A 288,358-nucleotide genomic window follows, 5' to 3' on the forward strand; every position below is an offset into this window, starting at 1 on the left:
TGAAGTAATTGATCATGAGTGCAGCCTCTAGAGATTTTACAAAACTCCCCAAGGGAGCTTTGTAAGATTTACCAGTCATAACTGCTAAAAGTTTGAGGAACTTTTCAAACTGTATTGAACATGAAACTCACCTGGCGATTCTGCTAAAATAAAGATGCAATTTCTCAGGGCTGGGACAGGGTCCAGATCCTGCATGTCTAATAAGCTTCCCAGTGATGCTGACTTTGCTGGTGGGAGGACCACAGTCTGAATCCCAGGCCCAAAGTGATACTGATCATTGCTCCCCAACACCTCGTGGAGGCTCATGGCCAGCCAAGGTCCACCCCTTGCTGCATTTAACAACTGACTCCATTGAATTGGAAACTGTAGAGCATCAGAGGTGTTAGTTTCCTAACAATCCAACCTGTTTACAACACATGTAACATACTATAATTTAGTTAATTATTTTTTACTTTCTAAATTTATTTTCTACATTTTAGTTAAATATTTTAAAGGCCAATAAAACACTAACTGTGAAAAGAAAGATTTTTCTTCCCCTATGTTACTCTTAAAAATCAATTAAAAACTTTCAAGTCTCAATAGAAGCAAACTGTACTAGGGAGGGAGAAAAAAGCTGTCCAATTAAGTCGACATAAAGTAATATTTTATGACACTCAGTGTGACAAAAATCTAGGTAGATTCTACATTGAGAATGCTTTGTCAGTGATTTTAAAATTGTTTGGTTAAAGAAATGGGAAGTGAAATATCAAGGGTGTGGTTCATACAAAGCAGGTGATTTGAAATTCCAGTCAGAAGACCCACCCTAAACATTTCTGATCATATATCAAAAGTTTTGCAAATAGATCAAAACTTATGTTTCATTTAAAATATTTTATACTTGTATGTATTATTTTAATTACTTCCTGCTTTAATGGATTTTATTGGTTCACTACTAGTCTTGATTGTGCCAGGTAAAGAGGCTCTACTGTAATTTTGTTTTATAAGAATATTGCTAATCACTATCGTGCATAGCACAGTAGCTGCGTATCAGGAACCATGAAAGTGTTTAGCATTTATTTTAGCTAATCCTCATGAGAGTCCAGGGAATAACATTAATATTCTCATTTTAAAGCTGAAGAATGCAGTGGAGTTTTTTCTGTTCTCACAATTTACTAACATCCCAAAATCCAGCACAGACTGCGAAATATAAGATTCCTCATAGTCTAATAAATTTGCTTAAAACAAAATTAGAAACATTCAAAGCACAGTGAATAATGTGTGCATACTTATTACTTGACATGAGAAAGCAAATCTACTTATAGATAATACATTGTTGTGTTCTGAGCCAACAAAGGGCCTGGGTGGTTACAGAAGGTGAAAGGCAAAAGGTAATAACCCTTCACAATCTAGATTTCAAGTTTCATCCCCACCTCCAGTGTGTACACACACACACACACACACACACACACACACACACACACACACGGTGGCCCAGTAGCTTCTCAATCTTCCTCATGTGCCTACATCTTCATGACTTTCCTCATGCCATCTCCTTTCCCTGATGTGAAAGGAAAATATCTTGGGCCCTCGAAATCACTAAGCTAAAGGGAAATGTCAAGCTGGGAACCGCTTAGGGCAAACCTGCTTCATATTCTATTCAAAATTACCCCTCTGCTCATTGAGATAAATGCATATCCGATTGCCTCCTTTGGAGAGGCTAATCAGAAACTCAAAAGAATGCAACCATTTGTCTCTTATGGACCTAGGACCTGGAAGCCCCCTCCCGTGAGTCCTCTGGCTTTTGCTTTGAGTTGTCCTGACTTTCTGGACTGAACCAGTGTTCATCTTACGTATGTCCATTGAGGTCTCATGTCTCCCTAAAATGTATAAAACCAAGCTGTGCTCTGACCACGTTGAGCACGTGTCATCAGGACCTCCTGATGCCGTGTCAGGGGCGCACATCCGCAACCTTGGCAAAATAAACTTTCTAAATTAACTGAGATATCTCTCAAATTTTCAAGGTTCACACTGGCATATGCTTTCGCCTCTTTTTTCACTCAGGAAACTTCGATTTACCCCTTAAGATTAAGTCGTTCCTCCCCTCAGAACACTTAACCAAGTGACTGTCTGTCTCTTGTGACAGTCTCAAGTGACAGTATGTGGAGAAAACAACTAGTTAGTAGAAGCTCTGGGTGACAAAGGTGGATTTGGCAGAAGTAGTTCATTCAACAAGCACCTGTTAGGCACCTGCTCTGTGACCACCATGGGTGTGGAAGCCACAATGCTTGCTTTACAGAACCTCCATGCTGGTATCGCCAGGTGTCCTGTTTCTGCGTTGTTCCCATGTTTTACTTCCTCACTGTTTTGCCTGCACTTCCTGGGTTTTCTATACTTAGCTCCGGGCTTCAGTTTTAGGTAACGCACTGACTTTTGAGTCCCTCAGGTTCTCTGTGCAACTTCCCAAGAGCAGCCTGATCATCCAGTCTGTCATTTAGGAAATATGATTCTATACTCAACACATTGTTTCATTATATGAGTCTTACAGTCTCCTGATTTTTGTCTCTTCTCAGCCCTAAATTATTCCAGAGACTAGCATCTCTCCTTTGTTGCCCCTTAAACAGTTTATCATGCATCTTTGGGATTGTCCAAGTTCTATATGCAACTTCTCTTTATTGTGCACACTTTCAGACCAAATACTGTCTTATTTATCTTCACTTTCACATTTTGCTTTTCTATTATTTATTAATGTTAAATACACATAATATAAAATTCACCATTTAAACCATTTTTAAGTGTACGGTTCAGTGGCATTAAGTACACTCACACTGTTTTGCAACCATTACCACCATCCATCTCCAGAACCTTTTTATCATTTCTATGAAATTCTGTATCCATTAAATAGTAACTCCCCATTACCCCGCTCCTTGATCCTTGGTAACATTTATTCTACTGTCTCTATGAATCTGCATATTCTAGGTACTTCGAATGAAATCATATTTTTTTTCCTTTTTTTTTTTTTAACGGATGGATTCTAGCTCTGTCGCCCAGACTGGAGCACAGTGGCGCCATGTCAACTCACTGCAAGCTCTGCCTTCTGGCTTCTCCTCCCTCAGCCTCCCAAGTAGCTGGGACTACAGGCGTCTGCCACCATGCCCAGCTAATTTTTTTTTTTGTATTTTTTTGTATTTTTTGTATTTTTTTTTGTATTTTTTTGTATTTTTTTGTATTTTTAACATGGAGTTTCACCATGTTAGCCAGGATGGTCTCAATCTCCTGACCTCATGATCCACCTGCCTCAGCCTCCCAAAGTGCTGGGATTACAGGCTTGAGCCACCGCGCCCGGCCAATTATGTGTGGTTTATTTCAGGTAGCATAATGTTTTCAAGTTACATCCATGTTGTAGCATGTATCAGCATTTCACTCCTTATTAAGGTGGAATAATATTTCATTGTATATAGACCACATTTTGTTTATCCATTCAGTTGTTGGACATCGGGGTTGTTTCCACCTTTTGATGATTGTGAATACTGTTTCTCTGAACATGGATGTGCAAATATTTTTTCAAATCCCTGCTTTTAATTCTTTTGGGTCACATTTTGTGTTCAGACTAGGTCCTAGTACAATGGTTATTTCAGTGATGTAGAAAAATGAAGGACTGGCTTATTGAATAAATGGTAAAGAAACCTTTTTAAAGCACCATATAATTTATATTTTTTCAAATTTCCATTGTTTCCCACATTTCTTTTTTGCCCTTTTCTAACCTCAAACCACCAACAAAAAGGATACACAATGTTGAAAATTTACATTTTCTGTAAATATAAATGTCATAATTTTCCATTCTAAATTTTTTCAGAAATGTATAATTTCTAATTAAAAGAAGGTGGGACATTCCTGGGATCTTCAGGAAGATGATTGCTCAGAGTGACTCAAGATAAGGAGAGGAGCCAGAGAATGTATGGAAGCTGCATCCCAACCAGAGATCCAGATTTCAGGAAGCCAAGAGTTGCTAGGTTCCACTTGCCTAGGGCCACAACAATGAAGCCAAGAACATAGAGAGCCAGGCATTTGTGATAACATGGTTTTGAGCAAGAGCCAGCCATGAGGGAGGGCAAGAGAGTCCAAATAAACTGCAGTAAAAGGTACCATGTAAGCTGGGCACAGTGGCGCATGCCTGGAATCCCAGCACTTTGGGAGGCTGAGACGGGTGGATCACACGAGGTGAGGAGTTCAAGACCAGCTTGGCCAACATTGTGAAACCCCATCTCTACTAAAAATACAAAAATTAGCCGGGCGTGATGGCACATGCCTATAATTCCAGCTACTCAGGACGCAGAGACAGGAGAATTTCTTGAACCTGGAAAGGTCTCATCACTGTACTCCAGCCTGGGAGACGGTGCAAGACTCTGTCTCAAAAAAAAAAAAAAAAAAAAAAAGGTGCCGTGTAGTTGGGTGCTGTGGCTAACCAAGTGCAAGCCTTGTGGTGGTCTATGGAGTCCATATGCAGGATCCTTTCCTGCCACCGTTGTACAATCTGGCCATCTAAGAAAAAAGGCTGAGAAGGTAGAGCAAGTCTATTGAGGTGTCTTAAAGCCGTGGCACTTTAGCAGGGCTCTTCCTGTCCTCCCTCTTCCCAAGGGACATTTGGGAATGCAGTTGCTATAATGGGGTTGGGTTGGGGATTGCCACTAGCATAGTAGGTAGAGGCTACAGATGCTAAATATTTTTGAATGCACATAACAGCCCCCTGAATCTAAAAACTATCTAGCTCAAAATGTGAATAGTCCTGGGGTTGAGAAACCTTTTCTAGAACAAGATCCTCACTTTACAGAAGAAAGATGAAGTGACTTATCCAAGACCCCACTGCCAGTCAGAACTACAGCTGGCATACCTTGACCCCAAGCCAGGTGCTTTCGTCGCTAGTATTTCCAGTGTGGGTTTTGAAGCTTGGTTATTTCCAAAGTACTTGTATGAACTTGAATAGAATGAGCTACTTTAAAAAAAAAAAGAAAGAAAGAAACTCAGCGTATAGCATTTTCTCTGCTGAATGTACAAACTATGCAACCCAATAATTGCTTTCTCTTCTACTTTCATAGGAAATTTTCTCAGAAATAATATGTTGATATTTGCCAAGTGCTTTGAGCTCTTTTTAAGAGAGGTGCTAAAAACTTCTCTAAATTATTTTTATCACCTCTATAAAATTTAAAAGCAAAGTATCATTCCTTGTCAAAAGCAGACTTTACCTTGATTTTCTTCCATTATAACCTCTGATTAGCTATTGAAACTCTCTGATTACAGGCTGACATTGTACAATCTGAGGTATCATACTAGTTAAATCTGTGAAATAATTTATTGTAGCCTGACAAGACTATGAACTATTCTTATAGCTTGGAACAGAGCTTCAAAATCACGTAAAAGATTTGCTGCTAAAACTCTCCTTGTTTCAAATATGAGGTCAATGCTAAGGCTTTGTATATTGATTAATACTGTCAATTTGATTTATTAACTTCCTAATTACTAGGACAGATTTCTAAGAGTTCAGCACTCTTCATGAGAAACTATCACACTAGAAGGAACCTTGAGAAGTCTTCATCATTTCTATGCATGCTTTCAAGAAGGACCACAACCTGATGAAGTCCAATTTCTCCTGCCATCACTCCCCTATGAACATCCTTTCACTTTTCTTGGATGATCCAATTTAATCCACTTTTTAAGTGCCCTCCATCATGACAGTCCATCATCCTCTCTAAATAGAGGAAGGGAGGAGCAAAATAAAGAACTGAGCCATCTTGGAAGTTAGTAACAATGGACCACAGGTGACCTATGTCCTAACCCCCGGCCCAAAGGAGACTATATTACTAATAGGGTTCAATTACAAGGCATCTGCATGCTCAGGCAAGTTGATTTTAGAGGGTCTCTGAGGAAAAATGGTCAATAAGGCCATCTTACCTCTGTCAACTGTGAAGTGCACAGATCATTACCAGAGAGGAATTGCTTCTCCTTCTGAAGGCCCCTTGGGCCCACTTAGCCAAGTTTGCACCTCAGTGTGCTCCTGCTGCAGCTGCAGCTTTCCCAGGCATTAGGCCAGCAGGAGCAGCAGCCACCAGGTTATAAGGTTAGCACCCAGGGAATCTTTTTTCTTTTTTTGAAATTGCATTTACACAGTAAGCTTGGGGTTTTATTTAGATTGTGTGCTTGTCAAGGAATTGTTTGGGAAGGCCAGTGGTGATTATAGAGGGGCTAAGCTCTCCCAAACCACTTTTTGATTCAGCTACTATTTGAACTTGCAATTGAGATCTGCTAAAATATGAGTGAGAGCAGATTGTGGACATTAGGGTTGGAGCACTGTGGTATTAGAAGCTATTCTCATTGCAAGTTGTTATAAACCATAAATAATTAATCCAGGGCTATATTTATTATAATTCTCTGAGTGTCTGAGCTCTAAGCTTTCTGTTGGCCTTTTTTTCTTCTTCCCACTTCCTCAACTTGGACATTCCTTATGATCCTGGCTGTTACCCTCTGCCGCATTCTTTTTACATTCACCCTTAGAGATGTCGTTCATTAGCTACAACATCTCAGATCAGGTGACCCCAAATCTATATCCCTCAGCCTGCCTACTTGCACAGCCCCAGCCTGGAGTTCCCAGCTGTCTGTTGAGTACATCACCTGCATGCTGTCCTGACATCTTAATGTGTCTGAAGCCACAGTCATTGGCTTATTCTCCAAATCATCACTCTTTCTGGCTTTTCCCATTTTTCCTCCCAGTAGGGGTCTCTGTCTTCCACCCTCTGATCCGAAGCCTGAGGCATCTTGTATTCTTTCATTCATTTGCTCCCTAAATCTACTTTTATTGGATTTTTCCTTCCAGAACCCATTAATCTGATCCTTTCTCAATTCTACTCCCTGACTATGGCTCTCATCACTTGATACCGTGTATGACTAGAGCTTCTGTGCCTGACTAGTCTCATGCTCTTTCTTCTAATTTAATCTACCTAAGAGTGATGAAAAAGTTTCTAAAATTCTACTTTGGAGGATTTCTTCTAGTAAATATTCAAGACATATTCATTGAGTGTCCTTTGCACGCTAGCAGGCACCATGCTATGTGCCTGTTATAGAACGATTTTAAAAAAGAGACAATATTTCTGCCTTCATGGATTTTAGTGTATAAGGTAGAAGAACACAATTAAAATTAAAATAAGAAACTTATCGTAATAATTTTAATTTAGTAAGTGCTGTAAGAAAATAAAAACACAGTAGAATGGCAGAATAAATGGGACCTAAGGTGATGGCAACTAAGGAAGGACCTAAAAGTTGAGAAAAGCCCAATTGTGATCTAGAGCTTCATTTCTTTCCATAAAGTTGAGTTGAAATTTCCTATCTAAAATAAAGGCACTATTTTTTAGACTTTTTCATTGCTCCCTTTATAAAACCCATATGTCAATTCAAGTAGCCCATATGTTATTGCTGAATTCTGTTTTGCATATTCCTGTCTATATATCTTTATCATGAATTTCTTTTTGTGAATCTGTGTTGCCCGCCTCCATCTCTTTCTATTAAGATCATGCCTACATTTCAATGGAGAACTCAAATATACCTATTTCATAAAACATTCATTGGTAACCATAGCTGGAAACCATCTCTTCATTTTCTGGACTGCCATCAAATTATTATTTTTGCATTTCTCTTCTAGCATTTATGTTATGCTCCAGTACACAGTAAATATTTGAGTGCATGCTTTACTCCCCTGCCAAGTTTTACATAGACTACATCATATTTCTTTGTCCTCTGAGATTGTCTAACACAGTTTCTTAATCTACATAAGCATTCAATAATCATTCATTGAATTAATAAATAAGCTATCTTTAAAGAGTGTATCAATTAGAATCATATCCAGTGACTGGCCCAGGAAAGGGATGTGTTCTACTGTTCTATACATTTCTAGCACTTTGCACATTGCCAAGCACATAAGAGGTGTTCAAACATGCTTGTTGAACTAACGGTCCGAAGGTCCTAGAATACACAGAATGTCAACAGCAAGGAGTAGACTGATCCTTGTGTTTGCTAATTCTTGGGTTCCCTTGAGTCCCAGGCTGAGAGTTTGCCAACCACAGAACATCTCCAATAAACCCATTTATTTTTGGTCTGGCTATTTCCATAATGTCGGTATGAACTCCATCATTATAAGAAAAAAACTGGATGCCGCAAGTGTGTGGTGCCTTCCTTGTCATGTTGGTAATCACTTTGTCTGCTGAATACTCCAAAACATTTGGGAGAGTTTTTATCCTTTTCTGAAAATCACACATAGAAACATAGTATCATTTCAATGCTTCAAAGTTTTGACTTAGTGACACAGCTAAACCCTCTGTCTTTCACAGCTGTGCTCTTTCCTTTCTTCAAAGCCAAGCTGGATAAAAATAAACCCCACAGATGCTGTTCTGAATGTATGTTCATCAGCATAGACAGTATATGGGAGCAAGATAAAATAGGCAGCATCACAACAGCCTGTCGGAGGGACTAACAACAACCAGTGGAAGTGTCTCCATAGGGCTGTGTCTCCAAAGGGCTATATCTCCATGGGGCTGTATCTCCATAGGGCTGAAACATGGGACCTTAAGACATGAAAAGGTTTAGTATAAAGTTAGTTCAGCAGGTGAAAAGTTATAGGAGGCAAAAATGCTCATTCCCCATTCCTGGGGAACAAACAACAAAAGCAACAGCAACAACTAAAGGATAGAAGGAAAGAAAGGGAGAAAGTACAGAGGAAGGAAGGAAGGGTAAGAGGGAGGGAGGGAAAATGTCTTATTTGATTCTCATGTATAGTAACTCAAGCATGAAAGACACTCCCCAGTTAAATTAGCCAAGATTGTAGTCCTCATTATTATGGGAGAAAATTGAGCCATTAAAATAATTATTCTAAAATGCATATGTTGATGATAATAAGATATGTTTTATTGCCTCTCTCTTTCAGGTTATTGAAATCCCTTAAGAATCATTATCTTATTAAGTCTTATTATATGGTTATAAGGTTGGGGTTGGGAAAATTATTCCTCCTTTGCAGTCTAGCAGATAAGGAAAGAGAGTTGTGTGAATTGTCCCAGCCACTCAGCAACAAAAATTAACAGCAGAAATTGTACTGGGGTTCAAAGGTATCCATTCTTGAGCTAATAAATTTCCCCTTTGTAGTCTATCTTGACTTATGGGTAAGCTATTGAAGCTATTGCCTGACATGTTTGAATAAATCCAAAGTGCCTCATTTAAGAGTTTTTGTAGCTTTGCTTATTTCTTTGTTTCTAAGAATTAAAACAACACCAAAAACAAAGCTAAACAAAGAAACAACAACAACAAAAAACCATTTTGCCTCAAATAAACCAGAGAAAGGTATACGCCAGGTAGATTATTACCCTTGAAAATCTTTATATTAGAGGTACAATTATTTTCCCCCAAGGAGAAGGTTTCCCTTAAACTCCAAGAGGCAATGCATTCTGACTTGTAAGCATTTCTTCTCTTTGTTTATCATGATCCCTTTATTTTTCCCCATTGGGAGGACAGATGCTGACTGAATTTGATGACTTGGACCATTGACATGTTCTGTGCCTTCATTTTCACTTCCCTTTTCTTCATTATATTCCTGTAGACATATATCATTATGCTCTTTGTGGCTACCTCTTTCTCTTGGCCTTATTAGAAAGCTCCTCTAGGGGTGTCAACTGCTTGAAGTAGTTGAATTAATCAATTACACTCTGGTTCTACATTTACAGGGTTAAAGACATGTTGATTTGACATCGAAAACTCTGAAAGCCTTTCTGTTCACATCAGAATCTCTTCTCTATCAAGTGAAATTTTTGCACATGGGTTTCCTTCCTCACTTTTCCCTCTCGAGGCTATAAACACATAGATAGTGTCTTTTGTAGATAAAATCACCCCTGGCTATTACCGTCTCTTTCCACCTGAAATCCTAATCTTTCATTTTCGATATCACAATCATCTTCAAAGTAACAACCTGACATATTATAACCACTTGACATGCTTGAAAAAGATGGAATATATTTTTAGCTGCCTAATTTTATACAGCCTTTGGAGAAATAAGCCTGCTATGTAGACAGTTTATTTCTATTCTTAATTGATGACAGAAGAGTAAGGAAAAGAGACCTTTTTTCAAGTGGTTTCTCTTTAATGATGGAATAATTTTAGGACTCCAAACTTGTTTATGAAAATATACAATAGAGTGGGTCCTCCAAATGCTAAAATTCTTAGGAAATACTAGAAGAAATGCTATAATAAAAGGCACGTTGGTGAGAGAGACAATGAAAGATGAAGCGTTTGAGGTTGTTAGATGAGGAAGATATAATATCGTGCTTTCAGAGAATTGCAGTTCTTTTGAGCTCTCTTGTACTTTTTACAATTCAACTGCATCCACCTGCTATCCATGACCTACAGACACCATTTCCTCTCTGCAACTTTCTGGGTTCCATATCCATGTTTCTAAGCAAACTGCTTTTTTGAGACAGAACCTCACTCTGTTGCCCAGGCTGGAGTGCAGCAGTGTGATCCTGGCTCAAGCAATCTCTGCCTCCGGGGTTCAAGTGATTCTCATGCCTCAGCCCCCCGAGTAGTGGGCATTACAAGTGTGTGCCACCACACCGGGCTAATTTTTTATACTTTTAGTAGAGATGGGGTTTCACTATGTTGGTCAGGCTGGTCTTGAACTCCTGGCCTCAAGTGAATCATCCAACTCGGCCTCCTAGCAATCTCCTTTCTAACACCTTCCTTGGTCTTGTTCTTTTGGATCTCACTGTTTTCTCCTTTGTTGATGGTTTTTGTAAATCTTGGTCGAAAGTCACCGTCAGGCACCTGTCAATTCCCCACCATGCAGGGGCAGTGCCCTTTGAAACTCAATGTAGAGCCCTGTGGAACCACCTGTAAGAGGCTTCCCACGTAGAAGAGTAACGCATACCATGTGGCTGGACCGCCCCGTGTCTCTCAGTCTCTTGCCCCGGCTTCTGCTTCTCCCTAGTTATCAGTGCATCCCTTATCCAAAATGTCACCAGAAACAGGGAAGTTGTGAATCCTAAACTCATCTTCATTTTAGATGTTTTCTTTATTCTTCAACAAATTTCACAAATGGGATTCTCTCTTTCCTTCTCCTGTTATTTTATTTATTTATTTTACTGCTGACTTAAAGGAGTCAGTGTCTCCCTTTACATGTGACCATCCACATGGAGTCATTTAGAATCACTTTGGGGATCTGGGCCTCTGGGTCAGTAGGCTGCTACTATACCTCCAGTGAATGCTGGAAGTATAGCTCTCCTGAGATCAGGTTATCCAGGTGAAGACAAGAGGTCCAAAGTGAGAAAAGGTAACATATCTAAAGTTCAAGAGGCCTGTGGAAGTAGCCTGAGAATGTACCAGGTAATGAAGCAAAATATGCACCTTAGAAATAGAGCATGAGCTTTCAAGTCAGAGAGACCTGGATTCAGGGCTTACTAACTGTGCTTGATGATTTCCTACCTGTGCAAGTAACCTAACATAGGGTCCATGAACCCTACCTGTCCAAATCTTTTGGAAAACAGAAATTTTTAAACATAGATTTTTAAGCCAAAGATCATAATCTCTAATATATGTGCTTTAAGTATGAAGTAAATAAAAAATATATTTTAATCAACTCTGGGTAATTCTAACAGTAAGCCCTACGTTTGGATATGCATTTGGGGTGTTCTGGAATACACGTTTGGGAAGCACTGACTTCACCTCTCTAAGCTTTGTTTTTAAATGGACATAATATTCACCATACCATGGGGATATTATCAATATTAAATGACATAATGCATGTAAAGTGCTCTGCATAATGCCTCTAATATGGAAGATGCTATGAATGGTGGTTGGGATTGAAACCACCATTCATTGAGCATCTTTCACATTAGAGGCATTATGCAAAGATAAATAGGTCCTAAATAAAGGCTGATGCAACTGATAGGCTGAGGCCAGAAAAAATTCTTAGCTAGGCACTGATAGTTGTATTTTTGTTTCTGTTCTATTTTTGTTCTGAAAGAATTTAGGCAAATCATTGTCCTTTAGGCCCATAAAAATCACATCCTTTTGTGTTTAAAAGTTCATGTGTTCTCTGGTTAACTCCTTCCTGCCTTTGGTTCCCTCAGGCACCCATAGCTAATAATTTTTAAAATTTCAGAGGTAAGAAGTAATGTCACCCCTAGTCATCCCCCCTACCCCAAGTAGGCTTTAGATCTTAGCACCCCCTATGTCTATGGAAACCAAAATTCACTGCATTCTGCTTTGACCTTCACTTTGTGGTCCTCCTGGTTATCCCACTTTCTTCTCAGGCTCAAACGCACATACTTAACAGGACTTATAAAATCTGGAAGCAGAGCACATCACCAGAAAATGATCTATTGATGGCCAAAGTGTTATATGTGTACATGTGATGTGATGTGATTATGATGTGTGTGTGTGTGTGTGTGTGTGTGTGTCTGCACATGCTGATCGAAGATCACTGTATTTCTGGCCATTTCTTATGAGCATCTCATGAATGGAAAGGTTGAAAGATTGTCTGGGAAATTCCTGGATCCTCCCAACATGGTGGACTGCCTGGCTAGCTGAGGCTGATTTCTGCAATCAGAGTGGTGTCAGTAGTCCGTCACCATGAACTAGATACTGCCTATATATTTTATGTACATCTTTACATTAATTAGTTGTTGGTTGATCTCAGTTTCCTGAGATTCAGTTTAAACAATAATTTGCTGTAAAAGAAAATCATTATTCCTAGATCCTCACCCTGGATAGGCAGATGGTTGGAATTTATTTCTGATGTTTTAAAATCACTTTGTTTTGAGTTACCTGGTCTATAAAAGTTTTTGTTTTTAGTTTTATAACAGGATAGCATTTTCCCAAAGAATGTGTATTCTCCCTTGTTTTTCAGATAAGAAAATGTAAAAACAGTAGATGGGACAGTTTGGCTGTACACAAATGAATTTGATTTAAAATTAAAACTGAATACAGAGGATGATAATTCCATAATGTGCTAAGTATGGCTTACTTAGTAAATTTATCTTTCCTTGGATCATGAAGAGTCATTAGAGGCAGGGAAGATCATTTCACTGGGACGCAGATGACAGTTACATATCTTTCTTGATTGGAAGTGGGGCAGGAAAAAAATATTAGAAGGTGCAAACTACTTTGTATATACTACCAAAACAACCTGCCTAAAATGTGTTATGTCATACTGCATAAATTTCTTCAGTGGATTGAGTTCAAACTCTAAACAGAGATACAATCTTCCACTCAAATCTCAAGTTCTATTGCAGCCCAGTATGAACCATTTGACCCAGACCTGTGCACCCACCATGCCCTGAATACACGATGCACCTTCTTTCCTCTGGAACTTTATTTCTTCTCAGTCTTTAGGACTTCTTCCCAAATTACCCTCAATCCATAGCGATTTCTCCCTATTTTGGGAGGTTGGAGAGGGCAATTATCACTTTTTAATTATACGTTTCTTACACAATTGAGTTTGCTACCTAGGACTGTCAGTTATATGCTATAAGCTTTTTGAGGACAAAGAACTACTTTTTTCATCTTTGTGTCTCCCATAACATCTAATATATAGCACAATTCTCTACAAACAGTTGTGTGATTACTAGAACCCTCTATTAAAACAAAAGAGAAGACCTCCCCTGCTTCTGCCTATTAACCCCAGGTCATATTATTGTGGATCAAGTTTCCCACTATTAGACATTATGTCATGGTTTCCAAGAACATTTCTCTGCACTGCTGCAGTTATTTTGCAAAGCTATATTATCTCAACCAGGGAATTGATCCAGTGGTTTTGGGCTACTATTTTAAACAGTCATTAATTGAAGAGTGAAGTATTCTGCTCACCTATGATTGTATAGGGAACTATAAATATATGCACAGTTGTGTAATTATCTCCACCAATGCTATCTTTCAAAATGGCTAATTATCACAAACATATAAAATGCAAATTCTATCTCTAGACGCTATTCAAAAGGAACCATGCAGGTACTGTAATTCTATTGAAAATATCAACTGTGATTTCATTTGCTCAAATGTATAGTGCCTGGCATGTTACTTTCCCAGGAACTTGTGATTCTAGCTTGAACTCCAAGACCCCAAAGATTAGAGCTATAACTTTAATGATGAATTCCTGCTTTGAACACTAATTTCCAGTAACTGAATTTCCTGACCAAGAACCCCAGTCTTCCCATGAGTGTCTTCCTGTTCCTATTACATTCATTGCTTCAGAGCATTGGATATGACCACTAGTTGTGTGACATACAAAAAATTACTTACCCTCTGTTTCCTATTCTGTAAAACAAGGTTAATACCAAATTCACATGGTTGTGTTGAGAATTAAATAATGTACTATGTGTAAGGCACATGTTATAGATGCTCAATAAATGTTCTCCTCCTGATTCCTATTTCTATTCTGCCTATTCTTTAACCTATTGGGCTTGATATGCTAGACCCCCTTGCTGTCCTTTTACTCCTGCTAATAGACCAAGTAGAAGGGTTAGAGGAAACCTTTGACTAAGCAAATGCAGCTTATCATTTCAAATAGTGATGATGATTTTTTTCAATGATTGGTTAAAGGATTTGTAATGCTTTCTTATGCAAAAGACCAACAAGGTCATTTTGAAAGGAAAGAGTATCATTGTACCCAGAGCATAGAACCCAAGGGATTGAGGAGAGATATAAGGTAAGGCTGGAAAGCTAAACAAAAATCAGATTTTTTGGAGTTTGGGGGACCATGCTAAGAAGCTGTATTTCTCAAGGTTCTGTGACTGATTTATTTTCTCTTTTCTCTGTGGCCTTCCTTCTTTGGAGGATTTACTCCTTGCAATATGTCAAATACTGTCTCCATGATATACCAGTTGAACCAAACTTACTAAGGAATTCCAGAAATGCATTTCCACCTGCTTTATGTATATGCCAATAATTGGACTCCTTACCATCAGCTCCTTCTCTAAGCTTTTCTGTTTTCCATCCTCCCAGTTGCTGAAGCCCTATCCTGAAACCTCCTATAGTTCAACATTTATTCTTTAAGAAAACTATTTATTTTCAATTTTTGTAGACATTGTACTGGAAATTCACAAAGGGACAAATAATATAATTGCTGCCCTCATATGGCTTATGTTTTATTTGGAAAATTATTACAGCAAATCATACTTTCTGATTTCTCGTTGTTTTTTTTTTTTTTTTTAATGCTCCTTCTCATCTTTGTTGCTTCTGCCTTATCTCTCCAACTTTTAAGTTTTGGAGTATCCTAGAACTTGGTTTATGGATCTCTTATCTGACTCTGAAATTTATGTTAGCTGCTTAGATCTCTGTTCTGAGTTCTAGGCTAGTAAAAACGAGCTGCTACTCACCACCTCTCCTTGGAAGTGTCATGGGCATCTTGTTGATGATCACTTTTTTGGGGGTTTGAAAATGTGCCACACAGGCACTGACACTCGTTCCCCCAAGGTAGAAATCCCTTTCCTTTAAAGTAGACCAAAGTTAGTGACTCACTTTTAATGAATATATTGCAGTGGAAGTAATGAATACAAAAGGTAATAAGCTTAATATGCTTTGGCCTGGCTGTCTCTTTCTTAGGACATACGTTGTAGGAGTCCTGAGTTGACATGAACGATGTCTGGCCACTCTGAAGTTGCCACACTGTAGAGACTGTGTGGAAAGACACACAAAGTTTTAGAGTGGTTTGCGACTTTTCAGCATCAACTGCCAGACATGTGAGCGAGCCTTAGGTGACTCCAGCCCCCTGCCTTTAAGCCATTCCAGGTGATGCTAAATGTGGCGGAGATAAATTAGTCCCCCAAGCCCTGTCCAAACCACAGATTCATGCACACTATCAATGTGATGATTGTTATAAGCCACAAACTTTTGAGATGGTTTGTTTTGCAACTGTCTTCTCTGAAACAATGTCCAAAATGAAGGTCCACCTTCATCCCTGCTTATTGTGCTTTCTTTTCACCTCTATTAAAACCAAGTTTTTCCTACCACGCACTGACATCAAACATTTGTTAACCTTTATTTCTCTCATTCTTCCATACTCTACTTCTGGTCAGTCAGAATATTCTATTATCCTAAAGCTCCATAAATTGCCAGAATTCGACTACTTCTCACTACCCACACTGCCATGAAGACCTCATCATCTTTGATATGGATTATGAAGATAGTTTTTTGGTAGATTTCTTATGTTAGTAGCCCCAATTATGTACCCTTCCTTGTCCCCATGTCCTTCACATGTGGCTTTGCTACTGCTCTCATCTAGAGTTGGAGTTCTCTTCTCTTTGATTTTGAGCTCAGTCATGTGTTTCTTTGACAAATGTGAAGCAAGCAGAGAAACATTATCTATTTTTACTTGTTCTATTGCTTCTATGTAATTGCCTTAAGTGCAAGCTGGGGCTATCTTATTTTGCTGGAGAATTAAGATATGTGGTGTAGGCCGGGCGCGGTGGCTCACGCCTGTAATCCCAGCACTTTGGGAGGCCGAGGCGGGTGGATCATGAGGTCAGGAGATCGAGACCATCCTGGCTAACAAGGTGAAACCCCGTCTCTACTATAAATACAAAAAATTAGCCGGGCGCGGTGGCGGGCGCCTGTAGTCCCAGCTACTCGGGAGGCTGAGGCAGGAGAATGGCGTGAACCCGGGAAGCGGAGCTTGCAGTGAGCCGAGATTGCGCCACTGCAGTTCGCAGTCCGGCCTGGGCGACAGAGCGAGACTCCGTCTCAAAAAAAAAAAAAAAAAAAAAAAAAAAAAAAAGATATGTGGTGTAGAGTCAAGTCACTCTAGGTATCCAGATGGAGTTCATTCTCAATTAGCAAAGCTGCCTAGCGGACCTGCAGCTGACCACAGACAGGCATGAGCTTGGTCAAGACCAGGAGACCTGCTCAGCTGACTCACAAGTTCATGAGCATTTGTTTACTGTTTTTAAGCCACTGTGTTTTGTGGTTGTTTGTTACGTGACATTTTGGTGGCAATGACTAACTTATGCAGAAATTGATGCTAGGAATAAGCTGTTACTTTAACAGAAACATAAAATATGTGTCATTGGTTTCAACTCTGGAAATGGGCAGGAATCTGAAAAAATATCAAGGAAACTGGAATAATTGGGGCCATTGCTATATAGTTGTGAAATATTTGAGAAAACAGTCTCCTGTGGTAACTTGGAAGATGGAAAATAAAACAAATGATCTTTTGGATTTGGACAAAGAGCTCTCCAGGCAAAATTAAAAGTGGGAGCTGGCTTTTACTAGCTATGTAAGATACATTGCTTTAAGGAAGAGATGAATTCTACAAAGACTGTCTAGTTTGAAAGCAGAATTCAAAGGGAATATGAACACCAAGTGCCTAGAATAGTGCTAGGCACTCAGCCAGTGCTCAATAAATATTTGTGGGAGAAATCAATTATTTACTTATAATTTCAATGTGTGTTATAGATAAGAAATATAAAGCTTCATGACAGTCTATAGGACAAAAGCAATCATCTCCTTAACCCACTCCCAGGGCCTAATTTAAATTAGCATGGGCCAGGCACAGTGGCTCAAGCCTATAATCCCAGTACTTTGAGAGGCCAAGGCGGGGAGGGGTGGATCACCTGAGGTCAGGAGTTCAAGACCATCCTGGCCAACTAGTGAAACCCCATCTCTGAAAAAAAAAAAAAAATTAGCCAGGTATGGTGGTGCACACCTGTAGTTCCAGCTACTCGGGAGGCTGAGGCTTGAGAATCGCTTGAACACGGGAGGCGGAGGTTGCAGTGAACTGAAATTGTGCCACTACACTCCAGTCTAGGTGACAAAGAAAGCCTCCATCTCAAAAAAACCAAAATTAGCATAGAGGTTGCTAGGAGCCTTAACTCATCCCCATTAGAACAGTATTGCCCTGACATGAACCTTCATTGCAGGCTTTTCAATTTCTGTAAGGTTAAGAATCCTTCCTGAAATTATCTACATAATGCTGCTTTAAAATCTATGTACATGATATTTTCTGCTCATATAGTTCCTTTTAGGTCATATTTGTCAGTCACATCACCATATCTGATTTTTAAATATCCTTCCAAGCAGACATTAGAACCCAAAATAAAAAGAGAACTCAAAATAATACCAGACAAGCTCTTGGTATAAATGAATGATTTTCATCTATTGTGTGTGACTCACAGAATGGAGTTTCTGGCTAAACACTGACCATCATAAACAGTTATTCACCTAGAGTTTGGCTATTATATTTCTACATTTAAGTTCTTCTCAGATTTTCCTTCTTTCTGTTTGTTTTCTTCTTCACCTTTTCAGTTTACTAACAATTTGAATTATATTCTTGTTTCCAAAACATTATTTCCTCCCTGACTGCTAGGTATCCTCTGTACTTTTGATTAGCCTGTCATCTTACAGAGGACATTAAGCAGCAGCACTGGGCCCAGGACTGACCCCTGCCAGCACTGGCTAATATGTCCCTTAGGTTGGTCATAATTTAACAGGAGATGCTCTGAGTCCTCCCTAGGGCCAAAAGGTAACTGTGGAATGAGTATCTTCCTATTTCTTCAAATACACATTTGTTTAAGGAAGAACAATTTTAACAAGCTTGGTCCCTAGGGATGCTGTTTGAAAACTGCTTAATATGTGGATTTTACATTGGGCAGATAGCTTTTGCAAGTGAACCTAATGCTAGTGGAAACCCACGTACTGAGAAGGCTTCCTGGTTTGCAAAAGAAATCCTCAGCTTCAAGGCATTTCTCCAATTTATACACAGTACTTCTACAACTTCAGTTGTGAGGGTTCACTCTCAGACTTGCCTCACAACATCAAATTTCTTTACCAAGTGAACCCACTCATAAGATATATTTGTTACACTCTCAATCTATTTAAGAAAAATTCCCATGAGAACTGGAGTCACAGGTCAGTAGAGAGCCCCTGAATTTAAGGTGTGGGGATATCATTATCTGTCAAACTTTAACACACAAACAGAACAACATTGCAGAGGGCATAGTTCCCTGCAGCACAGCCACCATGGCAGACTTGATGCCTGTCCTGAGATTGATTTTATTTAAAATCTCTTTCTCTGTAGTATTTTCTTTTTAAATCTCAAAGGTAATACTTGCATATGGCAAAAATTTCACTGCATAATGAAAAGCAAATGTCTCTCTCACCTCCAACCTTCAGTTCCTTCTCCAGAGAAAAATGTTGTTGAGTTTCTTACATACCTTCCAGAAACTCTACATGAATATACAAGCACATTGCCTATTTTAACAATCCAAAGGAGAGAAAACTATTCCCACAATTCTGAACCTTGCCTTTATCCTTCAAAATCTTGATATTATTTCCATAATTAGAATGTAGAAATAAACTTTATACTCAATATTGTCTATCAAGTTGTTTCATTGGCTGCATGTAACATATTTTATTTAGCCAAGCTCCTACTGCTGGACAGATAGATTGTTCTAGTCTTTTTCCTCTAGAAGAAAAATGCTGTTAAAGGAATCAGGCCATGTGCGTTGGCTCATACCTGAAATCCCAGCACTTTAGGAGGCTGAGATGGGAGGATCACTGAGGCCAAGAGTTCCAGACCAGCCTGGGCAACAAAACAAGATCCTATCTCTAAAAAAAAAAAAGAAAAAAAAATTAAAACCTAACCAGGTGTGGTGGCACACAACTGAAGTCCCAGCTACTCAAGATACTGAGGTGGGATGATGGCTTAAACCCAACTCTAGGAATTTGAGGCTGCAGTAAGCTGTGGTTGCACCATTGTACTTCAGCCTGGATGACAGAGGAAGATCCTCTTTCTAAAAGAAAATGAATAAAAGAAGGCTAGTATGGGATTTGCATAGACAGTGTTTGGAGTTGAAGCTGGATAAAACGGCCGGCCAGGCCCAGTGGCTCAAGTCTGTAATCCCAACACTTTGGGAGACCAAGGTGAGAGGATTGCTTGGGGAGTTCGAGACCACCCTGGGTGATATAGCAAGACCTGTCTCTATTAAATAAATAAATAATAATTTTAAAATCTTTATACTTTCATATTTGCACACCTGTAATACTATATATCTCTAAGAAATTCATATCAGAAATTCCCATTATATAAAATCACAAATGCATTTAATAAGTTGCTAGGTGCTGTTAAGAGATTGCAGCAATACATACTTTCCCCCAAATTTATGAAACTATGAGTCCTCATGGTTTCAGCAACACTATGTACTATTAGACTTTCTATATTTGCCAATATGATTGATGAAAATAGTATTTTAGCTTTAGAGTTGATTAGTCAGTTTGAATAATCTTATTTTACCTATAATCATTAGACATAGGGTGAATGGGGATTTATAGGTAAATGAGGATGATAATAATACCAAGCCCAAAAGTTTTCTGTAAGTCTTAAATAAATTAATACAAAAAAAGCCTTTAAGTCAGTACCTGCCACAGCATATGCAACTTGGAGGATAATGACTACTTGTAAGTATTATTGTTACTTTGTTATATGCTTGTACACAGTTCATTTTTTTCTAAATATGACTAGTCTAATTGTATACTTTGATCATTTTTTCTGTTAGGTTATTGGTATTTTTAATACTGATATTGTTTTAATAACTGTATGAAGAAAATGAACACTTTGTTATTTTAATTTCAGATATTTTCCTCAGTCACGTATTTTAAACTATGTTTATGATATTTTCTTATGCAGGCACTTTAAGTTTTTGTATGGATAAATCCATTAATCTTTTCTTTATAGTTTCTGAGTTTTGCGTTTTCCTGAAAAGGCCAATCTTCTCTATGTCTGTAAAAATATTCTCCCAGATTTCATTTATCCATAGCAAATCTGATTTTTAGAAATAGCCAATGCTTAGTTAGAGAACATATACATATATATTCTGTATATATATATATATATATATATTCTGTATGTGTAAATATACATATATATATAAACCCACATTAACAATAGTAACATATGGTACTACTGTACTATAGTATAGTATAATAACATAATAATATAAAGGTGAAATACTTAGAAATAAACTCAACAACATGTGTGCAAAGTTTATATGGGTTAAACTTCAGCTACTCCTAAAAGGCACAAAAGTAGAATTAGACACTTAAAAAATTCTTATTCTTGCATAGGACTTACTCAGGATCATAAAAATATATATTCACCTTAAATTAATATATAAATTTAACATGAACTCAATAAAACACTATTCTTTCTTCTTTCTAGATAAGCTGATGAAGTTCATTTGGAAAAATAAGTGTGTCAGAATTGCTAGGGAAAGAACCCTGAACAAAGAGCTCCAGTGAGCTATTACCACATACTAGAAAGTCTACTAGAAAGTCTATTCTATAAAAATGAGTGTTTTATAGAATGCCAATGATTAGAAAAATGAACCAATGGACTAGAACACAAGGTCCAAAGCAAGTAACAGCTATCTGTAGAAATTTGCTCTATGATAAATGTAGTATCAAATATAATTGGAGAAAAGGTTAGACTTTGAATAAATGGCACTAGGACAACGGGGTCACCATCTAAGTAAAACATCACACTATATATCAAACTCCAAGTAGATCGGAGATCTGAAAGTTAAAAAATGAAGATTAAAACTACTAGAAGAAAACGTAAGTGAATATATAAACTTGGGAGTGTTTCCAACTATGATTCAAAATGCAGATGCAAAAAGAACAATGATAAACTTTATTAAATAAAATTTCATGGCAAAAGAGCCATAAGTTAAAAGAAAATGTATTCAATTTATATTGCAAGTGTCCATAACTCTAATAAAGAACTGTTCAAAATTAAGAAGGAAGAGACTAAACCCAAGAGAAGAATGGATAGAAGACATAAAACAATAGTTCACAGAAAGTAAGAAAGGCAAATAGCTTTAAAACATGAAAAAAATCAAATCTTTCTTATGAGAAAAGAAAAATTAGAACCACACAATGAGATATCATCAGATTGACAAAAATCAAAAAGAAGATTGATAAAACAAATATTCCATTGGTACAGCTGTGGAGAAACAGGTACTCTCACACTTTGCTTGTACAAATTCAAAATAGTACAATTACTAAAGAGGGAAATTTGGCACTATCTTACATAATTGCTTATGCCTTTACTCTTAAATGACTAAATCCCACTTCTTCAAATCAACCCTGTAGATATACCTGCATAAAAACAGGACAAAACAGTTACCACAGAAAACATGAACAAGGTTATTAATTGGAAAATTCTTTGTAATGTAAAGAGATTGATAATATACATCAAGTGAATTGGTTAAATAAAAAAAGGTAGATCAAAGTACAATTGAATACTATACAACCTTTAACAAGAATGGGAAACAGCTACCGCATGAGCTGATATAAAGAGGATTCTAAGTTATTTTATCAAGTAAAGAAAGCAATATTATTGTTATTTTGTATACAAAAGAGGAGGAAATAACCATACATATTTCCAGGAAAGACAAATGAGAAACTAATAAACACATTTACTAAAAAGAGAGCAGAAGGGCTTGTGAGTTGAATTCACCATGTTATGTAGTTATGGGTTTTGAACAATGTAAATGTTTACAAATTTCAAACTAAAGGAAAAAAAATCCTAAGATTAAACCAAAGGACCTGTTTATATAAAATTGATAACAATCACTTAGAGAAAAGCATGTGTTATTTACAATAGCAAAGACATGGCATCAACCTAAATGTCAATCAATGACAGATTAGAAAAAGAAAATGTGGTACATATACACCATAGAATACTATGCAGCCATAAAAATGAACAAGATCATGTCTTTTGTAGGAACATGGATGGAGCTGGAAGCTATTATCCTTTGCAAACTAATGCAGGAACAAAAAAGCAAATATCACATGTTCTTACTTATAAGTGGGAGCTAAGTGATAAGAACTTATGAATACAAACAAGGAAAGAACAGCTGGGGTCTACTTGAAGATGGAGGGTTGGAGAAGGGAGAAGAGCAGAAAAGATAACGATTGGATACAGAGCTTAATACCTGGGTGATGAAATAATATGTACAACAAACCACTGTGACACGTGTTTACCTATGTAACAAACCCATTTACCCACAAACCTAAAATAAGGAAAAAGAGGGTTTAAGTGATTTTGAACCCCACACTCTGACTGTACATAATGGGGAATATTTGAACAGCACACAATAAGAATTGCATAGAAATCTTAAATTCACACAGTAGGTTTATTATTAATAGTAATGTTAATAGTTATGATTTAGAAATATTAATAGTACTATTTTTAAAAATTAGGCTGTATCATTGTAGGATGGAGCAAATAGGTAAAAATATTATTATGAACCAAGATTTTCAGTGCAAAAAAATGTGATAATAAAGTATAAGTAATAACTTCTTTAATGGCAAATGTAGTTGGAAATATGAATGTAAACTCACAATTTTTCAAATATATATTTCCCCACTCTACCCCCTGAAAAGGCCTGAAAGCAAAACGCCCAGGATCAATGAGTGAATCAGCATCCAGATCTATTTCTAATACTATTGCCCACTTAAAAAAACAAAAGAGCTTTTTGGAAAATTGACTGATTCTAGATATTGTAGTTATCTGCTGCTATGAAATCAACCACTTTAAAACAGAGTGGTTTACAAAACAAGAGCATCCATATTGCTCATGCATCTGTAATTTGGTCTGGACTTGTCAGGAACAATTCATTTCCACTCCACTGAATGTCACTGGGGGCAGCTTATAGCCTGGAAATGGGACTCACTTGAAGGCTCACTCATATGTCTGGCAAGTGATTCTAGGAAGACCCAAATAGCTGCGGGTGGGAAGAGCTGGGGTTTTCCTTATCTCCATGTGCTCTGTACCTTGGTGGTTTCAGGATAAGAAGGCTTCTTACATGTTGGCTCAGGACTGAAGACATATATCTCAAGAAAGAGAAAGCCAGACATCAGCTGTATCTCCTTTTGTGATCAAGTTTTGGAATTCACGCAGCATTACTTTTGCGGCATTCTCTTTGTTAGAAGTGAGTCACTAGGACCAACTCATATTCTATGGGAAGGGTAGTAGAATCTTCCTTTTGATGGCAGTAATGTCAAAGAATTTGTGGACATGTTTTTAAGCCACAGGTCTACAGAAAAATACAATGTGAGCCAAGATCCCTAATTATACCGAAAATCAAGAAAGTGCTCAAAGATTAATGTAGATCTGTAAAAAAGACAAAAGAACGTGTTTAAGCATGCTCCTATTGATCAAATTCAGGTCAATTTAAGCATCATAGTGAATAATCAGTATAATCAATTGTAACACATGGGGTTGACGTGGTGGCTCATACCTGTAATCCCAGCACTTTGGGAGGCTGAGGTGGGTGGATGACTTGAGCTCAGAAGTTCAAGACCTGTAAGGGCAACATGATGAGACCCTGTGTCTACTAAAAATACAAAAATTAGCCAGGCATGGTGGTATGTGCCTGTAGTTCCAGCTGCTTATGGGGCTAAGGTGGGAGGAAGGCTTAAGCTTGGGGGGCAGAGGTTGCAGTGAGCCGAGGTTGCACCACTGCATTCGCATTCCAGGATGGATGACAGAGTGAGACACTGTCTCAAAAAAAAAGAAAAAGTAACACAGGAATAATAAACATTTGAGTCAGAGAGATTCAAAAGGTAGGGGAGGGGTAGCAAAAGCTCTCCTTTTAGATGAATGGTGGCTAATACACTTAGAAAGAAACTGAATGTCACAGTTTTGCAAATTCTAATGTCAAGACTGGTTCAGGCAAGGGACAAACACGGATGCTGAACTATTAGTTGAAAGTTTGTTGGAAGCAGTATTTTCACATTGTGCCAAAAAATGACCCCAAATATTATTTACTAATTGCAAAGGGAAAAATATATCTTTACATAGAGATCTGATGGCTACTATTTTAACTAGCTGATCACATTTGGTATTGGCAATGGTAGGACACCTTCACCTACAACATTTTAAGCCTCCTATTGTGATACCAAATAATGTAGCAAGCATATCCCATGACATATTCTTGTTTCCAATGATTAATCCAAATTGCACCAGGACTGTAGTTTTAATGTCTTGTTTACAGTAAAAGAAGACAGTAGAATAACAAATTTTTAAATAAGCAAGAAGAAGTAGACAAATCCTGAATGTGGGACATCAATAACAAAACTGCCCTGGATTATTCAAAAGGTCAATACTGAAAAACAGGTGAGGGGCTGTTGTTTAATCTATTGAAAATAATTAAAGAGCTATAAGCAAATGAGATGCCTTAACACTGATAGGATCTTCTTTCAGTAAGAGAAGGTGAGAGAGAGAGAGAGGAAGAGACAACAAGCTATAATAGACATTCTTAAAACAATTGGCAGTATTTGTACATGAACAAAATGTTAAATTATACCATGATATTATTAATTGTCTTATGTGTGATAATGGTAATATATTTTGAATTATACCTTTAGTAATACGTGATTCAGGGAGAAATATTTAAGGAGAAGTGTGATATTTGCAATTAACTTTTAAATGACCCAAAGGAACATGTTTAAATCTCATTGAATATAGGTGGAGCCTATATGGGGGTTTGTTGTACAATATTTATATGAAAATATTTTATCAAAGAAAATTGGGGGATGATAATAATACACAATACAGTTTAGGGAACAAAGTAGGTAATCAAGGAGAAATTGTAACTTTTCTCAAAGGAATTCTTCCAATTCCAAAATTTGTGGTCTGTTTTTTCTATAGGGGTTTCAAACTGCCCCTTGATGACCTGAGAATGCCACAGAGGCATCCAAAGAAGTCAAGTGGGAGAATAAACAAGGGATTTGTTGGCTTTCCATACCTTCTCTGTTTGTTTGCCTAAAAGCATGTTTGAAAATCAATGTATCAAACTCAATTAGATTTGCAGGGTTAATTAATTGTATGATTTTCAAGTAGACTATAAAGTCTGTCCTCAAAGAAGAAAAACAAAAATGTGTGGACAATACTTGCATTATTGGGATAGCTGTAGTAGTTTAACAGGTTGACAATTTTAGATATAACTATATAACAAGCTACAATTAAAACTATAAAACTATGTGTGTGTATATATGTGTATATATTTATAAAGCACAGTAGAGTGATTTTAAAAAAATACTTCCATGATATTCATTAGTCACAATATATACTTACAGAGACTATTAAAAAATGGATGGAAATTGATTACTTCCAGGATGAGAGAAGGCTTTGGGGCTCTGGTGGTCTGAGATCACCCGTCCCTCCATTTGCTGCACTTCTATTTCTTTAAACAAATCCTGTCCCTGAGTCAGTTCTATTCCAAGTAATAAAGAAAATAAATTTCAAATGGCACAAGATCGAAAGTACAAATTCAACCCAGATGGTCTTTATTACTATGCCAGGTCTCTGGCCAATAATGTGACTTCAAACATAAAGACGAATGAAACCCAACTGACTGCTTCCTAGTCTCTTCTGATTTCAGAAACTGGATCTCCTTGAGAGGAAATCAAATTATGTCTTTGGAAGTAATCTTTCTTTTAATATATATTTATCAATAGTTTCCTCTCTCACTGTCTTTCTGTCTTTTAAATGGTCATATTATATTGCATTTTTACCTTAAATATGCAAGATTCATGTCTGAATTCAAAATCAGCATTACAGATAAAGATAATATCATTAAAAAGTGAGAGTAATGATTGTGGTTTTGGTGACAGAGGAAAAGGTCATATTGTTCAGAGAAGGGAAGAATAAAAAGCCTCATTAAGCCATCATTTTGGGGTAGAATTCTCTTCCTGGATAGTGGAATGTATTTGCTTTCAAAAAACCTTTGATAATGGACATAAAGAATACGCTTGAAAGTTAATGGATTCAATGATATAGTCCTACTACCTGCTCTACCCAACTTTAATTTGGAAAAAAATATGGATAGTTCAGCACAGATATGGTTTAATCTTTGTCCAATGTGGGTCATTTTCTCCCAGGACTACACCATTTCCATAAGCTTCCTGAACAGTTCAAAGAAATTTTTGAGCTCATGAGGATATTTTCCAACCCCAAATCCCTTAGCAAACTGGCAGAATTCAATCACAGCCCCTGTCTCTTCTGACGTTCTAGATGTCCTGGTTGAGGTTAGCATTAGTAACATGAATAGCTATCATGTATACTGTGTTGCCAGTTTATATTTTCCTGTATAGCATCTTGTCTAGTTCTTACATTAAATTTCTAAGTTATAATATTGTTCTTTTTCCTACTTTACAGATAATAAGGGAGACATTGTTGAAACAATATTCTCTGCTTTTCTGCTTCACCAACTTTAGAACTTCCTATGATCTATTAACATTCTTTCTTGCAAAGCACTTGGAACAGTGCCTGACATAGAGTGCACTCCATGAATTCATATTGTTGATAAGTCTATGCTTCTTAAATTGGGGGGCACACAACCTAGGTGGGTACCCAGGCACGCAACTCAGTGCACATTCTTGAATTATCAATTTCACTTCATAATAAATAATTCAAGTATTATTTTTATTCAAAAAATAGCTTGGGGTAAAACATACGGTTTTTATGAATTTAAAGATAAAATATGAGACATGAACAGACTTCCAGCCTTGCAGCATGCTAATTTGATCTACACCCCTGACTCTCTGAAGTATACAATCTGTTGGAGTCACTTTAGCAGGAAAATTGAAAAAAACCCATGGTAGGTGTTCTGCCATCTTATTCCAGGCTCTGGAGGACTCTGTTAAGCAGTGACTGGCATGGTCTGACTCAGCCGGCCATATCAGGCACCTTGACATTGATCCAGTTCTTGAGAGATGCCAATGGGATAATGAAGGTATCTCAAGAAGTTCTCCTGTCTTTGAATATCTACCTCTTTAAAGAGCTTTACATTTTTTTTTACCATTAATTATACATTTTCGAAGCAAATTTCCAGGAACAAGTTATTTCAATGTGCTGATTTTATAGATTAGGAGGCCGAGAATCTAAGACGTAGAGTGATTTGCTCAAGGTCACGTAAAAATATTAAAACAGAAACTAAGTGGACCTTCATTTCTTATTCCTGGCCCAGTGCTATTTCCTCTTTCTTTATTTGATTGTCTGTCAGTAGAAAGCAATTATAGAATCTAGGAGGAAAACACCAAATACACACACTACCAAAGCATAGAGAGGTCGAGATCAGAGTCATTGGAGTAGGATTATATAATGTCAATTTGGGGGAGTGAGACATGGAACATGTGGAGATGTCCTGTGAGAGATCCTGCCCTACCTCTGCCAACCTCTGTCAACAGATAAGGGGTCCAGAATTGCCAGAGGGGAGGTATTCCAACAGATCTTGGGTATCAGTGACTATGATGATAAAGAAGAGTAATGCCAAGAGGAGGAGAGTCATCCAGAAAGGTGGAGAGGAAAAAACTAAACTTTCTACAACATTAATACAGGGTGGCAAACAACTTGTTCTCAAAGGAAAAAAAAAACAAAACCACCCCCCAACCCCGACTCTGTCTGTGAAGCTCTCCAGGGCCTCAAACCCAATTCCTTCCTGGCTTCTTTACAGAACTAAAGCAAACACACTGAGCACTGTTTACCAGAAGCAGTCAACGATGCCCCAAGGAGCAGTATCCCTGAACTTGCAATGCTGTCAGCAGAGAAAATGCTGATGCGATGTTTGAAATCGGAGTTCAGGGGAGAAAGCAATCAGGCCAGAAAAAAAAAAAAATAGAAGTAGCAATGTTTCAAGTGGATCTCTTTTAATGTCACCCAGCAAGGACACTATGTTCTAGCATCAAACTGAGGTCAGTAATTAAAACTGACATCTAAGAATGACAATTTCCAAATCTCCCTAAAATGATTGAATAGTCCAAAGTGACCATCTATTCTATTCCTTGTTTCCAACTATCTGAAGTGAGTTGGTAGGCTTTCACGGGAAGCCTACAGTCACAGAATCTATTACTAATAAAAGCAGCCATCTACAGTTTACCCTGTGCCAGGCACTATTCTTGCACTTTTAATTATATTGTCTCAGTTAGTTCGGTTATTAGATCCTAACCACAAGCTTGTAAGGTAGATGTTATTTCTAATATACATACAAAAAGGTGAAGCTCAGGGAATATAAATATATCGCCCAAAGTTTTGTGGCTACTAAGTGGTGGGGCTGAGATTCTAGCTCCCAAGTTTGTGTTCTTAAACCTACACCCTGCAGGCAGAAGATTTGGCAATAGGAAATTTATGGGAACTAAACAGTTACATTCCCTGTCTTCACGGAGCTCGCTGTTGAGCAACAAAGACAAGCAGCTGACTACCCAGGCAAACCCAGTTCAGGTGGTAACTTCTTTGATGGGGGGCATCAGGAGATCTAATGGGAACAAGAGGCAAAGCCTTTACCCTGGGTCAGGGGGTCAGGGAAGGCTTAATCTGCAGTAATGTTCAATTAGTCATCTGAGAGATGGACAAGAATTACTCAATGATGAGGTGGGCTTCTACAGAGGAAACAGAAGGTACTATGACGTGTGGGGGAGAGAGACTGGAGCATTTTCAGGCAAATGAGGCCATTTCAGTATGATAGAAGTGTGGAAGATGAAAGGAAGGAGCAAAAATGCAGAACTGGGAAAGTACACAGGAACCGAACCCCGAGGGGCCTTATGTTACTATAAGAAAGCGGGTTGGGAGTGGGTATTCTCTCTCCGGTTCTTCTTTTTTTTTTTTTTTTTCATAATAAATAGGCAGTGTTAGATGATTTTGCTTTCTTTTTTATCTAAGATATGGAGATGCAATTGTTGACAAATTTGTTCATCATTGGTAAGCAATTTATCAGCATATTGGCATTCTAGACTTCTGTTCTCATTCCAGCGTAGCGTTTGGAAAACTCTTGAAAGAGAAAAATGTTTTCTCTGGCCACACTATTTCTCTTAATGATTATTTCTGCAGTGTCAGGATCACGTCTTCCAGATTCTGCTTTAACCATAAGATCTCACAAAATACCTCGAATGATTGCAATGGATTGATTCACAAATATGTAACCCAAGGAGGCAACACAGCTTGACGTGGGTAAGAGCAGAGTGCGGAAACAAACTGAATGTTCAGGCTATAACACTACCCAGTGTAGAATCCTGTGCGAGTGGTTTAGCTCCTTTGTGCCTTAGTTTTATCATCTATAAAATGAGGACTATAATAGCACCTACCTCTTAGCTATATAAAGATGACTAAGAGATTTATTACATATCAAGCATGTGAACAGTATCTGGCACATAACAAGTACTTAAAAACACTAGCTGCATTTTTCACAGCTAGACACGAGCTGTGTTTGTCACAGAGATTGTGATATGAGCAAAATACTATGGGAATATAGGGAAAGGAGCAATTTACTGGGGGTAGAAAAGTGTTCAGGAAAAATATCACAGAAGATTTGGAATTTTCCAAGTCTCTTTTGAAGAAAAGACAAAGATAATGCTATATTCTCCCACTCCAGCATTAGAGCAAGTAATTCTGTTTTTGGAGGAGCCATTTATTGCAACTTTCTTGAAAGATGATTGTATCCTATAGGAGCAGTAACCTGGTCAAGCTGTCATTAATGTAGCAAGCCTCAGGACAACATTTTTTTAAATCATGTCCTGAAAGTTGGTGTGTGTTTCCATGTTAAGAAAATATTATTTATAAAAGTCTAAACTTGAACAATAAGGCACTGACCACATTTTAGCAGAACTATTTACTTTATGAAATGATTTGTAGCAAGTTCCTTTTTAAATAACAAGCCTTCCTTGAATATTAATTTACAACATCTCAATTTGTACCTTCCATTGCACTGAAAAGACATGAGCTGTAAAATTTGAGATATTCAACTATGTGACACGGAGCAACCGAATAACATTATTTCTATTTTTTACAACAACTGTAAAATGTGTGATGTACATATTATTACCCATGTTTTATAGTTAGAGAAATCAATACTCAGAGAAGTTGAGAAATTTGCCTTAGTTTACAAAACCAGTACACAAAAGAGCCTTGATTAAAGACTAGGTTCCAGTGCCTGTGCTCTTCCCTACATGATACAATTCAAACACATAGATTGAAACATTCTCTAGTAGGAGTCATCATTTATTTCCTTTCCTAATCTCTCCATTAAAAAAAAAAACCCTACAGGTCATTAAATCAGAGGAGGTTTTTAGGTTCTAATTTGTTTTTGCCAAAGCTACCTTGCTACTTTTGGTTCTCCCCTTAGCTTTGGTTGCAACATAAAACCACCAGTTTAGCTTTCTGCTCTTACCTAATTCAGCTTTCCACCTCACTTAACAAAACACCAGCTTGATGATAGAACAGTCTCTGCTTTCCAAAACATAAGCCAGTGAGTGGAAATTTTACTCAATAACCCAATCCCTTTAACTCTAATTAAGCCTATTTCAAGCTTCTGTCTAAATTTGGAACTGACAACTTAATTGGTTGTCCAAGGAAATAAGCGAGGAGAATGCTTTCCCTGACTAGGTTGCTCTAGGACTATACTTCTTTCTACATTAGCAAGAAAGAAAAATCCCTGAAGTATAAACTACTCCTGGTGTAGTAGAAGTTTTCCGCGATATTTTTAGTTTTTTTTGAGGTCACTTTTGGAAATGAAATTTAGGCATTCTTAGGTTAATCCCAATCATTTCTTTTTCTTTATGGTTGATGTTGCTGAACCTTTACCTTGAATTCATCTTACAAAGAATTACCTTAACTACTACCCCAAAAGTAGTTAACTACTTTTGGGGTAGTAACCTTAACTACTACCCCAAAGAAATAATTCTCAAAATGTTGTCTAGTCATATCATGTATTCCAGATCAAGCTGTTCTCAGCCTGTTCAACTAAGATGGAATTACTCCACAGATTATCTAGAGTTGCATCCCGTCTCGCAAGTTTAATTAACACATTATGTGTTTCCTGTAGCAGGCAAACTACGGAAAAGCCATGTGTATGTTTGTGTGTGTGTGTGTGTGTGTGTGTGTGTGTGTGCATGCGCATAGATCTGTAATTTATTTGGCCTCAGACCGGGGGTCAAGGGATTTATTGAGATCTCAGCAACACAAGTTTTCTAGGGAGGGATAAGGATAATAATGGAGGCTGCAGAGAAAAGGAACTGCCTATATACCATTGGTGGGAATGCAAGTTAGTTCAGCCACTACAGAAAGCAGTTTGGAGATTTCTCAAAGAACTTAAAGCAGAACTACCATTTGACCCAGCAATCCCATTACTGGGTATATACCCAAAGGAAAATAAATCATTCTACCAAAAAGACACATGCACTTGTATGTTCAATACTGTGCTATTTACAACAGCAAAGATTGGATAAAGAAAATGTGGTACATATATACCACAGAATACTATATGACCATAAAAAAGAATGAAATTATATACTTTGCAGAAACATGGATGCAGTTGGAGGCCATAATCCTAAAGAAATTAACACAGGATCAGAAAACCAAATACTGCATGTTCTCATTTATAAGTGAGAGCAAAACATTGAGCACACTTGGACATAAATACAGGAGCTATAGACAACACTGCAGACTACCAGATGCAGGAGGAAATAAGGGGAGTGTGGGTTGCAAAACTACCTATCAGGCACTGTGCTTATTACATGGGTGATGGGATCCATACCCAAAAGCTCAGCATCATGCAATATTCCCACATGACAAACCTCCACATGTACCCTCTGTATCTAGAATAAAAGTTGAAGTTAAAAGAGTAATGATAATGAAACGTCAGCTTCAGAACCGCTGCAAAGCTCCCAATCTTGGCAAGTAATAACTATGAAATCCTTTGCCTCCTCCCTAAATTAGTCTTCCTAATGATGAAACTCATGGTGGGGTCACTGACAAAGTTTAAAAGAAACATTTCAGAACTAAAAGGGGCCTCAGAAATTACCTAATCCACCGGCCTACTTAGATGCAGTTAAGAGAATTGCCCAGGGTCATAGAGGCAGTCAGAAAACCAGCTCTCTAACATTTAGTCTACTGCTGCAACACCAGAAGTTAGGTACCCTGCTGGTTTGTAGTGGTCTATATGTGCTATCAATTAGTATGCTGTTCTTCACTTCTTACAGCCAAGCACAGAGCCAGTGAGATGTAAGAATTTATTTCATTTAGTAAAATGAAAGATTCTGCAAGGTAAGATAGTATCCTAGAGGTAGAATGCTCTCTTGCCTTTTAAACTACCAATATGGCGGGGCATGGTGGCTCACAGCTGTAATCCCAGCAATTTGGAAAGCCGAGGCAGGAGGATTGCTTGAGGCCAAGAGTTGGAGGCTGCATTGAGTCATGATCTTACCACTGCACTCCAGCTTGGGTGACACAGCAAGACCTTATCTCAAAAGGAAAAATACAAAGCAAACAAAATAACACATACATACACAAAAAATTCCAATATACTTACATTGGGTATTTAGGAACTTTTACAATGTAATTTTATGAGATTTTCATTTGAATGGAAATATGACACCTAAAAATGAGAAAATTAATATGGTGGAGTAGAGATCAGGTTCTCTACATCCAGAAGCCTGCATGATAGGTCACAGGTAGCACCAAGATATTTTCTTTCTGCTTGCTTCTGATTGGGCAGCCATGTTATCACATCCCATGCTTGAGAAATCTCTAGATTGTAAGTGATCTGTATTGTCTGGTTTTGGGGTTTGGGGTCTCCCCCCTCATTCGGATCTGTGTTTCTTGCAGGAGAGGGATAATGGTATCATAGATACTGAAAGTGGCCAGCATGGAACAGGCTCAGGAATCAGTGTTGGCTGTGGATCTCCCTAAGCAGGTTTCTCTGTCCTATGAGTAGCTTGCTCCTGTCAGTGCTGGGATCTTTATATTTGTTTTGTGCTGACCCTGGTCAATCAAAAAATTGATCCAATATCCTGATTCCCCTTGGCATTGCTTCAGCCCATCAGAGCTTCTAACGTTTTTCTTTTTCTAAATTGCTGTGGGCAGGGCTTGGTTTTAACAAAACTATAATGTTGGACAACTTGGTCCTCACCTGTATCTCCCCCTTCTGTCTTCTTTCTCATGTCTGTCTTCCCCTGTCACATCTCTGCAGGAATGAGGTCTCCACTGAGATGTAAGTTCATGTCAGTGGACAAAGCATCATTTGTGCATTCAATTTGCATCCAACAAGTATTTGTTGAGCACTGTTCAAGACATTAGCTATTTGTCTAACAAATTCATAATTTCTATTTTAGGCTCATATTCCCTTATACAATTTCCACAATTTTTGCCAAGTTGTCTAAAAAATGACCAACTTTGTATTTTTAATTGAAACTAATTTACTGTTTACTTAAATTAATTAATATCAAAAGAAGAAGATAAACTAAGCACTGGCTGTTAACTCTGCCTTCCACATCAAACCTAGGAAATGCTAGAAAATATATAGCTTGGGTGAATGTGGAGTTTATCCTAACAAATGGTACAAAACTGTGAAAATACCTTAGGAGGCTTAAAGTCTCTGCATGTCTTTTTAGGTGGAGGAAACAGCAACCTGGAGCAACCGACAGGGAGAGGGTTGGAGTGGAAGTTCCTAGGCACACTATTATGATTTGGCTGTGAATCCACCCAAATCTCAAATTGTAGCTCCCATAATTCCCATATGTCATAGGAGGGACACAGTAGGAGGTAATTGAATTATGGGGCCGGTATTTCCCATGCTGTTCTCATGATAGTGAATAAGTCTCATGAGACGTGATGGTTTTGTAAAGGGGAATTCCTCTGCACATGCTCTCTCTCTTGCCTGCCGCCATGTAAGATGTGCCTTTGCTTCTCATTTGCCTTCTGCCATTATTATGAAGCCTCCTCAGCCATGTGGAACTGTGAGTCCCTTAAACCTCTTTCTCTTACAATTTACCCAGTCTCAGGTATGTTTTTATTAGCAGCATGAACAGACTAATACACACACCCTCACCTCCTTCTCTCAAGTTTTTCTAAGCAGACCAGGCTAGAATACATGACCTGAGTGTAACTCCAGTACAGTAGTGTAAAATTTGGCTGGCACTCACCAGAACTTGAACCTCCCAGGTCCCTAAAAAGAAAGAGATTAAAATAAACAACTACACACTGCCTTGAAGACCTACTCTGGATTATTAGATTGGCCCCACCTGTAGTATGATTAGGAAGGCTGTAATAAAAGCTAGACATAAACAAGTCTCATCAAATCCAGCCAGAGCCCTGCGGGAATAGATAGCTGACTATTATGTTTATTCACTTATCAGATATTTACAGAATGGTTGCTCGATAGCCAGGCATTGTTCTGAGTGCTGAAGATAGTAGTAAACAACACAAAGTTCCAACCCACAGGAGAAGCTAAGGCAGAAAATAACCAATAAATATGTAGTAATTGGATAACTTCCCATGAGTGTTGTTCCCCATATTCTCCCCATATTCAAAAGAGAGCCTGGTATGATAGGATAACTGATATCCCAGGCATCAGCATATGACCAGAAAAAAGTGGAGGTGGCAAAGCAGATTATACCAATAGGCAATACACCTAGAGATACAGCTCCCCTTCCTCAAAATCACAGATATAAGAAGCCTAGGGTTAGACTTCACACTTCCCAGATTAGAGGTGATAATTTAAGGGGGCTAACTCTGGAAAAGGAATACTGATAAGGTAACAGTACACTTATTTTAAGTCACAAAATATTTAATGAGTGTGACAACAATACAAGACAACAACAACAACAAATATACTAGCGAAAGCAGAGCTAACAGAGCAGAAAGAACAGAGACTTTGAATAAGCATAACATATCCTTGGGGAAACATATTGCAAATGTGAACAAAGAACAGATATGTATAAAAAGAAAACCAGTTGGAGATATTGGATGGGGAAAAATATAATTATTTAAATAAAGAATTCAACAGAGAAATGAAATAACAGAATAAATGCAAAGAGTTCATTTATGGGCTGGAAAATCATGGAGATTTTCCCAACTAAGGAGATGTCATAAATAGGCAGAATTTTTTTTTAATGTAAGATGTATAGGAAATCAAATTAGAATGAACACTTTCGTCTTACAGGAATCCTAGAAGGAAATATTTAAAAGACAGTGTAAGGGCCAGACGTGGTGGCTCACGCCTGTAATCCCAGCACTTTGGGAGGCCAAGGCAGGTGGATCATGAGGTCAGGAGATTGAGACCATCCTGGCCAACACCCTGGCCCATCTCTACTGAAAATACAAAAATTAGCTGGGCGTGGTGGCGCGTGCCTATAGTCTCAGCTACTCGGGAGGCTGAGCCAAGAGAATCACTTGAACCCAGGAGGTGGAGGTTGCAGTGAGCTGAGATAGTGCCACTGCACTCTAGCCTGGTGACAGAGGGAGATTCCATCTCAAAAGAAAAGAAAAAAAAAGAAAAAAAAAAGACAGTCTAGGAAGATAATCTTTGAAGAAATAGTGGATATTTTCCAGAACTAAAGAAAGCACATGACCTTAGATTGGAAATAGCTTCAGAGTGTAAAGCAGCTCACAATAAACAAACAAATAAATAAAAACACAAATCCAGACACACCAGAGTAAAATTTAACAATAAAGATCTTCCACAAAGAAAAAGCAAATAAAAGCCATTTCCCACAGTTGTGAGAAATGATATCAAATTTCTTGAAACAGCAAGACAATGAGGTCATGCATTGTTGAGGGGCAGCAGAAGGAACTGATTCTAGATAACTCAAAAAATATCTCATTTAAATCATACAGTGAAATAATTTTTTTTTACCTGAACACCCATAGACCTCATCTGAATTATTTTTTTAGAGTACATTCTTTAAAGAGAATATAAATTAGGCCACAAGGAGGCAATAATTATGGAAAACAGGAATAAATAAGGGCACTAGTAAAGATTATTTGTTTAAATAAACAATGATTAAAAGGAAATATATATCCACAACACTTAATCTACAACTTAATGTTACATCAACACTGGTATGATGAATTGTAGTAGAGACCAAAGAGAAATAAAAGCCAAGGTTCTTAACATGTAAGAGAGGGAGACATAGGTATTAAATAAATTGAGACATTGCCCAGAAAAAGAAAATTATATGCTTTAATAAATGAATTATAGCCATCAGAGAAATGCAATGAAATACATAATTTTATACAAGCAATGGAAATAAAAGGAAAAGAGAGAGAGGAAGGAGGGAAGGAAAGAAAGAAAGAAGGAAGATTGATCCTATCTGTAAGAGTTATACTTAGAAACAAACCAAAAAGGTAGTGGAAATAAATCCTAGTTTATTTTTATTATAATAAATAAAATGCATTAAAGTCACAGATTTTTAAAAGCAGACTCATAAGATTTAAAAATCTAGCTTTTTTTTAACTCTAAAGATAGAGAAAGGTTGAACATAAAGAGATGGAGAAAGAACTAGGAAGAAAATAAAGCTGGGATAATTATACTTTTACTATCAAACAAAATCAAATAAAAAGCATACAAACAGATGTATATGTATGTGTACATATGTGTCAGAAATGTCATAGAACAGAACTTAGTACATTGTATGTACTATAGAAGAGCTGGTTGTAATTATCATTAATTTTTTAATATTAAAAGACAAATTATTAGACACATTTCTTAGGTGTATAACAGTCTACTGGATGATTTCAAATGATTTATTTAAACATTCTGCTATCAAGGAGGTGAAGCAAAACTCCCTACCTTTATGTATGGCCCACTCATGATGATTTTTTCCAGAGTAAAGGATGGAAAATATGAAAAAATTGTAACTTTACAGTGGAGAATCCTGACAAACATTCTCAACCAGATCTGATCCAGATTCCTATTAAAAGACGAAAATAGCACTCTACCCTTGTGATCTTTTTCCTCCAAATCCATGATCCCAGTCCAATCATGAGAAAAACATCAAACAACTCCCAGTTGAGGAACATTCTATAAAATCCCTGATTAGTACTTTCAAAACTGTCAGGGTAATCAAAAATAATGAAAGTCTGAGAAACAGTCAAGCCAAGAGGAACCTGAGGGAACATGATGGCTAAATGTATGTGGTATTCTGGAGAGAATTCTGGTACAGAAAAAGGGACATTAGGTTAATTAAAAAAAAGGAAATTTGAATAATGTATACACTTTAGTTAATAATGTGTCAATATTAGTTGGTTAATTGTAACAAATGTACCATAGCAGTTTAAGATGTTAACAATAGGGATACTGGTTGTGGGGTGTATTGGAATTCTCTGTATTATCTTCATAATGTTTCTATAAATCTAAACTATTCCTAATTTTTAAGTTTATTTTTTAAATACTAGTTAACAGATTTTTAAAAAAAGAGTCATAGCTCTAAATGTATGAGCTGAATCTATAAAACTCAGAAGAAAACATATGAGTAAATCTTCATGACCTTGGATTACACAATGATTTCTAGATGCAATGTCAAAAGTGCTAGTCACAAAAGAAAACAAAAATGGATTAACCACACCACAATTAAAGCTTGTATTACAATCAATGCATCAAGAAAGTGAAAATACAACTTACAGAATGGGAGAAAATATTGTCAAATTTTACACCTGATAAGAGAATTACCTCCAGAATATATAAAGAACTTCTATAATTCAATAATAAAAAGATAAATAGCCCAATCAAAAAGTAGGCCAAGGATCTGATTAGACATTCCTTTAAAGAAGATATACAAATGTCCAACGTTTGCGTCATTAGTCATTAGGAAAACACTTATCAGAACCAGAATGTGATAACTCTTCACACCCACTGGGTGGCTAAAATCAAATGTTCTCTAGGATGGGGAGAAATGAAAAAGAAAGTCTGTATATTGTTGATGGGATTGTAAATGATACAGCTGCTTTGAAAACCAGCCTGGCAGTTCCTCAGAAGGTTAAACATGGAGTTACTATATGATCCAGCTATTCTATTCTTAGATGTATGCTCAAGAAAATGAAAACACATGTTCACACAAAAATGTGGACACAGGCCGGAAGCAGTGGCTCACGCCTGTAATCCCAGCAATTTGGGAGCCCGAGGTGGGCAGATCACCTGAGGTCAGGAGTTCGAGACCAGCCTGGCCAACATGGTGAAACCCTGTCTCTACTAAAAATACAAAATTTAGCAAGGCATTGTGGTGTGCACCTGTAATCCTAGCTACTGGGGAGGCTGAGGCAGGAGAATCGCTTGAACCTGGGAGGCAGCGATTGCAGTGGGCAAGATCATGCCACTGCACTCCAGCCTGGATGACTGAGCAAGACTCTGTTAAAAAAAAAAAAAAGTACACAAATGTTTCTAGCAGTATTATTCATGAGACCTAAAATACAGAAATAACCCAAATGTCCACCAGCTGATGAATGGATAAACAAAATGTGGCCACTACATAGAATGGAATATTGTTTGGCAATAAAAAATGAAACACTGATTCATGCTACAACATGGATGAACTTTGAAAACATTATCCTAAGTGGAATAAGCTACACACAAAAGACCTCATATTGCATAATTCCATTTATATGAGTTGTCAAGAACTGGCAAATCCACAGATACTGAAAGCAGAGTAGTGGCGGCCAAAGGCTAGAATTAAGAGGGATTGGGAAGTTGCTGTTAAGGGGTATGAGTTGCTTTCTGGGGTAAAGAAAATATTCTAAATTAAAGAGTGCTGAGGTTTATACAACTCTGTGGATAAATTAAAAACCACAGAACTGTATACTTTAAGGCATAAAAAGGTATGTAATTATATCTCCATCAAACCATTATTTATTTAATTTTTTAGAGGAAGCGTTTAGAAAATTGAAGACCACACACATCATGTTTAATTGAGTAAACAGAGAGCACATTTCTTCTTTGGCCCGCATTAACCATTCTTCAAAACGAATTATGTATCAGGCTACAAAGGAATTTCAAGAAACTCAAAGAATCGACACCACACACGTTACGGTCTTTGACATAATGACACAAAATTAGAAATTAATAACAATAGAATACATGAACATTTCCGTGCTTCTAAATGTCCCATGGGTTGAAGAGAAAATCAAAAGTAGAATTGTAAACTATTACAGCTAAACAAAATAAAAGCTGTGTATTTTGAAATGTATGATATGCTCCTAGAGGGTACCAAGAAGAAAATACATATACAGCTTTGACCATAATTATCAGAAAACAAGAAAGGCTGGACATACATGAGGTAAATGTCCAGCTCATTACTCCAGGAAAATAGAAATAGGCCACATTTAAAAATGCAAATAGAAATAAAATAGCATAAATCAGCCAGAAATCAATGAAGTAGACAACAGAAATACAAGATAATTAAAAAGAAGTTTATTCTTTAACAAAACAAAGAAATAAACTTGTGGCTAAGCAGATCAAGATGAAAAGAAAAATATATAATAGGCAAATTAAAAAATGTGAAAATCTGTATGTAAAATATAGCAAGTTGCATAAAGACACAAAATATAGTGAACAATTATATGTTAACAGATTTGAAAATCTAATTAAAGACATACATTTATAGCAAAACACAACTTGTCGAAATTAGCATAAGAAGATAAAACATGAAAGAACAATGACCGTTAAAAAAATTGAAATGGTAATAAAGAATAAATGCACCCCTGACATACACACACTTCCTCCTCATCCATCAGACATTTTCTGGCTCAATTTTTGGCTACTAGCTCTTCCCCTCCAGCCCACTTGCAGATTCCTGCTTGACTGCTCTTTTTAAATAGCAAACGTGATGGTGTCCCGCCTGCTTGTAGCTCTGAACTGACTTCTCGTAGATTAATGGAAAAGTTCACAATATTTGATTTGCTGTTTGCCCCAATTGTTTTGAGCTATAGTTCTCAAATAGATCATGCTTTTCCACCTTTCTATGCCTTTTCCCATACTTTTCCTTTTCCCTGAAATACCTGTTTCAACCTTCCCATCATCTCTCAAATTATTTCTTATCCCTTAGAACTCCTGTAATATACAACCCACCCCCAGTCTGATTGAGCTTCTCTCATTTTGCATTCTTGATGCAATCTACATGTAAGTAACTAGCATTTGCTCTCATAAATGTAAAACCAGCATCACTTGACATAAAGGGAAGGTAGGTGAAAAACTAAATATTTTTAACATTATATTTTAAATGGGTACTGTGGCTTGCTGTTGACTTTCCACTTGCTGTCTGTTCTCAGTTATTAAAAAATATATTACCACAAGTGAGAGTGGTAAAAACTAGCACTAAACAGAGATTTTTCTCTTTGATGTTACAGGAGGATAGAGAGAGAGAGTGAAAATTATAAACGGAATAATTTCCTGAATTTCACCGGAAATCATTTTATGTCCTATACATAGAAGCACAGAGATTTACCTAAGATATGGCTTCAGCCTCCAGAGAGTTCATGCAAAATGCCACTTTTGCTATGACATTCTTGTGTGGGACACTTCAGGACAAAACAAAACAAACAAAACAATGATATGAACCCACTCCCCCCAAAAAAATCCATCTGCAATGGGAATATTTCAGCCTAGAAGGAACTAATTGAGGGAGAGAAAGTAGAACTTTGTGGTTCCCTTTAATTTATACCCTGTAAACATGTAGTGGGATGCCTGCTCTTGAGTTTGGCAATGGCTGTTAATTCATGATCATGAATAGTAAAGCACTCTCTAAAGGCACCATGTGGGAATGAACTTGCTATAGCAAGTTTAATCCTGAACAGAGATGAAAGAGGCTGATCTACCGAGGCAGGCATTGTCCTCATTTTCCTTCAGGACTTCATGCAAGTCTCTCTCAGGTTAAATACTTGCTGATTATGCTACCATGTCCAAAAATGGGGCTGTATCATTCTTTCATAGAAGAGAGATATAACTTAAACATAAGCATGCAATACTTTTGAGATTCCCACATTTTTTTGATGGTAAAATTAGATTTAAAGACATTGTTGAAATGCACATGATTTTCAGTTCAAAGCCCCTCCCAATGTTGTCATTTTTCAGGCATGATTATTCCCATTTTCAGTTATGGCAACTTCTTGTGGAATGTCAGTTTTATAGAAATACCATACGTTAATGAAATATAAATTTTTGGCAAAATAGTTCCTTGCAATTAAATATCTCTTTAAAAGGAAATTTACTGAAACCTTTATTTCTAAACCACCAAGGAATGAATGTAAGTAAGCAAACATTAAATCAGAGTGCCTGTCATGACAAATTAAAAAATCTCAAAGTTAAAATAACCACAGAAGTAATCAACATGATATGGAAGAAAGAGAAGGTGAATGACAATTGTAGAATAATTTCCACGGCCATATCCTTTATAAGCAGGATGAGGAAACAGAAGCCCAAAAAAAGTATTTAATGTCCAAGGTCAAGCAGATATATGTGGCAGAGCAGAATACAGGGTGCAGATTTGCCTGTCTCCAATTACGTTTTCCAGTGCCACTGCTAATTTCACCCAGGATGGTAACTTCTACTTTGGAATACAGTTCCTGTTCTCCCACTCACAAGCTGCATGGCCTTTGGATAAGTTTCCCACATATATTTTACAAAATTCAGGTTTATTCAAGTATAATTTATAAAGAATTTAAAATATGATTCACTTATTCTAAGTTCAATGAATTCTGACAAATGCATTCAGTCTTGTAATCACCACCACAAATCAGGTTATAGAATATTTCCACCTTTGCAAAGTGTTCACCCATGCTACTTCAGTCATGACAAGAGAGTGGAATCCTATTCTTTCCTGCTATATATGCTATATACAAGTATTAATCCTGTAAATAGCCCAAGAAACAAATAAAGGGTGGTTAAAAAAAAAGAAAGTGGTTTGGGACCTCAGGTCCACAGAAAGAACACAACCCTGGGGATCCTGCCTTCCCTCACCCAATGGAGCAAGGCTACCCAGACCCAGTGTTTTCCAACCCACAACCTAGCTAAAAAAATGCAGCTCAGGTAGGCATATGTCTCCCCAGATTGAACAAAGTCCACCTGACAGCATCAGAGGATAAGTAGAGAGAAAAAGAGAGGGAGGGGGAGAGAAAAGGAGGGAGAGAGAGAGAGAAGGAGATAGAAAGAGAGAGAGAGGGAGAGATATGTGATCACAGCAAGGAGCCCAAAATGGGAAGCCATTTGTCTCCATGGGTCAGAGACTCTACTCTTCCACCCCGAGGCAATGGAACAAGCAAGTGAAATGGAAAAAAGGGACTCCATCCCATCAAACAGCTAATCTGAGATGTCCTTTTCTCTTCATGGGTCCAAGGCTCTCCTAACCTGCTCAAATAATGGGCAGGTGATCAGAAACAAAAAGAGAGCCCTAGTCACAGCAAGCAGCACCAACAGGAAGCCTCTCTTCCCTAGGGAGCTGAGGCTCTTTCTCTTTTCAGTAGATATCAGCAGAAGTATACAAGGGAACCAGCAATAGCTAGTGGCCTGGTCTGGAAGCCTTCTTTGTCCCCATGCACAAGACTCTGCTCCTCTTTTCAATGATACTACAGCAGCTACAGGGGCAGTGGTAAAGAGATCCCACCATACCCATCTCCCACCAAGAGATACCTGGAGGCCTTACCTAGGGAAATCTATTTTACCCCCTCAGGCAGTGCCAGCAATAACCAGTGAGACCTACTGTCGACACCAGATAGGCCAACAAGAACAAACTAATACTGCAAAGACTATGAACATTAAACTGCCATTGGAATCATTGCCCTCAAGAGTAGGACAAGACTTATATGCTCAAATTCAATATGGTTACTGTCTGCCAAAATAAAATATTTAAATGGGACCCAAGCTTTCCTAACATAATAGACAAAATGTCTAGGATGCAATAAATAATCACCAGTCCTACCAAGAACCAGGAATATGACAATGTAAATTTAAAAAGATAATTAACTGATACTAAAACCAAGGTGAATCAGATGGTGGAAGCTTAAAAGGATGTTAAAGTAGCTGTAATAAGAAAACTTTAATAATTAATTATAAATTTTCTTGAAATGAAAAATAGGAAATCTCAGTAAAATAAAAATGAAGTTATAAAAAATGGAAATGATAGAGCTGAGAAAATACAATAACAGAAATTATTACAGAAAACCCATGGATGGGATCAGCAGTAGAGGAGATGACAGAGGATCAAATTGTTGAACTTGAGGACAAATGAACAGAGACTCAGTGGCCTATGTGACAATTGCATAAAATCCAACATTCATATTATTGGAGTCCCAAGAGAGGAGAAAGAGTGGCACTGAGGGAATAGTTAAAGAAATAATATCTGAAAACTTATATTTGGTGAAATACACAAACCTATAGATCTAATAATCTGATGAAATCAGAGTAAGTCCAAAAAAATCCACACCAAGTCAATTCTACCCCCACCTCATCCTCACACCTGTCTAAGGTCTTTTAGAATAAAGAGTGATTACTAATAGATTAAAATGGTGGCTAGAGACCTAGCGCTTGTTAGAAAAACTCAAACATGGTGTTTTTCTTTGCATAATGTTGAAAGCTTTGTACCACTTGCCTCCAGATAAACTTCCTAGCCTCATGAATAGCTACTCCACTCAACTATGTCTATACCAGGTTTCCTTTCCTCTTACCTTCTTGCTGTTTTCTAAACTTCTCAAGTGATTTAATGCTTTGATGCATCAGTGTGTTTTATTGTTATGCTGTTCCCTTTTTTTTGAACATACTTCCTCACTTTCTACCTTATGGATCTCCACTTTATCTTTCAAAATTCAAATCAAGTCAACTTTTAATATTTCTCTGTATCGTTGCCCAATGCTGTGAAACAGTTTTTTCTTTGCTTTGTTGTGAACTCACTTTCTGTGGGACTGTATTAAATAATTAGCAATTAGCCAGTTGTGGTATAGACATCTGCTTTGGAAGGAATGCTCTTTTGCTTGAGTATGAGTAGTTTCTCAAGAAATAAGAACTGTGTCTTATTTTTCTTTGCATTTCCTAAGACCTAATAATAACATTTGTTGAACTGAATTTACCAAATGTGGATTTAATTGTTTTGCAATATCCAGAGATATTCTTTGAAATCTCAAACATACAATTATTTTCTTTATCACTTTAACACTTTATCAGTGTTGCAGGTTGTATGCTCTGGAAGCAGATACTGAGAAGGAGTGTGCTGTGTGAAGTGTTTATTAGATCAATAACTTTGGAAGGAAGAGGGATGTGGAGCTGTGATGTAGTCCTAATAGAATCTTAGCTAGTCTCGTAGGGTTGCTTTCCAGAGCTTTCTCATGTTGGGTCAAAGACCCATTTTGGGTTGCTGGGTCTTTACACCCTCATCTCAGTCAGCATTTGGATGTGGGCTGTTTCCAGAGGGCATGACTTTGGATGAGGCAACTCTCCAAAGTAATTCATATAGCTGTTGACAGCTGGAAGCTGTCTGCTATCGGTTAGGGTGACAATCTTACCTTGAAGGAAAGAAGGATCTGGGTGGCACATCTTCAGGTCTACCAAGCTAATATTTATTTTGTACCATGTACCAGAATACTGCAGAAAGATTTTATGTACGTTATCTTACTAATTTTCAACTTCTCTTTACAAAGAAGATATTATTATTATTCCCATTGTACAGGTAGGACAGCAGCCTAAGAGGAGGTAATTGGCCTCTCCGCAGTCATGCAATGAGTATGTGGTAAAGCTTAGATTTTTAACCCAGGCAGTCTTACTCCAAAGCTAAATACCATTTAACCACAATGGTATCCTGTGAGAGCTACATTGTTCATGACTACAACTCCTTGAAACTTGATAATCCACAAGCAGTGAAGAGTTTTCTATTAAAATAGAAAAAGAATGTCAACTTGCCTTTTATTCTAAACATATGTGGACATATTTTATTAAGCAGATACTTTTTGTTTGTTTGTTTCAGCCGGTGTGGTGTATTCTGATATGAGGAGAATTTCTCTTTTGGTCTTGGACATATTCCTTAGACTGACATGTCACTGGGCCAATATTTGAGGTGAGTCTTGAACTAGCCTTACCCGCCTACCGTGTTTGTGTTAATGGAACATGCTGATTGAAGTACTGAGAAGCTGTAGGAAGCCAGAGTGTTCCCATCAGCATTTGTAGGCTGTCCAATTTATAACCTTCTAGGGACTAAGATGAAAGTACAGTGGTCACAATGTTGCTCTCAGCCAAAGAGCTTTTCAAGATCATAATTCACCTTTAGATTTCCATGCACCTGTAGGTAACTGTGTCAATTAGCACTGATGAATTCAGTAGTGGACCTCATTTTCCCTCGGTTATCTTTTAACAGATTTATATTAAATAATCAAATAAACATTGAACAGGTGTGATTAAAAAAAATCCTTTGCCTTCCCAATCTTACGTGTTTATGGACATGGTAATACTATATATTTTTTATTTTAGAGATTTTCAGTTTTTCTATGCCTTATCTTTTCTCATGGATAGCTGGAATAAAATAAAGATAGACTGTTCCAGTTATTATTAGAGGTGATAATTTGCAGGCTAAGTGTGTTGCTATGGATACCTAAGAACCCCCCCCGCCACCAAAGACTCAGGCCTGGGAGTCAGGGCCTAATCCTGAGGTGTTTTTCAATAGCACCAGCTGTCCGGAGCCTGAAAGGCGTGGCAAATTACACCATTATTAGAGTGAAATGGTATGGCTAAGCTAATTATTTGTGGGCTTTAGACACAGGTGTTCATAAAAGGCTGAACGTGCACTCCTAATCAAGTCTGATTGGGCTAGAACAGCAGCCCAGCATGGGACTATCAAAGAGTTGTTTATAGTGTCTTTCATTTAAATAATAAAAGAGGCCACTGTAGGCCTTCTGTTCAGCAGAGTTTTTAATGTTGCTCTGAGTTCCTCATTACAGGTAATCATATTTGGTATCTCCGTTTGACTTCATCCAGTCATGGAAATCTGTTTTCTAATAATATTTTCCTTGATAGTCATATAACAATTTTAGACACATTAGCCATTCCATGACTATTTTTGGTTAATGCTACTTTTAGCAATGCAACGTAACTTTACAGAATGGAAGATTAGAACTTCATCACAAAAATGATAATCTGGCTACTACTCATCAAAGAGTTGTTAATATTTCCATTTTATTACCGGTGATATTTCTTTGATAATTTTTGTGCTCATAATGCAGTAGCAAGTTTGGTTCAAAATATACCTTAAAATTTTTCTCTCATTTAATAGTATTTGATTTATCTAATATTTGAATATCATCAGTTGCTAAAATGTATGTTTGCTGAGAAATGTTATGTGGGTTTGTTATGGTGTGATATTGTACTAAGCATGGTTAAATACTCTTCCTAGCAAAGCAAATCTGAATTTTTCAATCTTTGCTTCTTTAAAAATAATGAATACTTTTTTTGATGTCCATACTTTATAAAGAAGTTTGCATTTAATAGTTACCAAACAACCATTAAACATCTAATATTTCATTTTCAAATAATAATGATGTAGTAGATTCATTACTCCAACAATTTACAAGGAATTGACTTGTCTATTTTAGTTTTCCAAGTCTAATCCAGCCCATGAGTATTTTAGAAGTTGATATGATTGGTATTGCTATATAATAATGTTGAAATACCTGGTAGGTATTTTACTTTTTTAAAAATTCTACATCGTCACAAATGCTTGTAAATTTATAAAATGTGAAAACATATTTCTTTAGAGAAGTAGCCTCTGCTACTGCTATTGGATGAAGATATACTTACCCACTCTCTGTAGGGAGAGAGTGGTCTATTAAGAGAGACAGATGACCTCATAAACGTGTCTATGTGCAGATCAATATGATGGCCTAATATGAGTGTAGATACACTCTCGGATGATTGAGGGAACTGAGTTTTGTCTCTGAGTCCATTCAGTCAAGGTATTCTTTCTCTTTGCAATTCTTCTGGGTATGGGAGAAGGTAGTTCTCAGAAAATAATTGTGAGGTTTTTAAGGACAGTAATTAGTGGCTTTTATCTTACGCAAAGGTATAAGACTTTCTAAATTATAGGTAGAAAGCAAATATGTTGCCTTCCTACCCAGATCTGTAAGTATTGTGCACAGAAAAGAGGATCCTCTGAGGTGACCTTGGCAATGGATACCTTGAAGCTGCATTAGTTGGGTGAATTAGCATTCAGTTAAATTTCAACAATTATCTACTGAACACCTACTGTGCTTGCAGTTCTGCCAGAGAAAGGACTGGAATTAGACAAAGGTAGGTAGCCACCAATACTAGTGCTCTTTCCTTTTCTTCTAATAAAATATATTTTTGGCTGGGCATGGTGGCTCACACCTGTAATCCCAACACTTTGGGAGGCTGAGGTTGGTGGATCACCTGAGGTCAGGAGTTCAAGACCAGCCTGGCCAACATGGTGAAACCCCATCTCTAGTAAAAATTCAAAAACAAAACAAAACAAAACAAAAAAAATATGATCCAGGCATGGTGGCAGGTGTGTGTAATCCCAGCTACTCTGGAGGCTGAGGCAGGAGAATTACTTGAACCCAGGAGGTGGAGGTTGCAATGAGTCAAGACTGTGTCATTGCACTCCAGCCTGGACGACAAGAGCAAAACTCTGTCTCAAAAAATTAAAAAAAATATATATGTTATAAATAGATCTTTATAACGTATATATTTTTAACATATATATATATTTTTTTTCTGCTGTCATCTCTCATAACCCAGAGATGTAACTAGCCAATCATTTATGGGGAACTTAACTATATCTTGCCTTTTGTGATTCTGTGGTGGTGAAAAATGCCTGCTCATTTACTGTGAAAGTAACATCTCTGGTGAAGGGAAATTCTAGATCTCTGATGATGATAGTGAGTTATCTGAGTATTGGTTAAAATTGGATAGGATATGCTGTGGTAGCAAACACTCTGAACTCTCAGGAGCTAAACATGGCCAAAGTTTATTTCTGCTTATGTTACATGTTATTTAAGGTAAGCAGGTGATTCTGCTCACTTTAGTCATAAGGGGCCCATGCTGATAGATACTGCATTTTGACTCCTACTTCTATAATCTTTACAATAGAGGGAAAGTAAATCATGGCTCTTAAAGTTTATGTCCTACTGACACAACTAACTTCTGCTCACATTTTATTAGCCCAGCACATCATATGGCCAAGCTTAAATCCAAAGGGCAGGATCAAGAAAGCAGACAGCAGAGAAAATAGTTACTGAGCAGAAATAATGACGACTATGGCACCCTCTAAATCACTTTTTTTTTTTCTTTCTTTCTGAGGCCGAGTCTCACTCTGTCACCCAGGCTGGAGTGCAGTGGCTCTATCTCGGCTCACTTAAAACTTCACCTCCCAGGTTCAAGTAATTCTCTTGCCTCAACCTCCTGAGTAGCTAAGACTATAGGTTCCCACCACCATGCCCAGCTAATTTATGTATTTTTAGTAGAGATAGGGTTTCACCATGTTGGCCAGGCTGGTCAAGAGTATAAAGAAACCTCAAGTGATCCGCCTGTCTCAGCCTCCCAAAGTGCTGGGCTTACAGGCATGAGCCACTGCCCTGAATCACTTGTTGTAAGTGAACTCTTTACAACTAAACTGGCTCAAGGACTAGTTACCTAACTGGTACCTAATTAAAATGGAAACACATGTAAGTGATATAGGAGAAGAGATTGTATCAAGATATCAGATGTGTATCTACCCTTTCTTCCTTTTTGAAATCTCTCAGAATGATAGAAATATAGAAAAATAATACTATATATGGAACAGGGGGAAAGATTCCCAAGAAAATTCTTAACATAAATATCTATATTGGAAACAAATGGTTTAAAATTAAATGAGTTAAACTTTCAACTAAAGAAATAAACAAATATGAAATACACAAAGAGCCCGAAGGAAAATAATTAGTGAATGTGTTTAAATTAGTAATAATGAAATAGAAAATATTAAATCAGTAAATTTGATCTGTTTAAAAAATCTGGCTCATTTAATCATCAATAAATAGAAAAACTATTGGTAAATCTGATCATGTTAAAAAGGAACACAAAACAGGCAATATTAGATAAGAGAATAAGTATACACAGTCATAAATACAGATATCAAGCAAATTTAAAGCTATTAGAGAATAATATGCACAGCTCCATGCCTAAAAAATATTATCTACTTAAATTAATCTTGAAAAGGTAGAAATACTAATGGGATAAACAACTTTGGGAAAAAATGGAAAAACTGTCAAAACCACCTAAAAAAAGTCACGAAGTCAAATTAATTTTGTGGATAAGTTCTACCAAATTTCCTTGAGAAAAATACCTTTGTTCTCTGTACTATTTCAGAGCATAGAAAATGACTTAAAGCTACTAATTTTCCACAAGCCAGATGAGGAGAGTGTATATTCACAGAGAGAAAAGAAACCTAAAACCAAATCTCATGTATTAAAAAATGTGAAACCAGGGACAATGGCTCATGCCTGCAGTCTCAGCCACTCAGGAGGCTGAGATGGGAGGATCACTTGAGCCCCCAAATTGGAAACCAGCCTGGGCAATACAGCAAGACCCTGTCTCAAAAAAAAAAAAGAAAAAAGAAAAAAAATCCAAGAAAACTATTAGCAAATGAATACTGGATTGTATTAAAAGAGAATTACATTGGAATCAATTAGGGCTAAAGTAGAAATGCAAATTTGACTCACATCAAAAATAAAATTGCTCACAAATGGGTTAAACAACAAATCTCAATAACGTCCCAAATTAGAAAATCTGACATGTATGTAGATTTTTTTAAATGACTTAACATTGTAAGAGTATAAAAAAAACTTTTTAAGGCTGATAAAGCAACTACCAACAAAACATAATAGACATACTTAACGATGAAACAGTAATTCGACAAAAGCCATTAAGATGGTAGCAATGTCCACTGTCATTACTGTGAAACATGCTGAACATCTTGATTCAAGTAATAAAATGAGAAAATGAAATGGAATAATATAATGGAGATAGCCAGAAATAAACTATTTGTCTATTTGTCAATCCATCTACTTGATTAGAAAAACAATTTTAACCAAGGGAAAATGATACAAATTGACATTTGACAGGAAAGTAAAACATAAGAAAATTAAGAACAGAGGTGCTATACTAACTGAGGTCCTCCAGAGAAAATAGAATTAATAGGATCTTCTTTTTCTGTCGCTTTAAGGAATTGGCTCACATGATTGTGGAAGCTGGTAAGTCCAAAATCTGCAAAGTACTTTGGCAGGCTAGAGACCCAGAGAAGAACTTATGTGGCAGTTCAAGTCTAAGATAGTCTACTGGCAGAATTCTCTCTTCCTTAGGAAATGTCAGTCTTTTTCCATTAAGGCCTTCATCTGATTAGATGAGGCCCACCTATATATGGAGAGTGAGCATTATTACAATTTTGTGGGGTTTTTTTTCTTCTTAAGAAATTGGAAGAACTTAAAAACTGGAAATTCACTTAAGAATTAAAAAACAAACATACTTAACTTTACCCATAAGCAGAAATATAACAAACGAAACAGCGATTTGTTACTTTATACCCATCAGAGTTGGCTAAATTTACAATTTTGATAATATTCAATGTTGACAATGATGTGAAGTTACTGGCACTCTCATCTACAGCTGGTTGGAGTAGAAATAAAGAATACACTTTGGGAGAGGGTTTTACAATATCTATCATTTAAAGTATGCATACTTTCAGACCTAGCTATATCAAATTCTAAGGATTTAATCTGTACTGCAGAAGAAACTCTTGCCCATTTGTACCAGGACAGTCATTACTTCATCATTTGTAATAAGGAAAAATTGAAAGTGACCTAAACACCCACCAGTAGAAAGAGGTACATATAAAGTTATATGTAATGAAAAAAGCAAATCACAAAAAAGTACACATACTATATGTGTAAAGTAAGAAAGTAGATATGTGCTACAAATATAGATGAATAATATCAAAGTATCCTGGGTTGTTGTTAAAATTTCATGCTTTATCTAGAAAGGGAAAATTGTGATACGTACATGGTGGATCTGTAATACCCTCTTTACCTTCCCGGTCTTCAAATTCATCTTTACCTCCACCAAGTCAAGGCTTACACAGTTATAATTGCCTCATAACATTCCTCCTTGGGAAATTTTTATTGTAACAAGAAGGGATAAGAAAGATATGTGCTCTAGCAGTAGAATTTTAGAAATTAGCATTCAAGTGCAGAGATGAAGGTAGGTGGAGGGTGAAGTAGGACCTTTCTTGATAGCCCTGAGAACATATCCCTGGCAGTAAACACTCCAGTACTTGGAAAGGTTAGTACTGATTGGGGATGAGGAGCACAAGGTCAGAACCCATGGGGAACAGGGAACAGTTAAGAGAGGGTCTTTCTGACTAAGGTAAGCAGTGAAAATTTTAGCTGTTAGACACACACAGAGTAACTAGATAAAAAGTAGTTGAGGGGAGTAATTGTGGAGAATGGTAATTTTTCAGGTCTCATAAGGGCATGAAGATAATAAGAACCTGGGTAAAAACAGCCAACACCTACATAGCAATGACTCTGAGTCAGATGCCAATCTGAGCACTTCATTTGTATTATTTCATTTAATCCTCACAAAAGTCCTTGACAGAAACACTGTTTATATAATCTCCATTTTACAAGTGAAGAAAGGGAAGTAATATCACTTAAATAAGTATGTAACAGAGCAAGGACTTGAACCCAAACATGCTGGCTCCAAAGCATCTGCTCATTTAGCCGCTGATGGAAATGGGAAGTCAGGAAATTTAGATGTGGTGTTAATGGAATCTTTCAATATCTTTGCACTGAGGTTGTATGCTGATGTGTGGAGGTAAAAAAAAAAAAAATACCTCTCAGAGGACAGGGATAGTCACTCGTGATTCCCTCAATATCCTACACCATTTCAGACTTCAGGGCTTTTGCTGATGCTGGTTCTTCCTCCTTGCAAATACCTCCCCCAACCCATTTTTTTTAACCCAATTAGAATATTCTTTTCTGTATGAAGCACTTTTGTTACCCAGTGTAATGCCTACGTGACGTAGATGCATTTCTACCTCACCTTAACTCTGCTTATCTTTAGGATACAGGATGCCTGAGGTCAAAATTTCCCTCTTGTGACCAAACTGGATAAACTCGTGGGATCCAAGATGGTAGCTCAACCTCTGAAAAACTTCTAACTTCATTATAATCTGATTTCCATGATAAATGACACTCCCACCAGCACCATGACAGTTGACAATCACCATGACAATGACCAGAAGAAACCATAAAATGACCAAAAGGAAAGCTGCACTCCAGTTTCAAGGAGTTCTCTGCCCATTACCAGAACAGACATGAATTCCTCCCTTTGTTTTTTTATGCCCAACCCCTTCATTAAAAGCCCTGTATTTGTGACTTCCTGCTCTCACAAGCTGAGAAGTTGATTGGTGAGCCAAGCTCTTGCTTCCCAATTCCATGGCTATTGATTAAAGCCTATACTGCTTGACACTTCAGTTTTGCATACTGTCTTCATGGCACCAAACAGGGAAAGACCTCATTTTGAGTAACCTGCTTTAGCAGTAATGCTTTCTTACTTTGCCTCTTCCTTTACAATTATCCAAGCCCCATTGTATTTCCAGCATACTTCCAGCCTGTGATTGTCAAACAGTGCATTAATTCATTGCTGAGCGTATCTTCCCACTGGGCTCCAATAGCTGAGCTCCTTGATGGCAGGCGGCTATACTGGTGAATTAATCAGGCTCTTTCCCATGGTGAGAAGCAGAACCATACTATGCCTGGCTCAGATAATGGGGCTAATTACAAGAATACACAGAGCAGTAAGAAGATAGAAAATACTCCCAGAAGCTTCCTATTGGCCATTTTACACTGGGCCAGTCCCTCCTCCCTGATGATGGTGCTTTACCAGTCTGATGTTTCAACTTCTGTCTCTCTCTTCTACTACAGCTGATTTTTCTGATACTGACTCCCATTTTTAAATGCATATCATATGCAATTTTCCCAAGAGATTTAAATCAGTCACCACTCAGAACAATGAGCCATTGTTGACTATCATTCATGTACAATAACACCTCAGAGATCACTGGCCAGAGATCAGCTAGTCATATTTTTGTCAGGCACTGATTCCTATACAATCTGTGATGACTGAAGAAATGCAGTCATGTAATACCATACCATGGTGACTCATGGGTAATAGATCATCTGGATGAGTTCCACCAGAGGATGGCTTAGCTATGGAAGGCATTAAGATCACCATGTCCTATGCAATTATAAAGCTATTTGTATGTTCATAGAATCTAACATAGTCCCTCTCAAACACCAGATACTAGATATACATTGGTTTAGTGTGAAAGAAAATGTTCTGAAATGACAAAAGAAATATCAAAGAAAGAAGAACACTAGTGGTTTTTCTGAATTCTTTATTTATTCAATCATTTAGCAGTCATTTGTAAAATGTCTATTAGGTACAATAAGTATCAGACAATGTGCCAGGTATGAGAGATACAAAATTGAATAGGATGATGTTCCAGACTTTGAGAATTTTAGTTTAATCAAAGTGACTGGCAAGCAAACCTACTATTACGATGCAGTATTATAAAGTAATGTAGAGGAACGTCACTGTATCCCAGCCTTGAGAAGCAGAGTCAGGAATAGTTTGCGCCCCCAAATCTCAAAAGTAATCAGGGTGAGGGAGTGGGAAGTGAAAAGAATTTGAAAATATGCTTTGAGAGAGCTTATCACAGAAATCACTGAGTCAGGGAGCTGGAAGAGATTTTTCAAACGTTTACATTAAACCAAATTACTTGTTTCTAATTACTCTCCCTTGAACAATGGCTGTACATTAAGGAAACCCTCAAGTGAGCTGAAGCCTACCCAAGCACACTTATTGGAAAATGATCAAATAGCAGGATGTGAAGGACTAGGTTGTCTTTTCCCTCTCCCTTTTTTCAAGTTAGTTAACAGGACTGTGCTACTGATCTCCTCCTCTGCAGTTAGCGATCCATATGGTGTGCACATACTGTAGACATTTAACCGAATTATCAGATTGCTCCGGCTTTCTACCACTTTTATTTCATGGTTTCTAGATAGAAAGGCCTTGAGAAAGACAGAGTATGTGCATTGGAGAAGCTTTACATGAATAGGTTGTTTTTTCCATCCTTTTTGTCTTCACATCACCTTCCCAGCTGGGAAGGATATTTTGAGTGGTTGTTAGTAAATGGAGTTGATCTTCCTATGGCTGGGGCAAGATTTTCCCTGTAGAAAGTTACTAAGTGTTAGGAAAAAAAGGGGAATATGGAGATACCAAAGGCTTCTAAAATAGTGGGACAATGGTGAGGTATTTGGAGCCATTTTCCATAACCAGAGAAAGTGCTAAGAATGTTTAGCTCAGACAAGTTAAAGAGAGAAAGAGGTGGACGCATGCCTGAAGAACTAGAGCATATTGTGGGGTCTGGAACATATAGATTGCCATGGAGTGCTCAAGAACATAAAATGAGGACCGGGGCCAACAATTATAGCTATCTAATACTTGAATGGTCTGCCCTTATTACAGTGAATCTCCTGTTTCTGGAATTATCAAGAAGACTACAGAAAATTATAGGAGTGACTCCGAAATGCTATGGAAGAGATTCCTGCATTGTCATGCATAAAGGCAGGTGAGAGTGAGCCTGGTGAGGTGGCCTCTTAGGGCCCCTTCCAAACACAAGATTCATTATTTGAGGTACAATTGAAAGCTTTGTCTTCTATAAGAATATCTCTCAATATCTGGTCAAAATGCTTGAAATACCCACATGTATTCATTTTGTTTGTGCAAATCCTGACTTATTTCAAAACATTTTTACTTCAGAAATTTCTATCCTTATTAAGTGGGGCATTACTGTCACTTCCTGAAGGCCTGGTTTAAAAGCAAGCATGATTATATATCTCCTTAATGATGTCATTTGACCCCATACAACGACCTATGTGAAAGAAGTAGATGAGATATTATTCCTGTTTTACAGATGAGGAAACTCATTTCAGAGGGACAATGCTACCTGGAGAAAGGAAATAGGGCTCATTAAGATATCATGGCACATTAATATGAACACATGAATTTCCTCATCAGAGGAGCTGCAGGCTTGTGTTGGTCCATTGTGTTGGACAAACCACAAAATGGACTAACCCAATAAAGCTGCTGGGACTGGACACAGGAGCATCTTTACGGATATGAAAGATCAGAAGGCTTTGAAATCCAAGGTCTTGCTGAGGCAGCACAAGACCACTAAGTATTAATGATCAAAAACAAACATTATCTTCTTCCCAAATTTGTATAGGGAATTTTGAGAACTTACACAATAGGAGTATACTGTAATAGTAATTTACATGCATTTTCTTAGATATTAGGTTGATGCAAAAATAATTGAAGTAATTGTGTTTTTTCCTAATAGCACTTAAAATTATCCTATGAATATCATTATCTCCATTTGAAATGAAAACATTGGTTCCTCAAGGGAAACCATTTTTAAAATAAAAGGACAAGCTACAAATTAGGAGAAGTTTGAAACCTATTGCTATACAGAGTATATAAGGAATCATAAATCAATTGGAAAAAGATAATACCTGCCTCCCCAAAAGTGTGCATTTTAGATTCCTCCAGGAAAACCTGTTTATTAAGCAAATCTGAATATATCAAACTTAAAGCTGCAAGGAAGAATGTCCCCTTTTCAAAGTCTTAGTGATTATTCAAAAGGAGGAAGTTAAGAAAGGATGATTATAGGGTTTGGTATCCGGGCTTAATGGTTTGGGTAGGTCTTTCAAAGCAAGAAAGTAGTTGGCATCAGGCAGTTTGATACATAGTAATTTAGAGCTGCTAAACATGATGGGCAAGGGTCTTAAGTTCTTTTGAGTAAACCATTGTCCTAATAAGAGAGCTGTTTTTTTCCATATAAGCAAACCGCTCAAGTAAATTGGTATGCAAGTAATATGGTTTGGGTGTGTATACCTTTCAAATCTCATGTTGAAATGTGATCCCTGATAGATGCTGGAGGTGGGGCCTGACAGGAGGTATTGGATCATGGGGGCAGATATCTCATGAATAGCTTAGTGCCATCCCCTTGGTGATGAGTTTTTAGTTTGTTCACAAGAGATCTGGTTGTTTAAGAGTATGGGACTCTCCTTCTCTCTTTCTTGCTCTCTTTCACCATGTGATACACTGGTTCCCCCTTCTCCTTCTGCCATGATCGGAAGCACCCTGAGGCCAGACCAGGAGCAGATGCTGGCATCTTGCATCTTGTACAGCCTGCAGAACTGTGAGGCAAAATAAACCTCTTTTTCAAATTAATTACCTAGCTTCAGATATTCCTTTATAGCAACACAAAATGGACTAACAGCAAGAAATTCCCGATGCTAACAGTAAAATTATGTTGACCCAAGCCATCTCATTTTTTAGTCTAAGAGCTATGTTGGGAGGTCTCAGGTTTAGTCCCCTTGTCCTCCCTCTTTGTAGTCTTCTCCAGCCTGAGCTTTCAGTTACTTGTTTTTCTATTATGTGTATTATTTTCCAGTTACTTTCAGTGGGGGAGCCCATCATTACTGGGAACAGAAGTAAAACATACATTATTTAATTTCCAGATATTTTGGGATTTTTCCAGATATCTATCTGTTATCAATTTCTACATTGATCAATTTGTGATTAAATAACAGAATTTATAGGACTACAGTCCTTTTAAATTTGTCAAGGTTAGTGTTATGGTCCATGGACATGTTCCATGTATATTTGAAAAGATGATTTATTCTGCTGTTGTTGAGTAGAATATAAATGAAATTAAATTGGTTTACAGTGTTGTTCAGATTTTCCATCTCTTTAGTGATATTCTGTCTATTGGTTCTGCCAATTGAGAGAGAAGTGTTGACATTTTGTTATAATTTTGATATTTTATTTTATTTTATTTTTTGAGACAGGGTCTTGCTCTGTTGCCCAAGCTAAAGTGCAGTGGCATGATCTTGGCTTACCGCAACCTCCATCTTCTAGGCTCAACTGATCCTCCCACCTCAGCCTCCAAATAGGTGGGACCACAGGCACATGCCACCAAGCCTGGTTAATTTTTGTATATTTTGTAGAGATGGGGTTTTGCCATGTTGCCTAGGCTGGTCTCAAATTCTTGAGCTCAAGTGATCCACCCATCTTGGCTTTCTGAAGTGCTGGGATTACAGATGTGAGCCACCCTGCCCAGTGTGATAATATAATTAGACTGCAATTAAAATATCCTATTTTAATTATAAATTATTTTATATAATTAATCTTTCACTTTTATGAGTTTTGCTTCATGTTTTTTTAAGTTCTACTGTTAGATGCATACACATTTAATATTGTGTGTCTTCTTGATAAATTAATCCCTTTATGATTTTGTAATCATCGTACTCTCTGGTAATTAATATTCTTTGTTCTGAAGTCTACTTTGTCTCACATTAATTTTTCCATCTCTCTTTTGATTAATGTTTTCATATAATGTCTTTTTTCATGTTGTTTTTAGCATTAACGTATCTATTCTTTACAATAAAAGTTGGTATTTTATAGATGACAAATAGTTATGGTTGTTACCCTGCTTGACAATCTCTGTCTTTTACTTGCAGTATTTAAACAAGTTACATTTAATGTTATGATTAGTATGATTGTATTTAAATCTACCATCTTGCTAGCTGTTTTATACTTGTCCCATGTCTTCTTGGATCCCTTTTCTTCTTTTTCTGACTCTTGTGAATCAATTATTTTTTCCATTGCTATTGTTCTGATAAGCTCACTCTGTACCCAGATAGCAAACTCTTGTCCTTATAAAACCATTGTTTTTCCAAATTTGCAAACTATTTGCCTGGATAAAGTAAAGTGCAAGAATTTTCTAAAGATAACAGTGCAGTTATTTATTGCAAGGAAGAATGTCCCCTTTTCAAAGTGTTAGTAATAATTCAAAAGGAGGAAGTTAGGAAAGGATGATTATAGGGCTTTGATATCTGGGCTTAGTGGTTTGGGTAGATCTTTCAAAGCAAGAAACTAGCTGGTATCAGGCAAAGTTTGATACATGGTAATTTAGAACTGCTAAACATGATGGGCAAGGGTCTTGCTATCACATCTTTCTTCATGATGTTTACCTAGAGCAAACAATTACATTATGTTGACACAGGTCATCTCAGTTTTAGCCCCAGTAACTAGGTATACTTTATCTACAGAGTAAGAAAAGAGATAAAGTATAGCATTATTACACACTTGAATATTATACAGTAGCAAACATTAATATAGCATATGAATTAACATGAAATTGATGAATCTGAAAAACAGTAAAGAGGGCTGGTTGTAAATGAATGCCTCCAGTATGAAATCATTCACTTATGAAAGCCTAAGTAGTAATACTACAAATGCAAGCAGGGAAATGTTGAAAGCAAAATCCAAAAGAGTTCCGTGTCCCTTCTTTCACAAGGAAAAAGAGAAAGTTATGAACAGGGAGTGTTACCGTGGGAGCATCAGTAATGCTGTCCATTTATTAAGATCAGTGAGCTATTCATGGTTCTTCAATTTATATATGTTTAAATTCAATATACATTATATACTTCTGATTTTTCAAAACACATTAAGAAGGCAAAAATGCTTACTTGTATAGTTCCCAAAACATAATCTGTCACCTTCTTTCCTTTCTAATGAAGCATCAGCTGACATTCAGTCATCAGGAAATCTGGGCATTTTCAAATTGCCTCTATACTCCAGCCCTCAGTTTTCTCTCTGCAAGATAAGAAGATAATGTTGTTATGATCACTAAGGTATCTTACAGAAATAAAATCCTTTGATTTTTATTCAAACCTACTGAATGCATACTTCTTGGTTTCAATTAATTGCTGTGTTCTAATTACTTATTTGTGATCCTCAGACTTCAATTAAGTAGAATATTAAAGAGATTGGATATAATTTTCAGGTAGATGGTAGGAATAAAGGTCAAGAAACACCCCTTTGTTTAAGTAGGTAGGTGGAAATATGAGCATGCTAAACTTTACTTCCAATAAAAAGCTGCCTGGATCTGAATATTTTTTGTGTGTATAATTTTTGATATTCTTCATGGAAGATTTGCCTTCATAAGAATTACAAGGCTCAGGATACTGGAAACCGGATTAACTCTCTTTTCTCCTTCAATTCAGGAATTAATTAAACTTCGATTTCTCTCTGTGTGGTTAACATTAATAATTGACACGGGAGTGTTTTTCTGTGATTTCCTACAAGCTAGCATTTGCCATCATGGAAGTATTAATACTATCACACCCACTAATCAAGGGCAGCCTGTGTGTTGTGTGAAATCATAAATACATAGCCGTAGGGACCTGGAAATAATTGCTAATGAACTTTAGTCTCTCTGACAGAGCACACAGCCTTGGACCTCTAGCCTGCCCCATTGTTTCCTTCATTCCCCTAATGTCAAACCCTAACCAAATACTCTGGAGTTTCCTCTCTTCCCTACCTTCTTTTCTGTTTGTTCCCCACCTCAGAATGCTCAGACTACAGCCACCAGATCGAGACTGCTCCTTTCCTAAAGATTTGGATTTGCTAGCAAGGGAACTTAGAGGCAGGAATATTGCATCTGACTACAGCTTTAAGTCCCCAAAGAGGCAAGGCCCCCTGAGACCCTCTTCAGATGCTAATATTCGCACAAAGTGCATTGGCCCCAGCTGGCCTTCACCTGCAGCCCTGACAGGCAGGAGCCTTCAGAATGAGATCCTGGTTTCCATAAAAATAGGAAGGGCACACATGGTAAATAACAGAGATCTAGCACAAGCTATAAAATGATTTGAAGTCTGCTTCCAGACAGTTAAAACTAATTGCTGTGAACACAAAGCCCAGACAGGAGTGCCCCCTCCCCTTTACTTTTTGTGATTCACGTGAGATGGGGTGACTTGAATCTTCTGCTAATGGCCACACCTAAAATTAATCAATGCCACTAAATTTAAGATGCAGCCATCGTTGTTAATATTCAAATATGTTTTAAGCACAGGAGAAAAGTGCTGCATGGTAGTGTGACACATATTAATGGATCATTTAGAATTGTCCTTAGCTGTTTCCTTGGTTTTATGGGGGGTACCCAGTTGAAATGTAGCATTATCATTATGATTGCTAGTCTCCTGACTGCTTTTCTATTATTGCTGGCCATAGTTTGCAGCCCGTTCATCCTGTTTTTATAAAAGAAATTTGTAAGTGAAAAGCTACTTAATTCACCAATGTATTCCAGATTATAGTAAGCTAATACCAGCCAGGAGGACTCCTTCCTTTATCCTCTCTTTTGGAACTAACTTAGAGATGAGCTGTAAAATCCTTTTTATGTCCCTCCTTTCTTTTCATATGATATGGTATATAGGATATCAGTGAGGCAGGATATTAACTAAGCTCCCCTTACCAGATCCTTTGTTTTAAGAATACAGTGATTTAAAGAAGTGATTTCCATGCTTTTTTAATTTAGAGACTCTTGACATTAAAAAAAAGTATTCACTCAATATTTGAGAAGCCTTTTTAGTTTCCATTGTTTTATAATTTACACATGGATAATATACATTCAGTAATGTCTTAAAGTGAATGTATATTTAGTTAATTGTAATTGCATCTTTATATATATTTGGGAATGATTATATGTATATGTGAAAGATGTTTATTAGGTCTCCAGATAGTGTTTAGTACATATGCATATAATTTCCAGGATGCCTCTCAAAATCTTTATGACCTTTTTAGCAGTCCTCTCTCTCTTCTGATAAGGAACTAAGAATCTAGTGGGAGAAAATTCCATGTAAGAAGTCAGCAGGCTGGGATTTTGTCTGCTTTCAGTCGTTTGTGCCCTCTTGTCCTTCCATTCAACCTCTCCATACTTGTTTCTATGCTGTAAAATAAGGGTAACTTATACCTGCCAATTTACTGCATAGGTTATAGTGGAAATGATATTCAGTAATAAGAGCTAAATATATACTTGGAAAATATAAAAACTATTCAGGATGCTGTATCTACTTAATTAGGACTATACATTTTATACTTTGACAGAGGATAAGATACTATGTATATTCTCATATTTAATTAGGTAAGAACAACTTTGAGATTCTTTAAAAAAAAGAAAATATAATGTTAAAATCAGGAAGTGGATGAAATCCCAAAATGCCTTAGAAGTTGCAATTTTTTCCCCAAAATTAATCAGGCTTCACAATAAAGACAATTAGAAGAAGAGGAGTTAAAACTTTTTTTTTCAATTTGCCAATATTCAAAATATATATATTGTACATGTGCTTTTTGCCAGATGTAGCACTTTGTTCTCAGGACTGAGATAAACAGTTGCATGTTTAATTTGACTGTAGAATAGATAATCTGTATATGAAGTATTTCCTATTCTTTTTTCTTTCTGTTCTTTTTTTTTCCTTCTTCGCATTTCTTCCAGGATTTTTCTTAGTGAACAATCTGACATTTTCAAGAACATCTGTAAAATTATAAGTATTAAATTTGGCTACCTACTGTTTGTACATAAAGATTTTATAAATTTCAAAATAATAATACTCTTGTTGATGTGGTTTAAGCTTGAGCTATTCATACTTTGGGGTTTTATATTATCATCGTCTACTTGAAGGATGAATATGTGTGACTTTTCATGTGGAAATAAAATTGTTCTCTTATTAACTTCAATTTTAGTAAGTAAATAGAGAAATAAATAAGAAAAAGGAAAATCCATATATTCTAGTACATTGGTTACAATGACTCTACTTTCTTAAATATCCTTTAAAACAATTTTGACATTATAATAACTATCTTGGACCAAAAGTTCTATGTTTATATACTTACTTTATGTTATTTCTTACAGCAAATAGTCTACTGCAGGGTACCACTATTAATCAGACTTCACTTTATGCAAAAAATTAGGGATTGTATAAGGATGTAGAAAGATTTTTTAAAATTTGTTATTGGTAAATTAAAGGGCATTTCTCCATGGATTAAAATTGATCTTCAACAGCTTCTTGTCCCTGAAGCACTGTAGTTCTTCAGTGGGCAGTCTGCAGCAGAAGGCATACCGCTATGCTTCTCTGTAATGTTAAAGTTGCCAGTGATTTGGAAGAGAGATGAAAAAAAGTTAGAGGACTGAGTAGGTGGTGACTCAGCCCTGGCATAAGGAAATGAATTTTGCTATAAATAAGTGTTAAATATCTGGTATCTATAGAAAATAATAATCTTCACATAGAGGAAAGCGATAATAAGTTTTTTGGCATATTTGTCCAGAAGATAAAACTTCTTCAGAAAATATATGGTTAAATTATAAAGATCACTTTCACTTCCAAGAATATGGAATAGACATTCTTTTCCCTATTCCTCATGCTAAATGCAATGAAAAATTCTGGACATTTTTACAGTGTAAGGCTGAAATTAAGATTCCATATTATCTGCCCTGATATGTGAAACTAGGAGAGCAGTCCCCCTGTTCTCTCCAGATATGCCCCCATCCCCTCCATGGGAAAGGCTCCTCACCCAGGTAGTCTCCCTATCAGGAAGATCAGCTTTACCACACCCAGTCCTCAAACTAATGGCTTTCACTCTCCTCCTGCCTGCAAACTTATTCTGATAAGCTAATCACATCTTCCCATGGGGACCACGGGGCACCTCAACTTCTTGCTGCTACAAAGCCTGCCTTCCATAGCCTCGACTGGTTCACTCTGTTCCCAAGTGCAACTCCAATGTGGCCCTGCATGCCATGTGGCACCCTCCTGCTCAGGGTGGCTGTGAGTGAGTATATGTGAGTCATGAATAGCTGTTGGTCTCAACTGTCAGGTGTCAAGTTTTTGGCCATCTCATACTGTTTAGGGTAAGGGATCCAAAGGTGAATAGTAGGCAAGCAAAACATATATGGAAATTTTTAAAAAAAGGCCATCTAGGGAAGTTTAGAGTCAAGGAAAGATATGGTGAGTTCCCTGTTTTGTTTTTCTGCCTCATATAACTCAGAGTTAGAGCTGAGGAAGCCAGCAACTTGGAAATGCGATGGATGTTGACCAAAAAGCCCCAACCACAGCCTTCTCTTTCTAGTCAAAGGACCAGAAAAGGGGCAGCCCATTAAGAGGAAACAAAATGTAGGCAATAGATACTCTAGTATAGCCAAACGCCACAGGAAAAGACTGTGGCACCACCCACACACATAGCAGTAAACTTTGAGTGGGGAACCTAGACTTCCACTCTCACCAGGTTGTAATGAAGTACACTAACTTGCCTGCCAGGGTGAGGTCAGAGGAGACCAAGTGGGGAGCTGGGACTATCATTCCTGCTAGATGATAACAAGCCCCCACTCTTTTGGCAGTGTTAGGGAATACAATGTGGTGACCCTGGATTTCACCCACCCCCATCCAGCAGTAAATAGGGAAATCTCCCACTTCTGGCCAGGGAGGTGGCAGTGGAGGCCTAGAAGAGAGGCAGAGCTGCAAACCCTACCCAACAGTGCGAGAAACTTCTCCCACCCTAGGTGGCCAGTGGAGGCCCAGAGGGGAACCCAGACTTCTACTCACATCTGCCATCAGTGAAGAAGGAGCACTTCTTCCCTGCTGAAGTGGTATCAGAGTAAACTTCTAAAACAGAAGGTTTAAATATGAAGTAGGTTCTTATTTGCAGAGTTCAGGTTTCAGTTTTAAAAAATTATTAAAAGAGCCAGGAAAATGTCAACTTTAATGAAAAATGACAATCAATAGATATCAATGCTGAGATGACAAGAGGTTGGCAAAGATTTTCGTAGCAGCCATCATAAAATGCTCCATCAAGAAATACTGAACATGCTGGAAACTAATGAAAAATAAAAAGGCTTGGCAGGCCGGGCATGGTGGCTCACTCCTATAATCCCAGCACCCAGCACTTTGGGAGGCCGAGGCGGGTGGATTTGAGACTGATCTCCTATTCTCCTCAGCTGCAAAACCTGAACAATGGAATTAAAGTAGAAATCAAAAACAACAACAATATAACAAGAAAAACTTCAAAGATTTAGAAATTAAGCAACTCATTTCTAAATGATCCATGGGTCAAAAAGGAGGTCTTAAAACATAGAAAATATATATTTAACTAAATGAAACTGCAAGATCAATATTGTGAGGGCACTGATAAATCAGTGCTGAGAGAAAAATATATAGCACTAAATGTGTACATAGGAAAGAGGAAAGGTTTCTAATAAAATAATCTCAGTGTATACCTCAAAAACCTAAAATAACATGAATCAGATAAATCCAAAGTAAGCAAAAGGAAGGAAAGAATAGGATAAGAGCAGAAATCAGTGAAACAAAAAGCAGAAAGCCAATAGAGAAATTCACCGAAATAAAAGCTTGTTCTTTGAAAAGATCAATAAAATTGGCAAGCCTATAGCAAGACTCACAAAAATAAGAACAAAGAAACAAATTATCAATATTAGAAATGAAACTGAGGACATTTTCTATATACCTTGCAGATATCAAAAGGATAATAAGGAAATACTACAAACAACACTACACACATATTTTGACAACTAAGTTGGTCAGTTTCTTGAAAAGCAAGCACAAACTACCACAACTCATTTAATGTTACATAGAAAATTTGAATAGCACTACAACTATTAAGGCAAATGAATTCATAATTAATAAATTTCCAAAAAATAAATCTGCAGTCCCAGATATTTCCACTAGAAAATTGTACAAAACATTTAAAAAACCAACAGCAGTTCTACACAATATCTACCAGAAAATGGAAGAGAAGAGTTACTTTCCAATTTATTTTATGAAGCTGATAATAAACTACACAAAGACAGTGCAAATAAAGAAAACTAGAGACCAGTATTTTTCATCGACTTAGATAGAAAGACTCTCAACTAAATATTAGCAAACTGAATCCAACAATATAGAAAAATAATTATACCCCATGACCAAATAGGATTTATTCCAAAATGCGAGATTGGTTTAAGGTTTACAAATTAGTAACATAATTCACCATATTAACAAACCAAAAAAGAAAATTCAGTTAATTAATACAAACAAAGGCATTTCAAAAAACTCAATACCCATTTTGATAAAAACTCTCATTAAACTAGAAACAGAGGGAAACTTCTTCAACCTGAAGGAAAGCATCTACAAAAAAACTAAAGCTAACATGAAGAGTATAAAACATTAAGAGTAAATTTAAGAGTAAAAAATGGAATGCTTTTCTCTAAAACCAGGAATAAGGCAAAGTTTTCTGCTTTCATTACTTTCATTCAAAGTTGTACTGGAATTTCTAGCCATTGCAATAAGACAAGAAAAGAAAATCAAAGTCATCCAGGTTTGAAAGAAAACAAAACAAAACAAAACAAAACAACTATCCTTATCGGCAAGTAACATAATGTTCTATACAGAAAATCCTAAGGTAAGCTTGTCCAACCCATTGCCCTCAGGCCAAATGTGGCCCAGGATGCCTTTGAATGTGGCCCAACACAAATTTGTAAACTTTATTAAAACATTATGAGATTTTTGTTGTGATTTTTTTGTTTTCTTTAGCACATTAGCTATTGTTGATGTCAGTGGATTTTATGTACGGCCCAAGACAATTCTTTTGCTTCTAATGTGGCCCAGGGAAGCCAAAAGATTGGACACCTCTGTCCTAAGGAATCTAAATAACAAAACAACTAGGTGAGTTCAGCAAGGTTACAGGATACAAGATAAATGTACACAAATTAATCATATTTTCATATAACAGCAATGAGCATGTACATACTAGAATTGAATATCATTTATAATCACTAAGAAATGAAGAAAGAAAAGAAACACCCAGGTGGTCTTACAAAATATATATGGACGTGTAAACTTAAAACTACAAATTGCTGATGAAAGAATTCAAAGAAGAATAAATAAATGGAGAAACATACTGTGTTTATACATTGGAAAATGCAAAATAGTAAAGCTGCCAATTCTTCCCAAATCGACATGCAGGTTTTATATAATCGCTTTCAAAATCTCTGCAACATTTTTGCCTTATATAGAGAAAAATACTCTAAAATGTAGATGGAAAGTCAAGGAACTAAAATAGCTAAAATTATTTTGAAAAAGAAGAATCAAGTGAAAGGAATCAGTCTACATGATTTCGAGACTTATGACACAACTAACTAATTAAGACTATTTGGTGGGATAGACAAATCATTGAAACAGAATACAGAACCCAGAAATAGACCCACACAACTATGTCCAACTGATTTTTGACAAAGTTGCAAAAGGAATTCAGTGAAGGAAGGACAGCATTTTCAATAAATGGCATTGGAACAATTAAACACCCATAAACAAATAAAGAATGACCTTAACATCCCACTAACCAAACACACAAAATATATCACCAACTTTGAAATGACACTATAAAATTTCAAAACTATACATTTAAAAAAAAAGGAGAAAATCTTTAGAATCTAGAGCCAGGCAAAGAGTTCTTAGACTTGACACTGAAGGCACCACCCATAAAAAGAAAAATTAATACATGGGACTTCATCAAATTAACAACTTTTGCTCTGAAAACATGCTGTTCAACAGGAAGAAAATATTTTGCAAACTACTATCCAAAAAAAGAATGAATACTTGGAATATATGAAGAAGTCTTAAATCTTGGTAGTATAAAAACAACAACAATAACAAAAAAACAAATAACTCAAGTAGAAAATGGGCAAAAGATATGAAGAGACATTTCATCATGGAGGAAATATACATGACAAACAACCACATAAAAGATATTTCATATATGTAGCCATTAGGGAAATGCAAATTAAAACCACAATGGAACATCTATACATACTTATTAGAATGATGAAAATAAAAAGTAGTGACAACCGAAAATTTTGGTGAGAATGCAGAGAAACTGTTTCACCCACCTATACATTGCTAGTGGGAATGTAAAATGATATAGCCACTCTAGAAAACAATTTTGCAGTTTCTTAATAAACTAAACATGCAATTACCATATGACCCAGGAAATGTACCCCTGTATATTTATTCCAGAGAAATAAAAATGTATGTTTACACACACACACCACACCTGATAAAATATTCATAACTTTTTAAATAATAGCCAGAAACTGGAAACAACCCAGTTGTCTGTCAATGAGTGAATGGTTAAACAACCTATGGCATATCCATACCATAAAATTCTACTCAACAACAAAAAGCAACACATTATTGATAAACACAACAACTTGGATGAATCTCCAGAAAATAATGATAAGCAAAGTCAGTCTCAAATAATTATATAAGGTATAATTCCGTTTATATTACATTTTTGAAGTCACAAAGTTATTGAAATGGAGGAGGTATCAGTGATTGCCAAGGATTAAAGACAGGGTGGAAGGGAGTAGAGCATAGAGAGGCATATAAGAGGAGTGGAGGTGACTGTAAAAGGGCAAGATAAAGGATCTTTCTTGTGATGGAAATGTTTTGTATCTGGACTACATTAATGTAGATATCCTGAATGTGATATTGTACTATAGTTTTGGAAGATGTTTAATCATTGGGGGCAACATAGTAAAGGGGACTTGGGGTCTCTCTATACTGTTTCTTCCAACTGCATATGAATATATGACTATCTCAAAATTAAAAGTTTAAGATAATTATGAATATCTGACTCTAGCCTCCCAGTTTGACCTATAATTTTTCCATAAGCAATAAGGGACTCCAAAAAGATTGATGTGAAAACTGCCAGAGGATCTTCATCATGTAATTTTCTAGGTGTGGGATGTTTTTTTACAATCCATTTGTAGCTGTCTTGGTTAAATTTTTTAACTTTGTGTTTCTTTTGATACCTTAAAGTCAATGCTATCTTTCTCTTACACTTAATATGTTCTTGATGAGTACAATGCTTCCATGGAATGCTACATATTTGGAAAAAAAGCCAGCAGAGTTCCCACAGGCTGGGCAACCTTCACTTTAGTATGACTCTCACTAGGAGGTAATGAGGTTCATTTGAAACCATCCTTTAACACTACTAATAAAAAGAAAGTTCAAAGGGATGGAACTTAAAACCCATTCATCATATAAGTAAACAACATTTGCATTTAAAAGGGATCGTTTTTTGCCCATTAAGTGCACACAAGAGGTTCTGGTAGCTTTTGATTTATCACCTCACATTTTCAGACTTCCTTTTTCTTTAAATATATAGCAAGTGCAAATCCCAAATCGAAATGCATGGTGGTGTACTAAATTTGAGGCAAGTGGCAAAAGGAAAAAATGTCATGAAATGCAATTTTATAATCTTTCATTGAATGACAATCACACTAAAAGTCTAGAGATAACAAATACAAGGGTTTCTGTCTTCTTTCTCCTCCAAAGCTTAGCACCGAGAGTTTCAAAGTCATTCACACAGGCAAGACCAGAAACTTTCAACACAGTTAACGCCTCTGATACCATTTCATGCCTCGATGACGTTGTTTAAGTTGGTTCGTTGGTCTGCATCTGGCTAACTCAAACTTAACCTAATAATTCACCTCTTCTTCTAGGAAGTCTCCTTCGACTCTTTAAGAAGTAGATGGCTTCTCTTTCTCTTGCTACTCCAGTATACATATTTCAGAGCATTTTATCATATTTAGTGAAAAATACCTCCAATAGTCTATGCCCCTTACAAAGAGGAATTATTCTTTATCCATTCCCCCTGTCCAAGTGCTTTATACAGTGTGCTCAGTAAATGTGGTAGAATCAGGGCAATAGTGAAATTATTTCTTTGGTATAGTTTTCAGAAAAGTGAAAGCAGTTTACAAAAGAAAAGTAAATAAGTTTATTTGAATGCTAGCATAGGGAATTCATTTTTAATTTAATAGACAGAAACAGATGTGGTTCACTGGATGCTTTTTTATGCCTGAACCTTCCTAACAGGGTGAGTGACTTTCATGTATTTATTACTATAAGATTGCAACTGCCTTGAGAACAGAAGCACCACTGTTCCTGCCCATAGAATAAGCCCTCAAACAATGTGTCTAGAATAAATGATTTACAAGGCCCAGAAAACACCACTGAAAGGCGACTCCCAGTGGGTGCAAAGGCCACTCTCTAATCACATTTGTTCTGTCCCATCCTCTGTTGTGCTCTCTGTGGGTCAGGAACTCTGTAAACTACTTCATGTATATGAACACGTCGTATTCCCAGATAATTCTGTGAGATAGATACTGTTTTAAAGGTGATGAAACTGCCACACCAAGAGGTTAGTAAATGAGTTCAAAGTCAAGGAAACTGTGAGTGACAGAGCCAGACTTTGAACTCAGCAGCCTCATTCCATCGTCAGTGCTATTAAATATTACATCATGTAATCTAGGCCTGGTGATACAAAGAAAACTGGAGTCCCTGCCTCAACTCCACTGGAGTTCTAGCCACTGGGACAGAAATGAGCAGAAATAACAGAGAGAGAATAAGGGAAGTCTTCAGCCTGTTATCTATGAAATTGGCAGGCTAACTTGATAGTTTGTAAATAGGGTAAATCTCAGACCCTTCACGGTTCTTGACAAAGGGACAGCTTCCAATCATTCAGTCATTTATTCTTTAAAAATAAAATAAAATCATGAGTGAAACACCATAGGTTACACTACTGAGGTTGCACAAGATGTTGCAAACGCCATTTCTTAGTGTCGTGACTTAATGGCGACAGTAAGTCTACAAAGTAGATGATCAAAATGGCAAGATAAGTTACCAATCCTGTAAGAACAAGATGAGAAGCCAATATAATAAAGCCATTTGCTTTCTTAGAAACAAACAAGAAAAAAAACAAAAATCAAACTATTTTGTTCTTTTTTATTAATCACAAAAATAAATTAATTCAATGAAGAACACTTGAAAAACAGGGATTGGGACAACAAAAATGACTTTTAATCTCAGTACCTTGATAAAACCACTATTAACATTACAAAATATCTTTTATGTGTGTTCGTGTGTGTGTGTGTGTGTGTGTATGCGTGCTTATGGTGTATGTGTGTGTAAAGAGTTGATTAGAGAAATAGAATCACACTGAACATTTTTATCCTGCTTTTTCTATTTTGCAACTCATCGAAAAATATTTTACATATTCGTCTACAATATAATGTACCTACACAGTATTTTATCATATAGACATATTTAGTTAACCAATTCTCTATCATTGAAAACTTTGGTTCTGTTTCTTCTCTATTATAACTAATGTAGATTTTCTTAATTTTTAATTTTTGTGAGTACATGGTAGGTATATATATTTATGGGATACATTAATGAGATATTTTGACACAGGCATGAAATGCAAAATAATCACATCAGAGTAAATAGGGTATCTATCACCTCAAATATTTTTCCTTTATGTTTCAAATAATACAATTATCATCTTTTTAGTTATTTAAATATGAACAATTAATTTTTTTTACTATAGTCACCCTGTCCTGCTAGCATATGCTAGGTCTTATTTATCTTATTTTATTGTACCCATTAGCCATTCCCTTCCCTCCACCTACTTACCCTTGCCAGCCTCTGGTAACCATCCTACTACTCTCCATCTCTATGAATTCAATTGTTTTAATTTTTAACTCCCACAGATAAGTGAGAACATGCAACGTTTATTTTTCTGTGCCTTGCTTATTTCACTTAACATAATGACCTTCAATTCCCTCCATACTGTTGCAAATGACAGAATTTCATTCCTTTTTATGGCTGAATAGTATTCCATTTTCTTTGTCTATTCATCTGTCGAGAAACACTTAGGTTGCTTCCATATCTTGGCTATCATGAATAGTGTTACAACAAACACAGGAGTGCAGATATCACTTTGATATTCTGATTTCCTTTCTTTTGGGTATACATCTAGTAGTGGATTGCTGGATCATATGGTAGCTCCAGTTTTAGCTTTTTTAGGAACCTCCAAACTGTTCTCCATAGTGGTTGTACTAATTTACATTCCCACCAAAGTGTATAAGGGTCCCCTTTTCTCCACATCCTTGCCAGCATTTGTTACTGCCTGTCTGTTGGATAACAGCCATTTTAACTGGGGTGGGATGATATTTCATTGTAGTTTTGATTTGCATTCCTCTGATGATCAATAATATTGAATGCCTTTTTATTACTTGTTTTCCATTTGTATGTCTTCTTTTGAGAAATGTCTCTTCAGATCTTTTGCCCATTTTAAAATCTGATTATTAGATTTTTTTCCCTATAGAGTTGTTTAGCTTTCTCCGATTCTGTGAGTTGTCTTTTCACTTTGTTAATTGTTTCCTTTGCTGTGCAGAAGCTTTTTAACTTGGTGTGATCCCATTTGTCTGTTTTTGTTTTGGTTGCCTGTGCCTGTGGGGTATGTTTTCTTTTAGTGGTTTCATAGTTTGAGGCCTTAGCTTTAAGTCTTTCATCAATTTTGATTTTATTTTTGTATATGGCAAGAGATAGGGATCAGTTTCATTATTCTGCATATGTATATCCAGTTTTTCCAGCACAATTTATTGAAGAGACTGCCTTTTCCCCGTGTATGTTCTTGGAACTTTTGTCAAAAATGAGTTAACTGTAGATGTATGCATTTATTTATGGGTTATCTGTTCTATTCCACTCATCTGTGTGTCTGTTTTTATGCCAGCACCTGCTGTTTCGGTTACTATAGCTCTGTAGTGTAATTTGAAGTCAGGTAACGTGATTCCTTAAGTTTTGTTACTTTTGCATAGGATGACTGTGGTTATTCTGGGTCTTTTGTGGTTCCATGTAAATGTTAAAATTGTATTTTCTACTTCTGTGAAGAATGTAATTGGTATTTTGATAGGAATTGCATTAAATCTGTAAATTGCTTTGGGAAGTATGGACATTTTAACAATATTGATTCTTCCAATTCATGAACATGAAATATCTTTCCATTTTTTGGTCTCCTTTTCAATTTGTTGTGTCAATGTTTTATAGTTTTCATTGTAGAGATCTTTCATTTCTTTGGTTAATTCCTAGATATTTTATTTTATTTGTAGCTATTGTAAATGGGATTACTTTCTCAATTTCTTTTTTGGGTTGTTCACCGTTGGCATGTAAAAATGCTACAGATTTTTGTATATGGATATTGTATCCTACAACTTCACTGAATTTGTTATTCAGTTCAAATAGCTTTTTGGTGGAGTCTTTAGGTTTTTCCAACCATAAATCTTATCTGCCACCAAGGATAATTTGACTTTTTCTTTTCCAATTTGGATGCCCTTTATTTCTTTCTCTTGTCTGGTTGCTCTAGCTAGGACTTCCAGTAGTAAGTTGAATAACAGTGGGGAAAGTGGCCTTCCTTGCCATGTTCTAGATCTTAGATAATTCAGCTTTCAATTTTTCCCTGTTCAGTATGATACTAGCTATGGGTCTGTCATGTATGACTTTTATTATGTTGAGGTATGTTACTTCTATACCAAGTTTTTCCTTTTTTTTTTTTGTTTCATAAAGGAATATTGAATTTTCTCAAATGCTTTTTCAGCAGCAATTGAAAGGTTCATATGATTTTTGTCCATCATTCTGTTGATATAATGTATCACATTGATTGACTTTGCATATGCTGGACCACTCTTGTATCCCTGGCATGAATCCCACTTGGTCATGATGAATGATCTTTTTAATGTGTTGTTGAATTTGGTTTGCTAGTATTTCACTAAGAATTTTTGCACCATTATTCATTGGTGGTATTGGCCTATAGTTTCCTTTTTTTGATGTGTCTTTGGTTTTGGTAGCAGGGTAATACTGGCCTTGTAGAATGACTTTGGAAGTATTTCCTCTACCTCTATATTTCAGAATACTTGAGTAGGATTGGTCTTTGTGTAGTATTGTTTTGTAGAATTCAACAGTGAAGCCATCGGGTCCTGGGCTTTTCTTTACTGGGAAAGTTTTAATTATAGCTTTTATTTTGTTATTTGTTATTAGTCTGTTTAGGTTTTGGATTTATTCATGGTTCAATCTTAAAGGTTGTACATATCTAGAAATTTGTCTATTTTTTATTAATTTTCCAACTTATTGGTATGTAGTTGCTTATAGTAGCCCACTAATGGGCTTTCAAATTTCTGCAAAATCAGTTATAATTTTTCATCTCTGATTTTATTAATTTTGGTCTTCTCTCTTTTTTCTTAGTTTGGCTAAAGGTTTGCCAACTTTGTTTAACTTTTCAGAAAACCAACTTTTTGTTTCATTGATCTTTTGTATTGTTTTCTTCATTTTAATTTCATTTATTTCTGCTCTGATCTTTATTATTTCTTTTCTTCTACTAATATTGGATTTGGCTTGATCTTGCTTTTCTAGTTATTTAAGATACATCATTGGGTTGTTTATTTGAAGTATTTCTTCTCTTTTCATTTAGGCACTTATAACTATAAACTTCCCTATTAGTACTGCTTTTGCCATATCCCATAGAGTTTGGTATGTTGTGTTTCCATTATCATCTGTTTCAAGAACTTTTTAATTTCCTCATTAATTTCTTTATTGACTCACTGGTCATTCAGGAGCATATTGTTTAATCTCCATGTATCTGTGTAGTTTCCAAAATTCCTCTTGTTACTGATTTCCAGTTTTATTCCATTTTGGTAAGAAGAGACACTTGATATTATTTTAATATTTTTGAATGCTTTAAGACTTGCTTGTTACCTAACATATGGTCTATCCTTGAGAACGATCCATGTGCTGAGGAGAAGAATGTGCATTCTGCAGCTGTTGGATGAAATATTCTGAAAACATGTTTTAAGGTCTATTTGTTCTATAGTACACATTAAGTCTGATGTTTCTTTGTTGATTTTCTGTGTGGAAGATATGTACAATACTGAGAGTGGGATGTCGAGGTATTCAGCTATTATTGTATCGGGGCCTGTCTCACTCTTTAGCTCTAATTTTTCTTTATATATCTGGATGCTACAGTGCATATATATTTAAATTTTCAAAAAATTCATATATATTTACAATTGTTATATCCTTTTACTGAATTGACCCCTTTTACCATTATCTAGTGATCTTGACTCTTTTTACAGTTTTTGTCTTGAAATCTATTTTGTCTGATATAAGTATAGCTACTAGTGTTCTTTTTTGGTTGCCATTAGCATGGATTATCTTTTTCTACCCTTTTATTTTCAATCTATGTGTGCCTTTAGAGGGGAAGTATGTTTCTTGGAGACAACAGTACAATGGATCTTATTTTTTTATCTGTTCAGCCACTCTATGTCTTTTGATTGGAGAGTTTAGTTCACTTACATTCAGTGTTATTATTGATTAGTAAGGACTTCTGACTTTTGTTATTTGTTTTCTGGTTGTTTTGTTATCTGCTTTTCCTTTTTTCCTTCCCTCCTGTCTTCCTTCAGTAAAGGTGATTTTCTCTGGAGATATGATTTAAATACTTGCTTTTCATTTTTTGTGTATCTGTTGTATATTTTTTCATTGAGGTTACCATGAAGCTTGCAAATACTATCCTATAACCCATTATTCTAAGCTGATAACAACACAGTTTGCATAAACAAGTGAACAAGAGAAAAAAAAAACTAATAAAAACTCTACATCTTAATTTTGTCTTCCTGCTTTTAAACTTTTTTGTTGTTTGTATTTATATCTTGTTGTCCTGTCTGTCTTGAAAAGTGGTTGTAGTTATTGTTTTTTATTAGCTCACTGTTTAGTATTTCTACTTAAGAGTAGTTTATGCACCACAGTTACAGTGTTATAATATTTTGTGTATTATTATAACTGTGTATTACACAGTTAAGTGTCATAATATTCTATTACCAGTGAATTTTGTACCTTCAGATGATTTCTTATTGGTCATTAATATCCTTTTCTTTCTAATTGAAGTGCTTCCTTTAGCATTTCCTGTAGGAAAGATCTGGTATTGATGACATCCTTCAGCTTTTGTTTTACTTGGGAATCTTTATTCCTTCTTTATGCTTAAAGGATATTTTTACCAGATGTATAGGTAAAAGTTTTCTTTTTAATGTAGACTTTAGTAATCTTATTTATTCTTTTGAAAATCAATGTTCTTTTTGATTGAAAAATTGTAGTTGTATACATTCCTGCAATACAATTTTATGTTTTGACACACACACATACACATACACACACACTCACATACACGTACAATGTGGAATGATTAATTCAAATGAACTAACATATTCATACCTCACTTATTTTTGTGGAGAGATGTTCTAAATTTGCTTTCTTAACTATTTTGAAATATACAATACATTATTTTTAACTAAGATCTCAAAAACTTCTTCCTGTTTAACTGAAACTTTATGCCTTTTGACCAACATCTCCACTTTGTGCCTTTTGACCAACATCTCCCTATCCCCTCCTTCAACCCCTCCCTAGCCTCTGGTGCCCACAATGTTACTCTCACATCTTTGCTCCTAAACTTGATTATTTCCCTAAAATAGATTACTGAAAATAAAACTGATGAGTCATAGACTATGCATATTGGATTTCCTTTATATATGTGCAATTTAAATACCTTTTAGAAAGATTTTAAGAATTTGTATCTTATTCAACTTCATTTTCCTTATAAACGTTGGAATTGTATTTTTAATGGATGAAAATTGTAAAATCATTTTATTTGTATTTAAGAAATACGGCTGAGAGGCTGTGAGCTTTATCTCTAAAGCAGGATTAATAATACTTCTCTTGTAGCAGTATTGGAGAAACATTCAAATAATGTATATAAGTTATAAACATTATGCCTAGCACAATGTATTTTCAAGTAAGTATTAGCTTTTGTTATTACAACTAGTAGTCTTTCATTAACAGTAAGACTGAGCATTTGACTGTGTCTATTTAAAAACTCGTAGCTCTGCTTTAATTTTCTCTTTCTTCCTGCATTGCAAAGTTTACCATTGTAACTTTTGTTACTTCAGTAAATCTTTCTGACACCTATATTTTGAGTATTTTTACCTATTTTGTCCTCTGCCATTTAATGTTGTCTACAGTAATTGGCTTTTATACCCAGAAGGGTAGAAGTCAGCCTTGTTCTCCAAATATTTCCAGGTCTCTTTACTTTCCTGCCCCCTTTAAAGTTAAACAAAAATACGACTTGCTTTGGCCAACAACCTGTGAGCAATAATGATTGCATCACTTCTGGGTAAATGCTTTAACGGCCAGTGCACGATATCCTATCCTCCTCTGTACTGATCATGACAGCATGTATAGAGACTATGTTAGCCTAGTTCCCCAAGTGACTCAGATGAGTGGAGCCTTCCTACCCTCAAAACAGGTAGACAAAATAAACCTCTCTTGTATTGAACTACTAACATTTGAGGATTGTTTATTAGGGTAGCGTAATGTACCATATCTTTACTGATACAAGGATATTTTTGTTTGGTTTATTATTTTTTTGAAATGTGGTCACATTTAGCCATCTTTCCCCTAGAGGTACTGCTTTTGATGTTATGCTGAGAAAGTCCAGGAGGACCGTTCTGATCATTGGCATGCCCAAACATGCGCTGCTGAATGGCCTTTGAGGTAGCGAATTATCTGCATATGAATGTTTTTAATCAGAAGTTATGACTGTATGTCAGGGATGCTGTGTAGTAATATATTATGTGTGTAATCAGAGTAGTAGTTGACCTTTAAGTTTCCTTCTAGCTATTTGGATGTTAATTGTAAAACATAGTTGCTACTCTCAGGGGAACTTGCAAGCTACCTCAATATTTGCAAAGACAAGGTGGAATCTGGGAAAAAGATACTTCCATCTTTTTTCAAATAATCAATAATGAATATGTAGATAAAACAATGCCCAATTTGTACAATAGATATAAATTTGCATGTATATTAAATCTCTGTGTATATTAAAGTTCTATGCTCTATATTAAAGTTCTGTGCTCTTTAGCATCTCTTCAGTGATGTAATTTGGCCCAAATAGTACAAAATAAAAAGTAATACTTTCCTATGTAACTTGAACATATTTCCTATTGACTCTACGTTTTTGTTGTTGTTGATTGAGTTGTTCTATACACCAAGCTACTAAGTAAAGACAGAGATGAGGGATGTGGAATCCTGCTGGGGGATGATTCTTAAAACAGCATTAATTGGAGAGATCAGTATTTCTCACCTGTTCTAACCAGGGTAATGCTTTAAGAAGTTGGTGAAGAGAATAGAGCAAGCTTTGAGCCTATGAACTGCCTCACATCAACGGTTTCCTTTATTCTCCATGCCGCCAAGCGACTCGAGTACAGAGCAAGCTTTGCCACTCAAATGGGTTCCCAGGATTTATTTCCACCTGTGCTTCCCAGCCTCCTCCTTATATTTCCTATGAGTCTTGAATTTTGGGGGAGAAGACTCAATGTATGTAAAAGCAGAAAAAATAATTTGAAAATGTATATTAAAATATTCTTCCTAACTGTGTATTTAGATTCTCTGAAGAAAAGTACAAAAGGATGAGCAATGAAGGAAACTATAACCTTATTAAATTTTGGTTGAGAAAATTTCTGCTACTGAGGATGGCACATATACTTTTGTAAATGATTTTTTCCTTCAGCATAGTAACATTTTGTTCCCATCTCTATCAGCTTTTTCACCCTTGGAACCCAAGTGTGTGTGTGTATGTGTGAGTGTCTGTTGCTCAGAGAAGGTGTGTTGGGGCAGGAGAGAACTCCAATATAATCCTATGCTACCACTGATGTTGCAAATATCTGAACTTGCTCTCAACAGTGAAGATGAGTGGCTAATTTTATGTGTCAGTTTCAAAATGCTAGGAAGAAACATTGTGAAATATATAACAATATTTTCTTCAACATTCACCTTGATTCCCTTCTCAATGCAGTTTTTGAAATTTAGGTATGCAGAAGGCCACTCATCTCTCCTCCCTCTCTCCTCCTCTCTTTTCATTACAGCCCCTCAACTGGGTCTAGCATTCCTCTACACAGAGTTCCTTTGTTAATCTTCACAAATTAAATCTCCTACATTTTGTTGGTGTTTACCCTTTAAATTCATCTTAACTTTGAGAGAAGCTGATGCCATCATTACTCCACAAAGTAAATCAGATTGGTTATTGATTGGCTTTTTCCATTATGGTCTAGAATTTGGCTTTCTGGGGTTTGTCTTCAATACATATTTCTATAGTATAATTGTAGCAGTGTTTTATGAGGAGAAAATATTACATGTGGATTCAAATGGCCTCTTTCTCACAGAGGTTCTCTAGATTCTATTTTAATTTTGATTGACATAGGTTATATAACATTTAACTTTGAGACAAGGGTGCTTGTTTTCCTACATATTGTAGGGAATACATTTACTTGTCATATGAGTGTTATAGGAAATCAAATCTGAGTTTACATCAAATTTGCAAATTAAATCAAGAGACTATAATTTCATTTCTTATTAACTCAACAGATGTAAAAACGAATCAGATTCTCTTGAACTGAGGAAACAACACTTTTTTACCCTCTTTCAAGTACAATAAAAGTTACTCTAAGTATCGATTCTAGTAATAACATTTTAAAAACTGTAAGGAATCTTGACTTTGTCCTCAATGTAGTGGTTCGTCTTCTAACCTCCAGTACTCATGGATTACAGTTTATTCTTCTTTGGAAGATAAAAGGGAAGGAAAATATTGAGTTTTTTTCCTTGATAAATTTGTATTCTGATTTGGGAGATAAAATTATGACATTTACATGTAATTGGGAATTAATTGGATGTGCAACAAATCAGAATAATAGCTTTTCACATATCTGTAATATCTATAGAATTAAGTTAATATATACGTTCACTCATATTTTTATGTCCATGTTTCCATGGTTTAATTACTTAAGTTTAAAAGTGTACAAATTGTATTCATTAAATATTTCCTTTAGATTGTAATCCTTTGAAATCAGCAATATCACTTTTTGCATTTTTTAATTTTCTTAAATAATTCTATGCCTATTCTAAAACAGTGCTAAGAGTGGTACCAATTCATATACATTTAATAAAGTTACAGTTAAATTTTTATATACCTGGAGGCTATAAAGACTAGGTAAAACATTGAATTATAAAAAGAGGGAAAACACATCTAAGAGAAATAAGCAAAAATAAATAAAACAATGTTTATTTAAATATATCTTTTATAAATCCAAAACCATTTGCTTTCATTTGCTTTTCTGAGAGTTAGTTGATGGCCCAACAATCTCCTTCTGATCCTTACCCAGTATCCCAGCCTATAAAAAATTTATACTCAAGTTGGAGACCTTGAAGTGCTGTGTTACACATGAAATAATATACTTATGTTGCTCATGATGGGTTCTACTTGAAAATGGCAAATTAGTTTTAAGAAATTTTTGTTTTAAAGTAAATCATCTTACTGAATTCTTATGCTTTACAAGGTTTTGTTGTAGGTGCCTGAAGAATACAAAAATAAGGCACAGTCCATGTCATTAAGGATTAAAATTTAATTGAGAAACAAAATAGCCACAAATAATGATTTAACTAACAAAGTGCCAAATGAGGACACTACATGAGTTCATATAAAAAGATTATTAATGATACTGCTACTAATAAAGCTAACAAGTATTTATATAGCACATATGTTTAAGCACTATTCTGAACACTTTACATGTATTAATCCATATTAATTTTCATAGTAATCATACGAGGTAGGTACCTATTATGTTCATTTAATAGTTGAGGAAATTGATACATGGAAAGGTTAAGTAACTTACACAAGGTAACACAACTGGTAATATAGCTTGGAATTAAAACCAGAAAAGCAACATTGTAGAACATTAGAGAAGGGTATTCACAGAGTAAAGTGAATTGGAACATGAAACATGTTAATCACCAGAAAGACATGGGATGAGATGCTCAACTTTATGTGAATCAAAGTTTGAAAGTAAACATATGCAAAACTAGGAGGGGGTGGGAGCAAAACGGTGGAATAAAAGGCTCCATCAATCCTTCCCTCCCAAGGACACCAAGTTAACAACTGCCTGCACAGAAAAATCACCTTCCTAAGAATCAGGTGAGCATGTATGGTACCTGGTTTTAACTTCATATTGCTGAAAGAGACACTGAAAAGATAGAAAAAAACAGTCCAGAATTGCGAAGGCCACCTCTCCGTACCCACAGCAGTGGCAGTGTGGTGTGAACAGTGTCCCTGGGCACTGGGGAAGGAAGAACACAGCAATTGTGAGGCATTGAACTCAGTGCTGTCCTGTTAGAGCAGGAAGAAAGACCAGACCAAACTCAGATGATGCCAACCCACGGAGGGAGCATTTAAACAGCCCTAGCCAGAGGGGAATTGCTGATCCCAGGGGTTGGAACTTAAGTGCATGCAAACCTTGCCACTGAGGACTACAGTGTTCTGTGTCTCCAGGTAAACTTGAAAGGTAATCTAGGCCACAAGGACTGCAACTCTAAGGTGAGTCCTAGAGCTGAACTAGGCCCAGGGACAGTGCACCGGGTGGGCATGCAACATATTGAAACACCAGCTCAGACAGCCAAGGGAGTGCCAACATCCCCCGTCCCCTAATCCCAGACTGCACAGCTGGCAGCTCCAAAAGAGACCCCTTCCTTCCAGTTGAGGAGAGAATAGGGAACAGTGGGGAGGACTTTGTCTTACATCTAGGATACCAGCTCAACCACAGTAGGATAGGGCACCGGTCAGAATCATCACCTGTTCTAGGCCCTAGCTCACATTTCTAGACACACCCTGGGCCAGAGGGATATGCAAAACTAGTTCAGATTTGCATGAGCTCAGATATTATATAAGGTGAACATTTAAGTAAGTATGAGGTGAATGTATAATTTCTTTTCCAAACTGGGGCACTTTTAAGAGTGAAAGGAAGGGGCTGTTAACTGTGATGCTTGGACCACAGGCACATCTGTGACTGTTCCATGCAAATGAGACCTATGGTCACCCTCATTATGTCCCTCACTCAGTCAGTAGAGGGACCCTCATAAATTGGTTCTGACAATGGAGATTATGTGATCAGGGCTAGCCTCCCCATATCAGACTGTATAAAATGCAGGAGAGAAAAATAAACTTTAGCTCTATACTCAAGATTGGGCTCAATGTTGTCACTCCAGTGCAATTGTCTCTGACACTGTAACCCCCTGGACTTTGGATTTTGCCTTCTGAGAGCTGTTTTTCTTCTTTTACTCGTCTTGTATTAATGGATTTCTATGGACACAAACTGACTTGCTTGAACTTATGCAATCCACATCATCATTTGGGGTATGTCAACAACTGCAGAACCTGACCTATACTCTGTTTAACTTATGGAACTTGTCAAGACTCTTCCTGCAGAGCCAAAATCCTGTCTTTTCTAGAATCATAGCTACTCTTGCTAGATCTGGCTCTTTACCACCTGTCAATGTGATGATCTTTCTTATACAGTGGAGTTGTTGTACAAAAGTTGGAGTGGGTCCTGCATCGAGTAAGCATATTTTCTGTAGCTGGAGCATGGGGGTCAGACAGAGGGTTATTAGTGGATTTTAAGAGGAAAAATGACAAGATGAAAATCAATGGAATTTCTCAGTAAATGTAAGTTAGACCACAATGAGAGATTGAGAACAGCAAAACCAGCCAGGATGACACATAATTATCTATAAATTAAGTAACAGATACTTACCTCACGGTGACAGCAGTGAGAATCCAAAGGAAAACACAGGTCAAAGAAGTATTGCAAAATAAGAATCCTCATGGCACAATAACTTTTCCAAACCTGAAATATGACTAAGAGTTCTTTAGGTTCTGTGAATCAGTGAATAATCTTAATTTATTTTATGTTAGTTTGGGCAAGGTAGAAAATGCTTGTGTTTCTTCTTTATCCTCCCACAGAATACATACTATTATGTAATTTTCAATGTATTTCAACTGTCTTTTATTCAGAAATACTTTCTCTAGAGCAAATAGTGCATTCGGCTTTTTATATGCAAGGTTTAGCTCACTGGCTGGAACTGGCTGGCACAGGATGGTGTTAAGTGGTGGCTTTGTCAGCATAGTTAGGTTGGAAGTATGTTTCCATGAATTTTCTTCTCTGTATGGCTTCAGGTTTGGATTGGCACAGGAGAGATGGGCATGATGTTTGCATGGTGGAAGTAAAGCAGCAGATATTTTTTATTCCTTGAAGATTGGCACATGAACAGTGGCAGCACACACCTGTTAACAATCTGCTAGCTCACCTTGTAGTATGTGGCAGTTTGTGATAATCAGGTGCTGATGGAAGCAAGCAAGACTTTGAGGGTCCAAGAATATGGCATAGAATAACTTAGTGAAAGTAAGGAGTATAATAAGGCTAGTTGATGCTCTCAAGTGTGGTGGAGAACTTGTGGAAATAAAATTTTAAGCCCAGAGCTTTGAATTCCCAGCTCAATGTCTGGGAAGAATCCAGGAATCTCTCAGACTGCCCTAAAGGAAACCTTTATTTCTTATAACATCATGGCTGAGATTGCTGAATATTGAATACAAAGTCTAAACCTGTACATAGTAATTATTACACAAATTGAATTGTTAATTACACAGGATCTTTTATGTTAAAGTTAGGACATTTGTGTGGAAGGACTAGCATCCTAAAAACTGGATTCACATGTGAAGACTCTAATGAAGCTGACGGTCCAGCTCCTAAATTTTACTGACCCTCTTTTACCAGTAGAAGCCCCCTTTCTATTCCTGTCTGAAGAGATGAGTATTACCTTGCCTGAAGAACCTGAAATGGTCTTCCATTAGGTATGTTCCTTGCAGAGGACTGCTGTTCCTCTTCAAGCCCTATATGTTGTAAACTGAAATATAAAATTCTGAGGTCCCCAACCGTCTGATTGGATCCCTCCTGTCGGCCAAGTGCATTTCTAAGTTAACCTGAAAAACTTGTTCATGTCATGAGGGAAGGGGATTTTGAACATGCCTCATTATACCTTCCTTCCTTCCTTTTGGAATTCAGAAAAAGCTGAATAACATTAACATCAACACAGATCTTAAGTCTGGTAAGAAACATTTACAATCCATTCTGTCTGAAGCCTGCTACTTGGAGACTTCATCTGCATGACAAAACTGTATCATGACCTAGACATTTTTTCCTGTTGATAATAGCTCATTCAACCAATTCCCAATCAGAAAAAAAATTAAATCTACCTATGACCGGGAAGCCCCTGCTTTGAGTTGTCTTGCCCTTCCAAACTAAACCAATGTAAATCTTACATGTATTGATTGATGTATTATGTCTCCCTAAAAGATATAAAAGTAAGCTATATCCTGACCACCTTGGGCACGTGTCATCAGGACCTCCTGAGACTATTTCATGGGCATGTCCTTAGCCTTGGAAAAATAAGCTTTCTAAGTTGATTGAGACCTTTGTCAAATACTTTTGGGTTCACAATGTGAATCTTCCATTGCTTCTTGACTTGTAACCAAACTCAAATCCTAGCAGTGCCTGAGAAAGTAAAGCACAAAATATGACCTATGAGGAGGTATAATATAGAATAGAAGAATTGCAAGGTATGGCCAATGTATGTTGAGAGCAGCCTGGGGAGCAAGTACAGGAATGGATTCTAGGTGTGTTGGAGAAGGGTAGAAAGAGTAAAATATTGTATTGGAATGAATTTGTTAATATGGCTTAACTAAGCAGTAATTCTAGAATCAATGTTAGCTGAGTAACTAGGAGTCTCTCTAACAGTTTTCTTGGTGATTTGATTGAAACCTGTATCCCAAAGCATCCTAGACAAAGTGAAGTTAAAATGCCAAAATTTTCTTGGCATATTTTAAAGGAAGACTTTCAAAAGCTTAGGGAGCTCTGAAGGCTATGATACATTTTCCAAGTAAGACTTACTTATCCATCCCTAATGACATTTCTGGAGGTCCAGAAGACAATTCTTAACCAAAGCAGTGATAGAAACATTTATAAGTAGAGCATCTTTTAAGAGTTCTTTGATGGCTATTCTGTGTCAGCCGAGGATGACAGTGGGACCTGCTGCCATCAAACTGGCTCCCTGAATTAAATAGGGATGATAGGTTGGGGGCTGGTAGTGGCCAAATGGTAGGATTTAATCATCAAAGACAAAGTGGATTTAGTTATGGTAACAGCCATCAGAGCCAAGAAATAACCAGAATTGTCTGCCTACAGAGATCATTGTCATGGCTGAGTTGATCATAGTGTTTCTAGAACTGAAATAGATGAACAGCCTATTAGAGTTTTACTTGATTTATACAAATAAAAAACTCTAATCCTGGAGAACACATGTCTAATATGTATCATCTCAACAGTGAATCCTGGGCTTTCAAAAAAAATTCTGGGTTTAAGCTGGGCCTTGTGGTTCCCACCTGTAATCCCAGTATTTTGGGAGGCCAAGGCTGGTGGATCACCTGAGGTCAGGAGTTTGAGACCAGCCTAGCCAACATGGTGAAACCCCATCTGTACTAAAAATACAAAAATTATCTGGGTGTGGTGGCAGGCATCTGTAATCCCAGCTACTCGGGAGGCTGAAGCAGGAGAATTGCTTGAACTCAGGAGGCAGAGGTTGCAGTGAGCTGAGATCGCACCGTTGCACTCCAGCCCAGGCAAGAGAGTGAGACTAGATCTCAAAAAAAAAAAAAAAAAAAAAAAAATTCTGGATTTAAGCCAGTTTGAAGGGTTGAAACCCATTGAATGATGGGGAGGTAAGGTTTCCTTAAGGAATGACCCTGCTAACAGTCAAAATTTAATCTTTAAATATACCTAGACTTCCTCAAAGGAAGTTGAGGCCATTTATCAGTGGGTTGTGCATAGACAAAGGGAAAATAAACAGCCTTTTTGGGGATGACGATATACATTTTTGGAATTGACACTTTCTTGGAGACCCAAAGTTTCAATGTGGTCCATAAATTAAAGAAGAAAATTATGGAATCCAGGAAATCGAGTTTTGAATTGAGTTCATTTCACAATGAGTCCAGTTGTTACCTCAAACACCTGCATTCATAGCCCTACTTTTGCAATGCATGGTTGAAATAAATATACTCAGAAAGTGGCAGAATCTATACAGTGTTTCCCTGACTCATGAAATGAGGACAATTATGGTAGTGTGTGGGCAGACGTCGAAGGATTTTCCCCAAGAAAACAATCACCTGGTTATTCAATAAAATACTAATATAGGCATTGCCATAAAGAGAATTCTTCAGATGAAATAACCATTCCAAATTAATTGACCTTTAGGTACAGAGAGATTATCTGAGTGGGCTTCATTTAATCTCACCTCCCTTCAAAGCTGAGAGTTTCCTCCAGGTGATGGCCGAAGGTCAAGTCAGAGAGATCTGAAGCAAGGAAGGGATTGGACACATCACTGCTGGTTTGAAGAATGAGGGGGGCACATGATGAATGAAGCAGGCAGGTTCTAGGAGGTGAAAGCAGCCCCTAGCTGATAGCCAACAAGGCAATGAGGACTTTAGTCCTAAACCTATAGGATCTGAATTCTGTCAGTTACAAGAATGAGCCAGGAAGAGGACCCTGAGCTCAAAATGAGAATGCAGCTGGACAACACATTGATTTCACCATGAGCAGAGAACCCATCCATGCCATGCCAGACTAAAGAACTGTGAGCTAATAAGTGGGTGCTGTTTTAAGCCACTAATCTTATGGTAATTTGTTAAGCAGAATAAAAAAACTAATACACGTAGGAAAGTTCAAATGGAGGCCACTCTAATTTTCTCTCTCTATCAGAATTATAAAATAATAATAATACAACATTCCTAAGGGAATTGTAGAATTGTCACTATCAAGGACTTGAACATTGCAAGTGATGATGATTTCTAAAACAACTTCATTCAATTAACTTTTTTGGCCTGTGATGAAAGCAGATGAATATTGATGAAGGGCAGTAGACTATTATAAATTTAATGAGATAGCTCCAATTGTATCTGTTCATCCAGATGTGGTTTCATTGCTATGGCAGATGAACATATCCCCTGGCCCCTGGTATGCAGTTATTTATCTGGCAAATACTTTTATCCTCTGTACCTATTAGTCAAGACCATCAGAAGTAATTTTCTTTTCATTAGCAGAGCCAGCAATACACCTTTACTGTCGTCCTTCAGGGCTATATCAACTCTCTAATCCTATGTCGCAATAGAGTCCACAAGGAACTTCCTCACCTCTGCAGACCACAAGATATCACACTCTTCTCTTACATTGATTGTATCATAAGTGTAACAAAATCTGTAGTTTTCTGATTTAGACACTTAGAGAAAGGGAAATCAATTTCACAAAAATTCACTGCCACCTAATATTCATTTCCTATTGTTCTTGTAACAAATTATGACATACTTGGGGTCTCAAAACGTAAATATGTTATCTCACTGTTCTGGAAGTCAGAAGTGCTATAATTAAGGCATTGTCAGGGCTGCATTTCTTTTGGAGGTTCTAGGGGAAAATATGTTTCTTTGTCTTTCCCAGCTTCAGGAAACTGTTCGTTATCTCATGGTTCCTTCCTCCAGCTTCAAAGTCCACAGTACAGCATCTTCAAATACCTCTGTCTCTATCTCTCCCTGACATTTGCTTCCATTATCATATCTCCTTCTCAGACTAGGACCCTTCTGTCTCCTTTTTATAAGAATCATTATGATTGTATCAGGAACACCTGCATAATATAGTATGATGTCCCCACCTCAAGATAATAACATAATCACATCTGCAAAATTCTTTTTGACAGGTAAGGTAACGTATTCACAGGTTTGGAGGACTGGAATGTGGGCATCCTTGTGGGGGAGCATTAGTTTGTCTACCACACACTTCAACAATTTTTCAGGATCCTTTGGTCTGAGGTAGTCTCCTTTTCAAAGTGAAAGGCAAATTACTGCATCTGCCCTTTTCCACCAATAAGAAATATGCATCATAACTGATGGGCCTCTTTGTATTTTGGAGGAAATGTATATCTCATTTGTGCACTCTACTGCAACCATTTACTGAGAAATCTGAAAAGCTGCTAGCTTTGAACTGAGACAAGGCAAGAAAAAGAAAGCTCTGTAATAGGTCCAGCCTGCCATGTAAGCATCTCTTCTTCTTGGACTATATGACCCATCAGACGCAATGGCACTCGAAGTGTCAGATAGGGAAGGGAAGCATTTGAAAGGCTTTCATATGCAAATCACGTTGCAGACCCTCCAGGATTTTGGAACACAACTATTCTAATCTCTAGAGATAATGCTTATCATTTTGAGAAATTCCTTCTAGCTTTCAACTGGGCTCTTGAGATGACTGAACACTTGGCCATAGACCGTAAAATTTCCATATGACTTAAGATGTCCATTTTTAAATGGGTATTTTCTATACCACCATGCATAAATGTAGGCATACACAGAAGCACTTTATCATAAAATAGAAGAGGGATATACAATCTTGGGCTTAAGTAGATCCTGAAGGCACAGGTAGCTGCATAAGTCAAGTGGCACAGATTTCCACATTCCATATTTATGCTGCATTTCCTCCTCCTCCTCTCAACATGCACCTATAGCCTCATGGGAATTTCTCTATGATGAATTGATTAAAGAAGAAAAAAGGGTACTGGTGAGGCAAAATTCTTTCAGTGGGCATAACATCAAGCAGTGCACCTAAATTTTGCCTAGAAGGAGACATTGCCAGAGGTATGAATCTACACTGATTCATACAACATATCAAATTGGTTGGCTAGATAATCAGAGATTAAAAAGAAATTGGAATTGGAATTGGTGACAAGAAAACTTGAGTAACAGTTATGTTGATACACCTTTCCAAATTAGTAGAATTTGTGAAGATATTTGTGTCTTGTGTAAATGTTCACAAAAGAGCAGCTGTAGCAGGGGAGGATGTTAGTAATAACTGAGTAGACAAAAAAAGCTATTCTGTGGACATCAGTCAGTCTCTCTACCTAGCTCCCTCTGTCCTTACCTAATGGGCTCATGAACAAAGTGGCCAGCATGGCAGAGGGGAAGGTTATGCATGAGCTTTCATTTATCTAAGCTGATTTGGTTACAGTCTTTGCTGAGTGCTCAGCCTGCCAACAGCAGAGACCAACACTAAGCCCTTAATATGGTACTCTTCTCCTGGAGGCAGATAGATTGCATTACACAATTTCCATAACCAAGAGGCAGTAATTTGTCCTTACTGGAAAAGACACTTACTCTGCATATAGGTTTTTCTTCTGTTCCCTCAATGTTTCTGCCCAAACAATTCACAGATTTACAGAATGCCCCATTCATAAAATTGTATTCCAGAGTATTGCTTCTGGTTAAGGAACTCATTTCATATCATATAAAGTCCAACAAAGAACCCATGCTTGCAAAATTTATGATTTACCATACTCTCCATCTCCCTGAAGCAGCAGGCCTAACAGAATGGTAGAAGGGCTTTCTGAAGACTCAGTTATGGTGCCAATTGGTGAGAACACCATTCAGTGATTAAATAACATCCTCCAGGATATAGTTTTGCACTAAATCAGCATCTAATATACGGTCCTGTTTCTCCCATAGCCAAAATTAATGGGTCTGGATCTAAGGGAAAGCAATAGCAATGGCTCCTCTCACTCTCATACCTTTGAATCAACAAACAAGTTTTCTTCTCTTCCCCACTGCATTGGGCTCTATTAGTGTTAAAGTCCTAATTCCCAAGGGAGAAACGCTTATAGCAAAAGACACACAATGTCTCCAATAAACTGGAAGCTAAGAATATCACCTGGACACTTTGGTCTCCATATACCAGTGAATCAACAACAAAGCAGTTTGCTATACTAGCTGTGGTGATTTATCTGAACATAGGGACAAATGTCATAATTACTACACAATGGTGATAATAAGGAACAGGTCTAAATACAGGAAATTCTCTGCAATGTCTCTTAGTTCTCTCATATCCTCTAATCAAAGTCAATTAAAAATTACTACAATCCAGTATAGGCAGGACTCCTAACAACCCAAGCCCTTAAGGAATGAGATCACCCTACCAAGCAAGAAATTGCAAGTGACTCAGGGCTGCTGAGGACAAAGGGAATATAAAATGAGTAGTAGAAGATCCTAAAAACCATACTTAATCAGGTGACCAGATACAGCAATGAGGATGAAAATAGCTATGAGTGTATCTTTCTTGTTTTGATATGAATATATTTTTATATTTCTATATTGTATATTTCCTATATTCTATATTTTGATAGCTCCCTATTTTAATTACAGCACATCAAAGGTTGTTAGATGGTATGTCGGAATCAGACAAGGAATGAACATCACCCACAAATGAACAAAGGGCTTTGAATCCTCTTTTGGGGAAAGTAATGGCATATTTTCCATTTTCTGAGTGATGGTTACAAAAAATTAGGTAAAGCATGATTTTCCTCTTTTCCTTATTTGGAATTTAAGCGTGATGAAAAGAGGAGCATGTGGATGCCAAGCTAGTAAGGAGTGGATTCTTTCTGGTGGCTCTGCATGCTTTCAAACTAGTTAAGCTGAAACTACTTTTACAATTCCCTTCCTTGTCCACTACTAGATTAGGTTTAGTGACAAGAGAAATGTGTTCAGTATTTGGAGAGCAGACATGAAGCAGCAACCACTTTTGTGCCCTGAAGCCTGGCGTACGACACTGGGAACAATGACAACTCATGGGTTTTGCTGCTGATCTGCTGGCTCACCTTATGCGTGTGCTGTATCACCCAGACTTGCAACTTGTCCAGCTCCTGGCATGTATCCTTCTTGAGCTCCTCAGTTCTGGGCTAGGTGTGTATGTGAACCCATAGTAAAAGGCATCAGGCTGTCCTGAAAATCATCCATTCATCTACATCACTACAGTGAAGGGCAATGAGATAAGGATATAAGTTCCAGGTGGTCCTCATGGATACCAGTTTGTCTGAACTGGTGAGTTCTAGTTTAAGTTTCTTCTCCACAACCTCCTTTCTGATTACTGACCTGGTTAGCCTATGGTGGCTTTAACCCAAAACTAAACTCAGAGGTGACAGGCTTGCATAGCCTTCACCACTGACACCAATTATAGCATAAAACATAGTTTTTATAAGTCCTTTATATCATTCACAGAGTTTCTGCTTCTCTAATCAAACCCTGACTGCCACATTTTTATCAACGTTTGGTGAATGAATCAATAAAATATGACTGTAGAACTCCTAACCTGACTTTGAAGATAACACTTGTTATATTCTATCCAGAAAATGGAAACACAGGAAATGTACTGGGAAAGAGAATAAAGGTGTCAATCAGAAACCACAGTGGTTAGTCAGAATGAAGGGCCATACAGTGCATAAATGTGCACATGGAATTGAAACTTAGGAATGTTGAGATTCTCAGGGCCAATTGTGGGTCTGGAAAAAGAATATCTTCATCATTCCATGTTGAGTCAGTAGGACTCAGAAGCAGGAAGAAGATACCACTAGCTACTAATGGGACACTTTGAGAAACAATAATGAGGATAATCTCAATAGATTAAGACATTTGAATATGTTTAAACTTATAAGTACATGAGAATACAGACAACAACAAGATATTGTTCAGTATTGGAGGATGCTAGGAAACAAACTAATTACTTTGAAAACGTGTATAAAAGGAAATGGTCCAACATTTTAACCTGCCATTCCTATGTAGTCTGTACTTTTGGCTAACTAAATAACAGAATGGAAGGATAATTCTTTATGATAGTTTTTTGCTAATAAATGAAGAAAAATTAATAGATGTAGAATATTACTCTTTTAAATCCCTAATGAATTAATACAAAGGCATTCATGGTTAACAGCTGCTGACATTACAACAAGAGGGTACATCTTGTTGAAACACACACCACCACTGATAAAATGTTCTAGCTAAAGGCAATTTATACCAACTACCAATAAAGAGTAAATAATTAGTAAGTGAATTAAAACTGCAGTTATTTTTATAAAATCTGTAAACGTAAATTTACAAGAATTTATAAATTATAAATTTATTTTTAAAACTAATAAATAGTGATTAAAAAACACAAAAATATATGGGAATGAACTCAGTAAAATAGAAAATCTAGAAAACTCTGTGGAACAAATGACCCAGTCAGTTTCTTCAACACATCAATTTAAAAAAAGAAATAAATTGAGAGATGAAGGGGAAACCTATAGATTAAGAGAGACAATGTAAAGTTACTAAAATCATTGACGACTATACTTAAACTCAGTAAATGTTATGGTGTGTTAATTGCACCTGTGTGTGTTTTTTTTAAAGAGAAACTTAAACATTATACTAATCAATGAACTGATCTTATTTTTATCTTGATCCAATCAAACAACTGTTAGCCAAAATTGCTATTTAGGATACAATTAGAAATGTAAACATTTACAAGATATTTGATGGTATTAAGGAATTCTCAATTTTATTCTATGTGATAATGTATTGCAGTCAGGTTAAAAAAGAAAAATGAAGATCCCTTATCTTGTAGCGATGTACATTGAAAAATGAAATGAAAACAAAAAAGTTGATTTCCAAAATTTAAAGCCTACATAACTGTGTTTTGCAGTTCCAGAATATCATGGAGAGGGGGTGCAAAGTGGCATTGATCTGTAAGAGGTTTCAGCAGGAAAGTTTCTTTTCTGGGGCTTAACAGGGATGCTCAGATTTTTGCCTGAAATTTTACTAACACTCCAGTAGGAAAATGCAGTTCTTGCTATGCTGGCTCAGTTTTGATGTCCCACGACCTCTGCCCGAAGGAACTATTCCCAGCTGGTAAATGCAAAGATCCACTGCAAGTTCAAAAAAGCATAATTTAAAAATATACACACATCACCCTAAATAGAGACATAGATCAAATACACATTAGAGAAAATAAATGTATGGTTCATTTAGAGTCATCTTATTTTCTCTTAGAAACATTTTCCTAATTAGAATAATTGCTAGGCTATTTACAGTCACTTAATTTTCACATTTTTTGAAATTTATTTTAAATAGAATGCAAATTTTGTTAAGAGGCAGTTATTCCCTAGACGCTTAGAAAATGTATATATTTTAATGTACCTGGTGATGCATGATTGGAACTGCATAACTGTGACTGAATTTATATTAAAGAAGTAGGCAATTTTATGATCATTATTAATGGTTGTAGCTGTGCAGGCAAAGACAATGATATGGGTAATTGAATCTCATGCTTCAGAGCACAAAGTGATTGCTGTGAAGAAATCAGGGGAAAATGTCTTGCCCCATGTAGAGCATTACACATTTGAAGACTTAGGTAGAGGAGGATGAGGAAAGATCACCTTTTCCTGAGGTATAAGGGATTTAGTGCAGTGGAACATCTCATTGAGTAAAACAATGGCTTTGGTCCTGAATTAAAATTCATCACAAGTTCCATTCAACCTACACATTCTGTGAGACTATGGGTAGGGTCATGTCAAACCTATGGTTATGTGAGTGAGTGTCAGCTCTTTTCTGGCACATTGAGCAGGAAAAAGGAACAGTGGTCTGAAAGATACATAGAAAGAAAGGGAGGAAGGAAAGGAGGGAGAGAAGTAGGGAAGGAGGAAGAAAGACCACCTTTGAAGTTACAGTACCAAACAAAACTAAGAAATGGGTTCTGAGCCAAAGGTGCTGGGATTGCCAAATATAAACAAAACCAAGACTTTTGGTCGTTTCATAAAGAACCATTATTAGGCAAAACTTGAATTTTCAAAGGAAACTTTGACCTGTGGCAGCTCCTATGGAACCACACCTTACCTTTGATTCCTTGCAGCAAGGCAGTTCATACATGCACTACTAGAGCATATGGCCATTCTTTCTTCTCAGAAAGCTCAATAAATAGACAAAATGTTTACATGGATTCCATGCACTCAATGAACACTTTTGAAACGGGCACTGATCCTGCATGCTGCAGGGGGAAAAGTATGGAAAGATCACCCTCAACTTCCCTCTGTGCCCTTATTATTATTACTATTTTTTTCCCATAGAAAGTGAGGAGCCTTTTGAGAAGTGTCTGTTCATATCCTTCACCCACTTTTTGATGGGGTTGTTTTTTTCTTGTAAATTTGTTTAAGTTCTTTGTAGATTCTGGATATTAGCGCTTTGTCAGATGGATAGACTTCAAAAATTTTCTCCCATTCTCTAGGGTGCCTGTTCACTCTGATGATAGTTTCTTTTGCTGTGCAGAGGCTCTTTAGTTTACTTAGATCCCATTTGTCAATTTTGGCTTTTGTTTCCATTGCTTTTGGTGTTTTAGTCATGAAGTCCTTGCCCATGCCTATGTCCTGAATGGTATTGCCTAGATTTTCTTCTAGGGGATTTATGGTTTTAGGTCTTATGTTTAAGTCTTTAATCCATCTTCAGTTAATTTTTGTATAAGGTGTAAGGAAGGGATCCAGTTTCTGTTTTCTGCATATGCGGCCAGCAAACATGAAGAAAAGCTCATCATCACTGTTCATTACAGAAACGCAAATCAAAACCACAATGAGATACCATCTCTTGCCAGTTAGAATGGCCATCATTAAAATGTCAGGAAACAACAGATGCTGGAGAGGATGTGGAGATATAGGAAAGCTCTAACACTGTTGGTGGGAGTGTACATTAGTTCAACTATTGTGGAAGACAGTGTGGCAATTCCTCAAGGATCTAGAACCAGAAATACCATTTGACCTAGCAATCCCATTACTGGGTATATACCCAAAGGATTATAAATCATTCTACTGTAAAGACACATGCACACATATGTTTATTGCAGCACTGTTCATAATAGCAAAGACTTGGAACCAACCAAAATGCCCATCAATGATAGACTAGATAAAGAAAATGTGGCACATATACATCATGGAATACTAAGCAGCCATAAAAAAGGATGAGTTCATGTTCTTTGCAGGGACATGGACGAAGCTGGAAACCATCATTCTCAGCAAATTAACACAGGAACAGAAAACCAAACACCGCATGTTCTCACTCATAAGTGGGAGTTGAACAATGAGAACACATGGACACATGGAGGGAGACATCACACACAAAGGCCTGTCAGGGGTGGGGGGCTGGGGGGTGATAGCATTAGGAGAAATACCTAATGTAGATGACGGGTTGATTGGTGCAGCAAACAACCATGGCACGTGTATACCTGTGTAACAAACCTGCACGTTCTGCACATGTGTCCCAGAACTTAAAGTATAACAATAATAATAACAATAAAAGTGAAGAGCCTTTCCAGTAGCAAGTCAACTTTAAACCACAAATCCAAAGCCAAGTTGTTATATCAGGTTTATTAATAAATATGACATTTTAATTCATCCACTTATCTGTGCCTTATTTCTTTTCATGGATTCTAACATTGGGAAGGGGAAAAAGGATACCCTAAATTCCCAATGCTGAGGTCTAGAAAAAAATAATAGTGATCAATCTAGTGTTCTCATTGTATCACTGTGCACCTCACAGTTTAGTTTTACAGACCATTCTTTGATTTCATAGCTCAGGCACCATGCTGTCTGTGAAGTATGTTCTGGACCCCACACCTCACTCGGTTGGGTTAAGGGGTTAAAATCTAAATTGAGTGAAAAACTTGGATTAGGTCTGAGATTTCTCTGGCTTCCTCTGCTTCTCTCTGCTGCAGTACTTAGTGCATTTTATTAAAACTGACTGTTTACTTTTCTTATTTGTCACCCCTGCTAGAGAGTGAATTCCTTTCCAACAGAGACAAGTTTGCATATTTGTATTTTCAGCTTCTAATACAGTGCTTGCCTTCAGAGAGGATTTGCTGAATCAAAATGAATTTCCAAGGCCCGGCATGGTGACTCACACCTGTAATCCCAGCACTTAGGGAGGTCGAGGCAGGTGGATCACTTGAGGTCAGGAGTTCGAGACGAGCCTGGCCAAAATGGTGAAACCCCGTCTCTACTAAAAACACAAAAATTAGCCGGGAGGTGGTGCGTGCTTATAGTCCCAGCTACTTGGGAGGCTGAGGCAGGGGAATTGCTTGAACCCGGGAGGCAGAGGTTGCAGTGAGCAGAGATTACACTACTGCACTCCAGCCTGGGTGACAGAAGGAGACTCCGTCACACACAAAAAAAAGTTTTCCCCTTAAACTTATTTGTCTAAAATCTGACTACCCATCATATTTGATGTGATATCTGGATTTCATGTTTGATGTTACATGCTGCTCACCAGGAAGAACTACTAAATACGTTGTTCTTACCATATCAGAAAGCTGCAGAGGATATTCTCTCTTGTTTTTCTCTTTCTAAGAAAGAGGTTAAGGACACTTGGTGGCTCCAGAAGTCTCTGTGAGAATCATAATACTCCTAACCGGAAAGCTCCTTAGCCTTTGGAATTAATCGTCCACCCATGGGATTTCAGTCTTAGCCTCCCTCTTTTTCTTGGTCCCTTAGGCTGACGTCCTGGTTTAAGATGCTGGCTTATCATGATATCTTGTTAAAGGCATATTCTGTTCTTTTTCTTCTCCAAGGGGAGGGTGTAGGAAAGGGTCCTAGATTATAAGGGGCATGCCTAACTAGCTCTCAGATCAAATCCTTTAAGTCTTGAGGATAAGATTCTTCTTGAAGGGAATAAGATGCACTCTTTGATTCTTCATCTCTGAAATGATGGAAGTGAAACTAGAAATTGTTTACAGTTCCAAGATTTAAAAAATAAAGAGTTTATTTCTAAGATGACTTTCTTAACTTATTCAGTTAACATACATCTCCTTTCTCTAAAGTCCTAAAGCAGTTAATATTCCATACTCCACAATTTCTCAGTTGATTACATATATTGTTTGGTAATGTTCACTAATTATCTCTTGTATAAAAATCTTGTTACTGTAAATAGATTGTACAGTCTTTGAGTTTAGGAAAAACATCCTTTGCTTCCTCTTATTCCCTACATATCAGTTCTTCCTTTTGCTCTTTTTCTCTGTACCTAGGTAACTGCCTAATCTCTTTGTCCTTTCCTCTAGATTTAACAGAGCAATGTTTAGAGTTCTTTATAGCTTACAAAATATTTTCTCCCATATTAGACATTTGGTTCTCATCTAAATCCTGGGAATTAAGCATTCAATTATCCTCATTTTCTTTTTTTTTGTAAACTAGGAAGCTGAAGTTTAGGGTTTTCTTCCCCTTATGTCTGTTTACCTAGTTAGATGATAGAGCCAGAACTGGAGGTTGAACTAGATTCTTTCCCTTTAAAGTTTTGTTCTTACTATTTATCTTGCTTTATGGTAAAAAGGAAATAGCAACAAAGACAAGAAAAAGAAAAATAATATATAAGGCATCAAATTTTTTTACTATATATTACATTTTTGTGACTAAGTGGAAGTGGTGCTATAAAATCGGACAAGGGTTTTCATTGAAGACTTAAGGAATACAGAAGGAATGTATGGAGCACTTATGAGTATGGAGCAGAATTTAGACACCATTCTCACCTTTAAGGTGACACTAGTGGTACAGGACAATAACATTTCAACCCACCACCAACATAATGTGAATGTGATAACCTTTCTTTTTCTCAGGACTCCACTATTTAGCACACAGTTGTGTAACATACGAGAGGAGAAAAAGGCTTCTGAGAGACAAAAAATAACTTGCAAAAATTGCTGGCCCTAAAGATCCTATCTTTTTTTTGTTTCATAAAGTAGTTTTTAATGCCCTAACTCACAGCCTACTTGCTTACATTTAGCTTTGCCACACCTTTCATTACCTGGGGTTTCCTATCCCACAGTAGAATAGAAATAAGCAGGATAGTAAAACTGTAGGAAGCACTGGTAGAAATTGGCATGGTGGTTAGCGGCAAGAATCGATTGCATAACAGTAAAGAATAGGAGAAGAAACAATATAAAGATAATTTGTAACTCCCATAGTTCAGAATTTTTCACAAAAGGGCAGCACTGTTAGAGCCCCACACATCTTTTGTGGAGCTGAAGTTATTCACTCAGTCATGTATCCATTTATCCGTTCACTAATTTAGCAAGTATTGAAGTGCCAGGCACTACAGCAATTCTGCATATATGAAGATGGGCATATATTCTGCTTCCATGGTGCTCAGAATTTACTGTGGGGCAAAAAGTAAGTAAACCAAAAATTATAAAAAAGTTAGGGAAAAATGGTTAAATATAAGAAGAATATGGTGTGAAGGCCCTGGGTGAATTTAACCCAGCCGGTGGAGAGGAGGGAAGGGAGATGGGCAGGGAAATTGGTAGCAGAATGTGTTGTGAGGAAAGGAAATCAATTAGGAGAAAGGTCACAAAGGGGAAGCTCAAGCTAAACCATGGTAGCAACAGCATCTAATCTGTGTAAATAGCTAAATGGGAATAAAAGGGGAGAGTGATGTAGGCGATACAATTCTTCTCAGTATTGTCTTCTAGAATTTGTCTTTGTGGAATCTTTCAACCATGAGGAAGTAACTATATTAATAATGTTTTGTATCATCTATAAAGACTGAAACAGAATTGGCCACCTGGGTAGTATAATTTTTGAAGTCTAACAGTAGTTTTGCCTCTGTCTGAAATCTCAATGGTAATGCTTTCTTAAAGCATTAAAAGCCTTTGTTCAGATTCATTATTATTTGGTAGGTTTAACATATCCATCTAGAAATGGTAGTTAAGCCAACCACTAATTTATCAGAGCCCTAAGGTGAAGAAATGGCTAGCAGGCATGTGTTGGTTAGGATGTGTATGTGGGTGGCTGTTGTTGTGGGGAGAGTTATCACTCAGGAAAGAAAAGGTGGGATTCTTTATCAAGGATGTTACTAACTTCTCTTAGGAGTTCTAAGCAAATATAAGGACTTGGGGTGACCAGTAGGGAGCTAGGGGTGACAACAAAAAAGAAAGATCCAGAAAAGAGAAAAGTTGAAGGGTCAACATGAACCAGAACACATACAATAGGAGTATGTGTGCCTCTTTCAGTCAGGAGTCCAGATGAATCCATGGCACTGGAACTGAAACCACAGTCCACACCTCTTACAGCACTTCACTACCATTAGCAAGAGTAAAGGGGCAGCCACAAAAACTGAAGAAAAGAGTGAAGAGGGAGGCTTTGCAACCCTGTCCAACAAGTAGGTATTATTTCTATGAGCTATCTCGAGAAACGCCGGTCCTCTTGGTCATATCTCATCTCCAAACTGTGCTCTCAGAAGGATCTGTGCATTCTGCCTTCCTATGCTACTTCTTCCCAACTTTTGAGCCCCTTCCACTGTGCCTTCTGGAATTCAAAATCATGACTAGCAAAAATCCCATCCCCTCAGCCTTCTCTCTGAAATTTCTTTTACCCTAGTTTTCTAAGGAAGGTTTTCTCGACATCAACACTATTGACATTTTGGGTCAGATAATTCTTTGTTGTGGGTGGCTGTCCTGTACTTTGTGGGATATTCCACAGTATCCCTGACCTATATCCACTAGATGCCAGTAGCTCTTCCACCCCAGTTTGCTAAATGACCTGGTGGAGGGAATGCCATGTGGTTTAAAATCACTCCCCACTGAATACCACTATGCTAATGGCACTAGCCTGTGCCCAAGGACATAGCTTTTCTTAAAACCTTCTCAAGATATGACTGGTTTTGTTTCTTCTATCAGCCCTCCTACAATTGGGAATGAAATGGGGTAGGCAACCATTTTGCTGCTTACTGTCACATCGGACCACTTTCCTTTCTTCTCTCCCTACTTCCCAAACATTTTAGCTTGAAATATCATGTCATCAGATTACATCATCCTCTACTTTTCATTTTGGTATTATCTTCTGATTTTTTATTATTCTCCCATCATTTTTTGATTTTTTTTCAGCTCCTGGCTTCCTATATTAATTATTTTCAATTGTAGAACACATAAAAATGATTCTTCCAACACCCTGACCCTCAGGTTCTTGGATTCCTTTCCACCACTCTACAGCAGCCTCTCTCACCATGGACGTATCCTAGACATTGTAACTACTAATACCTACAACTCCTCCCTCCATGAGTTTAATTCCATGCTGCTTGTTCTAATCTTTCCAATCCATTCATTCAGCTTCACTGAATTATTTCTGGCCCTCTGAGAAGCACACGTAGAGATACGATTAGAAGTACAGGAGATTTACTTGGGAAAAATGTCAATGAAGAAAGATGGGAAGGAAGGTGGTTGATGTTGGCAGAACCTTCAGATGTTAGTGCAGGCCCTGTGGAGGAGAAAGGGAAGGATAAAAGTTTGGATAGGAAAAGTCTTTGATTGCAATGAAGTTTTAAGACAGTTTTTGCAGGTCTGATTGGGGGTCCTTTAGCCAAAGTTGCCCATTGGAAACTCCTGCATCTTCCGGGAATGAATCTGCCTTAATATCCCTCCTGTACTCAGTTGTTGGTATGGATATAATTTGGGGAAGTTTGACCTTGCCAAAAACGTAATGATAGATTTCAAAACTCACAAACTGGCAACATTGGGTAATTATACTCCCTGTACTTGGAGATCTGAGGGGTGGTTACTCATGGCCACCACAGATCCCTATCCCAACAATCCTCATTGTCCTTTTCTCCATCCCTACCTGGAAACTCTAACCCACTTATCTACCCTCTTTAACTGTCTTTTGATGTTCCCTCTTCCTTCTAATCCAATTTAAATTACATGGCTAATAATTATACTAACTTCTTTGTATAACCGCCTTCTCCTCTCTTGCTTCTTTATACTTGACTATTAAACTACAACTATAGTTAATACCAAATCTCTACCTATGGCTACTCCCACACAATTGGATAAGGCTGGAGAAACACACACACACACACACACACACACACACACACACACACACACACACAAACACACAGAATGTATCCTTCATCTTCACCTAGCTGATGACCTTGCTTCCTATTTTCTTACTTTCCAAAGCAAACTGAAACACTCAGAAGAGAGCTTCCACAGATGCCCACAACTATATCACTCCTTACCTTCCTGTGTCATGTTCCTCTCTATGTTCCTCTCTATGTTCAGTCCCTCTATCCTTTAATCCTCCCCTCTCTCCCCTGAAACACCATTTTTTATCCTCTGCCCTGGAACATTCCTGTCACCATACAAAATTCTGTTTTGTCTGTCTTTGAAAAACAAACAAAAATTATCTTTTATATCTACATGAATTTCCTTGGTGATCTCATTCAATCTCATAGCTTTATGTTTCATTGAAATACCACTGACTCAAAAACTTAAATGTCTAGTCCAGTCCTCTTCACTGCATTCCAGACTTGTCCAACCAGCAGTTAGTTAATATCTCCACATGTGTGTCTAGTAGACATCTCACACTCAATAATGGCAGCAGTGAAGCCTTCACCTACTTTCCAGACACTTGCTCTGCTCCAGCTTAATTGATACAATCCTATCTTTCAAAGAAATCTGAGTTGTCTTTGATTCTTCTTTACTCCCTATGTCTGAACTATCAGGAAATCCTTTTATCTCTATCTTCAAAACATCCACAATGCAACCACTTCTCACCACCCTACCGAGACCTCTCAGGTTTCAACACTTCCATATCTTACCCAGATTATTGCTGTAGCTTGCTAAATGGTCTACCTGTTTCTATATTTGTTCATAGTCAATTCTTAACATGAAAATGTGATTTTTAAAAAACAAATTTAAATTCTGTAACCTCTTCAAACTATTGCAGTCACTTCTTAAGGCAGACAGAAAAAAGCTAATGTCTTTGCAGGGGCCTATACTCCTTATATAACCTACCGACCTCAAGCCCCCATTACTTCCCTGCCTTCAAATCTCCCTTTTTACTCTACTGCAGCCATTTTGGTATTTTTGTTATTCCTTGAACATGTCAAGGAATAATTTCCTCCTTAGGCCTTTGACTTTTCCCCTGCCCGATGCCTCATCTCTCAGATACTCACTTCCTTTATTTTATTTTTTTTTCTTTTTTGTTTTTTTGAGACAGAGTTTTACTCTTGTTGCCCAGGCTGGAGTGCAGTGGCACGATCTCAATTCACTGCAACCTCCATCTCCTGGGTTCAAGCGATTCTCCTGCCTCAGCCTCCCTAGTAGCTGGGATTACAGGCACCTGCCACCATGCCTGGCTGATTTTTGTATTTTTAGTAGAGACGGGGTTTCACCATGTTGGCCAGGCTAGTCTCAAACTCTTGGTCTCAAGTGATCCACCTGCCACAGCCTCCCAAAGTGCTGGGATTACAGGTGTGAGCCACCATGCCCGGCCCCCACTTTCTTTAATTCATTGCTCAAATGTTACCTTTCAATGTGACCTACCAAGCCACTCTTTTTAAAATTGCAGTCACCCCCTCCAACTGCCCAATTCTTCCTCGTTTTGCTGTAGTTATTCTTTTTTTTCCTATAGCACACATCACAGTCTAATATGCTATATAACTCATTTATTATGTTTATCATATATTTTTTATCTCCCTCTGGCTAAAATGCAAACTCTATGCTAGTAGCCATCATCTTCACTGATGTATCCCAAACACTTTGAACATTACCCAGTAAATAGTAGGGTTTAATAAGTATTTGTTGAATTAACAATGAATGAATGATAAACTGAATTTGGTAGACTTGTACATTTTGCCTCATTTCATGCCTCCCTCTGATGGAGGTGGCTGTAAATTAGGCATCTTTTATAGCTTGCCTTAAGGCTCTGTGAAAGCTTTAGTCATTCACATATTCATTGAGTATCAACTAAAAGTGTGGCATTGTTCTGATGAATATAAATAATTGACAATAGAATCTTGCTAAGACTAAGCAAAATGAGCATATTTTTTTCTCTGTCTTCCAAGAGAAACAGTATCCACTCAGATGGCTAAAGAAGATAGATTTCTATCTGGAAGAAATTTGCTGATTTTAAACCACTCTTCATAGCTCTACAAATCCTTCACTTCATCATTCATTTGCTATTTATTGTAAGCCCACTATGGGCTAAGTATTTTGACTTTTAAGCAATCCTAACCTCAGGCTGGTGTTGGGATCAGGGCTAGAGACATGGAGGAACAGATACATGATTTTCTCCTGGGCATCCATTTATGCCAATGTGATTAATTCCACAACAAACAAAAATCGTAGCACATGACAAAAAACCTATGTTCAACAGGCAAAAATACTCCTCTCCAAAAGACTATCTGGCAGGTACAAGCTTAAAGGTAAAAGAACATAAGCCACATCTTTTGTCCAGATGCAATTTTGGGAGCTGCTCCCCTACCTTACGTCCCTGGAGGAAAACACTACAATATATCTTCTGGTGATGATTTGGGTAGCCTGGTCCAACATTGTAAGCTATTTTGAAGTATGCTGTTTTAAATTTGGTATGTTTGAAAGTGATTAGATAAGTTTAGTATATTGAGGTCAATGAATTATTAATTATGTATTCTTTTTAAATGTTGTAAGAGCTATACCTACACCTTCACTCCCTCCACCCCACCTTCTCATACCCTTAAGTTGGCTGTTTAAAGTGTGATTTAATTGTTTGAAGTAATTAAAGTATAAAAATACTCTTTATATTTTAAACTGATAAAAGCACTTTTACACAGACACATGTAAAAGTACTCATTTCCCCCATATAATTGCCAGTACTTGAGAGTATCAAACTTAAATTTTTCTATTTATTAACCTTCAGGCATAAAACAATACCTATTGCTACAATTCATTCTAACTTGATAAGTAGTGTGAAATAAGCCCCCCCCCTTTTCAGGCATTAAGTGAGGTAAGAAAAAAATTACTCTGTTTAAGTTAGTCCATGTTAATTAAAAGGGAACTCTGAAGTAAATTAGTTAAATTTAAGTATATTTTGCTGGTGAAAAATCTATGTTGTAAATTGCTTCTCTTTGTTGATAAGAAATGTCAAGGTTACAGACTATTTATTACTCAGAGAGCTAAACAGAGAATGTGCCTGATAAATAATGAGATTGAGAGAAAGTAAAACAGAAAAGTTGATTTATAATTATAGTTGACAGATTTCTTGTACGAGGGTTTTACTTTCAAGCAATGTATGTAAAGAGACAGAGTCTCTTGGTATTCACGTTTTACTCTTCATTCATGTACTATGAAACTTGCTTTTGAAAATTTTCTCATGTTTCACGAAGCATGCTTGAAAATTATGAAGTCATAAACCATAACTGGTCTAAGAGCTAATACAATTTCATGAATGGGACTTCTTTAAAAATTTACCTACAACTAAAATTATAAAACTCAGCCACAATATCTCCAAAACTACGAAACATCAAAACAGTGCCTGTAGGCCGGGTGTGGTGGCTCACGCGTGTAATCCCAGCATTTTGGGAGGCCCATGGTGGGCGGATCACGAGGTCAGGAGTTCGAGATCATCCTGGCTAACACGGTGAAACCCCATCTCGACTAAAAATACAAAAAAATCAGCTGGGTATGGTGGCACTTGCCTGTAGTCTCAGCTACTCGGGAGGCTGAGGCAGGAGAATCACTTGAACCTGGGAGGCAGAGGTTGCAGTGAGCCGAGATGGCGCCACTGCACTCCAGCCTGGGTGACAGAGCAAGATTCTGTCTCCAAACAACAACAACAACAAAAAAAAACAGTGCCAGTATTTTTAGATGACTTCCTTAATAAACCATCTTTGTTTTACAAAAATATAATTATAAAGAAGGTGCTTTCAACAGCATCAAAACTTAAATATAACATAAAATCTTGCCTAACTTTGAAACTAATGAGACTTAGCATCTTTTCAGATATTCATTGAATATCCCTTCTACATAAAATTTTTTAATGTAGCCTTTACCTAAGTTGTCAGCTTTTTTCCTATTTGATTTGCATGAATTCTTTATACTTTTCAGTATTAATTATTTGTTGGCTGTATGCATTGTAAATGTCTTATTCCTCTATGTGATTCACTTTTACTTTTGTTTACTATAACTTTCCTCAATCTAAAAAAGACCCTTTATAAAAACTTACAGCTACTGTCATATTTAATAGGTAAAAAATGCCTACCTTCCCTTTAAGATGGGAAAAAGGCAAAAATGTCTGCTCTCACCACTCTTATCATGTTTGAAATCCTAGTCAATGCAATAAATCAAGAAAAATAATACAAGATATATAGACTTAAATGAAAGAAGTAAACTATCCCTATTCATAGACAATATGATTGCCTATATAAAATTACTATGGAAGCTACAAATAATTATGGGATAAGTGATTATAGAAATGTTTCAGGATATAAGATCAACATACAAATATGAACTATATGTCTATATTATAGCAATAAACAGTTGGAAACTAAAACAAAAACAATGATACAACTCATAATAGCTTTAAAATGTGAAATATTTAGGTAATAACAATATATGTACAGATTTTCATGCTGAAAATAACTAAATGATGCTGAAATAAATAAATAACGGCCTAGATAAATGGAGAGGTATTTCATGTTCACACATTGGAAGTCTCACTATAGTAATGAGGTTATTTTTTTCCAGATTGATTTATAACTACAAAAAAATCTAAAATCAAACTCCCAGGAGTATACATTTTATAGACAAATAAAGCTGGTTCTAAACTTTATATGGAAAATCAAATAAACTGGAACAACCAAGAGGATTTTTACAAAGAATTAGATTGGAAGTCACACATACTCAGACATTAAGATTTATTATAAAGCTATAGTAATAATCAATACAGGATGGCAGTGGTGAAAGTACAGGCACACAGATAAATGGAACAGAAGAGAAAGTCCAGAAATAAACCTATGCATGCATGTTCAACTAGCTTTTGATAAAGGAACAAATGTAATTCCATGGAGAAAGTCATCTTTTCAATAAGCAGTGCTGGAACTATTGAACATCCATATGTAAAAAATAAATAACAAATTTCCATGTCATACAAAAAATCAACTGAAAATGGATCATCGACCAGAATGTAAAAATTCAACACTGTAAAGTTCTTAGAATAAAACTAAGAGAAAGCCTTGGCAACCTTGAGCTAAGCAAAAAGTCCTTGGAAATAACACCAAAAGCATGGTCCATTGAAAAATTGATGAATTAGATTTTATCGAAATGAAAAACTTCTGCTCTGAAAAAGACACTCTTAAGATAATGAAAAGACAACCTGCAGACTGGGAGAAAATATTTGCAATTACATACCTGATCAAGAATTTGTATCCAGAATATATATATATATAGAACTTTCAAAACCCAACAGTAAGAAACCAAACAACCCAATACAAAGTTGAGCAAAAGATGTGAACAGACATTTCACTAAAGAAGATATTCAGAAGGCAAATAAACAGAAGAAAACACAGTCTGTATTATTAATGCTATGGTGCTCCTATACAAATGGATTTATTTTTAAGACAATACCAAGTGCTTACTTGGATGTAGAATAACTGGAACTTTATACATGTAGAATAACTGGAACTTTCATACATTGCTGCTTTTAGGAATGCAAAATAGTACAGCTATTTTGGAAAATGACTTAATAATTTCTTATCAAGTTAAGCATACACTTAGCCTATGATCTTACAATCCCATTCTTATTCACTCTAGAGGAATGGAAAATCTATCTTTAGTTAGAAAGGATACACAAAGGTTTGAGCAGCATCATTCAAAATCACCAAAAACTGGGAACAACCCAAATGTCCTACAGTGAGTGAAGGTTAACAGACTGTGGCTCAGCTGTGTAACAGAATACTCTTCAGCATAAAAAGTCATGGGCTATAAATATATACAGCATGGATAATCTCAAAGGCATTATCTGGAGTGAAACAAGCAGTCCCGAAAGTTTGCATATTGTATGATTCTACTTATATGACATTGTGGAAAAGAAAAAATTACAAGAGCATAGAAAAGATCATTGGTCACCAGGGATTGGGGTGAGGAAGTATTTATTGCAAAGTGTATTAGGGTTCTCTAGAGGGACAGAACTAATAGGATAGATGTATATATGAAGGGGAGTTTATTAAGGAGTATTGGCTCATGCAATCACAAGGTGAAGTCCCATAATAGGCCGTCTTCAAGCTGAGGAGCAAGGAAGCCAGTCTGAGTCTAAAAACCTCAAAACTAGGGAAGCTGACTTCGGTCTGTGGCCAAAGGCTTGAGAGCCCCTAGTGGATCACTGGTGTTAAGTCCAAGAGTCTAAAAGCTGAAGAACTTGGAGTCTGATATTCAAGGGCAGGAAGCATCCAGCATGGGAGAAAGATGAAGACCAGAAGACTCACAAGTCTAGTTCTTCCATGTTCTTCTGCCCACTTTATTCTAGCCATGCTGGCAACTGATTAGATGGTGCCCACCCAGATTGAGGGTAGGTCTGCCTCTCCCAGTCCACTGACTCAAATGTTAATGTCCTTTGGCAACACCCTCACAGACACACCCAGGAAGAACACTTTGCATCCTTCAATCCAATCAAGTTGACACTCAATATTAACCATCATACAAAGGGACAGAAGGAGTATGATTTGGGGGGTGATGAAACTGTTCCATTTCCTTATTGTGGTTGTATTTACTACATGAATACATCCATGTAGTAAAATTCATAGAACTGTACCTCCCAAGGAATGAATGTTACTGTATGAAAATCTAAAAATTTTATTCAGCATTTCTACGTGTTTTCAGTAGTGAGACAAGATCAGCATCAGGGAAGTCCATCCTGTGGCATTAAGTCAGGTTTTTATTGCTTTTGTAATAGGAAAATACAACACAATAAAAGTCATTTTGTTTTTTTAAAAAGACAATTACATTGACAATACTTCGAGCTAAGAACCAAACATCCAGATACAAAAATGAGTTTGTATTGCTTAATAAAATTCTCCGTATTCTAAACTTCAGATAGGAATGAGCTTTGCCTGTTTTGCCAAACTTATAGGGACTAGCATAGAGCTTGCAGAAAACAAGTTCTTAATAAATACTCTTTATAACATCACTCAATAAATGACTGTAAACACAGACCTACTGACAGTGGGAGAAGTGGGAAAAGCCAAAATCACAATGCAGAGCATACAGAATTTGCTTAAATAATCTATACCCATATAACAAGAGCAAACATACAAACATCAAATCTCCTGCCTTTTATTTTTCTAATTCTCTTCTCGGAGTCAAAACCCTACTCATTGTTTAAGGTTCAGATCGGATTTTATTTCTTCCAAAAAAATCTTCCATACCCTCTCCATCTCACTCTGATTATTCTCTTATTTGAATGCTAACTTGCATTCTGACTTTGAGAGTAACCATATAAGCCCCTTGTAAAGCATACTCTGTCATGCAGCTATGTCTTATCTCTCTAGAATAATTAAAAACCCATGGATGATAAAAATCTAATTGAATATGTAGTCATGTTTTTTCTGAATTCTTCTCAGTACCTACATGTTACTAATGCACCTGGAGGGCATGACTGATGTTGCCTCAGAGCTGATACTCTACAAAGGTACTCATGCCTCACTTGCAAGTTGTCAGGGAATGTGCCTTTGCTGAAACCAAGGGGTTGGGTACATAAGAGGACAAAGTTGAGGTAGCCCCATGTTGGCCCAGAATCTCACAGGACGGCATCAGCAACTTCTTAGGCAGCACCCAGGCCTCTGAAGTTTCATCATTAGTATAGCACAGGTATCCAGCATGGGCACTTGCACCGTGAAAGAATGAGTACTTGCTCTTATCATCCAGACTTTGTTCAGGAACCTCAGCTCATTCACAGAAAAACTCGCTACTCTGACTCTACAGAATGAAAAAAACAAAAAAGGAAAGCTTATTTTACTCTAAATGAGAAAATGTTAGATTGCATTGGGTCCTTTTCAAAGAAATGAAATTAATGGAGTTACTCATTTCCTTCAAGGAAAGAGTAACAGTGCAGTTTCCCTCTAAGTTTTGCTTTCTCCTTCAGACAGCGCTCCTAATAAAAAAGGTTTACTATCATCAAATTGATTTAATCAGTGGATTTAAATGGTGCTTGACATTGAACCTAGTGATTATGACTTTGGTGTATTTATGTGTTTAGTACATTTGCACGTGGTGCGCTTATTAAACAGAGCAAATAATTTGCAGCAGAGTCGGCTGAGTCTTTGCAAGCTGAAGGAAGTATATAGCATTGTTTCCCCTCATCTGCATTCTTAAGTGCCTATTCTCTATAAAGCTTAGAGAATAAAGCTTTGCATTCATTTGTGAGCTGAAGTTAGGCTTGTTTCCATTAACTTCAAGCAACATTTCTTGTTCTTTCTCATCATTAGAACCTTAGTTTTTGGAATTTTAAGATATTCCTGTTTCAGAAATGGACATGGCTCTGAACTCACTAAGGTTCTCATTAGGTAAAAAGAAAGAATGCTAGAGAGAGAGAGAGAAGTGTCCAGAACATAAGGTGCTTCTCTGATTCTATCTATACTCACTCTTTAACTCCTACCTTTATAGGAAACCATTCCTGACCACACCAGCTTATATTGAAATCACACACTACTAATGGTCAGTACCCTACAATTTGATACTGCCTTACATTGCTTTATAGTGGTTGTTTTGAAATTGATTTTAATGACTCAAATTTGGGTTTCTTTTTTCAGGGTTGAGGATATGCTGCTCACCTTTTCACGTGTCTCCCACAGACCCTGTTGCAGTATAAGCCTTCAGTGGGTGCCCAATAAATACTTAGTTTGCTAGCTCTTGAAAATGGCTTGTCAATTTTCCAACACTGGCACAAGCACAAATGGTAGTAGATGCTGCAAATATTAATTTCTCGTAGTTAGAAAATAAATATGGCATTTTGTGCTTGGCTGGGGGGCTGTCCTTTTGACCTATAGCATTTTCACAGTTGTTTAAAATAGAACATAACTGCCACTTTTGACCCCATGAAATAGTGTACTTCCACTGACCTTATTGCCTTATTGGTTTTGCCTAGTTTTGTGTGTGTGTGTGTGTTTTTTTTTTTTTTTTTTTTTTTTTTTTTTTTTTTTTTGAGATGGAGTCTTGCTCTGTCACCCAGGCTGGAGTGCAGTGGCGCGATCTCGGCTCACTGCAAGCTCCGCCTCTCGGGTTCACGCCATTCTCCTGCCTCAGCCTCCCGCATAGCTGGGACTACAGGTGCTCTCCACCACGCCCGGCTAATTTTTTTGTATTTTTGGTAGAGACGGGGTTCCACCATGTTAGCCAGGATGGTCTTGATCTCCTGACCTTGTGATCCACCCGCCTCGGCCTCCCAAAGTGCTGGGATTACAGGCGTAAGCCACTGCGCCTGGCCAGTTTTGCCTAGTTTTAAAGGGAATATAAGCAACTATGGAAGGTCCAATAATTTCTTCCCTTCCATAGAGTCAATATATCTAATAGCTGCTTTCCTCAGCTGACTAGCATTGACTTCCCCAACACAATAAAGAGGGCAGAGATCTGTCTGAGAGGGTCCTGCTGGGAAGTGAGCATCTGCAGAGGGTCTTGGCAGACCCCTGACAAGCATAAGACTTTAGGTACTGTCTGCCCCTCCTGCCTCTTCCTCTTGCTCTCTACCTCGTCATCCAGCAGCCGTGTAACTGTGGCTTCTGCAAGTCCATCCTCAGCAGCAGCCCCTGTTCAGTGTTGCTTTCCCTGGAGGTGGCTTTTTCCTGCCTGGGCTATAGTCTCATAAAGCTGTCATAGCCCTGTAATCAGTTTGTCTTACCCTCTGAGATAGCTCAGAGGTATCTCACTTTTCCTGAGGAAGTACTACTTATGAGTCCCTGAAGTCTCACGGTATTTAATGTAGGAGACGATGTAAAGGATTTAGTCTTATTTGAAAATCCTAATGATGGCAGGTGGCCAGCTTTGGACTGTGCTGTGGACTAAATGTTTGGGTCCCTTCCAAAATTCAGATGTTGAGGCCTTAATTCTCAATGTGGTGGGCTTTCAGAGGTCTGACTTCTGAGGAATGAAGTCATGGGGGGTAGAGCCCCCATTATGGGATTGTTGTCCTTATAAAGCAATGAAGGAAGCAGAGCTCTTTCTCTCTTCCATGTGAAGATACAGCAAGAAGGAGGCTATCTACAAACCAGGGTGAGGGCTTTCACCAGGAAATGAATCAGCCAGCACCTTGATCTTGGCCTTCCCAGCCTCCAGAACTGCGAGAAATAAATTTCATAATTTAAACTAGTCCATGGCATTTTTGTTATAGCAACCCAAACCAACTGAGGCAGGCTACATTACTCTCTGGGACCCTTTAGGTGTAGGAACAGATTATTTTGCTTAAAGGTTGGTTACCTATTAGTCATTTACTGTCTACTGATAATGTTACCCCTGCTGCTTTCTGCTCATCTTGGCCTTTCTATTTGAACAGTGGTCTCCTAAACTGTCCTGTCTAGATATGAGACCTGAAACTGGGGCAGCCATTGCGAGACCCTGATGACAGCCAGCCCAATGGCAATGCAGACACACACAGCATGGTGGCATGAGATCATGTCCTAAGAAATGAGAGAATTTGATGTCATCGTGTGCTGCAGTCAGCCAGCCTTGGAACTCACCATACCTCTGGACTGCTTGATAGGTGAGAAAAGAAATTTGATATTGCTTATACTATTTTGAATTGAGATTTTCTATGACTTGAAGCTAAAAGCGTCACTCACACAGTTGGTTAAGTAAAGGTTGGTTATGAGAGTTTCTACATTTACCTACCACAAAGGGTTCTCATGAGAATCTGATGGAATTTGATGATGGATAAATAGATATAGAAAATATGGTATGTGTATCTAAACACAAACACACACACACACACACACACACACACACACATATGTTTTAGGCTGTTCTTGTGTTGCTATAAAGTAATACCCAAGGCTGGGTAATTTATAAAGAAAAGAAGTTTAGCTCACAGTTTCGCGCCTGTACAAGCATGGTGCTGGCATCTGCTGGGCTTCTTGGGAGACCTCAGGGAGATTTTACACAAGGTGGAAGGCAAAGTGGGAGCAGGAATGTCACATGGCCAGAGCAGGAGCAAGAGGATGGAAGAGGTACCAAATACTATTCTTTTTTTTTTTTTTTTTTTGAGACAGATTCTTGCTCTATCACCCAGGCTGGAGTGCAGTGGTGCAATCTCAGCTCACTGCAACCTCTGTCTCCCGGGTTCAAGCGAATCTCCTGCCTCAGCCTCCTGAGTAGCTGGGATTACAGGCACACAACACCACTAATTTTTGTATTTTTAGTAGAGGTGGGGTTTCACCATGATGGCCAGGCTGGTCTCGAACTCCTGACCTCAGGTGATCCACCTACCTTAGCTTTCCAAAGTGCTGAGAATACAAGCGTGAGCCACTGTGCCTGCTGGTACCAAATACTTTTAAACAACCAGATCTCTTGTGAACTCAGAACAAAGGGCCCACTTATCACCAAAGGGACAGCCCAAGACATTCATGAGGGATCTGCCTCCATAATACAAACACCTCCCACCAGGCCCCACCTCCAACACTAGAGACCATATTTCAATATGCGATTTTGAAGGGACACATATTCAAACCATATCATTTATACACACAGATATATATACACACACAATGAAATGTTGGTTAGCAATAATAGAAGAAGGAAGTCTTTCCATTTGTGACAACATGGATAAACTTGGAGGACATTATTCTTAGGGAAATAAGCCAGAAACAGAATGACAAATTTTGTATAATCTCACTTATATGTGGAATCTAAAGAAGCCAAATTCATAGCAGTAGAGGGTAGAATGGTGGTTGCCAGGGTCTACAAGAAGGGGAGAACAGGGAAATGTTGGTGAAAAGGCAAAAATTTTCAGTCATGCAGGGTAAATAAGTCCTGGGGATGTAATATACAGTAACAGTAATGTGACTATTGCTAACAGAACTGTATTATATACTTGAAATTTGCTACAATGGTAAATCTTAAGTGTTCTCACCACAAAAAGAGAAAATAATAACTATATGAGGTGATGGATATGTTAATTCACTTGGTGATTATTTTACAATATATACATATATCAAAATGGCAAATTGTGCACCTTAAATATATACAAATTGTGTTTGTTAATTATACCTCAATAAAACAAAAATATATATTCTTATAATTATTGGTCTGGACATGTGTGTGCTCAGGAATGGTACTAGGCAGTAGAGGTCCAATCTCTGCTCTCACCGAGTTTATAATCCCAGGGAAGAGACAATATTAAAGAAATAATTATGCACATATTTTCTTTTAAATAATAACTACTTTGTAAACCTACAGTGTAGACTGTTTGTATGATGGCATTAATACCTTCCAGCCTCAAAAAATAGATCTTGCTTTTGAAGGGCTTGTGGGTTCCACATGTGACATAAAACATGTGCCGATGGTAAGCAGAAAACTGGAGGGAACTTAGAAGGATGGACTGAAAAAGGAGGCTTTACCTTGGGAAAGGGGGAGGGTCATGTTTATTTTGGAGGTCCTTACATATTCAGAACCTTTTTAAAAAATTTTGGGCCAATCACTGCATTTTTAGGTGCCGGCAGGTATCAAAAATGTAAACTGATAGAATGTTAATTTTTAATAAATCCTCAGGAATAAATGTAATAGCTCATCTGTGAAGGATGACTGTGTTTCTTTCCCTTAGGAAGAGACCTTGATAATATATTAATGAGCGGCATAATGCTTACCCTTCAAGGGTGACATGCTCCATATATATGCAAAAGCCACATCACCCCACACTGAACTTTGGATAATGTCCAAATGTCTTCCCTCTATCCTGATGTTGTGTCTCTCATATCTGTTTGCTAGGTACATGCTCTGGCACTGCTTGGGTATAAATAATAACATCTGGCATCTGGAGGTTGAAGAATCTAACCATGTTTTGCTGATTGATGAATTAATCAATTTTTATTGATTACCAGAATGTTCTATTAATTCTATTATGATGTCTAAAGGGGAATCCATTGCAATTAAACAAAAAGACATTTGATAGTTTTTGTGGTAAATGAATTTGTAAATTTATTAGCTTTCAGTTGTTTACTTCCAATATAAGTAATTAATATTTCATGTTACTCTTTTAAATAGGAAAATGCTTATGGGATCATTTTAATTAAGGAGCAGGTATTGATTTGAAATGAAACCTCTAAAAGCCCTGAGTTTGTAATTGGGTAATACCTGGGTTATCAAAAATGATGTATTCTGATTACATTCATATTTCTCCAAAATCTCATTCCCTGACACAGAAGGCATAAGAATCTGTGCTTAAATGTCAGCTGGGGAAGAATGCACTAAGGTGCAAAGAAATCATTAAGTACCAGCTGAAATAATGTCCGCTGCAGCAGTGGACATGAAATCTGCATTGTGGTCTCAAGGCAGACAGGGATTCACTAAGATAAAGGCAGAGACAGTAAGAGAAGTCCTAGTGCTCAGGCAAAGAAGGAGGAAGGGGATGTTGAAGAGGCAAGCAGAAAGGGAAAGCTGGTGTCCCTGTGTCCGGGCAGAGATCGCAGATATTGGAAGGCTTGGTTCATAACAATGGACAGAGGCTCCTCTAGCCTAACAGCAAGGAGAGGGCTAGGCCTAGATTTTAGAGGTCTTCTAATGTGGAACATGGAAAAAAGTACTTCATCCTCCTATAATTTATGAGTGCCAATGACCCTAAGGTCATCACAGAATGGGGACAGGACTATAGGCCAAGTTGATCAGAACCCATTCATTTGGAACAAACACGTTCAAGACCCGGAGAGTAGAGTCAGTCAATCTAGGAATGAGTGTCAGGAGCATGAGGCCAAGGCAAGAAAGGAAGGAAATTCCAGCACTGCACTTCAGCGGTAAGGAAATCAGGCGAGCAGCCATAGCAGGTTAACACCTGGGCTGGGTGCAGTGGCTCACGCCTGTAATTCCAGCCCTTTGAGAGGCTGTGGCGGGCAGATCACTGGAGGTCAGGAGTTCGAGACCAGCCTAGCTAACATGGTGAAACCCCATCTCTGCTAAAAATACAAAAATTAGCTGGGCATGGTGGCAAGCGCCTATAATCCCAGCTACTAGGACGGCTGAGACAAGAGAATTGCTTGAACCCAGGAGGCAGAGGTTGCAATGAGCCGAGGTATCTCCATTGCACTCCAGCCTGGGCGACAGAGCAAGACTCCATCTCAAAAAGCAAAACAAACAAACAAAAAACAACAAAAAGAAAACCAACAACAACAAAAAAGAACGTTAGTTCCTGAGGGGACGGACAGTACCAGAATTGTTAACTAAATATTCCCAGCACATAGAATAGTGCTTGATGTATTATAAGTCCATGTGTTAATTCATGTGGATGAAGACCCCACTGAAGAAATAGGACATGGAGAGTGGGCAGGGGAGGGTATCCTAGTGAGTATATGGACAATGAAACATGTAACATGGCTTGTTGTTTGATTTCCACAATTGTCTTTAATTTTTTTTACTGCTTAGAATCTGCCTTAAAGGACAACATTGCTTGATTTCTACCTGGATCATTTCACAAAATTCCACAATGAGAGAGAAAAAATTTAGGACACCTGTGATGCTATTACATATGCTATGATATCTGATAATTTCTTATTTTAATAGTACATCAAGGGTGAGGGAAATGTACAGATGGAGAGACGAGGAGAGCTTTGCAGTTTTGAAATGGCCACAATTACAGGGTGTGGGCTATGAATTAAGGAGAAATGCTGTTGCAGACTCTACCAGACTTCGTATGTTTGCTTTTAGGTCCAGCTCTAGTTACCTCTAATAAGAGGCCACATATGAAAACTATTTTAACGTGTAGTTCAAGCACTGCTTGTGATATGTTTGTATTTTAATAAGGTAGTTTCATTCACAATAAAATGATCACTATTATAAGTCATTTTTTTTTTGAGATGAGATCTTGCTCTGTTGTCCAGGCTGTAGTACAGTGGCTCAATCACAGCTCACTGCAGGCTTGACCACCCGGGCCTCAGGGATTCTCCCATCTCAGCCTCCTAGGTAGCTGGGACCACAGGCACACACCACCACACCAGGCAACTTTTTTTATTACTATTTGTGGAGATGAGGTCTTGCTATGTTGCTCAGGCTAGTCTCAAACTCCTGGGCTCAAGCAATCCTCCCACCTTGGCCTCCCAAATTGCTGGGATTACAGGCATAAGCCACTGTGCCTGGCCATTAAGTACATTCTTAAGGACAGTATTTTATTTTAAAATCCATCGCTTACAGTACTTTCATTTGGACAAGACAAAGTAAAATTCTTATTAAGTTAAACTTCCTAGATCATGCAGGATAATTGCTTTGATGTTTCAAGATCCTTCCAAACTTTACAATTTTTCTTGCACATGTATAATTTTAACAAATTGAAATGTAGTCATAAATTGCTTAACGACAGAGATATGTTCTGAGAAATGCATGCTTTGGTGATTTTGGCATTGTGTGCATATCACAGAGCACATAGATGGCAGAGCCTACTCCATACTGAGGCTATATGGTGCAGCCTGCTGCCCCCAGGCTGCAAAACTATACAGCAGGTCACTGTACTGAATATTGCAGACAATGGTAACACAATGGTGAGCATTTGTGTATCTAAACATACCTAAACATAGAAAAGCTACAGTAAAAATACAGTATAAACAACTTAAAAATGATACACCTGTTTAGTGCATTTACCTTAAATGGAGCTTGCAGGATCGGAACTTGTTCTGGGTAAAGAAGTGAGCACGTGGTAGGTGACTGTGAAGGCCTAGCACATGACTGTATAGTACTGTAGACTATCAACTCTGTACACTTAGGCTACACTAAACTTATTAAGTAATTGTGCTAGAACATTACAATGGCTACAGTCACTAGGGGATGGGAATTTTTCAGCTCCATTATAATCTTATGAGGCCACCATCATATATGTGATACTTTATTGACTAAAATGTCATTTTGCCACTTGTGACTGTACTAAACATTAGAGAAGTAGTATAGAAAATTAGAACACGCTGAAATGTCATGACTCCAGTTGTAGTCCTGTGTCATTAACTAGCTTGGTGATCTTGAACAGGCACTTCACCTTTCTGGGTCTCGCTTTTCTTACCAGCTAAATTACAGAACTAAAGTAGATCATTTTTTAGATCATTTCTATCTCATTCTGACAGTCTACCGATAGAGTCTACAATAGCTTTGTCCAATAGAAAGACATCTGTGAGCCAGAAATACAATTTAAAATTATAAATGTACATGTAGCCATGTGAAAAAAAGTAAGAAGAAATAGATGAAATTAATTTTAATAATACTTCCATTACTTAAATCAGCATATCCAAAGTGGTATTTTTTCAACATTTGATCAATATAAAATTATGGAGTTATTTTACCTTTGTTTTATCATACTGAGTCTTTGAAATCCAATGCATATTTTACTCTTACAGCATATCTTAGTTCTGACTGGCTACTTTTTGAGTACTCAATAATCACCTGTGGCTAGTAGCTATTGTATTGGACAACACAGGTCTATAGTATTCAGCTAGAAAATAACTTCCATTAAATGGAAAGAAGACTTTCTCGGCAACATTTGTGACATATGGAAACTTTTTTGAAGAGTAGAAAAGAAGCTACATTATCAATTAAAATGATGAGTTTGGCTCAGTTGCCTGGTGCCTGGTGGCTTCAGCCCCACAATAGAAGGAGCTAGAATTTACTCCCTTTTGAGGTTCTCTTTTGTTTATCTGCTGTCACCAGATCCCCAGCTGTGGCTTGAGCTCTGCTGTAGAGTTCTGTTTGCTTTTCTGTGGGTCCTTACCCAGACTATGGTCACTACTTTCCCAAAAGATTGCATGGCCTCAGCAGGGGAGTGTGCAGCAAGCAGGTGCTGACCCACCCACCCTGGCCTCACCTCCAGGGTCTCTACAGCTCATCCTTTTATTCTTAACTTATCCTCAGCAACACCAACATATGGCTGCTGTGTGTGTGCATTACATGATCACTAATGGTGTGAACATATCTTGAACAAACTAAACATCATGGTGGAAAGTTGAAGGCAGATGATACTTAGGGCTGTTTTCAAAGTCAAAGAGAAAAGAAAAATAGGAGTTTTCTCATGGTAGGGTTGCCAGATAAAGTGCAGAATGCCAGTTCAGTGTGAATTTCAGATAAATAACAAACACTTTTTTAGTGTAAACATGCCCCAAACATTGCATGGGATATACTTATACTAAAAAATTTACTATTTATCTGAAATTCATATTCAACTAGGTATCCTTTTTTTTCTTTCTAAATCTGACAACCCTCTTCATGGATATGTTCAGTTCAGGTGTGATTGATCCATAGAGTGATAGACCCTTTTTTTAAACGTTCCACTGTTGATCTCATACCCTTCAAGAAAGCCTTTTTATGCTTTAGATCCGTCTTCTGCTCAGTCATTCCTTCCACTATTTTTTGGTGATAGCAACTCACTGCAGAACATTTTCTAGGGTCTAATATATTCACAAAGAGGTCACAGGAGACTTCTAATGATACCTTTTATGGGCTTTGAAATTCAAAGTCCAATTGTGTTTGGGTAAGTACCTCTCCCCGTGTGAGTTCAATACATCACTGCTTCTTTCTGCCATCTTCCAGCCTCAAGACCTAGTGTTCAGAGAGAAGTCTTTGAACAACACACACACACACACACACACACACACACACACATGCATAACATACACACAAAGAAGACTCCAAGCAGTAATTCCAAGATAATAATAAAGGAAAAAAGTGGCTTCCTAAATTAACATAGTCTGTAAAGATTTCACTTTCCAAATGAAGAAAGAACTTTTCTATTATTATGTGAAGCAGTTTTTACTTTACTTTCTCAACCACCAGCTTTCAAACTGCTCAGTGGTCAACTTAACCAGAAAAGGAAGTCTGCCTACTGGTCTATCTGGACCAGGCCCCACAGGGTGCCTTCTCTAAAAACAGCATCTCCCTTCACTGCTGCTGCTGCCTCTCTCACCAGGACCTGCAATCACCTGCTTCAGGCACACACATATACTGAGGAAGACAAAACAGCTGCAGTTTTAAAGTAGCTATTCTTTCTCCTTTTTGTCCTGATACACAAGAAATTGTTGATAATTTTGCTCCTAAGTAGAGGGTCTGAGTCAGGTTAGATTGCCTTTGTATGAGATCTAGGACTAACTCTAGGCAAAACTGAGGAGTAAGGCCAGCACTTTTATCTCTCCTCTTAAACTCTTTTCATTCCTCTACATACTCACGCTACTTGCCTTCATGATTCTGGCCTCCCAGTACCCTCTGCTGTTCCATCACAACTAATCTCTGATATGTTATTTACATACAGCCAAACCTTACCAGATAAACATTCATAACAGGAGTTTGCAAACTTTATATCATGAATGCTTTTTGAGAATGTAGTGAAGATGAGGAATCTTTTTCCTAGAACCAGTGCCTACAGAAATGCTTCTGTGTGTGTGTGTGTGTGTGTGTGTGTGTGTGTGTGGTGTAATGGAGTATTATTATTTTTTCTTTTTAGAGATGGGATCTTGCTCTGTTGCCCAGGCTGGAGTTTAGTGGCCTGATCATAGCTCACTGCAATCTCCAACTCCTGGACTCAAGCAATCCTCCTGCAGGGAGGATCCTCAAGCATCCCAAGTAGTTAGGATCACAGGCATGTGCCACCAAGCCCAGCTGATATTTATTTATTTATTTATATTTTGTAGTGACAAACTCTCATTATGTTGCCCAGGCTGGTCTTGAAATCCCGGCCTCAGGTGATCCTCTTGCTTTAGCCTCCCAGTGTGCTGGGATTACAGGTGGGAGCCACTATTTGTGGCTATCAGGGATTATTGACATAGTATAATAATATTAAGAAATGGTAAGAAAAAAAAACAGTAGATAAAGCAAGAGAATTACATTTTGCTCATTCCTAGCCTGTACTTGAAAAGTGTGAGTTTCCCTGTAGAAGACCAAGGGGCTAAATCATACCATGAAACCCTGGTCTTATATGCATGTGTAAGCATGCCTTACCTCACATATTCTGAGGCAGTTCCAGAAAAATCATTAAAGGTTGCTGGACTGTACACATTACTGTATATATAACATTTCTGTTCTCTCTGCTTTACCATCAATTTGATTCTGGAGAAAAGCAAAATATAAAACCTCTGTGAAGAAGAAAATAAGTTACCCCAAAGAAAGGCACCCCCACCAAGTTTTGGGAGGTGATAAAACTTATAAAGGGAATCGTCTGTACATAGTAAATTGTACATATGTAATTTACATATGTAAATACACCTCAAATTAATTGTATATATGTAAATACACCTCTAAACCTCAGGTTGTATTTTGGTAGTATCTGGTCAGACCTTATTCTTTCTCTTTCAACATATTATTATAAAAAATGTCCAACCTATTGAAAAGTTTGTAGAATTTTGAGTAAATGCCCATAAATTCACTACCTGTATCATTAATATTTTACTAGATTAGTTGCATATCTAACCATCTACTGATTCCTGTCTTTATACATCCATTTATCTTAAATTTGATGTATTTTGAAGTAAATTACAATTTAATACATTTCTTCTAAGTTATATCACCATGGGTATCTTTATTAAAGTTTAATATTTATTTAATTTTTTTTCTTTTTAAAAGGATCCTTCTTTTGGTACACAGTTGGCATCAATCATTGACTCCCTGTTCATCCAAAAGTGTAGAGGCCAAGGTGACGTCAATCATTCATGGCTCCATGTGAACTTCTCTAGTGACAGAGAGTAACTCACGGACAGTCAAACATTTGTTCCCCTTCCATTGATAGAACTGTTGCTGGAAAGAAGTTGCCAAGTCAGAGTATACAGTCCCTCTACCCTTTGCATCTAGATGAGGCTATGTCACTAGATTTTATCAATGGATTATAAACAAAAGAGTTGCCTATAATTCCAGGCCTAGATGGTGAAGTAAGGAGTCTGGGGTACCCCAAACTCTCTTTTCATCATTTACTGACTAGAATTCAGGAGTCTCCAATCATTTGGCTTCCCTGGGCCATATTGGAAGAAGTAGAATTGTCTTGGGCCACACATAAAATACACTAATGATAGCCAATGAGCTTAAAAAAAACAAACACAAAAAAGTTTCAAAATGTTTTAAGAAAGTTTATGAATTTGTGTTACACTGCATTCAAAGTCATCCTGGACCACATGTGGCCCTGTGGGTCATGGGTTGGACAAGATTGGACTAGATGATACCAGGGTGACCTTGAAGATGCTAGATTGCAGAAGACAAGACCAAAGTAGCTTAGGTTCTTGAGTCACTATTTGAAGCTGAGCCACCGTTTGAAGCTGAGACCGTGATTTAATTGAAAAATGAACTCTATTTTGTTAGGCTGGAGAGATTAGGGGTGGATTGATATTGATGAAGTGCCAAACTGAAAGTAGTGTTTAGAATATGGCCCAGAATCAAGGCTAGTGCACTGGGAATGTGGACAGCTGAGCTGATGTATTAGGTGGGTTCAGGGATATGGCATTGGGTAGAATATAATGGAGGAAGAATCATTTATTAAGTGTGCCTTATTCTCTTTAACCTTCACATCCCCACAACTCGTTACCTAACCTCTTTTCTCACTATTCCTCCTGCCTCTATTCATCCTGATTGAAAAATCTTGTGATGTGTTTGACCTCCTGGAAGAGTAAGTTGCTAGCAGGTGACAGTCATGTTCCTCAAACACATGATGGCATTCTTCCTCTTATGCTATGGCTAACTCCTATCTCTGATTGGCACAGTTACAGTACCATGTATATTTGGCATTCCTGCATCCTCATCCAAATGTTTGACAGTGTGATATTCTGATCTAGCTTCCTGAGCTTCCATTTAGGTTTAGACATTCTTGAAATATAGAGCTGTCCTTTTCCCCAATACTTCCTTCTCTGTGTGATATCTTTTCCCTTAAAGCTGGATATTTTCTCCTTTTATCATCATTTGTCAACAATCCTGCCAACTCTCAGTGGCATTCATGACCTTGTATGGATTTCACTGGGTTAAATGTCTCAAGTTCATTTTGTTTATTACACATACTTCTTTCATTGCTATAGTCACTCTGAAGATGTCAGATTTACCCTATGATTCTATTCTCTGTTATTTCCTTTTATAAATTACTTGGCATCTTCTCCATTGCTTCTGTCCCCCCCAGCTAATTTATACCTAATAACCTCCAAGGGCAGTATTTTATAGTGTAAGCTGTGCATTTCCCCCCTCTTTTCTCAATCTTCAATTGAAATCTCTCTTTATCCTGTTGGCAAGTCTCCTAGAAAATATATTCTTCTCAGGTCCCATGAGATAAACTCTATTCCTTGCCAAGAGCATTTCATTTTGGTGTCATAAGTCATGATCTTAAAAAAAAGCATATTATTTTCTTTGACATAATCTCTATAGCCAGCTGTTCATGTCTCATAACCTCTAGTTGATTCTTAAGTCATGACCTTTAACTGGAAACACAAACGAAAAGTTCACCCTTAGCCTTAAGCAATTTTGGTTTTAGCATAATAATTTATGAAAACTAGAGACACTTTTGCCAATTTTTAGTAGAATAATTTGACCCCACATAATTTATACATGGTACAGATATCTATTGTAATTATAATTAGTTCAAAGAAATTATAACATGGATATATAAAAATCATTGTACAAAATGAATGACTACAAGGTATAGGTTCCAGTTGGGTAAGATCTGAGGCTAGGATAGGCTGATTCTTGGAGTCAGTAAACTTCAGCTTCTAATAGTGCTTAGCCTAGTCCACTTATGTGTAAAGTTCCAGAACTCGTATTGAAAGATAATTTGAGCCTCATTAATAGTTGGGCTTCAGATATTAACAACTAAGTTTAGTGAGCAAGAGAGTGTAGTGGACATAAAAGCTAGATTGCAGGTGGATGATATGTACAACTGACCCTCCATGAAGAAAAAGCCACCTGAACTAAGAAAGTTATTAGGCATGACAGTTCAGACTAAGAAACTAGGCTTGGCTGTGGGAAGAGAACAGAAGGTAGTCACAAAACACAAGGTAGAACAGAAATTATTAGCTCAGTTCTCTTAGAGGCACTTATGTGCCCAGGAAAGACGGGGACTCTAAGATAATACTAAAATAACCTTCCTTATTACTATGGGGCATACAAATTCCGTGGTTGTTTATAAAAGTGGATTTGCCTTTTGCATTACTATATCAGCACCCGAGATCAAGGGATAGCGAAAATGTAGAGAGACTATAAATAGCAACAGCAAAATCAAAAACAGAACAACAACAAAAGCTATGTCAACATCATTATGAGAACAAATAATTCCACTGCCATTAAACCTACAAGCAAAGGCAATGGTGAACAATATCTGAGATGAATGGCAAAGAGCTCCCAGAGCAGAAGGAAAGCAGATTCTCATGTTTTAAACGGTTTGTTTTAATCGGGTATAGTAAGAAGGCAGACACAGAGATAACTGCTTTTGAAAGAAGAGCTTATTACCCACAGTTTCCAAGATGAGAAGGTGCACCATGCCACACAAGGCCACATAAGGAGGCACAAGCTTAGTCAGGGGGCATAAGGAGAGAGGAGGAAGCATGGGTATGAGTCTTGATTACTATAGTGATGAAAAATTGGTAGGTTAGGGTGTCTCCAACTGGGCAGGAAACAAAGCATAGATGTTGGGGTTTGTAGTCAGTAAAAAACGTAGTCTGTTAACATGGCCTTGTGACACTGTATGCCAAAATGTCAATCACAGGATCCCAAGAACGATTATTATATGCAGTAGTGGTGCAGATTGTCTGACAAACCCTACTTTGGTGTCTTTGGAGAGAAACAAGAAAAGGAAGAAGCTGAGAAGATTTAGAAAAAGTGGCCTTAGGGAAAACAGAGAGCCTCTCACTTTTAGGAAATAGAACATTTTGCTTACACTTGGAAACATGTGAATTAATGGAGACCTGATGAGGTTTCTCATTTAACAAAGACATTTTGCCAATCTTGGACTACTATTGGATCAGCTCCTACATTTTGAAAGTAGAAGCACCCTGGCCCTAACTCAATCATATAAATGTTAAGGCATTTACCTCTTGAAGACACAGATGAAAGTAGGAGAAAAAGAAAGGATTTTCCTATAACTTGGTGAGCCAGCCAGAATATGTCAAAGGAGAAAGATGTTTTTTCCTTTTATCATAGGGTTAACCATTCTTGTAGGTGTCAGTATTCTCTGAATATTCATAAATCATTTAAATTAGTACAAACTGATACAAAATGAAGAATAATATGTGAATAAAAATGTCCTGGGACTGGAAGAATAAACATCATAATAATGTCAACTTAATGTAAAATGTTAACACAGTCAGGTTTTTTTATGGAGATAAGTTATTTATAAAGTTAAAATGGAATAATAAGCATCCAAGAGTAGTTATGGAAACAATAAAATAGAAAAATAATATGTAGGTGCTAGCCATATCAAATATTAAAACATTATAAAACCTGTATAATTAAAATGTCATGATTTTAGCTCATGAACAGATGAAAAGCAAAGGGTACAGAATCAAAATTCTAGAAACAGACAAAATACATATAAAATTTTTGTGTCTAATAAATGTGACATCTCAAACCAATTGAGAAAATGTAGGCCTTTTAATACAAGATTTTGGGACAATTGGTAAGACATTTGAAAAAGATCTTTCTGTTACTTCATCCATACAGATAAGTTCCAAATGACACAGTGATATTAATGTAAAAAAAAAAAAAAATGAGGCCTGGCGTGGTGGCTCATGCCTGTAATCCCAGCACTTTGGGAGGCCAGGGTGGGCGGATCATGAGGTCAGGAGATCGAGACCATCCTGGCCAATATGGTGAAACCCCCATCTCTACTAAAAATACAAAAATTAGCCTGGTGTGGTGGCACGCGCCTGTAGTCCCAGCTACTCAGGAGGCTGAAGCAGGAGAATCATTTGAACCTGGGAGGTGGAGGTTGCAGTGAGTCAAGATCACGCCACTGAACTCCGGCCTGGCAACAAAGTGAGACTCTGTCTCAAACAAAATAAAATAAAATAATGAAACCATACATGTCGCCAGAAGAAAACACAGGCAAATACCTTTATAAGCTAGGAAACAGGAAGATTGGAAAAAGCCTAACCATGACTGTGAGAGCTACATTCTTTATGTAGGCCCTGTTTTCTGTCTTTTCCAGCTTTTTAGAAGTTGCTATATTCCTTGGTTCATGCCATAAGCCTCTGACTTCTTCCATGTTAACATTTCCCCTGGCTCTGACTTTCCTGCCTTCCTCTTACAAGGACCTTTGGGATTAAATGAGCTCCTCATTTCAATATCCTTAACTTATTCATATCTGCAAAGTCCTTTTTGCTATGTAAAGTAACTAACTCACGGTTTCTGAGACACGGGTATCTTTAGGAGGCTACTATTCTGCCTACATAGTCTTTCCTCTGACTCCCAAAGATTCACAGCCATCCCGCATGTGAAATATTTTCATCCCATTCCAAGGTTCACAAAAGTCCCTATCCATTACAGCATGAACTCAAAGTCCATACTTTCGTCTAAATCTCATCAACTCAGAGTCCCGAATCTCATGATCTAAATCAGAAGAGGGTGAAACTCTGGGTATGAGCCAGGGGCAAAATTTCTCTTCCTCCGTGGACCTATGGAAAACCAAAAAAGAAGTTATCTGCTTCTAAAATACAATGGCAGAGGAAGGCAGGCATAGAGTAGCAGTTCCAAACATTTCCTTTTGAAAAGGGAGAAAATTGAAGGGAATAAAGACACATTGTTCTCAGGTAATTTTGAAATATCACTGGGCAAACTCCATTAGGTTTCAAAGCCTTTAATTAATCCTCTGTGCTTTAACACTCTGCCCCGGGCTCAAAGCCCCACCCTTAGGGTCACTCCTTATTTTATATGAAGGGCAGCATGTATTTTCCACTGAGTTGTTTTATCAGCTTATTTATTTCCTGAATGTAGCAATTCCAACAAGGGGGTTGACAGCCTTTGTTTATCGTGTCCTCTCTGTCCCTTTTGATCCAAGCTGGCAGTATTTCTGATGGTATAAAATTCTCAAATACCTTGTCTTCCACGTACGTCACAGGGATTCAGTTCATTAGATGAGAGGCTCCTCCACAGAGGTATCCTAGACAATCTCACCTGTATCGTGGCTTCTGTGGAGTTGACTTAGGGGTTCTGTGAGTAACAAGCCTAACTACAGATGTATTCAACAAGATAGATGAATCTCAAATGCATTATGGTGGGTGAAAGAAGCCAGGCTCATTTATATGACATCCTATAAAGGCAAAACTACAGGGATGGAGTACAGATTAGAGGTTGCCAAAGGTTGCAGTCAGGTGGGGGTGGGGAAGTTTGATTGAAACAGGCAGCACAAGGTAATTTGCAGGGAACAGTGTTGATAATAAAGAACAACTGGGCTCCCGGCTAAACTGCACTCTCGAGCTTGGAAACTTGGCCCTAAGTGAAAGCAGCTGACCCCATTTTTTCCACCCAAATGATTGCCTTTTTGGCCTGCCCACCCTGTATCCTGACCCCATAAAAACAAGACCAGCTGGCAGAAAAAATAAGGAAGAAAAAAGAGCAACACAATCTGCTGAGCCTTGGGCTGAGCAGTGAGCAGAGAAGCAACTGAACTTCAGGGACCTTATGTTTGCAGAGGGGAGCCGAGCCATATGTGGCTGGGCTTCAGAGAAAGAACACGTTCTTCCTGCACCAACCCCTTTCCAGCTCCCCTTCCACTGAGAGCCACTTTCACTGCTCAATAAATTCTTCTGAATTCATCATCTTTCCAACAGTTCGTGTGACCTGATTCTTCCTGGACTCCAAACAAGAACTCAGGTGTCAAACAGGGCAGGTTCAGGAGGCTGACACCCTGACCCTTTACTGAGCTGTTAACACTTAGCCATCCACAGACTGCAGGCTGAGTGAAATGAGCCACTCTAGTTCCTGCCCAAAAAGGAGGTAAAGGTCAAAGGGAGATATTCCCATCTTATTGATGGAACTGTTCTGTGTCTTGTTTTGGTGCTTATACAACTCTTATGCATTTGTCAAAACTCATAGAGCTGAAGATCACAAAGAGTGATATCTACTCTATACAAATTAAAAATAAGTTATAAAACAATAGGAGACAGAAGAAGTAGAAGGAAGAAAATTTAGACCTCATTAGTTGACTTCACATTCTTGTGAAAGATCCAGAATGGAAGTGAATATAAGAGAAAAATAAACTATTTCTCTCAGGAAAATACAATTTGTAAATACCCCTTTTCTTTCTCTACCTATTTCATGCTTTGTAAGGAAGGCAGATTCTGTAGAGGAGGCTCAGCACCCATGTTAAAAGCATCCTACAATGACCTCAGCTTTAAAGCTGAGCTTTCATTTCTAATGCTTTAAAATAGAATTCCACAAAGCTAGGGTTTCACTCTCCGTTTAAAGTTTACAGCATTTGCTGACCTTTAATTCATTAATAATGGAATAATTTGGATACTACACTATAAGTTACTTGAGGATAAGATCTAGTTCTGCCTCACTTTGCTTTTCTCAAACTTCCTATCACAATCCCTTGCTAATACTGCAGGCCCTCCATAGAGCTACATTTACTAAATACATCTGTCAACAAACATTCTCTCTTAGAAATGCAAATGCCCTACAGGCTTTGAGGTTTTTTTATTGTTGTTGTTAATACTGCCTTATATTTCTTATATTTTCTATAGTAAACATAAATTACTTTTATAATTAGAAAAAAGCAATAAAAGTTATTTTGCAAATGCAAACACATCTGGGAGGGTTGTTTCAACCTTATTGCTTTTCTTGAAAGAATTGACTTATGTTGCACAGAGGGAGTGAGTTTTGACTTGGAAGGGGTAAAATAAGTCATTTGACAACAAGGACTACTTTTGGGATGGGGCTTATAGCAGCTGGAGAGCACCAGAGGTTTGATGGGAGGTGAGCGAAGATGCAGAAAGGGAGGTGGAGGGAATAGGTTAGGTCTGAAATAAATGTAATATTGTCAAAGCTTTTTTCTGATACCACTACATTAATAATAATAGGAAGAAGTAATTTTGCCTTTTTCTCTTCCATCCAGACTGACTTGATTCTTGAGAGCAGGAATCCAGAAAACCTCATATTTGCTAAATGTTTTTCACTCCAAAGTACGGAAGCTAATGTCAGTTGGTGGCAAAGTTCTTCAGATCAGCAGGGAAATTAGAAAAATAAGAACAGTGTAGGCAGTTTTACATAGAGCTGTTTGGTCATTTAAAAATTTTTGATATAATCTCCTCTCTAATTTTTCTGTTAGAGTATTCTTTACCTTATGGAGTGATAATGATAGAGGAGCTCAATTATTTGTTAAAGACTTTTCAAGTCCTTAAAATCTAAATCTGGGCTTTACCCATTAGGCTGTAAGCTCCATGATTACCACCATGGAGTGTGTTTTAGTCTTTACCTCCTACTTTCGTATGCCTGTGCCTAGCACTGTGTCCAGCACATAATGATATAAAACAGTATCTGTTGATTCTCTGACTATGGTAATTCAGCTACATTATGTCCTGTTTGTATTTCTGAATTAGATTGGAATCTAATCCCATTGAATAACTCTTCAGGTTATGCATTCCAAGTTGACAGAAAGTTCCTAAACAATATGTTCTCTTGTTATAAATTTCAAACATAACTCTGTCATATCCCATTTGGTGTAATTCTGACAAAAATATACACTAGTTTGTTCACTTATTAGTAGTCTGACACCTTTCAACAAAATGAAAACTTCTGTGAGTTTAGTACAGAGCCTGACACATAGAAAGTGTCTTAACTTTTTTTGTTGAATGAATCACTGTGTTAACTCTATCATCTGCCCAGTGACGATGTCTTGGTTATATTATGCCCCATGGTGGTAGGCACATCTGGCATTGTGTAATCACATTTTTAGCCTTCTCTGCCACCATTCCATGTTATGTGCTACTGGGACATTAAACTCTCAGAGATGGTATCTTGGCTGGGTGTTAAAAAGATAGGTCTAAATTTTCCAGGTGTGAGTATAGAGGGATTGAAGGAGGAAGTATGGGAGGAAAAAGAGGGAACTATGTACCAAATAGAACAGCACATTATTTCAGGCTCAGAATGACAGAATTTTTCTCTGTCTTGAAATATTCATACTTCTTCAGATGCCCCTAAACAAAATAACTTACTGTGATTTCTTGTATTCATGTTGACCTCTTAAGTGGACTAAATCCTTTAGGAGGTTGAGACTACCTGTTATTTACCTTTGGTTTTATAGAATCTTGTCCAAAGAAGCACCCAATGAATATTAATTAAATAAATGTCTAAATGTAAAATCTTTCTAATAATAACAGTAAAGTATTTCTGTATCACTTTATAGTTTACAAAGACTATTGTTAGATTCATAAAACTGTTGAGGTAGGTAGAGGAGGTCCTTATCCCCATTTTTCTAGTAAGGAAACTGAAGTTCACAGAATTGAACATAGTCCAAGATCATGAAACCAGAGTATGGTTAAGCTAAGACTTAAATCTAGGTCTCCTTACTTCAAAGCCAATGTTCTTGGTATTCACCCATACATTCTTTTGTTCTTTCCTTCAATGAATATTTACCAAATAGCACATTTTCCTTGATTCTTACATTTCCAAGCACAGGATAGGGTACACATAGAGAAGTTAAGGAATGTAAGAGCTCTCAAAAGGACATACCAGGTTGAGATCAGCGATGATATCTGGGGGTACTTGGAGCTAGTGAGGGTAAAGAGCAGGCTGGGAAGTAAAAACTGATAATAGCCTAATTCTAAGTTGAGTAGGGAAGGTTTAGTCCCAGGGAAATCATTTTAGGGAAAAAAAAGGGGGTAAAAAAAGAATAGGGATAAATGCAATACACATTCTGGATACAATTTATGAGTCCAATCTGTATGCACAGTCTGGATACAGATTTGTATGGAGGCAAGACTCAATACAAGGATCTGCACCATCTGGAGACAGAGCTGATCTTGAGCCAGCAGTGAGTAGAAATACTTTCTCAGAGGACCAGAGATCTTTCAGATGGGGTTGCAAAGAGAGTCTTCATAAGGTTTTTTCTTGCACATACGTAGATATGCCATTGATTTGGGGATGACCTGTGTTTATTTCTGCACTAAGGCTGCAAAGTAAATCAGTTTAGTTTGTGAAGGTTCTCATAGACCCTCTTTCTGAGAATCACGTATCAATAATGTTAGTGACAATATTCAGATTTAGCGCATCAAGTCAATGGGTCTAAATGCAGATTATGGAACAGCTTTTCCATATTGGCAATTCAGCAGGTACACAAAGTGCCACGCCCTGATGACTTGCTGCCAAAATGTTTTCCATGTTGGGAATTCAGCAGGAATACAGAGCACCACAGCCTGAGGACCTGCTGCTAAAATGTTTATTGTCATTTAGGGACAGTTATTCCCCACATTCATAACATATTCTACTTTAAGAGCTGATTATAAAATTCAATTTTAAGAATGTATTTAATAAAAGTGTTACTCTTGATTTTGCTTGAGTTTGAGGGAAAAAAACTAATAACAACACTAGACAAATGTCAGCATTGTGATATATAATTAAATTATGTATCACCCAAAGAGAAATCTGTTTTCTTTCTCTTTGACTCTTCAGCTGAAATATGTGCAAATTTTGTTCTGCAGTTTCCATTCCATTTAGTGTCTGTAAATCTGTCCGAACCCATTTGCTTGCTCCCGAACTCCATATTCCATTTTCCTTTACTTGGGAGGGGGTCTGTTAATGAGAGGATGGCAAACTGGGATCCCTAGACAATGTGTAATCAAGATGTGTGCTCAGACTTCCACTATTTTTAACGCTGTGTAAAGACATGTTCCTCTGATGAGTCAACATTATGATCCACTAATTGAAGCCTGAAAGCAGAATGAAATTAATGCCTCATAAAAACACAGTGTCAGGCCTGGACAGAGAGGGGTGTCACACAGTGTACGAATTTCATAATGCATCAGAGGGGCAAAAAAGGAGCAATTTCCATTAAAAAAAAAAAAACTCATCCCCTCAGAACTACAGAAACTGCCATGACTAGACATCTTTTCCTTTCTAAAGGCTTCATAAAAACTGTGATGAAAAATGAACCATTTTTAGAAATCCCTAACCTCTGGAAAGACTAAGGTTGCCAAGCTTTTACCTAATGGCTTTGTCATTTCCAGCCTCTCCAGCTTCCTCTGCAAATGCATTTTCTTGTTGATGGAAAGCCTCCTGCCCTTGCCTGTTAGTATTTATTTGGTTGATGTGGGATTGAAATTTCTATGACTGTTATCTGATCCTAGATAGATCTTTAAACCCCATGTAATGGAAACTTTTAATAAAGCAGTGATTCTCTAGGTTTATTCATTCCCTCACTACTGCTGAGAATTCATTCTAGTGAATATTAATAATGGGTATATTTCATAATTATTAGGCTTGTTCAGTTACAAAAAAGACAATGAGAACTACTGATTCAAATATAAAGGAGGAAGCCATTGTATTTGAAGCAGTAGACTGGCTTGGTATAAAGGGCGTTTCAGGAAAAAACTCACTGTTTTTCCTCTACTCTTACACCACAATGACAATCAACACAGAAGACATCTGTGACCCAATGTGGGAGATTCCTCCCACACAACAAGTAGCAGACACCAGCTGGGTGTCCTCTAATTCAATTTCATCACTATCTACCTGAAGATAGCATCACATATCACAAGGTGAGGGCTCAGTCCTCAAAACTGCCGCTGTCCCGCATCAATTCCAAGTCTCAGCCTCCAGAACTTCTGACTGACTGGCTTCAAGTTGGGGTTCCTGTGATACCCACTTGCGGTTTGAGTAATTTGCTGGAGCAGTTCAAAGAATTCAGGAAAACACTTACTTATGTTTACTGGGTTTATTATAAAGGATATTACAAATGATACAGATGAAGAGCTGTGTAAGGTGAGGTATTGGAAAAGAAGTGCAGGGCTTCCATGCCCTCCCTGGGTGCATCACCCTCCAGAAACCTCCACGTGTTCAGATATCCAGAAGCTCTCTGAACCCAGTCCTCCTGGGTTTTATGGAAGCTTCATGACATCAGCATTCCTTCCCCCAGGGTATGCGGCCGTACCCTCTCTGGAATGAGAGTCTAAGATCCACAATTAGAAAGGTTGAGGAAGAATAGAATCTTGCCTTGGAGCAGGTAAGAGGAAGGAAGGAAAATGTCAGAGAGATTCTGTTTCCACTTCTCAGGCCTAACACAGCCAACTTTATAACAAAAGACTGTAACAAGGGCTATGGGAGTTATAAGCCAGGAACCGTGGACCAAACCAATACACGTACCGTAACACCACAATGGGAAAAGGAAAAGTGAGGCAAATGAATGGAGACATTCAAATCCTTCTGAGCACCTGCTGAAAGTATACTCTTTGAGGAGATGAGTACTAACCAGTACTAAAGGAGCTAGGCGCATTGATGGGAAATGATTATAGAGCATGGTCAAGGTCTTTAAAAAACTTATGTAGCTGTTGGAATGATGAGAACAGAGAAAAATCTAAGATCCTGATTAGCTGTGTGTCTTGACCAGGTAGCCACACCCCTCAGTTCTCAGTTGTATACCAGATGATCTCTAAGAAAGTAACATTCTGACATTTTACTATATTTTATGAGCATGCTGACTTTGCATATATATAATTTTTTCCTGTTCCATTTGCTAAGCAAAATGGAAGTTACCTCCAGGTAAAACTGAAAAGGCTGCTTTAGATCCTAAAGGACCATATGTTCCACTTAATTCAAAAGAATAAGCACTTATTGAGTGTCTACTATGCACCTGGCTAGAAGTATATTAAGGACTCTAAGAGGATTCAGAAAAAAAATATAGCCCAATCTGTTTTGATTAAGAACTAACAATGTAATTGTGATAAAAGAAAAATAGTTGAAGAAGACTGTGAGTTTCTAATAAGATTCTGAATTAAATATTATGTAATCAAGCTACAATTAGTTCATCCACTGGAAATCTTTTTAGAGGTTCATTGGCCATCCTTTAGACTTATAGTAAAGGTGTTTCTTGACCACTGTTTATTTAGCAAGTCGAAAGTGCTAAAACCTGAAGTCAGGGATCACAGGGAGTCATGGGTGGGCAAGACTGGGTTTCCCACAGTACCTAAAGTACTTGTGAATACAGCCAATACATGTATTTATCTTATTGGTTAAGCCCACTTTAACATTCTTTTTTCATTCATCCTCAACTCTATGTCTGCCTCCCCTATCTCAGCCCCAGGTGAGGACATCTGTTAGAAATTCTACATTAAAACATAAGTAGCAACTTGATAACAGAAGTTCTGTCATTTAGCCTCAGATATATTCATCCAATTAAGGGCTCAACTTGCTCACACCTTGCTTATATGTTATTTATAGAAATGGTACTATTTGCAATACAAAAATTGCAAAGTAGAGAGAAGGAGGTTGAATTTTTAAAGAGTAACTTATTTTTCTTAGAATTGCAATTGAACTAGTCCTTTCATTAATGTCAGATATGCATAAGCATCTCCATGTGGAAAAAAATTGTGGAAATCTCTTTCAGAATGTAATTGGGGAAATCCTCAAGTCAGATGCTTAGGCTAAATCCCGGTTCTTAGAAAATGAACCAAAGAGAATGTGAAATTCTCTTTTTTCCTGACACACTGAAATATCAGGTATGCCGGTGGGGGTGGGGGGGTGAGAGGGGATTAATGCATATGATAACCTACTTCTGTCACTCTCCTATAAAATAAGACTGTCCTATGCCATTCAATAAAAATGTGTGTGCAGAACACCCAAGAATTAAGAAAGGCTTCTTATACTAGCAATCGATACATCCCTTAGGAAATAGCCTATTCTAGTTGAACTGGAGTTGCCCAATGGGTTCTTCTTGCCTGCTGCACAGACAAAACCAATTCACAGAGACAGTAGTATTGCAGTAGAGAATGATTTTAATAATCACAGGGCTAGCCAAGGAGAAGGTTGGGAGAAACTACTCAAATTAGCCTCCCTGAGAACTCAGAGGTTAGGGTTTCTATGGATAATTTGCCAGGCAGGGAGCTAGGAAATGGGTGCTGATTGTTTGGGGTTAAAATCATAGGGGTATGAAAAGTAGTCCTCACATGCTCAGTCAGCCTCTGGGTGGGGGGCCACAGAACTGACTGATTCAATCACAAGTCATGGATCTGGGAGGAGTTAGTCTCTGGAACACAAAAGTCTGATAAATATCTCAAAAAACCAATCTTAGATTTTATAATAGTGATATTATCCATAGGAACAACTGGGGGAGTCACAAATCTTGTGATCTCTGGCCACAAGACTCCTTAGCAGTAAGAGACTGCAGGAAAGCAAGCTAAGGAACAAGGGCTGGTTATTATTAAACATCTTAGCAGAATTCAGGTCCTTCCCATAATCGTAGTCTCCTGGTCTTTCATGAGTCCTACAAAGGCGGTTTCAGTACCTAAAGAAGGAGGGAGTCAGTTTTAGGGAGGGGCTAGTATCATCCTTGCTTCAAAGGTAAACTATAAACTAAATTCCTCCCAAGTTAGGTTGGCCTACACCCACAAATGAAGGAAGACAGCCAGCCTGTGAGGCTAGAAGCAGGATGGAGTCAGCCATGCTCAGCTTCTCCTGCTGTCATAATATTTGCAAAGGCAGTTTCCGAACTGGAGGAGCCACAAAGAAAGATTTTATAGATGAGTATTACAGGCAAGAGAGAGTAGTGACTGACCTAAGGAGCAGTGTAACTGACTTTGAGATACACCCTTATACTCTCTGAATTTAGCTGGTCCTACTTGCTACCCTCAGCGGAGCAACTTTATGTGATTTTTTTCCACAAGAGATACTTTCAAGAAGACTAAGTCTATAAGTTGGACCAGACCATTGCAATTGTTTCTGTACTGAATTTGATCTAAAAAAACACAGAAAAAGTGGTCAGTTATTTCTTAAACTGAAAGGACAATTACAGTCAGGGCTGGAGTCAACACCATTCCATGGAGATGCATGCAAGCATAAGTTTTGAGGGAGCAGAAAACACAGAAGTAGATGATGTGGGGCTGAAGAGGGGGGAACCTAGCATATATAGGGAGGGACATGTACACTAGTTAGTAACAAGGAACAAGAGTAAGAGATGGAGGGAGAGCACCCTGACTCAGTTCCTAACTTTCCTGTTCTCAATTTCAAGTCATGTGCAGCCTGGCTATGCTTAATTTTGGGGTAATGTTGTCACTTGTTTTCAATAACCATATCCCATGACTTTGCTTTTGCTAGTCTGATTAGGTTATTGTCCTTGCAACCTGACTACATGTCTAGAAAAAGACACAGTGAATTAGGAACAGAGTTAGAAGTTAAAACTTCAACAAGGCCTCTACGCTCCAGACCAGTGGGATGCCGTTTTACCCATGGCATCCCACTGCCAGCTGACCAACCACAGTGCCTAGGCTAATATCCCTTTATCCAAGGTTTTATTTGGTTGTTTCCTAGCACTTAGTAAATACAATTTTGCAACGGAATTAAAAATCTAAAAAAACACACACACAAAAATACAAAAAACAAACCCCGCAAAACCACACAAACTCATAGAGGGCTTAAATGATACATATAAGAAAATAGTATCTGGACACTCATTTCCTCAAATGTTAGGCTAATTTTTAATAATTTCAAATCTTAGGAGCAGTACTGCATTTTGTTACTCTGCTAAACTGCTGGATGTGTTTTTTAATCTATAAATTATTTAAACCTATTATTATTATTATTATTATTATTTGAGACACAGTCTCACTCTGTTGCCAGGCTGGAGTGCAGTGGCACAATCTTGAGTCACTTCAACCTCTGCCTCCTGTGTTCAAGTGATTCTCCTGCCTCACACTCCCAAGTAGCTGAGACTACAGGCACACACCATCACACCTGGATAATTTTCATACTTTTAGTAGAGACAGAGTTTCACCATGTTGGCCAAGCTGGTCTCAAACTCCTGGCCTCAAATGATCCATCTGCCTCAGCCTCTCAAAATGCTTGGATTACAGGCATGAGCCACTGTGCCAGGCCAACAATTACTATTTTTTGGAAACACACTACTAAGTGAAAAAAAAAAGCCCAGATTACAAGGAAGTATGTATAGTATGTTCCCAAGTATCTTTTGTAGTTACCTTATTATCTTTACTGGTTCTCTTGTTTTATGTGTGGGTGTGTATTTGAATTACTACCAATGGTTACTAACTGTCAACCTGAAAAACTCCTTCAGTTTTTTTTTTTTTTTTGAGATGGAGTCTCACTCTGTCACCCAGGCTGGAGTGCAATGGTGCAATCTTGGCTCACTGCAACCTCTGCCTCCTGAGTTCAAGCAATTCTCCTGCCTCAGCCTCTCAAGTAGCTTGGATTGTAGGCACCCGCCACCATGCCTGGCTAATTTCTGTATTTTTGAGTAGAGACAGAGTTTTGTCATATTGGCAAGGCTGGTCTTGAACTCCTGATCTCAGGTGATCTGCCTGCCTTGGCCTCCCAAAGTGCTGGGATTACAGGTGTGAGCCAGTTCACCTGGCCCAGTGTGTCTTATAAGGAAAGTCTGGTAAAAACCAAAACAAAAAACAAACAAAAAAAACCCTTCCCTCTGTGTTTGTTTATCTGAGATGTCTTCATTTCACTTTAATTTTTGAAAGATAGTTTTGCTGGATTAATATTCTTGGATAAGAGGGTATTGTTTTGTTTTGTTTCTTTCACCACCTAAATTATCATCCCAGTGCTTCTAGCCTCCATTGTCTTCAGTGGCAAATCAGTTGTTAAATGTACTCAGATGCTTTTTATGGGAGGAATAGCTTTTTCATGCAGCTTTCAAAATTTTTCTCTCTGGCTTTCAGCATTTTGTTATGATGTGTTGCAGAGTGGGTCTGTTTACATTTTGCTTACTTGGAGTTAAACTTTTGGATGTGTAGATTAATTTTAGACATTATTTCTTTGAAAATGTTTTCTACTTGTTTCTCTCACCATCTCCTTCTAATACTGCCAGTGCTTCTATGTTAGTGCACCCAATGGTGTTCCACATTTTTCTTAAGCTCCATTTCTTTTTCCTTTATTCTATCTGTTCTTCAGATTGCATAATGTCTATCAATCTGTCTTCAAGTTCTTAGTTATTTTCTTCTTCCAGTTCGGATCTACTTCTGATCCATTTAACAACTATTTTTATTCAGTTACTGTACTTTTCAACTCTAGAATTTCCATTTGGTTGTGTTTTATTTTTATAATTTTTATCTTTGTAGTGCTTTTTTCTATTTGGTGAAGAATTATCATCATACTTCTTTAAACATGGTTTTTTTTAGTTCATTGAATATGTTGATTACAAATTCTTTAAAGTCTATGTCTGCTAAGTTCATCATCTGGGCCCTCTTAAAGTCTGTTTTTATTGCCTATTTTTTCCCCTGTGTGTGGGTAACAGCTTAGTATTTCTCTAGAGTGAACACCACTCCACAGTGTTGAAAACTCATTTTTGTTGAAAACTGTACATTTTAGGTAATATATTGTAACAACCTTAGATACTGATCCCTTTCTACTTGGAGCTTCTTTTTGTTTTTGTTCACTTAATACTTTAGTGGGTTGACTGAAATATTTTAGGGAAGTATATTTCCTCCATTGTGTGAAGTCTCTGATGTCACCTTTTGGAAGGCATATCCATGAGTATTTGGTCACCCTTGGATGATAGTTGTTTTAGCAGGCCTCTCTTTAACTGACACTTTCCGTGATAATTCTCTTAATTCCTCTAACTCTATCAGTGTGACACCAGCTATTAGATTCTGCTAATTTATGAACAATTTCTCTATTGTCTTCAACAATGCTCTGTGTCATAAATTGCTCCACAGTCTTATCCAGCTAAATTCAGAGACCTTTTCAGGTCTGGGTTTTTTAAAAAATGCCAGTCTTTGAGATTTGTTCTGATCCCAGGAGTTCACTTCTTAGCTGTGTCTTTCCCTGATTCTCTCTGGTAAACTGGTCTATGCATTAGGTTATTGCTCTCACAAAGCTATCAACTTCTTAATTGTATACCACCAAAATCCAGTTTTTTCTTGAGAGCATCCTTAGGTTTTAACTTCCCTATATGCTTTTCCAAATAAAGTCCATTTTTGGGGGAGAGACACTTACACCTCTTTATTTTCACGGACTTTTCTCCTGATCAAAATCTCTGAGCCACTCCTTAGATGGACATAGGGACTGTAGCCTGCTTCTTGGGACACCCTGTTTTAGAAGGAGGGTGTTGGGTGGGGCCAGTAGCCTCTAATCTGTTTTGTTTGTCTCTAATGGATGAAACTTCGACCCTATGAATGAACTAAAATGAGGCAATCAGGGCCTCAGTATTGTCTTCTGAGCCTGTTTTAAGCCTTCTACTGTATGAATGAATGGTGGGAGCCCCAGCCTCTCAGCCACACTTGCCAGGAACTTAGCTTCTGAAAGTTGGAGGCAGTTGGAAGGGTGGTGAGAAATGTTGATTGTGTGCTTCTCCTGGAAGGCGTTGTTTCCCTTGGTTAAGAGCTTAAGGGATCTGGAGCCCGATCTTCTGGGTCACACCAAACCAGAATGGAGCTTCTGTTATGTTGAGCTGAAGAAGGAGAGTGGGTTTGCAATAGAAGTACCACAGACACCAGCTGTTATTAGCAAAATTTAATAGATTTTTGTCCATCAATGTTTACTTATCGTAATTTACAGGCCAATTGTCATAACCAATTTATAATGATTTGTTCAAGAGTTTTTAAAATAATTTTCACCTGTTACGGTTATTTTAATTGGGAGTGGGTTGTCAAGGCTCTTCACACTGCTATTCCAGAAGTAGAACTCCAATGAGTTCTTTTTTAATATTTCACAGTTTCACATAATTTTCTATAATTTCTATCATGACTATGTATTACTTGCATTATCAGATACAATAAAGAAAAACAAGGTCAAATATTTCAGAAAAAAATAATTTTTCAAAAATAGGGGAAAGTAATGTTTAGTAGATTTTCAGAGGTTATTTCTTTATTGAATAGAAACAAATCTTTTGTATTTGAAATTCCAATTATTTTCATACAAACAGATGCATCTAATCAGCTTAAAGACATATGAAAAGAATTGGTTCTCTTAAATATTCTCACTCTTCTTTTGCAATCAATTCTTATACCAACTTTGCAGCTTTGGGTCTTGCCCCTGTCTAAAGTAGAATGCAAGTTATTTTCTCCATTCTGTCTAGACTGAGAATTCTTGAGTCTCCACAGTTTTCCTGCTCATGTTTGGACTTCATGGTATTCATCATACTGTTTACTTGAAATAACATTAATTCAGAATTAATTTGTGTCAAAACTGTTAACATCCTGAGATTTTACCCTATTTGTGAGCTAACAAGTTAGTGTGCCAAAATTTCATACATACTGGCAGAAGACACAAGACTCAGAGGAAAGACAAAGAACATCTTACTACTTACAGCAATAGCCATAGCCAGATTATTACCATTTTGCTTTGTTTCTCTGAGCCCCAGTTCCCACAGGGAAACACCATGAGAGCCAGGTGATTCTTAAATACCAATAGGTTGCATTATAGGAGAGGAACCCCAAGGTTCTGGGAGCCAAGTCTTTCATAATGCACAATAATTCTGCCGAAACTTTGCACTAGAGAGAGACATTATAAACTGGACAGTAAATAAACCTGCTGTTTGCTACTGAGGGAGAGTCTATCTCTGTCTACCTAAGTTGTTTGCTATACAAACATCCTTAAAAAGACAGTCCAGAACAAAGCTAGTCAGTAGTGCTTATACATGCAACATATACATAAATGTAAGAAACCAATGGAAAATTGCCTCCCAACAATGTGAATCGCTTAGGTCCAAAGTTACAAAAACAACCTAGTTAGAAAACAACAACTAGGAATGGAAATGTCGTAAGAAAAAGTGTTTTATACAGGTGAAGTCTTCATATAACTGAAGCATATACTTACAGATATCAAAAGTTGAAAAGATATTTTGGATAAAACGTCAAAAATATGTAACAAATTCTTGTGTTATGTTAAATGCATGATGGAAACACTACAGAACATTTATTAACATGCAGGCACAAAATAACAGTCATAACTTGTTCTGTAAGATCACTGTGCTCCGGGGAGATTATACTGGTAGTTGCATGAAAGGCCCCTTCGAGCAAATGTGACAATGCTCTACAGTAGGAATTGGCTAACCATCTAGTCAGACATGGGTAATTAAATACTCAGAGCCAGCAGTTGGATACATAATTATTTAGGAATCAAGCTCAGAACACTACTTCTAAGAGCAAAAGAATACCCTGTTCATGGAGTGGTGGAAAGTATATTTTCAATATGTCAGACAATCTATATCTTAACACTAATTTTAATCAATGAAAATCGATGAATAACACCCATTATGCTAAACACAATCCACTAATTTCACCAGTGAAAAAACTATTTCTATCAATTAGTATGCTAAACAAAAAAACCTCCAGTGTGAATCAAAATAGTTTAAAAAGGATTGTAACTGGGTCCTTTCATATTAAATGCTAGTAAGTGTATTCTTAATTAGGAAAAAAAGACTGCCTCAGGGTGTACAGTAATTCTCTATACTAGACACGTATACTCACTGAACTAGTATGCAGTATAAATTATAGGTCTCATAGTAAGGGTTTACCATTAACCCATTTTTAGTTGAGATAAAGAGGCACAGAGAGGGTGGAAAATTTGCTCGGGCTCTCAAAGGTAGGAGATGTCAGACCTAGTTCAGCATCCACATTTGTTCTGTGCTTGGTTCTGCTGCATCTTTAAAATTTCCCTATATTCTGTCTCTACCAAGTAGTCGATTTTCATTATTTACTTCTTTTATGGGTCTCCTTTCCCTGTTTCTATTAGTTAGCAAATTCAAATTTGCTGGGAGCTGAATATCTAGATAGATGTGTTCTTTGAACTTTTTGCTTTAAATTGCTGTCAATAGGACTGAATGAAAGAGTAGGGCCTGGGTTGGGTCTTGGGGGCTTGTGGTAGCTGCCTCTGGGATTCCTAAGGGCTGTGGAAATCTGTTCTCTCTGTAAGTGGGTTTGTGACTGTGTTTAATTTTAAGGTTAACAAAAGGCAGAATGGGAGCAGGTGATGGTTGGGTTGTGCTTGATGACTCCAGCTCCATTCAGGAGCACGTTTCTGTGGTGACCGGCTGGTATTGTGTAAGGATGATTATTAATTCCAGCTATCAGCAGGTCTTGAGCCAGATTAATCTCCATATGGCAGAGGGACACAAGAGATCCGAGTGTAGCCACCAATATACACAGGTCCCAACCTTATCTGCACGCTGGCACAGAGCGTGTCAGTTTCTAATTCTTCCTTGGGAATATATCATTTGATTCATGTGTGAAAGATCAGTGAGGGAGGAGTATAAATCCCACTTTTGTTCAGCCTTCTGGGCAGTTCGAGCCTGCTAATTTCTGCAATATGCATGATGTACGGCAACCTCTCAGATTTACAGTCTCTCCTTCGAGTCGAAATTAAGCAGGAGACCATTTATTAACATCTCAAAGACAGAGACCCATGTTCTGGTTAGCACTACAATTTTGGAGAATTTTCGTGAGTGAAAAACCCTTCTGAATCTCTTTACCCAGGCTGTTGATTTGTGGGAATGTGTAAGCATACGTGATTGTTGGAGGGTGTGTTTTTTCGTCTGTCTCTCCTGGTATCTACATAGCTTATTATCTCTGGTCAAATGTTTCTTCATCTGACAGATGTTTCCTGACCACACAGTATAAAATAGAAATCATTCTCATCCATGCACCTCTCTCTCACTTCCCTTTTATATTGTCTTTATATACTTTCATAGAATGTATTACCATCCCATACATACCTATATGCTGGTTAGCTGACTCCTTCACTTAGAATTTAAGCTCAGTGACAGCAAGAACTTTGTCTTGCTCCTGGCGACATCCTTACAGCCTTGAACAATTCCTGGCACACAGTAGGGATTCAATACATATTTGATAAAAGAAAATGAAATTAAATGTTTACAAAGTTACTTCTCCTCTCTCCAGTGACAATGGGGAAAATGTAGCTAATATCATTCAACATTCAAAATAAAGAACTTAAATTTGCACAATGCTGTTGGCAGAGAATATTTCATTTAACTGCCATTAGCCCTTATCCTAGAATGACTTCATGCAATTGAATTACAAATATTTCTGCCTTTACTTGGAAGAAACAGTAGAATTATGTGGTAGTAACTAAATGTTTTTTCTCCTTTTTTTTTTAACATGCAATTACTATCTATAGAATAACTGGATTATCCTTAATGACAAGACACAAATAATAAGCATTTTGATTAAGACAAGTTGGTGAAACGCTAAAAGCTAATAAAAGTTGTTTTCTGGTTTTTTGTTTTTTTTGTTTTGTTTTGTTTTGTTTTTGAGATGGAGTCTGGCTGCCTCACCCAGGCTGGAGAGGAGCAGCGTGATCTTGGCTCACTGCAACCTCCGCCTCCCAGGTTCAAGAGATTCTCCTGCCTCAGCCTCCTGAGTAGCTGGGATTACAGGCACTTGCCCCAACGCCTGGCTAATTTTTGTATTTTTAGTAGAGACAGCATTTCACTATGTTGGTCAGGCTGGCCTCGAACTCCTGACCTCATGATCCACCCACCTTGGCCTCCCAAAGTGCTGGGGTTACAGGAGTGAGCCACAGCACTTGGCCAAGTTTTTTTTTTAAAAACAAACAAACATGGCTCCCTCAAATTAAGTAAATTGACTACATAATGAGAAAAAAGCTTAGTTACTCAGTGGCTCCCAAATGAAGCCTTATGAATGTTTATTACTTGAAATCTGCAGATCCTAAAATTAATTATTCTATTATTTTTCTTTAAAGTTTAATTTAACCAGTAGCCATAATGACACAACAAATCTTTCAGGGAAGAAGGTCATTATGAAAAAGACAGGTGAGGTTAACCCAATAATGCTTAGAAATTGCTAATGTACATATTCAACAATATACTCCTTTCCAGAACCACCAGCCTTTATCAAGCAATTTCTTACATGTCTCCAGTAGAAAAGGCAACATTTTCACTTTGCCAAAATTTTGGCACTAAATTCTAAAATCCAGTAGGACAATGGCTCCTGGGATTTTATGTACTTTTTCATGATTTTCATCCATTCTATGGTGAAGTGTGAAATGAGGTAAATATTTAGTCTGTCCACCAGACACCACTCTCAAAAGAGAGTATATACACCTCAGGCCACCCACACTTCAAAAGGCCATTATTGAAGGCTATTTCTGCACAGGCTTCTCAGTTGGTCATGTCTACCTATATCCTTTATGTATATTTTTGCTCTCAGTTGTAAAATTCCTGCCACAGCTCTCATATCTCTTCCAATCTCCAACCTACCTATCTCCATCTCCGTTTTTTTCTTTTTCCTTTTTTTAAGGAGATAAGTTCTTGTTATGTTATCCAGGCTGATCTTGAACTCCTGGGCTCAAGTGATCCTCTTTCCTCAACTTCTAGAGTATCTGGGACTGCAGGCATGAACCACTGTGCCCAGCTCCAATTCCCATTTTTAAGGTCAAACTTAGTTCAGCCTCTCTTAGGAAACCCTGTCTGGCTACTTTAGCTGATGGGTCTGAACCTTCACTGGCATATAAAACTATAATGGTGATTATGATGAGAATGATGATGGTGATGATAACAGTAAACACTTATTAGACTCTTATAATGTGCCATAACTGCAGTTTAATTACATTATTTTATTTGACCCTCCCATACCATATCACGTAGATACTATCATTATTCACCCTTTTGCAAATGAAGCTTAGAAGTATTTGTTAATGTTGGAAAATATTCACTACATAGAGATGAAGACTGTAGTCAGACCCAGTGAATTCTCATAATGCAGAACTTCATTCCATGCTGCCTTACACAGGCATACCTCAGAGATAGTGTTTGGTTCCAGACTAACATAAAAGAACAAACATTGCAATAAAGTAAGTGATATGGTTTGGCTGTGTCCCCACCGAAATCTCATCTTGAATTCCTATGTGTTGTGGGAGGGATCTGGTGGGAGGTAATTGAATCACGGGGGCAGGTCTTTCCCATGCTGTTCTTGTGATGGTGAGTAAGTTTCACGAGATCTGGTAGTTTTAAAAATGGGAGCCTCCCCGTACAAGCTCTCTTTGCCTGCTGTCATCCATGTAAGATGTGACTTGCTCCTCCTTGCCTTCCACCATGATTATGAGGCCTCCCCAGCCACGTGGAACTGTGAATCCAGTTAAACCTCTTTCTTTTGTAAATTGCCCCATCTTGAGTATGTCTTTATCAGCAGCATGAAAACAGACTAATACAGTAAGTCACACAATTTTTTTGGTTTCCTAGTATAAGTTACATGTATACAGTACAACAGTCTATTAAGTATGCAATAGAATTATGTCTAAAAAAAACTGATGTATGTACCCTAATTTTAAAAAAGCTTTATTACTAAAAAGTTTTAGCAGTTGTCTGAGACTTCAGCGAGTCATAATCTTTTCTTCTTATTATTATACTTTAAGTTTTAGGGTACATGTGCACAATGTGCAGGTTTGTTACATATGTATACATGTACCATGTTGGTGTGCTGCACCTATTAATTCATCATTTACATTAGGTATATCTCCTAATGCTCTCCCTCGCCCTTCCCCCCACCCCACAACAGGCCCCAGTGTGTGATGTTCCCCATCCTGTGTCCATGTGTTCTCATTGTTCAATTCCCACCTATGAGTCAGAACATGCGGTGTTTGGTTTTTTGTCCTTGTGATAGTTTGCTGAGAATGATGGTTTCCAGCTTCACCCATGTCCCTACAAAGGACATGAACTCATCATTTTTTATGGCTGCATAGTATTCCATGGTGTATATATGCCACATTTTCTTAATCCAGTCTATCATTGTTGGACATTTGGCTTGGTTCCAAGTCTACAGAACTCTCCACCCCAAATCAACAGAATATACATTCTTCTCAGCACCACACCACACTTATTCCAAAATTGACCACATAGTTGGAAGTAAAGCACTCCTCAGCAAATGTAAAAGAACAGAAATTATAAAAAACTGTCTCTCAGACCACTAGACCAATCAAACTAGAACTCAGGATTAAGAAACTCACTCAAAACTGCTCAACTACATGGAGACTGAACAACCTGCTCCTGAATGACTGCTGGGTACATAACGAAATGAAGGCAGCGAGTCATAATCTTTTTGCTGGTGAAGGCTCTTGCCTCAGTGACTGATCAGGGCAGTGGTTGCTGAAGACTGGGGTGGCTGAGGTGACTTCTTAAAATCAGACAACAAACTTGCCACACTGATTGACACTTCCTTTCACAAAAAATTTGCCTGCAGCATTCAACGTCTGTTTAATAACATTGTATCCACAATAGAACTTCTTTCAAAATTGGAATCAATTCTTTGAAGCCCTGCTTTATCACCTAAGTTTATATGATACTCTAAATCTTTTGTTGTCATTTCAACAGTGTTCACAGCATCTTCACCAGGAGTAGATTCTGTCTCAAGAGACCACTTTTTTTTTGTTCATCCATAAGAAGCTACTCCTCATCCTTTCAAGCTTTATCATGAGATTGCAGCATTTCAGTCACATCTCCAGGTTCTACTTCTAATTGTAGACTTGCTATTTCTACCATATCTACAGTTACTTCCTCCACTTTTTTTTTTTAATTATATTTTAAGTTCTGGGATACATGTGCAGAATGTGCAGGTTTGTTACGTAGGTATACAAGTGCCACAGTGGTTTGCTGCACCCATCAACCCGTCATCTACATTAGGTATCTCTCCTAATGCTATCCCTCCCCTAGCCCCCTGACAGGCTCCGGTGTGTGATGTTCCCCTCTTTGTGTCCATGTGTTCTCATTGTTCAACTTCCACTTATGAGTGAGAACATGAGGTTTGGTTTTCTGTTCTTGTGTTAGTTTGCTAAGAATGATGGTTTCCAGTTTCATCCATGTCCCTGCAAAGGATATGAACTCATCCTTTTTTATGGCTGCTTAGTATTCCACGGTGTATATATACCACATTTTCTTTATCCAGTCTATCATTGATGTGCATTTGGGTTGGTTCCAAGTCTCTGCTATTGTGAACAGTGTTGCAATAAATAGACGTGTGCATGTATGTTTATAGTAGAATGGTTTATAACCCTTTGGCTATATACCCAGTAATGAGATTGCTGTATCAAATGGTATTTCTAGTTCTAGATCCTTGAGGAATCGCCACACTGTCTTCCACAAAGGTTGAACTAATTTATACTCCCATCAGCAGTGTAAAAACATTCTTATTTCTCCACATCCTGTCCAGGATCTGTTGTTTCCTGACTGTTTAATGATCACCATTCTACCTGGTGAGAGATGGTATCTCATTGTGGTTTTGATTTGCATTTCTCTAATGACCAATGATGATGAGCAACAAACATATATAAATGTTTGTTGGCCACATAAATGCCATCTTTTGAGAAGTGTCTGTTCATATCCTTTGCCCACTTTTTGATGGGGTTGTTTTTTTCTTGTAAATTTGTTTAAGTTATTTGTAGATTCTGGATATTAGCCCTTTGTCAGATGGATAGATTGCAAAATTTTTCTCCCATTCTGTAGGTTGCCAGTTTACTCTGATGATAGTTTCTTTTGCTGTGCAGAAGCTCTTTAGTTTAATTAGATCCCATTTGTCAATTTTGGCTTTTGTTGCCATAGGTTTTGGTGTTTCAGTCATGAAGTCTTTGTCCATGCCTATGTCCTGAATGGTATTGCCTAGGTTTTCTTCTAGGGTTTTTATGGTTTTAGGTCTTACATTTAAGTTTTTAATCCCTCTTGAGTTAATTTTTGTATAAGGTGTAAGGAAGTGGTCCAGTTTCAGTTTTCTGCATATGGCTAGCCAGTTTTCCCAGCATGATTTAATAAATAGAGAATCCTTTCCACATTGCTTGTTTTTGTCAGGTTTGTCAAAGATCAAATGGTTGTAGATGTGTGGCATTATTTCTGAAGCCTCTGTTCTGTTCCATTGGTCTCTATATCTGTTTTGGTACCAGTATCATGCTGTTTTGGTTATTGTAGCCTTATAGTATAGTTTGAAGTCAGGTAGCGTGATGCCTCCAGCTTTGTTCTTTTTGCGTAGGATTATCTTGGCACTTAAGTCTTGAATCTCTCAAAATCATCCATGAAAATTGGAATCACTCCTGATAATGTTGATATTTTGACCACCTCCCATGAATTTTGAGTGTTTTCAATGGCATCTAGAATGATGAATTCTTTCCAGAAGGTTTTCAGTTTACTTTGCCCAGATCAATCAAATCAATTACTATCTATGGCAGCTACAGCTTTATGAAATGTATTCTTAAATTATAAAACTTGAAAGTCAAAATTAGTCCCCAATCCATAGGCTACAAAATGGATGTTGTTTTATCAGGCATGAAAACATTAATCTCCCTGTACATCTGCATCACAGCTCTTAGGTGACTAGGTACATTGTCAATGAACAGTAATATTTTGAAAGGAATCTTTTTTCCAAGCAGTAGGTCTCAACAGTAGGCTTAAATATTCAGTAAACCATGCTGTAAACAGATGTGCTGCCATCTAGACTTTTTATTCCATTTATAGAGCACAGGCAGAGAGCCCCAGGATCTTTGGAATGGTAAATGAGCATTGGTTTTAACTTAAAGTCACCAGGAACACCAGCCGCTAACAAGAGAATCAGCTTGTCCATGGAAGCTTTGAAGCCAGGCATTGATGTCTCTTCTCTTTTTATGAAAGTCCTAGATGGCATCTGTTTCATGTGTGCTGAAAATCTATTATTTAATGTAGCCACCTTTATCAATTATCTTAGCTAGATCTTCTGGAATAACTTACTGCAGCTTCTACATCGGTGCTTTCTGCTTCACCTTGCACTTTTATATTATGGAGATCAAACCTCATGAATCAGCCTCTGGTAGCTTCAGATTTTCCTTCTGCCACTTTCTCACATCTCTACATCTTTATAGAATTAAAGAGTGTTAGAGCCTAGATCTGGATTAGGCTTTGACTTAAGGGAATGTTGGCTGGTTTGATCTGTCTAGATCACTAAAACTTTCTCTTTGTCAGCAATAAGGCTATCTTGCTTCCTTATCATTTGTGTGTTGATTGGAGTAGCACTTTTAATTTCCTTCAAAAACTTTTCCTTTGTGTTCACAACTTGGCTAACTGGCACAAAAGGCCAAGTTTTCTGCCTACTTTGGCTTCTGATGTGCCTTCCTCACTAAGCTTAATCATTTCTAGCTTTTGATTTAAAATGAGAGATGTATGACTCCTCCTTTTGCTTGAACACTTAGAGGCCTTGTAGGGTTATTAATTGGCCTGGTTTCAATATTGTTATGTATTAATTGGTAGGGAGGCCAAAGGACAGGGAGAGAGATAGGGAAGGACTTGTTGTAGGGGCATTCAGAACACACACCTTTTTCAATTAAGTTCGCCATCTTGCATGGTTGCAGTTTGTGGTGCCTTGAAGCAGTTATGATAGTAATATCAAAGATCACTGATCACAGATGACCGTAACAGACATAGTAATAAGGAAAAGTTTGAAATATTGCCAACATTACCAAAATGTGACCCAGAGACGTGAAGCGAACACATGCTGTTGGAAAAATGGCATTGGAAAACTTGATTAGCATAGGGCTACCACAAACCTTCAATTTATAAAAAACGCAATATCTCTGAAGTGCAACAAGGAAGAACAGTAAAACAATGTGTGCTTGTAGTTATTGTACCATGTGGTCATTTTTGCCTGCCAAGCTAGATTGTAAGGCCTTTTAAGGCAAGAGACCTATTATTTCTTTGGTATACTGCTCAAAGCTTTTGATGATTAAAAGTTTTGATGATCATCAAGTGGATTTTAGTAAATAGTTGACTGAATTGACACCGTGGTCTGAGACTATTGTATTTTTCAGAGTCCCAGAGGAAGAATAACTGTCACATGTTGTTTCTCCTCTCCTTCTCTTTCTGTACTTGAGATTCTCTTGAGGCAGTTTCCTTACTAGCAGAAATGAGTGTTTGATTTACCCAAATCCAACATGAGACAGTGCTTTTTCTTAGTGACTTAATGGCTAGGCTAGATAATGCCTGTTCCTTTATCCATTTCTCATAAACACTATTTAGAAGAGGTTCGGTCTGCCATGAGGCTGATATGTATATGATTTTCCATCCCTTGCCCTGCAATCAATCTTAGAATACTTGAGCTGAAAATGACTGATGGGAAAATCCAATTCATCCTCCCCTTCTTACAGACAAGGAAACTGAGACTAGTTGGCCAAAGCAGCAACCACATTTCCCTATAATTTGTCCCTGGCCCCTTCTTCTGCATCATTCTTGAATCACTGCAAAAGATCAAGAGGGATACTCAGGGGAGCTTATCCTCTGACCCCCAAATGCAGAATCCTATGCAAAATGAAATAAAAAAACCAGGGTCATAGGTAATGCTCTTATGAGAGTTCAGAGAAGGCAGAAAGCCCTTAATAGGATGGTCAGAAAAAGCTTATTAGAAAAAGATATTATTGAAAGGCTTGACATGATGGCTCATGCCTGTAATCCCAGCACTTTGGGAGGCTGAGGTGGGAGGATTGTTTGAGGCCAGGAATTGGACACCAGGCTGGGCAACATAGTGAGACCCTGTCTCTAAAAATAATAATAATAATAATACTTACAAAAGATATAACTGAGTTGGAAATTGGAGTTGTGAAAGATTTTGACAAGAGGAATGATGGAATAGGGTTCCAGGCAGAAGCAGTATATGTGATGAAGCCAAAGCTATGCTTAAGGAGCTATGAGAATATTTGGCTGGAGAGGACAACCTCTGGAGATAGTGAGAAGAGAAACTCCCTCTGTCGGAGACCCATGCATCTGGAGAGCAAGCCTAAGGAACGTGGCAAATGGAAGTTATGAAGGTTTTTAAGCATGAAGGTGATACGACAGAGGCATTTTGTGAAAATTAATCTAAGGGTTGCAAGTTGGGCTTAAGTGGGCAGAAACTGGAAGCAGGCCGACCAATTTAGAGGCTACTTGAGAGACATTGTAGAGCCTGGTTACCTCAGAGTTCCCATAGGTAATAATGAAATCAGTGATTATCTCATGACTCAGAGAAACAGAATTTAATTTTTGATCCACACCTTTTCTTCTAGGAAACGGAAAGAGGGATTTTTATGGAGGAGGTGTGGTAAACATGGAGATGCTTTGCCCAGATCCTGCTTTCAGGGAGGACTCATTGCTTACCTTGGGGAGTAAGTCCTCCAGCTCTCAGCATGGTGAGGGCTGGCCTCAGAGACCCAGAGCTACTTTGCCTCAGGGCACAACTTCTTGTGAGGCAGTGAGGCAGGGTATAAGGCTTGGCAATCTCTGCCTGATGCCAATCATTCTGATGAGCAACACATGCTCCAGGGCTCCCAGATGGAAGGGTTGATGCTTTCTAGAACCGGCCTTAAAGTTCAACTTTTCCCTATGCTTAATTCTGATTTTATCCTCTTCCATTAATAGCTGTTGATCTTTAACAAATAACTGCTCCACAATTCCATTATGGCGTCTATTTCCACAGACCTCAACTTCCAACAAGAGGGAAGGCAAGAGCGAAGATCAGGAGAAGACAATCCACAGCTGTGTGTGTGACATGACAGCACATGTTCTCCTGCTTTCTCATTGGGAGGTGTTTAGGATTAACAAGCTAATTGGAAAGAGGGTTAAGGAAATGATTTCTGCTCTTCTCTAGCCCTTTTATAGAAATTATAAAACAATAATTTCCACATCAAAGAAGTGGTGGTGGGTGACAGGCTGTGCCGATAAATGTAAGAAAATGAGAGAGGGTTGTATTAAAGCCCCTCCAAACCCTTGGCACTGCTGAGAACTTCTTTTCTGTGTTTCAGAATGCCAACATTTACTTTTTTTTTTCCAACTTTTATTTTAGAATTTGGGAGTATACTTGCAGGTTTGTTACAAAGATACATCGCATGATGCTGAGGTTTGGAGAATGACTGAACCTGTCACACAGGTAGTGAGCATTGTACTCAATAGGTAGTTTTTCAGCCTTTTCCCTCCTCCCTCTCTCCCCTATTAGTTCCTAGTATCTATTGTTCCCATGTTTATGTTTGTGTGTACCCCATGTTTAGCTCTCACTTATACATGAGAACATAAAGTATTTGCTTTCCTATTTCTTCATTAGTTCACTTAGGATAATGGCCTCTAGCTGTATCCATGTTGCAGCAAAGGACATGATTTCACTCTTTTCTGTGGCTGCATAGTGTTCCATGGGTGTATATATACCACATTTTCTTTATCCTATCCATTGTAGATGGATACTTGTTTGGTTGATTCCATGTTTTTGTTATTGTAAATAGTGCTGCAAGGAACATGTGGGTGCATGTGCCCTTTTGGTAGTATGATTTATTTTCCTTTGAGTAGATACCCAGTAATGGGATTGCTGGGTGGAATGGTAGTTCAAGTCTTAGTTCTTAGAGGAATCAACATTTACTTTTGTTATTATTCCCTGTAGAATAAGGATGGACTGGACTATTATGCTTCACATCAAACAATTCCCAAATCCCAGTGATTAAGAGTGGTGGAGATTTACTTGTCTCATATAGCACAGGCTTATAGTTGGTATCCTTTGGAACTCTACTTTGCCCATGTTCTGGGACCTAGAATCTTGTACAGAAAACTCACAGTACTATTGGCTTCTTCACCTAGTTATTCCCTTTGCTCTCTCCCATGCTGGTGGCCATAGAGGAGGGAAAAAAGAGAGTTCCTAAAGGTCTCACATTCAAATTAAGTGTTTTAACCTGGAAATGGCACACATGACCTCTTACCAGTCAGAGGTCTTCACGTGGCCTCACGCAACTGCTTAGAAAATACAGTCCTGGCCAGGTGCAGTGGCTTACGCCTGTAATCCCAGCACTTTGGGAGGCTGAGGCAGGCGGATCACGAAGTCAGGAGTTCGAAACCAGCCTGGTCAACATGATGAAACCCATCTCTACTAAAAACACAAAAATTAGCCTGTTGTGGTGGTGGAAGCCTATAATCCCAGCTAGTTAGGAGGCTAAGGCAGGAAAATTGCTTGAACCCGGGAGGTGGAGGTTGCAGTGAGCCGGAATCATGCCACTGCACTCCAGCCTGGGTGACAGAGCAAGACTCCATCTTGGAAACAAACAAACAAGAAAGAAAGTACAGTCCTATTATAAGCCCGGAAAAGGAATGGCCTAGAAATATTTGGTGAAGACCACAAATAACTAAAACAGTTTCATTTTCTCTTTCTGTTTCTTTAATACCCTACTTCTATTATTTTCCACTTGGCTGCCTGAGCTGTAAGCCTGCCAGCACACCCACAGACACTGGGGAGGGCCTGTAAGAATTTCCAGAGATTGAGGATTATTGAGACTTCCCTCCCTGCCTATGACAGGGTTTTGTGTGTGGGACATTCTTTATAATACAAGATGGAGTTAAAGAAGACCATTTCTTTGCAGAATTGAGTTAAGCATTCGCATAGCAATGCAAAATGGGAGGAGAGAGGGTGTTGTGGGGAGAAAAAGGTATAATGGAAATCCTATTTTGGTGTTCATTATAACATCACTCCTGCAGCAAAATTACCTTATATCCCTGACAGAGATTAAAGGTTTTACTCCTCCTGGTTATCGGCAACAACTCCTCTCATTAACTCTTCATCTCACCACCTACATAGCCATTTATCCAAATGTATATGTAAAATTAAAAATAAATAAAAGGATTAATCCATAAAGACACTGAAATAGGAAGGTAAGGGGATGGGATGGTAGAAATGCTAGACAAAATGAAAAATAATATTAAACCCATATTTCATGAGGCAAGCGAAAGAGATTTCTCATTAGTTCATCCATCTCATTATCTTCCCAGAAGAGATTTTAATGTTCACCTTCACAAAGATGGTTTTTAAAGGCTCAGTTTTGTCTTGCTTAAATGTAGGTTCAAATATGTAGAGAAAAATGCATGTTTTGTAGAAATATTTACCTTTACCTGTGATGTTCATTCAAGCTAGAGATTGGGAAAGTTTTTTCTTCAAAAACCAAAAATCTAATCTCCTTCATTATCACTGAGGGTAGAAAAATAGGGAAAATGCCTAAGCTGCAGTTAGAATGATCCGGGTTAGAGAAACAATGGCATTTCTTTTTCTTTTCTTTTCTTTTCTTTTTTTTTTTTTTTAACAGAGTTTCGCTCTTGTTGCCCAGGCTGGAGTGCAATGGTGTGATATCAGCTCACTGCAACCTCCACCTCCTGGGTTCAAGCAATTCTCCTGCCACGGCCTCCTGAGTAGTTGCGATTACAGGCATGCACCACCATGGCTGGCTAATTTTGTATATTTAGTAGAGACAGGGTTTCTCCATGTTGGTCAGGCTGGTCTTGAACTCTTGAACTCAGGTGATCCGCCGGCCTTGGCCTCCCAAAGAGCTGGGATTACAGGCATGAGCCACCGCACCTGGCCTACAATGAAGGCATTTCTTGACTGAAAAGATTACTGGGTAATGGAGTAGTCTATGATAACAGTAAGATAACTACCATTCATTGTGAGCTTCTGCTTACTATATTCCTAACACTGAGTTGAACACTTATACAAATTATTTATTTTTCACATTTTTGTTTGTTTGAGACAGGGTCTGGCTCTGTCGCTCAGGCTGGAGTATGGTGATGGGATCTAGACTTACTGCAACCTCTGCCTTCCAGGCTCAAGTGATTCTCCCACGTCAGACTCCTCAGTAGCTGGGACTACAGGTGCACACCACCACTTCAGGCTAGTTTTTGTACTTTTTTGTAGAGACAGATTTCACCATGTTGCCCAGACTGATCTCGAACTCCTGAGTTCAAGCCTGCCTCAGCCTCCCAAAGTGCTAGGATTACAGGTGTGAGCCACCATGCCCGGCCTATACAAATAATTTCTAAATTTCACAGTGACTCAAAAATTGGACATACATTAATATTCCAATGTCCAATAAAAAGACTCAGACAAATTGAGTAGCTTCTTCAAGCTACACAGACAAGAAAAGGCAGCAGAAACAAGATGTGATCCCAGGTCTGAGAAAATCTCAACCATCTATTGAAGCAGGTGGGATTTATTCTTTTTAATAGTGGTGATTATGATAATGATAGCAATAATAATGCCAATCAATAACAGTTATTAAGCATTTAATACATGCCAGCCTCTCTTATAAGCATTATTGAAGTATTAACTCAATAATCCTCAACAAATCCAGGGAGTAAGTGCTAATACACCATATTATAGATGAAGAACTTGATGAACAACTAAGAGAGGTTAAGGTAGTAGTGGGAGTTGTTAGAAAGATAACCTGGGTTCACCTCAATTAATCTTAACTACCAGCCGGGCACGCAGTGGCTCATGCCTGTAATCTCTGCACTTTGGGAGGCCGAGGCAGGCAGATCACGAGGTCAGGAGATTGAGACCATCCTGGCTAACACGGTGAAACCTCGTCTCTACTAAAAATACAAAAAGTTAGCTGGGCGTGGTGGTGCACACCTGTAGTCCCAGCTACTTGGGAGGCTGAGACAAGAGAATCGCTTGAACCCGGGAGGCGGAGGTTGCAGTGAACTGAGATCCTGCCGCTGCACTCCCGCCTGGGCAACAGAGCAAGACCGTCTCAAAAAAAAAAAAAAAAAATCTGTACTACCTCTGAGGACATAAAATAAGGTGAACTTACAGAATTACGATCGTCTCTACCCATTTTTCCATCCACTGCCAATACGGTGACTTATAGGACACCGTGAAGAATGCTGGTTAGGCTTGCGAACTCTGGAGCTGGACTGTCATGAGTTGTAATCAGAGCTGAATAAATGTTAGGGAACATCCCTTTATTAGTTTTCTGTGGTTGCCTTAACAAATGACCAGAAACTGAGAAGCTTAAACAACAGAAATTTATTCTCTCATCATTGTGGAGGCCTGAAGTTAAAAGAAGCCAGCAGGGCCATGCTCCTCCCTCTGAAAGTGCTTGAGAAAGCTGTTCCAGGCCTTTCTTCCAGCTTCGGCTGGTTGCTCACAATCCTTAGTGTTGCTTGGTTTGTAGACACATCACTTCAACCTCTGCCTCTGCCTTTACCTGGTGCTCTGTGTTTCTCCGTTTCCAAATTTTCCCCTTTTTATAAGGACAGCAGTCCTACTGGATTTAAGGCCACCATAATCAAGTATGACTTCATCTTAACTTGATTACACCTGCGAAGACCCTTCTTCCAAATAAAGTTACATTCCCAGGTTCTGGGTGGATATGAATTTGGGAATTTGAGGAGGAATACTATTCAACGTAATACAGTCTCTAATTTTTTTTTTTTTTTTTTAAGACAGAATCTCACTCTGTTGCCCAGGCTGGAGTACAATGGTGCGATCTCGGCTCACGGCAACCTCCATCTCCCCCCACCCACGTTCAATCGATTCTCATGCCTCGGCCTCCCTGATATTACAGGCATGTGCCACCACCTGCCTCAGCCTCCCAAAGTGTTGCGATTACAGGCGTGAGACACTATGCCTGGCCCCTGAAATTCTGTGTCTAAGTTTTTGTCGTGAGTAAAATGGAGATAAAAATTACATTTATGTCATTGGGTTGTTGTGAGATTTAATATGTACAGAGGACTTAGAACAGGGCTTAGCACAGAGCAGATGTTATTCAAGTGTTAAATTTTTAAATTACATGACTAATTTCTACTAGAACTTTGATAGGATCAGAAATTCTGTTAGGCTCGGTTCTACTAAAAATAGTTATGTGCATTTTTTCACCTAGTCATTGTATTTTCCTGTAAATTAATATAGCTGATGACTGAAACTTATGTTTACAGAACTTGGTTTCATTGCAGCAAGGGAGGCTTTGATCCTAATCAATGCAACAACAGAGTAAGATCAATATACAAGTCATTCTTTATATGATGACATAAAAAATACTGAATTTTATTATATGTCTTTTTGGAGACAGTGTGGGCTCCCTTTCCTTTTCTTTACTTTATTGTCTTTCCTGTCTTTCCTCTTTTCTCTGTGAAGATTTTGCACCTAGTGAGGTGTGTGCAAGATATCAAAGGGAACTATAGCTGCAGTCCAAGAACAAGAAATTATCCAGCTCTAATGGCAAATAAGTGAATGCAGACAATTGTATCTGCTGCTATACATGAAATAAGATTTCATTTTGGGGCTTGCTAGCCAGGCAGCCCTGAAACAAATTAAAATGAGATTATCTGACAGTGTGGAGGTTTATATGTTTTAAAAACAATTCTGTAGTGAGCTTAGCTGCTGATTCTGCTTAGTATTTCTTATTTAGCTTAATAAATGATATCACTTGATTGAATCAATGTTTAGTTTTAATCATAGCCTTTGAAACTTGAGAACTGGATGGTGCCTTAGAGTATGCAGGGCCACTCCCTTATTTTACCAATAAGGAAATATTTATTCCTTGGGTTTGTAATGAGTTGTGACACATGAAATGCTTTCCTTCTTCCCAGGCCATCCCTCCTCAAACAATTCCATTCCATTCTTGAAGCTGCCAATTAGTGGTACCAAATATTCATAGGTGTTTTTGAGAAAGCAAAATTTGGTTCAATAGAAAATGGAAGAGTCACAGAAAATGAAAACAACAAAAGACCTGCCCATTACTTATTGCCGGTGAAACCTGCAGAGAGTTTAAGGAAGTCAAACTCTATGGCACAGTGCAATTTCTGAGTGTTTAAGTGTAGCTAAACCTTGCTGAGCTGCAGTTCTTTTGGGTTTACATCAATTAGAATTTTCAAGATTGGAAAAATGGCTTTGCAAGCTCTAATTTTGCTCAAAGGTGACTTTATTTTCAGTATTACTTTTGGCAGCATTTTGAAAAATACTTTTAAAGATTAATATTGCTTTGCTGTATTTGAATTTTTAATGAATGCATATTTTGTTAGCATTCTCCTTAACCCTAGCCATGTATGGTGAAGGTTTTGATTTGCTCATGAAGTTCTCACTAAGAATTTGCATTTACACTAGCAATTTCTGGGGTAAGTGAATAAGGCATTCTACTTAGGCTCTGTCCTAAAAGAGATTATAATGCAGTTATGACAACTCAGGCTGACAGTCCTAGTAAAAATAATAGAGAATCATAATTTAGAGACTATAATAAAATGCTCTATCTTATTTCCCTCCTGAGAGCATGTGCTGTTTGCTTTTAGATGAGAAGATTGTATTGGGCTGTGGAACAGACACTCGGATGTCAGTCACCATCTCAGTTGGCCTCTGAGGTTCATGCTATCTTTATCCTTATCTCTCATGGGTCCATTAGGCTGCAGTTTCCTCACCTGTGACATACAGAGCCTGGGCCCAGAGAACTTTATGTCCCTTCTTGCTCTAATATTTGGAGTCCTTGCCATTTTCTGATATAGGTGACCATGGTACAAATAGCTCATGGCACTCTGTGAGTCTGCTTCTTTGGCTGAGCTAAAATCACTTCAAGCAAAACAAAGAAAAGAAGAAAAACAAACAAGTCCGCTTTGATGGAAGCAGCCTCATCTGGAGAGCCAGCTGCTGTGTGCCTCCCATTAGGGTGTATTATAAGGAAGAATTTATACTGTCTTTGCAATAAGCAGATCTGGATTAAATTTGTGGCTTTGCTACTTCCTGGGAGAGTCTCCTAATCTCTTTTGATTTCAGTTTCCTTAACTGTAAAATAGGAATAATATCTTCCCTACTATTTAGGCTTTTTATGATGAGCTAGTAAGATTTGTCCTTGAGAGTTATTTGCAAGCTATATAGTGTTCTAAGCTATACTTTCTGCCGTGGAGATGTTCAGATCATGAAGATCCCATGTATTCTTTTAGGAAAGAACATCAAATTTCACTTGGCTCTAGCCTCTTTGTCAAACAAAGTCCAGCCACCCTAGTATGCTGCACAGCATTGCATACTACAAAATATCATAGGAAAGCCTGAAAAGAAGAGGGACGTTATGAACCTACACATCTGAAGTGCTCATGTGGTCTCTCGTCGCCCTCTAATAAGTATTGCTCTTAACCATCCATAGTTGCTAGAAAGAAACTGTGGATCTTTCTCCTGTTGTTCTTGCTTATAATGACTCTGGCGCTTGCCTTTGCAGGTACCTTTAGCTCCGGGATTTCATCTGGCTTAGGAGCTTTCTCTTAGCTCTTGAAATGTCTGTAAAAGCCTCTGTAACTTACTTAATATGTTACTCAATCATATAATAAAAACATTATTTAATGTAATTATGTTCTTGACATTATGTCTGTCTTGGGAGTACAGCTTTGAACTTGATAAACTCCTGGTTCCCAGGGACATTAAAAATGTGAAAAAGCATCACTAGAAGTATCTAAGCTCTTCAGAACCTCTTGAGCCCAGTCTTAGTGTATGTGGAAAAAGATCCTTCCTATTCCTTAAATGCACTCCTTAAACTACTGTTCTCTTGAAAAAAATTGGGGAAATTTCTTGCTCTTTTATTCTACAGCAGGAATATTTTTTTCATTTATTTATTTATTTATTTATTTTCTAAGGGGAAAGTTCTTTTTTTTAATTATACTTTAAATTCTAGGGTACATGTGCACAACATGCAGGTTTGTTACATATGTATACGTGTGCCATGTTGGTGTGCTGCACCCGTTAACTTGTCATTTATATTAGGTATATCTCCTAATGCTATCCCTCTCCTCTCCCCTGACCCCACAACAGGACCCTGTGTGTGATGTTCCCCCCGCCCGTGTCCAAGTGTTCTCATTGTTCAGTTCCCACCTATGAGTGAGAACATGTGGTGTTTGGTTTTCTGTCCTTGTGATAGTTTGTTCAGAATGATGGTTCCCAGCTTCATCCATGTCCCTACAAAGGACATAAACTCATCCTTTTTCATGGCTGCATATCCATGGTGTATATGTGCCACATTTTCTTAATCCAGTCTATCACTGATGGATATTTGGATTGGTTCCAAGTCTTTGCTATTGTGAATAGTGCCTCAAGAAACATACGTGTGCATATGTCTTTATAGCAGCATGATTTATAATCCTTTGGGTATATGCCCAGTAATAGGATGGCTGGGTCAAATGGTATTTCTAGTTCTAGATCCTTGAGGAATCACCACACTGTCTTCCACAATGGTTGAACTAGTTTACAGTCCCACCAACAGTGTGAAAGTGTTCCTATTTCTCCACATCCTCTCCAGCACCTGTTGTTTCCTGACTTTTTAATGATCGCCATTCTAACTGGTATGAGATGGTATCTCATTATGGTTTTGATTTGCCTTTCTCTGATGGCCAGTTATGATGAGCATTTTTTCATGTGTCTGTTGTCTGCATAAATGTCTTCTTTTGAGAAGTGTCTGTTCATATCCTTTGCCCACTTTTTGATGGGGTTGTTTGATTTTTTTCTTGTAAATTTGTTTGAGTTCTTTGTAGATTCTGGATATTAGCCCTTTGTCAGATGGGTAGATTGTAAAAATTTTCTCCCATTCTGTAGGTCACCTGTTCACTCTGATGGTAGTTTCTTTTGCTGTGCAGAAGCTCTTTAGTTTAATTAGATCCCATTTGTCAATTTTGGCTTCTGTTGCCATTGCTTTTGGTATTTTAGTCATGAAGTCCTTGCCTGTGCCTATGTCCTGAATGGTATTGCCTAGGTTTTCTTCTAGGGTTCTTATGGTTTTAGATCTAACATTTAAGTCTTTAATCCATCTTGAATTAATTTTTGCATAAAGTGTAAGGAAGGGGTCCAGTTTCAGCTTTCTACATATGGCTAGCCAGTTTTCCCAGCACCATTTATTAAATAGGGAATCCTTTCCTGATTTCTTGTTTTTATCAGGTTTGTTAAAGATCAGATGGTTGTAGATTTGAGGTATTATTCCCAAGGGCTCTATTCTGTTCCATTATTCTATATCTCTGTTTTGGTACCCGTACCATGCTGTTTTGGTTACTGTAGCCTTGTAGTATAGTTTGAAGTCAGGTAGCGTGATGCCTCCAGCTTTGTTCTTTTGGCTTAGGATTGACATGGCAATTCAGGCTCTTTTTTGATTCCATATGAACTTTAAAGTAGTTTTTTCCAATTCTGTGAAGAAAGTCATTGGTAGCTTGATGGGGATGGCATTGAATCTATAAATTACCTTGGGCAGTATGGCCATTTTCACAATATTGATTCGTCCTATCCATGAGCATGGAATGTTCTTCCATTTGTTTGTGTCCTCTTTTATTTCATTGAGCAGTGGTTTGTGGTTCTCCTTGAACAGGTCCTTCACATCCCTTGTAGGTTGGATTCCTAGGTATTTTATTCTCTTTGAAGCAACTGTGAATGGAAGTTCACTCATGATTTGGCTGTTTGTCTATTATTGGCATATAGGAATGCTTGTTATTTTTGCACACTGATTTTGTATCCTACAGCAGGAACATTTTTTATAGAGACTCATGAAATAGCTATTTTTTAGAGATTGTGCAGCCAGCATAATTTGGAGACTTGGTTTGCATTTATTCTCTTCACAAATGATAAATTCAGGTGGCCCTAGAAGTGGCTAATTATAAAAACCAAAGAGAGGAAGCTGAGAAACAGAATTCTTTACATTCACCAGATAACATATGCTTACCTTGTTTCAATTTATGAGCATAACTTCTCCCTCTGTAGACTAACCTTGTCCAGGGATACTCTCTGGTGACCTTGTCCTGTCCTTGGTGTTTAGGTACCCCTGACAAATATTCTGTCAAAGTCAAGAGTGATACCTATAGTAAAGCCCTACTTCATAGCTGCAAATGAAATTAGAGCTACCCACAACTTTGAAGAACAAAGTTGGGAGCTTAACGCAGTATAATTGCTGATTGTCAATGCTGATTAGCCTATTGGCGAGTGAATGAGTCAGCATCTGTCATACACTGCTAGCCTACAGGTAAAAAGACTGTGAGTGCTGGCAGGAATGCTATGAATCTTATGTATCTGGGTGGAGTGGAAGTGACTCAGCCCAAATTAAGAAAGTAGCAGCCTGACACAGCTGCATTGCTTCAGCTAGCTGAATTCCTGAGCCAGCTCCAGGGTACTCAGTGTCAATTGACATTGGATGAACATCTTATTGAATCTCTCTCTCTTTCTCACTAGATTTATTAAAGCATAATGTACATGCCATTAAATTCACCTGTTTTAAGTGTACAGTTCAATGATTCTTAGGAAATTTACAGACTTTTACAACCATCAACTCAAACCAGGTTAGAATATTTTATTACCCCAATATATCTTATGTTTGTTTGCAGTCAGTACTCAATCCCATCCCCTAGCTCAGAGAGCCATTAATCTACTCTCTATAGGTTTGCCTTATCTGGACGTTTCATATAAATGGAATCACACATTATGTATTTTTTTGTGTTTGACTTCTTTCACTTAGCATAATGTTTTTGAGGTCCACCCATTATGTAGCATATATTAGCAGCTTTTTTCTTTTTATAAATGAATGGTATTCTATTGTATGGATTTATCACACTAGGTTTATCCATTTGTCCAGTGATAGACATTTACACTATTTCTACTTTTGGGCTATTAATGATAATGCTGTTGTTAATAGTTGCATACATATTTCTGGCCCTACATTGTCAAATTAGAGTCTTCATAGTTAAGATTACTTATGTGCTAGTCACATTTTTTAGCTTTTAATGTCTAGAATTCTTCCACATAAATGTATGTATTTGTGTATTATACATACACACATGAATCTACATAGATACTTGCACACCATATGTACTTACTGTGTGTCTTTACTCTGAAATCATGAGCCATCATTCCAGGGTACCTTACTTTGTTAATATCTATCTTTTCATTGCAGCTATTCTAGTGGATATAAAATGGCATCTCTATGCTTTGGGGTAGCAGGTCCCTGGTAACTAATGATATTAATGTGCTTATTAGCTATTTGTATATCTTCCTTGGAGAAATATCTACTAAAATTCATTGCCATTTCTTTTTAGCTCAGCAAAGCTAACACTGCCAAATTTCAATAGAACTACTTTTCTGTTTATAATTGAGTTATAAGAGTTAAATATTCTAGATGTAAGTCCCTTATCAAATATATGACTTGCAAGTATTTTCTTTCGTTCTGTGAGTTGTCTTTTCACTTTCTTGGTGGTATCCTTTTTATATTTTATTTTTCTGAGACAGGGTCTGGCTCTGTCAAACAGGCTGGAATACCATGGCACCATATCGGCTAAGTGCAACCTCTGCCTGCTGAGCACAAGAGATCCTCCCACCTTAACCTCCCAAGTAACTAGGCCAACTGGTGTGTGCCACTATGCCTGGCTAATTTTTGTATTTTTGGTAGAAATGAGATTTTGCCATGTTTCACAAGCTGGTCTTGAACTCCTGGACTCAAGCAGTCCTCCCACCTTAGGCTCCTGAAGTGTTGGGATTACAGGCATGAGCCACTGTGCCTGGCCTCTCAGTGGTATCCTTTGAAGCACAAAAATTTTTAATACTGATGAAGTCAAATTTATCTATCTTTTCTGTTGTTGTTTGTACTTCTGGTGTCATGTCTAGCAAACCATTGCCTAACCCTTGGTTGTAAATATTCACTCCTGTATTTTCTTCCAAGAATTTTATATTTATTGTTTATAGCTTTTCTATAGGGTCTGTGAACCTTGAATTTATTTTTTTTGTATGGCATGAGGTGGGGATTCAAATTTTTCAAATTTATGTTTTTGCGTATGGATATCCAGTTGTACTGGCAACATTATTGAACAGACTATTCTTTTCCCATTGAATTAACTTGGTACCCTTATTAAAAATCAGTGTACCATAAAAGGGTTTATTTCTGAAATATTAATAATATTTCATTGAGTCATATGCCTATCATTTTGGCAGTACCACATTGTCTTGATTACTGTAGCATTATATTAAGTTTTGAAATCAGAAAATGTGAGTTTTTCAATGTTTGTTTTTTTAAAGTTTGCTTTGGCTATTCTGGGTGGCCCTTACATTTTTATATGATATTTAAAAATCAACTTGTCAGTTTCTGCCAAAAACAAAATTCACCTCAGATAGGATTTTGGTAAGGATTGCATTGAATCTATAGATCAATTTGGGGAGTTTTGCCATCCTAACAATATTAAGTCCCTGATACATTAATGTGGATGCATTTCCATTTATTTAGGTCTTTGTAAATTAATTTCAGTGATTATTTTATAGTTTTCAGCGCATAAGTTGGCGCTTTGTTTGTTAAACTTATTTCTAAGTATTTTATTCTTTATGCTATTGTAAATAGAATTGTTTTCTTGTTTGTTTCTTTTTTGAGACAGAGTCTCCCTCTGTGACCCAGGCTGGAGTGCAGTGGTGTGATCTCGGCTCACTGCAACCTCCGCCTCCTGGGCTCGAGCAATTCTCCTGCCTCAGCCTCCCAAGTAGCTGGGACTACCAGCACGTGCCACCACACCTGGCTAATTTTTGTATTTTTAGTAGAGATGGGGTTTCACTATGTTGGCCAGCCTGGTCTCGAACTTCTGACCTCAAGTAATCGGCCTCTGAAAGTGCTGGGATTACAGGCATGAGCCACTATACCTGGCCAAGTTGTTTTCTTAATTATATTTTTAGATTGTTCATTGCTGGTGCATAGAAATACAATAAATTTTATATAGAAATACAGTTGATTTTTATATTGAAATTGTACCCTGCAATTTTGGGGTACAATGTTAGTGATTGAAATGAATACATAACCCTTTTAGCACTTTGAATATGTCATTCCATTGCCTCCTGGCCTCCATTGTTTCTGGGGAGAAGTTAGCTGTTAATTTTATTAAGAGTTTCCTTACATGTGATGACTAATTTTTTCTTACTGCTTACAAAATATTTTATTTGTCTTTGTCTTTCAGCATTTTTGCTATAATGTGTCTAGGTGTAAATATCATTGAATTTATTTTACGTGAAGTTTTTTAACTTCAAATTTGGAAAATTTTTTCTGTTGCTATATATATATAATGCTCTTTTCTCTCTCTTCTTTTTGGTTCTAACTTTACATATATGTTGATGTGCCTAATGATGTCCCACATTTCTCTGATGCTATGTTCACTTTTCCTCATTCTTTTTGTTTCTATCTGTTCTTCAGACTGCATAATCTCTATCAATCTATTTCCAAGTTCTCTGATTCTTTTTTCTGCCAGTTAAAATTTATTGTTGAGCCCATCTAGTTAATTTATTTCAATTATTGTACTCTTCAACTCCAGGATGTTCATTTTGTTTTCTTTTATAAATTCAATATCTTTATTGATAGTCTTTATTCAGTGAGACATTGTCAATTTACCTTCTTTTACTTATTGAAGCATGGTTTCCTCTAGTTCCTTGAAAATGTTTATTATAGGCGGGGTGCGGTGGCTCATGCCTGTAATCCCAGCACTTTGGGAAGCCGAGGCAGGTGGATCACTTGAGACCAGGAGTTTGAGACCAGCCTGGCCAACATGGCGAAACCCAGTTTCTAATCAAAACACAAAAATTAGCTGGGTGTGGTGGCACATGTCTGTAGTTCCAGCTACTTGGGAGGCTGAGGCACAAGAATTGCTTGAATCCAGGAGCTGGAGGTTGCAGTGAGTTGATAGCATGCCACTGCACTCCAGCCTGGTTTACAGAGTGAGACTCTGTCTCCAAAAAGGAAATATATATATTCATAGCTGCTGTGAAGTCTTCGTATGTTAAGTAAATAATCTGAATTCTCTTAAAGGCCATTTCTGTTGCCTGCTTTTAATCCTGTATGTGGATCACACATTCCCATTTCTACCAGAAATTGTAACTACATAGTTTTTTTTTCCTCCTATTCTTTTCCTCCTTCAAGGAAAAAAAACAAACAAACCCTTAACTTTGTGAACATCACTTTAGTAAAGGTATGTGACAGAACATAGAACAAAACGACCTAAAAGTCTGACTTATGTGTCCCAAAAGTTTTAATTTCTTTTTTTAATTTAGAGTATTTTGAATAAAATAGTTGGGAGCAGTGGAAGAAAGAAAGTGGTGTTCCATGACTACTCCCCATCATTGTAGAAAGAGAATCACATGGGTGGAAAGGAAAAAGAAAGTAATGGTAAGAGTGACTAAAGAAAGAGAAATTGAGAACCTTTGAGAATGTGAGATCTGGGACCTGATTGCAGAACAGGATGTTCATAAGGTGGGCTGAGGAAGAAGAACACTATCAGTGAGAGTCAAGAATGTGTTATCAGTGAAGGTGGACAGAGTCCTACACAATATACAAAGTTTTCTTTTCCCCAAGGTGGAGCAGAAGCTGCAGCTTTACACCTATGCTTCAGCCTGCGCTGGCCACAGCAGAGATGACAAGAGACTCGAAGGAGTTTTGTGGATAGGAACACGAACTATCTCAAGAGTGACCAGTGTATACTTATGGCTGAGGAATAAAAATGGAGAAACGTAGGTCTGAGTGTTCTTGCTTGTACAGATAACTCAAACACAGAGGCACCACAGTACCCTATCCCTATATGAGCCCCTAAAACTTAGAAGCAACCACAGCATTCCTAAAGTATAAGGACTCTGAATAAAAATTAAGTTATAACATAGAACAATAAAAGAAGAAAAAAAATTTGCACACACAGAGGAACAATCAAGAAAACGTGGCAAGGAAGGGTAATGACAGGGAAGAATTCTACCATAAATTAAAATGTGCTACAGCCCATATGTTAAAAACTGTGTAGTGTTGGTAGAAGACTAGACAGACATAACAATCGGACAAAAAGAAAAGTCCAAAAATTAGACCCAATCACATATGGAAATCAAGTACGCAATAAGGGCAATCTCTGACTTGATAGATAAAATTATAGATTTTGTAATAAGTGGTTTTGAGATAAGTGAATATATATATTAAATACATCAAGTTGGATCCATTTTTCACATTACACACTAGGATAAATTCCAAATGGATTAGGTATTTAAAGATAAAAGTATTAAACCATACAAGCAAAATGAGAAAACATGATGTAATGGCTGAATTCTTTTATATCTGGAGAAAGGCAAAATTCTTTTCTAATCATGAAAACAAAATACTCCATATGCATAATAACAAGAAAAATGACAAGATGGGACACAGTATTTGTAATAGAATGGACTGAAAGTTAACATCTTTAAAATATAAAGAACTATTAAAAATGAGAGAAATGTGCCAACAATTCAATTTTAAAAATGGACAAAAATAGGCCACAGATATGTCACTGAAAATGAAATGAAAATTCTCTCACATATGAAAATGTAATCAATCTCTCTCGTATTAATAAAAATATAAATTTAGGATACAATAATTAATTTGTTTTTCTAATGAGGAATGCTGCCTCAGTATCTCATCACATTTTCAACACTCTTCTCATATAGCTCTTAACACAATATGACTTAGTGTTCACCAAGGTAGAGATTTTAGGGAAGTTACTGCCCCCCACATACTCTCCACCATACCAAGAACAAGATTGTGTTTATTTGCTTTCACTCTAGTGCTCAGTATGATGTATTTACCTGATTTGTGCCTTTAACTGATTGAAACCCCTATGTGAATGCTTAGTGTAATGATAAATATACACCCAGAAAAACAGCACCATCCCTTCTGTTCTAACTTTCTAGTGAGATGCAGCATAGTGTAGTGGGCAAACTCACAGCTTTGGAGCCAGATTATTAAGTTTCACTTACTGGCTCTGCAATTTATAGCTGTGCGACGTTGGGCAAGATATTTATTCTCTCTGTATTTCTATTTCCTTTAAATGATGATGTAAATGAAAATAGCTTAGCTATAGGATTTTATGAAAACTAAATGATTTATTAACATAAAATTCTTACAATAGTGCCATCTGATAGGTTTAAGTGCTAGATAAATATTTTACATTGTTATTAGTCAGGAAAATAGCACTTACTTTCAATCCAAAGAGACTGGGGAAAGATCAGGAAGATAATTACAAATACATATATATTGGGTTTAGTGGAGGTTGATGTGGGGGCTCAATTTTTTTCCATTTTTAACTGCTTGCCTCCCATGATAAGTTGTGCCAACAATATTTGTTGCATATTGAGGTAGCCAATCTTATACTTTTCTTCTTATCTAATGTCTAGACAACACTGATTTTCCCACGATATTCTTACTTATCTCATGAGCTTGGAATGACCAGTGAACATCAAGCCAGAGGTTATCTTGAAAGACAGGCTTCCAGGCCTTCCGAAATTATGCGTCTTTGTAAATCAAAGAAATTATTGAAGAGATTATGTTAAGCTTGGCATTTGCCACCTTACTAGAGAACAATAGCTTCTGAACACCATATCTTGGCTGTATTTTAGGGGAAGATAGTGATCCTTATAGTCAACCAAGGAATGGCTGGAGGATGGGGCTTCAACTTGCCCAATCTTTCCATCTCTTCAAATATGTTAATAATGGTAATGATAATAACAATACCACTTGACATGAAAGACTAGTATTAATTTTACACAAAATGTGATTAGAGGTATACTTAGAAGTCTTTGTTATCTTTATTGATCTTTGATATAAAATATAAGCAAACTTAATCTGCTTCCAATGAAAACACAGTATTAAGATGAATCTCCTGCCCTCTTACTGTCTCTGAGCCCCTTCTAGACTTCTCTTTACTGCAGAAAATCTGGAGCTGCCTACTGGCTGGATCCATTGATGAATGAAAACTCTATAACAATTTGTAACAAGAGAAAGTTAAAAGTCTGTGGAAGCCCTCTAGGACCTGGAATCCATCTCTATTCGTATGTCTAATATTCCCACTGTATAAGTAACCTTTATTCCAGAATTATAAATATCCACTTGCCTTAAAGAAAAGGATTTAGTATCATTCATTTTATTTTTAATAAATCCTAAAAGAAAACAGGAAGCAGCACAGTTTGGAGGAAATGAAATAGTATTGAGATTTAGATCCATCTCTGAACAACTGGGCTGTGAATGGGTAGAGTTCCCTTAAAATATTTTATTACCTTAGCAAATAGGGCAATCTGAATAGAAATTCAAGGCTGTAGATTGCAAAAGCAGGACTAACACCACATGTCGTGGAGGGAAGTCAGGCTGGACCAGGTATAGGGAACTGGCTAATCATAAAAGCCAATTTGGGCTGGGCACGGTGGCTCACGCCTATAATTCCAGCACTTTGGGAGGCCAAGGTGGGCAGATCACAAGGTCAAGAGATCGAGACCATCCTGGCCAACGTGGTGAAACCCTGCCTCTACTAACAATACAAAAACTAGCCGGGCATGGTGGCACATGCCTGTAGTCCCAGATACTCAGGAGGCTGAGGCAGGAGAATCAATTGAACCCAGGAGGTGGAGGTTGCAGTGAGCCAAGATCATGCCACTGCAGTCCAGCCTGGGGGACAGAGCAAGACTCTGTCTCAAAAATAAATAAATAAATAAATAAATAAATAAATAAATAAATAAATAAATATAAATAAAAAATAAAAGAAAAGAAAAAGCCAATTTGGTGAAAAGAAACTCTTGTCCTTAGGAAATAGGACTCTGGGCAAGAATATGCAGACTGATGATCGAGTGAGGAAGCCAGTGACTGGAGAAATGGGAACCAACATTAGAGTGACACTGGCAATATGGAGACGAGATTGAATCAGCCCTTTGTCACAAGGTGTCTGATTGAGAAAAGTTGACTCATTATCCATCGGGTAAACAACCAAAATGCTCTTTGCATTTCCCTTTCTAGGGACAAAATGAGACCCAGGGCCTGGAATAGGAGGAATAGATTAAGTGAAGCTTGTTTCTCAGTTTAGAGGTGTTAGAAGGAGGGGAATCTATGCAGCCTTTACAGAGTCATTTCCCTAAACACCTGTATTCCTCCCAGAGCTGCTGTGAGAAGCAGTCCTGTGGAATGGAAAGTACCTGGCTCTGGAATGAGACACACCTGGGTCTGCATCTTGGTTCCACCCTCTCTGCTTGTCCCATAGCATCCATTTTCCTTCACCACTCAGTCACAGCATCATGGTCTAGGCAGTGCTGGTAATACAACTACTGCAGAGGATTACATTGGAAAATCTACGTGGAAAGTCTGGCACAACATAGGTTCTCAAAAATTAATAGCATTTATTTTGAACTCATTTGAAGGAAGTTTGATAATCTTTTAAAAATTTTTGCTTCCCTTTTCCTTCAAGCAATTCAATAAGGTAAAATATGCCTTCATAATTTGATAATCAATGATTTAACAAAATGTAAAATGAATATATGCATTTATGTAATAATTTAGCCTTTAAGACTTTTCCCCCAGAGATATGAGAAGATGTATGTACAAAAGTATTCACTTCATCATTGTTTGTAACTGAAGAAAACTAGAACCAACCTAAATGTTAGGGTTAAATAAATTATGATATACTCATGAAATGAAACATCTCAGTCTCTAAAATGAACAGAATAGGTCTTTATGAGATGATTTTAAAATACAGCCAAGATATATGTATGATTCCATTTGTATAAAAAGAGCATATATGTATGTTTGTATGTGTAACTATTTTATGGAATGCAAAATACATTTTATTTTAACTGCATTTAAATTTTAAATGTATTTAACATTTAGAGAATAGTATAAATATGTCAAAAGTTAGAAAGTGAGAAAATTTAATTTAAATACTTTGGTATTTGAATTATAACCTTGAACATTCATTACTTCTGTGATTTTAAAATAATGGTTAAAAATGGCCACCTGGCTTTTTTTAATCCACAGATTTTTTAAATGAAGAGAAACTTGTGTTGGCTTGAGACATTAATGCAATAATAGTTTTTTTTTTTTTTTACTGAATATTTCACTTATTTCTTTCTTTACATAACTGAAATATTTAAGGTGCACAAAAAAAGGGTGGGAAAAATAAAATAAAATCCATGTACAACCTCAGGCCTAAAATTTGTCATCTTAACATTTGCCATCTTGATTACAAACTCTTTTATTTATTTATAAATAAACAGAAAAACAAAGAAATAAAATGATATTACTATATTAGAGGCTCTACTTTTACCTTCTCCCCTTGCTATTTCCATTTCTCTTCTGGAATCGCTATCCTGAAGTGGTTTACTTCTTTCTCATGCATGTGTTTTTGCTGTTTGATCTTTACGACAACACTTTAGCACAGGTATTATTATCATACTCGAATATCCTATTTTCTTATATGTGATTATATGTAATATGTATGTATTTCCTTATCTATAATGTATATGTATATATAAACTCTTCATATGTGTGTGCACATATAAGGATATTGAAGCTTAGAAAGGTATAGTAATTGATACTACTCATGTAACTAGCAAATGATGAAGCTTAAATGCAAACCCAGGGCAATCCGGCTAAGGCTTCAAGTGTATTTCACTTAAAGTGATTACTTTTTAAATTGTGGGGAGATTTACTTTATTCACATCTTACTGTTATGAGTTAAATTGCATCCCTCAAAAGGGTGTTCCTGAGTCTTTACACCCAGTACCTATGAATATGATCTTACTTGGAAATGGAGTCTTCGTAGATAAAATCAAATTAAGATGAGCTCATGCTTGATTAGGATCAGCCCTAACGATGACTGGTGTCCTTCTAAGAAAAGGAGAACAGACAGAGATAGACTAAGAGGGAAGAATGCCATGTGAAGATAGAGGCAGTGATTGGAGTGACGCAGGCACAAGGAAGAGATGCCGAGGCTTGCCAGCGAACTCCAGACGCTAAAGGAAAGGCATGGAACAGTTTCTTCCCCAGATCCTTCAGAGAGAACATGGCCCTGCCAACACCTGAATGTCGTATTTGTTTTAACACATACAATTTGTGGTACTTTGTTATCATAGCCCTGGGTAACCAATCAATTGGTTTTGTTGTCACTCATTTAACAAATGTGTGTGGAGCAATTTAGGAAAATGGTTAAGTATATGCATTCTTGAACCAAATATCTTATGTGTAGATCCTAAGTCTTAGGGCAAGTTATTAACCTCTCTCTGCTTCAGCTTCCTCATTTTAAAATTACGCTAATAATAGAACTTTCTTCATAGAATTTTTATGAGAATGGCATGAGTTAATATGTGTAAAGCATTTAGAACATGAACGTAGTATCATTAACATGTTGATGATATACCAAGCACATACTAGGTGCTAAGGTCATCTTAATTAACATAAGCTAATCTCTTATTAATAAAGAATCCATTTATTAAACAATTATATATAATGATGCGCAAGATGATTGTAAATTGTTTTGGTTCAATTCTCTGCTCCAAATTTAAAGTGATAGATTAAATACCAATAGAAGGAAAAAACTCAAAAGATATAGCTAGATTGGAAAACAATATAAATATTTCTAATGCAAATAATGAATGAGGCTTAAACGAATATGAAATGGCATCTGCAAGTTTTGCTCCTGAAGACAAAGAGATCTAAATGACAATATTTAAAATGAAAATGACTTTATGGGCCGGGCGCGGTGGCTCACGCCTGTAATCCCAGCACTTTGGGAGGCTGAGGCGGGCGAATCATGAGGTCAGGAGATCGAGACCATCCTGGCCAACATGGTGAAACTCCGTCTCTACTAAAAATACAAAAATTAACTGGGCGTGGTGGTGCATGCATGTAATCCCAGCTACTTGGGAAGCTGAGACAGGAGAATCGCTTGAATCCGGGAGGCAGAGGTTGCAATGAGCTGAAACCATGCCACTGCACTCCAGCCTGGCGACATAGCGAGACTCTGTCTCAAAAAAAAAGAAAAGAAAAGAAAAGAAAATTACTTTATGACATATCAAGAGCTCTAATGAAACTGAAGAAAAACTTAGAAGATTTATAGCCTTATTTTTACTAAAACAAATGTAAAAGATCGAAGATAAATAAGTAAAATCATTTATCTTACGTTTCTTCAAAATAAACAAGATTTAAACAAGATGTGGTACAAAAGAAGTTGTACTAACAAATAAACCCCAAAACACAATGGCTTGAGTAAGATAAGTGCTTATTTTTTATCAAATCATAGTGATCTGGGTCAGGTAAGGCAGCTCTGCCATCTTCGCATTTGCTTTTATCTCTCAGTTCACAATGGCTGGCTGCCCCAATTCTTGTCAATGCCTGATTAGCAAGAGTGAAGAACAGATCATGATTGACACATGCACCTTACTTTTATATATATGATCGAATAGTACTCTTCATTATTTCTGCTCTGATGAACTGACCAGAACATAGTCACAAGACCTTACCAAGACTCAGGATTTTCTATTATTTGAAAAGGGAAGAATCAATGTTAAGGATGACTTGTAGTCTTTGTTTGTAACAGAAAAAATTGAAAGGAATGAAATAATAAAAATAAAAGAATATTTTAGTGATATATAAAACAAGGAGACTATAGAGATTATCAACAAAACAAAAAGATGGATGCTAAAAATAGATAAACTTAGCAAGAGTGATAAAAAGAGAAAAATACACAAAATATTAGAAAATAGACACACATCTAAAAATCAGTGTCGTGTTTTTGAAATCCTAATAGAATTCTATTAGCAGTATTATGCAAGTACATTAACAAAATTTAAATAAAATTGAATATTTTCTTTTCTTTCTTTCTTTTTTTTTTTTTTTTTTTGAGACAGGGTCTCACTCTGTTGCCAGGCAACAGTGTCGCGATCAAGGCTCAATGCAGTCTTGAACTGCAGGACTCAAGTGATTGTCCCTCTTCAATTTCCTGAGTAGCTGGGACCACAGGCACATGCCACCACGTGGGGCTAGTTTTTAAAAACTTTTTGTAGAGACAGGGGTCTCCCTATGTTGCCTGGGCTGGTCTTGAAATCCTGGGCTCAAGCGATCTTTCCACCTCAGCCTCAGAAAGTGCTGGGGTTACAGGCGTGAGCCACCATGCCCACTGAATGTTTTCTAGTATATATTTAACAGATCTTAACCAAAGAAGAACATCAAAAAAACTAAATACACCAACAGCAATTAAAGACATTGAATTAACAATTAAATGATTTTTCTGAAAGACACTAGTCTAGTTTAGACACTTTTATAAACTCATTTGCCAATCATTTTTTTAAAATTTCAGAATACAAGAATTTCTTAGAATAGCGTCAATAATAAAATTTTCCAGCACAACTCAATCAACATATCACATGCAATTTTATTTGAGCAGAGATGCAAAATTCTAACTAAAATACAAACAACTTAAATTAAATAGTGCGTAAATTTCACCTAGTTGCCAAGGAAAGAATATGCCAGTATGCCAGGAATGTCAGGATGTTCAACATTAGAAAATGTGTAACATAATATAAGCAATAATAGCTATCTTGAGCAAATCTAACGAGCATCTTTATAAATGAAGATATGACAAAATTCTTACACATAGATCTTTATTAATGTTGTATATCTACTTAAATGTGACTGAAAACATTGTGCCTAATGGCTAATTTTTTTTTTTTTTTTTTTTGAGATGGAGTCTCTGTCATTCAGGCTGGAGTGCAGTGGCATGATCTCGGCTCACTGCAACCTCCGCCTCCTGGGTTCAAGCGACTCTCCTACCTAAGCCTCCCAAGTCGCTGGGATTACAGGCGCTTGCCACTATGCCCAGCTAATTTTTGTATTTTTAGTAGAGAAGGGGTTTCACCATGTTGCCCAGGCTGGTCTCGAGCTCCTGACCTCGTGATCCGCCTGCCTTGGCCTCCCAAAGTGCTGGAATTACAGGCATGAGCCACTGCGCCCAGCCCTTAATGGCTAAACTTTGTAATCTTTTCCATAAAGGATTTACACATCTTTTATTAGCTTTGTTACCTTGTCATGTTTATTGCTTATTCTGTATGGAATCTTATATTTCTTTGCACTCTCTAATTGTTTTATAGTGTGTATATATATATATATATATATATATATATATATATATATACATACATAAAAACTCTATTGATATTTTTATGTAGTTTTTCTTTAGTTTTCTTTTTTTTTTTTTTTTTTTTTTTAGAAATGGAGTCTTGCTATTAGATTGGTACAAAAGCAATGGCAAAACTGCAATTACTTTTGCACCAACCTAACATGTCACCCAGGTTGGAGAGCACTGGCTATTTACAGGCACAATCTTAGCACACTGTAGCCTAGAATCCCGGCCTTAAGTGATGCTCCCACCTAAGCCTCCTGAGTAGCGAGGACCACAGGTGCATGCCACCATGACAGGCGTACAGGTAAGCCTACTAGATTTTTATGGAGACAAACAAAGAGACATTAGCTCATTTTATAATTATTATACCTTTTATTTATTTTCCTTCTCTTATTGCATCAACTGGATTTTTAAGTGAGAACAAGGGTGCTCACTATCCTCACTTCTACTCAACAATGTACAATGTAGCAATTCACGTAAAGCACACTTTGAATGACCAATGATCTAATAAAAGAATACTCCATTACACTAATAATCAGGGTAATTCAAATTAAAACCATAAAGAGGTGCATTTAACTTCCACCAATTTGATGATAATTGAAAAATCTAACAATTCCAAGTGATGATAAAGATATAGAGAAATCACAAATTGCTGACAGAGATATAAATTTGCACAGTCACAATTCTCAAAGTGTGGTCCCTGGACCATCAGAACCTGAGCACTTGTTAGAAATGCACATTCTCTGGCTCCATCCTAGACCTACTAAATCAGAAACTCTGGGCACAGAGCTAGCAATCTGTGATCCAAAGAATACTTAAGTCTGATAACTCTGACTTAAAGGAACACACTGATAAGCTATTTGACATTATCTGGCAAAGATGAAGTTATAACAGTTTTACTTCTAAGTATAAACCCTGGAGAAACTCATATGCATCTATTAACAGAAACATGAAACAAAAAATTCATGGCAGTATTATTTGTAGTAATATAAAGTTAGAAATTTGCAGCCGGGCGCGGTGGCTCACACCTGTAATCCCAGCACTTTGGGAGGCCGAGGTGGGCAGATCACCTGAGGTCTGGAGTTGTTTGAGACCAGCCTGGCCAAGACAGTGAAACCCTATCTCTACTAAAAATACAAAAATTAGCCGGGCGTGGTGTCAGGTGCGTGTAATCCCAGCTATGAGGGAGGCTGAGGCAGGAGAATCGCTTGAACCTAGGAGGCAGATGTTGAAGTGAGCCAAGATCTCAACATTGCACTCCATCCTGGGCGACAAGAGCGAGACTTCATCTCAAAAAATTAATAAATAAAATCAGAAATTTGTTGTAAATGTCCTTCAATAGGAGAATTGAAGAATATTTCTAATAAAACATACCTCATTCTTCACCCCACAAAATCATTCTTATTTGTTATTTCAAAAACAGACTTTGAAACATTTTAATTTACTTAGGAACCCAAATAAAACTCATGAAAGAACTTTGGAATCACTCAAATTAATAATCTGAGACAAATTTACTGAGAGAAATATGTCCATGGAGAGCCAGCAATAATTTTGTAAGTGATATCCTAAGGAAAGTCAATTATCATTAAACATTCTCAGCATGAATATAACTAGAAAGTTTTACTTAAAAGGACAAGGACATCCTAACCTATTTTACTGTTTGAAACTTAGTTTTAAAAAATTAAGAGTTTTATGTTTGTAGTATCCAATAGAAGGACAGTATCTATCTGGCTTAATTCATAGAGATATTAACCATCCTTAGAAAACTGTTTGGGGCAAATGATGACTCACTTTGTGTAGTTGTTGGACAGGTCTGAACAGATTTCAGACCATCCATTATTAACACTCACTAATAGAGGCCAAACTATTCCCACCTTCACATCATCTGATCTTAAGCAATGTGTGTCCTGCCATCAGTCACAGTCGGAGGTAGACAGGGCAAGATGAACATCATCTGTTCTCCCTGCCATTTTCATCCATCACTGCCTTGGGGAATCCCATGGAGCCTAAGGAGGAGCTGTAAGTGGTGTAGAAAATGAACCCAGAATGAGAACTTAGGAAATAGGTGTGTTGCCCCAACTATGTTATAAAAATAATAGAATTTTAGAATGTTAGCGTTAAAGGGACCTCATAGATCATCTTGTCCCATGCCATCATTTTAAAGATGAGATTCAGAGTGAGAAAGTGACTTGCCCAACACCATTCTCACACCATCAATTATTTATTGAGAAATAGATGGAATAGAGTGAGAGGTGTACTCAAATACCAATCCGAGGCCCAGAATCTTAGACACTCCACAGCGCAGTGTGACTGTGTCTGGGGCCAGTTAACAATCTCTCCCAGTCCACTCAGTTTTCTCAGTCCACTCAGATACTGTGTGTCCCTCCCTGCCCTTGTGATTATAGTGGGAGCAGAACAAACGTGTAGGAATTTCTCCACTTTTCTCTGCTTTGCTTTTGGTCATACCTTCTGTCACTTTGTCTTTTTTCCTCTGTTTTATTAATTTCATGTCTTAGAGAACTCTTGTCATTGTCTCCTTTTTAGAAGATCATAGGAAGCTAATTATAAATGTCACCCTGTCCTATAAAATGTTAGACAAACCTAAGAGGTAACTGGGAGTTTGTTTACCCACTGTTTCATGAACTGTTGGTACAACAGTTGGTACAACTGTTGCTCCACTAAGCCAATGTACCAAAATTGTGTGTGCATGTGTGCGTGCATGTGTGCGTGCATGTGTGCGTGCATGTGTGTGTATGTGTATTGAAGGTGGACAAATTAGAGGCAGGCAAGGCAAGGGAAAATACATGAAGCACCCAGGCAAAGGCAGTTTGAAAAACAACCTAACAAGTAGACAACAGAGAGGCTAGAGATGGAAGACAAACTTCCAATTTTGTAATTGGAACAAAAGTCAATTCTGACTAAACTGTTCTTATAGAGATAAAAAAAACATAGTACATAGATATGGATGTTCCAGGCTACCTCTTTTATCCAACCCCAACTCCATTTAACATCTTCATGTATGATCCAGGAACAATTCGCAGGCATCCTTCCTATGTCTTGATAGAATATTGTGGTTCTTGGAAATATAGCTGATGCAAGCCGTTACATATGCTATGTACACAAATCACTTATCATTAATAGACGTGAGCTTCCAGTGAGCCTCTTCCATCTGATTCAATTACTACATGGCCTCGCCACAGGTCTGCACTTCTCAAACTGGGATACCACCTTTGGTGCTGAGCTGGAACATCAAAGTCACAGAATAAGTATTCATGGAGTGTTAATTTCATTTGAAAATTTAGGAAAGGGATATATTAAGTTATTTAACAATTTAAATTATTTGCTTATAAAATGGACACATTCTAGTGTAGAATGCAAAACCTATCTACTTTTGGGAAATGCAACTCCTGATCACAACATTGCTGACTGACACAAATGTGGTGGTCGAGGGGCAGGAGTTCCTTTCAAAGCCCCCATGTTGGCCTGAGTCATGATAGCAACTGTCCGCTCAGCACCAGCGAGGAGCAGACTCCATCCAAAAGTGAGATGGCATCCCTAGCATGATTGTTGTTGTCATAATTATTTCTTACTAAAATTAGTCACATCTACTGAAATTTGCGGAGCCATGAGAAAAGTACACAGAATTCTCTTTAATCACGGTGCTCATAATTTCCCTTTCCATTTTACATTGAAATGTTTTACAAGAGTTCTGGGCTTATTTTGCTTACATAGTACACATGCCAACACGTACACACACACACACACACACACACACAACTGCAGAGAGAAACATTTCGATTATTAAATATGTAAACCTCACATAAGAAAACACTTCATGCATTTTTCTCATTTTCGTATTTTAAAACTTTTAGGCCCTAGCTTATTTTACCTTGCTTTTTTACAATCATAATGACTTTTAAGATGAAAATTTCTGAATTCATGTTAAAGCTCACAACTTCTGGGAAGAGTGCATATCTAGACATAGCCCAGTAAGTTTTTGATCAGTCCCATACAGTATTTATTTATTTATTTATTTATTTATTTATTTATTTATTATTTATTTTGGAAAGGGAGTCTTGCTCTGTTGCTCAGGCTGGAGTGCAACGGTGTGATCTTGGCTCAATGCAACCTCCTCCTCCTGGATTTAAGCGATTCTCCTGCCTCAGCCTTCTGAGTAGCTGGAATTACAGGTGCCTGCCACCATGCCTGGGCAATTTTTTTTGTATTTTTGGTGGAGATGGGGTTTCACCATGTTGGCCTGGCTGGTCTCGAACTCCTGACCTCAGGCGATCCACCTGCCTTGGCCTCTCAAAGTGCTGGGATTACAGGTGTGAGCCACTGCACCAGGCCCCATACAATATTTTAAAAACAATTTTTAGCCTGGGCGCAGTGACTCGCACCTGTAATCCCAGCATTTTGGGAGGCCGAGTCGGGTGGATCAGTTGAAGTCAGGAGTTTGATACCAGCCTGGGCAACATAGTGAAACCTCATCTCTACAAAAAAATAACAAAAATTAGACAGGGATGGTGGCATGCACCTGTAATCCCAGCTACTCTGGAGGCTGAGGCAGGAGAATGGCTTGAACCTGGGAGATGGATGTTGCAGTGAACCGAAATGGCATCACTGCACTCTAGCCTGGGCAACAGGGTGAGAACTTATCTCAAAAAAAAAAAAAATTTAAAATATATAATTCTGTATCCATTCATCTTGATAAATTCTAAAATCTTTTTATTCTTCCGTTCTCACTTCCTGAAAACTTTCCCACATCTCTATTCACATTGCACTTTTAATTCATTTTATGAGGTTTGAGTATTAATATATCCAAGTAGACACATATCACTGTCCCTCTCAAAAAGAAGGGCAAGTGTAATATGCTAATAGAGTGAGTATCCATCGTCCAAGTAACTGCAGTACTGTCTACTCAAAAATTTCACCCATACCTTGTCCGTTCCTTCCAAATAGTAGTTAAGGCTTTTTACTCAGTAAATGATCACAATCCACATAATATGAATTTAAGAACATACACTATTGGAAAACACTGTGCTTCAAATCTGGACAAATATAACATTAATTAATTAATCCATTCAATAGACATTTGAACAGATACCATTGTATACAGGACACAGTGTTTAGTGATAAAAGATAGTTCCTGCTCATAGAGTTTTCCATCCTTTGCAGGAGATAGATGAATGATGTCCATGAATTTCATAGCATCACAACAGAGGAAAGTATAAGGTTCCTGTAGGAAAAGGCACATGATACTGGGCTATAGATCAGTCCACCAGGAAGCAGACTCTGAGATGGATATTTGCCTGCAGAATATTTATATGGAATTGCCTCAGGATAAACACCAAAGGGATGTAGAGGGTCAAGGATTCCAAAGAGTGAGAGGTTGAATTTTGAAGCAGTCAGAACTCAGGACTCACCTGATGTTCCATTCCAGGGAGCTCTGCAGCCAGAGGCACCCTCCATAGTTGCCCACCTTGGGGGCAAGGGTGCAGGGCCTTAATTTCCTCACCTCACTACATCCCAGGCATTGAATGAGAGTTGTCCTCTGGAGGGAGTGTGACCCTGAGGAAAGGAGATATGGCTTTCTTGGGCTGAAGTCAAATCCCATGGAGGAACTCAACTGAGAGATGTCAGTCACCAATTGCAGCTCTGAAGCAATGGGCGCCTCAGTCCTGAAAGGGGACCTGGGCTGTCCACCATGGGATCCACTACCCCCTGTATCTGTCAGCTGCTCTCCATACAGGTACTTACCCTACCCCATCTCACCCAAACTAGTGGTAAGGATTACAGAAGCCACCATGGGTCTATTATGCAAACACATGCAGCCTGAGAGAGAACAGCCATTTCCATAGCTATTTCCACCTATGGTCTTCAAGGGTTGATGTGTGCATTAAATTCAGAAGCAAGGAAACACAGGAAAAAGCCTTTTCACAGACCACCAAATAAGCTTATTTTCCAAAATTACCATTTCCTTTTACTTCCTTTCTGCCTCTGCTCCCCGACTCAAATTATTTCCATTTCATAGTACCATCATTTATACTTAATGATTGAGATATTTGGGTGAGAAAAGTCTTTCCTCTCTTTATGTATGTATTAACCTGTGTAATATAATGGTCATAAAATTGATCCTGATAGAATTTATAATACAGTTTTTTTAGAGATAAAAATTTCCCAGCCAAACAGTCTTATTGTCTTGGTTTTTAGAAAAAGCTTTTTCATCAGTTTTCTTCCAGGAAAAAGAAAGGAATAAAATGTACATTAAAATGCCTAAAAAATATTTCCTTTGTGTAGAATCTTAGGGTTTCTAAGTTAAAAGAAACTGAGAATATGTTCTTTTTTTTAAATTTATAAAGTTCAAAAACTTAAAATTTAAAGAAGCATGAAAGTTTACTTGGGTATGTATTCAGTTGTAACTCAACTACCTGCTGCTAAATGCTGGTATAAATGCTTTCTTCATATAACTCTTTTCACTTTTACTTAACCTCACCCTCAACTCCAAGATGAATCCTTTACCTTTTCCTTACCTACCTTAGAGGACTGGGGCAGCAAGAGGAGGGATAAAATTGGAGATCTGTGACAAAGCTAATGCAAATGATAAAATAATAAGAAAAATAAAATAAAATAAGATAAAATAATAAGAAAAATAAAAGAAGAGCAGAGATAAAAAATGATAATGTACCATTAACTAAGAAGCAGAGACAATTAACTTACGTGCAGCTAAAATCCAGAAGGAGAAAGGAAGGGGAAGTGGGGAAAAAGAAAAAAAAGAATGAGCCCTATGATAATAACACAAAGAAAGGAAAGTCACTGCATTTGTTTGAATTTGGTGTTACGGTGTCAAGCAGGTACAGAAACTGATCACTTAGAAAGGCAACAGAAAAGACTAAATTTGGGAGGAAAAACACATGAAAATTCAAAAAGGTGTTGAAAGTAATTTATTGCATGGGGTCTTGACTTACTTTTATGCAGGTTTCTTAATTTTCACTCAGAATTGTCATTTTTTTTTAATTTTTAAATAATCTTTATGAACTGAAAACCATTGTGTTTTATTTCTAATTTCTAGAGAGAAATAATTAATGTTACTACCAGAATTCTCTTATTTATTGTTCTTTGAGGCCCAAGCAGAGGCAAAACCCCTTAAGGGCCTGCAACAGCTAGTAATTACTGTGAAAGAAAAAAAGCAAGAACAAAAATTTAAAAACTTAGGGTCTGTGATGTTGAGTTTCTAGTATGTCAACTGAGCTAAGGTTGAACTATGTCTCCTCCTGCTCAAGAGGTGGAGAGGAGGTGAAGCCTGGTTCTTTCTGTGTTCTGAAGCTTGTGCAGAGCCTGTGGTGCCATAACAGCACTCCCATTTCGTTGCTTATCTCCTGGCCCACCCTTGGTGGTACAGCAGTAGGACTGCAGCTCCTGCAGCTCACACTCTATCTCCTCCTCCAGCTCACACTCTATCTCCTCCCCCAGCTTTCCTGATTCTGCGCCAGATAAGTGATCCACACACCCAGGCCATCCAAGTTGGAGGCTTAGAGAAGTAAGCAACCGAGGCAAGTTCCAGTTGGTCCTCATGGCTCACCTTCACAGGATCCAGTTTATCTTTGCTTTCTGCATTTTCATTTCGTCTTCCCTCCCCAAGTGTGTGCTCTGTGGATGTTAGTCTCCAGCACCAGTTGCAGAAACTAAAGCATCACACAGAATGTATAACCAACTTTCACAACTGATTAAGGTCAGATTGCTAAAATCTTCCTTTCTTCCTTCCTTCCTTCCTTCCTTCCTTCCTTCCTTCCTTCCTTCCTTCCTTCCTTTTTACCTTCCTTCCTTCCATTTTCCTTTCTTCCTCCCATTCTATCTTCTATTTACTAAAATTTCTGCTGGTCTAACTGAGTCCTAACCGATAAAGAATTTGGAAGTGGAAGTGGTTATAGAGGAAAGCTGATAACAAGAAGCTCTGAGAAAAATATATGTGGATAAACTAGGTAGGTAGAAGGTGTGCATATACTTGCTTTCAAAGTGATAGCTCACCAAAGAGCAAGGAGGATCTTTATAATCAAGTAGGTAAGATGACTTATCCTGGCTGGGTGCAGTGGCTCATGCTTGTAATCCCAGCACTTTGGGAGGCCGAGGCGGGCGGATCAACTGAGGTTGGGAGTTCCCGACCAGCCTGACCAACAGGGAGAAACCCTGTCTCTACTAAAAATACAAAATTAGCCGGGCCTGGTGGTGCATGCCTGTAATCCCAGCTACTCAGGAGGCTGAGGCAGGAGAATCGCTTGAACCCAGGAGGCGGAGGTTGTGGTGAGCTGAGATCGCGCCATCGCACTCCAGCCTGGGCAACAAGAGCAAAACTCTGTCTCAAAAAAAAAAAAAAAAAAAAGACTCATCCTATGAATATCAGTCAGTCTATTTGCCTAGTTACCTCATTCATTCCTTGGGCTCATGACAAAAATGGCAGCGGCAGTAGGGATAGAGGTTATGCATGGGCTCAGCAGCATGGAATTTCACTCACCAAGGCCAATCTGGCTGCATTCTTTAAGTGTCCAATCTGCCAATAGCAAATACTGACACAAAATAACTGTTACGGTGGCCTTCTCTGGGTGGATTAACCAGCCACCTGGTGATGAATTGATTATGGAGGACTACTTCCATCATGGAAGCGGCAGCATTTTGTTCTCATTGACATAGACCCTCTGGATATGAATTTTCCCTGTCTGTACATACTGCTTCTTCTAAAACCAACATCTCTGGACTTATGGAATGCTTTATTTGCTGTGATGTCATTTTATACAGCATTGCTTCTGATCAATGAACTCTTAAAAGCCAATGAAGTCTGACAATGTACCATGCTCACATAATTCGCTGGTCTTACCATGTGGCTCATCACTCTGAAGCAGCTGGCCTTGTAGAATGTTGGAATTGGGGTGATTTGTTTCTTTTTTTCTTTTTTTTTCTTTGACAGAGTCTTGCTCTGTCACCCAGGCTGTAGTGCAGTGGTGCGATCTTGGTTCACTGCAACCACCACCTCCTAGGTTCAAGCCATTCTCCTGCCTCAGCCTCCCGAATAGCTGGGACTATAGATGCATGCCGCCAGGCCCGGCTAATTTTTTGTATTTTTAGTAGAGACGGGGTTTCACCGTGTTAGCCAGGATGGTCTTGATCCCTGACCTCGTGATCTGCCAGCCTCGGCCTCCCAGAATGCTGGGATTACGGGTGTGAGCCACCACACCTGGCCGGGATGGTTTTGGTCTCAATAACAGTGCAAGCTGGGATAGCAATATTTAGAAAGCCAGGAAATGCTATGTAGAGTATGTTACATGTTCTAAATCCGTGACCAATGTATAGTGCTATTTCTACCATAGACGAGATGGTTATGGCAATTGGTTCGTCTCACTATAATTCCCCTAGTGATAGATTAGCAAACTTTTTGTTTTTTTTTTCCCTGCAGCCTTTGGCTCTGCTGGTCTAGAAAATAGTTCTCAAGTGAAGAATTCTTTGTACCAAGACAAAACAGTGGTTCATTTAAATAATGAAACTGGAAGTTGAAACTGTCCTCTAGACACTAGGCTCTTTGTACTAGTAATTAATAAGCAAAGAGGAGGGTTACCTGTACTGGATGAGATAATTGATTCTGATTATCAAGGTGAAATTGGATGGCTACTTCACCTTGAGGGTAAGCAGAACTGTAAAATACAAATGGTTTCCCTGAGGGGTGACTTTTACAATTCCCCTGCCCTATGATTAAAGCTAATGGAAAACTAAACAACACAATACAGTCACCAAGATTGCTAATGGTGCAGACTCTTCAGAACGGTTTGGGTCACTTCCCCGCATGAGGTACCACAGCCAAATAAGATGTTTGTTTTAGGGAACGTGAATAAAAAATGAGTAGTGGAAGAACATGGAAAAACATACAAGATATGACTATGGGATCAATTTCGTATGACTATGGAATCAATTTCTTTTTATTATTTCTTTATTTTTAACTTTTATTGATGAATTGGAACAGAGTCTCACTCTGTCATCTAGGCTGGAGTGCAGTGGCATGATCTCAGCTTACTGCAACCTTCGTTTCCTGAGTTCAAGCAATTCTCCTGCCTCAGCCTCCCGAGCAGTTGGGATTACAGGTGCCTACCACCATGCCCAGCTAATTTTGTATTTATTTTTTATTTTTTGTATTTTTAGTAGAGATGGGGTTTCACCACGTTGGCCAGGCTGGTCTCGAACTCCTGACCTCAGGTGATCTGCCCACTTTGGCCTCCCAAAATGCTGGGATTACAGGCATGAGTTACCATGCCTGGCTTTATTTGGAAGCAATGACCAATTTCAGAAACATGAGCAGTTTCTGTGAAATTGGGTCAGGCTTGATTTTCCTTGGATGGGCTTGTTCATGCATCTGTGGTCAGCTGGAACATAAGACTCTGCTCCATGTGGTCATTCATCCTCTAGATGGCTAGTTCACCTTGTTCTCTTGGCAGTACCAAGATTCCAGGTTGAGTAAGAGAGGGACTGGAAAAATGTAGGGCTACATTATGACTTCAGTCAGCACAAATTCAGAGCAGGTAGGGGATTACCTAGTTTCAAGACAAATTATGTGGATACCGGGATTCCCTTCATTGTATCTGTTAATGCAACTAGTCTACCACCAAACCCTCATGCTTTATAGAGTACCCTAGGATACTGACAAAAGGGTAGCCCTAGCAGAAATTCTGAATGTTTTTAAGTCTTAATTCTTAAACCCCAAACTTCATCTACTTAGAACCTGCATCATTTTTCTTCCACTTTATTATTAGGGAGTCAATTTTTTTCAGTGTCACCTGTGCCTTTCAAATTTTCATGCACATTGTACACTTTATGATACCTGATACTTGGCTGCGTTTTCCTGATGGTTCCTGATGATGACAAGAGGAAGTTTAGAAAGTTTGGGGATACCCCATAACCTACATTAGTCTCCCCAAAGGCATTCCCCCTCCCCAATAAACATATTATCTAAATAAATTTTGTAAGGATTCTAAGCAAATTTAGCTTCAAAGACAAATCCTATTTTTTCCCCATTTATCCAATTTGAATTGTGTGAACTTGCCAACTTTCAATCTTTTCTCACTTAGAAAAATGGCAATTTCATATAGTTCAACCTATAGATTATGAAAAAGTTTTGTTTTTTCCCTTTCAGCACAGTGTCCTGAAGATGTCTTCTGGCATTTACCACTACCTAAGACCTCCTATCTTTACATATTTCTTTCAGAGGCAGGTCCCCTCCTGCCTGGCTTAGTGGGCCACCTCTGACATTAGAAGGTTGAAACATTTCTATTAAATGAAGGATCAAATGTAGGCAAGAGAAAGCTAGTAAGCAAAGAAAGCACTAAAGTCTCATTCTTTCTCCTGTGAAAATGTCAGTGCCTCCTGGAGGTCTACTTTAATTTTATTTTTTTTTTTTATTGGTGTTTGAACTATACGGAGATAATAATAGTGTGATATTAAAGGCAATTTAACATGAAAATCTGCCCATTGAGTAGTTTCTCTGTGTTGGTTAGCACCTTATGAACATCTTCCTTAATTTTTAAAATAGCACTTATTATGATTTGCCTAGCATTTTGGAAGTGGAATAGGTGAGTGGGGATATGTGTGGAGGTATTATAAATTCCAGGAATGAGGTGGACATAGTAGGAATGGGAAGTTTTACTTTTCCTTTTTGCCTCTCTCTCTCTTAGTTGAAAGAGGCTTAGATCTGAGATGTTATACTTCTATTGATGTGTAAAAACCAGTATATATTTTTAGTTCATCAGTATAAAAATAGTCATTGAATCATAATGTATTCGAGCTGTGGAAGAATCTTAATGGTCTACCAGGTTGACTACCCAGGTTTACTGGAGTCTCCTTTCAACATCTTTCTGAGGTGTGTACTCATTTAGCTGCTCTTTGATTCTTCTCATGGGTGTTTCCACAACTCGAAGCAGCCCATTCTATTTGGGGCATATCTGATAATTAGTAGAATTCCTAAATGAGCCAAAATCTGCTTCTCTGAAACTTTCATCCATTGATCTCATTTTTTTTTTTTAATTAGAAGACTACTCAGAAAAATATTCAATTTCAGTTGCCTAATACAGAGTTAGGAATTGTGGCTTTGTGTAAGTGCCATCAATTGAAAAGCACTGTAGGAAAATATGTGCTATTGTTATTTCATATTTTAAAGTCAAGTATTTGAAACCAGCTATTAGGTCAAGGGACTGAATAACTTATTCAAAAATGACCTAAGCTTCTCCCTATAATTAAATGCTTAGAAAATTTTATCCAGATCTTTGTTATTCCTACTCAGTTGAAAGTAGATTTCTAGATTTCTTTTTGTAGAAGTGTAAATTGTGTTTTACTTTTTCAAAGACAAATCAAGGTGTGAATATGACTTTTACAATTAGGTCAATAAGTTTAGTTAAACATTAATCTAGCCTTTGTGTATTTTATGTGATTTATCTTACAAAAATATTATTTACATACAACTATTTATGACTTTTCATTAATAGAACTAGGTATACCTGTAACTATATAATTATTTAGACACTTCATTCTTTGTTATGACTGGCTTATTTACTTAGCAACCCATAGTTCTGTATGTAGATAATATGCTAATCAATAAAAGATTTGGATAAGGTAAGAATACATTGATAATATATTTATATATTATATTCCTTCTGGGATTCATTTGAATATCAGTAGCTCTCATTCTGGGAGATCATTTCTTAATGTTTTACCTGATTTTCCCTTATTTGTCCTCATAATTACATTCTAATGGTATTAGCCCCAAATTGCAGACCCAGAAATGGAGTGGCTTAGGAACAAAGAGAATAATTCATCAGCAGAAGCTCACAAAACCAGTGACTAGCTGCTGAGATCTGTTTGAGCCCATACCACTCTGCCTTCGGTCTTACTAGAAGTCAAGGTTCTGAAATCAGGGTTTCAGAAGGGCCACACTCTCTCTGGATGTGGAAATCTGTTCTTTGCCTCTTAAAGCCTCTGGTAGCTGCCAGCATTCTTTGGCTTATTGCCTTATCACTCCTATCTCTGCCTCAGTGGTCACGTTGCCTTTTATTTTGTCTGTATCAAATCTTCCTCTGCTTCCCTCTTATAAAGACATTTATGATTCCATTTATGGCCTACCTGGATACTCTGCCCATCTCAAATTATCTGTATGACCTTGATCTTTCTGAGGTCATTCTGACAAAGTTCTTGTATTGCTGGTGTGCTCTCAGTTTTCTTGAAGCCCTTGAAGACAAAATGTTGCCTTAACTTAGTTGATCAACAAGCGAAAGTCAGTGTTCCCACTTGTGGTCTTTGGAAATAAGCCTCACTTCTTTGTGATGGGCCAGAAGGCTGTCTAGAGCCCTGACCTTGGCATCACTGTAGCATGGACTGGTCTGTTTGTGGAATGCTTGGAAGTCCCAGATGCCGTTGGTTGCTTCAGGATGCTCAGTGTCCTCATGTCCCACCCACTCCCACCCCACAGCCTGCTCTTTGTCTCAAATATATTTCTCTCTTCACCCTCCTCTTGAGGAAAATACTTTGTGTCAATAAATGCTTCTGGTGAATTGCTATGGTTCATATTAGTTCTTACTCAATCTGCTGCACTAATTCCCCTGATCTTACACATTTCCAGAATGATCTTTAAATGTCATTGTAGTGTTCTTTAAAATAATCCAATCAGGGCACTTTCTGCCAAGGGAAAGGCTTTTCCCCTTTTTTACCCCCTAGAATTGGCTGTCTACAACTTACTAGACAAAATACAGATTCTTTATTTAGCACCACAAAGTTTTCAGTATTCTGACTTTAGCTCACCTTCTCAGGATTATCTTCTCTACAAAATCCTCAAATGTATCCTACACACCATCCACACTAAACTTGTCAAATCTCCTTTATTAGGTATTATACTAGTTTCCAAGGGCTGCTGTAACAATGGCTACTTAAAACAACAGAAATCCAGTATCAGAACTGCTGGGCTGAAATCAGGGTTTCAGAAGGGCCACAGTCTCTCTGGATGTGGGAATCTGTTCTTTGCCTCTTAAAGCCTCTGGTAGCTGCCTGCATTCTTTGGCTCATTGCCTTATCACTCCTATCTCTGCCTCAGTGGTCACGTTGCCTTTTATTTTGTCTGTATCAAATCTTCCTCTGTTTCCCTCTTATAAAGATATTTATGATTCTATTTATGGCCTACCTGGATACTCTGCCCAACTCAAATTCCCTAACTTAATCACATCTGCAAAGTCTTTGCCCTAGAAGAAAACACAGGTTCTGGAAATTAGGATGTGAACACATATCTGGGGGCCATATTTAGCCTACCCACACTTATGTATTACTGAGTAGCCTGTTATCCCTAAAATTTGCAGTTTAAAACAACTATCTATATTATCCTGTGGGCCATGAATCTGAGTGTGTCTTGGTTGGGTCCTCTAGCTTGGAGTCTCTCCCAAGGCCTCAGTCCCCATAAGACTTGAGTAGGAAAGACTTGCTTCCTGGTTTGCTCCTGTGCTTTTTTCAGCATTCAGTTCTGCTTGGTTGTTGGACTGAGGCCCCAGGTCCTCACAGGCTGTTGGCTGGAAGCCTCTCTCAGCTCACTGCCACACAGATCACTTCACTGAACATCTCACATGATGGTGGCTTGCTTCATCAGCAAGTGAAGGGGCAAGAGAGAGTGCCAGCAGGACAGAAGTCACATCTATCACTTTTGCCTTCTCTATGTGTGAGAAGAAAGTCACTAGCTCCACCCCATACTCAAGGAGAGGGGATTACACAGAGACATCAATATTAAAAAGCAAGCTCTTTGGCTCCATATCAGGACCTACCTACAATAGCTCCCCCAACATGTCATGCCCTTTTATGACTGCATGCCCATGCGTAAGTTTTCTACTCATGTTGTTTCAAAGCTACCAGCTTGGAAAACTCTTCTGTAGGCTTAAGCCATGATTTCAGTTGCCATCTCTACAATGAACTCTTTGTCCCAACCATGTTTGAAATTCCAGAGCATTTTTTATACCTTTGTGTCACCTGTAGGTGTTCACACATTTGAGTCTCCCGTTAAGCTATGGTTATTTGGGGTCAGGAGTTCTGTCATCTTCCTTCTGTTTTCTCAGTGCCTCTTGGACACAGCACTCTGCATACAGGAACCACTCAATAAGTGTTGTTCTTAATATTAGTTCTTTTTATAATTGCATAATTTGGTGCTTATTTGATTGAAATGTGATCATTGTACTTCATGTATTCAGTTTGCCTTGAAGAATTTGACTTCATCTATTGCGCTCTATTTATCTATTGTGCTCCAGCTGTCTGCGTTGTTTCAACTTCACTGTATGAATAAATCCCCTGGGGATTCACTTAAAATGTAAATTCTTATCCTCTAGGGCTGGGATGGAGCTCAAGATTAAAAATTTCTAGCATGTTCCAAGCTGGTGCCCATACTGTTTGTCCAGGGACCACACTGCGAATAGGAAAACATAGAAAAGAATGTAAGGGAAGGTATAGGAAGGGATATTTGAGTTAAAAATGAGAGGATTTTCTAATAGTAAGATCTATATGAAAGGAGGATGGGGGTATAAGGGGGTGTGAGTTAATTAATTAACGAGCTCATTTTTTTTCTGGGCTAACTCAGATATGGGCTGGGAGTCCAATTGTTAGGCATAATATAGAAGAGACTAAGGGGACATTTAGAATAAATGGGCGTTTTCTCAATATGATGTATAGGGTGCTATGGTTTTATTGGAGTCCTTAGAACATCCATGAGCATCAAGGAAAACCTAAAATTTTAACTTCAATTTTGTATATTTTATCCCTCAAGACACCTTCAATTTTATATATTTTACCTATTGAAGTTCTGTGTAAGATTTAATTTTTTAAACAAATCCAGTTGCTTAAAATACACACTCACACACAACACACACTCTCAAAAGTACAAACATGGCAGTAGAGGAGTTTCTCTGATTCTATGCACCCTGATCAGAGAACCATGGTCAAATGTTAAAGAAAAGATTCCTCAATGAACAGCTTTTCAATTTAACCTACGGAAGTTATTTTCAGTCTTCAAATTCTTGATTAAGTGCAGGGAAAACTCATGTTCCATTGCATCCATTTGCAAAATGGCTCAATACCCTTCTGAGTAAGCAAACTGACTCACAGCGTCCCTGGACCATAGGACTATATCTTTATGTGTTTAGTTCACAGGAGAAGCCTTCGGGGCTCCTTCATCCCAACACCTATTGGTTCTTATATTATAGACAACTTTAACACCCAACCTGACACATGTCAAAGGGGCCACACTCTCTCTGGATGTGGGAATCTGTTCTTTGCCTCTTCAAGCCTCTGGTAAAGGAAAGGGACTGTAAGGTTTGAGTCCACAGATGTGGTTAAGGCTTAGCTCTACCAGAAATAACTCCAGTGGTTTTGAGCATGTCCCTTGCCCTCTCTGGGCCTCAGTTTCCTCATGAGAGAATTGTTCTAGATCAAAGGTTGGCAAATGTTTTTGTTAAAGGGCTAGGTAGTAAATATTTTAGTCTTTGTGGACCATCAAGCCTGCCATAGACACTACGTAACCAAAACCCATGTGGCTGCGTTCCAATCAAACTTTCTTTACAAAAACAGGTGGTTGGCTAGATTTAGTCTGTGGGTTATACTTTCTAAACTCTGTTCTACGTGATCACTGGGCATCTGCCCAGCTCAGAAACTGTGATTTAAAATTAGATAGACTGTGGTATTTTTCACTAAGTTATTAATAGGTTATACTGGCTTGAACTACATTTGCTTTTGAATAGGAAACAGAATCTTAACTCAGGGGCCATGATTCTACAGATTTTCAGACATCAGGGTCAGGCAGTAGCAGAGATATTTTTTGATCCAAGGGTCTTTGGAGGGCCCTGACATTATGCCACATAGGAAGTTACTTGCCCTGTCTATATGTAAGGCCAATCTGGTTACGCAGAGGGAGTCATTAGCATTTGGAGGTCCCTGATGAAGCCTTTCTGGGACTGCTCACTTGCCAGGACAGCTGAGAAACCACAATAGGAACAATGAATCCTGTCATTGGGAACTGTAAATAATGAACTGACTGCAGTAGTTCTGCTCCATAGGGCCCCATACTGACTGCTATTCAATTGTAAATATCCCCCGTCTGCTGTTGTACTGGCGGACAGAGAGTCTTTGCTATATATTATGCTAAACGTTCCCTGGAATCCAACTGCAGGAAGAGAAGACAATGCAGGCGGTGAAACCATCCCATTAACTTACTGTACATCTGTTTCTGTCTCCTCACAATTCAAGGTGTTAAGACAGCCCACAACTTCCCTTTGAGATACATGAATATTTTTATAGGTATGGAACTCATATATGTGTGTACAAATGTATTGCTATTTGATTCCTTCAATGGCACCTTCCTAGAGATGAAAGAGATTGACTTATGTCATCTATTTTTCCATACAGTGTTTTTCCTCTTTCACTTGGTCTTGTTTTGCTTTAACTGATAAAGAGCCTTTCCCATGAGAAGCTATTAAATAGCTGGGGAGATATTTCAGGGAGCCTTAAATTAATACCCATTTTGCATCTGGTGCCTGGTGCTGTCACCAAGACCCTGGTTTGGGTTCTTGACCAAGTATTGCATTAATTATTTTCCTAGATGTGACTTATTTGCCATTTTGATAACTTGATTCCTGACTCACTTCTGCATTTTTGAACTTTGAGATTCTGAACTCTGAAGTGTGGCACTCTGGACCCTGTCTGTTTCTGCCCTCATCCTTGAACTTGAACTTAATTTTCAGGCACTTAGGATGTTTATTAAACTTTGAGAACTTTTCTTGCTGGCCATCGGATAGAGCAGGAAAGTTGTTCAAAAAAGTAAATTTACAGAGCTTCAAAGCTTAAAGGGCTCCTTGAAGTCATTAGTGATAATCCTTTTTAATTTGTAATGAAGGCTCTGGGTCCCAGAGACATTGCTCAATTGGCCAGAGCCATCCAGATGCCAACCAGATGTTAGTTTCCCTCCTGCTCCCAACCATCTTCCTCCCTGGGTAGTCCCCTCTGCTTCGAGTACATTTGGAGGAACAGCTTGTTTCCTTACATCCTGTCCTGACTTGGTTCCAACTTTAGGTTCTGAAATGGGAGGCTTTCCAAAATGCCGGGGTCCTTGGGGACTTTGTTAACATCATGCCCCCAACTCTTTAAAGTGCTATCAATTCAAGGAATTGTCTGTGGCACTCTTTTAAATGTCCAGGTAAGATATCAGTGACAACACTCATGCTGTTGAAAAGCTTTTAGTCCTTCTGTCTGTGAATAATTTTTTATTGTCTTTTTTGTTAGTAAGCCTCAGTCTGAAGACATATTGCTCAGGCATCTCTTATTTTAATTACCAAAAGTCCGTTTGAATCACCCCCTTCTAGGGCTTCTTCCAAATGCTCTTAATTCGCATTCACTCATGCAGAGAAATTGAGCTCTCATTTTGTTTTACCGTACACTGAAGAGCGTGAATTTTTGTTCCAATAGTAGCCTATCAAACCATTTTGATAAAGCAGGCAATTCAGTATGGAGAGAATCAGACAATTCCCTTACTATGTGAGGGAACTTGTGAGTCTAAGTAGTAGCATTATTTTCTCTCTCATTCTCTCATACCCAGAAAGCAGCCAGAGAATGTAGACTCAAATTTCAAACGTCCTTCATTTTTAACTCAATGTTTTGACTTGCTTGCTTTCACACTTTCTTCCCTCCCTCCCTCCCTTCCTCCCTCCCTCCCTTCCTCCCTTCCACCTTTCTTTCTTTCTTCCTCCCTTCCTCCTTTCCCCCTTTCCTCCTCTCTTTTTCTCTCTCTCTCTTCTCTCTCTTTCTCTCTTTCTTTCTTTCTTTTTTGAGATAGGGGTCTTGCTTTGTTGCCCAGGCTGGTCTAAAACTCCTGGCCACAATCAATCCTCCTGCCTCAGCCACCCGAAGTGCCGGGTGGCATGAGCCACCACACCCAGCCTTAAATATTTTTAATAAATATAGACATTGGCTTTGGGGGACAAAAGGAAAAGAATCTTTATTTCAGTTCTCTATAGTGCAAGTGTAGATTGTGTTAAATAATATATACTCAAGCATTCTTATGTTTTCCTCTCCTTAAATGCTTCTCCAACTTATTCTGACCAAAAATCGAGTTAGACAGAGGGCTCATGAATCAGCTTAACCCATTTTCACTAGCAGTTGCAGCAAAATGACTTCTCCTGAGGAGCTGTAATGCAGAGGGTATATTTAGTTGGGAATTTCTAAGCTTGGATTCCAACCCCAGTTCTGCAAGGAACTTAACTGCATGACTTTGGTTAAATCATTTTACCTGTTTGGAATTCAATTTCCTGAAGGAATACTTTGGCTGCAAGAAACAACAACAACAAAAAAACGGAGCAACAGCAGTTTTATCAAATAAAGGTTATTCTCTCCTGTAACAAGGTATCTGATCATCAGCATCCTCAACTGTTGTTCCAGCGGCTCAATAGTGTTAGGGCCAGCAACTCTGCAGTTCTCCTGGCCTCATCTTATTGTCTCAATACTCAAGCTACAGCTCCAGGCATTAGGTCTGCATTTAGGGCAGGAAGGAGAAGGTTAGGGAAGCAGCTCTCTGCCTCTATCTCTTTCATCAGCAAAAGGAAAAGCCATCTCAGGAGCTCCCAGCAGACTCTCTCACTCATTTGACAGAATCACATCAATACCCCAGCTGCAAGAGAGGCTGAGAAATTACGTGCTTAGCTGTTCTCATCTCTGTGGTAGAGGCAGGTAGAAGAAAGGGATTGTGATTAGGTTGAGTTAGCCAACCTACAGTGTCTAGCTTACCTTCCACATATATAAAAGGCAGAGGCTGTGCTAGGTGATCTCTTAGACCTTTCCCAGCTCCAAACCCATGTTAATCTCTGAATAGGGAGAAAACCTCAGTATGGAGTATCACTTTCATGTGTATGGCAATTCCTGGTTTCTATTCAAATCCTCTCCCCAGAAATACCTTCACTAATATTCCATGTACAGGCTGGAGAAAAGCTGATACATTTCTCATATGGGTAGCACAATGTCATCCCAAGAAAAAAACAGAGGGGGCCAGTATTCATAACATAATGCTGTTTTGACAGATCCAGGAAAAGAGAAACAAATATCAATTCACATGAAAATACTCCTAAAAGAGGTAACCCACATATTGATATTACATAATTTTTTAAATTAAATTTGTATTGATGATTTCAGGTTTTAGAAAAATTTAAAAATCAAGATAAAAAACATTTATTTTTAAAACTCCCTTTCAGTCCTCAGTCACATATAATTTTGCATGACTACAATCTTACATGCAGACCATTCTATGCCCTGAGTTTTCCACTTACCATTATCAGATTATTATTTTACAGAAAGTTGAGTCAGAGGAAATAGAAGGAGCAGGAATGATTGAAGAAAATCATTGTAAAAGAGTGAACAGAGGGGGCAGGTGAATCCTAAGGTCTTAATGGGAAGCTTGACCCCTTCCTCAATTTGTCTCAGTTTGTGTGATTACAAAAACGGGGACATAAGAAAGCAAAATGAGCTATAGCTACATAGACTAGTAGGGTCCTCTTCAGGAATCCAAAATAGAGACTTGAGGTCCAATTACCTCTTGGATCTTCTTAAACATTTGACGTAGGAAATTACTTCAACTCATTGAGCTCACTTCCATTTGGAGTCAACAATTGCTTTTATGAGAAATTGGTTTCATTGTGTTCCTCTAGAAGGGCATGTTTGTTTATTGTAGACTTTAAGCACATCTCAAGGAGATGTGACTGTATAATTTAAGCACATCCCAAGAGCTCTCTGACAATGAATGTGTCCTCCAACACCAGCATCACACTCACAAAGGCCTATGGGAACCAAGCGGAGAGCATGAATGTATGATTTTCTCAGTAAAAGACAATAGAGAGTGGCAGAGTCAGTGTCAACTGGTGTAATATGGTTTGGATTTGTGTCCTTGCCCAAATCTCAAATCTCATGTCGAATTGAAATCCCCAGTGTTGGAGGTGGGGCCTGGTGGGAGGTGATTGGATCATGGGGATGGTTTCTAATGGTTCAGCAACATCCCCCTAATGCTGTCTTGTGACATAATTCTCACAAGATCTTGTTGTTTAAAAGTGTGTGGCACCTGCCTCATCTCTTTCTTCCTCCTGCTCCTGCCATGTAAGATATGCTTGCTTCCCCTTTGCCTTCTGCCATGACTATAAGCTCCCTGAGGCCTCCCCAGAAGCAGAAGCCTATACAACCCACAGAACTGTGAGGTAATTAAACCTCTTTTCCTTAAAAATTACCCCAGTCTCAGGTATGTCATTATAGCAGTGTGAGAATGGACTAATATAGAGAGAAAATCTAGACCTTCTCAAATCTTGACTTCTTTAATATTGTATGGATTCCTGCATCTTTGGGGCTCTCTTCAGTTGCACAAGAGTTGAAAACTTCAATTTTGAGTGTGTGACTTTCCTTATAAGCCATTGTGGTTTGCCCTGTTAGGTATATATTACATTGACAATTCTGATATTTTCTGTTTCTGGACATAGAACTGTGGAAAGTTAAGAAGTGGTAAGTTAAATATTTCAGGGATCAGTAATGCAATTTACTAAAGATATTTGGGTTTTCTTCCTTTTAAGCATATGATAAGATTTTAATTTTTGGCTCCTTTGTGGTTGGTTGGGACAATGTTATTAGTTTTGGGGGTTCTTTTTGAAATGAGTTATGAGCCTATGTAATGAATGTTATTTGCATGCTAAAGCATTTAGCTGTGGATTGTATATGTGAGAATTTTTAGAGCTCTCATTTCTTCTGACACAAACAACCATCAATGTTCAAGGTGATCATTGCTCCATTAGTCTGTGTTCAAGAGTAACCACAAAGAACAGAACCCTTAGGGAAACTAATTAATAACATGTGTGAGAAATATACTTTCACTACTAAGCCATCCAGTTTTGGGGAATATTTGTTACCATACACAAACTTAGTCTATCTTGACTGATTAAAGCCTTCTTCTGAGATCTTTTTTCCTCAAGCCACAAAGAAAAAGTAAAATTGTGATTATCCTATGAGAAGTTTAAATATAGCATAGAAATATAGATTTACTCAAGAGAAAGGGAACTGAACCCAATCCTGCCTTCTCCCAATGGTAAGTCATGTGACCTGTGGCTGATTACTTACTGTCCAAGAGTATCATCAGTTTACAGAAGAAAGGCTAACAAGGGATAATGACACATCTTTCCTTTTATTTACCTAGTTCTCAAGAAAATTAGTTCTCTGTCATCTTCAGGTGACCAACTACCTTGAGCTTTAATTGATTTCAATTCTTACCCTTATTAAAAAGCTCAAATTGTCCCATGTAGAAGTCACTTCATATCAGCTCCTTGAAACTGTGTGCATTGCCCTACTAGTCTTTTGCATGTCCCATGCCCTCTGATGTCAAGATATTCTAGGCACAAGCAAGAAATCAGCTGTTTCTCCACGAATCCTTAGTTTTCCTATTGAGGAATGAATTTTAACACCAGAGTCTGGATTTGCTTTTTATACTGGGTTGGTCACATTTTTCTAAATTTTCAGTGGACAGAACTAGGTAAAAAAAATGCATATATGATATATTGTGAGTTCATATGGACATTTCCAATTCGAAATCAGAACAACAAGATTTTTACTTCGATGTTACTGTTGGAAAATAATTCTCCATGGATCTCTCATGTTTCTGAAAATTTTGAATACAGAGGTATTGACTGTCTTTGTTCTATACTATTTTTTGAAGGATATTTGTATAGTAAACAGACCTGAAAAATAAAGATAATATCTCCCTGTGGACAAAGGGTAGATTTGTTTACTCTTCGGTATAATAAACATATCTCTATCCAGGACAAAGGACACTGTATTAGTCAGGGATCTGTAGAGAAACATAACTAATAGAATATATATAAAGGGATTTACTTTAAGGAATTGGCTCATGTGATTGGGGAATTGACAGGTCTAAAATCCATAGGGCAAGCCAGCAGTATGCTAGAAACTCAACAGGAGTTGATGTTGCAATATTGAAGCAGAATTTCTCCTCCAGGTTTTATCTTAAGTTCTTTCATTGATTGAGTGGGGCCCATATACAATATAAAGCATTACCTCCTTTCCTGAAGGCCAACTAATGGCAGATGTTAATCATAGCTATAAAACACCTTCACAGCTCACTTAGATTAGTGTTTGATTAAATCATCTGGTACTATATAGCCTAGTCAAGATGACACAGAAAACTAACCATCACAAGCAGGTTTGTTTGTAGCCTATTATAAAAGATTCAGTTTCCCTAAACTCCAGGTTACTTAGCTGTGATGCAAACTCACAATTTAGGCTTCTCTGTATCACCCTTGTTGGTTTAGAGGGGCAAAGATGACTGATACAAACACAGTGCTCACGCTGTTTGCTGTGCATATGTAAAATGTTAAATCCTTTTGTCTCTGACCCAGAAGTCTGTGCGTTCTGTCAGCATCCATGAAATTGCAGTAGGATCCTAGTATAGTAACTTTCTAGTAGGGTAAAATTGCAGAACTTTCACGGTTCTTGACAGTTACATCTATATTTTTTTTCCTTCCATCCTGAAAATTTTAGTTCTCAGATATAATATATACATGAATTAGAATGTCCCCAAATTACTGATTTGCTTTATCCCAACTTGCACACTCAGAATAACAATACCAATGATACTACCCCTAATTGTAATTATGGAAAATAGTCACTTTTTAAGTATACCCTCATCCTCCTTTTCCATTTCTTATATTTCATTCTCTTCTTGTTTTCTTAAGATTTTACTATATCTACTACAAAAGAAAATGAAATAACTAAGGTGAAGCTTTCTAAGGTGGAGTCAGGAGATGGGGAGAAGGTGGCATTGACACCTGCTAATGGCCAGACTGCAGTGTGTCCCCACAGCCTTGGATAAACAACTGAAGTTAGTATCCATAGGCCTTCAACATTTCTCAGCTGAAATACCCTCATTAACCAATGAGAATGGCTGTGCAATGTAAGATCCCTGTCTAGCAAATCAACTGCCTCCAAAAATAACTTTTTATGGAAATCCCCTCTACAAAAAATCTCTTCTGTGCTTGCCTTTTCAGACACTATTCAGGGCTGCCCTGATTCAGTGTACCCAATATGCAATTGTTTGTTTCTCAAATAAATGCTATATCCTTTAACCTCCATGTCATTTTTTTTTTCAGTTAGCACTACATTTTCAGATAACATGGTAATTATATTATTTCTTTAAACCTTGTTTAGCCTTAATATTAGAAGTAGCTATACAGGTAATACTCACCACCAGTTCTTAAATTGGTATTTCTAGGAATGTGGGATGTCTGAAGTTTGTTCTCTGATGGATTCCTAGGAAGATATTTTGGGGACAATAGGACAATGTTACATGAATTCTTGCATGCTAGTAACAGTCCTTTTATACTTGAGTGGCAGTTTTTTTTAATTACAAAATTCTTGTCTCAGATTTTCTTTCCTTGTATATCTAAAATATGATGTTCAATATTCTTCTGGGATAAATCATCTGTGAAAATATCTGATGATAATCCAATATTGTTTATCTTGTAGGTCACAAAACCTTTTTGTCTAGATGACAAAAAGATTTTTTCTTTTTCTTTAAAGTTCAGGAATTTTATTAGGATGTATCTTAGTTGATAGTCTTAAGTATGTGATGTGTTCTTTCAATGTTTTAAGTATTTTCTTAAAAAAATTGTTCTTGAACTATGGTTATTAATGTTTGCTAGCTTTTTATTTTTATTTTCTTCAGAAAACCCTATTATTTATAGGTTGGCTCTTTTTTGCTTATCTTTAATAATTGTCCATTTCCCTCAAATTCTTATTTATTTCTTCTTGATTTGTAAAATTTTCTTTCTTTTCATATTTTATGTCTGTAGGCATTATTTGTTGTGATTATTTTCTTTTGTGTTCATTTCATTTTAGTCTTTCCTTCTTTAATTTTTAATTCATGATTTTGTACTTTATTTTGAATATTCTAATTCTGATTTATGTTCTTTATGCTTTCTTTCATGTTTACATTATCCTAGCTAATTCTCTTTTTTTTTTTCTTTTACAACTTTGACTCACCTCCCCTCTGTGAGCATGTGTTTATGACATTGTTTTATTGTCTTCAGGGATATTATTCTGTTCAATTTTCTGTCTCTCTTGTCTTCATAGAAACTTTGTGAAAAATTTGACTGCAAGATTTTTCTGATGTTCATCTTATTAACAGATTTTAGTTTTTCTAAAATTTGACAAGTGCAATAAAATCAGACAGCTTTTCTTCACAGAGCTTCTTCTGTTGCTTTTGTGTAAAGTTTAAAGCTGTGATTCTGAGATTTTCTGGTTCTGTTCTTTGCCTCCCCCACCCCCTACACTTTCATTTGTACAGTCCCCTGCCTCTCTATGCATTGGCCCAATCCTGCTCAATCTTGGTTCCTCTCACAGCAGTTTTTTCTGAGCGCGGGGCAAGTTGGTTCCTTGATCCCATTATGCTCCAACCTCTGTTCTTTCCGTGGGCCTGTCTCGTAGTCACTGCTATTGGAGTCCTTACATTTACCTGCCACACTTTTGAGTGAAGCCTGCTTTCTATTGGGGGTTCTCTTATTCTCAGGTTCATCACATAACCTGTTGGTTTCCTTGTTTTCTTCCACATAGATGCCAGTAACATACAAGACTTGTCCTATCAGCGTTTTGTCCCTATATTGGCTTCGTGCCCATATGGTGTCACCCAGCTTTGTTGAAAATGTTGGACATAGGTTTTTAGTTTTGCTATCTAGTTCGTCTGTTTTTATGTGGAGATTTAGGAAGACTGAAGACTTTGCACACCACAACTGTCATCTTTTCAGATTTCCCCATCTATTCATTTTTCATTCAAACAGTTTTTTATTTGTCAGCTACCATTATATAAATGTCAGAGATAAAAAAGTGAATAAGATGCTGTACCTTCTCTTAAGGACCTAGTGCAAGATTGAAAAAAAGCTTTGAATTCTGTAGCATTTTTTCTACAGTTTTAAAATTTAATTTCTTTTTGAGGTGTAATATACATTTTGAAAAGTGCACATTTTGTAAGTGTACACCTCAGTGAATTCTCAAAAATCAAACAAACCCATGTAACCAATATCCACGTGAAGGAAGAGAATATTGTCAGTACTCTACTGGCTTCCCTTTGCCCCTTCCTTTTCTCACCCCCCATATGAGTAATCACTCAAATCATAAATTAGCTTTGCTTGTGTTTTTTTCTTTATATGTATGTAATCATACAGTATGTACTTTGTGTCTTTCTTTACTCAACATAATACTTGTTTTCATCATCATTATTGCTGTGTGTAGCTATAGATTATTCTCATGCCCATATATTGTTCTCTTTGTGAATATATCACAATTTATTTATCCATTTTACTGATTATTAGCATTTTCATGTTCCAGCTTGGTGCTACTATGTATAGTGCTGCCATGAACATTCCAGTATGTGTCTTTTGACAATCCAATATACACATCTTTGTTGAGGATATTCCAATCTGAAGGTGGAATTGCTGAGTCAAAGTTAATGCATACATTCAGCTTCAGTAGATGCTTTCAAACCCTTTTCAAAGAGCTTGTACTTCCAGTTGTATTTTCATTCAGCACTATGGGAAGCAGCAACAGTGATCTGAATAGGGAAAAGCAATGACCAAAACTGTCTTTAAGTAAAATTGTTCTGGGAATTTTTAAGAGTAGATTGGAAGAGAAAGACATCAGAAATAAAGAGACTAGTCTGACTACTAAAGCAGAGAATGAAGGATTAGAATAGATAAATGGATTAAAGGGAAAGGTATGCATATGAGTCATTGTGTGATGGTAGATTCTGCTAACCCCATGTGAAAGAGAAAAAATAATGACAGTTTGCATAAAAGTTTGATTGGGGTGAGGATGGTGAGTTCAGATAGTCCCTATAAATACAGAGAGACCTCAGCCACTATTGAGATCTGAGAGTTGCGGCTCTATCTCTCCTTTATTTCCCATTTCTGCAATTCCTAAGCTGGTCCCACAGGCTTCCTGGAGCCATGTACATTGACAAATAAAGGATCACATTTTTTTTATGCTTAACTCATAATGCAGTGATGTTAATAATACAGGGTCCCAATAATATAAAACACCCATTGAGAAGAATCTGCAATTACTGCTTTCCACTTTGCACTACTGTATCATTTTTACTTTATGTCGCACACAAAAGTTCTTTAAAGAAGCTAATCGAGATTGACAGCGCCTGGGATGCGGCTCTTCCCTCTGAGGCAAACAAGCGAACACCCACTTCTTTATGCCTAGGCAGTGCTACCTCCACCCAGATCCCTGCACTAAAAGGCAACAGCTATAAATTGCAATGGCCTGCTTGCTGGGCTTTTCCCCAGCCCACCCTCCTTTGTGACTAGGAAGGAAAGTATTCCCTGATGGCCTGAAGAAGGGCATATAACACCAGCAGACATTCTACATTATACAGAAGTCTCAATTGGGGGCTGAGCCTTCTTATTTTCTACAGTTTTCTTCAATCTTCTAGTACTGATGAAATTTGCATGTGAACAGACTCTTTGCCTCTTATGGGCCCATCTGTTTCTTCTGTTAATTTTTCACCTGGAGTCCTAATTATAACTGACTCCAGACGGAAATGCCTATGACGTCACCGTCAGGCGATTGGGGCTTCAGGTGGGAAATAAGGTGTTGGAGCAGATGGACATCGTCTGAGCAAAAGATTCTGATGTTTTGTAAATATTCACTGCATAAGAATGAGAATGAAAGGAAATATTGAAAATGGAAGCAAGGAAAATAACTCCTAACTACGCTGCTCCTTTTTTCCCCTCTTTTCTAACCTTCCACATGGTGCCAGTAGTACAGTTATAAGAGAGATTTGCCGGTATTAGAACCACACATTTAGTAATCCTGGCTTCCCTAGGGTCCGGTATAATGCAGTGGACACCCACTTGGCTTAGAAGTTAACAGAGGAGTCTATGAATCCCATGGCATTGGCATCCTAGGAGTAGCTAATGGAATATCTTGAAGACAACTAATAGGAGGAAGCTGTTACAAACTTTATGTAGTCCGAATCTCTCTCCACATTGTAAGCATGTCCATCATTCTTCTAGATACAGCCCTACTCTTATCTCATGATAAGTCATGGGATCATTGTTACAAGAGGCTGAATGGGAACATCTTCTCTTCCTCTGGTGAGTTTACATGACATGGAGTTTCAGCCAATCAACTCTCTAGAAAATTGCCAGAAATATGCAGCTCTTGACAATGTGTGTGCTAAGAATAGACAAAGTTCTTCATTGAAGATAAGACACATACCTAACAAATGCAGAAAAATGAAAAGAGTTTAGGATTAGATCCAAAATTATAACAAATATTGGAGGGAGATTAGGAATTCTAAACTAGTTACCAGATGGTAAAATCCCTAACTACTACTTAAGTCTTCCCTCTATACCTTCTTTTTTTTTCTATTTTTTTTTTCCAACAAAATCTTGCTCGTATGACTACTTTGTTGACTCGATCAACTCACAAACCAATTACCTGACAGAGTAGGTCTGTCCAGGCCAGGAAGAGCTAATTCAGGCCACCAAATTAGTTTAAGGGGCCTTGTTTTAGCCTTATTAAGGATCACATTTCGATTTCCAAGGGTAAAATTCTAAGCCGGGTTTTGTTTTCTTTTGTTTTTTAACTAAATGAGTGGGACTTGACATAGACACCCTGCCTCACAACAATTGGGCTGTGCACAAGCAGACATTACTGCCACCTCTTGCTCTCCAGAGATCCAGTGAGTGGAAACAATAAAGATCCTGTGTTTTGTCTCCACTCCAGGCAGGGTTTGATGCTTACTCTGATAGCGGAGATGGGCAAGCAAACATATTCAAACAACCTACAAGTTCTCAAGGAATCTGGTCAAGTTTCTTGTCCATCAGAGGAGAAATGGCCAATAATGGAATGGATCTCAACAAGTGAAAGTAAAGCAGCACTCACCAGATGAGCAACCTTTGCCTTTGATTCTCCGGAAGGGTGGTCCTCAGGTCTTCCATCTTGTGGGATCAGCTGGGCACAGGTCTGCTTCTTATTAAAGATGGTCAAAACCAGGGTAAGATTGCCTCTCACATGAAGAGTGAATGGTCATGTTAAGGCTTCCTCCTATCCTCCTGGACAGAGTATCCTTTTGAAACATATGCATAAAAGCCAGGCACATTTCAAATGTTGCATTGGAGTCTAAATTCAAATTGTCATGATGTTATCAAGTTACATTGGGCAGTTTTATATTTAAGAACTACTGGATTCAACTACTAGTAGGAAAAAATGGCATTTTCTTGTAAAATGGCATTTGCTTCGGTGGCACCTAGACCCCAAGCAGGAGCGGCTTATCTCAGGGTTCTCTTACCAAGGAAGTTCTCAAAATAATGTGGATCTACATGGTAAGGTTCAGAGGCCAGACAGACACCAGTAAACACAGGGAAGGAATTTTGAATGTAGGAGTACAGAAGGAAGACCATCTTTGGAGAAGGGATGAGGCAGCTTGTTTTTCATGGTGCATGGTGGCTAATGTCTTGCTTTCATAAGAGCCTTCAACTGACAGAGAGAAAAAAACAAAACTCTAAGTATGTGGCCCAGGATTATATTTACACAAAATAGGAGGAAGACGGAAAATGAAATCCAGATAAATTAATTTCAACATCCAAGTTTTTTTAACCAAGCCAGAGAGTAAAAACTTTACAAAGTTCCAGTAAACAGATATATACCAATGAGATTCATTTTCCACTGCTGATCTTGGAAGAATTGGATTTTCTTGCCAGTATATTTCATTATATATGACCACACAAATGATAGATTATTTTTTTCACATGATATCTCTCCTCTCTTGCTCTTATGCCCCCTTTGAGGTATTAGAATGAAATAGTTTACATTTCAGGTTGAGAGTTAGAAAAAGAAGACTAGTTTGGTTGAACTTAGACTGGCTTGAGACTTTAGTTTTGCCAGAACTGCTTCTCAGAAAATTGGTACATTGGTTTCACTGTCTTGATTTGGAAGCCTTGTCTTAGAGGAAACATTCCAATTTATTTCATCTAAATTAGAGCAGGGGTTGGCCAACCACAGCCCACTGGCCAAATCAGCTGGTTGCCTGTTTTTAAATAAAGTTTTATTGGAACACAGCCTTGATTTTTTTTTAATTACTATTATCTATGTTTGTTTTCATGCCACAATGGTAAAGTTCAGTAGTTGACCTATAGATCTTATTCTCTATATTTGTCCATTTACAAAAAAGGTTTGCCAACCTAGAGGAGACTTCTTCAATTTTTCAATAGAGTTGGTAAATTTTCCCATAAAGTCTCACCAAGGATCTAAAAAATGTCTAGCCATCTTAGAGTTTTCCTCTGTGACATGGCAGAAAAGATAAACGTTTTGGGGGTCAGAAGATCTAAGTTCAAATGTCAGTTTCATCACTTACTGTTTTTATGATTATGACAAGTTTTAGGACTTCTCTCAGCTTCTCCTATATAATAGGTCTCAAAATGCTTGTTTCAAAACTCGTTGTGAAGACCAAGGCCCTGACAAAGCCTGGGTGCTGAATATGAATTATTTCATCAGCCCTCCCATGTCACCATCCTTATCCTGTCACGATTTTCTTCCTGGCCCACTTGAGGTGAAATTTTGGTAGACATTTGTTGCTGATTGTGTTATGTAATTCTTTAGTGAGGAAGCTAGAATAAATTCATTTGAAAGGGAATTTGCTCACATTTGTTCTGGGGAGATCCCAGTGATTTAGGCAGACTGCTAATGCCTTTTACAAAGGATCCACCTCAGTCATCATGTACTAGATGTTGTCATAATTTCTTTTACAAAAGAACAAATCAACCTTGTTCCTCTCCATCCGGGGAAGGGAAGGGAAGGGAAGGGAAGGGAAGGGAAGGGAAGGGAAGGGAAGGGAAGGGAAGGACAGGGGAGGGGAGGGGAGGGGAGGGGACGGGAGGGGAGGGGAGGGGAGGGGAGGGGACGGGAGGGGAGGGGGGGGAGGAAGGAGAAGAGATAGAAAGAAAGAGAGAAGGAAGGAAGGGAAAGAAAGAGAGACAGAGAAAGGGAAAGAGAGACAGAGAAAGAAGAGAGTGGAAGCCTCTGTATTAATCTGCTGATTGAAAAGAAGTATCAACACTGTTTTGACCAAATTTGTCACCTTTTTTGGTAGGCATTTGAGTAGAAATCAGAGCAATGAATGTCTCTTAGATATCTGCATAATAATCCCAACCTAATGAATTTATTTCAGAAATTTTATATTTTGTAAATAGCTGAGAATATTCTAGAAACAGCCACAAAACTGTTCACTTTGTCCTGTATCATGGCCTTGAAGCATGTGCTGCAAGTGCTTCCGTTTTCTTTTTGCAGAGGAAAAGGAGGAGCCAAAGCCTTATATGAATAAGTGAGGGAGCTTGTAAATTCATATAAGGGTGAAAGCTTGGGGAATAACGCCATCCTTATGTGGATAGTCCTGACACACTATGGGACCTAAGACAACCTGCTTATTCTCATTGAGTTTTGTCCTTTACTTTCTATTAGATTATCTCATTGACATTTTATACCACTTTCAGACATTTCTATACTGCTATAGAATAAATCAGTTTTTGACCGAGCACAGTGGCTCACGCCTGTAATCCCAGCACTTTCGGAGGCCGAGGCGGGCAGATCACGAGGTCAGGAGATCGAGACCATACTGACTAACACGATGAAACCCCATCTCTACTAAAACTACAGAAAATTAGCCGGGTGTGGTGGCAGGTGCCTGTAGTCCCAGCTACCCTGGAGGCTGAGGCAGGAGAATGGCGTGAACCTGCGAGGCAGAGCTTGCAGTGAGCTGAGATTGTGCCACTGCACTCCAGCCTGGGTGACAGTGAGATTCGGTCTCAAAAATAAATTAAAATAAAATAATCATTTTTGTTGTTGTTGTTGTTGTTGTTGTTGTTGTTGTTTTGACAAAGTCTTGCTGTGCTGCCCAACCTGGAGTGCAGTTGCACAATCTCGGCTCACTGTAACCTCTACCTCCCAGGTTTAAGTGGGATAAATCATTTTTTAAATGTAAAATGTGTAGCCAGTCCACAATTGATGAGAGGGTCTAATTTATTTTGTGTTAAAGTTGGTTGTTAGGAATTCAAAATTTATTTTCCCATGATAAAATATTATAGAGCATGGATATATTATTAACTTAAACTGCCATCTTTTATTTCTGTAGGGGATACACAGGAATATTAACATTTATTTAAAACTGTTTTCTCATATATAAGGCTATATTTCGCTATAGGATACATCTAAGTTGCCCAGTTTCCATACTGTGTGTCCTCAGCATAATTCCTGGTCCTTATAACAGGTGAGCAGAGGGAGCAAGGGCAGTGGAGGTCACAGGGCAGCTGTGGTGGAAGTGGGGAGAGGAGGAGAGAAAGAGTCCTTGGCAACCACTGCTCAGGTGGGAGGGCTCAGATCCCATGTCTCAGGCATCTTTTTCTCTATGGGTGATGGAAGAGAGATTCTGAGCATCCTGAGTAAGAGTAGGAGGCATCCAGCAAGCTCTGACAATCCCTGTTGAGGTGAGGCTATGGGAGGGGAAGTGTGTGTCTGAAAGGAAGGTTGGTTAATTGTTTACTGAGCATCACGAGTCCTCTAATGATGTCTAAGTTCTGTGTCCTGTTAATTGTTTTATCTTCAGCTCCTAGCACAATGCCAAGAAAATAGTAAGCTTTTAGTAAATGTTAAATTGTCTTGTGAGATTACCCTTGGAAGGTAAAAACAAATCACTTTGGATAGGGTCTGGCTAAAATAATCCCACCCAAATTTATATTTTCCTTTCTCGAGGGCTGGAACCTTACAAATATTTACAGACCTTTACATACTGTGGTATACAAACAGCAGGAGTTGGAAGCATTGATGGAACAGAGCTGTGTTAGAACAGTTCGCTGATAATAGACTAGAATAGAAACTCCGCTGTCCCAAACACTCTGCTTATTAAAAACCACCATCCAAAAAGTAGTGGAGAAGAGAAGAGCACACATTCTAGAATCCAAACAAACTGGACTTGAATTATGGCCCTGTGTGACATGGCCAAGTTACTGTTTTCTCCAAGCCTCCATTTATTTATGTGTAAAAATGGAAATACTTTTAGAAAGAGATTTAGTGCCACATTGGGTTGTGGTGAAGATTAAATGAGATAGAGGATGTAAAGTGCCTAATGCACAGTGAGAACTGAATAAACGCTTATTTCCAATATTTCTCACTTTTGGAAAATGTTACCTGAAGGCAAAATGAAAGCATTTCCTCCAGACCCTGAGACCAGGAGAGACCTGAGCAGGGAATCCATTTCAAAGCTCTTCTACCGTGTCTGAATGCCTCTGAAAGCTGATCAGAGTTATTACAGCTAATCAGGACAAGGGAGAGAGAGGCAGGAGAAGTGACAATCACGTGTCCCCCTGTGGGTCTGTGTCGCCCACCACGACTTTCACAGCCATTGTGTTTGTGCTCCAGGCTGCTCTATTATTAGTTTCTGCGGCTGTTTCTGCTCCAGCTGTGTGTCCACTGGGGTCCGTTGCAGAATACCAGCCTGTCCTCACATGGTACGAAAGCAGTGCAGCAGTCTGTTGCAAAATATTCCCAGAACCTGAGGCTCCAGAGAGCCTCGACCCTCAGCAGTCTCGCTGTTTGGAAGACATTGTTCTGGAAGCTTCCATGGTCTTCGTTATTTTCTGCCTCTTATCAGTTGTACTTGCAGCTTGTCGCCCTGAACTAACTAGCCCCACAGCCAGACCTTTGACAAAACATTCTGGCTTTTGATGATATTATCTCTTTCTTCGGCAGAGAGAACTCAGAGCCAAGTATCTTTGACTTTGAGAGATTATGGTTTCATTCATCCTGGAAATACATACACAGGTTATCTTTTATCCCCTGCCTTCAAGCCATGGTCCTGAAGTTAATATGTCATTACCTCACCTGTCGCCTGTGGCACAGTCTTTTTATCAACTATGCAGTGTACGATGTCATGATATGAAACTGCCCTGTGCTTACTTCTGATTTCTCTTCCCACATCTGAATTTCCTTTTCGCTAATCCACATCTCATGCAGTTTTGTCTGTAGTTTACCATCTTCACCCCCCAACTTCCTTCTTTGGGAAATAGTTTGCGAACATCTGATTGTGGCGTGTAGAGGAGACTTGATGCTTTCAGGCTTCTTGCTATTCTAGAATATTTCATGTTCATACCATATAATCCCGGCCTGGATGGAGTGTGCATCCCTGTGGTTCTTAAATCACCAATGTGCTTGTGAGTTCCTCCTCCCCATTCCTATCCTACAGTCACCTGAAAGAATTAGACAAAACGCAGCTAATTAACAAATATTAGCTGACAATGTTCTGGTTGCTGGGAGTCAGTTGAACTGTGAGGAAACCAGAATAGAAGGAAAAGATAAGGATGACAATTCTGTCATCTCTATCAGACTAGGGCAAGGTGGAGGAGAAAATATTCAAAGCAAATATGGGTACTGTTATGTGCCAGGAACTGTCCTAAACTCCCTGGTGCATATGAACAGCTAATTCTTGCACTAACCATTGAAGTAGGCACATGAATGAGAGCACTGTAGCATTTTTTTCACGAAGAGGATATACTTTGGAGACCAATTGCCTGGATTCTAATACTGGCTTCTCTCCTAACTGTGAGGCCCTGAGAAAGTTACTTAACCCTTCTGTGTCTAAGACTCCTCATTTACAAAATGAAGCAAATTATACCTACTTTGTATGTTTTCCTAAGAATTAAATGAGTTAATACATATGAACTATGTAGAGCAGATCCCAAGACATAATAAGCATTCATTAAGAATTAGCTATTAAACTAGTTATGCATTAATAACTGTATTCACACTCGCACAGCCTGGCCATGGCTATGGTATATTTCCGCAAGGACATGCAGCTGGACTGTAGAACATCATAGTCCTAAATCTATGTATGCCTGCAGGTCACTGCCAGTTGCTTTCCTAGTGACTTCAAAAGAACAGGTCACACTCCCACTTCTTGCCTTCATGCCTCAGTAACATCAATAGCATCTCACACTCTGTTCAGTGGCAAAGGTTAGCACTTGTTTCAAGAGCATTTTGGCCTTTTGCGTATTATTACTTTAAAGTCTTAAATCCCATCTGCTACTAGTAGCAAATATAGAGCTAATTAAATGTAATTTTTCTGGAAAAAATCCTGTTTGGTCTTTTCAGAGTGGGACAGATTGTATTTTATAAGTCCTTGCTGATAATTTCCCACTCCCCATTTATAACTTTCAATAATTTATTAGCATAAGAAAAATACCCATGAAAGATCTCCTGGACAGATAAACACACCGTGAAATAAAGTACATTTTCCTATTAGGACAATTATCTATCCTAGTGCTCACTGGGCAACAAACTTTAGAGGAAGTAAAAGAATGAGCCCATCTCTGAATTCCTTGGCTCCTTGAATCATTAACAAACAAGTCGGTCATTACTTAATACATAATTGTTTGTGTTAAGATATCTTGTTCTTAATTGTAAGCTCATTGAAGTTACAGACCAAGCCATATATAGTTTCTCTTATCATGTCTGTCAAGCCCTGGGGTAATCCTTTATCTGAAAAGCATGTTATTTCCTCTTTAACTGCTTTAATCTCATAAAGCAGTTAATTAGAATTGTTCTGAAGACCCATATATTTGAACTGGCTCTACTAGGATGGCTAAGTGCCACCTCTTCATTCTTATTATACATGTTCCAGTTATATCAGCCTCCTCTCACTATCTTGAAAGCACTGGGAGTCCTTCTACCACAGGTTCTTGGAATGTGCTATTCCGTCTGTCTCAATACTCTTACTTTATGCTTGCTCCTCTCATTTTCACCATCTCACCACTTAGTGCCTATGCATCCCTTCGATACTTCCTTGATCCATTTGACCATGGCCTTTCACCCTCCTCTTCTCCACCTCATATAAGTCACAGTTCTTTGATACACACAATCACAGAATTGTCTTCAGTTCATTGAAGGTACTTCTCAGCGTTTGTAATTAAACTTTTATTAATGCAATTATTTGATCAATGACATTCTCCTGAGTAAGGAAGAAACTCCATAAGAAGAGAAACTGTTTTTGCTCATGATTGCATCCTCAGCATTGGCACACAGGAGGGCTGCAATACTGAATTAATTCTGAGTTAATTCTCAACAAACATTAGTTTTTTAGTGATTAAGAGCTTTTTATTACATTTGGGAACTCAATAAAGTCTTCTAGAATAAGAATTGAAGGTATAGTTTTACAATGGGGTATAAGTCTTCTAGAATAAGAACTGAATGTATAGTTTTACAATGGGGTATTTTCAGTTTGAAATGTTCTACATATGGATATGTCTGCTATGTAGCAGAGAGGCAAATAAAGAATAAGGGTCAGGTTGGAGGTTTCTCCCTGGTAGGTTATTCTGGTCCAGTGTACACATGAGCAGAAATATCAGGACTACTTGGTCTGGATAACAAACTATGACTAGTATTTTGGAGTACCCAGGGATTGATCAGAGAAGAAATCCAGATGGTAGGAAAAATATCTGGAACTCATTTACTTATTGTCAAAGTATTACGTGCTAGTCACCATACTAAGGACTGGAGATCAATAGACAAATGAATCTGTTCCTTAGTGTCCACAGGGTGGGAAGGTACAATGGGAAGGTGAATATTTGTGTCTTTTCAAAATTCGTATGTTGAAATCCTAACCACCAAGACGGTATTTGGAGGTTGGGATTTTTGAGAAATCATTTGCCCTTAAGGGTAGAACCCTCATGAATGAGATAAGTGGCCCTAGAAAAGGGACGACAGGGAGCTATTTTGCCCTCTTTCCACCAAGAGAGGATGCAGCAAGAAGGTCATAGTCTGCAAGGTGGAAGCGGGCTCTCACCAGAACTCAACCGTGCTGGCATCCACATCTCAGACTTTCAGCCTCCAAAAGTGTAAGAAATAAATTTCTATTATTTGTAAGCTACCCAGTCTATGATACTTTGTTACAGCAGCCCAAACTGACTAAGACAGGGCGAAGAGAGAAAATAATTAATTAGAATGCATTGTAGAAAATTGTGTGATGGAAATGCTATAGGAAAACAAAAGTTTCATGCCTGTGAGCTTTATAGAAGCCTTCTTTACGGAGATGACCCTGAGCTGATCCATGAGGCATGAGCAGGATTTAGGATCCAGGTGGTGGGCAGAGAGGGAGGACATTCCAAGTAATGAGCTGGGATGTGAGGTCAAAGATTGAAAGTGCCCAGTGTATTTGAGGAACTGGAAACCTCTTCTGGATGACAAAACTGCAGAGGGCAAAAAGCAAGGGGGAGAGGGCAGAGAGTATTAATAAGCAATAAGGCTTCAGTGAAGGACATGAAATTGATTGGGTAGGATTTAAGAAGCCATCGGAGGATGATCAATAGGTCTATCTGTGATCTAAGCTATGCTTAAAAAGTGGCTTTGTCAATAGAGTAGGTAATGGATAAACAAGGAGCTGAACTGACTTCACAAAGATTGTTTAAAAGTGGCACATGGTGAGTTATGAAAGTGGCACATGGTCATGGTAGGACCTAGGGAAGTGCATTTTAATTTCAGGAGAGGAGATGGACTTTAGGTGTATTGAAGAGGTAAAGTCAATAGTGTTTGGCCGTGCTAAATGTAGGAGGTAAAGAAGGAGGAGGGTTCTGAATTGGGCAGTTGGGTAGATAGTAGTACCATTTACAAAGAGAGCAAGCAGAAGAAGAAAAGCAGATTTTGTTGTTTGGAAATAGATAAATTTATTTTTAAATATGCTGAGGATTAATGAGGCTGTTTGCTGGCCCCAAACACCCATTTCCTTCCAAAATAAATACCATGTTTTAGCTAGGCATGTCTCTGCTTGCTTGCAGCTGGATGTGAACATATAATTAGGTTCTGGCCAGTGGGATGCAAGCACAGCTGTTGGGTACTCCTCCCGCAGGTGTTCTTCTCCCTGTTTCTCATTTCCTGAGTCTCACGCCTGGGAATATAGATAGGTTGGATAGACCTGTAATAGCCATCTTAGACCATGAGGTAGATGCTGCATATTGAGGATGGTGAAGCAATGAGATAAAGTATCTTGAGACTCCTTTTCAGCCTTGGCATGCCCATGCGAAAAAAAATAAATAAACATTGATTTTATTTAAGCCTCTGAGAGTAAATTCAGTCATTTATAGTTGAACTTAATCCTGACTAATACTTTGGGTTTGAGATGCCCAAGTCTGGACTTGAAGATGTCCAGAAGGCAGGTAGACATAGAAATCTGGAGCTCATAACAAAGATCTATGCTATTAATGAAAGTTTATACTCCTCATCATACTACCATCCAAGAGGTGAGGACTTTCAAGGAGAGTGTGTAGTGTGAGAAGAGTGCTAAGGATGGAACCCTGGGGACCACAAGAATTAAATCAATGAAAATAGGAAGAAGAACCTGTAAAGACAATTGAAAAAGAAATACCAAAGAGTTGGTGGGAAAACTAATTTAGAATTAAGAGAGTGACCTGGTTTGGCTGTGCCCCCACCCAAATGTCATTTTGAATTGTAGCTCCCACAATTCCCATGTGTCATGGGAGGTAATTGAACCAAGGAGGTAGGTCTTTCCTGTGCTGTTCTTGTGATAGTGAATAAGTCTTATGAGATCTGATGATTTTATAAGGAGGAGCTTCCCTGCACAATCTCTCTCTCTCTCTCTCTCTCTCTCTTGCCTGCAGGTATGTAAGATGTTCCTTTTGCCTTCTGCCATGATTGTGAAACTTCCCTATAGAAACTGGTGAAGTAAACCAAGGACTTAAAAGTCCCAAGCAGTATAATATACTACCTCTAGATTCCAAGTTTTGGAATCTGAGAGATGTGGATGCATCCTGATCTGTTTTATACTTAATATCTGTGTAATCTTTGGAAAATTAACCTCCCAGAACACTCTGTTTCTGAATTCGTGTAATAGGGATTAAAATATCTTCTTGGTATTGCTGTTGTAAGATTTACAGGAGAAAATGTGTGTAAGGTGCTTCGTATTACACTTGGTACATAGTATGCATTAGTAAATGATGCGCATTATTGTTCTAGAAGCCAAAATACTGTCATGTGAGGCTCTAAAACTTTTTGACATTAAAAAGTTTATATCCCAAAGGAGATATCTTCAGTGATCTCTAGAACTTTTCTCTGCACAGTGCAATCAATCCTCATGTATCCTTTTTCTGTACCTGCAGGGTAAAGCTAATGTGTTTAACTCATCTGTGCTAATGATTTAATTTGTTTTCCCTCCCTAGTAACCTTTGCATTGTAACAGGGAGACTCTCAGTGCCTTAATAAAAATAAGTGACTAATGTAAGCATTGCAGGCACCTGACAGGGCCAGAACCAGGTGCCTCTGGGCAGGGGCCCCTCTCTCAGGGACTTTTACATCACTTCATACAGAAAGCCATTTAACCTGCCTATGGGTAAGGTTGACCTTGTTCTATGGAAGAATAAATCTGTGCAAATCAAGGCCAGCTCCTGTTGTTTTCATGCTTTACTCCCTGCCTTTTGGGTGGAGACACACAGTAGGCTCTATATAACTGTTTGTAAGATGTACAGATAGAAGATGAGGGAGTGGGGAGGGGCAATTGAGAGGCTTATTTCAAGAGGTCAAGAAAATGTCTGAGAAATGGCCATTCAAGTTCAAAGATGGAGCACGTAGCTAATTTAACACAATTTCCTTTCATCTTCTTTCATTTTGTCATTGTCCTACTGCATTTTAATTGACATTTGCTTTTTCTTAGTCTCTGACAAAGAACACAATAACTCCAACTAACCTCATCAGTCCAGAATAAAAAATAAGACAGCTTATCAATTAATATTGTGAATTAATATAGTGCCTGCTAGTGTTCTGATAGAATACCTGACCATGAAGTTAAAAATACTGTACAGCAGTATAAAATGAATTTATGTAAGTTTTAAAAAGCCCTCAGATATCATCTAATTAAAATGTATTTCTATATTTTAAAAAACTCTGAGAATCTGAAAATTTTACTTAACCAGCAAAACTCAAAGACACACAAAATTCTACGTATAATTTTCAGGTGGTCATGGATTATTTGAATTTTGTTAATAAACCTCTGAGAGGACCACAGAGTCTGGTTTAATAACATTTAATCAAACTCAACCCCTTTATTTTATGGAAAAAGAACTGGAACCTAGAGAAGTTAAAGTCAGAAATCCAAAGTCACATAAGACACGGAAGTTCTGGACTAGAATCCATGGCTCAAGACTTCCCTTCTATTATCTCAAGTTCTTGGTAAATCCTAGTGAAGCTTACCATCTTATTAAACTAAAAGCAGTTTCTATTTAGTAAAATTCTGTGAGAGATGATAACATACCATAGCTCCTAATCACTCAGGTAGGGATTGTAGAAAACAAACAATTCAGTTTCTGTTGTTTTCAAATTATTCTCCCCATTTTTGAAGAGTACTGCATTTCTTCACCTCAAAGCATGCATTAAAATTTAATTTGTCATCATTCTGCCCTCAAACAGGGTTCCAGTTCACCTTCCAATCACCATTAGACGAAGTTACTCATTTTTCCAAAAGCAGAGAACAAGATTGCAGAAGACAACTTGACGTTCCATTTTAGGAACCAATAACCCTCATATTTGGAAATTTCATTACTACACTTTCAGAGGTATGTTTTACATTCAGAGTCGGAAACCCCAACATGCTATGCAGTTTGAACTTAGCAGGTTCTTCTCAAGCTTGTCTTGCATGTTCTAAGCTTAGAAAAATATTTTACTTTTACTGTTTCCCAAATTATATTGACTGGGAAAAGTTACATGTCATTTTATAAGTTCTTAAAAGATGTTATTACTTTTTACTCAGTCATTTACTTTGTATTCACTATATTTGCAACACTGGAAAAATGTGGCACCCTGGAAAAATGTTTTGCAAACGTGTCATGATGTGTGAGATATAAGTTTTGCTCTTCAATTCTGTGTAGTTGTTTTTGATGTGCTTAAACTAGTTCATTTATTCTATTTAATAGACATTTTTCTTCCCTATGACAATTGTAGGTTTAGTTTTTTTCTTGCTTTGTAGAGAATATTGACCTGAGGTTTCGCACTTAGGAAATACGTATTGTGTGTGCCTACTATGTGCATAGTCCCGTGCTGCACCAAGAACAAATCCTTGTTTCTGCACCTACTGCAATGATGAATGTATGTCATTCAAGTGCACATTGGCTTTCAAAATACTACAAACATAAATATGCAAAAATCTGTGATAGTATATTTCAACTCAATAATGGCTTCTACGAAGCAAAAAATATAAATCTGTCTCACCATGGCAGGAGATAACCTATTTTCTTCCTGTTGACCCATGATTATCTCTAGAAGCTAGAGACCCATGGACCCTTCTCTCCACCACACACACACACACACACACACACACACACACACTCTCTCTCTCTCTCTGTCTCTCTCATACACACACACACACACACACACACACACACACACACACACAGTGGCTGCTAACTTGTCAGTTCCATGGCATAGGAAACAACGTCACCCTGGAGAGCAGATTGCTTAAAGGAAAGCAAGATGAGACACTGGGAATCATGCAAAGATCCCCTATCAGCCATGGGTCTGGCTGACCAGTGGCTATGGAGGTGGCCATGTTGGGAGTGGAGGCTAAACACCAGTCTTCTACTGTAGGCTGTGGGGAGCATGAATGGTGAGGAAAATGCACAAGAAGGTCTAGTTTGTATTGTGCTGATGATGTACCAGGCATAAATAAATTCAGAGTTTGTATGGCCTGAAGCTTATATGATTACAGGGTCTATTTAAGGAAAAGAATACAAAACTGCTAATACAAAATTAAGTACAAAAGTGAATATTTATTTAGATGAGAAAGGAAATTACAACAAATTATAAACATATAAAAGCAAGTACCACAAATATAAAAATCCAGAAAAATAACGTAGTAACTTATTTTTCATGAATTTATTTAATTTCCAGCCTGTGTAGGGAAAACTCTTTCTAACCACATTTTTCCTCTAGTCTCACACCACGACAATCAACATAGAAGACTTCTGTGACCAAATATATGGGTTTCCCCCCACAAATAGCAAGCAGTAGATACCAGCTGGGTGTCCTCTAATTCAGTCTCACACTCTCTACCCAGAGGTAGTGTTAGATCCCACAGGTTGAGGGCTCAGTCCCCTCCTATACACACACCAGCTGCAAGTCCAGGCCTCCAGAGCTTCTGACTGACCAGCTACAAGTTGGGGTTCCTATGATCCCCTCTTTGGGTTTGATTAATTTGCTGGAGTGGCTCATGAAACTCAGGGAAACACTTACCTTTACCAGTTTATTATAAAGGTTATTGCAAAGGATACAGATGAAGAGCTGCATAGAGTGAGATACCAGGGAAGGGGGTGGAGTTTCCATGCCCTCCCAGGGCCTGCCACCTTCCAGCAAATTCCAGGTGTTCAGCCATCAGGAAGCTCCCTGAACCTTGTCCTCTTGGGTTTTTATGGAAGCTTCATGATGTCAGCATTCCTTTCCCCAGGGTACAGGGTAGGTCCCTCTCATAGGAGGGTCTTAAGGCCCACAGTCAGAAAGACAGAAGAACATTAAAGTGAAAGGAGAGCAGAAGAAGCTCAGAGGCCTGCCCCTGAGGCCTAGCACACCCAATAGTCTAACAAAAGACTAAGGGCTATGGAAGTTATAAGCCAGGAACCATGGAGGAAAACCAGTATATATATCACAGCACCACATATCCACACCTTATTTTTGTTGGCAGCATACTTTCCCATCACCTCTGCCTTTGAATGATTTGTCAGTTGTCAGTATCAATTTCCATACATTGTTCAGTAGAGTTTCACAAAAGAAATATAATTCAGTATTTCCTCAGTATTTTTTTCATTAAAATTTGTTTCTCATTAATAGTTTAGATTTTTTCCCCTCATTTTCACAACTCGTTATGAATTTAGGATTGTTGCCAAACTTGGGAAAGCCTCTATCACATTTCCTTTATAAATAAACTGTTATATATAGACTCAGTTTGTAGTGCTACTATCAGTTTGTACAGCCACAGGAATCCTGACAAATTCCATTCACACCAATTCCCATCAAAAAAAAAAAAAAAAGAAAGAAAAGAAAAAGTCAGAGGTGTTTATAGTTATGTGTTCTTTCCATTTTCTAGTGTATTTCTGATAGAAGAGAACTTCTGTTTTGACTAGGTATCCATGGGAATTAAATCTTCCCATCACAATTTTATACGCTGATGATTAGAAGAACTTTCCAGAAAAGATTTTGGCCTCATAAATTTCAGGCTTTGTTTCTCCTTTATTATCTGGTGCTAGAACCTGTAAGATACCAGGAGCTCTGGGCCTGCACCTTGGTGTCATGACCCCAGCTGAAGTGGCATCATGGAAGTTAGAAATGTTCCTGGAAGCCATTCCCAGACCGTGACAGGTAGCAAATGCTTAATTATACATGAAATGACTCTGAACCATATTAATAGACTTAACACACTTGAACCAAATATGTCTCCAACTTCTCTTAGATGTTCCAAAAAAAAAAAAAAAAGTGGACCCTCTGTCACAAGAGAAGTCCAATGTAAAAAGAGAGGGTGGAGTAAAAAGGGACAGTGATCTTAACTGAGGTGCGATTAAAACATCTGACTTTTGCACAATTTAAAAAGATATTACTGGGGCCCCTGCTCTGGCCCTGGAAAAGCCCAAGACTCAAGCCTCATCAGCTTCATAATTAAACTAGTTTTGATGTCAGAGGTTGTAATGTTTCAAATATTTTAGAATTCCAGTGTCCCAGGGCTCAGACATTCATCATTTAAAAAAAAATTTTTCATCCTATTTATTCCCTCCTTTGATGATCTCCACCAAAATTTCTGGCTTTAAATGTATTTAAGATGCATATATTTAGATAATGTCCAGATTATTTCTCAAATTCTTTCTCTATTCCCTGGAGCTCGAGAATTAGATATCTAAGTGCTGGTTCAATCTCTTCCCTTGGAGTCTAAGAGACCTCTCTAACTCAACATCACCACAACTGAACTCCAGATCTTTCTCCTGAAATCTTCTCTGCTTACAAGTTTCTCAGCTAGTGACAACTTTATCTTTTCCATTGTTCATACCAAAAATGTTAGAGTCATCCTGCCTATCAGGAAATCTTGTGGCTTTAATTTCAAAATAAATATGAAACTTGATCATATTTTACCCACACCACTGCTACCACCTCGAGTATAGACATCATTACCTCTCACTGGCATCTCAGCCAAAGTCTCCTAAAATGCCTGACTGCTCCCACCTTTGGTGCTTTGTGGTGGTTTTCAACACAGTAGATTTCGCACTGTAAATCAGGTCTTGTCACTCCTCTGTTTAAATCCATTTCACTGTAGAAGCCTGGGAGGGCATGGAAACTCCTCCCTCTTCCCTGGTACCTCATCCCATGTAGCCTAGAAGGTGCTAGTGACCTGGCCTCACACTGTCTGTCTGATGTCCTGTCACACCCACTCCCCTTCCCAGAGCTGCAGCCACACTGGCTTCCAGGATGCTTGTCCAACACACCAGGTAGGACCTCAGGGCCCTTATCCCAGGACTTACTGGGCTTACTCCGTTTCCTCCTTCAACTGACTTCCTCACGTCTCACCTTCTCAACAAGGAAGGCCAGCTACCTACTAAATGCTACACTATGCCACCCACCCGCTCAGCATTTGCCATTACTTTTACCCTTCCTTACTTTACTGCACTCCTATGGCACTAGTCACTTGCTCATATACTATGTGTTTATGTGTTTACTATGAGTCATTTGATTGTTCACTGTCTTATCCCTGTCCTAGAATGCAAACAACACAAGGACAGAGATCTTTGTGTTTTTCAATAGTGTACCCCATGAAACTAGAAATTAATCTAATTCTAAAATACATAACAAAACAACCTGAAATAAAGAAAAGTTAAGCAGCTTGAGAGGATCACAAAAGTAGTAGAGGTGGCATTTAAACCTAGATAGCCTCCAGAGCCTGCACCCTTAGCTTGTGTGCAATATCACCTCCTACTGTCTGGAGGGGAAAGGCAGCCAAGGGAGTGGAGAATGGATATGGCCCTGGAGGCCGAATCACCAGCTTCCCTGCATGGTCACTCTAGATTGCTAAACTCTGAGTTAAAGCCCAGTCAAACAGATAAATGTTTTGATATTAAATGTTTTTAAATAAGCCACTTTACATATATGGAGTATGCTTATACTTTATAATCATTTTCCCAAGGAAATAGTGATGTTCTCCTCCTTTGTGGGGTCATTTTGTATACAGTAGTCACCCCTTATCCATGGTTTTGCTTTCTGGGGTTTCAGTTACCAGCAGTCAACTGCTACCAACTGTCCACAAATATTAAATTGAAAATTCCAGAAATAACAGCTCATACGTTTTAAATTATGTGTTGTTCTGAGTAGCATGATAAAATCTCTCACTATCCTACTCTGTACTGCCAGGGACATGAATCATCCCTTTGTCTTGTGTGTCCGTGTTATCTACACTACCCACCCATTACTATATAGGAAAAAACATAGCATATATAGGATTCGGTAGTATCTATAGTTCCAAGCATCCACTGGGGGGCTTGGAACATATCTCTGAGGATAAGAGGGAGACTCTGTATTCCATTGGCCCCTTTGCATGGCTTAACTACCTTTACCACAATAAATATGATACACTGAGCTATCATTCTCTACTATTGAGAGACATGAAAATCACAACCATATTCTCAAACACATTATTAGAATAACATATGGTTTCGGAGGTCAAGGTGGTTTGCATAATGAAAGAATTACCTGAACTCAGGTGGGGAATGCTACTGCTGAGGGAGATATTTTCCATCATCTGGGCATTGGAAGCTATTAAATATTTGTATAATGTGGCTCTTATATGTTTATTTAAGAAGTAAATTAAAATGTATAAAGATTACAACAATTCTTTGCCATGCCTTCATCATTTTTCAGCTTAGAGGCAGGCAACTACATATTAATGGGGGAGAATTTTGCAGATGTGCAGTAGGGCTGAGATGAGCTATTTCTTGAGCCTATAGCTTGGACAACCTACCTATCACTACACATGTGCATGCACACACACACACACACACACACACACACACGTGCAAGAGTATATTTCTGACTCTTTCTAAAACCTTATATCTAATCTTCCTGCCTTCAGCTTTCCTTTACCCTGTCGCTCTAACACACTGCCCTACTATTATCTTTCAAGAGTCTGAACTGGAGCATGCCAATTCTCTACTTAAAATTTTCCATAACACCCCTTTACCTACTATGGATCATCTTTTTCTTTGGCAACCAAATTCAATCTGGGCAGACTTGCTCTTTGCTCTGTCCTCCTCTGTTACATTCTATTCCCTAATCACAGTGCATTCCTGAAACACTCCATGCTTTGCCACACTTCTGTGTTTGGGGTTCCTGCTGAAACTCCCTTTCTTGTCTGCTCTGGCCCAGTTACACCTGACTTTTACACTGAACCAGCTTCAGTGTTACTATTTCTGGGTAGACTCTCTGGCCAATCTCAGACCCCACCACTTCCTGAAAACATGCAAACACACACACCCTTTAGAAATAATAGTTTTCTGTACTTTCACAGGACTTTGTTCATACAGGTAGTAAAATGTTTATTACAAATGAACAATTAAGAGATTTGTGAGTGTATCTCCCTAGTGAATGCTAAAGTGTTTGAGTGCAGACTTCAGAATCTTTTCATTTTTTGTGTGTTGCACCAGCCAACTTCCTGACCCACAGAAGCCATTTGATTCATTTAATTGTATTGAATTGCATCAAATGGAATTGGGTCACTGTGATGTGCCAGGTGTGATGTGCTTGCCATGCCACTGCTCGGGTTAAAGGAGAGGTGGGCACTCAGTCATACTAACCTGATGGTATTTTGAACCCTGAATTCAGATCTATATGCTACCACTTTCCAAAGGACATTAAGAAGATAATAAGGTTAGAAAAGTTTCAAATTCCTAGGGACAAAAAAGATAGCTTCACTGTGAAAAAGAGAAGACATGTTAGATGGTTTGAAGAAGTTGGATGCAATGCTGAGATGGGAAAAGGCAGAGAGAAGATAGGGATATTACAAATACGTATAATATGGAAAACTAATTAAATTGGCCGCATATCTAAAGATTTGTGGAAGCAGCTCTCGTGTGGAAGCATGAGAAAGCAATATCCAACTAATTGGTATCTTACTGTAAAAAATAAGTTTTACCATAACAGTTGCCTACAAAATAACAGAATTTCTCACAAAACTCTAAGTGCCCCATCTCTTTATATGGTCAACTTGAACTTGATAAAACACCATTCAGGAGTTGCAGAAAAAATTACCATGCAAAGTGAATTGGATGACACTAAAATCTTCAAATAAAGAGTAATATACAAAAAAATGGCAAGAGTAGGGATTTTTAGTACCTTTAAAGTTGTTTTGTTCTGTATTGTAGTTTTGCTGCTTTTAAAGTAGAGCGGGAAGTCTGCAGAGTTCTGGAGTTTAGAGAACTCTTCTTCAGAGGCTTGCATTTTGGTAATTTCTCTATGTTCTGCCATGATTTGGAAAGTCTCCAAATGTCTCCAAGAACTGGAAAATCCCCTTTGGTATTTGTGGAGGTGAGTTAGCAGGTCTCTGTGTGTCTAGATTCCTCATAATAAAGATCCAAATCTGAAAGTTGGTTTGGACACAGAAAATGTGAATGGAAAGTTCTCTAGGGTCCGTCTATTCATTCACTCAGTTAGTTCAAGAAACATTTATGGAGCCCAGTTTCTGCCAAGCACTGGCTGAGCACTGGGGTACTAGGGTGTGTGCTGCAGACCCTGGCACCTTCCTGCCTGAGCATAATGGCCAGGGAGCAATTGTTCCACAGCGAAGTGTTTGCTCACCATAGCCATTCTGGAACTGCACGGCTAGTTCTTATGCTACAAGAAGAAAGGGTTTGTGTTTCATTCATTTTTGTATCACCTACATTGCTTTTAACCAACTGTCATTAGAATGATGGTGGCACTATTTACACATGGAGGTGTTTAATAAATAGCTGATGAAAGAAGGAAGGAGAGAGGGAGAAAACAAGGTCTCTTGGTTATTACCTAAACCTCTAATCTGAACTGTAAAAAAAAAAAAAAAAAATCACCATCTTCCTTACATGTTATATTCAAAAGTTTGTTACTGCAAATTCTGGGAACACTGAAACCAAAACCAGTAGTAAGAAAAAAGAAAGTAAATAACAACAAAACAAAATAACCCCAAATCCCTGGCAAACCGCCTAAGCATGATTAGGCCATTAGAGCAGAGCACTCCCTGATGACATAACCCCTCAACTTGTCTTCTCTACATAGACCTTTTCCTTAAATGACTTCAGAAACACAGTCTCTTGGGTTTTGCATACCTAGAAGGCTTTAGGGATTAGATGAAGGGAAGCAGAATACATTTAACAGGACCATAATTATCTCTCTTTCCTTTATTCCCCCCTCCCCCATTCCTGTGGGGCTCTGGAAATGTCATTGTCCTTATTTAATGCAATGCAGTGAGTGTGGGATAAAGTCCCACCTGTGCCATGAAAATCCCTTAGCAGCTTGCAGCATTGGAGGATAGAGGATGGAAGGAAAGACTAAAAGACGTCTGTGGTATTGAGACAACAACTGCAACAACAAAACCCATGAGACGCTTCCAACAAGCACAGAAGGAGCAGCAAGGTGGGACTGATTCAGAAGGATTAGAGAAAGGCAGGAGACCTGGTGCTTTGCTCTTCTCATTACAACCTGAATCACCGGGCACTTGGTAGAGAAAGCTCACCCCTCAGACATACGCATCCACTGCAGATGAGAAACTAGCATTTTCTTTACCCTTGTGTTTGTTTTTCTGTCAGCCAACAATAGGGGGAGAAAAGAAGATTATTGAGATTAGATGATTTTTTTCTTACATATTTATTATCCTGTTCTGTCCCAATCATCTCAATATTCAAAAAGTAGACTTGGAGGCTAGCATAAAGAAAAGAACAGCCAAGCTTCTGAGGGCTGTTGAATTTTTAATCCTCTAACATTTTTCTCCCCCTTCTCTATTTGTTGTCTATTTTCAAAGCCCTAAAGTAAAGAGATTGTCTAAACCCCATTCTTTGGCAGCCATTCAAAAAGCTACGTCTTGTAACATGACTGGGGAAAACCAGGAGTTAATTTTTAGACAAAAATTTAGGAGTCAGTAATGATGTTTTTAAAAACCTCAATGTTTAGCATTGAGGTGAGATATTTAAGTAATAAAACTGATGGCTCAGTGATCAGAGCATCAACAGCTCTCTGCCGGCAAATCCTGGTGCTCTTTATTGCTGTGGTCCTGTTCCAGCCCCATAGCAGGAGATTGCTAATGATCTGGGCTTGGGATATACACCTGTGTCCCTCCAGGGTCGTGGTTCTCTTCTTTTAATCTGTTTCCTTCCCCAGCCTCAGAGTCTTCACCTGTGCTTTAGTGTGACAGGATTTGCTGCTTTCCCTCAACTTGCTTAAGGCTCTTGCCCTCTGTAGGGGAGAAGGCTTTAGGAGGGGGTCTGTGTCGTGCCAGCAAAGACTGCCCCTGTGCCATGACAGCTCCATCAGGAAGCCTCCTCTCTTCTCATCTGCTGCTCCCAATCTTTCTCCTGAGCACCAGAAATTACCTTGAGAAGAAGCCTGAAAAGTAAGTGCAAATTCTTCTTGAGTCAATTGCTATTAGGGCTCTATATTCTCGCACTAGCCTACTTTTAGCCTTCAGCAATTTGTTTAAAATTGTGACCTATTTCTCCTTACCAGGGTGCATGGTGTCCAGAAGCATCTCCTCCAGGTAAGCATGTGTTTGCATCCTACATCTTCATGGAGGCTGCTGTCTTGTCTTATATTTTGGGGTAGTTGGTTGCTCTGCAATCTCAGCTCTCTGATGGAATCAAGACAATTGCCAATTTGCAGATGGTCTGGTGTTTTGTTTTGTTTTTAGTTGGTAGTAAATGGGTTCATCAATCTTTTTCGCTTTCTACATTGTAAGTAGAAGACAGAAGTCAACTGATGTGTTTATTGAACTCAGTTTCAAGAGTTACATTTTAAAGGCATGCTTTCAAAATGCAGTTCATCCAGAGGAGAGAGATTAAGATTGTCCTGGAAGCCATGATAAAGATATTAAAAACATCTAAATTGAAGATGAACGGTCTAAGGGGAGAACTCTCTTCAAATATTTTCAGGGCAGTTCTTCTTAAGATACAGAATGTACGGTATAGTTTAGAGCACTTAACCATTAAAGAGGGTTTGCTATGGTTTGAATGTGTCCCCAAAGCTCATGTGTTGAAAACTTAATCCCCATTGCAATGATGTTGAGATATAGAAACTTTAAGAGGTGATTACATCATGAGGACTCTGCCTTCATAAATAGGTCAATGTCCTTAGTGAGGGAGCAAGTTAGTTACCACAGGCACAGGTTCTTGATAAAAGGGTGAGTTAGGCCCCCTTCCTTTCTCTTTCTCTCTGGTGCTGTCTTGCCCTTCCACCTTCTGCTATGAGATGACCCAGCAAGAAGCTACTCACCAGATGTGGCCCCTTGATTTTGGACTTCTACACTCCCAGACCCATGAGCCAAATAAATTCCTGTTCATTATAAATTACCCAGTTTGTGTTATTTTGTTATAGCCACACAGAACGGACTAAGATAAGGTCCTTTTTAGACCTGGTCCAAAAGGAGCATCATGAGTTATGGGTAGTTAGTGTTAGGGATAGTTTCTGGCCAGACTGGAATCTTTATCATGATGTACAGAAGTATACACTGAAATTGAAAATAAAGTAATAATGAGTTACCCCAGCAAAAGTAATATAGACATGTTGCCAAATAGTAACTTTAGTGATATTTTTAGGGCCCCAATTAAGAGATCCCAAAAGGCTAAAATCATTTGGTTTTGAGGACAGGAAAAGGAAGCATGCATGTTAGCTGAAGTAGGCCATGTGTGAATGTACACATAATGCTTTATGTATACATGTGAATGCATGCATAATGTGAGGTGAAGTACAGGTGGGGCACACGATTTTACACAGAAGAAAAACCAAGCATCCTTTATTCTGCAGTGCCCGTGTAAATCAGTGACTCCCAGTAAATCAGCTGGGGAAAAGGAGGCCATTTGGAGACAGGCCTCCAGGTGGAGAACTTCAGATGGTGGCAGAGAAGGGGTGCAGAGCACATCTTAGTGCTCTTAGTGACTTTTTTCTTAGTGACTGTGTTGTGTACCCACTCAAGGTTTCCCTGAAAAGAATGAAGTGATTCGCTGACATCTCTGTTTTCTATATGGAAATCACAGAGCCAGAAGCATAAATAGCATGTGGGATATCATACCTAGTCTTTGTCTCAGATGTATTCTATGTTGCAAAATGAATTAATGAAAAAGCCTTTCCTTTCATAAAGAGGACACTTTGAGCCAAATCAATCTATACACAAAGGAACCTATGGCACAGGTGTGAAGTAAGCAACCCTTAGCACCAGGCTGTCTCATCTCCTGTGATTGCACCTTCCGTTTCCTTTTCTACATGTTCTCCCTTTTTCCTTCCTCTCCTCCATCATCTTCCTCTTCTTGGTAAAGGGCCAACCCTAAGGTGTTATGTGGCTCCTGGCAATTCAATATCTATCATTTTGGAGTAATGTTGGGCTTACAAGCAAATATTGATTTGGCAGATGTATTAGAGCTGAGAGAGGGTAAGTGACAGATCTTCTAGTGCAAAAGATCATACCTTTTCAAAGCATAAGATTGATTCTGCTTAAAACATGGATTTTAAAGTCTCTTGTGTTACATACTGTTTCAAGGCATAAAAATCAGCTGGGGTTAGCTAATGTGTACATTGTCCAGGCCTCTTGCTTCTCCTCCTGCTACTCTTATTTTCTGCATTTTGAGCATTTCTCTGCTCTTCACATTTCCCCTAGGAGGCTCCCCAGAATGTCCCCAAAATTGAAGCAGGGGAATGAAAATGAAAATTGATCCAGTTTGCTACTTTTAGATCCTCTGGTAAGAATTTGACAGGAAAAGAATTCGAAGCTACCAATCAAAATCAGGTTATTGTAGTATAAGTAACACCAGTGGATTTTGTTTCTTATTTCCAAAACTTTCTTGAAAATGAATTGGTCTTTATGCCCAAATTTTTCAGAAATAATATTTTTAAATTATTTTAAATCAACCTAGCTTTGAATTATAATTTTTTTATCATTAATTCATTTAAGAAATATTTGTTGATTACCTAACATATGCCAAATACTACATTAAATTCTGGGACACATAGAAAAACAGTAAAATTCAGTCTATGTTCTCATCTGGGCTCACTGTGCAAGGTAGTATGGAAATATTTTGCAGTGAGCCGAGATCGCACCACTGCACTCGAGCCTGGGCGACAGAGCGAGACTCCGTCTCAAAAAAAAAAAAAAAAAAAAGCTTAAAATATGATTCCTGCCTTCAAGAGGAAGTAGACTAGGAAAAGAGAGAGCCTATATTGGAAAGAGAAAATAAGGGAGCTCTGGTCAAGAGCTAGAAATTATATAACATCTTAGAAGTCCAGGAGATTGAGGAGACTGAGTTAAACCTTATAGGATAAAAGAATATAGACAAGAGCAGAGGCAGAGTAAAGGTTATTCTAGTGGATATGACAGCATATTTCTAGTAAGTGCTGTGAACACACACACACAAATGGAGGAAACTAAACTAGTATTGAGTATCTCTGATGTGATCAACACAAATCCAAATGATACAGGGTATACATACATAAGTAATATGAGGGCATAGTCATTTTCATCAAGGGCTTACCACTGTTGGCATTCCAAGAATAATATACATGAAACAATTAGAAAATAATTACATAATAGCAAGGGATTGGCTGCTACAGTATGGCCAGTTCTAATGTGCTATAGGAATTACTGAGAGAGGGAGGCCAAGAAGGCTGGAGAAATTATAGAGGACTTCATAGAAGAGGTGAGACTTTAACAGGCACAGAAGGCATGGAGTAAAAGCATTTTGTGTAAAGTCAAGAGCAGCAAATATATACCAAGGAAGAGCAGTGTAAAATGACTCTGGGGCATTAGGCTGAGGACAGGCTATGGATGGCTTTGTGTGCCAGAAAAGATCTGATGACACTGGGAAGATAGAACCTTTGAAAAGTGTTTATTGGTCTAATTAATTGGATGGAAGGGAGATTTTAGAATAACTTCCTCCTGTAAGTAGGACCACTGAAGAACCAGACAGACTCAAAGGATTGAATCATCAAGGCCCCTGAGCTATAGGAATTACAAGGTTAGAATGATAGCAGAGGAGAAATACTTGTGGTCTAAAAGTGAGCAGTTGAAGTTTTGTGTGCCATGGAAATCATCCTATTCAGGGTCATTTCTGTCACTAACCATTAGAGTCAGTTATTGCCTGATTGAACTAAGATATATTCTCCCTCTTTAGCTTGCAAATTCCAGCTAGCAGACTCCTTTGCTGACTAGTTTCCATGGGTTTTAGACAATGTGAGACATAGGTAGAGAACTGGCAGGAGGGAAAGGGAAAAGGGGAGAAACCAAGTTGTGTCTCATTCTTAGCTCTACAGCAGAAGAAGGGAATTGCGTGCTATCTATATCTAAATCTATCTATATATCTATATCTATATCTATATCTATATCTGTGTCACAAAATATCAAGTCAAGGAATTGTGTTTCTCTACCAGTATCGCTGCCGTCTTTGGTTTCTTTGGGTTCCCAGCTCCTGCAGGAAACCCAAACTGTGATTCGACATCTCCTCAGGTGGCTCTGGCTTCTTCTGGGTTCTGGAAACAACATTTCTCTCCTTTGGGTGATAGCAATCTCTTGTTGTGACTACTGCCTGGGTTAATTAATAAGCCGCTGTTTGCCTTCTCAGCTGTTTTTTACACCAGTGTGACCAAGTCCATACATGAATTTCCTGCTGTTTAACATACACAGAGGTATTCTTATTTTCTGGAGTCTGACTGATATCCTATGTCACTGTAGTTAAATAATTTAAAAATATTTCTGGCTCTGGTTTTTATATCATTAAAACTGAAGGCATTAACTAGTTGATTTGCAATGCTTTTATAAATAACTGAGAAACTCAGAATGTAAGATGTCTATAAACTCAGAATATAAGATGTGTCTAATACTATCTCATTTTAGTTTATCATTTTGTAACTTATTCATATAAAACCTTCTCATATGGTATGCGATGCTCTTTTGAAAATTTGCTAAATTCAAGTTTTAAGAGAATTATCCAGTGCTTATAGAACCTAAATTTTTATGATTGACCCAATATAACTCAGTCCTTTTAAGGATCCAGACTGATACTCTGCTTGGAGATGCATGGAGAGTAAAGGAAGGGATAGAAGGGAGATTTCTCATGAGAAAGCCCAAAAGAGATCACAAGAAATGGAAATGCATTTAGCCCCAGAGACTGAGCATTGGGAGTAAAGAGGTCAACAAGCACAAAGAAAGAGAGGCGTCCTTTTACTTAGCACTTGCTAACACCCGCAGTGTCACATCCTTTATTTGAATTTCCATCTCTTTGGTGACCAAGACCACCCCATTACCTTGTAAGTATCTACTTCAATCCAAGACAGGCAATTTAGAATTTTTGTAATTTTCGAAGGATTAGCAGTGGAGTAGGCCTTGTTTGTTCCCAATTGAATGCTCAATTTTAGGGCCATAATTGGAAAGATTTCCAGTAATTTGTGGCAGTTGCATTTAGTAAAAGGGATGGAGGTGATTTTTGTTACTTTATTCTTTTGTTAGGCCTTTATAACCCACATTTGGCAGGGGTATGAGATAATCTCTGACAGTATGCATCTTGAGTAAGGTTGTTTTTTTTTTTGTTTTTTTTTGTTTTTTTTTTTTATGTGATACAACTGCAGAGGAGGTTGAAAGTAGCCTGTCCTGCTACCTATTTATCCTCTTGGAATGATCAGTCATTACTACTATTTATACTATAAGACAGAGACATTTTCCTGTCAATGATGAGTCAGTAAAAGTTAAATTTTGCTCAAAATGAACCAGTACATGTATTTTTAAAGTCTGTGATTGAGTTAGGAAATAGTTGATGATTGGATCTGCTAAATCACCAAAAAATGATGTCTTAAATGATTAATTTTTCCAAATATTGGGGTGTGCATGGTACAGATACTTGCAAAGCCACAGCTTTTGCTTTCCATGGTTAAGATTAGAGACAGACATTTTGACTCCCACTTACAAAACAAAATAGGATAGAATTCTCAAAATCTACTAGATGATAATCAAACAAAGCCACATATGTATCTATCTGCATAGACCTTTGCATTATACAAATGGCCATCAAAAGTCTAGCTCAATGCAATTAAAAATTAATCTACTTTAACATGCAAATCAACTTTGATGTGACTAATATTCTAGGTTCTTCAGGAGATTCAAATAAAAAAGTGATTTTTTTAATTTAATAAACATTTTTTAAAAGTTTCTCCTGCTTCTTTCACTAAGTGTGCAGACCAACTGTTGATAGAAAAGTAACCAAAAAAAAAAAAGCTTAAAACAATTTTACAGCAGTTTTAGAAATAAACCATTAATTTTTTTTTTTTTTTTTTTTTGGAGACAGGGTCTTGGTATGTTGCCTAGGCTGGAGTGCAGTGGTACTATCATGGCTCACCGCAGCCTCAACATCCTGGGTTCAGGTGATTCTCCCACTTCAGCCTCCTGAGTAGCTGGGACCACAGCCACACATTACCACACCTGGCTAGTTTTTATAACTTTTGTAGAGATGGGGTTTCGCCATCTTTTCCAGGCTGGTCTCGAACTCCTGGGCTCAAGCAATCTGCCCACCTCAGCTGAATTTTGAAGGAAATACAAAACAAAGACACCATCTAATAACTTCTTATAGACACTATCTTTCTAAGTCAAAGGCACTAGAATCATGATGCCTAAATTTTTGCCATGGCTGTGCTATTATGTGGTAATAATTAATCTGACTTTTGTTTATCTATAAAATGTAAGAGTTGGATGAGGGTGGTGAAATTCCTGGTATGTCAAGTTACCAAAATCCTTCAGAATTGTGCAGCTAAATTTTGATGAGTATGTGCATTTTCTTTTAATACAAATAATGGAAATTTGAGCTGGACAGGACAAGTGACCCAGCACAAAGTGGTACACGAAGTACTGTGAGTAAAAGGCATGGTTTAATGTGAAGCCCAAGATGGAATCTGTGTTTACTGAAACATGCGACTACTTTGCCTTTTTAATGTTTCAAATTGCATGCTCAGGGTGGCAAACAACCTGATATAAATAGCTAACCAGTGATAAAGAGTGACCAATAAATACTACAACTGTTGAAGATTTATTTCATTACTTTTTTCCAAACCTGATTTTTAAAATTTCTGTTCACTTACCAATCCTTTCAAGCATATTTTCACAAATTCTAGAATTTCACCAGCATAAAATGCCTTATAACCACTTTCCTAGGGGAATAGGAAGGTCTCTCTTAGTTTTTAAATTTGATGACAATATCTGAATCAAATACAGATAAAATTTTCAACTTCTGCTCAGGATGCAAAAGAGTGCAAGAAAGGATTGTTCCCATCCTAACAATGAGAAAGAGCTGAATAATCTCCTAAATCATGACTTTTTTAAAAAGCCATCATTATTGAAATTGCAAAGCATAAATTCCAAAGAGTAATATGCCCCTATAAAGATAAATGAGATAAAAGTCTTTTCTTTTTTCACCTGTGGCAGGGCAAATAAAGGAGATAGTTTTTATAAAATTATTTAAGTAGAAATTAATTAACATTTTTGTGAACTTTAAATGCTGAGACTAGGCTAGTGTATCAATTTAGAAATAACTCTGAGTTCCAGATACAAGAGAAATTTGCATTCATTTGTAAGTTCTTAGCTAGATTCTCTAGCAGGTGCTCATGAGACAGATTTGGAGCAGACAAGGAAACTGGAGATAAGGTGCAGGTGGCCCATGTGTGCAGTCATTGATTGACTACAGCTGGGGAACAGATACACACTACCTCCTGCTTCCCTGAACACATCTCTCATAGGAAAAAATGTCTTCACCAATGAAGGAGGGAGATCAGACCCTGCAGCTCTGGACTAAGGAAAAGATCTACTGTTTTTGCATAAAGGGTAAAGGTACAGCCTCTGGGAGAAAGGAAAATCTCTCCAAGCCAAGTCTTGCACTCTTACAAAATAGAAGCCTCTATACAGAGAAAGATGGAAAATATTTATTAGCCCAAGAGGTGCCAGAGATACTAAGAAATATTGAGCAGAGCTTGGTGGCCATGGGAGGAGGGAGGGGGTCAAGAAATACTAACACTGGGAAGTTTCCACTCCCTGAAGCCCAGGCAGAGAATCTTTGCCTAAAACTTAGGCTTGACATGAGAATTTCCCCCTATGCTCACAATGAACCTAGGCCTCAGTAGCTATCGACAGAAGTATAAAACTAGGAAAGGAAAAGAGCATAGAGAGAGACCTTCTTTAATAACACATGTATTCAGAGACTGCTGAAACTGAGAGTGGAGGAGGAATGCTTACATACAATCTTCTGACCCCCAAGACCTCCCATTAAGAAGTTGTTCACTGCAAGAGGAATTTGAAAACTGTGGTGATCTGAAAGTAAGGATAGTAGCAATAAAACCTAAATTTATCTCAACTACTGGCTTAATTGACTCAACCCCCAAAACTCATTAGCTGGTTAGGCCAGAGAGAAGATGTGTTCATCTTCAGAAAAAAAACATATTTACCTTAGTTTTTAGTTTTCTTCTGCTCATGATGTTAAGCAATCCATCAGGATTGTGACACACATATAAAAGGAAAAAAGGAGTAACACAAGGTGAGGCAATAAATAATATCAGACTCACAGGTGACTTAGATGGTAGAACTGATATAAACTTTAGAATTGCTTTGAATACTATGTGAAATCATATCATCTAGTGGGAAAATTGGATGACATATTTACACAAATAGGGAATATCAGAAAAGAAATGAAAGCTAAAAGAAATAGTAAAGTGGGAGTTTTAGAATAATTTTGATATTGAACACAACGAAAATTTTAACAGACTTAGCACACTGAATAGACCATAAAAACAGATAACTTGAATATTGGGCTACATAGATTATCCAAACTGTGACAAAGAGAAAAAAAGACAAAAAATTAAAACAAGAACAAAGCAATGAGAGCTCTCGGACAATATCAAATAATTGGATATACATGTAATTGGAGTTTGAAAAGGAAAAGACAGAACCAAAGGAGCAGAAGAAACATTTAAAGATATAATAGATGAAATTTTCCAAAATTAATTAAAGCTAGACCACCATTTGTAGAAACTTAGGGAAAACACAAGTCAGATGTGCACACATGTGCACATATACACACACATACACACAGTCCTAGAGTTATTATATTCAAACTGATAAAACCAAACTTAAAGAAAAGTCTTGAAGGTGGCCAGAGGGGAAAAATAAAACATTAAAGAGAAGCAATGTAAGAATGACAACTGATTTTTCATCTGAAACTGTGGTAGCCAGAAGCTAACAGAGTAAAATCTTTAAAGTGCTAAAAGAAAAAAAAATAAATCTGTCAATCTAGAATTCTATAACCATTGAAAATATTTTTCAATAGTTAATGCAAATAAAAGAGACTTTCTCAGACCAACAAAATCTAAGAGATTTTATTGCCAATATACTGCACTAAAAGAAGTGTTAGAAGAGAGTGTTCTTCAGAAACAGACTATAATATCACATGGAAATTTGAATCTACACAAATAAACAGCACAGGAAAATGGTAGAAATGAGAATTTTTATTTTTAATCTTTTCAAAAGTTAACTGTTTAAAGCAGAAATGTGTAACAATGTGTTATGTGGTTAACATGTTTAAGTAAAATGTATGAATTCAATAGCACAAAATATGAAAGTGTACTGCTTTAATATTTTCATATACCTGAAGTTGTATAGTGTTAATTGAAGATAGACTGTGATAAATTTAAAATGTGTAATGTAAACCTTAGAACAAGTACAAAATTATGCTTTCAAAAGTAAAATTGTAAATAAACTCAAACCAAAAGAAGGCAGGGAAAGAGGGTAAGGGAGACATATAGGGCAATGAAAAAGCAACTAGCAAGAGCAAAGATTTAGATCCAAATGTATTAACTGTAAATAGTCAACCCCCACCAAAAAGGCAAAGATTGTCGGATTAGGCAGAAATGTAAGATCCCATTCTATACTATAGACAAAACATTTTTTAATATAAAGATATAACTTCGTTAACAGAAAATGATAGAAATAAGATTTGCTTTGTAAACACTACAAAAAAAGTGGAAGTATCTATTAATATTACACAAGGTAGCCTTAGAATAAGCACTATTATTGAAAATAAAGAGGAATAATATAAATAATATATCCTATGGATAAATAATTTAAAATTATATCACAAAGACATCATTGTCATAAATATGTATGGACCCAACAAAAATGCTTCAAAATACTTCAAAATACATAAGAAAAAAGCAACTGAAAAAATAAATTGAGAAATATATAAATATAGTTGGGAATTTCAATTACTCAGTGACTGATGGAACAAGTCAACAGAAAATCACTAAGAACATAAAAGAGCTGAACAATATTATGGAACAATTTTGATAGTTGATATTTAAAAGACACTTCACACAACAATGGCAGAATGCACATTCTTTTCAAATACACAGGACACATTCACCAAAATAGACTATTTTCTGAGTTATAATTCAAATCTCACCAACTGAAATGTAAATTTACATAAATGGTGTTTTTTTTCAAAAAATGAAGTTAAAGTAGAAATAAGTAACAGAAAGATACTTGTAAAGTCTCCAAATATTTGAAAATTAAGCATTACACTTCTACCTAGCCCATGGGTCAAAACAGAAATAAAATGTTGAATTGACTCTATGTAAAATACAACATACCAAAATTTGTGGAATGTCGTTTAAGCAATGCTTAGAGGAAAATTTTTATGTGTATTCAGAAATCTAGGAAAGTCTAAAATCAATAATGGAAGGTAATATCCTAAGAAACTAAAAAAAAGTAAGGTAAATTCAAGGAAAACAGAGAGAAAGAAAGAAATATATTACCAGAAATCAATGAACTTTTAAACAGAATAAAAAGTTTTTTATTTTAAATTTATTAAACCAAAACCTGGTTCTTTAAAAAGAATTGATGAAATTGATGAACCTTTAGCCAAACTGATCATGAAAAAAAGAGATACAAAAATTACCAATATATGTAATAAAAGCAGAAACATTACACATTGTACAGATTAGTAAGTATATATTAAAGGGATTTTGTGGAACAATTTATGCCAATGAATAAAATAAATATCATAACATAGATGAAAGTCAAATTACTTGAAAGACACAAATTACCAAAGCTCAATCATAAAGAAGTAAATGGCCGGGTGCAGTGGCTTACGCCTGTGATCTCAGCACTTTGGGAGGCCGAGGCAGGTGAATACCTGAGGTCAGGAGTTCGAGACCAGCCTGGCTAACATGGTGAAACCCCGTTTCTACTAAAAATACAAAAATTTAGCCAGGCGTGGTGGCACGCACCTGTAATTCCAGCTTCTCAGAAGGCTGAGTCAGGAGAATCACTTGAACCCAGGAGGCAGAGGTTGCAGTGAGCTGAGATCACACCATTGCACTCCAGCTTTGGCAACAAGAGTGAAACTCTGTCTCAAAAAAAAAAAAAAAATGTAACCTGAATCACTCTGTATTTATTACAAAAGTATAGTTAAAACTCATCCCCAAAAACAGACAAACAAGCAAAAAAAAAAAAAAAAAAAAAAAAAAGTCGAGGCACAAATGGCTGCATAGGAAAATGCTAACAAACTTTTCGGAGAAAAGTCACACCATTTCTATACAAATTCTTCTGAAAGAGAAGGAAACATTCTTCAACTCTATATTGATGCTAGCATTAACTTGCTGCCAAACAGTAAAAAATGTTACAAGAAAAGAAGTATACAGACCAACATCCTTCATGAGCCTATTTGCAAAGATCCTTTAAAAAATATTACCAATAAAATCCAGCAATATATAAAAAGATAATACACCTTGACCACATGGTGTTTATATACCAGGAATGCAAAATTGGTTCAAATTTTGAAAATCTGTCAATGAATTTCACCTATATCAACAAAATAAACAAGAAAAAAGGTGATCATCTTAATAGATGCATTTTAAAAATTGACAAAATTCAATAACACTTTACAACAAAACCTCTCAGCAACATACAAATAGAAAAGAACTTCTTCATTTTCTTAAAGGATATCTTAAATGCCATATATGGCTAACATTCTATTATACAATAAAAGGCTGAATGCTTTCCCTTTAAGACTGGGAACTAGGTAATGGTTCCTGCTATCTACACTTATATCCAACATTTGCTTTAGGTTCTAGCTAGTATGATAGGGCACCAAAAAAAAAAAAAAAAAAAAAAAAGTCATGTGGAACAGCCAGAACCCTCATATATTGTGGTGCAAGTACAAAATAGCCACTTTAGAAAATGGTTCAGTAGTTCAGTATGAATTTAATAAAGGCCAGGCAAAGTGGCTCCTACCTGTAATGCCAACACTTTGGGAGGCTGAGGCAGGAGGACTGCTTGAGCCCTGGAGTTTAAGACCAGCCTGGGCAACATAAGACCCCATATCTACAAAAAAAAAAAAATTAAAAATTAGCTTGGCATGATGGGCTGTGCTTGGAGTCCCAACTACTAAAGAGGGTGAGGCAAGAGGATCGCTTGAGCCCAGAAGTTCAAGGCTGCAGGGAGCTATGATTGCATCACTGTACTCCAGCCTGGGCAATAGAATGAGACCCCCATCTCTTAAAAAGAAAAAAAAAGAATTTAATTATATACTCATAATCCAGCAATCCTACTCCTAGGTATTTAAGAAAAATGAAAAGTTGTATGCACATAATACCTATACATGAATGTCTGCAGCAGCTTTATCTATTGATACATAATATATATTTGTTTATATTATACATAATTATATATAATATAGTATAATTTATATTATTTATATAATATGTTGTGTACAATATGAATAAATATATATATTATGTATAAAGCTGTGTATTATCTTTATAGATATGTAAAAAGCTGTAATATATCTTTATAGATAAAGCTTTATATATATTATATATTAAGATATGTATAAAGGTGTAATATATCTTTATCTATAGATAAAGCTTTATAGATACATTATATTTATTTACATATTATATATCTTATATATATATATAGAATAAATATAGAAGCCCAAACCAGAAGCAACTCAATTGTATTACAGCCATACAATGGATTAAAAAGGAAAAAAAGGAGTGAACTACTTACATATTTAACCTCATGGATTAATCTCAAATGTAGCCTGCTGAGTGATAAAAGCCAGAAACAAAAGGCACTTATTACAGAATTCCTTTTCCATGACAGTCCTACAAAGACAATTTCATAAGGATGAATCAGTTGTTGCCAAGGTCTGGGGATAGGGTAAGAGGATTGTCTACAAAGAAGCAGGAAGAAAATTTTTGGAAGTTGAAACATTTTACATCTTGATTTTGGTGGCTATCTCAATGCTGAATAAATGTGTGAAAACTCATTCTACTCTACACCGAAAATTGAAGAATTTTATAGTATTAAATTATTCTTCAATAAACCTGACTTTAAGAATATATATTATGGACCATTTTAATGAAAATGGCCATCCAAGGTAAAATATGGCTGTAATTAAAGTATGCATAAATCATTCCGTATATACTCTGGGTAAAATTCAATAACTATCTATTGAACTTGATTTGATAACCTGGTGGAGGGGTGGGCAGGGGGGAAGACAATAGCATTCTAGAGCCTCTGCCCAGGTACATTATCAACGATGAAGGGTGCCTTGGTTATTTATTGAGCATTAAATGATTGAAAGGTAAAAAGTGATTCTGAGGCTTTGTGATTACAGTGGTAAATTGAACACGTGTGCTAACCTTTGTTCTCCTTCAAAACCCTAGTAACGTGGTATTGAGTCGTGAATTTTATTTTTTCATTTTATTTATTTATTTAAAAAATCAAAAAGGAGAAACCCACCAAGACCAAGAAAATTATAATGGATAATAACAACATACTATAAAAACTGGAAGGCAGATGACAAATTGTAACAGAGAACAGACTTTAGGAGCAGAAAACTAAGTGAATTTGGCAGAAACCCTAGAAGATGAAGGCAGAAAGGTTCAGGTGGCACAGGTACCTCTGACCGTGGTAAAGAAGAGGAAAAGCAAAACAGAAGGATGGGTGGAAAGTCTGCATAAGAAGTGGTTTAGTTTTCAAATCTCCTCTCTGATGCCCCACAGATGGGCACATGATTTTATCCAACATAGCAGAAGATTGAACATTTATTCCTTAGATAGTGTGAACCAGAGGACTGCTGAATATTAGGCACGGATAACATCCTGAAAATAGTGCATGCATGCTCATCTTCCAGAATGCAAGCAGCCAGGATTATTTCCTTTCATAAGGGGCAGTGCTCACTTTGTTCAAGAGCAACATTGGTTGTTTGAATTGACATAAAGCAGACAGCTTTAAGAAGGTACACAGAAAAGAAGGCAACAATATAGCAGAACAGCACTCTAGGGTGGTCCCACAACTCTTAGGCATGGCTTCAAAATTTCTTAGCCACTGCAGTCTTGGGAAATGTCTGGTCACAAAAAGACAAACTTGGGTAAGGCAAGGCCATCACATCACGGGAAAACCATCAGTTCTTGGGTCTCTTCAGTTGTTACATCTTATTAAGCAATAGCTCCTTCAGGGCTACATGAGCAGTGCTCAGCTTCTTGTTCAGCTGTAACTCATGATTCATTACCAGTTGTTACTCATTATAGTCCCAACAATGAGGCACTTGTGCTTGGTTTGATTCATAGTTGCCTCAGCTGAATTCTCACCTATCCTGGGTAGAGTACATTGATAAATCCTTTGAGTTAGTGTAACAAAAGGGATTCAATCTAAGCTCAAATCCTCAGTCATCCCTGAAGCTAGAAGAAGGGTCACAAACCAATATCGTGAGACTGTTCTCCAAGGGTCATGCTTCTACATGTTTTGTCAGTAGATATATAGAGTACCCCTCAGTCCAGATTATTGTTTCAAGGATGTTTAATAGTCTTTGAAGCAAGGGATAGTGTCTCTCTCTTAAGGCAAACATTCCTTTTTTTTTTTTTTTTTTTTTTTTTTTTGAGATGGAGTTTCGCTCTTGTTGCCCAGGCTGGAGTGCAATGGTGCAATTTCTGCTCACTGCAACATCTGTTTCCCGGGTTCAAGTGATTTTCCTGCCTCAGCCTCCAGAGTATCTGGGATTACAGGCATGCACCACCATACCTAGCTAATTTTGTATTTTTAGTAGAGATGGGGTTTCACCATGTTGGTGAGGCTGGTCTTGAACTCCTGACCTCAGGTGATCTGCCCACCTCGTGCCTGTAATTCCAGGCATTCTTTTTATCCAGTACAACAAACAAAACGTCTGCCTCTAGAGCAAAGGGTAGGCAAGCTTACCACATGCTATACAAGATTCTGGATTCTCTAAACTCAGACTAACTCTGTATTACTCTGGATTCTCTAAACTCAGACTAAACTCTAAACCCCTGTAACTCCACTCATAGTGTATTCAAGCATCCATTTGATATAACCTCAATAACACTCAAAACTTCACTCTGTTTGGTGCTCAAACCTCAGAAACCATGCACCATAATCCGTTTGTTGTTATCTAGTGGTGACAGTACAAGATCATTAAGCCAAATATTCATTTGCTACTATTCTGAAATATTCATTCTGACACTTTTCTCCTCTGATTCTTCCTGCCACTCCTGGTATCATTCATTTGAGCTTTTAGGACCCATATTCAACTTTAAACAGATTCCTCCACTCTTCAAATTCCTTGTCTTAACATACCTGTCTTTTTTTCATAGACCCTACTTCCCTTTTAGTATTCTGCAAAGATGACACTTCATGTTCTTACATCATATGTACTTTGAGTTTTGGGGATGGTCTTAGAATTTTGTAGCTACTTTCAGACCATAACTTTTCTAGAGCCATGCAATAATTTACTCCTCCTTTGTAATGTATGCCCCCCAGATATAGCATTGATTATCTGACTACCCGTTTGTCATTTGAAAGCCCCTTAGTTTAAAGCATTGAGAATTTTTATTTGGGACCAGTTTTTCCTTTCATCCTCATCCCTGTTAGCATCAATGGCAGCATTAATACTCACATCACTCATGTAAACCCACCCAATAGCCTGACCTTACTCATTTGAGAACTTCCATCTATGCTATAGGTTGGTAGCTACTTCCATGGTCCAGTCCCATCTTGAACCTATCCCTGGAAAAATGCCACACATGTGACATCATCTAAAAACATAATTACAATGTCTGGTGACAAAATTCTCCAGGGTTTTTCCTCTTTTATTTCTACTTCAATATACACAGACTTTGCTGAGACCTCCCTTCCTATCCTCTATTTTCTTCCAGTTTCATTGTTCTCTCATGGTGTTACTTTCTTCCTCTTCCAGTATATCCTCATGATGCTTCAAATTACTGTTCAGATAGCATCTTCAGTGTCCTCTGGACTACTAGACACAAGAGACTTTTTCCTCCTTTTGCCTTATAACATGCTACTATTATAGTCATGGTAGCGTTTCACCGTTTTTACATGTTCCTTTGTCTCCTATAGGAATGGAAGCATCATGAGGGTTAGGGTTCGTCCAGTTTGGCTATGCACACATATCCTCAGCACCTGGAACAGTTAAGAGTCCATATTAATGACTCAAGAAATACTTAGTAATCAAACCAATGAAGCAAATTACAGAATGAAAGACCTTGGTTTATTCCAATAATTACTAGTCTGCAGACAGAGGTTCCAGAATGAGTTTGATATGACTCAGAGAGTGATTCCTTCAGGATATAGATGATCCTCACAGAGAATTATAAAGAGAAAGTGATCAGCTCTTAATTCAATATATCAATCACTAGCAAGTGATTTTTTTTTTTTGTCCTTGGCTTGCTCTTTGAGAAAATCGAAGCAGTTAATTGAAGGTAAGAGGCATGATGAATTTCACCTGTCAGATTAGACACTTCAGTCTAGTTGTAAATTTATTGGCTAAAGTTTTTAGCCATACCACTGAACCTGAAAATGTTTTTCTCCCCGATACCATAATATTCCAAACTTGGAAAAAATAAACAAAACACGCTTTTTTTTTTCTCAAATGGCATGTAAACCCTTTTTAAATTTTGACCCCAAATGCATATTCTTTACCAGTGGGTCAAGAATTAGAGAGGTGGGAGAAAGAGAGCTGGAAGTGAAATCAGAAGTTTTATCCCTTTCACTTTGTGTTGCTTTGGGCAAGTCTCTTTACCTCTCTCAATGTCAGTTGCCTAAATTATAAATAAAGACAAATTTTAACATGGATTATAAATATCAGAAGATAACATGAGGCAAGAAATTTATAAACTGTAAACAAGTCATACAAAGATCAAGTACATTTGTGATTTAGCATTCAGTTAGCATTTCATAAGGGGGAAAAACAATGTATCACTGTAATATACTTGAATTACTGTGATGTTACAGGAGACTCAGAAATGTTGACCTCTGTTGTCACAATAGATACAAATAGACATCTGCTAATTCAGATGTGGATTCCAAAAGATATATTCAAGGAAATAACAGCTTGTTTTCTCCCCTGAAATGTGTAAATTCCCTTCTATTTCATATTCTTCAAACCTTGCTATTATATTTGATTGTGTTGAATATTTCTATTTATTTTCTTTCCTTTTTTGTTCCAATGGATACATAAATGTTTTTTGGAAATCTAAACATTGTAACAGAAGTACAAATACATTGTTAATACCTTCTTACTCCTTGTCCCTATATGTATATGACTAAAACTTTAAAAAGTTAAAGACATTTAAATATTTAAATTCTACAGTTGATACGATTGATTTTAAAGAAAATTTATAATTTGTGGATAAAGTGACCAACAAGTGATGGTTGAAGTAGTGTGAAATTATGCTGAATCTAGAAGGATGAGTAAGAACCAGTTGTGATGTAGACTCTGAGTATTAGTCTTAGTTTTGTTTTGTTTTGTTTTGTTTTTGTAAAATTTGGATCACAGGATCGCTTTTAGTCTTCCAACTCGTATTTTTTCTATGAATATCTTGTCTGGGAGAAAAAAAAAATAAGAGATATTTCTGTGAGTGAAACAAAGGAAAAAAAAATCAAAGATGAGGTGGTGGGATTATACTTTCCATTATGGGGAATATCTGGCTAAACTGAGGTGTTCTGTGCAGGCACTGTGTGCTATGTGTTTCATATAACATGGTAGTTGACTATACCAATCCATTTTCCCCTTCTTCTTCATTAACAGAATTCTTGTTTTGCTGAGGGTAGCCATGTGCCCAGTTAAAACACCCCTCTCCTCAGACTCTCTTGAGGCCAGAAGTGGCCAAATATCCTGGTGTGGCTAATAAAATATGAGTGGAAGTTACTAGGTTAGGCTTCCCAGGAAACGTTTAAAAAGATGGAGTCAGCAGGTATGCACCTTCATCAGTCCCTCTCTGTGATGTTTTGCTCTCCCCTTAATTTGATGAAAGCAGTAAATCAGGCCTGAGGTGAGACAACCATCTTGGCATCATGAGGACAGAAGTCAACAAGAACGGTCGGGCAAAACCCAGAAGGTACCTGAGGAAGGTAACATCCTGAATTATCTTACCAGCCCACACTGCCTATCTCCATATGAGAGAAGGAAAAAAAAAAGCTTGTATGTTTGAAGCTACTGTACTAGGGTTTTCTGTTGGTTGCAATTAACCATAATACTAACTAGAACACATATTTTACATCATTTAATAGTAGCAAAAAGTATGCCTTAAAGAGATTTCAAAGAACTTTTTTTATTATACTTTAAGTTCTAGGATACATGTGCAGAACATGCAGGTTTGTTACATAGGTATACACATGCCATGGTGGTTTGCTGCACCCATCAACCCGTCATCTACATTTACATATTTCTCCTAACGCAATCCCTCCCCTAGTTCCCCACCCCACGACCGGCCCCGGTGTGTGATGTTCCCCTCCCTGTGTCCATATGTTCTCATTGTTCAACTCCCACTTGTGAGTGAGAACATGCGGTGTTTGGTTTCCTGTTCCTGTGTTAGTTTGCTAAGAATGATGGTTTCCAGCTTCATCCATGTCCCTGCAAAAGACATGAACTCATCCTTTTAAAATTGAAGTTCAGGGATGTTAAGTAGTTAATTAAGATCACATAGCGGGTAAGATGATAGAGTGGACCTTGAACTTCCAAGTAGAGCTCATTGCCATTCATAGTACAGTAGACAGGTGAAGAGATAAATATGCATGTTTAGAAAACACAGACAAGAAAGTCTCTTCCTTTTTTGCAACGATGCTTTAGAGCTTCACAGCAACAGAGAAACTGGAGAATAACAGTTTTTCTCTTAATTCCTTTTCTTGCCTGAAAAGACTGGCAGAAAAAAGACTTCCCAGTTCTTATGGCCAAGAAAACGGGAAGACTTGAACTCATCTGACCTGGAAAACAGATATGAAAAGGCAAATACTCTTCTTCTTCCCTTCCCTTCCTCTTCTCCAGAAATTGGAGTGGATTGTAAAGACAAGCTGGCCTCAAATAGACACACACACACACACACACACACACAAAGTATACTGGGTGCCTATGCAGAAATGAGTAAGGTTGAGGTTTGTGACTTTGCTACCAAGTCCTGAGAAAACTGGACTTAAATTTATACATAGAAATTCACCAGCAGTCTTCGACTTACCACTTTAGCAGGTGATTCGATACCACAGAATGGGGATAAACAAGATATTACCTGTGTATGTGTGATAAACTTGAGTGCCTACAATTGATGAATTTCATATGTGAGCATCCTTGTGATCCCTGGTACACACCCTCTTGTGTATCTATGTATCTAGGGATCTGAATAAACAAATAACTACATTAGCTTTTGGTTGTGCAATCAATCAGTTGAAGACTTGGGAAAACATCCAGGGACTTTTGAAATCAAGGCTCTTTACTTTCTCCTTTGGTTGCCTCTATGATTCTAATGTTTAATAAGAATTGAAGACTCCCTAAGGAAATGAACAGGAAGGTATTAACCTTCCTGTTAATGTACACATGTACACATCTGTAACATGTGTCCAGATGATATTTTGCTATGTCCAACCCAGTTTTTTTTTCTTCCTTTCATTTCCTTTCATTCAAGCAGGTATCATTGACCCGGGGTAGGAATATAGCAGGAGGGAAAGTAGGGAGACTTTCAGGTTTTATTTTGAAAAGGCTAAGACACTCAAGGGGTTTAACATTTCTGGATGTGGACAAAATATTTTGGCAAGAAGTGAGAGAAGAAAGATTTCCATGACAGTAGGTGCACTCCTTTGGTCTGTGGGGAGAGTAGAGTGATGGAAACAGAATGGCCTGTGGGTCCTAGAGTGATAGAACAATACATCTTGATTACTGAGCAGAGTCAGAGGAAAAATCCATAATTCCTGCACAATTCACCAAGGTAGAGAAACTTTGAAAAGGTCCCAGCAGAGAACTGGGACAAGCATTCCAATTGCATTAGAATTGCAATATCAGCGTTCTCCACTACAAGTTACACTAACTGGAATGCTGTAGTCTCAGTAGCTACGTCTATGGACTAAAGACAAGGAAACTGATTGGCTTCATTTTCCTTCCAGGAAATACTATGTATAGTTTCTAAAGATACAGCACAAACTGGGAAACGAGGAAGACTCTACAAAAGATAGAAATTGTTTCTAGACTTCTTGATAGGATGGAGATTGAAAATAGAAAATTTAAGTTGACATAGAGAAAAACGGAGTTATAAACTTGAACCATTTGAGATGTAAACCCTGTTTTTATATTCCTCTGGTTTCAGATGCCTAAGGTAGTCTGAGACAATTTTTAACATTCAGTTATTATTATAGAAGGATATATACACAAGGCTACTGATTGTACCACTATTTGTAAAAGCCAAAAACTAAAAATGACCCAAATGTTTACCAAGATGTGACTGATTGAATCAACCGTGGCATGTTCACTCAGTAGAATACTGTGCAACATAAAAAAAAATATACTACTATGAATTGATCTTCTGAATATATTATTGAATGGAAAAGCAAAGGGAAGAAAAGTATAGTTTGCTAACACTTACCCACTTAACCCACATTCACACACACACATACACACACCCGTATACTCATATTTGTTTGTATTTTGAAAAAATTGATAAACCAAAATCACTTCTTAAGAAGGAGGAAAGAGGTTAAAGTGAATATGAATAAAATCAGGATTCTCTGAATATGCTTGCTTTTTGTTGGTTCAACTTTCAAAATTATTCAAAAATTTTATGTGACTTAAAAGCACAATTTATTTATTTTAAAAGTTTAAAAATATAAAGTAAAATAAAATAAACCTATTTTTGTATCCAGTCAGTGCCAAACTGCAGAGAGAAACCAATCAAGGGATTTAAAAATTTTGTAATTTGACTGTATTTCTAGTGTGATATTTCCTGAGGACATATGAGAACTGGAAAAAAAAATAAAGGCTTTTCAGTAATCATATTTTTGGTGATAGTGGTATTTGTTAAATTTTATTGAAGGCTAGCGTCTAGGTATTGTGGGTAAAAACAAATGTGTGTTTGTGCTGATATAGGTAGTTTCCAGAATTTAAATACCATAATAATACTTAATAAAATGCATTGTACACTCCATCAGGATGATAAAGCACCAACTCATATTTTTTTGAAAACGGGTTAAAAAAAAAAAAAGGAAACCCTGTATTTAACCTACCTTTCTTTTACAAACTCTATATGAAGGTAATCAAATTCCCGATAAGCATTCTAGAAGTATTCTAGTCAATAAGCAAAGAAAGAATGATGGAATTGCAATATCAGCATTCTACAACCTCCCACTGAAAAAAAAATAGATCTAGAGAATGATCATCCACAGCTGCTGGTAGCACAAGGAGGTAACTAAACATTGTATAACTCCAGATGGAAATATACAACTGTAACCTCTAAAAATTTCCAGCCAGCCAAAAAAGTCAATCCTGAGTCAGAATAAGCCCCTAAATACTAACAATTTACAGAAAATACAGAGAACAAAAAATACGTTAAATGACACCAAGATATTGCAATCAGTAAGAATTAAATTCTGAGAGACTTCACACGTTAAATGACCTGGTTTCTGCAATAATAAATTAAAAGGAAAAAAAAATGAAGAGGAGACCTATGGAGTAAAAGAAACTCAAGGAACAAATCCAACAAATAAAATTTACAGGCCTTATTTGGATGCTAATTAGTAAAACTGTAAGAAACAAGTAACAAGACTATTGGAAGAAATTTTATACTGGACAGTTGATTAATCCAAGTAAGAAATTATTGCCATCTTTTTAGGTGGAGTAATGCCATTGAAGTAATGTTTAGAAATGCAGGAGTCCTTATATGGCTGAACTATATATTAAAATATTTATGACAAAATGGTGTAATATCATGGGTTGGATTCTAAATAATCTGATGTGGAAGGCCTGAGTAAAAAGTAGTACAGACACAGATTAATTATTTATCCATTGATATTACTGAAGGTAGATGATTGGATTCACCGTTAATTTATTCTTTTCCCCTCTATTTTTTCAGGTTTAATTTTACATAATTTAATGTTGGCAAGTTTAATCATTGCCATATTATACATTGCCACTCCTTAATTTGATACTTTTTAAATTTTCTTTACCTACATTCTGGTCTTTTTCTATTCACCCAAACACAAACATATACACACAGGCCAATGCACCAAATACATCACTGATGTAGAAGAGTAGCTGGTAATGAATTTGATACCTTTCAAAGGGAAAATAAATTGTCTGGAAATCATAGTATTTACTTAACTCATTTATATTAAGCTGTTACACATTTTTTAAGTATAAGCTCCTAATATTATAGGTTTTATCAACAATAAACAAAACCAAATTGCTAAATGCAAACACAATTACAAATTCATGAGCATTAAAATTAATAAATTTAACATAAATGTTTTTGAGGAGGCTGAAACCAGTTATTTCTCAAAACATTAGTGTAGGGAATACTAACTACAAAAACCTGGGTTTTGATTTCCAATTGCTAGGCTGCTACATACTCACAAAATGTGTTCATCTATAAACAAGTAAAACAATGTTTCATTTGTTTATTTTATTTAAACAAATAAAAGTTTACAGATGAACACATTTTGTGACTACATAGTATCCTAGGCAATTGGAAATCAAAACATCTGTAAAACTTTTATTCGTTCAGCACACTGTGAAATAATTTGGCCCTCACTTGGCATAAGAGCATACTTTATGTATCAAATGTGTTTCTGTGTTCTTCTCCTTAGTTTGTAATTATTAAAGTGTTTTTACCTGGTGCCAACCTGATGATAAGGCTAAATGCAAGTTAAAGCAATGGAATTCTATGTTAATTTTTTTAAGTGAATGCACAAATGGCCAAGAATATGCTTACATCTACAGACATCAAAATGAAAACAGAAATTAAGAAATACATTCATATGAATTGTATGAACCCTTAAGGAGCTGCTTTACAGAATGCAGAACATACAGATTGCAGATTGAGAATTAGTTGTGTGGGACTTGTAACTAGCAGTACTAACAATACCACCACGGAAGCAGGAAAAGAAAGAGGGAAAAGAGGTAACACAAGAACACCATTTTTATTTCAAATATGCTGCTTTAATGTAGTCTCCACAAAACATCCAAGTTTGACTTTTCCATAAAAAGTAAATGGTAACCATGGGTGAAATTAATGGGGGAATGCATGGATGAATCTCCTAAGGACTTGTAGAACTTTATAAGTAATGAAGGTGACAGGCATACAGCAAAGGGATCATATAGACCCATAATCCTGGTATAATTTTTAATAACTATCTCTTTTTATCTCAAAGTGTTCTACTTTTGACAATAAATAATATGATCAACATTTTAAAATAAACATTCACACACAAATAACAAATCATTTTGGATTCCTGTTTTCAAAGCTATATGTGACGTACACAGAGCTATACAGCTGCGATTCCCCTTGTTGCTAAATGCCAGGAGTTCTGCCAAAGTCCACCTGCTTGCTGCACAGAAAGCCAATCACTGAGACAAGTACTACCAGCTAAGAAAGGCTTTAATGCAAGTGACATCAGCAGGGAGACGGAGAGATAAGTCTCAAATCCATCTCCCAACTGACTAAAATTAAGTATTTATATAGTAGGGAAGGAAGGAAACTATGTGCAGGAAAACAGGGATTAGGAAAGGTAAGAAAGAAGAGTTGGTCAACAGGAAGCAGGTAGTTGGTTAGGCAATCATGATAGGTTAGGCGTCTGGTGTCTCTTTTTTTGGATGCAATGATCTGGTAATTTTCAGTTCTTTGATACTATCTGGGAGGCCTGATGGTCGGTTTCCTGAGAAAGGAACTCAGATAAGACAAATGTAAGTTTCTCAAGCTCTAAGACTGGGATGGTTGATTTCAACATTTATTGAAAAACCATAAACATCAGTTCTATGGGAAAACTGATCTGGTTTCCTATAGAAAAGTTGACAGCTAGAGTTCCTCATTCTCCCACAGAAAAGCTGACTGCTAGAGTCCATCAGTTAAGCTCTAAGGCATGTCCTTAACTGATGAACTCTGGCTGTCAGAACTTTTCAGAGCCCAGCTCATGTTTGGAAAAGCCAATGACTGAGCAAGGTGGTGGTAGCTGAAGCCGTAGTCTCCTCTGAGTGGTCCCTGGGCCATAACCACTGGTTATTGGTGATTCAAGTTGGTGGTTCAAGAGCATAGCCATTTTACACAGCCTGGGACTCCTCTGACAGAACTCATTCTCTCTGCCTGAATTTGTCAGGTGTCCATCATACTCTGACCATTCCCCCTTTCCTAGTTCTCTCCCCCACCTAGGAAACTTTTTTGCACACCTAACTCTGTCTTAGGGGATGTTTCCCAGACAACTCAACCCCACAACTTCTAACACTTTCTTTTAAAAGTTACATTCATATATAAGCTGGAAATTTAGCAATATCAAACTATTATAAAGTTTCCCAGTTTACATCAAAAGCCAAGTTATAAAATGTGGATTTCTTTAATGTTTCAATGGAATACGTTCTATGGGCATCTAGCCATAGACCAGCATGAAGGCACACAGTAAAGGGAGCACATTATCAAAGAGAAAAGGCCAATTAGAACTTGAAAACTCTCTGCTGAGAGAAACCTACCCTTGAAATCCATGTTGCTCCTGGGCAGACATGGACATGATCTTTTTCTCTTTTTCCTCTCTGCTTTGCTGCAAGAGAGAAAGGAAGCAAAGTCTTGAGCAGGAATTTATAAGGGTAAATATAACCTTTGGTTTGATGCACAGTAAGCTGACAGTTAAAGGTGTATCATACTAGATAAATGTCAAAAGCCAAATAAAAGCCTTGATAATAAGCTGTCCAGAGGCTAAAATCCAGAACCCTTAAGCATGAGAGAAGGATTAGTCTTTTAAAACAATTTTTAACCCTAACTGAAGCTGTCCAAGGTGACTCAGAATGCTGTGATATTCTCAAACTCGGGGGTTGGAGGGTGGCAAGTGTGAAGGAAAGAGAGGGAAAATTGGAGTAACTCAAGATAGAAAAGGTACCTAGTTGTACCAAGATTTTTATATTTATTTAGTTCTTACTTTAAAAAAATAGTAAAGTGGGGCCAGTGACAGTGACTCATGCCTATAATTCCAACATTTTGGGAGGCTGAGACAAGAGGATTTCTTCAGGCCAGGGGTTCGAGAAATCCTGGCAACATAGCGAGATACTGTTTCTACAAAAAATTTAAAAATTAGCCAGGTGACAAGGAGCACACTTGTGGTCCCAGCTACCTGGAAGGCTGAGGCAGGAGAATCACTTTACCTAGGGAGTTTGAGGCTGCAGTAAACCATGATGGCATCACTTCACTCCAACCTGAGTGACAGAGCAAGACCCTGTCTCTATGAAAAAAAGCCAGAAACCCAATACGTTTTCCTATGGACTGAATTTTGTCCCCCAATACTACAAATGTTGAAATCTTAACACCCAGTTCCTCAGAATATGACTGTATTTTCTATCTCCAAATAGGGTCTTTAAAATGAGATCATTAGGGTGGGCCCTAACCCGTATGACTGATAATTTTATAGAACTACAGAATTTTAGGCTGCAATAAGCATTGTTCATCAGTGAATTGCTTATTGTAGCAAAAACTATTAAAAACTGTTGATAAAATGTAAACATCTATCAATATAGAAATAGTTAAATAAATTACGGTAGATCCTTGTAACAACATAATAAATGACAAAGCATATCTACATTCATAGGCTACATATATTCTATTTATAGTGTCACATTAAGTAAGATTTAAAAAACCCATATAGGTCTATATTGCTAGTTCCAAGTTTGTTCTGTTGAATCTCCTTTTTATGTTGTTTAATAGGCACCTTAATAGGTTCTAGAGTGGATTCCAAAACTCCCTGACCTATTTTTATTATAAAAATCTCAATCTAGAGCACATTAAAAACTCCAATCTCATGTCAGATTCAACGAATCCGTCTTCTCTTTCAATGGCCAGACTTAAGGCTCTAGTGACCTGCAGTGGGGAAAGAATAGTGTTGGTTTCATTACTCCTCCCTTCCTCCCTCACTTTGAAGTCAAGAGTGGACAGGGATCTGCTCTGGGAATCCTCCTCCTTTACTCTAGTTCTCTAGCTCCTGCAGTGTTTAGACACGGGTCCAGGGAGGTCTCTACAGGGGATTGTCTGGAGGCAGAAAGTCCAGTGGAGAGTATTTATTTATAGCAAGAATAAGCCATTTGTTACATTGGTGAAACTGAGGCAGAGGAGGGTGGAGTAGCATTCATGTGTTTATGCCACAAGCAAAAATGGCACTCTGTTCTCTCTTCCACCCTCTGGTTTGTTCCCCTGATCACCTTTCCCAGCACCTGACTTTGAAGATGCTTGAATGGCCTTAATGCTCATGATTAAAATTTATAAAGAAAAATTCAACTGTGGATATAAATATTTCCCACATATCAGCAACGGGTAATTTTCTCCAAATGCTTATTTTGATTTCTGCTGGGTACAGTCCTCAGCTTATTCTCTTCATTTTTAGAATTAAATCTCTAAAGTAAAAACATTTTCTCTACTTGCAAATGCTAGTAATGGGCTGCCAGTCAGTCTAAAAAAAAAATCTACTTAGATTTCAGGGTCACAGAATCTTGCAAGAAGAAAGGCTCTGTGGGTTTTGTTCATCCCAAAGAAGAAAGAAAACGTGTGTTTAGTTTGCTCAGGGGGTCTTTGGATTACTAATCTACCATGCTGTGCATTTGAGTAGGTGGAGTTTGAGAGGGTAGGGACTCATTGAGAGCTGACTAGAGTTTAAGGCTCAACTCCTGCTGAATTATTCTTCGCGTAGTGAGTTGTTTTCATCCTATTGGGTTTGCTAGTGTCAGACTATGCAGCCTGTTATTCAGACCAAACATCAACCAAATTATTGTCTTGCCTCCTGAAGTCACTGGCAGACATAACTTTGTGGGTAACTCTGCTGCTAAGATTATTGAATTATTAAAGGCAGTGTCTCGTGGATTTCAACTTGTCCCAGAAGTGATGTGCTCACAGAGATATCCTAACATAGGAAAGGCTTGCCCTACAATCCTATGACATATCCTAACGCCTCTCAAGGACTTAGAAGAAAATGAAAGAAAACACGGGTTAGGATGCATTGACCCACTCCCATGTGGCTTTGCTGGGCTTATAGAATGAATGTAAAAGAAAGGACTTTCAGAAATCAGAGTTTCTTCTGCATCTATGAAAGGGCCCTATGGTCAAGAATAATGAAAATTTATAATAGAGCTGAAAACCTGGGCAACTGCTCCAGAGAATTACATAGATCCCTTATAAATCTGGAGACCTGAAATAATCAAAGGTTTCCTTTTGCACCAGGAACACTCCTTCCATTGTTTTCTTTCCTCACTACCATCATCAGTAAGTTTGGGAAGCTCCCACTCTTCTGGTGAGTATTCTGGTCAGCCATCATTTTCTCTATTTTTCAGGTGTGAGACTTTGAAAAATAGCATATGACTTATACTGCTATAGCCAAAGCAAGTCAACGAATCAAACAAAGCATGTTTCTTGCTTGTCTTGATGGGTGTGCTTGTATGGGGAGACACTGGATAAAGAGTACTAGGGGAGAGGATAGAAAAGAGACTAGCTTCTTACTATAAATATTTTATGCCCTAGCTCAGAGGATGTGGACACTGGTTACACATTAGCATCACCTGGGAAGCTTTTCAAACATACCCATTCCCAGGCCACTCTCCCAAAAAGTCTGATTAAATCATCTCCAGTGGAGTTCAAGCTTTGGCATTTTAAAATTATTTTCCAGGCCATTCTTATATGCAACCAGAATTGAGAATGATTGGCAGCTGGAACAATCGAGTATAAGCCTGGAGCTGAGTGTACGTGCATTTTAAAAATCACACATTAATTAATAATGGAACCTGCATAAACTTAACACATGTGTAGCAAGCTGACCAAAATAAAACAGTCCCTTTGTGTAGAATTAGATGGTGTTATTCTATTCACTCTTCTACAAAATAGAAGCTTGCTGAATTGTGAGCTCCTTGTTTTTATTATTCTCAATTTGAGTTATTCTTGGAAGCATGATCTAGATCATTTAAAAGCACAGATCTTATCCTTAAATTTCTCAGAGTTAGACTCCCCCGTAAAATGTCTAAATATTTCAAAAGCTTTTCCCTGAAGGAGGTTTCAAGTTGAGTTTCTAAAGAAGTGAGAAACATAGATGGAATTGTAGGTTGGGAAAATTACGTGTAAGTGGAACATTGGATATAGGAGAGTCAGGAGAAGAGAAAGTGGGGAGGAAAGGCAGAGCTAACATGCCACCCAGCCCTGTGAAGCAACCTCAGCTCTTGGGGAGGACACACCCAAGACCTAATGGTCTTTTTAGTTTTAGAATGGATTTCAGATCATCAGTTTTAGAGCAGTCCACCTGTTCATCCTTTTGGGCACTCCTGTGACTTGACTCTACATGATGACTGTGTGATTTGTTTAAATTTAGGCTTTAGGAAAATTAAGCCATATGTCTACAAACTTATTTCATGAAAGAATCATGAAATTCTTGCTGTTTATTTAAATGAAATTATTAAAAAGACACGTTGCGTTCACTGTAACACATTAGGAAGGCATATAAATGTATAAAGAAGAAATTTAGTTATCTTGAATTCTACCACCCAAGATAATCATCATTAGTATTTTGTGTAGTTTTTGGCCACGAGAAAGGCAACTCATTGTGTTTTCCTTTTTCATTTACCATTTTTCTGATGGTAGCACAGAGTTGGGAACATGACTGACATCTTCTATGTATTGAATAAATGCAGTGAAGTTTTCCTCAATGACATCAGACCATTGACACCCACCAGGTAGCTTTCATCTCCATTTAGCTTTTTGTTTTCTTGCAGTATAGGCTTTGTATATCTTCATTAGTAGTTTGGGCCGTGAGGCTTTTCTTGCTTTCCTAGGTCAAAGAGCAAAAAGCAGAGTTTCTCAGTTTTGCTCAAGCTGAAAAAAATGGAAAGAGACTTTAAATTAGATGAAAGAAAGATGCTAAATCCATTGCACCAATGAGATTTGAATCTCTAGAGCAGCCAACGTGTGTGTGTGTGCATGCGCATGTGTGTGTGTAAAATGGTGGTGGTGAAAGATAATAAAGTCTATTGTTAACCATAATCTCTAACTTTACAAAGCAATTATCATCAGCTTGGCATGATTCTCTTCCTCTTAACAACCTGGAATTTCTGGACTTTTTTAGGAATTGAAATTTGTAATGAAAACATGAATGGATGTATTGATCTTTTGCCTGTGTTGCATTGATAGTTCGAGAAACAGGGCAAACATTCTATAAATCTAGATGCCTTCTGTTAATTTGAATGGCTATAGGCAATGTTCTCAACTCTTTTGCCCCTTTTATGTCCTTCTCCAGTCTATCCTAACAAATCTGCAATAATTCTTGCTGCCTGTTAGATTGCAAGAACACTCAACACATTAATGGACCCTTCTTTTTCAGGGAAAAAAGTCATACTTCTCAGGTTCTGTCTCTGCCCCTAGTCTGTGCCTTCTGGCTTAGGCACTGTTTCTCAACCTACACAACATTGACATTTTGATTGGAAACGTCTTTGCTGTGCAGGGCTGAGCAATGCATTGCAGGGGGTTTAGTGCCATCTCTGGCCTCTACCCACTAGACGCCAACAGCACTCATCAAGTTGTGACAGACAAAAATGTCTTCCGATGTTGCCAAATATCCCCAGGGAAGTAAAATTGCCCCCAGTTGAAAATGGCTAACCTGATATTAGCACACACTGATTTTCTGTACTAATCCTCTCAGGTAACATATTTGCATTTGAGCTAATGATTTGATTTCAAATCCTTAACATTAGGCTGGTTGTTCTTAGCATGGGAACTTTTGGAAACACAATCTGCTGTTAGAATCACAAACCTTCTAAAAACTATTAGGGTCCAGGCCCATGTCCAGGAAGTAGTTCTGGAATTGGGCCCAAGGAAAATTTTTTAACTCCCTAGGGAATTGTAAAGTACAACAAGGGTGAACATACTTCTTGAGTGTATTTCCAAGGATGTAGAGTTAAGCAAATGTTGCTCACGTCACATCATGGAAGTAATCATCCATTTGGAAAGCATCCTTAAGCAGCTTTACAGATCTGGCTAGGCCTTCCCCGGTGCTTTTATAAAGAGAAGTATTATGCCATTTAATAGTCAACCTTGAGGTGTATTTTTTTATTTTCTTTATTTTCTGGCAACTAGCAAATGTCACATGGAATATGATTGGCTTACATTTCATTAGAGTACATAGTAGGTTCTTCTAAGTAATGCTATTCTTGATAAGAAAAACACTTTGAATACTTCAAACTAAAAACTTACAAAAATGTAATTCTTAGTTATTGCTTTAATGGAAGAAAGAAACATATTTTTAAATAAAATAAAATTTAAATTATACTGGTGTATATGTGGTATATGTGTGTGTGCCTATTGTTTCATAGATAATAGCCATTAGTGATAAACAAATGTGTACATCAAGCTACAGATGACATTTTCCACTATGTAGTACGCCTAAGAGGATTATACTTTAGAAAAGAAGACTGACCAAGGCCAATGTACCTCTTTATGAACTCAGAAAACTACCATCTTGATATACTGGGGTACCTAATTAATATAGTGTATGTCCTGGGATTTTTGTCTGCCCAACATATATTTTCTTTTTTCTCCTGGAAATGATATGCAATTTCCTTTGAAACACATATGCCATTCTCCATGTTGCTGTGGATTATCAAACACAGTGCTCTTTCCTTTCCCGCAGTAACAGGCATGGGTGTGGAACACAAGCTGGACTAATTGTAATATGGAGTCACCTACAAAGAGATGTGTGATGCACCTACTAATCATAAAACGTAGCCAATTACAAGCCTCCCCTGGAATTTTCTGCATTGGAAGATAAAATGTAGTTCTCAATTTCTCTTGGAATGTGAGCCAAAAATACCTAAGTCTACAACTGTCAGCAACCACCTTTGCTGGTACATGGAGAATCCCCACGTGCATTAGACAGAATGGGACCAGCAGACACAGGATGTAAGAGTTAGTCATGGCATTTTCAAGGAAATATTTCAGATAATAAACTGCCTCAAGAAATGTGATTCAATGAAGGGAAACTGCTTCATCATAAATTTGCAGATTCCATGTATATAGATAGTATACCTGAATTTTAGTCACAAGAAATGCCTATAATCATTTTGGTTTCCGTTTTGTGGTTACTGTCTATATAAAAGAAAAGTAGTTCAGACCAAAGCTTCCTGAAATAAAATGAAGTTTTATTTTTGTTGTGAACAGGGAAGTAGGTGATAGCAATCTGTCTTTTCCTGTGATGTTGAATATGCTGTTATAGTGTGTCTACTTAAGTCAAAGGGGGTCAGGCATTTTGGATGTCACACTAACAAAGAATGAGTAGAGTTCCGCTTTGTGTCATACCAGATTTAAAATAATTAGAATCATACTGTCATAGGACATTAGCAGTTTAAGGAAACTTGGAGGGCATCTTGTGCTTTGAATCTAAACCTCATGTGGGGATGAGGAGGACACATGTCATTGTGCAGAGATCAACTGAAGTAAATGGCATAGTGAATGATATGGTTTGGCTGTGTCCCCACCCAAATCTCATCTTGAGTTGTAGTTCCCAATCTCATCTTGAATCTCATCTTGAATTGTAATTCCCATGTATTGTGGGAGGGACCTGGTGGAGGTAATTGAATCATAGGGGCAGTTTCCCCTTGCTATTCTTGTGGTAGTGAGTAAGTTCTCATGAGATTTCACGGTTTTATAAGGGGCTTCCCCCCTTTGCTCAGTTCTCATTCTTCTGTCTCCTGCAGCCATGTGAAGAAGGACATATTTGCTTCCCTTGCTGCCATGATTGTAAGTTTCCTGAGGCCAGCCATGCAGAACTGTGAGTCAATGAAACCTCTCTCCTTTATAAATTACCCAGTCTCGGGTATGTCTTCGTAGCAGCGTGAGAAGGGACTAATACAGTGAAGTTTGCAATGATTTGATTAGTTTTTTTTTAATAGACTAGAGTAGATTCAGAGTTAAAAGTTCAACATTTTCATAACTGGTTGTCAATTGATCCCACATTCCTCACAAAGTGAGCACTTATCTGTTTACAAGTCAAATAGAAATATCTATCCCATCACAGAAACCCAGAAGAAAAATAAACTTCTCTTTGTAGACAGGGGAGCACAAATAACTACATTCCAGGCTAGTGTCTTCATAGCAATATATTTTGAGAGCTTAAGATGATTGGGTGATGAGCTCTTGGCTTGAGACACAAACTAGCCCCACTTAGACGTTGTTTGAGCTCTCCTTCTTCAGATGGTTCTTCTTCCAGAGCACCACTGTTCCTGACAATCAAATGCATCTAAAGGGAAACTTGTAGCTTTCTTTGCAATAGACCAGCTTTCTCCCATTCCTGCATTTAGATCTTATATAATCTCAATAATAGAAATCACGTTTTTTTGGTATATACCACATAATTCTGAATGAAAGTTTTCACACAGTAAGCACTAATTATTTTGCTTGTTAACTTGAAAAAAGAAAATTATGTCTAAACTATGTTAGCAATTAGAAGAAAAGATCAAGGAAAAGAAGAATTTATAAATGTATTCAAACTTAGCTCATTTGTCTTAAGCGATAAGGCAGAATGAAGATTCTCAATGTTCTTGTTTAAAATCTTCTGAGTCTCAACAATCAGTTGTGTGTAAATAAAATGAATGCTTCTCAACAAGCAGTTGTGTGTAAATAAAATGAATGCTCCTTATTAGGAAGGGGAAAGCTTAGAGTGGGCAGTCAAACTTGTCAAAATGCATGGAAATGTGGTAAAAATGGTAAAATGGGACTTACAGGTGTAAAATTTTTGCATTAATGGCTGTTTCAAATGTCACTAAAACAAATGATTTGTGTAAATATGATAATGCTCTTTCATAAATGGGCACCTCATTAAGACCAACACGTCACCTTCTTAGCTGAGCTCAAACCACTTACCGTCTATTTTATAAGTTGATTCAAATGCTTTTCAACCTTTCAGGGAAATTGTTTTGCATCAGAAAAATAAAAAGCCTGAAAACATGTCAATGAATCATTAGCAGTAGCATTTTCTTTTGAAAATATCAGACATATTTTCTATAAATATCTCCACAGCCAATTTATATGTGTGTATATAAAATAAAGCAATCTTATCTCATACGTTTTACTTTATGTAGCTGTGTTCCTGAGTCAGTGCTGTTTTAGTCAAACAGAATTAAATATCTTTTTCAAGGTTCAAAGACATCATGCCATCCAAATAGAATAATCCTCTCTTTCCCAATCAAAACAAACTGTATTGTAGACATTTCAGTCATGTTACGCCCTTCTTCTTTTGAGTCAGTGGGATAGGCCATCTGAAACTCAACTGAAAGCTTGGTGGATTTTCATGTGGGGAGAGAGTAAAACATCACTGCATTGAACCTCTTCCAAACACGTAGGAACTGTCGTGGTATAGTAATGTGCTGTAAAGTTCAGAAGAGAGCAATCGCAAAACGAAACACACAAGGATGGGAAAGAAATTGGTCTGGAAAGAATCTTTATTTTGCATAAGTGTGTTGCTTTTGGAGCCCAGCAAAGACTAAAATCAAGACATTTTCTTTCACATTGTACCTGGCTGGGTATGCTGTGGGGCCAGCACACAGTTTAAAAAAGAGAACTGACCAATGACAGCTATCATGCCCACACCTGAATTTATGTATGTATGTATGTATGTATGTATGTATGTATGTATTGAGAAGGAGTCTGACTCTGTCAGGCTGGAGTGCAGTGGCATAATCTTGGCTCACTACAGCCTCCACCTCCTGGGTTCAAGCGATTCTCCTGCCTCAGCCTTCAGAGTACCTGGGATTACAGGTGGACACCACCATTCCTGACTAATTTTTGCATTTTTATTAGAGACAGGATTTCACCATGTTGGCCAGGCTGGTCTTGAACTCCTGACCTCAAGTGATCCTCCCCCCTCGGCCACCCAAAGTGCTGGGATTATAGGTGTGAGCCACCATGCCCGGCCCACACCTGACTTTTAGATTTCAGTACATGAATAGCCATCAGTCATCCATACTGGATACTGTTTGGTAATTGTTCATTACTTTTATTTAAAGTGTATCTGGACTCCCTGCCATATTAGAGAAGCTTATGGATGAAATCCCAAATTATATAATCAAGTAGGTGTTTTTTAATTGTTTCATTTTATTTCATAAAAGCCAGGAGTTTACAAATGCTAGGTGCACACAGCATGTCTTGACTCGCTCAACAGAGTCCATGGCCCTACCTTTCAGATTCCAGGGCATGAGCTCCAGAGACAGCATCCAGCCTGAGTCTACCACTTATTTCTGCCATGTCCTGGCACAGAAGTTCACAAAATGAGGATTAGTATTGCAACTATATCAGCACTGGAGTACACATTAAAGCTTATCATGTATATAAATCACTAAGCACTGTCCCTGATACATATTGAGCACTCAAAAAATAATTCCTATAAATATGAGGATATTACAAAGGCACCTTTACTACTCACGTCGCTGTTCACTCCCTGAAAGTTCTCTGCATCCATCCCTGTCCACCTTGAGGCCCATTAAAACTGGTGTTTCATTCACCATTTGTAGGGGAAACAAAAAGACAGCAGGATTTAGAGATAATGTGGAAATGCCTGAAAACATGTGAAGGTTAGTCTAATAATCAAGGAGTTTTTAAAGACTTTCCACTTTCTTTTCCCAGAAAATTCTGTAATCACAATATCTGTATTTATAATTTAGTAATAGCTCCTGTATTGAATTACTGATGATATAATATTGGCTTGTCATTTAAACTGAACATTTGAGACATATGTGACACAGTATGACTAGAAATTAATAGGACTGAAACTGAACTTGGACATCCCAATGCTGATTATCTTCCCTAGAGCGGTTGGATTGGAAGTGTGGCAGAGACCCTCTAAAACTGCCACCAATAACTCATGTCCCCTCCCTCCATACTGCAGAGCTGTTGCTGGTAACTGCTCAGGCAAGAACTATTAGGTTGATTCAAACGTAATTGCAGCTTTTGCCATTAAAAATAATGGCACTGACCTAATACATTTCTCAGACTTTTTCACTTCTGAGTAGTAAGTTTCTACAAATGGAATGTGAGTGCAAGGAATGTGTGTCAAATTCAGAACGAGGCTGAGAAGCAGCAAGTGGGTTATATACAGAGGACTGTGAGGTTCCAAGGATATCAGGGCTACAGGATGGAAGAAGCTGTGTCCGTGAATCACCCATGTGGAGAAGCCACTGGTTGACCAGAAATGCCTGCAGTGGTGTGTTGTGTAGCAATTAATAAACTTATTTTGTGTTGAGCCACTGAGATTTTGGAGTTTTGTCACGCCAGCTTATGCTTTCATAACTAATATAAAATGTAATTCAGCTATCCCAATAATATACTCTTTCAGATATTTTGAAACTCTTCCGGGTTTGCTATCTGGGCTCTTCGGAGTCTCAGTGTAGAAAGTTTAAATGTAGAAGTTCTCAATGTATTATCAGGAATCAGTCTCATTAGTTAACCATATAGGTAATTCCAGAAAATGAAACCCTTAATAAAGTACAACATGGCTTCATGGTATCATGCTAGAAAATCTTATCATGTTGAATCACACTACTGCTCAGAAGACGTGATTTCTGATTCCAGTTCTGCTTCTTAACCTCTGTAAGCCTTGCTACCCTCGTTGTGAAATGGAGATAAAAAATGTCTGCATTGATTACTCACCAGAATTGTTGTAAGGTTCATATGAGGCAATGCATGAACAGTATTTACAAATTGGACAAGGCTATAGAACGTAGCATAGCATTTAAGAGTCTTTGTAGTTAGATGAAATTGGCCCAATATCCAAGAGACACTGTGAGTGGAACCCTGAAAGCAATATACTTTGAGGCGCTAGTGACCTAGCACTGTGTCTGGCATGTGGTCAGAGCTCATTGAACAGTAGCTACAATGACTATCATTTTGGCCTCCTAGGGTTAGAACATCAACAAGAGTTACTAATTCAGATTAGAATCATACTGATCTAGATGTCTACTGAGATAGACAGGCAGTTAGAGGAATCTTAGCCATTGACTACAATGCAACTGCAGAAGGAAGCAGTGTGGGCAAACACAGGGAGAACTGATAAGTTCTCCAGGAAGCTTATACAGTGTAGATCAGAAATAACCAAGAAGTTGTACTTATTTCAAAAATTAATAAGAGGGTGCTATTGTGAGCTTAGGATTTTTGTTCCCGAATATATGAAAGAAATATTAACCATGAATCTTGAATTTCCTTCATTTCCCTTTATGAAAACTAGTAGTAATTTATGATTCAGTTGTATATAAACAACAGAATGTGGCATTGCAATTGTAAATTAGCCAATTAATTTGAACCTTGTAAACCACTGAGAAGAATAATTTTGATCTCACAACATTTGTTTCTAGCAAATATAAATATGTCCCTTGCACATAATGCAGATTTACTAATTGACTGATTATTTGGGGGTCCTGTCTTCAATGATCAGATTATAACTACTATTAATTTTTTTAGATCAAGGAGCAGAACATTTAGGAAGACAATTTATAAAAATTGTAGCAGGAAGAAATGTAGGAGGTACAAGTCAGTGGTTCTCAAAGTGTGGCTCTCAGACCAGCAATGTGAGCATCACTGGGGAACTTATTAGAAATGCAAAATTTTCAAATATAAAATAAATTAGGATAAAACTGTAGGGGAATCATAATAAAAATTTGATTTCAGGTAATAAAGGAAATGATGTAAAAAAAAATGCAAAATTTCAGACCTTCCTCCAGACCTGCTGTATGTATTTAACCAGACCACTGAGTAATTCTCATACAAACTAAAGTTAGAGAATTGCAGGCATGTGCATGAAGATGAATATAACTGGAGAAGAGACAGCTGGGAGTAGAGTGGTACAGGATGAGGTGGTAGAAATAGATACAGATTTGAGGGGTGTGGGACTTGAAGTTACTTAAAGCCAAATCAATATCCTAAGAGCAATGGGAAAACAGAATGGTTTAAGCATTAGGAATTTGAGTGTCACAGGATGAAATTTGCATTTTAAAAAGATCATTCTAGTTATAGTATGAAGAGTGAATTAAAGGAGGCCAATGTAAATATTATAATGTCAGAAGTATAACAAGGTTGCACATTTATTTATACTGCAACTTGGAAGTGCAATGAAACCAGAGCTCCTTTATTTTATTTAAAATTGATCTGGTGGTCTTTGTGAAAATCCACCCACTTTGTAGCAAGAAAAAGAAAAATGTAAGCCAGTGATCATTTAACTACATTTTAACAATTTTTTTTTTTTTTTTTGAAACAGAATCTCACTCTGTTGCCCAGGCTGGAGTGCAGTAGCACAATCTCGGCTCACTGCAACCTCTGCCTCCCGGGTTCAAGCAATTCTCCCTGCCTCTGCTTCAGCCTCCTGAGTAGCTGGGATTACAGGCACCCGCCACCATGCCCAGCTAATTTTTGTACTTTTAGTAGAGATGTGGTTTCACCATGTTGGTCAGGCTGTTCTGGAACTCCTGACCTCAGGTGATCCACCCGCCTCAGCTACCCAAAGTGCTGGGATTACAGACGTAAGCCACGGCCCCGGCCTTACATTCTAATTTCTGCCAGTTACTAAACCTTACAGTGTTTTAGAATTTACATCTTTGAAATGGGGAAAAGTTTATTTTTCTTCTTCACTGAAGTATTTTAATGATCCTATTGCATGAGAGATATAAACATGTTTTAGATAAAAATGCTACTGTTATTTTATATTATTATTTTGTAAAAGAATGAAAACCATTAATATTAATTCCTCTAATGTCCATATAACAGTAAATGCATTTTGTTATGTCCATATTAATGTTATTCTCTATTTTAGGGTAAAAAATAGGAGTTTTGATCTTACTTTCACTTACTGTTTAACCAAAGTTTCATTTTTATTTCCAAAAAGCAAGAAGATGACAAACTGTGGGCATAGTATAGAAATATTTTTACAAAAGTCTTGGGATTTTTGTTTTTTAATGCCAGGCTACACTTTGAATGGTGAGTAAAATATCCATATGGCAATGTTAGCAAACATCCCTACTTGTTGCAAAGCATGATGGTATAATTTCCTAGTTATATTCAAATTCTTCTTTGTAAAAATATCTATATTTAAAATTCTAAAACTACCTTTCAGTGAGGTACCTCACATAATCAGATGAATAATATGGAATATGGAATTGTATAGCATTTATGTATCCTGCATGTTATCAGCAAACCAAGACAGCTGGGAGGCAAAAATTTAAAGAATTTCTGATATGGCTGAATTGGTCTCTGGAGCAGAAATGGTTTTCTATAAAATTGTTAAGAGGGAAAAGTTTATATCTGGCTCCTCTCTTCAAATTTCTATTTTGCTGCTCCCTTCCCTGTGATTCTCCTCAGAACTGTCTCTCCCTTGAATATGTAGGGACCCATGCAAATACTTTCTCAGGCCCCCAATCCGTATTAACAACTTGATTTTTCAAAGGTTATACATATTCAAGATGACCTTGGAGAATCTTTTAGTGCCAGCAAACAAAGAATTCCTCAAAAAAGAAAAAAAAAAAAAGGTGATGGGAGTATGTCAAGGGATACAGGCGCCAACTGAAAGAGCTCCCAATGGCCAAAACAGAACAATTTGAGAAACAAAGTAAAGAGATATTGGATCATAACTCAAAGTTTAAAATAAATATTCATGATTCTAGGCCAGTGTAAATAAATGGTTAAATAAATAAATGTGGGAGAATAAAGAAATTCCAATTGCAGAAGAATTCCTAATAATTTATGTAGCTACTCTACCCTTAAAAGGAGTAGAGCATGAGTCCGTACTCCTTAAGTGTGTGCTGGGTATAGCAACTTTCTTCCAGAGCATGGTACGCAACTGGGAGAAAAGACGAACTTTACAGTGGAGGAATCTGACAAACAGTATCTCAACCAGGTGATCAAGATCAACATCAACAGCATTAAGTTATATTGATAGCAGGAATCTTTGATACGATCAGATGAGAATGGCAGTTTATCTCTGTGTTCTTCCTCTCAAAAGTCCATATCCCCAGTCTAATCATGACAAAAATCTTACACAAAGATGAACTTAGAGACATTCTACAAAATTCTTAACCAGTACTCCTCAAAACTGTCAAGACTATAAAAAAATAAGGAAAGTCTGAGAAATTGGCACAGTTAAGAAGGGGGTGTAACGAGACATGATGACTAAATATTACACAGTATCTTGGATGAATCCTAGAACAGAAAATTCCCTTTTGGTGAAAACTTAGAAAATCTTTATTTATTTATTTTTGAGACAGAGTCTTGCTCTGTTGCTCAGGCTGGAGTGCAGTGGCACAATCTCAGCTCACTGCAATCTCTGCTTCCCGGATTCAAATGATTCTCCTGCTTCAGTCTCCCAACCAGCTGGGACTACAGGCACGTGCCACCACACCCGGCTAATTTTTGTATTTTTAGTAGAGACAGGGTTTCACCACGTTGGCCAGGCTGGTCTCACATTCCTAGCCTTAAGTGATCTGCCCACCTCAGCCTCCCAAAGTGCTGGGGTTACAGGCTGTGAGGCACCACACCTGGCCAGGAAAACTTAATGAAGTGTGGCTTCAGTAAACAATTATGTATCAATATTGGCTTATTAATTGTAACAAATATACTAAAAATATAAGATGTTGATAATGGAAAAACTGGGTGTGGGGTGTAGGGGTGCTTTTTGTACTATCTTTACAACTTTCCTGTAACCCTCAAACTATTCTAAACGGCAAGTTTAAAAGTATTATTACAACATTCAAGAGCCTATATAAGGGAGGGATTCTTGATGATGACTTAAAAGTGACATTGGCAAACCTTTTATTTCAAGGGTCTGATAGTAAATAATTTAGGCTTTGTGAGCTTCATAAAGGCATGTCTTTATTACATATTGTATATTTAGTTAGTTACAACCCTTTAGGAATGTAAAAAATATTCCTAGCTATAGGGCTGTATACAAACAAGCAGAGGCAGATGGACTATAACTGCGAAATTATAATTTCGCTATAAAATAGCGAAAGGACTATAGTTGCAGATCTCCAATTTAAAATAACATGTAGAGAAGAGCTATTTACACATTACTTTATTATCCCTCCAGTGCACATGTAGATTTTCTTAGTGTCCAGCCACAGTTTCTTCTTGTTCAGGTCCAAGAACTACCATCGCTTTTTGTTAGTCTTTTTTTTTTTTTTTTCTTGTTTTCTAAGACTGTTTATTTGCATTGGAGTTTATTTTTTTTGATTCACTAATATTCAACTAAATGGTTTTCCTCAATTGTTTAAGTTCAGCCATTGAAGTACAGCCTTCTCTCACCTCTGCACTTAAATTCTTAGTCTTGCCTTTCCTGGAAAGACCTCCCTTACATTTCTTTATTCAGTCCATTCTTCAAGGCCAGACACTCCCCAAAGTTTTTGTTTTCTTTTGCTTTCTAGCTTTATTGAGGTAAATGATTGACATGTTAAAATTATATATATTTAAGATATACAATATGATGTTTCAATATACCTACACATTGTGAAATGATTTTCATGATCAAACTAATTAACATATTAGTCACTTCAAATTAGCTTTTTTGTGTGTAAGAATACTTGAGATCTACTTTCTTAGCAAATTTTAGTATATAATACATTACTATTAATATAGTCACCATGTGGTAACTTAGGTCTCCAGAATATATTCGTCTTGTAACTACAGTTTTGTGCCTTTAACCAACATCTATTTTCCTCCCCACCAGCCCCTGGTAACTACCATCTTATTGTCTTTTTATAGGAATTTGACTTTTTTAGACTCCACGTGTAAGTGATATCATGCAGTATTTGTCTTTCTGTGTCTCGGTTATTTCACTTAGCAAAATGTTTTGCAGGTTAATCCCTGTTGGTGTAAATGGCAAAATTTCCTTCTTTTAAAGGTTGAATAATATTCCATTTTGTGTATGTATATGTAGCACATTTTCTTTATGCATTTATCCATCCAGTGATACTTAGGTTGTTTAATATCTTGGCTACTGTGAATAATGCTGCAGTGAACCTGGGTGTGCTTTCTTCTGGATAGATACAAAGAAGGAGAATTTGTAGATCCAGGTGATAGTTCTATTTTTCGTTTTTTGAGGAACCTGCATATGGTTTTCCACAATAGCTGTTCCAGTTTACATTCTCATCAATGGTGTATAAGGCTTCACTTTTTATCACATCCTCACCAGCACTTGTTATCTTCTAGCTTTTTTTGTAATAGCTATTATAACAGATGTGAGATGTTATCTCATTGTAGTTTTGATTTGCATTCTCCTGATTATTAATGATGCTGAGCACCTTTTTGTATACCTGTTGGCCATGTGTATGTCTTCTTGGAAGAAGAGTCTATTGAGATTCTCAGCCCATTTTTAATTGGGTTATTTGCTTATTTTTGTTTTGCTATTAAGTTTTATGAGTCTTTAACATATATTTTTAATATTAACCTCTTTTTGGATATATGGTTTGTAAATACTTTTTCCCAATCCATAGGTTGCCTTTTCTTTTTGCTGTTTCCTTAAAGGTCCAATTTCATTCTTATTCATGTTGATATCCAGTTGTTGATATCCATTTATTGAAGAGACATCTTTTCTCCTCGTATTTTTAACACCTTTGTCAAAAACTAGTTGGTCATATATACACAAGTTTATTTCTGGGCTCCCTATTCTATTTTATTGGCCTATGTGTCTCTTCTTCTTGCCAGAACTATACTATTTTGATTACTATAGCTTTGTAATATAATTTGAAATCAGTAATATCTCAAACTTTATTCTTCTGACTTAAGATTGATTTAGCTATTTAGGGTCTTTTATGGTCCTATTTGAAAAAAATTGCTTTTTCTCTGTCATTGAAAAATACCATTGGAATTTTGATAGAGATTGTATTTAATCTGCAATCACTTTGAGAAGTATGAATATTATAACAGTATCAGTTCTTCCAATCCATGAACATGAGACATAAATCCATGCCTTTGTGTCTTCTTCAATATCTTTCATCAGTGTTTTATAGTTTTGGTGTATGTATCTCTCACCTCCTTGGTTAAATTTATTCCCGAGGGTTTTTTTATATATATTATTGTAAATGTTATTGTTTTCTTAATTTCCTTTTCAGATAGTCTGTTGTTAGTGTATAGAAGTAGAACTGGTTTTTATGGTGATTTTGGATTCTGCGTATTTACTGTATTTGTTTAATCTAGTAGATTTTTTTTGGTAGCATCTTTAAGGTTTTCTAAATCTATGTAAGATCATATCTTCTGCAAACAGAGACAATTTATTTATTACTTGAATGCATTTTTTTCCTTGTCTAATTGCTCTGGGTAAGACTTTCAGTATAATGTCAAATATAATTGGCAAGAGTGGCAAACAAATCAGCAAGAAAAAAACAAACAATCCCATCAAAAATTGGGCTAAGGACATAAAAAGACAACTCTCAAAATAGATACACAAATGGCCTGCAAATATATGAAAAATGCTCAACATCACTAATAATCAGGAAAATGCAAATCAAAACCACAATGTGATATCACCTCACTCCTGAAAGAATAGCCATAATAAAAAAATCAGAAACAGGAGATGTTGGCATGGATGTGATGATCAGGGAATACTTCTACCCTGCTGGTAGGAATGTAAACTAGTACAACCACTATGGAAAACAGTGTGGAGATTCCTCAAAGAACTAAAAGTTGAACTACCATTTGATTCAGTAATTCCACTACTGGATATCTACCTAGAGGAAGAGAAGGGATTATACAAAAAAGATACTTGTCCAGGCATGTTTATTGCAGCACAATTTACAGTTGCAAAATGGTGGAACCAACCCAAATGTTCATCAATCAACGAGTGGATAAAGAAACTGTGATATATATATATATGAATATTACTCAGCTATAAAAAGGAATGAATTAATGGCATTAGCAGCAACCTGAATGAAATTGGAGACTATTATTCTAAGTGAAGTAACTCAGGAATGGAAAACCAAATATCATATGTTCTCACTGATGTGTGGGAGCTAAGCTATGAGGACACAAAGGCATAAAAATGATACAGTGGGCTTTGGGGATTTAGGGGGAAGGATGGAAATGGGGTGAGGGATAAAAGACTACAAATAGGGTTCCGTGTATAATGCTCAGGTGATGGATGCACCAAGATCTCACAAATCACCACTAAATAACTTACTCATGTAACCAAACACCACCTGTACCCCAATAACCTATGGAAAATGTAAAAAAAAAAAAAGGTGGCAAGAGTGGGCATTTTGATCTTGTTTTAGATCTTAGAGGGAAAGCTTTCAGCTCTTCATGTTGAGTAGGATATTCACTGTAGGTTTGTCACACATAACTTTTATATTGTTGAGGTATATGATTTTTTGATTTTTTTTGATGAAAGCATGTTGAATTTTATCAAATGCTTTTTCTGCATCTATTGAGATGAACATATGATTTTTATCTTCATTCTGTTAGTGTGACATATCATAGTTATTGATTTGCATATATAGAACCATCCCTGCGTCCCAGGAATAAATTCCACTTGATCATCGCACATGTGCTTTTAACATGCTGTTGAGTTTGTTTGCTAGTATTTTGTTAAGAAGTTTTACATCTTCATCAGGGATACTATCATAATGCCCTGAAATTTTCTTTTATTTTTGTAGTCTTCTTGTCTGGCCTTGGTATCAGGGCCATGCTGGTCTCATAAAATGAGTTTGAAGGTGTTCCCTCCTCTTCAAATTATTGGATGATTTTGAAAAACATTGGCATTACTTTTAAAAATATTTTGTAGAAATGACCTGTGAAGCCATCTGGTCCTAGGCTTTCTTGGTTAGGTGATTCAATACCTTTACTAGTTATAGGTCGGTTCAGATTTTTAATTTCTTTGTAATTCAGTTTTGGTAGGTTGTATGATGCTAGGAATTTATCCATTCTTCCAGGTTATCCAATTTGTTGGCGTATAATTGCCCATTAGTTTCTTATGTTTTTGTTTTTTTAAAAAAATATTTCTGTGGCGATACATTACATTGCAATGTATCATTTTTCATTTCTGATTTTATTTATTTTATTTATTAAATAACCATCTTGAGATGGTAAATTTTATGTATCAACTTGACTAGGTTAAGGGATGCCCAGATAGCTGTTATAATATTTCTGTGTGTGTATGTGAGGGTGTCTAGAAAAGATTAGCATTTGAGTCAGTAGACTTGAGTAAAGAAAATCCACCCTCGACAATGTTGGCGGGCATTTAAAAATCTGTTGAAAGCCCAAATAGAACAAAAAGGCAGATTAAAGACATACTTGCTCTCCCTCTTCTAGATCTGTGACATTCATCCTCTCCTGCCCCTAAACATCACAACTCTTTGGTCTCAGGCCTTTGGACTCTAATAAAGTTGACCCTATTGGTACCCCCAGTTTTCAGGCCTTCAGACTCAGACTGAATTACACCTTTGGCTTTCATGGTTCTCCAGCTTGCAGATGGTATGTCATACCACTTCTTAGGCTCCATAATCATGTGAACCAATTCCCATAATAAATCGTCCCTTTTATATCTACTTTTTCTGTTTCTACGACAATCCTAATGCATGTCTTTTCTTGTTTTCTTCTTAGTCTAGCTAAAAGGTTTGCTAGTTTTGTTAATCTTTCCTTTAAACCCAGTTCTTAGTTTCATTGATCTATTATTTTTCTAGTCCCTATGTTATTTATTTCTGCTTTGATCTTTGTAATTCCCTTTCTTCTGCTAACTTTGGGATTGGTTTATTCTTCTAGTTCCTTGACGTGTAAAGTTAAATTGTTTATTTCCATGTATTTATTTGTTCTTAATGTAGGTGTTTATTACTATAAACTTCTCTCTTGAAACTGCTTTTGCTTCATCTTTTAAATGTTGGTAAGATGTGTTTCTATTTTTGTTTGTCTAGAGACTTTAAAATTTCTTCTTTATTGGTTGTTCAGGAGTATATTTTTAAATTTCCACATATTTGTGAATTTTCCAACTTTCCTCCTCTTATTGATTTCTAGTTTCACACCATTACATTGAGACAAGATACTTGATATGATTTCAATTTTCTGAGATTTGTTAAGACTTGTTTTGTGCCCTAAAATATCATCTATTCTGGAGAATGTTTGTGTGTGCTTAAAAAGAATATTCTTCAGATGTTAGATGGAATGTTCTGGATATATCTGTTAGGTACATTTAATCTAAAGAGTAGTTCAAATCCAATGGTTCCTTATTGTTTCCTGACTGGATGATCTATGCATCGTTCCTGGTTAATTTCAAGTGTTTCACCATGAGATAAAGTTAGCAGTGCTGTTATTATTCACAATGTCATAGCTCCTTAGAACTTGTTTTATTGAAACAAAATACATGTTCTTATTTTGCATTTCCCTACTACCATTCACTGCTGCATCATCCACTGAGCAACCCATGAATACTGACTTCCAATGACTCTCCCAAAAATAACTTGGCTTTCTTGATAGTGAGCTCAAATTAATGTCTTACCTAGAGTATGCAGGAAATATGAACAATAATTACTTTTCTGAACATGCTAATTTTACTGTTCAGAATTTTTTAGTGGAAAGGGTTGAACAACATATCTTCCAATCATGTCTTCCTTTGGACTTTTTAGGCCATTGTCACTACATCTCTAGAATATAATATTTCAGTGTTTACTGCACCTCTGCCTTCCATATACTTTCATCCATGGGAGGAGAGGCAATGGCCTTTTGTGTAGAGTGAGAAAGGCATTTCCGTCTGCACAAGGAACACACATTCCCTCCTCCAGCAGAGTGTAATAGTCAAGAATGCACATTGTCACCACATTGAGAAAGGACATGGATTAAAAGTGCCAACTGGTTGTGAAGCCACAGTCTGAAAAGCCCTCAGAAGAGATAAACATGACTGTTTTGTGGAGTCTTCCTCAAGCACGGCATAAAGCTTACAGAGGACATGAGAAGACTTCCCTGGAAGATATGTTGTTCAACTTTTATACTAAAAGACTTAAAATTGCCAGTAGCAGAGGTAGCACTGCCACCATAAGAAAATCCTGCCACCACTCCCATCCTACCACTTTCATGTCCTTCGAGTCCTAAGGTCAGAGGCAGTCCTAATGTTGCAATACAGAAGGCCAAAAACAGGCCCACAGGCCCACACAAGGATCTGTGGTAGATGGTAGCCCAGAGTCCTGAACTTGTACAGGGTCCAGAGTGAGTGAGAGTCATTCCAAATCAATGTGTTAGCACCATTCTGGCAGCTCAGTCTCACACAATCACCCAAAAGAAAAACTGTGTCATTCAGGTCGAATGATCTTCTCACTGTCCTAAAACTGCACCTCAATCACAGGGCCCAGGACTTACTGTATAAGCACAAATCTTGGAGCATCTGATTGACCCAATGCAGAGCAAATGTACAGCTCCAGGGACACTCCAAATGAGAAAAACATGAGCTGGAGAACTTATTTTAGTTGTCACTGCTGGCTTCATCCCAAGCCACAAGAGGGAGAAAGATAATTTTATCAGACTCTCCGAAATGTAGGGCCCTCTGAGATGGGGGATCCAGGGTAGAGACCTCTGCTTATTTGGTCTAAGAATGCTACCGCCTCTCTTATACCCTGCTTTTCAATTAAAGGGATATATAATGCCCTCATGCTGATCCTAGATTCCAGTCTCTCTCTAGTGATCCCCCTACAATCATACAAAAGAACATTGCACACTTTCATTGAAACCCATTCCTTTGCCGTGGTCATAGGCATTGGGGGATTCAGAAATGAAAAACATTTCCAGATTTTTTCTAAGTGTATATATCCTGCATCCTGTTCCTTCAGGCCCCTGCTGTCTAGTAACTATTTGGCAGAACTAAGTCAGACTACATATCAATCCTGATAATGTCTTAATTCCAGATAATGCAATTTTATTTAACAAGGTCATTTTAAATGCATTAACACAAACTTGGACCCTCCTGTGCTTGTTGAAACATGTAGATTCACAATGACCTGGCCACAGAGCATCGCCGATATCCAACTATTTACTGAGGATTATCATTTTAAATTCACTCTTCTGAATACATTTTAAAACTCAACTAAGTAAAGAAATATTTATTTAGGATTTCTTTTTTTTTTTTTTTTGGTGGGAGAAAGTGGGGAGAGTACAGTACATCTAGTCTTCTGGATACTTTAACATCCAGCCCCAAATTATACCAGACAATTAAGAAATCGTGTACTTGAAGTAAATGTTTTGCACCCTTCTTTTCTCAGTCTCCAAAATCCTCTCCTTTGAGTTGCTTTTATTGACTTGTATTTTAATGTCTCACCGTAAATGTAACTTTAGGGCAAGGGAGCCTAGTTAAATTTGACACCGTGTTATCTTGAAAGGGTTTGGTTAGGGGTGTTGTTCATCAAAATATACACTTGTATTAGAACTGAGAACAGTGGGGATAAAATCAAACTGAGTGTAGAGAAGAGCTCTAATTTTTGGGAATAACTGGTTGGCTTTTTTAAACAGAATATAGAGACCAATATGTGTATGTTTTCTTACTCATCACTAGAAAACACACAGCCAGGTTTGAGACTCATCTCCAAAGAGACTGGTGTGTCCTAAACTGACTTGAGATTCTCTTATTTTTCCATCCTTATTTTCCTATTTCATTTTGCTTTTATTTAAATTTTATTTAATCTTCCTGTAATGTTGGTATACTTGTAAGTCACCTAACATGCGTCTCAGACCAAGGCTGGCTATAAATAATTAAGAAGTTGTGACCAATGTGCTTAGCAAGATTTTATGTTGTTGTGGACAGAGTGTGGGTTTTGGGATTACACAGGTTAAATCAACTATTAGATCTTCTCCTCCTTCTTTTTCTCGATCTGTCGCCCAGCCTGGAGTGCAGTGGCGTGATCTCAGCTCACTGCAAACTCCACCTCTCATGTTCACACCATTCTCTCGCCTCAGCCTCCCGGGTAGCTAGGATTACAGGCCCCCTCCACCATGCCCGGCTAATTTTTTGTATTTTTAGTAGAGACGGGGTTTCACCATGTTAGCCAGGATGGTCTTAATCTCCTGACCTCGTGATCTGCCTGCCTCAGCCTCCCAAAGTGCTGAGATTACAGGCGTGAGCCAGCCACCACTCCCGGCCTTGATCTTCTTATGAGTTCGGCGATCTTCTGCAGGTTTCTTAACTTGATATGGAATCTTCCAGATGTGTTATAACTGCTGATTAATCCCATTGTCTTTGTTTCTAATGCTATCTTTTTTGTAACTTTTGTATGCATGCAATATTTTCTAACATATCTGTCTATCCTTTCACTGGTAAGACAGTCTTGGACAACTTTCACTTGCAAATGAATATCAACAAGAGAAAAGATCAGGAGATCCAATCGACATATATATAATATATCATATATGATATATTATAAATATCATATATGATATATATAATATATCATATATGATATATTATATATATCATATATGATATATATAATATATCATATATGATATTTAATAATTATATATTATATTTAATAATTATATAATATAATTATATGTTATATTTAATAATTATATAATATAATTATATGTTATATTTAATAATTATATAATATAATTATATGTTATATTTAATAATTATATAATATAATTATATGTTATATTTAATAATTATATATTATATAATATATTATTATAATATATATAAAATAATATAACATATTATATAATATATATTATATAATATATATTATATAATATAAAATAATATAGAATATATATTATATAATGTAAAATAATATATATTATATATTATATATATATTTTTTTGAGATGGAATCTTGCTCTTGCTGCCCTTGCTGGAGTGCAGTGGTGCGATATCGGCTCGCTGCAACCTCCACCTCCCAGGTTCAAGCGATTCTCCTGCCTCAGCCTCCCCAATAGCTAGGATTATAGGCATGCACCCGGGGTTTCTCCATGTTGGTCAGGCTGGTCTCAAACTCCTGACCTTAGGTGATCCGCCTGCCTCGGCCTCCCAAAGTGCTGGGATTACAAGCATGAGCCACCGCACCCGGCTGAGAGCTGTATTTTCTAAGAAAACTAGGAATGAGCTTCAAAATTTTAAATTTGTATTGTAGTAAAGTATACATCTCTAAACCTCTAATTCCCTATTCCACACCAGCATTCATAACCTGTTCTGCTGCTTAATTTATAGTACTGATTTCACTGGTTTCCATCAGAAACATAAGGCAAAACACTTAATATTTTGGCTGTCATCAATATTTTTCTCTATTAATACAAACAGGAGCACTCCTTATCAATGTACTATACATCAAAGAGATAGTGTCTGTCCTTACAAACAAACAAAAAAAATATATCAGAGTTTAATAAGCCTCTTCTATCTAATGAATGAATTTACAGTTTCAAAGAATAGTAAACCTGTCAGAGGGAATTAAATGATATATTGCACCAGGAATAACTTCTGTGTCTGGCATTGGTGTTAGGCCATTAGTAAGAGGAAAATAGAACATGTGGACCTTGATAATATACCTGTCTTTGATATTATTGTTAAGCTTGACTCTTCTGGCGATTAAAGCGGCAGGTAATAAAATGTATCATGCAAACGTAAATGTGATATTTTTCTTTTATTTTAAGTTTCTCACGGAAAATGATTTTGTGATTGCTCTTTGAACAGCACTTTATTTATAATCCTATTTGCAACTTGGAGAGATTTCACCTCAGAAGGCGAGTGAGCACACTGCTCTGGCTTTTGTGATTCTGAAAATGTCACTGCTGTCATTTGTCAAATATGCCTGAAATCTGCCTTTTCAATAAGTGACATCTCCCACTCCTTTTGGATGAAACTTTTCACTCCCTTTTTTTTTCTTTCAGAAGAATTCTATATAGAAAGCAGATATTTGAATCCTGATTTTACAACAGGAATGAGAAATTAATTTCTTATGTAAAACTACTAAATAGTATTTATTTCAGTACAATACATTTGGGAAGCTTTAGACTTATTTAGTTTTAATTTTGCCTTGGGATGGAATGCTTTTTTTGCATTCATAAAATGGATTATGTTTCTTTATATTTGGCAGAAAATCCCATAGAGCAAGAGTTGTCTTCTCAAGCACGTATATTTTTACCTGCTCCTCCACGGCTGATTCCCTCCTTTTCTTTTCATAAGCCTCATGAAAGGTTTTCCTTTTCTTTCTGCTTACTTGCTAAAATCCACAGGATCGGACTTTCTTCCCTGGGGTGGGGATTTGCAAACCCTGCAGTCATGTCTTCAGATTTACAACTGACTGACCTGTCTGTCCTGCGGCTTCCGGCTTAATTCTCTGGTTCCAGGTTATACCATCTGAGAGATGTGGACAGCATCTCCTCACATTATGAGGGATGTTGTGAGGATTAATTGATGTTTGCAGTACACATCAAAGCCCAGGGCTGCAAGATGCTTTATAAATTCAAAATACCCCTATGTTAATAGCAGGCTCTGTTATGAGAAACCTGCTAAACACAAGCCTTCCACTCTCTGGAGCTCCATGACCTTTCTATCTAGCCTACTAATTCCATAGCATCTCCCAGAGGGTTATTCTCTGCCCCTCCAGCCTGGATTTGTCTCTAACTTAATAAATGTAGCAAACCTGAAAAGCAAGTATAGAAAAAAAAGAAGGGATTTATTTATTTAAGTAATGCTTGTTCACCTGGAACATAATAGCAGCTGGATTCCTGCTGAATCAAGAATCTATTTGTTCCAGCAGGTCACCCAATGTTGTTTATCAATTTTCATTCTCACTAACAGAATTAAGCTCCCAAACCATTTCAAATCAGTTTTCTCCCCTTCATTTTGGAGGCTTTCAATTGAAGGGATACATTTAGCACGGTCAGAGCCCATTAATTACCAGAGGAATGGTGGCTTCTCCTTTGTGCCAAAGCTGAGCTTTCCAAGAGAGCATCCCCTACCCAAGATATCAACTATATCTTAGTGCAAATACCATCTATTCCAAATGTACTTTTGGAAATGGCAGGTTTTAAATCAGGTAGTTTGCAGTTTCTGATATTAGAGTTATATGAATTATTTTTTATTGTCGTTAATTTTTTTAAAGATGTCCTTGTTATGAACTATTTTAGTCTGGTGATTAAACCTAGATTTAAGATATAAAATCTTAATTATTATTTGAAAAGTGTCTGTTCCTCAAATAAAGCCATTTGTTTTTATATTATTTTTCCAATAATGAAGGTAGGTTCAACTGAATTCAAGCCTCATTTTTTTACTTATTCTTCATAGGGCCACTGGCTCAGATGACTTACAATGTCATAACTAGGCTTGATTAACAGAGGTGCTCTCCAAACCGGAGATGGATAGTCTGGAGTTTATTTAGACTTAAAGGGAAAAAGAAAAGGTAGCCGGGTTTTCAATAATGAAGAATATTCTGTAAAAAGCATGCAAGCATTTGAATAAAACTGTGCTTCCAAAAGCCATGTAAGAAAGACAGTACCTATGTGAATATTGGTGAAAATTCAGATGGAGTCCAACTCTGGAGGTTGGACAGGTATTTAGCAGAGATGTGGGTCTGTAGACGGTACTGGGGATACCCAGAAGCAAAAATATCAGTTCCTATAATGACTAGAACTACCATCTCTCTATTCAACTATATATAGAAAGCACCATGGTAAACACTACTGACATGTGTTAACACATATCACATGTGATCAGTACCACATTTCTGTGAGGTGGGTGAAATTATTATTTTCATTACCCTGACAAAAAAACAAAGCACAGAAAAGATATGTAATAATTTCAAGTTCACATATTAGTAAATGGAGAGGAGAGGAGTCAACCCCAAGTAGTCCAATTCTAGAGCATTTCAAGCTCTTGAAGAAGCACAGGGCAGGGTGATTAAGAGCATGTGCTGTGGAGTCACATAAAGTCTGTGTGACCTTTACTTAGCCTCTCTTTATCCCAGTTTTCTTGTACATAAAATGGGATGATAATAGGTTATTGAGAAGATTAAATAAGATAATACCAATGAAACCTAAGAAGAGTTCTTAATCCATGGTAAGTGAGCAGCAAATGTTAGTTATTGCTAAATTGTAAGTACGTGGCCTTGGATCCTGGGGTGCATGGAGAAGCAGATACTCCTCTTCTAAAAAAATGATGTTAGGGTGCAGAAAGCCAATTGGTTAGGAAACAGGGCACCAAGATAAAGTTCTCCCTAACCTGACATTTAGAGTTTACCCAACATCATAGCTACTTCACAACCATTAACCCCAATCAAAGTTGTCAACTGACTGGCCCTGCTGATGCACAGAGAGCCCTATTAGCTTTCCTATGCAAGTGTTTAGTATAGAAATGAACAATCAAGGGTCACCAGATGTTTTAGGAAATTTGCATAATGAAAGAGAATGATCAAGACAGAGCAAAGTAACACTAGAGGAAGCAGACACATTGAAGATCAAAAGAAACTAAATTAAAACAAATAAAGCAATTCTAATTAGTCTCTTCAGGATGATTGAAGAATATATCACAGTCAAAAAGCAAGAAGATGCCTTTGTTAAAATAAATGTTTGTTGTTTATAGGCCACCCATTTTATGGTGGTTTGGTTATAGCCACCTGAATGGACTAAGATACCTCATAGCCTTTTGCATTCTATAATTTTATTATCTGTCTATTTATGAATTAAATTTCATTTATCCTATGTGAGATATGTTGGGATTCCAGAATAATGTGTATTTCATCAACTCTGAAAAATTCCCATCCGTTATCTTTTTTTATAAATATTATATGTTGTCTATTGTCTTTACCTTGTAACTTATCTTTTATATATATTTTTTGTTTTCATGTGTTTTGAGGGATTTTCATGTGTTTGTGGTGATTTCAGTAGATTTAATTTTTAGTTAAGTATTTTCTCTTCTGTTGCATCAATTACTTGGTTGTTTAACCTATCCTACTAACTTGATACATAGAGACAGATAGAATTATAGATATATAGATGGTACTTGTACGGCCTGGGTTGAAATTTCATTCTTCCTTGGTATAAGTGTGCATGTGTCAGCCAATCCAGTCACCTGGGGGCCCTACCAACCCAGAATAAACTTAAACTAAATTTCTAGCTTCTAGTTTTAGGGGCCATTCAGAAAATGTGAATTCTAGCCCCAAGCTTGCTTGAAGGTAGGTTTGTAGCTGAGAATCCTTTTCCTGTTTCTACTCTACTCAAAATCAAATAAAAAAAACGAACATCCCAGTACTCCCTGAGGTACAGCTTTTTTTTCTGGTTTTCATGCTGAGTGTGTTTTTCTGTAGGAAACCTACTTTATGCCAGTTATTTTTTAAGGCAGTCTTGCACCTTACTAGGCTCCCAGGCTTGTGTGCCCTTCACTTTCCATTATTCAAGGCCTCCTCAAACATCATGGCGCTAGGTCATCATTGATCAAACAGTAATGTCTACTTCAGCTTCACTGTCTTTTGTGGATTGATGCTTCCCTTGTTTTATGCTGTCATAGTATTCCCTTACTTTACTCCTAGTTCATCCATATATCAAAAAATATTTTAAAAAATATTTATTCGATGCTGAACTAAGAATGATTTCTCTAAATCTCTAGTTCCCTAAGACCAGTAAAAGAAGGCTTCTCCTTGCTGACTCAAAAAATTTTATTTATTGTTTCAGGGCCAGTTCAATTGCCACCTCTTTTATGAATTTCACTCTGGTACCTCTCGTCAGAATTAGTTTTTCTTCAATCTGCCAAATGGTATATTTCTCCTAATTGTATCATTTGTAGTTTTTTGCCTTATAGTAAAATTTGTGGTTGATATGTCAGTATCCCCCTCTAGATAGACTGATTCTTAAAGTCAGGAAGCTGTGTTTCATCATCTTTCTTTTGACCAAGGGAATGCCACACAATAAGTTGTTGATAAGTCTCAAATAAGTAAATGGATTAATGATAAAATTGATTTAAAAACTTTTATAGATTTGGTATTAGCAGGTGAAACTCAAGGGATATTGAGCATCTAGTATATATGATGCCTGTTGCTATGTGATAAGTAAATTGAAATGATAGTACAAACCCCCAATGATAGAAATTACCCTTTTATTCTCCAAGATGAAGTATGTGGAGTGGGGACATATAGGATTTCCTTGGATAAGAAGAGGGTATGGAAAATATGGCTGTGATCAATGAAGCATGCATAATGGATTATACAAGAAACAAGGATTCTGGGGGATCATCTCTTCATTACTGAGATTTATATAATCACACATATTATAATGTGTGCCAGCCATACCCTTTCACAACACATTATTGACATAAGACTGGACTAGAAGGTTTAAAGGTCATTCTTGTGTGTGCATATGTGTGGGTTTGTGATTTTATAGGCCGGTAAGTACTGTTACATTACTCTTATCTCAGCAATTAGAAAAAAATTCGTAATATAGAAAAGATAATTTTTGGCTTATAAAAGCTATATAGGAAATGTCTTTAATACATAATGCATTATTAACAATGTGTATTAACATTGATTGAAAAACAATGCACTTATGTATTATGAGGGTAGTGGGTAGTGAATTCAGGCATAGACAGTGAAAATGTCCTCAATATGTCCTCAATTATATTTTGCCTTTTACACACGTTTCAATAATTTATTTCTAGAACTTCAGATATGTTCTTGTTTGTTATCTTCTTATTCACTGCTGAACAAACACTTGACTGGCATAAGCCCAATGATTTTCTTGTTGATTTACCACTTTTAGCACTCAGAGTAATTTCCATCTTTGTCTCAACTGTGTTAGGTTTATGAGATCTACACTTCTTGTATCAGCATTTTCATCTTCCATTTGTTTTTATAAAATAATGAAGACAGAAGGCAATAAAATATTCCAAACATACAAACACTGCTATACGAATATCCTGCCAAAAGTGTACTGCTGTTTGGCAGTCAGAAACTCTATGTGTTACCTGAGCATTTCAGCTTATCACCTGTGTATGAAAGTACAAATTTACCATTTAAAAACTTAGTTTGGGCTGTTGATGTTATAATGTACAATTGAATGGATGGTATGAACACAGGATGAATAAAGGTCAAGGACAATCTCTAGCTAAAACAATGTTCCTTAAGTCTTTTCTTTGACTTGTGCATAAAGCAAAGACTGAGCCTCATATTTCTGGAACTACTAGTTTCTCTTTAGGAATATACCACATCTAAAGATTCTGTGGGCATCTAGGGAGGAAAGTACTCAAAACTGCATGTCATGATTGACAAAATAATAATATTAGTAATAATAATAATGTATCAATAATATTGATACATGTGTTCATTTTATTATTTTTATATATTTTACTATATCTATTTATTTATTATTCGTCTCCATTTCTAGAGGAGTATGTTAGAAATTTCCCATTAAAAAACATTAAAAATATTGCAGCATCACAAAATAGTAAGATTCTCTTCTTTACTGACAAAAGAAGTTTCTTCCCATTCCCTCTCAAGGATTTCTACCTAGGTAATGATTTCAGTCCATATATGTATCCTCCTAAGCTTTTCTTTTCTTCCTCTGATCCCATAGTCTTTCCAGCTCTCAGACTTTCACTGATTGAACCCAAGTCAACGTGACATTTTTGCATGGTAATTTTCCAGCTTTATTTCTAATTACCAAGTATTGAGGAATTTTTGTTGTCAATAAGCAATAGCAAATTTTTTGAAAATTACAAGTAGGCTTATTTGTGGATATGAGGAGACTCCTGGTTCCTTGATTTTGTAACAAATAAGTGGCTACTAGATACCAGCAGTCAGAGAAACAGATGACCCTGGTCAGGTTTACTCTTTGCCTTTCTTGCCCTGGCCTTACATTTGACATGGTGAGGACTCTGTGACACAGCACGTATTTGTACTTATGGATATATTTATTTTTAGCCACTGCTTTATGTAAATTATGCAGAGGAAGTATGTGATCACCTGAAGAGATCCTCAGACTATAAATAAAAGTAGTTGGGTTGTGGTTCCTGTTCTGTCATTAAACTGGTATGAGATTTGGGCAAGTTAAATTCTATCTTTGAATCTTAGTTTTCTCATCAGTAAAATAAGTATATAAGACTAAATCAGTGGTTTTTAATCTTGGAAGCATATTAGAATCCAGAGAGCTTAAAAATGTGAACCACCTCTACAATTATCTCCATCTAATTTTTTTTATTATACTTTAAGTTCTAGGGTACATGTGCACAATGTGCAGGTTTGTTACATATGTATACATGTGCCATGTTGGTGTGCTGCACCCATTAACTTATCATTTACATTAGGTATATCTCCTAATGTTATCCCTCCCTCCTCCCCCCACCCCACAACAGGCCCCGGTGTGTGATGTTCCCCTTCCTGTGTCCAAGTGTTCTCATTGTTCAAATCCCACCTATGAGTGACAACATGCGGTGTTTGTTTTTTTGTCCTTGCGATAGTTTGCTGAGAATGATGGTTTCCAGCTTCATCCATGTCCCTACAAAGGACATGAACTCATCCTTTTTTATGGCTGCATAGTATTCCACAGTGTATATGTGCCACATTTTCTTAATCCATTCTGTCATTGATGGACATTTGGGTTGGTTCCAAGTCTCTGCTATTGTGAATAGTGCTGCAATAAACATACGTGTGCATGTGTCTTTATAGCAGCAATCCAATTTTTAATTTAAAAAATAGAAACATCTGAGGTTTACCCCCATGGATATTCTGATTTGAGTGTAGTGGGTGTGGTCACCAATACTTTGGAAAAGCTCTCTTGATGATTCCAATATGCAGTCAACGCTGAGAACTGCTGGACAATATGATCCCTAAGTCTTGTTCGGAAAGGCAATGTAAGATAAATGTTTAAGAGAATAAACATTGGAATCAGACTGAGGTAGGTTTGAATCCTAGCTCTCCCACCTCCAGGTTATATAAGCGTGGGTAAGTTGTAACTTCTTAAAGTCTCAGTTTCTTCATCTGTACAGTAAAGTTAATACTTAACTCAGTGAGTTGTTGTGAAGATTGAGTATAATAATGGATATAAAGAAAATAGCTCAGGACTTTGCCTATGGTAGGCATTCAACAAATGATGATGATAAAGAGGATTCTTACTATGATGAAGCTAATACAAAAATTAAAAAAAAAAAAAATCCCTGAGTGTGGCTTTGGTCCAAGATTAGAAAGTAGAATAATAGAACAAAATAAAGAAACCGAAACAGCCGTCTGCATATCTTAAAACCCAGTATATCCCATGAGTGCTTTCTCAATCACCAGCAACTATGCAGTAAATGGTGCTAGACCAAATGATTACCAAAAAGGAAAAAATAACAATAACAGCAATGAAATTAAATTCCTATCTTCCATGTTCATAAAAGTAGGTTTCAGGGATGAAAGACATAAATATGACAAAGCAACACTCAAAATATCTTGGAAAAATAGGAACATATTGTTATGGCATTAGGACAGGAAGGAATCTATAAACACAAAAAGACAAATTATAAGGGAAGGAATAAAAATACTGATGGCTATAAAATTCAACACTTCTATATTCTAAAAGTATTATATAGCTAAAAGATAATATGTTTACCATATATAAGCAACAAAGATATAATAATCAGAATAAAAATCTACAAATCAAGAAAACAAAATAAATAAATAATTTTAAAAATGGGCAAAGTTTAGGGATTGTCGGCCCATAAAAGTAGAAGTAAGCAAATAAAAAGATGTACAACCTTGCTATTTATCAGAGGATTGCAAATTAAAACAGAATGAGGTACAAATTCACATTCATTAGATAGACAAATTTTAAAAATATAACAATTCTGGATATGGTTATGTCTACCTATAGTCCCAGCTACCTAGGAGGCTGAGGTGGGAGGTTCCCTTGAATCCAGAGTTTGAGAGTGCAGTGAGCTAGGACGGCACCACTGCACTCCAGCCTGGGCAACAGAGCGAGACCCAGTCTCTTCAAACAAACAAACAAACGGGAACTAACAATTCTATAAACTGCAAATTGGAGATTCAAATTGCTATGACAACTTTATGAGAAACCTCAGCTTTTTTCTATAAGGGGACATGATCAAGAGTGATCCCAACAGTTTCTGAATAGACAAAAACTGGTACTAACTTCAATGTCATCAACAGGAGAATTGATGAATGAATTGTGAGAACAGTGCACAATAATGCTAATCAAGAATAAAAACTAATGGATGTGGATGAATTTTACAAATAATATTTTTAACAGAAAACATCATTCAGAAAGATATACATAGTATGTTACCAAAAATGCTTTAAATAGTCCATTAATAACGTATAAATTGTGGTCAAAAGAATAGATACCAACTTCAGGTTAGTGGATAGATGGGGAGACAGGCAGAGAGGGAGAGGGATAGGTGAAGGGACACAGAAGGAATTTCAATTTAATTTTTTAATTTTTAACTTTTTAAAGACTTGAAGGACCTGTAAAATAAATTTGCTAATCTGGGATTGTGATCACAGGATTTTCAACTGTGTGTGTGTATGTATTTGTGTTTGTGTGTGTGTGTGTATGTGTGTACATATATATATATATATATATATATATATATATATATATATGTATGTTCTTTCACTTTGCTGTCTTCATCTGCTATTGCTCATAATCTTTGTATTGCTATTATTTTAAAATGTGATTGTTGTTTGCTCACACTGCCATAGACCCTGTGCTACAACCTTTGTGTGTACCTTCTCATTTAGTCATCATGAGGGACTATCATTATCCCTTTAGACAAATGACGAGAACAAAGCTCAGGGAAGTGATCACAGTGCTGTGACTGGTAGGTTGGCAGTAGGGCCCAGGAGCCCACGTTATTAATCACCACATGTTGGAAAAGCTTGGAACTCCTTGAGTGTGCAACCCAAATGTTTATCATGTGAGCTCCCCTTCCTTTCTCAGTGGTGAGAAAAATGGAATAAATACTGTAAATGAGATGCATGCGGGGCTCTCATAAGAAGACTTAGACTTATCCTCAAGAGTAGAGAGAACAATGAAGCATAAAGGGCTTGAGACTTCCCAGGCAAGCTCCTGTCTTATTTTCCTTTACTCTTTATATCTCATGAATCCCACAAATTTCCTATACTCTCTTTTCCAACTCCTCACCTTCTTTCTCTCCATAAGAAGGTTTTCTTCACATATACTAAAGGACAGTGTTTGGAGAAGGGCCAGGAAATCACTGTGGACCAAATCATGAAATTCTGTGCCTCATCTCAATGAGGTTGCACCATCAACTGTTCAATCCATTAATCTGAGAAATATCATTTCTCCAGAAATGAAGATAAAATATAAGCAACTAAGTACCAAGAAAACTCAGTTTCTATCCCTGGTATAAGAAGTGCAGGTCACGCATATGAGAAATGTGATTAATTTTCCTTTCTATTTCCAGTGACCACATTGTTTGTTTCAGTCCTCATTCAACAGATATTTGTCTTTTGCTTTTCGGGGACACAGTAGTAATTGGCATTTTGGTCTGGTAACATTGGAAATGTTTAACTACTTTGAATACTATACATTTAAACTACCCAAACTGACATGTTCTAAAGAATAATCTCGGCTGGGCAGGTTGGCTCACACCTGTAATCCCAGCACTTAGGGAGGCCAAGGCAGGTGGATCACGAGGTCAGGAGTTCGAGACCAGCCTGGCCAATATGGTGAAACCTCGTCTCTACTAAAAATACAACAATTAGCTGGGTGTGGTGGCGCGTGCCTGTAGTCCCAGCTGCTCAGGAGGCTGAGGCAGGAGAATTGCTTGAACCCAGAAGGCAGAGGTTGCAGTGAGCTGAGATCACGTCCCTGCACTCCAGCCTGGGCAACAGAGCAAGATTCCATCCCAAACAAACAAACAAAAGAATAATCTCAACTCCCCACCTTAGATTATACAAGCACCAGGTGTGAGATTAAAGAAAAGAAAGAGAAAAGGTTGGAACTTAGTTAACTTCATTAACTAAGGCCCAAGGGACATTTTACGTCTTTTTCTTGGAAACTGAAGCTTCCACTCAGCCTTCTGTTTCCCTTAGCCTCAGTTCGCAGTGGGGTCTTCCACAGTGGTGACTTCCTGGCTGCTCTTCACCCCCCTATCCACTGTTCACCTTGGGATGGGCAGACACTTACATGAGCCATGGGCTTGGAAAGAGAAATTTGGCTCAGAAAATACCTGACTTCTTTCTTTTTTTTTTTTTAACTTTTATTTTCAGTTTGGTGTACAAATACAGGTTTGCAACATAGGTAAACTTGTGTCATGGGGATTTGTTGTACAGATTATTTTATCACCCAGGTATTAAGCCTGCTACCCATTAGTTATTTTTCCTGATTTCAAAACATACCCGGTTCAACCTTTCCTGTCTCTCTGTTTCAGAGCCAGCCTGTCCAGAAGACACATGGATATTAGTTTTGCCAGCCTGTCCAGAGGACACACAGACACTAGTTTAGGAGGACCTACTTGTGTTAGACAGGCCTGCCATTTTTCCAGGGTTGTCTGTGACAATGTGGTGAAGTCTGTCTAATTCAACAAGGGACTTTCAGCAGCCAGAAACTATACTCTACAACCAGCTTTATCAGTAGTAAAGGCTGATATTTTCACTTCCATTTGTTCATTGTCTATTTTTTAAAATTTTCCAATTGGCTCGAAGCTCAAGAGGAGAAGAAAGGGAGTAATTTATTGACCACCCCCCCCCCGTTTTGTCATGCAATATCATGGGAGAGATAAATAAGAGGGGACAAAAAGAAAAAGAGGAACAGTGAAAAATCTGCAGCACAGTCCTTTACTCAGCTCTGGAAGGAAGCCAAAAAGGAAAAATTAAGGTTAAAAAAAACTATGTTATTTTAAAACAGCTTATTGAAGGAAATAATAGTAACAGGAAAAATCAATGAAGTGCACAAAGCCGAATAAAAAGCAATGAAGTCTGGAGTAAAGGCAAACACTATTGTATTCAACAGAAGGAATCATGGGACTAATAACAAGTATGTACTTTTTATTACATGAACAAATAAAACATTTCCAATTGAAGCCACTGATCCCAATACCTTGCAGTGCTTGAGAATCATAAAAAGCATTCAGAATCTTTTTAAAAAGTCAATTCAATGCTTACAGTATATTATCAATATCAGTAAAGTGATATTTGCCGGAAAGTCACCCCAGAACTATAATGTCAATTATGTCTTAGAAAGCATGTAAGCACTATCCTCTCAGGAGCATTTCTGAAAGAATAATTTTTCTTTTTTAATTACTGGAGAGTCAGATCAGGACATTGGATGGAGGTCTTTTTACTCCCCACCTAACCCTAGGGCCAAAAAGGGAAGAACATAATTGAACTTCATCAACAATATTAACATGGTAGGAAAATACAAAGCAACTCTATGTGTACAGAATAAATCTTAGCTTATTCCTTCTGCATCTAACCTGTAGTCTCCAAAGACCAGGATCTGGGAAGGCCAATGAGAAGAAGCCTTATTTGTTTATTTATTTTTTAGACAGAGTTTCGCTCTTGTTGCCCAGGCTGGAGTGCAATGGCACAATCTCGACTCACCACAACCTCCACCTCCCAGGTTCAAGCAATTCTCCTGCCTCAGCCTCCCGAGTAGCTGGGATTACAGGCATGCGCCACCACACCCAGGTAATTTTTTTTTTTTAAGTGTGACGCGATTTCTCCATGTTGGTCCGGCTGGTCTCAAACTCCTGACCTCAGGTGATTCACCCACCTCAGACTCCCAAAGTGCTGGGATTACAGGCGTGAGCCACCACGCCCTGTTGAACCCTTATATTTTTATGTTGCTTGTTGCTGACCAATTCTGCCTGCAGCTACTTACTTCTTTTTTAAATTCCTTGGGAAAACTGTATATCTCCTGGGAGCATGACCCCCTGCTATACATTTTGCTCTCCAATCTGTTTATCGTATCTCTTAATTGGCTTGAATGCCCTGATTACATTGGGAATTAAATCTGTCTTCCTATTTGGTTGTGTGGCAGCAGTTTGTTTGCAGTGTCTTTACTCAGACAGGACAAACCTTTAATGCAAGCAGGAACTTGTCCCGCCTTGGTTTTCTAGGTTGAAGGATTGCACCCCACTCCATCTGATCCCCTGCAAAATGCATTGTAATAAAGGGGTTCTAAAACTTTGTCATTTGCCAGTGTGTAGGAATCAAGGTCCAGAGGGAAAAACTGGTTTGTGGAATGGCTGCCATTTTGTGACTATTATGATAAAAGACCATGGTATTTTATTGAAGGCAACAGAGCCCAGTAGCAGCAGAACACCAGGAAGGAGGGAGGAGATACCAGGAGGAGGGGAGAGCGCACTCAGAATTTTCTCTGCTTCATGTTTCCTGTGCCTAAAAGGATCCTTTTATTTATTTTTTCTCCCTGATGGATTCTTACTCATTCTCCAAGGCTCAGCTTAAACACCATCTCCTCTGTGGAGTTGTTTTGTATGGACTCTTCCTGCTCTGTATTTCTTCTTTTTCCGCACCTCAGAAGAGGTCATGCCTTCATCCTGTAGGCTATGGTAGTCACATGCACACCTCCCCCTGCTGGGAACCTTGGAAGCAGAGATCATGCTTTATTTCTCTGTATTTTCTAAGATTATTGGGAACCCAGTAGATAGGCAATCCAGGCAGGAATGAACAAACTGATGAATGAATAAGCGAATGAAAAAAACTAGCAACATTTTGCCTTGGGTCCTCTGTGCACACACTGTCGTTTAACTAAATGGTGCAGCAAGTAATTCTTGCTAAACGATTTGCAGAAACTAGCCCTGGCAACTTTCTTCTTGCCCATCAAAACCTTGGAAATCACTTAATTCCCCTCTCTCACTTTTATCTCCTCTTGTTGATTCCATGCCTGAAATATTTCTCACCTCTTTCCATTTCCCCTATACCAAGGTTTTCCATGCCCTCTCCTCATCCCTCTTCTTAGCATTCTACTTGGCAGCATGGTTGTATCTGTTCATGATTCATTTCAGTTCCTTCTACCACCACCCTTCAAACAGCAGTTTTATACCAAGAGTAAAATGGATGTGTTTACAGAGATAACTTTAGAATGCGCTTGCTAACTGTTAGAGGAACATGATATATCACTATACGTTAAAATTATCTGAGATGTTAGGGATGTTAATAAAATAAATTGGAAAGAGATGTGCATGCAGGGCCCTTATCATTCAAGATAACATCGGAAGCTCAAAAGCAGACTCCCCTGTGTAACTGAGGGGAGCGTTTTACAAGATTAAAATGTTCCAAGCACTGTCGGCTCTGACAATGGCATTAAACAATTTTTCACAAGGGGTGGAAATCAAACCAGATCTAATAAGAAAGATCCTTATGTGGCTGCATGATGAGAAGATGAAAGACGCAACTATTGCAGGAAGGATGGCCCTGACATGCAGGGGTGCCAGGCGATTCACAAAATCCTGCATGGGTGTAAGTTTCCGCCTAACACTTTAATAACAAAAATATCTCTTTTTAACTGGTGTTAGCTTATTTTTCCCTCTGGCCTTTCTTTTTCTATTTCTTACTGAAAGCAAATAACCTATTATCAACTCCTGATAATATGTGGTGGTTTTAACTTCAGCTCCTGAAGCTGAGTCTTGGGAACTGATGAATAAGACATTTTTCTTCACGTTCTATTGTGAAAACATTCCTGGTATTTCTCTTATTTCCTGTGCCTTAGAGAACTCAGTAGGGTGCTGAATTTCAGTAGAGATACAAATGTACTTGCAAGCTTGGCATTGATTTATCATGATCTTTCCTGTAAGGGAAAAATAGAGATTGTTTTTGCTGTACAGACTTCCCTAGAAGAGTTTGACTTCTAACACCTCTGATGGGTAGTCTAATTGGATTTAGAAGATGGTATGAATCTCTTTTGGCAACAATGAAAGGCACACAGAGGCCTAAGGGCAGCCATCATTTATTTATTTATAACACATTTTATTTCAAAAAAATGTTAAGCCAATCCCTGCTCCTGAGTCTACATCAATACTTTTGACACGTAAAAAAACAATATAAATCACAAATTTAATACATTCTCTCTAAGTTTTCCTAATGATATATTCAATGGTCTCATGCCTTCTTTCAAATTAAACAACCTAGTTTAGTCTCTTCTGTTTTCATGTATGATAACCCGCCTTGCCAATGCACCTGGTCCTTTAAATATCAATCTATATTTTTCCTGAAATGGAGGATACCTAATAATTATCTGGAACCAAATAGTGGATTGAATGGAAACTCTGCTGTCCACACCTTTGACAATTATACCACTGGTTCCTCATAAAGGAACCTCCAAATGTCAAAGCATAGAAGAAAGAATGAGAACTTTCTGCAGTCCATCATCTGTAATAAAGGAATGTTATGGAATACATGGAGAGAACGCCTGAACACAGCATTGGAAAGTGAAGAATTTGAATTGTATAGAGTAGAGGACAGATGAGCATCTTTTTAAATTAATTGAATTAACCAAACTTAGTACAGTATTAATAGCCCTTTATGAGAAACAATTAAATATAGCAAAAATTGTGGTATTCCAAGGAACTATTCTAAAAGACATACAAATGGAAAGCCTAAGTGTGAATATGCATGCATGATAACTTGGAGAAAATTCCAAAGTTTGAGTTTTCCAATCCTTGAGGCTGTTCTATTAATAATATTCATCAAAATATTCGTTTCACTCAAAGGAATTGAGACTGTGGCTTCAGAAGGAAACATTTAACCAGATATATTTATATATTCAACCAGTGGAAAGAAGAAAATACATTACTTCTCTTTCAATAACACAACATCTTTATTTTACCCTTCTACCTGGAGGGTACAGATAGAGTCCAGAGGAAAATCAGCTATTTCTGAATTTTTAGGAATGGTATTATCTAATCGTGAGCTACCTGGGGCCGGTGCTAGGGAGCACAGCGCCCACTTGTGGGCATGCGTAATTTGCCACTGCTCTGTGCAGGTGAATTTAATCAACACCTTTTACCTTCTCCCCAAAGACACCAGCCCACTAAAATGCATGGGGTTGGGTAGGGGGATGGTGGAGAAGGGTGGGAGAAGGGGCTCTGGATGTACACAAATCATTCGGAAAGGCAAACCATCTCTGTTTTGGAAAATAAAGTTTTATGGACAGCTGTGCCCGTTTGTTTACATATTGTCTGTGGCTGCTTTCACACAACAGAGTTGCATAGTTATGACAGAGAGTAGATTGCAGAAAAAAGCAAAGATATTCAATGTGTGTCCCTTTACAGAA

At 37.5% G+C, this 288,358-nt stretch overlaps 1 long non-coding RNA gene across 5 annotated transcripts, besides 3 other annotated features; it reads left to right on the plus strand.

Moving 5' to 3' along the window:
* Positions 45,652-47,578: an enhancer, noted in NCBI's record as "VISTA enhancer hs1384". NCBI's record gives its function as "enhancer in: neural tube[9/11] | hindbrain (rhombencephalon)[9/11] | midbrain (mesencephalon)[9/11] | forebrain[9/11] | nose[6/11]" and the evidence as "EXISTENCE:transgenic organism evidence [ECO:0001131][PMID:17130149]".
* Positions 47,692-223,133, plus strand: LOC105372121 (uncharacterized). Of its 5 annotated transcripts, XR_001753538.1 has the most exons (7): positions 47,693-47,746; positions 47,909-48,080; positions 55,377-55,479; positions 110,811-110,992; positions 213,800-213,945; positions 222,839-222,989; positions 223,103-223,133. It is a non-coding gene; the product is annotated as an uncharacterized LOC105372121 (long non-coding RNA). The 5 variants fall into 5 exon arrangements; XR_001753539.1 differs by lacking the exon at positions 47,909-48,080 and having other exon boundaries at positions 47,692-47,746; XR_935473.1 differs by lacking the exons at positions 222,839-222,989; positions 223,103-223,133 and adding an exon at positions 216,625-216,697.
* Positions 68,519-69,182: an enhancer, noted in NCBI's record as "OCT4-NANOG hESC enhancer chr18:49595452-49596115 (GRCh37/hg19 assembly coordinates)". NCBI's record gives its function as "activates a minimal SCP1, AML or CMV promoter by ChIP-STARR-seq in primed H9 embryonic stem cells {active_cell/tissue: H9 hESC(primed)}" and the evidence as "EXISTENCE:reporter gene assay evidence [ECO:0000049][PMID:30033119]".
* Positions 227,568-228,114: an enhancer, noted in NCBI's record as "OCT4-NANOG hESC enhancer chr18:49754501-49755047 (GRCh37/hg19 assembly coordinates)". NCBI's record gives its function as "activates a minimal SCP1, AML or CMV promoter by ChIP-STARR-seq in naive H9 embryonic stem cells {active_cell/tissue: H9 hESC(naive)}" and the evidence as "EXISTENCE:reporter gene assay evidence [ECO:0000049][PMID:30033119]".

Source organism: Homo sapiens, chromosome 18 (genome assembly GCF_000001405.40).
Source record: "Homo sapiens chromosome 18, GRCh38.p14 Primary Assembly".
NCBI classification, from domain to species: Eukaryota; Metazoa; Chordata; class Mammalia; order Primates; family Hominidae; genus Homo; species Homo sapiens.